Source organism: Watersipora subatra, chromosome 2 (genome assembly GCF_963576615.1).
Source record: "Watersipora subatra chromosome 2, tzWatSuba1.1, whole genome shotgun sequence".
NCBI classification, from domain to species: Eukaryota; Metazoa; Bryozoa; class Gymnolaemata; order Cheilostomatida; family Watersiporidae; genus Watersipora; species Watersipora subatra.
The window spans coordinates 37,616,776-37,844,117 of NC_088709.1; the positions used below are offsets into that span (position 1 = coordinate 37,616,776).

At 37.5% G+C, this 227,342-nt stretch overlaps 2 protein-coding genes, 1 long non-coding RNA gene and 1 pseudogene across 6 annotated transcripts; 2 read left to right on the forward strand and 2 right to left on the reverse strand.

Moving 5' to 3' along the window:
• Window positions 1–2,908: 2,908 nt before the first annotated feature.
• Window positions 2,909–58,895, forward strand: LOC137388685 (aldo-keto reductase family 1 member B1-like). The gene is made up of 10 exons (XM_068075144.1): window positions 2,909–3,114; window positions 9,926–10,093; window positions 19,082–19,198; window positions 27,141–27,218; window positions 31,742–31,858; window positions 32,001–32,107; window positions 32,985–33,066; window positions 34,111–34,194; window positions 35,256–35,341; window positions 58,643–58,895. The coding sequence occupies exons 1-10, from the start codon at window positions 3,052–3,054 to the stop codon at window positions 58,683–58,685; spliced, it is 945 nt and encodes a 314-aa protein (XP_067931245.1). The 5' UTR covers window positions 2,909–3,051; the 3' UTR covers window positions 58,686–58,895.
• LOC137387042 (uncharacterized) lies at window positions 11,074–14,299 on the reverse strand (annotated as a pseudogene).
• An 8,335-nt stretch (window positions 58,896–67,230) lies between the features above and the next one.
• LOC137387358 (uncharacterized) lies at window positions 67,231–72,338 on the forward strand. Its single transcript, XR_010977897.1, has 4 exons — window positions 67,231–69,130; window positions 69,453–69,660; window positions 70,101–70,246; window positions 72,212–72,338. It is a non-coding gene; the product is annotated as an uncharacterized lncRNA (long non-coding RNA).
• A 149-nt stretch (window positions 72,339–72,487) lies between these two features.
• LOC137388862 (kinesin-like protein KIF13A) lies at window positions 72,488–209,435 on the reverse strand. 4 transcript variants are annotated; one of them, XM_068075330.1, is made up of 39 exons: window positions 209,326–209,435; window positions 189,699–189,792; window positions 187,230–187,251; window positions 187,004–187,064; window positions 186,287–186,379; window positions 175,067–175,250; window positions 160,816–160,900; window positions 157,972–158,106; window positions 157,318–157,430; window positions 156,151–156,268; window positions 152,275–152,487; window positions 151,119–151,229; window positions 145,503–145,622; window positions 142,982–143,136; window positions 137,663–137,772; window positions 136,417–136,557; window positions 134,445–134,628; window positions 129,270–129,426; window positions 128,357–128,489; window positions 127,655–127,812; window positions 126,823–126,951; window positions 125,721–125,906; window positions 119,511–119,645; window positions 118,143–118,265; window positions 116,013–116,256; window positions 115,339–115,465; window positions 113,803–114,202; window positions 112,600–112,701; window positions 111,918–112,082; window positions 100,655–100,732; window positions 99,059–99,100; window positions 96,324–96,380; window positions 94,355–94,511; window positions 83,723–83,871; window positions 81,510–82,085; window positions 80,613–80,788; window positions 80,158–80,389; window positions 77,185–77,311; window positions 72,488–73,394 (listed from the first exon to the last, which is right to left on the reverse strand). In XM_068075330.1, the coding sequence occupies exons 1-39, from the start codon at window positions 209,381–209,383 to the stop codon at window positions 73,168–73,170; spliced, it is 5,877 nt and encodes a 1,958-aa protein (XP_067931431.1). In that variant the 5' UTR covers window positions 209,384–209,435; the 3' UTR covers window positions 72,488–73,167. The 4 variants fall into 4 exon arrangements, with proteins under 4 accessions (XP_067931431.1, XP_067931430.1, XP_067931432.1 ...); XM_068075329.1 differs by having other exon boundaries at window positions 129,270–129,432; XM_068075331.1 differs by lacking the exon at window positions 157,972–158,106 and having other exon boundaries at window positions 129,270–129,432.
• Between the last annotated feature and the right edge of the window lie 17,907 nt (window positions 209,436–227,342).

Genomic DNA, 227,342 nt, shown 5'->3' on the forward strand with positions numbered 1-227,342 from the left:
GTGCTGGTGATTTATTGGATGAAAATTGCATCCATCAAGTTGTACAGACTGTAAAGTATCAGTTAGGAGTAGACCAGAGTTCTCACAAGCTCCAGCTTAATCGTAACTGATGGTAATGGCCAAGTTGATATCATGGTAGAAGATTCCAGCACTAGTGATAACTGCCAAAATGATGAAGAGCAGACAACTTTAGATTACTCTTCTAATCAACAAGAGGGTTGCAACCAACCTTCACTAACACTACAGTTGGATATACCTAGCTCTGATGAACTGTGTCAGGCTCAGCTGCTCCCAAGTGACATTGCAACTATCCACAATGCTGTCAAGAGTCAACAATCTCTGGATCCAGCTATAGTCAACCTTGGCGGTACAGAGTTACGAAAGCTTAGCACCATTATCTCTTTAATGCGAATAAGAGAGGATCAAATACTGGTAACTCATATACTTGTTGGAAAAAGATCTCGAGAAGTGATACTTTGTCCTATGAACATGCAGAAGCAGGTTGTGTGGAACATGCATACCATTTCTCATGCCGGGATAATGAGGACCCTCCGGAGACTTAGACTGAGATGGTACTGGCCTGGAATGACTTCTGATGTTCGACGTATAGTGAACACCTGCGAAATATGTCAGCGAGCGAAGTCAGGAGGTTGCATCATTCTTCGAATCATGGACCTATCTAGATTGGCCGTCCATGGCAAAAGGTCCATTTTACTCATTGGCAGGATGCTATTATACCTCTACCTGATGCTACCGCTACTATAATTACTTAGGCTTTAGATAGCTGTGTCTTTTGCTACTTCGGATTACCTGAAGAGCTCCATAGTGACCGAGAAACACAGCGCGAAGGTGACTTTATGACAGAATTTTGCGCCATGGGGAAAATCACTAAAACTAGTACAAATGCCAATCATCCCCAATCTAATGGGGTGGTGGAGCGTAAAGATAGAACTTTGGGCGATTCCCTTTGCTGTCTTTTACTTACTCAGATGGAAGCTCAAGAAAACTGAGACATTATGCTACCGCAGATCATGAGGGCTTTTAGAGCAACCACACATGCAGCTACAGAGAAAACCGTGAACTATTTGATGCTAGGGCGGGAATGTAGGCTACCTGACCAGCTAACGGGTGGCACACATGATGTCGATGAGAATACACGAAGTGAATATGCCTCACATATGCAACATCAGTTAGATACTGCTTACCGGTTGATTCGCACTCGACAAATGCAGCCTCCTAGATTACCTGATCAGGAGGATGCAATCTTCAAAGAAATTGATCTGGTGTTAGTACAAACAAACGGAGACAAAAAGGGATCTACCCAAAACTACTACCGAAGTTTAATGGGCCGTACATTGTGAAGAAGGTCTTGACAACGGCACTTACAAAGTTGCTTGTCAAGGAACTGTCAATGAATGTCGTGTCAAGCTGTTTATGCTGGCATCTGATCCAGTTGAACAACTGAAAAGCCCAAGAACCAGCTTGGATGTTGAGCAGCCAAGGAATGATTCTCTCAGTGATATGGAAGAGCATATCGGGGCAGAATAGGATCCAGCATCAGCAGATGCTGCATTCGACCAGCATTTTGATGATCTCAACATGTCCGAGGAAAAACAAGTTCTGCCTCCTGAACGGTCAAGACGCGCCTTGAGAAAACCTCCTTGGTTAACGGATCATGTGTTATATTGAGCTTCGAAGCCTTAAAAGAAGATATTGGTATGCCCGATGACACCAAGTTTGGATACTTGCTTGGAGAGTCTTGGATGCCTTTATCTACGGCTTCAAGCCTTGTTATAACGTCGACCGCCACTCAAAACATTCAACTCATTCTAACCAGCTGCATTGTAAGGACAACTAAGCATTGTAACCTAAGGTTACAACAGGGTTGTCAACATTTGAGCTGGATCCATAATCCATCTTTTATCGACGCTTGTGAACCAATATTACAATACTGGCAATGCATCTAGGAGTGTAGAATGTGATGGATTTACCAAGCTGAGCTGCTTTAATTACTAAAAGTGTTCAGCCATTCTCAGATTAGCCCTGTAATTTAAAAGCCAGTTTGCGTGGACAGCCCGTAGAGTAACGCTCAGCCCTTGCTATATAAGCAAAGGTGCTCCAGTGTTAAGGGAGAGAACAAAAAGCACAGAACAAGTGATACAGACTACGAACGACAGAACTAAGGACTGAGAATTATGTTTTTAATTTTCATTAAGAACAGTGTGGTAACATTAACCAACCTCTGTGCAGCTTTGTAAATACATATATATCTTAACATTTATACATTTACAAGCGTAACTGTTTGAGTATTTATTATTTGTAACTCATTTCAGCATTACGCTTGATTGTAGCAATGATATACAGCCGCCCATTGATACCATTGATTGTAATGAATTGTATTTAATTGTTCTATCTTTTCATGCTTATAGAGCTTGTGTAAATAAAAAGCCATTATTTACCAGACACTTGCTTGCAACAATTACAGTTGCGCATGAGAGCTATTACTTATTGGGTGTAAGACAACTTACACGCAGAACCCATTTGCAAGTGGTTAGTCAGCGCTGACTTTCACAACCATATGTAGTTTGAAAGTTAGAATGGCAAATGTTGTTTTATGTTAAATACGCACAAATAAATTTTCTGCCCAAAGACTAATTTATTACCTTGGCAACGCCGGTAGTACAACGAGTATACGTATAGAAACAAGAGAGCGACTGTGATTTTTGACTGAGTCAATTGAATTGAGATCTGCGAATTTGATTGAGACTGTGTTTTTATAAAAGCGGGTGCCAATTGGTAATACCGAAGTTACAAATCCAAAAGTCGTTTTGAAGTTGTGTTGTCTTTCGCTCAACATCAGCCGATTTGTATAAAAGGCGGGACATAGAGCGGGTGGAAAATAGAATAGTCTCCATTTTTCGCCATTACCAAAGCTCGATTAACGTTCTTGAACTTCTGCGGTGTCCGTGTGACTGTTCGGATTGAACGTAGTAGGCGAGTACAGTACAAGCTTTTAAAAACGATAAATTGCTATTCTGAGAAACAATCAGTATGGCAACCTTAAAGTTTCACAATGGTTGTGAGATGCCACAGATAGGATTCGGCACATGGCAGGTAAGCACATAAGTTGCAAACGGTATGAATTTTCGAGAACGTACGATCGAGCTTTCCAAAGATGTTTTTTAATGCATCCTGGTAATGAAACGTAGACACGCTTGGAATGTTCGAATGATAAGGCTGGGATAGTGCAATTAACCAAAGGTATAACAAAAATTGTGACATGGCTCCTTATGGCCTGCCGCCTGTCGTAAAATTTATTAAGACTCCGGTATTATCAAAGAGTCGTAAGGAATTTCACGACATAAGGACAACATTTAAAATGGCTTTCTAATACTTTACACTCCAAATAAAGGCATTGATGATAAATTTCTTTTTTATCAGTTTATTTGGTCGGTATCAAATTAGCAGAAAATATTTTATCTTTGAGGCTGTTTCTTACATCGACAACAAAACCTTTTTGTTGTAACAGTAGGCATATAACAAGTACGACAAAACTATTCTGTCACGAATTAGCTGGTAAATATATCAATAGATTGCATTCATGTTTGTCAATGACATAGCAAATAATGATAGCAAAACCTTTTGCATACTTGCGATCACAAGGTTAGGTCTCAGCTGCCATGCTAAATTATTTTAACTAAAGTTTCTAGTTACCAGAATTGGAAGTTTAATTTGTAAAAAGTGTTGTAGAAAAGTAAATCATTGGAAACAAGTATTAAAATCCTCCAAATCTTTAAAGGTTTTTGCAAAATATTTTACATTGCAGCTATTTGGTATCAAAAGGTTCACCATCTCTTATTCTGTTGTGTTATAGGTTCAAAATATATGGAAATGTGATTACAAGCTCTTGAAAGCTCAAAAACAAACAGTTAAAAAACAGCCGTAGGCTGGAATCCCTTAAAATTTCCTCAAAAATAGTAAGGTCTATTGTTTTTTTGACTGAATTTTCTTTCATTTACTTGTCTTTTACGTATTTTTCTTTTAGATATTTAGACTGCGGAACTGGCCATACTAACAGAGTTTGATATTTTTACTTTCTTTACAAATAAAATTGACTGCCTTGTATAAATCTAAGCCCTAGATTTATACAAGGTTATCAATTTTATTTTGGACTTGGTTCTGAGTAGTTTTTAGTAACATTGTGAATCTGCATTTTGATTTAGCTAATGTGAATCTGGTATAAATAGCTATCTTAACACTGAATATTTGCCTGCATATTCTTATCTATGAAGAAAAGAATACATTGTATTCTGAACAATTGGTTAAATATGCTTTGCCCCAGGTCTATTGCTATCCTTAGATTTGCAAAAGTATTATTTTTAAGAGGTTATAATGTCATAGCTAGTTTGTCTCTAACTTGCTTCAGCTAACATGGGCCTGCAAAACATTGCTACCCCATAACAAAGATAATAAATAAGTATTTGCCCATTAAATAAAATAAAAGATAATGCTATGCTCTGTAAAGTCTTGATCAGTATGAGTCTTTAGATTTAAATGCACAATCCTTCATTTTTCAGATGCAACTGGTAAATTCAAAACACATATATTCAAAGGTCTGATCAGTTTTCAGCAAAATGGAAAAAGGAATGCCGGTAATGCTTCGGCTTATTCATAATAACAAGTTAGCTGAAACATAGTTGATACGTGTACATGCGTAGACTAGCGTATCTTCACAGTCATAACACTAGTTCTTTTGATTAGATGTAATAACCATCTTTACGAGACCTGGGATTTTAATTTTTTCTTTGTAGTCTTGCTCTAGACACTAGACTTCTCCCTTGACGCTTGGTTTTCTCTAAGCATGTTCAAAATATAAGCTTATTGGTCAATATTACGCAAAAGGTAAAGCAATCTGCATTGGCTGTTTCCATTGAGTTGCAAAGTTGATTTTTAATGTGCTAGTCATAAATCTTAGGAACATCTATTTTTTTGTTGCCATGAAAATGGTATTTGTAAATGATCACCAAGTATATGTCTTATCTTATTCGAACATAGTAAAGTTCAACCTTTTCGAAAATTAATCAGGATAGTTGCAACAAAGTTGCAGCACCTACATGTATGACTAACAAAGTTGCAGCACCTACATGTATGACTAACAAGTTGCAGCACCTACATGTATGACTAACAAAGTTGCAGCACCTACATGTATGACTAACAAAGTTGCAGCACCTACGTACATGTATGACTGACAAAGCTGCAGCACCTACATGTATGACTAACAAAGTTGTAGCACCTACATGTATGACTAACAAAGTTGCAGCACCTACATGTATGACTAACCAACTAATAATATCTACAAATAATGCATCCTGCAATGAACATTGCTATATCTAACATGTAACATAATATGTTCTATAACTCTTGTGATAGGTTAAACAAGATTTTGGCAACTCTTAACTCATTCCCACCTGACGAATTCCTAGGCGATTAGCCCCAGATACGGCTAATTTTTCAGAAAGTTGCCATAATTCAAATTACTAATACTGAAGACAGACTTGAGATAATTTACTCATTCAAATTTTACAAGAACCAGCCAAGTCTCTTCTTTCAAATTATATCACATTCATATAGACAACTCATATCCCTTTTACGGGCCTCAAAGAAGGTAGTTTCAGGAAATTTCCAATTTTTAAAAAATTGTCATATGCTGAAACAAAGTTAGATTTGCACCATAAAAATTGCAAAATATACAAAGTTTGACTGAAATTACTTATTTATTGCATATAATACAGTTATGAATATTATTTACACATATGCAGTTAGTCATGAACATGAAAGTCACGAAACTCTAACTTCGAACTTTTCCTCACGACTATCATCCTTCAAACAAAAGCATAGCAAATCTGTATGCCAATATAACTCAAATAAAACATCATGAAAATGTTTCAAATAATAAAAATATGTTCAATGACTCTGCTCTTGACTTTTCAGATTTCATAGACAGCTCTAAGAATCAATATGATCTTTTCGAAACTGAAAAATAAAGTTAGTCTCACTACGGCTAGCAGCCTGATAAGTGCATTTTTATTCGAGCATAACGATTCAAATTGGCAAAATTAAAAGTTGATAAAAACTTTAAAACATTAAAAATAATGTTTTAATTTGATTTATGCAGTCTTTCAATGTCTTACCACTTCTGAATCTGCATATTTACTTAAGGAGTTGAAAAAGAATTATCGCGAACGATAAAATTTCAAGTCGGCATGATTTCCGGTTTTGGCAGATATTGAGATGGGTGTACTAATTTGGTTATAACTTTTGCCAGAGACGTCATAGAGGCGTATTTTGAAGTTTTTCTGATTGGCCAGAAATTTTTCTTTCTAACTAATCAAAAATATTCTTTTATGATTTGAAAATAACGATGCAAAGAGTTGGTAAATTTCTGATGTAAGTTAACTCGCGTTAGGTGCCTAGCAACGTTATAAATACGTGAGTTTACTCGCGCCTGGGTGCGAATGAGTTAATAGGTCTAATAAGCTGATCAAGTAAAGTTAAATATCCGTCCAGTATCAAATGCTGACATATCAAGCTCCAATAAAGTAAAGTTAAATATCCGTCCAGTATCAAATGCTGACATATCAAGCTCCAATAAAGTAAAGTTAAATATCCGTCCAGTATCAAATGCTGACATATCAAGCTCCAACAAAGTAAAGTTAAATATCCGTCCAGTATCAAATGCTGACATATCAAACTCCAATAAAGTAAAGTTAAATATCCGTCCAGTATCAGATGCTGACATATCATGCTCCAATAAAGTAAAGTTAAATATTCGTCCAGTATCAAATGTTGACTTATCAAGCTCCAATAAAGTAAAAATTAAATATATGTCCAGTATCAAATGCTGACGTATCAAGCTTCAATACCCTAGGACACTTATGTATTCGCGTCATCTAACTTTCGCATTTTCGCGGTGTCATCCTCTCGCGAAAATTTCATCAGCGAAACTAAACTGTCGTAACAAACGAGCGAAAATGCGAAATTAAATAGCTTTGTTCATTGATATCCACAATAAAATCTTCACATTAGAAATGCAGGCAATTTTCGTCTGTGGTTGGGCTCAATGGGAAATTTCTGGTGAACTCATTATAGCTAATACACAGACAGCAACATGGCAAAGTAAATTAGGATGATATCAGTTTAGTCACCGAATTTGTAACTGATGAGGATGAAAGTCTGGTAGGTGAAGTCATAAAATTGAAGAATAATCATTGTAGTGATGAATTTTATTACCAACCAAAACAAATATCAACCCTCACCAGCTCCAATCACATTATACAGTTTTGGTTGTGAACAGACATTAAAGACGATGCTGCTACCCTAGGACACTTATATTTCGCTAGTATTTAGTTTCGTGAGTAGCATACAGAGTAAAATTTCGCAGGAACTTAATTTCGCAGCTTTGATGAGTGCAAAAATATAGCGATGTGAAAATAAATGCAGTGGAACAAACATTAGATTCCTCAGGTCCAGTTCACTGGTACGAAATATTTTTCAATTTGGGACTACCGTACTGTTTAGACTATAAACCGCACCTCTATATAAGCTACATGTGCTTTATTTTCCAAAAACGATAATAAAACAATACATAAGCCGCACCTTACTATAGGCCGCAGAACTAAGGACTGTGCTTTTTAACGCGGCAGCAACTTTGCCATTTAAAACGGAACAGTGCAGAACGGCACAGTTTCGTATTATCAGACGCTTTTTAACTTAGTGCCTAACGGGACAGTACCATGAGGCATTGTTTCGTATTTTCTTTCACAGCTAGAAGTGCACTAATTGGAGATTTGCGGTGAAAGAAAGCCACAGTGATTAGCTGCACCCTTGTAGGCCTACCTATAAGCCGCATGGCTCAAATCATCAGAAAAAAGTAGCGGCTAATTGTCCGAAAAGTACGGTAGTTTGTATTTGTGAACCGCAGGTAGAAATGTGTAGGCGAGATCAATAATGCAATTTGATCGCTTGCTGCAGTTTGTCTCCTGGACTATCAATGACGTCAAGGTCCCTGCCGCAGTGACTGATGTTGTACCAATATTAGAATCCAAGTATTTATAGCACGCGGTGCCGCGGTGGCCATGGCCCCGGGTTGTTATTGCTTTTGGTTGGTAATAAAATTCATCACCACAATAATTATTATTCAATTTTATGACTTTCCCTACCAGACTGTCATCCTCATCAGTTACAAATTCAATGACTAAACTAATATCATCATCTTCTTCATTTGTCTAGGCTTTTCCAAAAAAAATTTATTATCTTAATTTGTTTTGCCAAGCTGCTCAGTCGGTGTATTAGCTATAATGAGTTTAGCAAAACTTGCCCAATGAGCCAACCACACACGAAAATTGCCTGCATTTCTAATATGACGATTTTATTTTGAATATCAATGAAGAAAGCCATTTATTTTCGCGTTTTCGCTCATTCGTTATGATAGTTTAGTTTCGTTCATGAAATTTTCGCGAGAGGCTGTTGCCGCGAAAACGCGAAAGTTAGATGCCGCGAATACATAAGTGTTCTAGGGTGCTTTAATTATCTGTATAATCACGAAAATCTAAATATTGATTGGCTAAAATTTCATCTACAACTAATTACCTGTTTTATGACTCGGGCGCGGTAGTTAATGAACTCACAAAAAAATGTTTGTTTTTAGATTAAAAATTCTCAAACCAAAGTTTGAAATTGCTTCGTTGTTTTAGGCTGATTTTATAGAGAAATCTTAGGACAACACAGTCAATTTCATAAAACTCTTAAAGACCGTGGGTTATGTGGTCAACGAATAATAAAATCAGGTTACCACGCAATTGCTGAAAAAGTCCAAAAATGCGTTTATGGCAATGGCCCCTAGAAAACGCATAAATGCGTTTATGGCAGCGAAAGGGTTATACAGTTTTGGTTGTGAAATTGGTTGTTACCTATCTATTTTCTTCTTCTTGGGATTCGAGTGTGAAAGTCACAGCAGGAGAGACCTAGACGTCATTGATAGTCTAAGAAACAATGGCAGCAAGTGATCAAATTGAATTATCGATCTCACCCACACATTTCAACCTGCGGTTTACAAATACGAACTAGTCCCAAATTGAATTTTGTTTCTTATTAGCAAACTGGACCTGAGGAATATAATCTGTTTTTTCCACTGCATTTATTTTCACATCACTATATTTTCGCACTCATCAGAGCCACGAAATTAAGTTGCAGCGAAATTTTACTCTGTGCGCTACTCACGAAACTAAATACTAGCGAAATAAGTGTCCTAGAGTAAATAGCTTTTGTCGCGGTTTTTTTTTGAAATTGTAGAAACTACCTTTTTTCCACAGTTGCAGTTAAATGCAAAAATATTGCACTTTTTTATTGCACTCCATAGTCTTAAACCTCGTTCACACTATATCGCCGTAGGTCCGCTTCTTCCTTTCGGCGTTCATCGTTGATTATGTGAACCGTAAACCAATGGCATTGACGAAGCAATGCAGACATGAGGGGAAAGTTTACAGCTGTCAAACCTTCCTGACATTTTGCCGAGCATGGACGACCGCCTTTCAAATGTGAACCATTTTGGCGATGGTAATTCGCGGTCACCGATAGCATGATTGATTTATTTCTGTTTATGGCCATTGCTGCGGAACTAGTATTTGATTTCAGTCATACGAAAACAAAGAGGTTTCTTCGCCAAAATTTGAAAAGAAATATGAGAACACTACGTCACTGATGCAAACACGGATGGGTTTGTGATAGTGTGAACATCGTTATCATCGACGATCACCGAAGTATTGTGGCATCAACACCGAGATACTGTGATATAGTGTGAACCAACTTTAGCCAATGCTTTGAGTGGCTTGCCTAGTGCTAGTTAAGTCTTGTTTGGTATGTTTAGTCTAAACCAGGAGAAGTCGCTACTGCTGTCAAATGTGCTATCGATGCTGGCTACAGACACATTGACTGTGCATACGTCTATGGAAATGAAAAGGAAGTAGGTGAGGCTTTGACTGCCAAGTTTGCTGATGGAACAGTAAAAAGAGAGGACATCTTCATCACGTCTAAGGTTAGCTGGCTGCATGATTGTCACAAAGTAGTGATGCAATGTGACAGGTTCGAGATATCTGGTGTTGTGATTGTATCATGATGTCTGCACAAGGCTAAGAGTTAAGACGTCCGGGTGTAATATTGCGGCTAACTATGTATAAGTTACTAATACACTGTATAAGTACTATATAAGTACTAATATAGTGTCTATATAAAAATATGCAGAAGATTGCTGTGAGAGTATAAAATAATCCTTTATTGCTGACTTGTAGACATGTACGATGTAAACTGAATTGTTATGAACTGCCATGTATTAGCTGCAGTCAGACTATTTATACCTTCTTACAATTATTCTAGAAAATTCCAGAAAATCCATTCAGGAAAAATCTAGTAATAGAACAATATTCTAAATTTATGATCATGACTCATCAAAACTTGTACATCTACATATATAAAGGGCTAATCATAATCCACTGAACTAATACTGTGATTCATCAGTGTATTGTGCAATAGCTATTGTCATACTATTACTTTGTTTACTATACTACATGTATACTATATACAGTACTCAGAATCTGTGACAACTCCCCATTCAAGAGGAAATTTATAGTCAAATTTCCAGCATTAAGATTCTGAGTCTATTCTGCTCATGTAGTCCGCTCCGACGTTGTCTTTTCCTTTGATCGATTCCACTGTCATGCGATAATCCTGTAGATATAGTGCCCATCTCATCACTCTGCTGTTCTCATACTTTGCTCGATTGATGTAGGTTAGTGGTTGGTGACCCTTTTGTAGTATGAACTCCACGCCATAGAGATATGGTAGATATTTCTTTACATCCCATACAATTGCCAGGCACTCTTTCTCTATTGTTGAGTAATTCCTTTCGCGGTCCAGTAGTTTTCTGCTCGCATAGCTGACAGGAAATAGCTTTCTATCATGTTCCTGTAGTAGTACAGCTCCGAGTCCAGTGTCCGACGCGTCAGTCCTTAGGGTGAACTACTTCGTTATGTCTGGTAGTTTCAGAACTGGTTTCTCGGTTATGGTCGCTCTTAGTTTCCGGTATGCCTTCTCTTGCGCATCTGTCCAGATAACTTTATTAGGTTGTCCTTTTTTAGTCAAGTCTGACGGAGGAGTTGCTACCGCCGCGTAATTTGGGACGAACTCTGGGTAGTAGCCAGTCAATCCTAGAAACAACCGTACTTGAGTCTTGGTCCGCGGCCTTGGAGCTTCAGTGATTTTCTCCACATTGTCTTCCATCGGTTTCAGTTCTCCCTGATCGATCTTGTGACCTAGGAACTCTATAGATGTTCCACCGAGGTAGCATTTCGTCTGTTTGGCTTGTGAGCTGTGCCTTGGCCCAACGGGTGAATTGTTCTCTCAGTGTGTCCATGTGATCCTCCCATTTGGCAGTGTGTATGATGATGTCATCGATGTAGTTGTCTACTCCTGGTAAATCCTCTAATAGCTTCTTCATGCTACGTACAAATGTTGCTCCAGAGTTGATCATCCCAAACGGCATCCTGATCAACTCGTATTGCCCATCTGGAGTGACAAATGCAGTCTTCGGTATATCACTCTCCTCTACAGGAATTTGCCAGTAGCCCTTAGTTAGATCTACCTTCGAGAAGTGGTGATCACCGCTGATCTTTTGAAAGAGATCGCTTGCTGTTGTCATTGGCTCTGGATCGAACACTGTTATTTTGTTCAAGTTCCGGTAGTCAGCGCATAGTCGATTGGATCCATCAGGCTTTTTCATGAGTACGACTGGTGATGCATATGGAGAGTTTGATTCTCTGATGATCCCTGTGTTCAGCATATCTTTTATATCTTCTCTAAGTGATTCCTTCACCGCATAAGGTAATGTGTACGGTTTGGATTTGATGGGCTTGTTACTGGTTAGAGTAATCGGATGTTTGATGAGATTGCAGTTTCCCGGTCTGTCTGTGAATATATCTGTGTAGTCCTTGACGATGTCCGTGATCTGCTTTCTCTGCTCCTCAGATATGTTTTCTCCCATCTTCAGATCTTTCACAGTTCCAACTGACTTTCCCGAATACAACTCCACCAGTGTGCCTTCCTCTTCTTCTACTTCTCCGATACCAGCTACCTCAGTTATTTCCTTTTCATTATCTCTCACGTAGTATTTCTTCAGCATGTTAGCGTGATAGGTTCGGCTTTTACATTTGACCTGAACTCGGTATGCGTTTATCCCGACCTACTCCTCTACGTTGTATGGTCCCTGCCAGTGCATTAGTTACTTGTTGTGGTTAGTAGGGAGCAGGATGAGAACATTGTCCCCTTTTTGAAATTCCCTTTTCTTTGCCTTCTTGTCGAAGTAATGCTTGTACCTCTGCTTATTTCCTTCTAGCGCTTTCTGAGCCAACTCCATCGTATCTTCCAGCTTAGCACGCAGATCAAACACGTGTTGGTAGCTACTCTTGGTCTCTCCATTGGCATCATCCTGTGTCTATAGCTGTCGTAGAATATCCATCAGCCCTCGTACTGTCCTTCCGTACAACAGCTCGAATGGTGAGAATCCAGTAGATTTCTGTGGGACCTCTCTGTAGGCAACTAGTGCTGAGTTAATGTATCTGTGCTACTGTCTTGGCTGCTGATGGCATAACTTTTTCAGCATTGACTTCAGTGTGCCATTGAATCGCTCCACCAGTCCATTAGCCATAGCATCATAGGGAGTTGTCGGCATCTGCCTCATGCCGAGCAGTCTGGCAAACACTTCCATGTACTCAGATATGAATTGTGTCCCTTGATCACTGATTACTTCTTCAGGTATTCCAACCCGATTGTAAATGTCGATTAGAACTTCAGCCACTGCTTCTGAGCTTATCTCTTTCAGTGGAACAGCCTCGGGGTATCGAGTAGTGTAGTCCACCAGAGTTAGTATATATCTATGCCCTTTTTCACTCGGAGGGTTAATTGGTCCAATCAAGTCGACAGCGCAGCGCTTGAATGGAGTCTCAATCAGTAGAGTCCGCTGTAGGGAACCTTCTGTACTGAACCTTTCTCTCGGGGTATCGAGTAGCGTAGTCCACCAGAGTTAGTATATATCTATACCCTTTTTCACTCGGAGGGTTAATTGGTCCAATCAAGTCGACAGCGCAGCGCTTGAATGTAGTCTCAATCAGTGGAGTCCGCTGTAGGGAACCTTCTGTACTGAACCTTTCTTTACTGTGCGTTGACAGATGTCGCAGGATCGACAGAATCTCGTAACTTCATCATGTAGACCCGGCCAGAAGAAGTTGGTTAGGATTCGATCAGTAGTTTTACGGATTCCCAGATGTCCACTCAATATAGAATCGTGGGCGTGTCTCATCACAGCGACACATAGAGTTTTCGGTACAACTACTTGTTTTGTCGACTGTCCGCTGTTGTACTCTGGGTGATAATATTCACCATAAAGGATGTCCTTCTTCACCATGAACCTGGTTTGTTGTTTGCCTTTCGTTATTGCTTCTGTAGCGTCATACAGCCTCTTTAAAGAGTCGTCTTCTCTCTGCGACTTGATGAGGTCTTCTCTGTTTACTTCGATGTCTTTATTGCTGACAACTGATAGTGGTTTTTCTCCTTGTTTATTCTTGATAGCTTGTGCGCGTGTAACCACGGAACACTCCTGATCCTGTTCTGGTAGTGGATCACATGGGGATCGAGCGCCTGGAATATTTCCAAGCATTAGATCGTGAATGAGCGTCTCCATAACCGTCGCCGTTACGTCTCCCTGATAGAATGGTGTATCGATGATGATTTTAGCAAATGACAGTTTTCTAGCAGTGTTATCTGCCATTCGTAGATATCTTTCCTCTCCTGTGTACTTTACCAGCGATTTCTTGACCACCACTGTGGTGCATCCAGTATCTCTAGTCATCTCCACTTGCTTACCATTTACATAACCTCCAACCAGGTTTACTCTATTCTCCATTTTAACAACTTTACCTTCACAACATGCTACTTGTACGTGAGGCTTCCCACTTAGCTTAATTTCATCCGTACTCTGTTCTTCTGGATTTGTTTCCCCTTCAGTCACACCCGCCTTGTGCGTAGGTGTCTTGAGTCTCCGACAGTCGGCTGTATTATGGTTATTCATCTTGCAGTGTAAGCAGTACTTCTGAGGCTTCTTATTACACTGTTTGGCAATATGCCCCTTTTCGTTACAACTGTGGCAGGTGATGGTTGTTTCATTTGGAGTTGTCTTCCTTATGAATGACATCTTGCGACCATGAGCTGTCAGGTATCAGTCAGCAGCTTCAGCCAACTCGTCACAGCTGTCAAATTTCATCTCCTTTAGATGTACAGCGAGATCCGTAGGACATGCCGCTATGAACTGTTCTCGCAAGTTGAGTTCTTTTAGGTCTTTGCAGTTCGATAGCTCCACCCACTTGTTAATGTAGGTACTGAGTCGAACTAGAAATTGTTGTGGTGTTTCGTCGTGCTCGGCTTTACTCTCTCTGAATCGCTTTCTGCAGCCTTCCTCCGTGAGATTGTAGCGTTTTAACAGAGCTTCCTTCACCTGATCGTAGTCCTTCCTATTCACTGCCGCCATTCTAGTGTAAGTCTCTGTAGCCTTACCTTTGAGATATTGGCTCAAATGGAACGACCATTCAGCTTTATCCCACCGATAGTTTTCAGCTATCCATTCAAATCGCTGTAGGTAACTATCCATGTCGTCTGTTTTTTCATAAAATACTGGTAGTTTAGGTTTATTACTAACCCACTCCAGTCCTGTACTCTCATTTTTGGAGTCGTCCACTCTAATACTCTCCACTTCCAGTTTTTTCATCTCGAGCTCATGCGCTAACCTCTTTTTTCTATCTCTCTTTGCATCTCTAACTCTCTTGCTTGTTTCTGGCTGTCTATTTCAATTTGCTTCATATGCATTTGGAGTTGTCTGTCCTCAGCTTCGGCTTTTTTTGGCTTCTCGTTCCATCCGTCTCTCCTCGCGTCTCTCCTCGCGTTCAATCTTCGCTGCGAACTTTGGTTCGTTTTCTTCAATGAATTTGGCTAGCTCAGCATCCTTTAATCCAAGCTTCCCGCCCATATCCATTGCCCTCCGCATACTGCTCATACTAGTCTCCGCCATTACTGACTGTCTTGGTACTCTTTATGTCTTGCGTGAGTTAGACTGATATAATCCTGACGAACGGTAGATATTCCCGGAGCAGCCCCCAAGTTTGTCACAAAGTATTGATGCAATGTGACAGGTTCGAGATATCTGGTGTTATGATTGTATCATGATGTCTGCACAAGGCTAAGAGTTAAGACTTCCGGGTGTAATATTGCGGCCAACTATGTATAAGTAATATAGTGTCTATATAATAATATGCAGAAGATTGCTGTGAGAGTATAAAATAATCCTTTATTGCTGACTTGTAGACATGTACGATGTAAACTGAATTGTTATGAAATGCCATGTATTAGCTGCAGTCAGACTATTTATACCTTCTTACAATTATTCTAGAAAATTCCAGAAAATCCATTCTGAAAAAATCTAGTAATAGAACAATATTCTAAATTTATGATCATGACTCATCAAAACTTGTACATCTACATATATAAAGGGCTAATCATAATCCACTGAACTAATACTGTATGATTCATCAGTGTATTGTGCAATAGCTATTGTCATACTATTACTTTGTTTACTATACTACATGTATACTACGTATATACAGTACTCAGAATCTGTGACAATGATCTACAGTCATTCGCAAAAGTTTAAGACCACTTGGTGAATTTAAAAATTTTTCCATGATTGGTTTGTACTAGCTTCTAGCCTCAGTTAATTTCACCAGTTGTTCTTGTAGTTTTTTCAGTGGCTCTTAAGGTCTGTTCATTATTGTCAAGCACAAGAACTGTTGTGGCTCTCAAGGTCTGTTCATTATTGTCAAGCACAAGAACTATTGTTTTGCTTAATTTTTGGATCAGTTTAGTGGCAATATCTTGGCAATGAGATCGCCTAACACAACAAACAACATATCGACTGATAGACAAAAAAAAATGCTTTATTTTAAAATCAACTCAAATTTGACGCAACCACATCTTTAAAGGTTGACTTGCAACAAAATTCACGTTACAGATATTTGGTACCAAAAGATTCACCATGTCTTACTCTGATGTGTTTTTAAGTGCCAAATATGTGGGAATGTGATTACAAGCTCTTAAAAGCTCAAAAACGAAAGCGGTCGTAGATTAGAATCCCTTTATTTCGATGACGTAGTCACGAAATTTGGTCATCGTCTTGTCACGTATGTTCTCACGTGAATTGAAAGGCCAATACAAAGCTCAATATAAAACTTATCGTAGGACTAGTTTATGACAAACACTTTGGGTTTTACCGCAGACCCCGTATCAAATATAGATGTTCGCTACTTTACAGTTTTGTTTCGGTTGGGTCTAATCGTCAAGTCGTTCTCTGATCATGTGACCCAATACTTTGCGCAAATAATTTTTGCAGCAATTTTCGATTATCACAGGTGACCAACAGGCTTGTCATGATTATCAGACAATGATATGTACTCCTTCGAGCTAAGGTTAAAAATTTTAACGATTTTTTACGGTAAGTTATAAGATAACAATGCTAAAAGTGGCAGCATTACAATGACGATAAAACAGACGCATAAGAAAATAGACATAGTTTTATTGAATGCGTGAAGTATATTTGTGAAAATTTTTCGACGAATAAGGTTGCATGAAAGTGTAAACAGAAACCATCTTTCGCAACTACATCACATTTGAGCCGTTTTGGAAAGAGAATCCAAACTACGGCGGTCTCGTGTGGCTGCGATTAACTGTTCATTTTTGAGCTTTTAAGAGCTTGTAATCACCTTTCCACGTATTTTGCACCTACAACACAACAGAGTAAGACATGGTGAATCTTTTCATATCAAATAACGGTAATGTGAATTTTGTTGCAAGTCAACCTTTAAGCAAAGACTTTGGACATAAATCTAGAATCTGTCTTACCCGAGCTATGAAAACTATGAGATTTGCTTACACCCGGAGGTAGCGCCACTGGACCATTCAAAACTGGTCAAAAGTGTTAATCTCCGATGATCCCACCTTGTTGCAGTTTAACTAAGACAAGAGACATGTTTGTAGACCTGTAGGAGCTTGTTTTGGTGACAGGTATACTAAAGTAGTTTCGAGTACCAATTTTATAAAATCTCGAGCATTAATCCACCGCCAGTTTAAAGAATTCCTTGAAGATTTTGAGGCAGAACATGAAAACACCAAACCTTGAGCACTGGTGAAGAAACACCAAGCCCAAATTTCCAATTAGAATAAGGTTTTGTTACAATTTTTCTCATTTGTAATTATAAGATTAATAAACTGTGTTACCATAAATTGCTTTTAATAAATATTTTTAGCTTTTACAGTTTTTGTTAGACAAGTATTAGACAAACGAATAAAGAAATCAGTAGTTTAATATATGTTTATATGCATAGTATATATATGAAATTATAAGTGTATATGTATACATATATTGCAATTCTATAATTAGGACTCCTGGCCCCTGGCCAGTCTTGGAAAACATAATCTGGCCCAAATGTGAACCAAGGTTGTCCATGCACGGTATAAACTATGTATACTCTCTAATCTGTATCATCTCATGAGCAATACAAAAAGTTAGTGTAATCTTACAAAAACCCTAATTTTCTGGAATATCAAGGGTGGTCTTTAACTTTGCGAATGGTTGTAAAGCCTAAATTGAGGCGAACTGATCAGCGGGGGGGGGGGGGGGGTTAAAATACTTATCAAGCATAAGTATTGCTTGATAAGTATTTACTCTGCTTACTTATCAAGCATTTGACCAAGTTAAAATAAATTCTTTCCATAACATTTGTAAGCTTAAATGTCTCTGCATCAATCATTGAATAGGAATTTTCTCTGAAAGATGGTTGTAAATTTGTCTTGCTTTTACCAAGCACTCTTTGGACACTGCTTAGAGTAGAACTCTTTATGAATAGAAACATTTTCATGGTTCCGAGAACATATTAGTACTAGTCTCAGTTATTGCTAGGTAGTTCTATCAGGTGTTTGAACATATTAGTACTAGTCTCAGTTATTGCTAGGTAGTTCTATCAGGCGTTTGAACATATTAGTACTAGTCTCAGTTATTGCTAGGTAGTTCTATCAGGCGTTTGAACATATTAGTACTAGTCTCAGTTATTGCTAGGTAGTTCTATCAGGCGTTTGAACATATTAGTACTAGTCTCAGTTATTGCTAGGTAGTTCTATCAGGCGTTTGAAAAATATTAGTACTAGTCTCAGTTATTGCTAGGTAGTTCTATCAGGCGTTTGAAAAATATTAGTACTAGTCTCAGTTATTGCTAGGTAGTTCTATCAGGTGTTTGAACATATTAGTACTAGTCTCAGTTATTGCTAGGTAGTTCTATCAGGTGTTTGAACATATTAGTACTAGTCTCAGTTATTGCTAGGTAGTTCTATCAGGTGTTTGAACATATTAGTACTAGTCTCAGTTATTGCTAGGTAGTTCTATCAGGTGTTTGAACATATTAGTACTAGTCTCAGTTATTGCTAGGTAGTTCTATCAGGTGTTTGAACATATTAGTACTAGTCTCAGTTATTGCTAGGTAGTTCTATCAGGTGTTTGAAGAAATAAATAGTGGCTTTTACAGATCTATATGAACAAAGTAATATCACACTCTCCTTGTGAATGCAAGAAAACAATCAATCAAAAAAAACAATATGAATCAGCTGGCTTTTTCTTCATCATTAAAATGTTTCTTCCCGTCATGAACCACTTAATATGATCATATATATTATGCATAATTTTTGTTTGGAATGAAGTCTTCAATATACATTTGATTTCATTCGGTTTTCAGTGCTTACAGGAAGAGAATTTGGAATTTTTGCACATACTGTAGTTTACATTGCAGTCTTATGACAGTTTATTGATTTCTGCATAAAATTTTGTTACGAATCATTTGTCGAATATCGTGAATATCATCAATTGTCTACTTTGTTTTAGCTATGGAATACTTATCATCGCAAGGACCTCGTTAGCAAGGCTTTGGCCATATCTCTTGAAAGACTTGGGTTAGAATATCTGGACTTGTACCTAATTCACTGGCCTATGGCTTATAAGGTATATTTTTAAGTGCATGCATAGTAAGCTGAATTCATTTACCATACTTTTCGGACTATTAGCCGCTACTTTTTTTTGACGATTTGAGCCATGTGGCTTATATAAGGGTGCGGCTATTCTGTGGCTTTTCCTTCACCGCTCGGGTGCATTAACCAGAATATCCGGTTAGTGCGCCTCTAGCGGTGAAAGAAAATACGAAACAATGCCTAAGGGTACTGTTCCGTTAGGTAGTAGGTTAAAAAGCGTCGGTTAATACAAAACAGTGCCATTTAGCACTGTTCCGTTTTAAACGGAAAAGTTGCTGCCACGTTAAAAAGCACCGTCCTGAGTTCTGTGGCTTATACAAAGGTGCGGCCTATGTATTGTTTTATTATCATCTTTTGGAAAATAAAGCAGATGCGGCTTATATAGGCTTATATAGGGGTGCGGTTTATAGTCCGAAAAGTACGGTAACTCAAATTTAAAGTTCATGTTACGTAGCGACACAAAAGTATAGCGTACCAAACGTGTTGCCATCAAGTCTCTCACCCCTCCATTAGCCACTACCGGCTATTTGGAAGTTAAAAACTTACTGTACATTACAACTTACTATTACTGTACATGATATTGTCAACACTTTATTGCAGATCATAACCGCTAGATAGATATTTGTTACTTTGCGAGTGGAGGTGGTGAATTATAATAGTTAGAAAATGTTGTTTATGGTAATGTTATATTTTAGTTCTTTTTTCAGATGGTAGGAACGGATTGATTTCTATTTAGTTATTTTATATAGGAAAAATTGATTTAAGAAACAAGTGAACTGACATACAAGCTCTGTCCCGGAATTTATTAAGCTCATGTCTCAATGTATTACTGTATATACTACGGAACTTGCCTCTTTAGTTGGTTATTGCTCGCTATTTTATTGCCAAACCCATGTAACAAAGAGTTGATGCTTTTTTATTAAACCATAACTGTCACAAACAACTTTTATCGTATTTACTGGGTAAATCAGACACGCTGATTCCGATTTTGTACTCAAAATAAAGATTAGTCCACTAACTTTCAGAGTAATGAAGGCTTTCTTACAGCGTTTTAATATCGGTCTCGAAAACAACGCGATCGGCATAACAAGCTCCGCTCATTAATATGTGACGTAACCTAGCTTTTTAGGAACAGAAGTTACGTAGGGATGTTTAGACCGATTTAGAATAATAGAGACGGGTGTTTTAAAATCCATTAATATCTAAATTCAGCCTTAAAAATAATATCAGTCTTTTCTGAAATGTAGATAAGCTATTTAGCATTGCATATTTAAAAAAGCGCGATAACAACGCTAGCTTGTGATAAAACCGCGCTTTTTGAGCTCATTTTTCTCGGCGTTAAGCCCATTTAAACGTCATGTAACAAGCTACGAGCAATTTTAAATAGTTTATATACCTTTCGTAAAAAACTGAAATTATTTTACAGGCTGGATTTTGAAAAATAATGGGTTTTAAGACACCCATCTTTATCATTCTAAATCGGACTAAACATCCCTAACTTCCGTTCCTGAAAAAGCTAGGTTTCGTCACATATTTATGAGCGGAGCTTGTAATGCCGATTGTGTTGTTTTCGAAACGGATATTGAAACGCTTTGAAAAAGCCTAAATGACTTTGAAGGTTAGCGGACTAGTCTTTATTTTGAGTACAAAATCGGAATCAGCGTGTCTGATTTACCTAGTAAATACGATAAAAGTTGTTCGTGACAGTTATGGTTTAAAGGTTTTGTCAATTTTGTGCAAGCCTGATCAGATATCAAATATTTAAATATTACTTTGGGGCTTGCCATCTATCTTTCGAAAAGTGTTGGTATCGATAAAAAAGTCTAGGAAAGTAATCACTTCATCATCCTCATAGGTGCAGACCATTATTAAATTTAAGTGAAAGAAGAGCGGAGGAATAGAAAAAAAACAATATATGTGAGACAACTTTTGTATGTGTTTATGGCGCTCGATGAATCTGCCTCCACAGCAAGAGAGCGCAGCCACTGTGTAATTGCTGTTTCTTTCCTGTGAATTAGCAGTCTTCGCACTGATCAGTGCGCAGTGATGTCCGTGCGGAGACCCAGTTTCCATGATTCAGAGAGCGCAACTCTGAAGTACTACAATTATGATGTTTCTTTAGTTATCTTTAAAACATCACCTCATTGAAGGTCTTGGGGGGAAGTTGGGGGAAACTATTTACCCTACAGGATGAAAATATTCGGTGGTCATAAAAATTCGGGATTTCGCGAACAGTCAGTTCTGCGAATTATTAAATTCCGTGAATAATTATTTCTATTTTTAATCACAAGAGAGAATAACTACTGCATCAAATTGAAAACTAGTCGCTAGGCTAGGTTTTAATATAAATACTAGACGTAGTTGAGTTCCAAAACATTTTTAAAATCATTGCCTGGGCTTTGAGCTAACGCCATTGCCAATGCATCACATTTCTTTACAACATTATTCAAGGTTATCACAAGATTTGCAGAATGGCGTCATCGCAAAAATAGCCACTCGGCAGATGTACTAAACGTAGCCGAGTTCCTAAACTTCTTTAAAATCATCGCCGGGCTTCGAGTTTTATTACCATTGCATCAAACTTCACAAAATTATTCAAGGTTTTTACAAGTTAGTCGGCATGGCTTCATCATCGCAAAAAAGCTCTCCTAGTTTTTTACATTGAAATCAACTCCATCAATCTCTTTTGCTGAAGTTGAGGACGATCATGATCTGGACATTATGGTATGTATTTGATTTGCAGATACGTTTTTCCATAACTAATTGCATTAGTTAATTCTTTTGTTTAAAAACTGATCGCTTTCATCAAATACTTCAGCTATTGTTTTTGTACTTAACACTCGTTAATATTTTTTATTTTTGTGTTTACTGCAGATTGAGAATGAAACAACCTACTCCGATTACAAAAACTAGAGACAAGTAGTAATATTCATCAAGGCAGGAATATTGGCAGAGAAGCAACCAGTCAACCTAGACCCCCTTCATCGACAACAACTCCTTGATATCGCTGCAGCAAACATGATTAAATCATATATTTTATTTCATGTATAGATATATTATAATTTATTACAAACTTGAGTGTACAAATAAAATATTTCAAATACAATTAAAATTTTACAAACGATGAATGAAGTAAATATAAACAGTTTAGTCTATATGTAGGTTGTCTAGCAATAAAATTAAACTAGTGCTCTTGATATGCGAATACTAGCATGTAATGGTGCTCTCTGACTAGTTATTTTGGTAATAGCAGCTCTGTCACTGTCCTGGGTGGATGTTAAAGGCGATTCTCTTGCTACTACATGACTAGTAAGGAAGTTATCATCAGAACTCTCCTCGTGGCTTACTATTGCAACGTTCTTCTGGTTGGCCAAAAGTTTGTGATCGTAAAGGCATTCTTGTTCCTTTTTTAAAACGGATATATTCTCCTCGTTAGCAGCTGTGATCACTTCAGTTTCAAGATATCCCTGAATTATTGGTAATCTTCTAGGAATAACATCCACCACCCTTGCAGTCATTGTACCTCCGGATATGATGAAAAAGCTGTTTACTATACTTATTTCACGGGGTAGATGACTAACCGTTGCGCAGTCTGCGTTTATAAGCTTTACTGCCAATGATTCGTGTAGATTATTGGGATCTTTCTCACACTAAAACGAATAACAAAGCGGTAGGGATGGAAAAAATAAATATTGCGTTTTACTAAAGTAAAATTCAATTATTAATTTAGTAAATGGTTTTAAAAAAACTCATTACTTACCACAAGTTGTTGGCTTATCAAAGGCCTCCAAAGCGATGAATATTCGTGAAAACCTCTGGACGCAGCAAAAATTGTTTACCGTAGCTTAGCATGATCGCCTCGCAGTTGTAAGCTAAATATAAACCTGAACGCGCGGTGTGCGTATGCGTAGGAATAACACTATTACTAGCCGCAATAGAGTTAACTTTTCCTAGAGAGTGGCAGTTTTCAGCCGCGAATAAATTCATCCGCGAATATGCATGAAAAGACAATTTTCGCGAAATGTAACTCTGCAAATAAATTAATCCTGTAGGGTACTCAATTTGGTTTCTTTTTTTCTCATCAAGTTCTTCAAGCGTAGAGCTTCAATAATATATTCGGTTGAGAAGGAAGTGGGCTAATCTATGTGATGTCACAAGTTGTTAATACGGTCTAAGATAATTCTCGTATATAAAATATTACGTTTCATAATGTTAGAGGTAAACTGACAGTAGTTTAAAACTACATCTGTTTATATATAACTTTATACTGTTTATACTGATAAAACTATGACATTTGGTTTTTCAATTATGATTCTGATGTAAGTAGAATAAAAAGCCAGTTTCGAAGACCAAAACTTAAGCACATAACAGTGACTTCAAAATGTTGATAAAACTATTTGAACCAGATAATTTTATCAATATTTTGACCAAATACCAGAAATGGTATTAACATTTCTGGTTAATACCATTTCTGTGTCAAAAATACAATTTCTGTGTCTTTTTGTGTCAAAATTACACAAAAATATCATTAAACTCCCAATCTGTAATGTTACCAGCTGCTGGTAATGCAATAAAAATTGGTGCTGTCAATTAACCTTCAAGTAGCAGAGACAATAAAACTTGTTACATGTTACTTGGTTACTTGTTAACTTGGTCACTTTAAAAATTTATTTTACACTTCTCCAAGTTCTTGTTACATATCTCCATAATGCATTTGTTTTATTGCTATCAGCGCTATCAAATGTGTATTTATTAAAATGTTGTCCTAGTTTTTGTTTCCGGTTTAAAAACAATGATTTATAGCGTATTGTTAGGTAATATCTATTCTGACATCGTAACAGATCTTGGAACCATAACTTTATATTTAGTTAAAGGAGTTTTTGATAATTTCTAAATGCTGCAAAAGCAGCCTACAAGCATATCAATCTTTTGATAAAGTTTCGAATTTGCATGTGAAATTGTTTACCCTAGGACACTTATATTTCCCTAGAATTTAGTTTCGTGAGTAGCATACTGAGTAAAATTTCGCTAAAACTTAATTTCGCGGCTCTGATGAGTGCGAAAATATAGTGATGTGAAAATAAATGCAATGGAACAAGCATAATCATAATTAGATTCCTCAGGTCCGGTTCACTAGTAAGAAAGAAAATTTCAATTTGGGACTAGTTTGTGAACTGCAGGTAAAAATGTGTGGCCGAGATTGATAATGCAATTTGATCGCTTCCTGCCATTTGTTTTTTGGACTATCAATGACCTCTAGGTTCCTGCCGCCGTTACGGATGTGGTACCAATATTAGATGTGGTACCAATACTCTGGCCATGGCTCAGAGTTGTTAATGTTTTTGGTTGGTAATAAAATTCATCACTACAATAATTATTATTCAATTTTATGACTTTCCCTACGAGACTTTCATCCTCATCAGTTACAAATTCAATGACTTAACTAATATCATCATCTTCCTCATTTGTCTTGGCTTTTCCGAAAAAACTTGTTATTTTAATTTGCTTTGCCATGCTGCTCAGTCGGTATATTAGCTATGAGTTTAGCTGAAATTGCCCAATGAGCCCAACCACTCACGAAAATTGTCTGCATTTCTAATATGACGATTTTATTGTGTATATCAAGAATCAATGAACAAAGCTATTTAATTTCGCTCATTCGTTATGATAGTTTAGTTTCGCTTTTGAAATTGTCGCGAGAGGATGACTCCGCGAAAACGCGAGAGTTAGATGACGCTAATACATAAGTGTCCTAGGGTAATGCAGTGTTTACAAACACAATGGTCAATACCAGAACAAGGCTCGCATATTGTCTCTATGACAGTAGTTGGTGCCAAAATTGAATGTATGATCTTTTCTGGCGTACTGAGATTTTCTGTAAAGAATATTAAAATCTATCAATAGTCCAAAATTTTGTAGCAAGGTAAAAAGATTCCGGAATTTTGAATGGCTGGTAAATATGACATAAAACTTGCATTTTTCTTTTTCTAAATGCTGTTGAAATGGTGATTATAGGATTACTAGTTGCTATTAAAAGAGAATTCTCAAGGCTTTGGCGATTTGCATAAGATTATAGTAGTTTTTATCTAATTGTTCTGGTTGTATTTTAGCGTAGGCCTAGAAGTTGTTATGGTAGAAAAAAATAGATAGTGGCAACATTCTAAGCTTAATTTATGGTTGCAGCAGCCATAGAATTAGTCTAATTAGTCTGGAGTTAGTTACTGTACTCAGTGCATAGTTAAGCTTTCGCAGGTAAGCTTTTGTGGCTATTTAATGCTACCAGATGTAAATTAATTCATCAAAAAAATTGTATTTTTCAAACGTAATTATTCATGTTTATTAATCTATTTACATATACCATATTTCTATAGTATAGAATAAGACAGTATGTACAAGTAAAGACATGCAAGTGCCATGTTAGTCTGATTGTTTCACATGTATGCTGATTTTGAAATCATTCTCCCATGCACTGTCCTACACCACCAGCTTTGTATGGCAGTCACCATGATATAAAAAGTCTGTAAAGTTGCTCAAACCATATAAAACAACAACAATTAATGAACAAACTACGGAGAACGTTAGTTCGAATGCTATTATATCAGATGTTACTATTGGAGGAAAATGTAAACAATTAAGGGCGATTGACCAATCGTATTTAGCCTTACAAAAAGACGGCCTTACAAATCACAAGTGTCGCTGTACCCACACAATAATGTCGCTGTACCCACACAATAGTGTCGCTGTACCCACTGTGTATCTCCCTAAATGGTTCAGAGCATTCTTGTGGCGGGAAAAAATAGTTCTCATTGCTGTCTGAGAACCTTTTTCTTTGTACATGGGGTTCTTTAGCTGCGCCAATTTTTATCAACTGCTTCCATTAGATTTTGATTGAATGTGACTTAAAAATTTAGTTTAAGATTAAAAAGTTTACATCGATGGTTTAAACTGGGGTGTTTAAACTGGTTCAATGGTTTAAACTGAGCCCCAAGTATTAAACTCCCAAGTTTTTATGATTTTCACTTTTTCCCAAATTGTATTGGTAATGACCATTCATTTGTTACTCTACTGCAAATATAGGCCTCAATTTAAAGGAGTTAATATTTACTCAATTTAATATCCAGGCTTTGAAGTCTTCTTGTACCGTCCCTTCCCGCTTCCATGAGGAGAATGCTTTGAATTTTTGAGGCCAGACGTGCTTGTTTTCACATTTACAATAAACCTCTTACTCAGCATACTCAGTTTGTGCTAACAAACCTCAAACAAAATCAAAAAAATTAATATTGGGAGATCCATGACATGTTCCTCATTTATTTGGTAACTAGCAACTGGTAACTACATGCATTGCAAGAGGTTTGGATCTCACTACGCCTTGAAAACAGGATCTGTTATGGCAATATATATCATGTGAAGACCCGAAGGAATGGGTTTCTAGTCATCATAGAATTTCACCTCAGGGATAGTTGCTATGATATCATTCTGTATCTGTCTCTTTATTTACCTTTTGTCATTCAATGTTTATGTCTATGTGTAATTTAATAAGCCACATTAACTGGCTTATACATTACATGTGTAAGCCTATTAATGCAGTCTTGTTTCTACCAAAGTGCAATAAACCATAAAAGCCGCATTTAACCAAAAAACCTGGTTTATTCAGTTTTTTTGAAATAAAAACCATGATTGTTTCCAATCCTGACTAGTGCATGCTTCGTTTATTTCTCAGAATTTATTATTAACTTTGTCAAGAATTCATCACGAGAATCAATATCAAAAGTTACCAGCTAACAACAGCTAATTAACAGTTATAACTATCCATGTAATAATTGAGTCGACATTGTCGATAAGCTGATGCACCCCCTTGACACTTTTACCATACCTAATTATTCATATCTTCTACATGTTCTATGAATTCTATTCAGGAGGATGCCGGTGACTTTCCAAAGACCGAGGAAGGAAAATTTATTTTTTCTGATGTGCATTTCATGGATACCTGGAAGGTAAACTTTTTCAAAATGGTTACAAAATATACAATTTTTATTTGATTTTGAAAAATGCGCTTGAAAACTAAAACAACTCACTAATCAATCACATGCGATTTTTCCGCAAATCCTCTGCCTTTGCTTGATACGTACACTGTTAACACTGCTAGATACGTACACTGTTAACACTGCTAGATACGTACACTGTTAACACTGCTAGATACGTACGCTGTTAACACTGCTAGATACGTACGCTGTTAACACTGCTAGATACGTACGCTGTTAACACTGCTAGATACGTACGCTGTTAACACTGCTAGATACGCACGCTGTTAACACTGCTAGATACGTACGCTGTTAACACTGCTAGATACGTACACTGTTAACACTGCTAGATACGTACACTGTTAACACTTTGCTAGATACGTACGCTGTTAACACTTTGCTAGATACGCACGCTGTTCACACTTTGCTAGATACGTACGCTGTTAACACTTTGCTAGATACGTACGCTGTTCACACTTTGCTAGATACGTACGCTGTTAACACTTTGCTAGATACGCACACTGCTAACACTTTAAATCCTGGGCTGAAAATAACCCGGCAATATGTTTTTCCTGATCCTTTACAACTGAATAAACTCGGACTCGTAGTTGCTCTTTGTTTTTACGTACTTCAGAATATTCACAGAATCTTACAAAATTTTATTAGCTTTGTAGGGTATAAGATATATATATATATATATATATACACACTTTGTAGGGTATAAGATATATATATATATGTACACTGCATATATATATATACACTGCATATATATATATACACTGCATATATATATACACTGCATATATATATATATATATATATATATCACTGTATATATATATATATATCACTGTATATATCTTATACCCTACAAAGTACATATATATATATATACATTGTATATATATATATATATATACTTTGTAGGGTGTAAGATATATACAGTGAAACATGGATAACTCGCCCCCGGATATATCGAACACATGGTTAACTCGAATGGATTTGCTTGGTCCGTTCCCACGCCATGATAAATGGCTTTATATAACTCGACCTCGACACCGTTAACTCGAACAGTTTTTTGCCGAATTCACAAACGTGGTTTCCGTTCAATTTATTTCGAAGGAGTTTCCACTCATCGCGGAGCTGAGACTACTCTGCTTTCTTAACGAAAGAGTCTTTTATACGCGTATAGTGTACATATAATTTCCCCCGTACCGTATAATGGAACCGAAAAAGAAATCGTATAAAAATGATTAATAGGGTCGCTAAGACGTTCGCTTAGTTACGGCCAAGCTATAAACGTTAGAAGGTATTAGCGATAAAAATTTAATAAAGATAGACACAGCATGCAAAATACATATTGTAACAGTGATTATACGCGGATACATAAAGATAAAATGTCACAAATAGGCTCGCGGCTTGGCGTCCGCTTCTACAGACATCCTCTTTACGATGGTATCACGCAAGCAAAGAAAAGCGTGCAAACCTTCTGACAAACTTAAAGTACTCGAGGAAATCGAAGCAGGACAAAAGCTATCAGCATTATCAAAAATAGAAAATCTTCTAAAAAGTACAGTGTCAACATGGATTAAACAAAAAGAAAGAATAAGATCGTTATGTGACCAAAATTCATCAAGGCTAAGAGATCGTTCAACGTCGCACAATGATTTGGATGGTGTATTATTGACTTGGTTTAGACAAGTGCGTAGTGAAGGCCTACCTATCGATGGGCCAGTTTTGTTAGAAAAGGCTAACAAGTTTTTAAGGACTATAATAACTGTTTAAAATCTATTTCTACAATAAGTCACACTGTTGATCTTTGTCAAAAAAATACCTTGTCACAGACTACACTCGATAAGTTTTTGAAATGGAACAACTGATCAGATGTAAAGCATGCTTTTTTGCATTGGTCATAAATGTTTACTTATGTCCAGTTTCAAAAATTATCAGAAAGAATAGATATTTTTCTCTTGGGCTGAAATTTAGTTGCAGTTTTAGGTGATATGACTGACAAGACTTTTTAAGATTAAAATTGGCAAAATTGTTCTCGAGTAAAACACTCAGAAAAAAAATGTCTTCTGAGCGTTTTAACCGCAATTAGGTTTTGCCAATTTTAATCTGAAAAAGTTCTGGCAGTCACATCACCTAAAACAACACACAAATCTCAAGTGTATAAAAATATCTATACTTTCTGATAAATACTTCAAAACTCTATATCAGATGCCCCTAACATACAAAAAACAACCTATACTTTAGTTTTATATATACATGTAGTTTGTATATGTATCTACTGATAAATACATTCACTTGTGACTGTGCTCTGATAACTTGAACGCTCTGATAACTGAAACAATTTCGCTCGGTCCCGTGAATTTTGAGTTATCCGTGTTTCACTGTATATATACTTTGTAGGGTATAAGATATATACTTTGTAGGTTGTAAGATATATATATATATATATACTTTGTAGGGTATAAGCTATATATATACTTTGTAGGGTATAAGATATATATATATACTTTGTAGGGTATAAGCTATATATATACTTTGTAGGGTATAAGATATATATATACTTTGTAGGGTATAAGATATATATATATATACTTTGTAGGGTATAAGATATATATATATATATATATACTTTGTAGGGTATAAGATATATATATATTGTAGGGCATAAGATATATATATATATACTTTGTAGGGTATAAGATATATATATATATATACTTTGTAGGGTATAATATATATATACTTTAAGATTTTAGTAAAATTACAAAGTTTTGAGTTGATTAGACTATCAGCTCTTGAAATGTAGCAAAAATATAGAAATACGGTCAAATATGGATAACTCAAACTTCACGGGACTGAGCGAAAGTGTTCCGAGTTATCAGAGCGTTCAAGTTATCAGAGCACTGTCACAAGTCCATGTACTTATTTATTTATTAGTAGATACATGTACATATACAAACTATAATAGAAATCAAAAGCATAAATGGCTTGTTTCACATTAAATGCTTCTAATGTAAAGTTTAAAAATTTTTTATCAAAAAACATAGAGATTTTTCTATCACTTGAGATTGGTTTGTTGTTTGAGGTGATGCTATTGCCAGGACGTTTTTTAGATTAAAATTGGCAAAACTTGATCGTTATTTAAATGCTCAGAAGAAAAGGCATCTTTTTCTTTTGAGTGTTTTAACCATGATCAATTTTGCCGATTTTTTTAAAGTTTATGCGAAGGTTACCTTGCTTTTCCTTGTTTCCGAAGGGCCATCGCTAAGCGGATGTTTGGTAAAAATCAAATTTCACCAAACCTTGAAAAAGTCGTTGACAAAAATATTTTGCCGATGGTGGTAATAACGATGCTAATGAACTGCGAAAAGTTGAGGTTTACTTCTATGGCTTGGAATGAAGTGATTTTCTAAAGCGATAACAACCGTTTCGGTAGCCGTTGGGCAAAAAAACTGTTCGAGTTAACAAAGTTGAGGTCGAGTTATCTAAAGCAATTTATCATTACGTGGGAATGGACCAAAAAACCATTCGTGTTAACCATGTGCTCGAGCTGTCCGAGGGCGAGTTATCCATGTTTGACTGTATATAGAAAAGTGGTTGCCGAAGAAACACTTTTTGCACTTTCGCACTTCCGGTTTATGGGAAATTATGAAACTTTGACTACTTTGACTAAAGTAATTACGCTATCCTATCCACAGGAGTTGTGCTATCCACAGGAGTTGTGCTATCCACAGGAGTTGTGCTATCCTAAGTACTTTCATAGGCGATTGAAAGTTATCAATATGGTCTAAGAACAGAGGGCATGCTGGTGTATACAGGGTTAAGCTGCAGTGTTAGCACTGCTAAGATAGGGAGAGCCAAGTTTAGTTTGGTTGACTGCGTCTTATGATAGCTACACATACATTTGAAAACCCGAAAAAAATTCTATCTGGGGATACTTTATCCAGTTTTATTGATATTATATTAACAACTATTTACCGCTATTTGCTGGTCTAAAAATGCAAGAACAGCAGGTTTTTCAATTAGTTTTTATGTAACTTTAAATAAATTGTTGCATAAACAGCAGTGGAAATGTTTAGCCAGCAGAATTTGGCAACTCTTGTTTTTATTGCTGATCTTTGCATAATTCTATTGTTTTTCAAATCATCAGAAGTTTATTGCTGATCTTAGCATGATTCTATTGTTCTTCAAGTCATCAGAGGTTTATTGCTGATCTTAGCATGATTCTATTGTTCTTCAAATCATCAGAAGTTTATTGCTGATCTTAGCATGATTCTATTGTTCTTCAAGTCATCAGAGGTTTATTGCTGATCTTAGCATGATTCTATTGTTCTTCAAATCATCAGAGGTTTTGTCAGATCAGTTTTCACTATCGCTTCCTTATGTCCCTAACAGTAACGGTTCACTAGCCTATTAACATTATTGTTTAATACGCCTGTTATAAGTTAGCCACTTTTCCAATTTTCTCTCTCTCTCTGCAGGAAATGGAGAACCTGGTAGATGCAGGTAAAATTAAGTCAATTGGCTTGTCAAATTTTAACAGTCTACAAATTCAAGAGGTGATTGATAATGGGAGAATAAAGCCAGCCAATCTACAAGTGGGTGAAACTAGACTTTTACGTTTTTCCAAAACATGTTTATCCATTGTCTTTTGCTTGACAGTCTATAAATAATTGTGGTAAAGCTATACCAACAATCACTTTCGCTAATAATAACATGTCAGTGCGTGACTTGTAACAGATAGAAGTAAATCCTTACCTCAGTCAAGATAAGCTCGTTGCATTCTGTGCTGAAAAAGGGATTGTTGTTACTGGATACTCACCCCTTGGAAGTCCTGCAAGGCCCTGGTTAGTATGTAAGCTTTGCACTTGCAGCCTAAACGATTTTTCCTTCGCTACAATGCGGCCTATCAGCTTCTTTCTGTAGTGCAAGGCAGCTGATAGATAGATAGATGGATAGAGAGATAGATGGATAGAGAGATATAGATATATAGATACATGGATAGAGAGATATAGATACATGGATAGAAATATATATATATATATATATATATATATATATATATATATATATATATATATATATATATATATATATATATATATATATATGGATGGATGGGTGGGTGGATGGATGGATGGATGGATAGATATATACGAACTTTATTATTAGTGGTGAGTGTCGTAATTTAAACAAATTAGAGACAAAAAAACAAAAACTATCAGTTCTTTCCATGAGCATGTGGCAGTAAGTCACATAGGCATGTGGCATCAAGTCACAAGTCAGTATATTCATAGAATAATTTTAGTGAATATTACAGCACATCAGAGGTTATATATCCATGTATATATTACAACTATATTTCGGTATATATATTATATCTATATATTATATTCATGTTAGGTTATATATTATATTCATGTTAGGTTATATATTATATTCATGTTAGGCTATATATTATATTCATATTAGATTATATATTATATTCATATTAGATTATATCTATGTATTATATTCGTAGTTGGTTATATCTATATATTATATTCATATAAGGTTATATCTATATATTATATTCATATAAGGTTATATCTATATATTATATTCATATAAGGTTATATCTATATATTATATTCATATTAGGTTATATCTATATATTATATTCATATTAGGTTATATCTATATATTATATTCATATAAGGTTATATCTATATATTGTTTGTATAGGGCCAAACCAGAGGATCCGACATTGCTAGAAGACCCAAAGGTAGTTGCCATTGCTGAACGGCTGAAGCGCACTCCTGCACAGGTGCGGCTTGAAGTTTCATCAAACCCTTATAGTATAGGTATAGTTCTTTCGGATTGAAATGATTGGGCAATTGATTTGTTGTAAAGGGCTTGAGGTTTGTATTAGTTTGGATGCTGCTGCGTTAGGTTGCATGGAGCCACCATCCACAACACAAGTTTGATTGGCAAAGCGTTTCAATAAATTATATGACTAAAAAATGAAGATATAAGTATGTGGTTTATGCTAGCATCGATGACCAAGCTTTGACTTACGTGTCTTAGACTTACGTGTCTTAGACTTACGTGTCTTAGACTTACGTGTCTTAGACTTACGTGTCTTAGACTTACGTGTCTTAGACTTACGTGTCTTAGACTTACGTGTCTCAGACTTACGTGTCTCAGACTTACGTGTCTTAGACTTGCGTGTCTTAGACTTGCGTGTCTTAGACTTGCGTGTCTTAGACTTACGTGTCTTAGACTTACGTGTAATGGCATCCACATTTGCTAAAAACCTTCACAACTCTTTTATTTTTCCTTCACTGAATACAATTAAAATGGTAATCTAGCGACTTATATATAGCTTTTATGAAATTGATATTGGTATGTCTCAGTACATTGAGGCGCACACTTTTCGCTGATTTCAACACATGTATAATAAAAGCAAGTTTTCAGCCATTTCTAATTGCTCACTGATGCTAACTCGGACCATTGGCATGCATAGCACCATGGCATGGTACTCGTCAGCACTTCTGGCAGCAAAAAGCTAAATATTTGGTTTTCACAGTTGGTCAATGTTTCTCACCAATAAACTTCATAAAGTTTGTGAATTAACACAACTTGAGAACTAACACTTTTATTAGTATTGTCCCAAAATCCCCTGAATCCACCTTGACATTGCACCATCCTGTGGTCATGAGTACATAACCTACTTCTCTTCTGTCCGTTCTTGTTCACTCCTGACAACCTCATCTCTTGGATTCATCTAAATAAATGTCTTTTCTGTCCTTTTTCATCTCTCATTCTGTTTGGTCTTTACTCATATATTTTTATTGCTCGGGTTGTACAGGTCGTACTCAGATGGGCTGTTCAGCGAGGAATCTCAACTATTCCGAAGAGTGTGACTGAGGCTAGGATCAAAGCAAACTTAGAGGTGAGTCTTATCTAGATCCCTCATTTGTCGCTGCCAACGAGGATCATCACTGGCCGTATATATGTATATTCTGACTATTTATATAGTCAGAATATACATATATCTGGTATTATATGTATTATATAATATATATATTATATATATATATTATATATATATATACAGTCAAACATGGATAACTCGAACTTCAAGGGACCGAGCAAAAGTGTTCGAATTATCAAAGCGTTCAAGTTATCAGAGCACTGTCACAAGTCCATATATTTACTTATTTATTAGTAGATACATGTACATATACAAACTATAATATAAATCAAAAGCACAAATGGCTTGTTTCAAATTAAATGCTTCTAATGTAAAGTTTAAAACGTTTTCATGAAAAAGTATAGAGATTTTTCTATCACTTGAGATTGGTTTGTTGTTTGAGGTGATGTTATTGCCAGGACGTTTTTCAGATTGACATTGGCAAAACTTGATCGTTGTTGAAATGCTCAAAAGAAAAGACATTTTTTTCTTTTGGGGTTTTACCCACGATCAATTTTGCCGTTTTTTCTTGAAGTTTATGCAGATTACCTTGCTTTACCTGGGATTCGTTAAGAGCAACACTCCAAGGCAGTTCAATTAGAAGTTTTACAAGGTTCTACGGTACATTCTATATCACTCACGCTTTTTTAATAGATACTTATTGAATGTACACACGTATTCTGTGTTTAGGTCAAACGATGAATAGTTTTTTGTAGCTCAGACAACGTATACGTTTAATTACAAGAATTTTTAAGACGATTTAAACATTCAACATTCCGACGTTGATTCAACACGGAATCAACGTCGGAAAACTATTCATCACGGGCTAGCTGGGTTATATGTATATATATATATATATATATACACCTGCTGTAAAGGTGAGGCTGCTTATATCATATCATATGTTTATATCATATTATATGCTTATATCATATCATATATCATATGTTGAAGAGCTGAAGCTACACTGATCCTATACAATGAGGATCTTTTGTTAACCCTCTCAACTACTTAAGTTGATCATTTCTATTTTTTGTCAGGTGTTTGACTTTAGTCTCTCGGATGATGACATGATTGTCCTTCATTCTTTTGATGACGAGACTCATCGAGTCTGTGCACTTTCTTGGTGAGTTGTCTTTTCTTCCATATTTGTCCTTGGGTGTCTTTGGCATATCTAAATTGCTTTCACAGCTGCAGCAGCTTTGGTTAGGCATAAATGTTAAAGTCTCGCTGCACTTACGTGTAGAACGCTAAGTGTTTCTTGCTGTGTTGCCATAAATATGTGGGAAATAAACACGTCTTGATTATTTGCTTTAACAGTTTGCACTGCTAGTTGTGTGCTTCGTTTTCATATATCTTTAACTAGAGTGTCATATAGCGTGTCTTTTCATATATCTTTAACTAGAGTGTAACTGCGTCTCTTTTTCTCCGAGACAAAAGTGTTCTTAAAACTCAACATTATCTGATATAAATCGGCATGTTTAATGCGAGTAGCAGAGAAGTGTCTCGTGTCTCGCCGGCCAGAGAAGTGAAAATAAACCTTTCTTTACCCAAGTTTAAATATGTCTAAACGGGACACAGTCGATTCGGAAATGGCATTGGAATACATTCACATAGGCCAATTCCTACAAGAAAGTCATGATTTTTTAAACTGACGCGACCGATGCAGTTTGTTTTATGAGTTTGTGTATTCCACATTTCACAATGTAAAAATAATACAACCAATTTTACATGCTCACAGCCAATAGTATTCTTTAAAATATTTCAAGATGCTGCCTTTTAGTTCAACTCATATTAGCCGAGCTCAGTTGAGAGTACTAGATCTTATTAAAAGATACGAAACCGCTGCCGCTGTCGGATGTTCTTCTTTGTATTTATTAACGCAGTATAGCGTTTACTCTAGTTGTAAGGGCGTTTACTCTAGTTGTAATGGCGTTTACTCTAGTTGTAAGGGCGTTTACTCTAGTTGTAAGGGCGTTTACTCTAGTTGTAAGGGCGTTTACTCTAGTTGTAAGGGCGTTTACTCTAGTTGTAAGGGCGTTTACTCTAGTTGTAAGGGCGTTTACTCTAGTTGTAAGGGCGTTTACTCTAGTTGTAAGGGCGTTTACTCCAGTTGTAAGGGCGTTTACTCCAGTTGTAAGGGCGTTTTCTCTATTTGTAAGGGCGTTTACTCTAGTTGTAAGGGCGTTTACTCTAGTTGTAAGGGCGTTTACTCTAGTTGTAAGGGCGTTTACTCTAGTCGTAAGGGCGTTTACTCTAGTCGTAAGGGCGTTTACTCTAGTCGTAAGGGCGTTTACTCTAGTCGTAAGGGCGTTTACTCTAGTCGTAAGGGCGTTTACTCTAGTCGTAAGGGCGTTTACTCTAGTTGTAAGGGCGTTTTCTCTAGTTGTAAGGGCGTTTACTCTAGTTGTAAGGGCGTTTACTCTAGTTGTAAGGGCGTTTACTCTAGTTGTCGATTCACAAGTTTATGTCTACTAAGGTATAACAGTGCAGTAGGAGCAACAGCTCTTTGAAAACTTGGAAATTTCTTAGCCCCTGATGTTTTTGGCCAAATCGAAATTCAATCAGAAAAATTTGAGATTTTTAGGATTTAGACTGACAAAAAATTTGGCTTTCAATCATATCCTACAGTACATAATTTTTTAATGATACATCTGGTAAAAGTAGAGAACAAGATGTTTCCGCTGTGATTTTTTATTTCAATGTGTTTTTTTATATTATAACTTTAGATTAGCCTTTGCTACTTTTATGTTTATGCTATAATCGAAAAATAAAATGTCAAATAATCGTAATAAAAAATAAATAAAAATTTATAAAAAATTAAAATTTATAAAACATATCAATGTGAAATAATCGTGTATCCTATATATTTTATTAAAATAAAACTCGCAGCTTATTTTCACACTTTTATTTATTATTTACGGTATACAGTACATGAAACTCCAAGTGACCAAGGCTGAGGTATGAATTGCTATAGATGCAGCAGTACAGTAGATTTTATGCGATTAGACAGTATATAGACAGTATATAAACAGTAGATAGACAGAATAATAAATCCTTAGGTTGCGTAGAAACGAGAGGTTGACTTGTCTCTTACAATCTATTTAATAAACTGACAGCATGCAAGAAGATAGCAAGCCATGCCATATTAGGAGAATGAGACACTCTAAGCAAAAACAAGAATTGCGTAAGTAGGTCATTTCTGCTAGCTAGCTGACCTTGGGGAATAAGACATAACACAGTATATAGACAGTATATAGACAGTATATAGACAGTATATAGACAGTATATAGACAGTATATAGACAGTATATAGACAGTATATAGGCAGTATATAGACAGTATATGGACAGTATATTGGCAATATATAAACAGTATATAGGCAGTATATAGACAGTATATAGACAATATATAGACAATATATAGACAGTATATAGACAGTATATAGGCAGTATATAGACAGTATGTAGACAGTTTATAGACAGTATATAGACAGTATATAGACAGTTTGAAATAATAAAATGATGCTTCAAAACAGTTGTTTTTCAAACTTGGAACTGGTTGAAATCATTTACATTGATTATAATGGGAAAAACAATTTCAGATTTCGAACGAATCCTTTTTCAAACAGCTTTCTGGAAGGATTATGATCAAAAACTGGTATGACTGTACTAACTAACATCTTTATAGGATTTTAGTTGGCTTACAGTGATGACACTTGACCACACTCAAAAATGCATACCAGGCCTGGATATATTTTCTTATGGCTAATCACTCTGTAGCAAGTTTTTACTGTAGCAAATAACAATATGTCAGAATAGCTGAAGTTGCAATGGGAGCCAGCTTGCTTAGAAAAAATATTTCACTAGAAATTCCATCATCATACAGCCCATGACCAAAGTGATATTGGGAAAAAGAAAGGGTACTGATGGTTGAGAAATTCAATATTGGCAGTCAAATAGGATAACTGCAATGGTAGCTGTAATGTACTGGGTGTGGGTATTATTATATACAACAAATAGCAATAATGAAAGGAAAATATTATATGTTTATATCTCTCCTCCTGCAAAAAGAGAAATGCAATATTGGTTAATATTAGAAGTAAAATGCACTGATATTATTAGAATAACCCATATTATTAATATGGTAATAATAGCAAACCAATGCACAATTTTCTTTACATTTCAAAACGTCATAGCTAACAATATCACGAAGTTGTGATATTTATATAGATTTTAGAAAAGCTGTACTATGTAGTCATTGTTCTGTAGTCATCCAAACTTATAATTAATTATTGTAATAATCTCATAAGAACCGTTAAAAAAATATCATCGTCATTTCCTTTGAGTTAGAATACGAAAGTACTCAAATGTGTCGGCAAATGAAATTGAAAACGAAAAAATTGAAATCGGCAAGAATGAAACGATTTCTGTACTCCTATGTTATTGCCGAAACCTTCGGTAATTCGACAATGCTATAGACTGGTGAAAAGTGCACGGTTTTTTCGTGAAATGCGCAAGACTTTATCGTTCTATTCTCTGTCCCTCGGCGTTTCAACTTCCGGTCTTCGCTTTTATTAAACCAAGCTTTTCAAGCGTTTTGTGACGATTTTTGTCCCAATAAATCTGTCTATTTATGTATAATCCGATCAGATGGGTTAGTTTTAGGAATTTGCAGTAACCTTTCAAAGGCTTGGTAACATATTTAAATAGGTTTATATGCGTTTTGTATCATTATTATACTTAAACGACTTTACTGAAAAATAGTTAAATTTTTTGATAGGATTTCGTTGCAAGGGTTTGGTGACGGCCGTTAACGGATAGTTTTTCGGGAGTTGTATGCACATGTGCATTTATCACAAATCTCCCAATCAATCGCTTCACTCTTGTTTGGTCGTGGGAATATACAGTTTGAAAGTTGGTTGTGTTGAATGTAGAACGGTTTTGACAGCGATATGTAACAGAAATAAATATTAATAAAATAAATATTTAACTATCTCAAACTTATGTTTTACAATAATAAAATAAATATTAATTCAAGCTGTAGACCTAACCTACTGTACGTAATTTAACTAACAACAGCAATAATGAAATATGTTTATTATAGCTCTGAAATGCAATATTACAAGTAAAACATATTGTAGTATACAGTTTGAAAGTTGGTTGTGTTGAATGCAGAACAGTTTTGACAACGATATGTAACAGAAATAAATATTAATAAAATAAATATTTAAATATCTCAAACTTATGTTTTACAATAATAAAATAAATATTAATTCAAGCTGTAGACCTAACCTACTGTACGTAATTTAACTAACAACAATGCCAACAATAAAGAAATATGTTTATTATATCTCTGAAATGCAATATTAAAAGTTAAACGACAAACTGATGTGTAATATACAGTTTGAAAGTTGGTTGTGTTGTGATGAATGTAGAATGGTTTTGACAGCGATATGTAACAGAGAGCAAGCGTTGGCATTTACGCGTCTGGAAGTTTTATGCAAACTGGAGTGAAATAAAGAAATATTCTTGTCATAAAAGGGCGTTGTAGTAACGCCCTATCTTGTAGATAAGATGTAAAGAAATCTGGCTGATGTTCTAGATAATTTGAAAAACCTTCGGTAATTGAACCAAAACGTAGGCTGATAAACTGTGTACCACATTTTCGTACCTGTAAATCGGTCTACGCCTCAAACAGTACACAGTAAACAGTTCTACTATCTGTCGCACGTCTTTATTGGCATTTCGTAGGTCGGTCGAAACTATTAATAAACCAAGCTGTTCAAGCGTTTTGTGCCGATTTGTGGCAAGACTTTATCGTTCTATTCTCTGTCGCTCAGCGTTTCAATTTCCGGTCTTAACTTTTATTAAACGAAGCTTTTCAAGCGTTTTGTGACGATTTTCCTCCTAATAAATCTGTCTACTTATTAGAGCTGCACAATGATCACGTTAATTAAACGATTAACGCTATCAATACAAATACACGATTAACTGAGTTGAGCCAATTAATCTTCAAATAAAATGCACCCGAGGTGATGATCTTGATGTGATTCCTTTGTATTGTTTAATATATTGTAAAGGAATTTGCCGACCTACAATCAGGCACGATCTAGATTGCAATAATATTGCATAAATTGTAAGAGAAGTGAGTGTGGTTTTCCGTTCGTTTTATTCCGAAGTAATTTCCATTAGTTGTGGAGCTGCGACTACTCTGCTCTCTTTGCGAGAGCACTCTCTCTATATACATATATTTTCCCTCGAACTGTCTAATGGAACCAGGTAAGAAACCGTAAAAGAATAAATGATTAATAGACTCGCTAACACGTTGGCTTAATAAAACAGGCACAACATGCAATATATAAAAGTAATTATATGCGAGTATATAAAATGTAAGAAATAAATTCGTGGCCTGGCGTCCGCCACAATATACCATTAACATAGCAGGTTACTACCATTGAATTCACTAACAAATAAATACTATGACAAGCAACACTTTTTTACTAATTAAAGACAACCACAATTATTTTGCATTCAACTATTAAAACATGAAGTGAGTCACTAACATAAAACTTGTTTATACAATACCAAAATCGCGATCGCCGAGTCGATCTAGTCAAAGCAGCATGTTGTTAGTTGTTTGCACATGTTTCTAGGTAATAGCAGCAAAAGTGATTTCAGTATTATTTAATATTTTACAGCCTATTTTTTGTTTATATTTAAAAACTTTTCAAGGTGAATTATACATGTATCTTCATTTTTCAAAAAATCACAATTTTAGCTTTGGAATGATAGTAGTATAAGATTGACACTTTATTGGAACATGAAAGCAGAGAATCGTCTTCCGTAGTAGGTAGCGCATTTTTATATGTGGATGGAAGCATAACAAAAAAGTGGATTGCAATATATGCGAGAAAGAATTTGCCTACCACCACAGCACATCATCATTAAGATATCATTTAACTAATTCTCATCCTACCGCTCAGAAATCATCACCAGCTGTCGCAGACAATAACTACTACTAATGTATGTACGAAGAGGGCATCTCTTCATTCGGATAATGTGAATAGGCTAAATTGTGCTGCCTCAACTCTTGGCTGGCTTAATTATAAACTTTCATAGACTTTCCATATTCATAATAGTTATTAAATTGTAACTTAGGTACATTGTACATAGCATGTAATCCTGTTAACAATAATTGTCCCAAATATAATTAATTTATATATAGCTGTATTATTTGTTTTCGAATAGACAGGTTTTTGCTAGATTAATTCTAAGATTAATCAAAGATTAACTGGTTCAGACCAGTGATGAATCGCGATTAATTTTTATAATCGTTGTGCAGCTCTACTATTTATGTATAATTCGATCAGATGGGTTAGTTTTAGGAATTTGCGGTAACCTTTCAAAGGCTTGGTAACGTATTTAAATAGGTTTATATGCGTTTTGTATCATTATTATACTTAAACGACTTTACTGAAAAATAGTTAAATTTGTTGATAGGATTTCGTTGCAAAGGTTTGGTGACGGCCGTTAACGGATAATTTTTCGGGAGTTGTGTGCACATGTGCATTTATCCTAATTCTCCCAATCAATCGTTTCACTCTTGTTTGGTCGTGGGATAAGCAAAAAAATTAGAACAAGGGCTTAAGAAAAATTGAGTCCTGCGCGATCCACCTTATATTTTCCTTACCTTATGTTATAGGCATGTTATGACCATGTTATAGCCATGTTATAGGCATGTTATGTGGCCATGTTATAGGCATGTTATGGCCATGTTATAGACATGCTATGGCCATATTATAGGCATGTTATGGCCATGTTATAGGTATGTTATAAGCATGGCCACTGTTGTCAGTATTGTAACCATTAGGATGACACACCTGCCATGCATTTCATTGGGCTGTGTATTAACTATTGCCCTGTCAGGTCTGTTTATATTCACGCTATCTCATTACTATAAGTTAAGCTAGTTTAGGACTTTAGGCAATGACCTTTCATCTAGTCAACTAAATCCGCCTTTTATGTTGCTACTACTTGGTTTGTTCCTTGTCACGTAGTAGTGGTAGAAGTACTTGATTTGTGCGTACGCTGTAAAGAAAATCAGTGCTGTCACTGTAATCCAGTGCTTCCTGTCACCAATGTGAGCCAATTTCTTCTCTTGAACTGTTTGCCCTGTTTTGCATTCTCTTGTCAGGATGTTTTCAGCGTCTTAATGAATTCTTTACTTACGATTTAATCTGTTCTTATAAACATGTGCTGGAAAGCTTGACGAAAAATACTGCAAATACTTATAGCATTTAAATAAACGGGTTATAGGATCCTGTAAGCAATGAAATTATACTGCAAATACCTATAGCATTAAAATAAATGGGTTATATGATCCTGTAAGCAATGAAATTATACTGCAAATACTTATAGCATTAAAATAAATGGGTTATATGATCCAGTAAGCAATAAAATTATACTGCAAATACTTATAGCATTAAAATAAATGGGTTATATGATCCAGTAAGCAATAAAATTATACATAAGAAATCAAATTACTCAAGTAATAATCAATAAAAACGGTTTAAATTGTTGCTTGGTTTTGACATTAACGAGTAGCCTTGAGGTGTAGCCTTGAGGTGTAGCCTTGAGGTGTAGCCTTGGCAATTCCTAAGACATGATAGTCTAGGTAGAGGCGCGGAGAGAAATGCGTGAATTAACATGACTAATACAATGTATGTATACATTCACTCCCATTAACATCACTTATATAGTTTTTGTATTGGATATTTTTTACATGTTATAAGATATCTTTTAAATTTTTTTGTAAAATCTTATGACTTGCTTTTTCGCATTCATGTGCGTTTTTTTTGTGTGTGCATCATTATCACATCCTTGCTTATGGCAACTATTAGATAGTTTGGAGATTTTAGTAAGAAATTATTGTAAGATGTTTGCTCACATTTTTCAGCTATTTGTAAAACTTATTTGTAGAAAGGGAAGCATAGATTAGCATGGATTAGCTGTATGAAACGGAGCTGTGGGCATATGCAGCCTAAATGTCTACAATATTTTGAGAAACTTGGCCATTGTATGCAGCAAATAAATTATAGATGTAAACAAAACTTCGTTAAAATTTGACACATGTTGAGGGGATTGTAAGTGAAGACTTGACTGTATGTTAGTATGTATTTGGATCACTCTATCCATAAGACATTATTTGTCGATCAAAGGTCAATGTGTGTAAAAATATAGACTGCCATTGCGCCTGTAAAAGTCGAAATTATATCAAAATGTTTTATGTAGTACAATTTTAAAGATCTTGTTTAAAACCTATCAATTATGGAAGAAAATCGGCCCTGAAAAATCAATTAAAAGAGGTGACGAAAAAATATGACGATTAGGACTATTGTTATTGATTATGTAATACATTGTAGTGACTATATATATATATATATATATGGTGAAATAATAAAAATACATTTTCTACTACAACGATCAAGCAAAAGAAAAAATACAGCATGTATTTACAAAGCAGTTTTACTGGGAGAAACATAGTAGTAAAACTATTTAACATGTTTGAAGTTTTCTATGAAAATATACTGTTCCCGTTTATTTAGACTTGGACAAATCTTAAAAAAGCTATGACACACCAATCTCACATCCTGGCTAACCCGACCATGTGCGACTTTATAAGGTCCTGTTGGAACAAGATGGTGAATAAGTTCATGGGCCACCTTAAACCAGTTCATGTGCCACCTTAAACCAGTTCATGGGATACCTTACCAGTTCATGGGCTACCTTAAACCAGTTCATGGGCTACCTTAAACCAGTTCATGGGCTACCTTAAACCAGTTCATGGGCTACCTTAAACCAGTTCATGGGCTACCTTAAATCATTCATGGGCCACCTTAAACCAGTTCATGGGCTACTTTAAACCAGTTCATGGGCCACCTGAACCAGTTCATGGGCTACCTTGAACCAGTGGAGATTAGCAAACACGAAACAGTTTTTGAACTGTGCTGCCGAACCATCTGAAAACATGCAGACTGAAGTTATGCCTTTATTTTCAGATTTTATTATTGATATCAGCTTATCAATGTACACATAAACTGATAAACAAACAGGTAAACAATGTTGGCTGATTGTGTGCCCAGTGAGCAGCTTGTGTTTCGTCCTGCCGAACTTTTTGGTGGTTTTTACTAAAATCAACTTGCGCAGCTGCTTCATTCGGTCCCAATTTTTTCATCAGTTGTTCATAATATGAGGTTTGCGCATCTTTAATGTAACAGTGAGTCAGAAAAAAACCCATTGTTTCACCAAACAATCGAGGAGCTCATTAATCAAACCTTCACATGTTACCTTTTAAACCTTTTTTCACCTGTTTCCCTCTGAAATCAAATTATTTGCGAGTCCACATTGTCTTTGATAACCAAATAGAAATATTTTACTGACTTACAATCACTACACTGAGTATCAACTTATCAAGCATGTGCATACACATTTTGGTTAGTACGATCACAAACAATGGTATTGACTAACTCACGACCACTAGATGGTAAAGCTACCATTCTTAGCTAGCACAGACACTCACATGAACATATTCTCATGTATTGAATACACACAAATACAGTCAAACATGGATAACTCGTCCACGGATAGCTCGAACACATGGTTAATTCGAACATTTCCTTTGGTCCGTTCCCACGTAATGATAAATTGCTATAGATAACTCGAACTCAACACTGTTAATTCGAACTGTTTTTTTGCCCAACGGCTACCGAAACGGTTGTTATCGCTTTAGAAAATCACTTTATTCAAAGCCATAGAGGTAAACTTCATCTTTTCGTAATTCATAAGCATCGTTATTACCACCATCGGCAAAATATTTTTGTCAACGACTTTTCTAAAAGTTTGGTGAAAATTGATTTATACTGCGATACGATGAATAGCACGGGCTAGCCGGGTCACGCGCGCAAGGATTTCCGCCACGCACATACAAAACAAAAATCGCATGTTGTTTTGTATGTGCGTGGCGAAAATCCTTGAGTGCGTGACCCGGCTAGCCCGTGATGAATAGTTTTCCGACGTTGATTCCGTGTTGAATCAACGTCGGAATGTTGAATGTTTAAAACGTCTTAAAATTGGTGTAATTAAACGTATACGTTGTCTGAGCTACAAAAAACTATTCATCGTTTGACCTAAACACAGAATACGTGTGTACATTCAATAAGTATCTATTAAAAAAGCGTGAGTGATATAGAATGTACCGTAAAACCTCGTAAAACTTCTAATTGAACTGCCTCGGAGTGTTGCTCTTAACGAATCCCAGGTAAAGTAAGGTAATCTTTGCATAAACTTCAAGAAAAAACGGCAAAATTGATCGTGGGTAAAACCCCAAAAGAAAAAAATGTCTTTTCTTTTGAGCATTTCAACAACGATCAAGTTTTGCCAATGTCAATCTGAAAAACGTCCTGGCAATAACATCACCTCAAACAACAAACCAGTCTCAAGTGATAGAAAAATCTCTATACTTTTTCACGAAAACGTTTTAAACTTTACATTAGAAGCATTTAATTTGAAACAAGCCATTTGTGTTTTTGATTTATATTATAGTTTGTATATGTACATGTATCTACTAATAAATAAGTAAATATATGGACTTGTGACAGTGCTCTGATAACTTGAACGCTCTGATAATTCGAACACTTTTGCTCGGTCCCTTGAAGTTCGAGTTATCCATGTTTGACTGTAGTATGAGGTACATCACCTAGAGCAGTGATTTTTAACCACTGTGCCCCGGCACACTAGTGTGCCGTGAGAGATTGCCAGGTGTGCATTGCATTGCATTGCCAGGTGAGAAATTATCCAATGTCACTTTTAAAATTTAAATTTTTATAAAACGTTATTAATCATTTTCTGTAAATATTGTCATTGTCCGGTGTCCTTGATGTAAAAACTGGGAGGGTAATTTACCGTAAAACCTTTATTTGAATGCCATGGCGGTCTATTTTTACCCTTCTTTTATGATGCTGTTTAATGTGAGGTGACGTTCAATAAAAGGGTGACATTCAATTTTTCAACTAGCTGCTCAGGATTTTGTCAAGTTAAACTTCATATAACGAATAATGAACGATAACATAACACCCAACATAAAGTTATAACATAATATCCAACAAAAAGTTATAATATAAGATAATTCAACAAACAACCAATGATAAAATATCAACCAACAAAATTATAAGACAAAAGATATTGTACTAGAAATTCCCCTGTCATACAGCCCATGACCAAAGTGATATTGGAAAAAAGAAAGGGTACTGTTGGTTGAGAAATGCAATATTAGCAGTCCAATGGCACTGCAATGCAATAGAATAACTGCAATGATAGCTGCAAAGGTCCAAACACACTAGGCGATTTTATCGCGAGCGTCCTGAGGAGGGCGGAGATATAGCTGGCGCGTGCATAAACACACTTGAGCGATTCACCTTAAAGGTAGAACTTTACCTGGGATTCGTTAAGGCAACATTTAGAGCGACATCGGGCTGCGTGGCACTAATCGGCGCTAGAATTCACTCAGCGTGCTCATGCAGAGCGATAACGCTAGACTTTCTCTACACAACTTTATCGCTGGCGAGATGCATTTCGATTGGTTAGATTTTACCAGAATGCAATTTTATGGCGGGTAATTATTTCTTATCGATGTTCACCAACGTACAGCAGCAACAATATGCTATTTTGTTACGATTGAAACATCTTCAGAAGGAACGCTAAATTGTCCATATATTTAATAATAGCATAGCACTCCCAGTTCTGTACACAAAAAACAAACAAAAAGTACAAAAAATCTGAGTTGAAAACCAACATTTGGAGTCAATCGTTGTGCAGGTTGACCATCTTGAGAACGGTAAATATTTAAAATAATAAATATAAAAAACCACTTCAAAATAAAATATGTATAAAAATTGTAAAAATATTACAGTTAAAAATACAATCATCATTTTTTTCAATGTCTTCTTGTAGTGTAGGCAGTGTACAATCCATTAAAGTGAGATAGGTTTAATAACAAATGCGGAAGTTGTTTACATTGTCGCCTAGATGGCGCCATATTGACTTGCCTAAATTTATTAATTACTCCGAAGAAACTAATGATACAAAATTTTATTGGCAGTTTGTGAGCTTGCCATTATATCGTTTGCCAGTGAATCGCTCAAGTGTGTTTATGCACACGCCAGCGATATCTCCACCCTCAGGACGCTCGCGATAAAATCACGAGTGGATCGTGTTGGGACCTTAATGTACTAGGTGTTGGTGTTATTACGTACAACAAACAACAATAATGAAAGGAAAAGATTATATGTTTATATCTCTCCCCCTGCAATAGGAGAAATGCAATATTAGAAGTAAAATGCACTGATATTATTAGAATAACCAATATTATTAATATAGTAATACAGTAATAATAGAAAGCCAATGCACAATTTGGTTTACATTTCTAAACGTCATAGCTAACAATATCAAGAAGTTGTGACATTTATAAAGATTTTTAGAAAATATATCCAACAAAACTATTTAGAAAAAATAATAACATTAACAATGTTAACATTAACATTAACTGATGTTGCCCAACATCGATCATTATATACTTCGATCTTGTAAATTCGAATGCTTATTCTTATAATTAAATCTTATAAATTCGAATGCTTATTATTATAATTAAATCTTATCAAATCGAATAATTATTCTAATAATTAAATTTTATAAAATCGAATAATTATTCTTATAATTAAATATTGTATTAATCTCATAAGAATCGTTAGAAAAAGTACTATCGTCATTTCCTTTACTTTCACTGCTTTGGACATCAGTTAGAATACCAAAGTACTCAAAAGTGTCCAAAATGTCAGTTACTTTGAAATCGGCAAAAAAAACAAACGATTATATTTCAGTACTTCTACGTTAATTACAGAAACCTTTGTCAATTTGACAATGCTATAGACCGTGAAATGCGCACGACTTAATGGTTCTATTCTCTGTCACTGGGCGTTTCCCGGTCTTAATTTTGATAAAAATAAGGCTCGGCAAGTTTTAATAACGATTTTAGGCCGAATTAATCTGTCTATTAATGTATAATCTGATCAGATGGGTAAGGTTTAGGAAATTTTTTATAAATAATAAAGACTTGGTAACATATTAACATATTTAAATAGGTTTATATGTGTTTCGTATCGTTATTATACTTAAACGACTCCATTGAGAAATGGTTAAATTTGTTGATGAGATTTCGGTACAAGGGTTTGCGACGGCCGTTTATGAATAATTTTCGTGAGTTGTGTGCACATATGCATTTATCATAAATCTCCCAACCAATCGCTTTGCTCGTATTTGGTCGTAGGAATACAAGATATATAGTACAAATATATAGTATAGTTGTACAATCACTCTAGAATTAGCCTCGAATAGTTAAATGTCATTTTATTAGTAATACTAGCATTAGCCCTCACTTGTTGGAGGCACTCCAGTCCAGTTTTAATCGGCGTCTGCCCTGAAATGGTGGATATTGTTATCCTCAGAGCCGTTTAGAGCGTTGGTCAGTTCATATTCCTTAAAGGTTGACTTACAACAAAATTCACATTACAGTTATTTGGTATCAAAACATTCACCATGTCTTAATCTGCTGTGTTGTAGGTGCAAAATATGTGGAAATGTGATTACAAGCTCTTAAAAGCTCCAAAACGAACAGTTAATCGTCGCCATCGCAAAACCGCCATAGATTGGAATAAATTTATTTCTCTGACATAGTCAAATGATTTGGTTATTGTTTTGTCATGTGACGTTCTCACGTATATTGAAAGGCCAATAAAAGGCTCAATGTAAAACTTATCGTAGCACTAGTTTACGACAAACACTTTTGGTTTCACCGAAGAGCAGGTATCGAATATAGATGCTCGCTACTTAACGGTTTTGTTTTGGCTTGGTCTAATCCTCTAGTCGTAATCTGATCATGTGACCCATACTACCAGCCAAACAGCGCTAATCATTTTTGCAGCATTTTCTGACTATCACGGGTTACCAACAGGTTCGTCATGTTTATCAGAGAATGATATGTACTCTTCGAGCTAAGGTTAAAAAATTGAACAAATTTTCATGGAAAGTTGTAAGATATCAGTGTTGAAAGTGACAGCATTACGATGGTGATGAAACAGACGTAAGAACAATAGGCATGGTTTTATTGAATGCGTGAAGTATATTTGTGAAAATATTTCGATGAATGAGGTTGCATGAAAGTGTAAACAGAAGCCATCTCGTCCAACTACGTCCCATTTGAGCCGTTTTGGAAAGAGATTCTAATCTACGACAGTTTCGTGATGGCGGCCATGAACTGCCGGCCTTGGTTACATCATTGCGCACTTCCAGAATCCAGCCAAGACAACCGGATTTGACAACATTCCATCAAAATTAGTTAATGATGCGGCAGAAGCTATTGCTCCTGTAATAGCTGAGATTTTAATCTCCAGCTTAACAACTTTTCAAGTACCAAGTAAAATGAAAATAGCTAAAGTAAAACTCTTGTTTAAAAAAGGCTGAAATAAAATTTGCTCTTATTACAGACCCATTAGTTTGCTACAAGTGCAAAGATAATTGAAAAAGCTGTAAATAGACAGATTATGGAATACCTTAGGAGTAATTTACTGCTTAAACTATGCGATTGCTGCAATATGGTTTTACGAGAAAGCAGCACTAATCATATTGACTAACGATGTTGTAAAAACCTTAAACGATGGTAAATGTGTTTTGGCTTCTTTCTAGATTTTAGTGAAGCCGTTGACACAATAGATTATAACATATTGTACTCAAAACTTCACAATCTTAATTTTGACATCATCGCAATCAACTGGATCAAAAGCTATCTAACCAAATGTAAACAACACATTGTTGTTGGTAACACTTTATCTTCCATACTAGACTTAACATGTGGTGTACCTTATGGTTCCATCCTTATGGTTCCATCCAACTCTTTTTTACTTTACCATACATAAATGATTTAACACGTCACCAACCTTTCCACACCTTTGCTCTATGCAGATGACAGTAATCTCTTTTTCAAATCCTCTAACATCAACGAGCAGATAGATTGTTTAAATAACAAACTTTTTGCTGTTCAAAACTGGTGCACTTCTAACAAACTCACCCGAAATGTTGATAAGACTAATTTCATGTTACTGAAAAACCCCAAAATAAATTTCATCTAGCTAACACTCGTCTCTTTTTCATTTTCAACAAACCAATTTGTCAGACAGATCACACTAAATTCTTAGGTATTTTTATTGATTCTAATCTCACTTGGAAAAAACACATCAAATATTTACTAAAACAACTGAGATCCTTCAGGCTTACTCTACCACACATCTGAATATTCACCCGCAAACCTCTGCTTTTATTATACAATTCCATGGTTAGTTCTAAACTTTCATATTGCATTGAGGCACGAGCAATGCACCTCCCACCCATCTTACGAATTTAATAACACTTCAAATGCGCATGATAAGGACCATTCACAAAAAACCTGCCTCACCCACACCAAACCTCTTTTCAAATCATCATCCATACTACCTATCAGTTCACCATATTCATATCGCATTATACTTTTAGCCCATCAATAATTTAATTGTAATTACATCCCTCACATAATATATCAAACCCGATTCTCAAATTCCTGTCTAAATCTCCCACAATCTTACTGTGCAATCCATCGCAGGGTGGTTTACCAACAGGCCATTTTTGGAATCAACTCCCTATGACTATTAAAAGCATAGAGAAGGTGGCCAGTTTCAAGAGAAAACTTAAGTCACATCTTTTAACAGGTGAATGAAACCTAATTACCCATAAAAGTTGACGCTGATTACACGACGACAATAAGCCCAATGCCGCGTTGACAACAAGCCCAATGCCGCGACTAGCTATGCTATTGTGTATTATGGGCTTCATCACTCTTCCAGCTTTTTTCTTCTTTTAACTAATTTTGTTGAAAATAAATCACAAAACAAAACAAACTGTTCATTTTTTGAGCTTTTAAGAGCTTGTAATCACATTTCCACATATTTTGCACCTACAACACAGCAGAGTAAGACAAGGCGAATCTGTTGATACTAAATAACTGTAATGTGAATTTTGTTGCAAGTCAACCTTCAAACGAATTGCCGATTAGCATCTTCGGATTCGTGCCTGCTCGACGTGTCTGCCAAAGTTTATACTTTCTCGTAGTGCTCTGAGGACGTTTAACGCACAACTTATGTGGTGGGAGCGTTTTAATGGAATGCCCAGCCCTTGATGTACATGTTGTTGGCTAAATATCCAGGCACCACGATCTAGGCATCTATTCACGTGTTTGACGCATGATCAAGGCATTTAATATTGACCCGCAAACTCAAAGTCCATCGAAATCACGCTGGTGGTTTAGTACCATAATTATGCCTAGTTAAACGTTGACTTGCAACAAAATTCACATTACAGTTATTTGGTATCATAAGATTCACCATGTCTTACTCTGTTGTGTTGTAGGTGTGAAATATATAGGAATGTGATTACAAGCTCTTTAAAGCTAAAAAACGAACATTTAATCGCAGCCACATGAGACCGCCGTAGTTTGGATTCGCTTTCCAAAACGGCTCAAATGGGCTGTAGTTGTTACAGGATGGTTTCTGTTTACACTTTCATGCAACTTCATTCGTCGAAATATTTTCATAAATATACTTCACGCATTCAATAAAACCATGTCTATTGTTCTTGCGCGTCTGTTTTATCGTCATCGTAATGCTGTCACTTTTAGCACTGATATCTTATAACTTACCGTAAAAAATCGTTAAACTTTTTAACCTTAGCTCGAAGGAGTACATATTATTGTCTAATAATTATGGCGAGCCTGTTGGTCACCTGTGATAATCGAAAAGTGCTGCAAAAATTATTTTCGAAGTATTGGGTCACGTGATCAGATTACGACTTGACGATTGAATAATGCCAAAAGAAAACTGTAAAGCAGCGAGCACCTATATTTGATACGGGGTCTTCGGTAAAACCCGAAGTGTTTGTCATAAACTAGTGCTACGATAAGTTTTATATTGAGCTTTTTATTGGCTTTTCAATTCACGTGAGAACATCACGTGACAAGACGATAACCAAACTGTAATGACTACGTCAGATAAATAAACAGATTCCAATCTACGGCGGCTTTTCGTTTTTGAGCTTTTAAGAGCTTGTAATCACATTGCCACGTATTTGGCACCTACAACACATCAGAGTAAGACATGGTGAATCTTTTGATACCAAATAACTGTAATGTGAATTTTGTTGCAAGTCAACCTTTAAGCTACAAAGAAGGGGCCGACTCAATATTATTGAGACATTTACAACGAGGGCATCCTGAGGAACTTAAAAGCGCGTCTAAGAACCTTCAATCCAGCAAATTTATTTTGTTTTTAGTTTCTTTCACTAATACCAGAAGTTTTAGGGAAGTGATGGATTTTTGCTTTCCACTATGCTGGGTTATCTATTTCTATATTTGTAAAGTATTTCTCAACTAATCTCGTGTTGATTATATTAGCAGTTGAAAATAAAATCTGTAGGCCTAATAAAAACACTAGCCAAATCATGCCATTAATCTATCACCTATTGAATAGCATTGATCCACCAATGTCTAGCCGTAAATTGTAGATAGCTGATGGCTCATGATTTGTGTGCAGCATTTCATAGCTTTTATACTTTTAATCTATGGTGGTTATCAGATATTATCACAGAATCGCTTTGGTTTACTGGATTATGTATACAAGAAGGTTTTCAGGTGAAAATAAATGTGATTTTGTCAGCTTCTCCTCATTAGCTCCATTGTTAATAACAGTGCGGTCAAGCATGAGGTACAATACAATGTGCTATTTAAGTCTGACAGGCTTTTTCCCTATTGGCCAATCTAGGTTTATATATCTATGGATGGTGCAATGTCGTGATGAGCAATAGCGTAATTTTATGCGTGCTCAATCGTGAGAGCAAGTAGTTAGCTTTTATTAGTAAGTTTACTAAAATTATCCATTGGCAATGTACCAGGCTAATAGCAAGTGGCAGGCAACTATATAACCGCTCCTTGTTTATAAGCTAATTTTTAATACCTGGGCAACGTTGGGCATCCAGCTAGTATATCGATATTTGTCAAAGTTTGTCATCCTTTGATATGTCCAGCTATAGCTACATTATTAAAATCTTACAATGAAAGATCCGTATCGCAGAAGATTTGATCTTGGACCCTCCCGACCGTCAGTCCAATCCTATTAAAGACGTGATTGCGTCAAATTTTAGTTGATTTTACCAGAAAGTACAGTCAAACTCGGATAACTCGCCTTTGGATAGCCCAAACACATGGTTAACTCGAACGCATTTGTTTGGTCCGTTCCCACGCAATGATAAACTGCTTTAGATAATTTGAACTCAACTTTGTTAACTCGAACAATTTTTTGCCCAACGGCTACCGAGACTGTTGTTATCGCTTTAGAATATCACTTTATTCCAAGCCATAGAGATAAACCTCAACTTTTAGTAGTTTTTAGGCGTCGTTATCACCATTGACAAAATATTTTTGTTAATGACGTTTCTAAAGGTTTGCAAAAAGTCAAATTTTACCAAACATCCGCTTAGGGATGGCCCTCCGGAAGCAAGGAAAAGCGAGGTAACCTTCGGATAAACTTCAAGCAAATTCAGCAAAATTGATCATGGTTAAAATGCTCAAAAGAAAAATATGTCTTTTCTTCTGAGCATTTCAACAGCGATCAAATTTTGCCAATTTTAACCTGAAAACGTCCTGGCAGTCACATCACCTAAAACAACAAAGAAATCTCAAGTGATAGAAAAATCTATACTTTCTGATAAATATTTTTAAAACTTTACATTAGAAACCTTTTAATTTGAAACAAGCCATCTATGCTTTTGATTTATGTATAGTTTGTATATGTACATGTATCTACTAATAAGTACATGGACTTGTGACAGTGCTCTGATAACTTGAACGCTCTGATAACTCGAACACTTTCGCTCGGTCCCGTGAAGTTTGAGTTATTCGAGTTTGTCTGTATCGATTTTTGTCATTCAGTTGACATGTTGTTTGTTTTTTTAGGCGATCTCATTGTCAAGATATTTAAAGATTAAAATTGACAAAACTTGATCACGGTAAAAACACTCAGGAAAAAAAGACGTGCCTAGACTTGCCCAAAATGATGTAACTAGTGATACAACCTATCTCTCGTAGTCACATGCGATAAAAGTCTAGTCCTAACGGCTCTATTGGCGTATATTTTATGTTGTATTTGCTCATGATTGCTAGGATAAATTAAATCTAGCAACAAATACATTATTGTAAATGTCTCAAACGTCTCAAATAAAGGAAATTACAAATTTGTCATAATAGTTTCCTCTAAATGCTTGTCACAAAGTGGTGATGCAATGTGACAGGTTCGAGATATCTGGTGTTGTGATTGTATCCTGATGTCTGCACAAGGCTAAGAGTTAAGACGTCCGGGTGTAATATTGCGGCTAACTATGTATAAGTAATAATATGCAGGAGATTGCTGTGAGAGTATGATATAATCCTTTATTGCTGACTTGTAGCCATGCACGCTGTAAACTGAATTCTTCCTTCTCATGAACTACTGCAGTCAGGCTATTTATACCTCCTTACAATTATTCTAGAAACTTCCAGAAAATCCATTCAGGAAAAATCTAGTAATAGAACAATGCTTCTAAATTTATGATCATGACTCATCAGCGTATTGCGCAATAGCTATTGTCACGCTATTACATTGTTTATGATACTATATACAGCACTCAGAATCTGTGACAATGCTGTGTAAACATTTGAGTAGTGACTACGATTCTGCCGGTCTACGGTAATTAGGTCGTCGAGTTAACTTATTTCATCGCGGCCTTTGTATCAGCTAAGTTCTCAGTTACTACCAGTGTTCAAAAGGGGGGAAGGTACGCAGGGGTACGGCGTACCCCTAAGAAGAATTAGTGGGGGTATTCTCTAGGAGGCGCATCCCCTCATATAAGGTTGCTCATATCTTATTAAATGCAGTAAAATTGGAATGAAGTGAAATATTCACACAACGTTTTTTCCTTTTCTTTCCGAACTTATATTAGCTCGAGTTCATTACACCAAAAACTGCGCATTTTCATGTCGAGAGAATCACGCTACTGATCTTTAATTTATTCAGTCAGCTTTTTGCTATTATAGCGGAGCAACTAAATTGTTTTGTTAAAAACCTGAAAACCGATCGGTTTTCTATCAACCGGCACAATCGACGGGACCCTGTGTCGGCCGCCCTGTGGAATCCTTGAATAGCTTAAGATTAATTATTGCTTGGATTCTTCTCTTGTGTTTTGAATGGTAGTTCTGAATAAATTATACTAGTTTCTTATTATACTAGTTTCTTCGTTTCTTTCAACTCATAATGAAACAGCATGGGCCAATAGATAACTTCTTTAAAGGTGAGTAAGAATTAGTGACTGTCATGAATTTAAAGTCTGTATTTAAACTCCTCATCTGAGAGAGTGCAGCGCCCCTCTCAGACTCACCCTGTGAGCGGTGAGCAGGGCCGTTGGCCCTGGACACTACCCTCCTGGCATGACAGAGAGTACCCCCAAGAATCTCTCCACTTCAGACACTGGTTACTACCCGCACCAGAAACTAGCTACTAAATAAAATAAGCATGCCGCCATCTTTAAAAAGAATATGTTCTATTATTTGGTGAAACCCACTGCATCCCAAAAAGTATTGTCTAGTCAACGTTATCTAGTCATTATTGGTATCAATTTGTAGAAAAAACAAACTGGTCACATTCGATTAGTTAATTCAAGTACAAAACAAATGGTTTTATGACTTCACCAAAATAGTGAATGCAAAACAACGTCAATTTAGTTGAAATCAATTGACCTACCGATTCTGGCACAGGGTTAATAAAGCCATTCGAATGTGCACCTGGTTGGCGGTTTGGGGAGAAACCTGTTTTCACTTAGTAGGGTGAAGCATAGCCTGTCTTGACAAACTGTGGTTTTTGTGGAGTTGTCCCCGTCGAGCGAGCAAACAATGGCTTGTGACAGTACGCACTGTGCCTGATGCATCAGCTGTACTGAAAGGGAGTTATTCTCTTCCGTCTATGCGGCTTGGCTGCGATGATATGTCGATCGCTCCATTGCTAATCATAACGGATTTAGCACAAAAATTTATGTAGAAAAAAATAAGATAACAATGTTTAACCAGATACCAATCTCTGCGGTAAACTTTAGTAGAACTTAAGAACAACAGCAACTAAACATGTCATTATTTGTCCGCTCAGTCAGTTTTATTTCTATTTTTGTATCAGTCAGTTTTATTTGTTCTTGATTTAATTTATAATTAATTTTTTTCTCAAGTTCCATTAAAGTTTACCGCAGAGACTGGACTCTGGTTAAACGTTATCTTATCTTTTCTACATGAATTTTTTGGCTAAATCTGTTATGGTTATCAATGGAGTGACCGACATAACAGCCAAGCCCCATAGACGGAAGAGAACAACTCCCTTACAGTGCAGCTGATGCATCAGGTGCAGTGCGTATTGAGACAAGCTGTTGTTTTGCTCACTCCGCTCGACAGGGCCAACTCCGCAAAAACAACAGTTTGTCAAGAACGGCTAGGAGAAGCATAACATTTTTTGAACTTTATATTTGGTCTGTGTGAATTGAGTCGAGCTATGCAAAAGTACCTGTCAATACAGCTCTGATTACACTTCATAAATCCATCTATTAAACATAATTTCAGCACAGATTGCAACAGGCCAATCATGGCATAATCTTGGCAAATCATGTTTTGCATTATCTTCAACAATATTACTGTATTATATAATTTTTACAAGCCAAAAAATTTCCATCGCAGTATAAAGGTTTTATTAAAAACATCCATCCGAGTCATGGCCACTCACATAGTTTCAGCTTTTATAATAGGACAAATTAATCTACTGCAGCAAACTCAAACAAAATATGGTTTGTGCTGCACACATTAGTGTCTCTCCTCATTTATGGCAGTTTTCAGACTGACATGACTGCTCTGCTAGTGAACCACACAAGTATCCTGTAACAATAAAACAAATGTAATAAATGTCATTTATATATATGTCGTTCTAACGCGTATCTACTGAAAGCTTTCAATTTGGAAGTTAGATATATTGCGAGTGTAATTTTCAAAATGGATAAATGTTTAACAAAAGCATAAGTACGCCAAGCCAAAATTCGAAGCTTTATTTCTGAGAGTTGATGATGAGCATTGATCAATCGATTTTCCTCACCTTCTACAACTGGGAAATGAACGTAAATTCTAATCATAAATCTAATATACTAGCTAAAACTGCCAAAGAAACGTTTAAGCAAATGTTATGGCTAGATGAAACGATAAAAAGTTGTGAAACGATTAAAAAGTTATGAAACGAAGATTCATGATAGCAAAAAGTTATAATTTTACTTATTAGTAAATGTATTCATCAGTACTAAAATTATTACCGTTAGTTTAGAATATATGTATAGGATACTCAAAGTTGAAGATAAATTTACCTCCATTCTCTTATCTTCCTCTGTAGCGCTTTAACCACCTGATGCTCAGAAAACTCGGACTCACCTTCGCAGTAACTTCACAATTCTGTTGTTCGTCAATAAAACGTGTCGATCGAGTAATTCATTAAAGTACCGATGTTAATTAATTTAGTAAATATTGATGTCCATGCGATTTAATAATAGAGTAAAATCCCTAAATTTGACATCAAAGACAACGCGTTTTACGAGTGATAACATTTACTACGACCTATATAAAAAATTTCGTGCTGTTGATTGGCTAATGAAGCGATCTTATATTTATCGCTCGTGGACTCTTTTCAGATGTATCACTCGTTATGTCACGAATGAAGCACCCACTGGAATCTGAACTTTTTAAAAGATGACCTCATTCAAACGCATATATCTCTGGACAGGGTTTTAGTCTACAAAGACAAAAATGACATCAAATTGTAGCTGATGATTTAGCCTTTTATTAGTGTTAATTTCATTAAATCGACCTTTTTGACGCAACCACATTTTTAATAGGTCTATGGTTTATAAGCTGGTTTTTTATACCCGAGCATTACGCGAGTTTTTTAATATTTTCTTGAAATCCTAGGTATGCGATACCTTACACAGGCTTCCACCAATTGTTATTCACATTTATTCCAATGTTGCTAAAAAACCATTCATCTCATTATTATTGGAAATAAACATTGCCATATTATCAAAGACCATCTCCTAATTATAACCCAATTTGATAATATTTCTCTATACTTTGATTGATAATCTATGCTGTTCACGACATTTATGATAATAATGCTGGTTTGTCTGTTGTAGGGTCAGCGATCATCCTCTCTTCCCATTCCGTGCCGAGTTCTGAGTGTCGTCGGCCCACTCCATCCTTGTTCTTGAGGAGAATTTTAAAGCTTTGTAACAATTCTTAGCCATGCTTATCCTGCTGCTTTTTAATCTCTGCTTCCTTTTTCTTCTGCAGTTTCCCTTCACTTGCAGTTTTTTAGTTTTGTGCTAACGCTAACAATTGTTAACAAGTGCTCTATAACCATCACAATACATAATTTGTTAAATTGAAGACACGTTATTGAGGACTGTCTGATCATTTGTTAATCTCAACAGAATTTGGTAATCTTACATTGACTGATAGTTTTCTGTTACAGTAACACCTCACATCTCACACCTAACACCTCATGTCACACCTCACATGTCTGTTACAGTAATACCTCACACCTCATGTCACACCTCACATGTCTGTTACAGTAATACCTCACACCTCATGTCACACCTCACATGTCTGTTACAGTAATACCTCACACCTCATGTCACACCTCACATGTCTGTTACAGTAACACCTGACACCTCATCTCGCACCTCACATGTCTGTTACAGTAACACCTCACACCTCATGCAGCTATTTGAATTGCTGCATGTGTACTTTTGCTACAAGCAATGGAAATCGGGAGTTCAAAAATAATTTGAGCTCAAAAAATTAATCAAACTATAAAAAGAGCTTCAGATTTCAATAGCTTTCCTTCAGTAAACTATCTGAAAGTTTTTGTGGACAGTTTCAATTTCTACCTGTACCTCTCGCATCCATATATATATTTCAGGTGAGAATGTTTTTGTCTAGGTGTAAATAGTTATTTTTGTGAAGCACTTTACTAGTTTGGAAGTGAATCTAAAATGAAATCACCTTTGGCTGGAAACGCTTGTATTTATGTTATTTTCATTGAAAATCAAGCCTTTTGGCTCACAAATGCATCAGTGCCTCTAATATCTACTGTCTCTAATATCTACTGAGTTAGACATACATGTTCGGATGTACCGCTAATGGGTGATTGTGTGTTAACTACATGCATTGCGTTTGCAACGCTCCTTTGTGTACACACATTCGTGTGTTACTACTGCTGATACCTGGTGCTATTGGTTCTTTGAACAAACCATTTCCTTATAAAGCATATGGCACGACATTCTTATGGGTGTATCAAGAATGTCAGGTGTCTTAAACCAATGGATTGTCAGGTGTCTTAAACCAATGGATTGTCAGGTGTCTTGAACCAATGGATTGTCAGGTGTCTTGAACCAATGGATTGTCAGGTGTCTTGAACCAATGGATTGTCAGGTGTCTTGAACCAATGGATTGTCAGGTGTCTTAAACCAATGGATTGTCAGGTGTCTTGAACCAATGGATTGTCAGGTGTCTTGAACCAATGGATTGTCAGGTGTCTTGAACCAATGGATTGTCAGGTGTCTTGAACCAATGGATTGTCAGGTGTCTTGAACCAATGGATTGTCAGGTGTCTTGAACCAATGGATTGTCAGGCTTTACCCGGAGGAGGTTTACTCAGGTGGTTTACCATCGACTACTTCTCTAAAAGTTACCATATGACAATAAGTTGATTATGACTGCCCTATCGATAACGAGTTAGCAAGATTGCCTAAGCTTTTTCTTGTGTTCAAGGCGTGTAGATAATGTTGCAGCATACACTTTTTCTTGTGTTCAAGGCGTGTAGATAATGTTGCAGCATACACTTTTTCTTGTGTTCAAGGCGTGTAGATAATGTTGCAGCATACACTTTTTCTTGTGTTCAAGGCGTGTAGATAATGTTGCAGCATACACTTTTTCTTGTGTTCAAGGCGTGTAGATAATGTTGCAGCATACACTTTTTCTTGTGTTCAAGGCGTGTAGATAATGTTGCAGCATACACTTTTTCTTGTGTTCAAGGCGTGTAGATAATGTTGCAGCATACACTTTTTCTTGTGTTCAAGGCATGTAGATAATGTTGCAGCATACACTTTTTCTTGTGTTCAAGGCATGTAGATAATGTTGCAGCATACACTTTTTCTTGTGTTCGAGGCATGTAGATAATGTTGCAGCATACACTTTTTATATAAAAAACTTAAAACTAACATTAAAGCTAACTATAATTTCCAGAGCAAAATATACAGAATATGTATTTTAAAATAGATTTATAAATGAATTCATTAGAACCATAGGAAAGCAAACACTTCCTATGACATGAAGGGGCTCCTATGACTCGAAGGGGCTCCTATGACTCGAAGGGGCTCCTATCACTCGAAAGGGCTCCTATCACTTGAAGGGGCTCCTATCACTCGAAGAGGCTCTTATCACTCGAAGGGGCTCCTATCACTCGAAGAGGCTCCTATCACTCGAAGGGGCTCCTATCACTCGAAGGGGCTCCTAAGACTCGAAGGGGCTCCTATGACTCGAAGGGGCTCCTATGACTCGAAGGGGCTCCTATGACTCGAAGGGTCTCCTATCACTCGAAGGGGCTCCTATCACTCGAAAGGGCTCCTATCACTCGAAGGGGCTCCTATCACTCGAAGAGGCTCCTATCACTCGAAGGGGCTCCTATCACTCGAAGGGGCTCCTATCACTCGAAGGGGCTCCTATCACTCGAAGGGGCTCCTATCACTCGAAGGGCTCCTATGACTCGAAGGGGCTCCTATGACTCGAAGGAGCTCCTATGACTCGAAGGGGCTCCTACGTGTTGATTCATGTTACAATGACAATAAGTCTTAGGATCTCGGGATATTCAGTTCAAAGTGCCTCCCTTTTGGCCTTTTAAGTATCAATTAGCTAGTAATTAATATTCAAATCGTGTATCACGTTCTATTTGTTGCCCTGAAAAGAAAAAGTTACTAAACTGTATGTTACAGTCCAGTGTCATTAAAACATTCTTTAGATTGACATTACAACTTAAGATACAGTAATGTTGATGGAAGTACATGTTGATGGAAGCTGCTATACAGACACAATTGGGTATTGTTATGACATACATATATGCTGATATACAGTCAGTTAAAACAACAGCTTACCAGAACAAATGTTAAAAAGCTATCTGGTCAAAAATATATAGCTGGGCATTTAAAAATAACACTGCTAATAGAGCAGGGATAGACCTTGTATTACCCTAGGACACTTATATTTCGCTAGTATTTAGTTTCGTGAGTAGCATACAGAGTAAAATTTCGCTGCAACTTAATTTCCCTGCAACTTAATTTCGCAGCTCTGATGAGTGCGAAAATATAGTGATGTGAAAATAAATCCAGTGGAACAAACAATTGATTCCTCAGGTTCGGTTCTCCGGTAAGAAAATTTTTTTCAATTTGGGATTAGTTTGTATTTGTGAACCGCAGGTAGAATTGTGTGGTAGAGATCGATAATGCAATTTGATCGCTTGCTGCCATTTGTTTCTTGGACTACCCTAGGACATTTATGTATTCGCGTCATCTAACTTTCGCATTTTCGCGGTGTCATCCTCTCGCGAAAATTTCATCAGCGAAACTAAACTATCATAACAAACGAGCGAAAGCGCGAAGTTAAATAGCTTTGTTCATTGATATCCACAATAAAATCTTCATATTAGAAATGCAGGCAATTTTCATCTGTGGTTGGGCTCAATGGGAAATTTCTGGTAAACTCATTATAGCTAATACACCAACTGAGCAGCATGGCAAAGCAAATTAAGATGATATCAGTTTTGTCACCGAATTTGTAGCTAATGATGATGAAAGTCTGGTAGGTGAAGTCATAAAATTGAATAATAATTATTGTAGTGATGAATTTTATTACCAACCAAAAACAATATCAACCCTCATCAGGTCCAACCACATTATCTCTTTCACTACCAACCATGTACAAATTCACTATCGGCCTAGTGCCAGCCATTTTACTGAAATTGTCGATACTGCTTCATGATATGTATACAGTATTTTTTCAAGTTCAATCTCTATCTAGAAAAGTTTTGTTACACATTTTATTTTGCCAACATTTTAACCGATATTGTTATGCAAAAATTCAATGTATCTCTACTTGTGCGCGATGATAAAGCTATGTGAAGCTACGATCGATCCGAAGCTAAAACGATTCTCCACAATGTTCCTTACTCTTACAAAACTATTACTTTCACCACTGTCAGAGACAGTGCTGCTACTTTAATTATCTGCATAATCACGAAAATCTAAATCTTAATTGGCTATAATGTCATCAACAACTAATTACCTGTTTTATGACTTGCGGCGGTAGTTAATGAACTCACAAAAATGTTTGTTTTTAGAAATTCTCAAACAAAAGTTTAAAACGGATTCGTTGTTTTAGGCTGATTTTATAGAGAAATCTTCGGACAACACTGTCAATTTCATAAAACTCTTAAAGGCCGTGGGTTATGTGGTCAACGAATAATAAAATCAGGTTACCACGCAATTGCTGAGAAAGTCCAAAAATTTGTTTATGGCAGTGGCCCCTACAAAACGCATAAATGCGTTTATGGCAGCAAAAGGGTTATACAGTTTTGGTTGTGAAGTTGGTTGTTACCTATCTATTTTCTTCTTCTTGGGACTCGAGTGTGAATGTCACGGCGGGAGGGACCTAGACGTCATTGATAGTCCAAGAAACAAATGGCAGCAAGTGATCAATTGAATTATCGATCTCACCCACACATTTCATCTTGCGGTTTACAAATACGAACTAGTCCCAAATTAAATTTTGTTTCTTATTAGCGAACTGGACCTGAGGTATTTAATCTGTTTTTTCCACTGCATTTATTTTCACATCACTATATTTTCGCACTCATCAGAGCCACGAAATTAAGTTGCAGCGAAATTTTACTCTGTGTGCTACTCACGAAACTAAATACTAGCGAAATAAAAGTGTCCTAGGGTATCAATGAACAAAGCTATTTAATTCCGCGTTTTTGCTCGTTCGTTATGATAGTTTAGTTTCGCTCATGAAATTTTCGCGAGAGGATGACTCCGCGAAAACGCAAAAGTTAGATGATGCGAATACCCTAGGACACTTATATTTCGCTAGTATTTAGTTTTGTGAGTAGCATACAGAGTAAAATTTCACTGCAACTTAATTTCGCAACTCTGATGAGTGCGAAAATATAATGATGTGAAAATAAATGCAGTGGAACAAACATAATTATATTCCTCAGGTTCGGTTCGCTGGCAAGAAAATTTTTTCATTTTGTGACTAGTTAGTAATTGTGAACCGCAGGTAAAATTGTATGGCCGAGATCGATAATGCAATGTGGTCGCTCGCTGCCATTTGTTTCTTGGACTACTGTAGAATGCAATTTAATTACGCTGAAAATTTTAACGTTTTTGTTACAATTTAGCTTGTTTTTATATTAACATATTTTAATTTTAACGATCAACGGTGTTGTGTATAGGTACTAATTTTAACAGTTTCCCAAACACTCAACTGCTGCTAATAATTGCTGAACATCTTTATTACAGTAATTACAATTTGTATACAAATACATACATGATACAGCTGCTAGTAATACTACAGATACTAGCAAAGTGCGTAGCAAACTTCTTCTTTTCCTTTTTTATTAGTGTTATTTATCAGAGCTCACTCTTTCTCTCTTGCTTCATCTTCTGAACCATTACAAGTTATTGAAGAGGTGTCAGTGGTAAATCCAAACCTTTTCAGAGCCATGCTGCTTGGGTAGTACTGTGAGTGTCAGTGTGTCTTATTTTCTTTCAAAACGCGATGCTCACTGCATTGATTGATGTCCTCAACAAATGATAACGCTACTAATTCGTGTGCATTGACATCAAATTCCTATCATTATAAATCATTCTTAATGGGAAAATAATCATAATTAATTGCAAAATAATAACGTAATAAATTTTGACAGTCAAACTATTTTGTTGGTTTATATTTTAACGATGCTATAGTGGTAGTTAAATACGTTAAAATAAATTTCGTTCTAAAATTCCATTCTACAACACGCGGTGCTCACTGCATTGATTGATGTCCCCAACAAACGATAACGCTACTAATTCGTGTGGATTGACATCAAATTCCTATCATTATAAATCATTCTTAATGGGAAAATAATCATAATTAATCGCAAAATAATAACGTAATAAATTTTGACAGTCAAACTATTTTGTTTTGGTTTATATTTTAACGATGCTATAGTGGTAGTTAAAAACGTTAAAATAAATGTCGTTATAAAATTTCATTCTACAGTATCAATGAACAAAGCTATTTAATTCCGCGTTTTCGCTCGTTTGTTGTGATAGTTTAGTTTCGCTCATAAAATTTTCGCGAGAGGATGACCCCGCGAAAACGCGAAAGTTAGATGCCACGAATACATAAGTGTCCTAGGGTACATAAGTGTCCTAGGGTAGTATTTGTCTAATTGTGTACACCAATAGGTAAATAGTAACAGATGTAATAGGTAGGGTTATGTAATAGGTAGGGTTATGTAATGGGTAGGGTTATGTAATAGGTAGGGTTATGTAATAGGTAGGGTTATGTAATAGATAGGGTTATGTAATAGGTAGGGTTATGTTAGAGATGAGCTTCTAGCTTGTGATGTGTTTTCTGACTTTGTTACGCGGTTCCCTCTTCTCGAGGGGTTGCCGAGTTCATGTCAGTGATACAGGATTACAAACGGCATTGCTAAAGCCTGGTTCCCATATATGTCGCAAAGCACCGGCGACACACCGCAAGCTATTAGCGCTGAAATGGGAACGTATGCGCCGAGGACCGCCGGTAATTGCCGGCGGCATCGCAATAGTTTAACACTGTTCAAATTTCGCAAACGGCCGCAGGCAAAACAATCCCGAAATGCACTGTACGGGTTAAGGTCACCATTATAGGAACGGCATGGCGAGCGAAAATTTTATTTGATTACGCAATTATGTTTACGATATTATTAACGATGTGGCTTTATGTGAACATATAGCAAGCGTTTTGCTGCGCATGCTACCGCCAGAGTCTTAAGTCTACAGACATTTTCATCCAGGCCTAAGCTATATCTCCTGGCATGCACAACCTGGTAAAAGTATATCTCAAGGCATTGTTAACTAGTTCAGGGGTGAGTTAGCCTGTCTTGACCAACTTGTTTTTACGGAGTTGTCCCCCCCCCCCCGTCGAACGGAGCGAGCAAAACAACAGCTTGTCACAATACGCACTGCGCCTGATGCATTAGCTGCACTGAAAGGGAGTTGTTTTCTTCCGTCTATGCGTCTTGGCTGCGATGTTATATCGGTCACTCCATTGGTAATCGTAACAGATTTAGCCCAAAGATTTATGTAGAAAAAAATAAGATAAACTATATAAACCAGAGACCAGTCTCTGCGGTAAACTTTAGTAGAACATAAACTGATGGTCTGATCGGTAGTACCAAAGAAAAATGAATTTCATTTTGGCATGCATAGCTGTCATCATAAGTTATAGTAATTTATGGTTTTCTGCCAATTATGTGGGCCATCATCCTTTCTTCAAAGACTGATATCTGACAACGCCAAATCTGTAATACATAACACTGATGTCGGTCTGCCAAAAAGATTGGGTTGAATGAATTGCGTTGAGTAGAATTTTGAAACAAAACTATCATCTTGTATTTTTCTAGGCTAAAGAATGCAGACTCCTGCGCAGCAGTGCTATGCAATGCAGGCTTCTGCTAAGCAGCCAGCCTTAGCTGGCTGGCTGGCCTTGGCAGCATATTATAGCAGGCATGATAGCCTTAGCAGCCTATAGCAGGCATGATAGGGCGACTCTGAACGCCACTAACTGGTATTAAGCTAGTTAGTTACCAGTTGGTCGGGTTCATACTAGAGCTTTTCTTTATGGGGTCGGGTTTGCACCAGAGCTTTTCTCTGGTGCAAACCAGAGCACAACTAGCACAAGTGATGCTTTAAAAAGGCATCACTTGTGCTAGTTGTGAAGACCCGCAATGGGCAAGCACCACCCTTGCCCATTGCGGGTCTTCACAACTAGCACAATTAATGCCTTTTTAAAGCTTGGTTCGCATATCGATTGCAAGACTGCGGCGGAATATTGCACAGAAAAACGCTTGCGACGCTAGGCGGCTTATGTTCACATAAAGCTGCATCGCTAATAACGGCATAAAAATGTTGGCTCGCCATGCCGTTTCGATAATGCTGACCTTCACCTGCACAATGCACTTCGGGAAAGCTTTGCCTGCGGCTCTTCGTGAACAGCGCTGAACTCTTGCGTTGGCGCCGGCGCTACCCAGGGCGTAGGTTCCCATTTCACCGCTAATAGCCTGCGGTGCTCTCGCCGATGCTTTGCGATGTATATGGGAACCAGGCTTTAGACGGGTAAGGAGATGCTGTGGCCTAGTTTAGAGTGCCTGGTCTGTAGACAACAGGCTAGTGTGCCTGGTTTGTAGACAACAGGCTGGGGTGCCTGGTCTGTAGACAACAGGCTGGTGCGCCTGGTCTATAGACAACAGGCTGGGTTGCCTGGTTTGTAGACAACAGGCTGGGGTGTCTGGCCTGTAGACAACAGGCTGGGGTGCCTGGTCTGTTGACAACAGGTTGGGGTGCCTGGTCTGTAGACAACAGGCTGGGGTGTCTGGTCTGTAGACAACAGGCTAGGATGCCTGGTTTGTAAACAACAGGCTGGTGTGCCTGGTCTGTAGACAACAGGCTGGTGTGCCTGGTCTGTAGACAACAGACTGGTGTGCTTGGTCTGTAGACAACGGGCTGGGGCGCCTGGTCTGTAGACAACGGGCTGGGGCGCCTGGTCTGTAGACAACGGGCTGGTGTGCCTGGTCTGTAGACAACGGGTTGGTGTGCCTGGTCTGTTGACAACGGGCTGGTGTGTCTGGTCTGTAGACAACAGGCTGGGGTGCCTGGTCTGTTGACAACAGGCTAGGGTGTCTGGTCTGTAGACAACAGGCTGGGGTGCCTGGTCTGTAGACAACAGGCTGGGGTACTTGGTCTGTAGATAACAGGCTGGTGTGCCTGGTCTGTAGACAACGGGCTGGGGTGCCTGGTCTGTAGACAACGGGCTGGTGTCTGGTCTGTAGACAACAGGCTGGGGTGCCTGGTCTGTTGACAACAGGCTGGTGTGTCTGGTCTGTAGACAACAGGCTTGGGTGCCTGGTCTGTTGACAACAGGCTGGGGTGCCGGAATAATACTGATTTGTTTAGCATAACTTCTGCACAGCTCTTAAGAATATGCAAAGTCTAACAAATAGTCCGATTAAATTTGGGTCATTTTAGATGGTTTAGCCAATATAGGAAGCTTGTGTTTCTTCAATATATAACAGCTTTGGTAAGGACCTGACCATCTAGGTAAAAGCTCTGGTATGATCATGACCCACTAGAGAATAGCTCTGGTGCGAACCCGACCCCCTAGAGAAAAGCTCTAGTATGAACCTGCCCAATTAGATAAAAGCTCTAGTATGAACCCGACCAATTAGGTTAGCGCTCTGGTAGGTCACTCTGGAGCAAGAGCGGTAGTAACAGTAATAGTCTAGGCGCAGAGTAACTCAATTGTGACTTGTTATTCCCTTTCTCAACTTATGCATTATGATGCGCTCAAAAGATTCTTCGATATTTATATATTGCCTGTTTGCACGTTGCACTCTGTAATGTCATTTCTTATACAATTTCATGCTTAAATCACATACTCATCAAATGGCGGAGGCGTAATAAATAAGTCAATCACTGTTGCCATTGCGACAAGGAATTTCGCAGACTGATTGGATAATTGGAACAAAACGTCATAACCCGCCAGATTGCTTAGTAATGGCGGCTGAAGTTAGTAGCATGTGCTGCGTGCATGAGCTACTAACTTCAAGTGATTTAGAAGTTCTACCACCTCAACAAATAAAAACAGTAACTGACCGTGTTAACCAATTATAAGGTCAACCATTTAGAAATATTTACAACTATTGCGAAGTAAGCAGAAGTAATTATTTTTTATGATCACATCGAAGACATTCATTCACGATTATAGCCATTAATTCATCGTCATTGAATAGCAAGAACGATGTCCATATTACTATGATGATTCAATCACTATTGACTGACAATTCATTCCAAGCAACTAGCAGATGTCATCACAGACCAGATTCTACAGGTGACAGGGTTAAATATTCCATTGTAACCTAATTCGTTTGAATTTGATGAGCGTGATGATCTATCAATCAAGGCCAAACAACATGATTTGTACTGAAGACCTAACATGAGGAACCGCTCATACTCAACTCAATAAGTTATTAACTTTTCTTTACTGCTTTCTTGTCATATGATCTGCTTACTAGATCCCAGTAGATTATTATATGAATCAGATTGGATGTTATGTTGATATTGACACCAACCATATCTTCCAACTCTGATCCTAGGTTGTGTTCGGGATCGCTAAAACAAGGTTGGCTCTACAACTGAAATGTTTTGTAGAGCGCTCACAGATTTGATGAACACAGGTGATGTGCTTGAAGCACATCAACCTTGTTACATTAAGTTCACCATAGAAGAAACTTATAAAGGGCACATTCTGAACAACAAGTAAGTTTCATGACTTATCATGTGAGATACAGCGTCATAGCTTCCCGACTGCCTGTCCTTACCAACTTTCTCACTGAAAACTATCAAAGTTTGAATACTGAAGTATTGAATAAGATCACACTGGAGTTCATATTGCAGCCGCGTTACCAACTGCTGTTGCATTCTGATGACCTCCCTAATATGCTTTCAAACTACAAGCTGCATTCTTTTTCATGCGTTTGTCAATGGTTTCTTAGCTAAACAGGCTGAAAGAAAACTGGATTTAGTGACTCTGACTAGGGAATTATAGACTCATTCCTAAATTTATGTTTTATTTTCATAGCCAAATACATCCATACCTCTGAGTATTGAGGCCGCAGACTCCTGTCAAGACTCGAGACTATGAGCCTCGTCTTAAATGATCAAAGACAGGCTCTAGTCGTATTAGATACATTGTGTCATATGTGGTGGTGACGCTAAGTCAAAGAGGGTTACTCGGAAGGGAAAATGCATCTATGACAAACTGTGTAAGGCACAGACTATCAATGCTGGTAAGTTTTTTTCTTCATCTGCATCAAATAGTAAACCTTTTGATGCTTTTAGTGCTCAAAAAGCAGTCAAATTTAACAAATTTCTTATCCTCTCCAGACCCTTTTTGCCAGAACATGTGTCAAGAATAGATCATAAGCACACCAATGGCTTCAACCACCATTAAATAATCACAGTTTAGCACAGGTATTTTATAGTGATTTCTCAAAAGACGTTTTCATGTTCTCAGGCACCATATACATTATAGTGTGGAAAGTTCCTAAATGTATATATGAATGTGTTGAAAGGACCAATTTATTATTGGTGTAATTCAGTTGCAGTTTTTGATTTTGTTACAAATCTTAATCCCAAACCCTCAAATACAGTAGAAAGGGGGGACTGAAAAATTATAGATTGGTTATATTTGCTCCAAATTGTAAGACCATATTTGGTGTTATTTTAGACTGTGTTCTGCCGATGCAAGACCTCCTGCGTTGGGAGGTGCTTTTGCCAGAATTAAGGATTACCCTGCACTGACCTCTGTGCCTGCTCTATGGATAGCTGTTCAAACCGGAATGTAGAAGATGATGGTGTCGCAGACACTAAAAGGTTAGTGTGTTTGTCTGGCAGGTTTTACATTATGCATCATAATTATAGTAGTAGAAAATAGCATAGTAAGGAGTTATCCGCTCTTACCAATACCGAGGGATTCCCGGTATCCGGGAAAACCTATCATTTTTGGTGATAGCTAGTTATCCGCAGCTGGTTTGATATAATCGGTATTTATCCGTAAGAGCCTGTCGGTAAATGGTTATCCGGATAGATTTTTGTTTTTGACAGGCTACAGCATTACCAGCGACGTGATGCGCGGGAAAATCTCCCGCGCAATGAGCTGCTTATAAAAGAGCTCATTTGACGTCTCGCGCACAATCACCATGTAACTGAATGAGATTACAATCGTGCGTCAATTGATGTTATGGTTAATTGCAAAAACACCGCTTTGACGAACACGCCAACCAAAAGGAGTCTCTTAGTGCACATGGGCAATCACAACTTTTTTCTCAGACATTCTGAAAACACAACACATGCAAATTATATTACTCTTTCTTCAACGAACATTTCCACTCTTACCTATTATAATAGGTATCTAGTATTATATTACGTCTTACATTGATAATGCCACCAGCCTAGAAAGTTTGAGAGTTCTTCTCCAAAGATGGAAGCATAAAGATACCAATGAGTGAAAACCATATACCAAACTGCAATACCAAGCTTTCTTAGTTGGCAAAGGATACCGAAGATGGTAAATACCGACACCGAAAAAACCGATAATAAAGTGCAAGGATATCCTATCCGGCACTAAATTATATAGTGGCCCAACACTAGTGTGTGTGTGGTGTGACCCATCAGGCAAAATGACATATACAGTCAAACATGAACAACTCGGCCACGGATAGCTCGAACACATGGTTAATTCGAACAGTTTCTTTGGTCTGTTCCCACGTAATGATAAATTGCTATAGATAACTCGAACTCAACACTGTTAATTCGAACTGTTTTTTGCCCAACGACTACCGAAACGGTTGTTATCGCTTTAGAAAATCACTTTATTCAAAGCCATAAAGGTAAACCTCATATTTTCGTAATTCATAAGCGTTGTTATTACCACCATCGGCAAAATAATTTTGTCAACGACTTTTCTAAAGGTTTGGTCAAATTTGATTTATACTGCTATACGATTAATAGCACGGGCTTGCCGGGTCACGCGCGCAAGGATTTTCGCCACGCACATTCAAAAAGCGTGAGTGATATACAATGTACCGTTAAACCTCGTAAAACTTTTAATTGAACTGCCTCGGAGTGTTGCTCTTAACGAATCCCAGGTAAAGTAAGGGATTTTTCTTTGGTAACTTTTTCTTGAAGTTGCATAAACTTCAAGAAAAGTCGGCAAAATTGATCGTGGGTAAAACGCTCAAAAGAAAAAGATGTCTTTTCTTTTGAGCATTTCAACAACGATCAAGTTTTGCCAATGTCAATCTAAAAAAAAACGTCCTGGCAATAACATCACCTCAAACAACAAACCAATCTCAAGTGATAGAAAAATCTCTATACTTTTTGATAAAAACGTTTTAAACTTTACATTAGAAGCATTTAATTTGAAACAAGCCATTTGTGCTTTTGATTTATATTATAGTTTGCATATGTACATGTATCTACTAATAAATAAGTAAATACATGGACTTGTGACAGTGCTCTGATAACTTGAACGCTCTGATAATTCGAACACTTTTGCTCGGTCCCGTGAAGTTCGAGTTATCCATGTTTGACTGTATTTCCTGTATTACTGTATGTTACAATAAAGCTAACCTGAGTGTATCCTTAATGTGCTTAACCAAGCATTGAGAAAGATTCCGCCAATGCCCCAAACACTAGCTTTTTGTGTGTTGTGACACTTGTAGCTAATCACTGTTGTTGATATTTAGAAGGTTTGCTATCCTCAAAACATTAATTGTCAGCAAAATGAAATTGTTATCAGGAAGGATGGTGCTATTATGCATATTTTTGTATTTGCAGATGAAGCTGATTGATGATGAAGCATCAACCGAGTGAAAGTATTTTTCCATTGGAGTTATCTCATCTCTTAAACAACTAATTATTTAATAAAACAAAATCAGATGCTTTAACCAAAGTGTTCTTTTTCTGAACAGTTCTCTCAGCCCTGAATCGGTTTTAGCTCTTTCAACATGCAAGCTCAATAGCAGAAAGTTACCACAGCTCGAAAAAGGTAACACAACTCCGAATAAAGGTTTCTATCAACTGATTGTAGCAAGATTCTAGTAAGATGGTTGGAGTTATATTTAAAGAGTGCACGGATTTATATTGTTAAGTATGTACCAACAATGAGACAATAGAGTTGAATTAAATGACAATTTCATGATTAAGCTACATGTCAAGGTCAAACTTATAAACTTCCACTAGTCACTGTAACCCTTCAAGTCATACAATATGAGCAGTAAAGGACAACTTGAAATGAGTGCATAATTGCAACTTAAGCTGGTTAAAACTGGTTGGAGAAAACAACATGGAGTGTATTAACCTGAAATTATGTCATAATTTAATAACTTCAACATAATGCTTACCCATATATAGGAACATGAAAGAAGCATATGATATGCATAATATATGTCTAAAAATAATTCATCACAATGTAAAGCTGATCTTATAAGGATGACATAATAGTGACAATAGAAAATTTAAAGCCTAACAGAACTTCTCATTGCTTAAATAGAACTAACCAAGTACCAGGTTCGGCGGATGCCAAAAGAAGCAGTACATGAAATACAGACCAGAGGGTGGGGAGAGATACTACAAACCAGTGATCAGTTCCAAAAACGTTTACTGTCTTTCGCGTGTTTGGCTTGTGATCCTAGATTATAAACAAACAGCTGAGTTGTGACCAGACAAGGAACAACATTTGCTTTCCTAATACGTTTGAGCTCTCACGAAGCTTCTGAGCCCAAAATGCCTGACTAGGTCTTCCTAAATTGACTAGACTTCGTAGGCTTCAGATACGAAGGTGTGGAGGTGGCAGTTGGAGCTGTCCGGGAGACGCTTGACGATTTGGGAGTCGCTGACTCTGATGGAGAGATCTTTGGCCGTTTAACATCTTCGATGAGACGGTCGTGCCGCACAAAGACTCCGTGATTGGATTTGCAAGAAAAGTAGGATTTACCTTGCACGGCACCATTGTTTTTACCTACAAATGGATTGGGAAGAAGCAGAACGGATAAATTACGAACATCGAAAAAAGTACAGATGAATGAAAAGATGTTGATGAAGATTTGCATCTTTTCTCAAACCCGTTCCCATGGACAAGTTGATCAGACCTAGCAGCTTGTAAAGGTGGGTTGCAATGATTAGAGCTGTGCTATTTTCAAATTATTGGCTTTAGCCACACCGACATCCCATCTCCACCCTAAAGCTTATGGTTATTAACAATATAGTCCCTTGTAAACTCCTTTTAAACTTTCCCACCCATTGCTAAAACTTGCTAATATAACTATTGCGAGATGCACATACAAAGCTGGGCTAAAATCTAGCAACTCCTGAATTTTTTGCGATGAATAGATGTTTCAAGCATACTAGATAAAATATTTTGTTATCCACATTCAAAGATAGCCCATAATAGTGTTGAAGCGGCATCAAGGCTAGAATGAGGAGTGGAAGACCATACTATCACAGACTATCACAGCCAGTAATGATCTAGTTTAAATCTTACTGAAGAACATCATACCGCTCGCTGTCGCAATCATACAGCGAGCGGTACCAACAGGAGCCAGTTGCATGAGAGCAAACTTGAAGCCTGCATAGCTTGTGATAGCTTGTGACTCTGTCATAGACAGAAAATCACGAGTAAATGATAAGTTAGAAAAAAAATCACTAGTATCACTTATCCCAAAATCCCTTATCACAATTAGTCTAGAATCTCTTTTGTCCACAGGTACCCCAACAATGAGTTTATTATGTTCACAGGTCCCCACCCTGGCAAGGAGTTTTTTCTACAAACCCTCATACAGACAGTAAACACTTAACACCAGCTGTAGTGTAGTAGTACAGGATGACATGTGGTGTTAGAAGGCTGGAGAAATACCAAAGAATGATGCTAAAGAGCACCTTTTCTCATGCAGATAGCCAATGATGATTCTTCCAGAACAATAAGCACTTGCCACTTACAGTAGAACTAATGCCAAAGGGCTGGTTATTAATTGTAGAGATTGTAGAGACGGCTATCTCAACTGGCATTTCTCATATCTAAACCCAAATTCAGACCTGCTGTAATCCAAACAAGAATATTTGGCAGCAGTTCATAAGTCGTAGTAATGGCATTCCTAGCCTTATAACTAGCGCTGTAATGCTATCAAAAGGTGTTGGATTAAATGTTACCATAAGAATACATGACATTCGGTTCACCTTGATTCACAGCCCAGCGTTTTGAGCTTCAGCCGCTTGAATACAGCATTACAACAAATGCATTATATTGCACTACTTAAAAAAATTAATGCAAAAACTGAAATCCATGTAAGAAACTAAAAACCTTGTAAACAACTGAATTCCATGTAAGAAACTAAAAGCCTTGTAAACAACTGAAATCCATGTAAGAAACTAAATGGATAAGACAGCAATCAATGATGTTTGAGCTTGTTTACTGTGTTGTGAAACACTACGTTTGCATGATGCGCAGTACTTCGGAGTTGCACTCTCTCCGAATCATGGAAACGGCGTCTGTGCACTGAAATCAGTGCGAAGCCAGTGCAAATTCGCAGCAAGGAAACATCAATTGCGCAGTGGCTGCGCATAGCTCTCATGCCGTGGAGACGGATTCTTCGAGCGCCATAAACTAGTACTACAGTAATCCTGCTTATCTTGTTTTGCTATTCTTCCGATATTTTTTTACTTAAATTTAATTATGGTCTGTTCCTACGAGGATGATGAAGTTATTACTTTCCTGGACTTTGTTATCGATACCAACACTTTTTGAAAAATAGTTGGCAAGTCCTGAAGTAACATTTAAATATTCTATTACTTAAATAAATATTTATTAAAAATATATTATTTGTAAAAAGTGTGTTAAGATTTGTAAAACATTGTGAATGTGTATTGTAAATAAAAGTATAATGATGACAAAAGCATAAAAAGACCGTTTCTGACGTTCGGTATCCATGATCAATTCCATGTATCCATCCAGCGATCCAGTTTATACAATTTCTCTTCTCTGGCTAATTTGCTGAAAACCACTGCGCAGCATGTAAACGTACAATCCCCTCGACCTCGGAAGGGGTTGCAGCGAAGCGCTGCGCATCATGGAAACATAGTGAATGAAGGTGCAGCCTTGACAATACAAGAGCTGTAGAGGACACAGGTAGAAATGGTGATAAAGATATGGAGCTCGGCGGACTTAAATTAACAAAGGAGTTATCTATATTGTTTTTGGTTTGAGTTTGTTTTTGTATTTTATCTTTACTTATCACATATGACCTCTTCACTTATCACATATGACCTCTTCACTTATCACACATGACCTCTTCACTTATCACACATGACCTCTTCACTTATCACACATGACCTCTTCACTTATCACATATGACCTCTTCACTTATCACATATGACCTCTTCACTTATCACATATGACCTCTTCACTTATCACATATGACCTCTTCACTTATCACATATGACCTCTTTACTTATCACATATGACCTCTTTACTTATCACATATGACCTCTACTTATCACATATGACCTCTTTACTTATCACATATGACCTCTTTACTTATCACATATGACCTCTTCACTTATCACATATGACCTCTTCACTTATCACATATGACCTCTTTACTTATCACATATGACCTCTTCACTTATCACATATGACCTCTTTACTTATCACATATGACCTCTTTACTTATCACATATGACCTCTTCACTTATCACATATGACCTCTTTACTTATCACATATGACCTCTTCACTTATCACATATGACCTCTTTACTTATCACATATGACCTCTTTACTTATCACATATGACCTCTTCACTTATCACATATGACCTCTTCACTTATCACATATGACCTCTTTACTTATCACATATGACCTCTCCTTAACCTATTTAAGGCTTCGTTTGCAGCATCTTCGCTCTCTTATGAACACCACAAATCAATTTCAAAAACTCCCTGTTTTGTAGTTTTGAAATTTGGTTTGTATCACTTGTTCAAGAATATATATTTGTAGCATTTCTTGGATTATTGTTATATAACTTATAAATTTGCAGATTTATAGCATATTATTCGATAGCATCATTGCGATAATTTGACCTTACAATGAATCAATGCTCGTAACTTCTCTTCTATTGAACATAACAAGCTAATTTTGGCTGAAACTGTAGCAAACATATCAATGAGTGCAATGAGCTTTTATGCAACATTGTTAAATATAAAATAGATATAAAATAAAAATCTGCCTTCTAATGTAGAATGAAATGAAAAATTGAAAGCTCCAACAAATTGCGAAGCAGAACATAAGCTACAATATCATCACATGTTAATTGTAAATTTGTAACCAATATATATCAATTGGTAGAGATATTTTTCGGCTTCCCAGTGCATATTTATTAAGAGATCTTTGACAAATTGGAGGTAAGTTAGCAGATCTTTTGCATCAGAAGGGTTAACGACGCTATGCTGGAAAGAGAGGGCAAAATATAGGCGACATTCGCTTCGCCCATAAAATAGCTAAATTTATCTTCCCAACATTCTGATGAGCCATTTGAAAAATACAACGCCAGCCTCTATTTGAAGATATTGTCGCAAGATATTGTAAGTCGCACCTCTATTTGACTGCCACTTTTCGAGGAATGGCTGAAAAATAGAGCGCCATGGCGTTCAATTAGAGGTTTTACGGTATATGAAGCTAAGTCAAGGTTAACTCATATTTTACATAGTATGTTGCAAAACAAGGTTTCAGCTGTACGTTATAGCAAGAGTGAACTAACCTCGAGGTCTGTCCAGCTCGACTCCTATCCAGGTGCCAGTAGCAAAATCTGTCTCACCAACAAACTGGACGTATCCCTTGTCTGGGGCATCACCTTTAGTTGAGAGAACTATGACAGCTACTCCGACCTACCAAGAACAAGCAGAGAATGGTAGCGTATTGACGTTTCTCAAAGGCTTGTGTTTATTGCAACATTCCATTGGTGCAAGCCTTTACTAGACTGCAATATTAAAGATAAACTTTTACAAAATTCTAGTAGACTTCATCAGAAAGTATCGCTATTTTTCTATCATTTGCTAACTTTTTTGTGTTTGAGGTGATCTGACTGCCAGGATGTTAGAAGATTAAAATCTAAAAAGCTTGATGGCGATTAAAACGCTCAGATCCAAATGAAAATGCGATTACGACGCCTATAGTTACACTTTGGCAAGAGACTGACAGAGGAGAGACAGGTAACTCTGCAACTTGATGTAAATGGCCGATATCAATAATGAGAGATAGGCAGCCGTGCAACTAGTCGCTACTAGTAGCAACTAGTCGCTACTAGTAGCTATTAGTCGCTACTAGTCGCTACTAGTAGCAACTAGTCGCAACTAGTAGCTACTAGTCGCAACTAGTCGCTACTAGTAGCTACTAGTAGCGACTAGTTGCGATGAGTAGCGACGAGTAGCGACTAGTTGCGATGAGTAGCGACCAGTAGCGCCATTTTGGCACCTATTGTTCTTCTGAGAGTGTTAACAAATGCATTATAAAACTTAATTTGAAAGCTAAAATCCATGTATACAACTAAAACCCATGTATACTTTTAAAACCGAAGTAAACAACTAAAATCCATGTATACAACTAAAATCCATGTATACAACTAAAATCCATTTAAAAAACTAAAATCCATGTATACATCTAAAACCCATGTATACAACTAAAATCCATGTATACAACTAAAATCCATGTATACTTTTAAAACCCAAGTTAACAACTAAAATCCATGTATACAACAAAAATTCAAGTATAGAACTAAAATTCAAGTATACAACTAAAATCCATGTATACAACTAAAACCCAAGTAAACAACTAAAATCCATGTATACAACAAAAATTCAAGTATACAACTAAAATCCATGTATACAACTAAAACCCAAGAAAACAACTAAAATCCATGTATACAACTAAAATCCATGTATACAACTAAAATCCATGTATACAACTAAAATCCAAGTAAACAACTAAAACCCTAACTCTAAACCCTAAAACCTTAGATTCAAGTTATGTAAGTATTCCGACTCAAGTCATGTAAGTATTCCGACTCAAGTCATGTAAGTATTCCGACTCAAGTCATGTAAGTATTCCGACTCAAGTCATGTAAGTATTCCGACTCAAGTCATGTAAGCAGTTCCGACTCAAGTCATGTAAGCAGTTCCGACTCAAGTCATGTAAGCAGTTCCGACTCAAGTCATGTAAGCAGTTCCGACTCTAGTCATGCAAGTAGTTCCGACTCTAGTCATGCAAGTAGTTCCGACTCTAGTCATGTAAGTAGTTCCGACTCTAGTCATGTAAGTAGTTCCGACTCTAGTCATGTAAGTAGTTCCGACTCTAGTCATGTAAGTAGTTCCGACTCTAGTCATGTAAGTAGTTTCGACTCTAGTCATGTAAGTAGTTTCGACTCTAGTCATGTAAGTAGTTTCGACTCTAGTCATGTAAGTAGTTTCGACTCTAGTCATGTAAGTAGTTTCGACTCTAGTCATGTAAGTAGTTTCGACTCTAGTCATGTAAGTAGTTTCGACTCTAGTCATGTAAGTAGTTCCGACTCTAGTCATGTAAGTAGTTCCGACTCTAGTCATGTAAGTAGTTCCGACTCTAGTCATGAAAGTAGTTCCGACTCTAGTCATGAAAGTAGTTCCGACTCTAGTCATGAAAGTAGTTCCGACTCTAGTCATGTAAGTAGTTCCGACTCTAGTCATGTAAGTAGTTCCGACTCTAGTCATGTAAGTAGTTCCGACTCTAGTCATGTAAGTAGTTCCGACTCTAGTCATGTAAGTAGTTCCGACTCTAGTCATGTAAGTAGTTCCGACTCTAGTCATGTAAGTAGTTCCGACTCTAGTCATGTAAGTAGTTTCGACTCTAGTCATGTAAGTAGTTTCGACTCTAGTCATGTAAGTAGTTTCGACTCTAGTCATGTAAGTAGTTTCGACTCTAGTCATGTAAGTAGTTTCGACTCTAGTCATGTAAGTAGTTCCGACTCTAGCCATGCAAGTAGTTCCGACTCTAGCCATGCAAGTAGTTCCGAATCTAGCCATGCAAGTAGTTCCGAATCTAGCCATGCAAGTAGTTCCGAATCTAGCCATGCAAGTAGTTCCGACTCTAGCCATGCAAGTAGTTCCGACTCTAGCCATGCAAGTAGTTCCGACTCTAGCCATGCAAGTAGTTCCGACTCTAGCCATGCAAGTAGTTCCGACTCTAGCCATGCAAGTAGTTCCGACTCTAGCCATGCAAGTAGTTCCGACTCTAGTCATGCAAGTAGTTCCGACTCTAGTCATGTAAGTAGTTCCGACTCTAGTCATGTAAGTAGTTCCGACTCTAGTCATGAAAGTAGTTCCGACTCTAGTCATGAAAGTAGTTCCGACTCTAGTCATGAAAGTAGTTCCGACTCTAGCCATGCAAGTAGTTCCGACTCTAGCCATGCAAGTAGTTCCGACTCTAGTCATGTAAGTAGTTCCGACTCTAGTCATGCAAGTAGTTCCGACTCTAGTCATGCAAGTAGTTCCGACTCTAGTCATGCAAGTAGTTCCGACTCTAGTCATGCAAGTAGTTCCGACTCTAGTCATGCAAGTAGTTCCTAGTAAATGGTAGCAAACTAGTAATGATCAGATATTGTAAGTCGCAAGTCGACAGACTTCACGGCTATGTGAGCAACAAGCATTCGCTACGATTCTAGAGAATATAGCCTATAGCTCTATGATCAATTTCTGTTGCATACCACAATCCAGGAGGGAAGAGGTGTCTCCACACCAGCCTCTTCCCCATCGCTGTTGCTATCCTCACTGTCATCGACCAGAAGGGGAGCGGGGGCTGTGACTTCTACACCAGAGGCCGACTTTGATAGGTAATGAATTTGTGGGGTTTCTGGAGTTGGCTCATCATCGCTGGAACAGTTTAAAGACTCCATGCTGTCTCCGAGCGCTGCCTCGAGGTCATCCAGTGCATTCATACTAGAATAAGTATGGTATTATACATCATATTGGTACATATTTTTCTTTTGAGCATTTTAATCACGATCAAGTTTTGTCGACTTTAATCTTGAAACATCCTGGCAGTCAAATCACATCAAACACATTCGTAAATGATAAAAAAATACCAATACATTCCGATAAATCTACTAAAGTTTTGTGCAAGTTCATCTTCAAACGGACAATGAAAAAGCATTATAAGTACCTGTAAATATCACTAAGAATGTCTACTCTGGATTTCTTATTACTGTTGACAGCGCGTGGAGTTGCACCCCCCTCTCCGTACGAACCAAAGTCTTCGTCTTCATCATCGTCATAGCTATCACTCTCTCGTTTAGAAGGTTCTCTGGAAGCCTCTAGTGAGTATTCAGCTTGAATACCCTAACGTTTAAAAACGTTATGGACAATAATAGAAGTCGTACAAGCGATAATAGAAGTCATACAAGCGATAATAGAAGTCGTACAAGGGATAATAGAAGTCATACAAGCGATAATAGGACTCATACAAGCGATAATAGAAGTCATACAAGCGATAATAGAAGTCATACAATCGATAATAGAAGTCATACAAGCGATACTAGAAGTCATACAAGCGATACTAGAAGTCAGACAAGTGCATGACTACTGATCACCCACATAGAGAACTACACCAATCATCTCTTCTCTCATTGAAAGCTTGATATCTCTTTCCTGTAATATCTGGAGTAAGAAATACATACCGTACTACTAAAAGTAAATGTAATCAATTGAATTTTTCTGTTACACTCCTCCGTTGCTTATTGTTTGCATTTTAATTTGTTTACATTTAAAACATTTTTATAATCTAAAATATGTTTTTGTATCTGCATAAAAACTTTTCAACTGTGGCATCTGTGGCTCAGCAAGCAATTGCGCTGCTCTATCGTGTCATAGTGCCAAATCAGAGGAGGTATATTTTCCCTTATGAACAAACTACTGTATATTCAAGCTTGAGACAATCACTAGGTATTAATAAAAAATATCCCCAATTTCATCACACATATGGTAGACCCCGCCGTCTACCAAAAGAGCCTATCAGGGCTTCAGCTGTACAAGGAGTGCGAGACATAAAGTTGTGACTCACGGATTTAGGAACAGAGTCAGGGTTAACTTCTTCAACTACCGCTAATTGATTGTCATCCGCGTCACTAAGGTGAAGGCTGTCACTCTCCACACGTTTGGGGCTGTCACTATCCACAGATTTGAGGCTGTCACTTGGGTGAAGGCTGCCACTATCTATAGATTTAGGGTTGTCACTAAGGTGAAGGATGTCACCCTCTATGCGCTCAGAGCTACTGTTGACTGAACCACAATCGCTGTCAACAGTGGCTAGGGATACTGCAGGCATGGTGAGCTCGCAGTTGTCTGTAAAATGCTGACATTCAGTTTCAGTAATAGCAGTGCTGTTTGTCTCCTCTATATGTGTTTTGTCTTCGTCTGATTGGCAGCCTTCCAAATTACTGTCTTCCGTTTGGCTAAAGCTTTTGACCTTGGTTTGGTTAGTTGACCCTTCGTTACTTGGTAGATTAGACTGGAATGCATTGTCGGTCACCAAATTATTGGAGTCAAAGTTTGTTGATTCACTTGTTGCGGGTGTATCAAAGTTGCTCGATATTTTTATTTCTTGTAAATTACTGTTCTTTTCTAGTTGGTAGTTTTCCTACAAAAACATCGGTTAGGCAAATGACAAGCTAAACTAAACACTAATAGTATCAGGTGGCAACAGGTGCAGGTGGTTTACATGTGTGAAACATGTGGGGACACTCATAATAAATACATGGCAAACGTATAGAGGCCATGCCACACGCAAACATGCAGAAATAGTGTAAAACAAATCATGCATCAACCAGTGCCAAATGGCTACAGGTATAATAAGGGCGCATGGTCGTACGGGATGACAAAAGTTGACAAGGCTTGGTGGTTTTGTAAAGATGCAAATGAGTGCCAGAGAGGTGGTTGAACTGATTGAACTTGTAATCTGACGAAAGAAATGAAAGAAATGGAACAGGTTGATGAGCTAAAAAGATAAGTGAAGCTTGTCAAGAGAGAAAATGTGACAAGGGGTAGTTGGCTAAACAGTCCTGGGCAGCATTCAACATGCATTTAGCTGGATAAGTTACAAGCGATTTAATGGAAAATAACCAAAAAACTCAACAACGCACCTTTTCTTATGATGGCAAGATGATGATGAAAAGAAAAAAAAACAAAAGTTAATGGTTAAACAGTTACGACAGGCTAGAGGGCAGTGGAGGTTGACTAGCTGTGATATACCAAGATGAAAGAGACATGAAAGTACTGCATCTAGACATCTATATCAATAGGAAATAACAACTATAGAACTAGGAAATAACAGCTATAGAACTAGGAAATAACAGCTATAGTACTAGGAAATAGCAGCTATAGTACTAGGAAATAACAGCTATAGTACTAGGAAATAACAGCTATAGCAATAGCAGCAATATGTAGATTCATTAGTGTCTAAGGGAGCCCTTTGCATCATTGAATGCTAAAAGAAAACAGTTGCCTGTTCAACCTAATTACGTTCTTACTAGCCATCTGAAACAAGTTTAGAAACATGGGCACAGAAAACCATAAAAAAGAGTTTTACAGAAACCAGGAACCAGTCAGGTTCTACACCGCCTGGTGTTAAACCAGACTCTCGTGTGCTCTCTACACTTCCTGGTGTTAAACCAGACTCTCGTGTGCTCTCTACACTTCCTGGTGTTAAACCAGACCCTCGTGTGCTCTCTACACTTCCTGGTGTTAAACCAGACTCTTGTGTGCTCTCTACACTTCCTGGTGTTAAACCAGACTCTCGTATGCTCTCTACACTTCCTGGTGTTAAACCAGACTCTCGTATGCTTTCTACACTTCCTGGTGTTAAACCAGACTCTCGTGTGCTCTCTACACTTCCTGGTGTTAAACCAGACTCTCGTGTGCTCTCTACACTTCCTGGTGTTAAACCAGACTCTCGTGTGCTCTCTACACTTCCTGGGGTTAAACCAGAGACTCCCGTGTGCTCTCTACACTTCCTCGTGTGCTAATTGAAAGACCATTTGAATCGGTTCCAGCTGCATTGAAGTAATTCAAAATTTCAAACCGGAGTCATCTGACCTCTGACCTCTGACAACTGACCATGGTAATCAGTACTAAAAAGCTCCAAAATGTCTCAAAATATTTTTTTACAAAAAGATGTTTCATGTTTTAGCCAAAACTTTAATGAAACTGTTAGTTTAATGAAGTTATCTATAGTTTTATTAAGATAAAATGATTGTAATATTATTGTTTTTTACTCACCTCATAAGTGCTGCCAGCCTTTCCATCGTGCGCAAGACTCCCTGGCCCCAGTTGCTCAGATCGCCCATTTGGCCTTCTTGCATCAGAGGCAGCTCTCCTCGGAGTGCTGCCGTAGCCCTCGTCCACAGCTGTCCCTCTATTTCCTGAGACTAAAATTAAAGCAATGAACAAACACCAGCTACAGCAGCCAATCCCTGAATGTCTTCATAACCACATTCCTAGCAAATCAATATAGCCAATAATCATAGAGCTACACAAACTGGGAACATTTCCCCTTTATGTATAATGTAAGACAAATTGTTCAACTTCTAAGACTACACCTAAAACACAAATGTATGGTTAGTAGAGAGCCACAAGAAAGCGCTACATAGGTGCATCAATATAAAATGGTTCTAGTTTTGGATGTGGGATGCCAGATGCAGCCAATCACAGTGCAGTACATGGTCAGTGAAATTGAATAGGTTTTTTAAATTGACACGACAGCGATGACATCTACTCATTGTAAACACAAAGTATTTCATTTATTGTGATGAACTCAGTGAAATGCACCACAGTTTACTTCCTTGATGTAAGTGTAAGCTGACAGTTGCAGTGTTGTAGTACTGTAGTGTTGTAGTACTGTAGTGTTGTAGTACTGTAGTGTTGTAGTGTTGTAGTGTTGTAGTGTTGCAGTGTTGTAGCAACGTCAGTCACTAACCTAATTCAAGTTGTTTATGTTCACTGAATACTATCTTAATAACACCAAAAACATTTGCAGCATACCCATGCAACATCTAAATTTAAAATTGTCCCATTGGTAGGTTTGCAAACCATTGACATATAAGCGAGTTTTTACAGCAGCTTAGGCAACACTTCCTATTATAAGCAAATTAGCCAGTAATGGGATATTTGAGCAATTTTGTGTGCATACTTCAGCTATAACTTATATGAATTCTTCTTTTTGAAATGCAAAAACTGACTCAGAAAACTGACTATCGAGAGGCGACAAATATAATTAAAATGAAATCTAGACAAAGTGTAGATAACTACCATGACAATGGACAGTATACCTGTATTATACCATAAGTCCTCATGCTCAAGCCGCACGGCTTGGGCTCAAAAACAGATGACTCACAATAGAAAAAATAATCCTCCGACAAGCCGCATATGCCCACAGACCGCGACTGATGACTGAGGTTTTGTTGTCCTTGACGCCTTCGGGAGCGAGAGTGTTGAGACGGGTTTCGCTATACCCCCGTCCTCTTAAATAAGAAAACAGACTACACCAGTACATGTGAAAAGAATTTTCTTTTACTTCCAAGTTCCAATTAAAATTCCTAAACCCTTGCATCAAGAACTTACTTGCCATGTCTCAGCTAGATTTTTATTGCGCTGTTAAGGGGCTTCACGTTTATGGAAAGATGCCGGTCAAGAATGAATAACCTATGACACAATAAAGATTGCTCATATATATACAGTCAAACATGGATAACTCGCCCTCGGATAGCTCGAACACATGGTTAACTCGAACAGTTTTTTGGTCCGCTCCCACGTAATGATAAATTGCATTGGATAACTCGACCTCAACTCTGTTAACTTGAACAGTTTTTTGCCCAACGGCTACCGAAACGGTTGTTATCGCTTTAGAAAATCACTTTATTCCATGCCATAGAGGTAAACCTCAACTTTTCGTAGTTCATAGGCTTCGTTATTAACATCATCGGCAAAATATTTTGTCCACGACTTTTTTTAAGGTTTGGTGAAATTTGATTTTTTGCCAAACATCCGCTTAGCGATGGCTCTTCGTAAGCAAGGAAAAGCAAGGTAACCTTCGGATAAACTTTAAAAAAAATCGGCAAAATTGATCATGGTTAAAATGCTCAAAAAAAATATATGTCTTTTCTTCTGAGCATTTCAACAGCAAACAGGTTTTGCCGATTTTAATATAAAAAACTTCCCGGCAATAACATCACCTCAAACAACAAACCAATCTCAAGTGATAGAAAAATCTCTATACTTCTTGATAAATATTTTTTAAACTTTACATTAGAAGCATTTAATTTGAAACAAGCCATTTATGCTTTTGATTTATATTATAGTTTATATATTTACATATATCTACTAATTAATAAATACATGGACTTGTGACAGTGCTCTGATAACTTGAACACTCTGATAACTCGAACACTTTCGCTCGGTCCCAAGAAGTTTGAGTTATCCATGTTTGACTGCATATGACTGTGGTAAGTTAAACATGAGCGATAAATTCTTCTTTAGTCTAAAGTATTCCATAAACATGACCTTGAAAATAAACGAGTAAGTCGCCAAAACGCCGTACATAAAAGTGCATCATGACTGCAATTCTATGGTTATAGCCCGGAACTGAGCAGAGACCTCATTTATCGAGAAGCCGCCCTGAGCCCCACGTAAGTTTTAAAAACTTGGCTTTAGCCGCGGCCTATGACCTTAAACCACAGGCCGCGTCTAATGACAAGCCGCACGGCTTCAGCATAAGGACTTACGGTATATATACCAAGAGCTTTAGATCAGTGGCAGGCCACCTGCTTTCCCTCTTCATGGTAACCATTAACAACATATGTCAAGATGAGTTTCAGAAACTGTAGCCTACAACTGCTTGTAAACTTTGACACAAGATGATTGCACGAGTTATTCTGTGAGTGCATTACTCCGGATTGCAAAAAGTTGTCTCTCCTGTATTCTATTATGCAAACACAGTTTGCGTTTTACTACTGAACAATGAACAATTTCTGGAACAACTTTATTATTAATAAAACCCATAGATATAAACCTAAATTGGCTAATAATAGCTATTCCCATTGGTTGTCTTGTCAGACTTAAATAGCATGACGTTACGTCATTGAATTGTACCTCATGCTTGACTGCACTGTTGTTGAAAATGGAGCTAATGAGGAGAAGGTGACAAAATCACTTTTATTTTCACGTAAAAACCTTCTTGGATACATAATCCAGTAAACTAAAGCGATTCTGTGATAATATCTGATAACCACCTTAGATTAAAACTATAAAAGTTATGAAATGTTGCACACAAATCATGAGCCATCAAGGCTTTATTTGCCCCGATCTCCTATCCCCTTTCTCTATTTTCCCCTTCCATCTTCTCCTAAGAAGAAGTGGGAAGGGAGAAGGGGGAAGGAGCAAAGAGGGAAGGAGAAAAGAGAGAAGGGGAAAGGCGAGGGGGGCAAATAGCCCACCCACCCACCTAAAGAGACAGAACCTGGCTAGGTAGGCCTAAATAGACTAATATCATGCTCAACTAAACATGACTAAATATGAGTATGCAAGTTTGTCTTAAGGAAAAAATGAGACAATGATTATTTTACAACTGGCTATGTATTTCAGTCACTAAAGCTGAAGTGTAATGATTGTATCACTAGCATCGTGAGTGTTACCAACTATGATGTCAACCAAGCAACGAATTCCTAATCACAGGTTGACTTGCAACAAAATTCACATTACAGTTATTTGGTATTAAAAGATTCACCATGTCTTACTTTGCTGTGTTGTAAGTGCAAAATATGTGGAAATGTGATTACAAGCTCTTTAAAAGCTCAAAAACAAACAGTTAATCGCAGCCATCATGAAACCGCCGTAGATCGATAAAATAGACGCGTAAGAACAATGGACATGGTTTTATTGAATGCGTGAAGTATATTTGTGAAAATATTTCGACGAATGAGGTTGCGTGAAAGTGTAAACAGAAACCATCTCACACAGCTACGTCACATTTGAGCCGTTTTGGAAAGAGAATCCAAACTACGGCGGTCTCGTGTGGCTGCGAATAACTGTTCGTTTTTGAGCTTTTAAGAGCTTGTAATCACATTTCCACATATTTTGCACCTACAATACAGCAGAGTAACACAAGGTGAATCTTTTCATATCAAATAACTGTAATGTGCATTTTGTTGCAAGTCAACCTATAAGAATCGTGGTGCCTTGACTTTGTCTTCACCTGTGGTGATTGAGGTTTGCAACCATAGTGAGAAAGCGATGAGAGTGTTGCTTAGTAGTGCTGGATTGATGAAAAACATTCCCAGGCTAGCACTAATTGCCACCATGGAGAAGTTGCCGAGGTTCAACATCATGCTATTGTGTAATCATCATGCCAGTAGCCTAGCTCGTGAGATAGCAAAGAGATATATTTCGATTAGAGCACGTTATGAAGCTAAGAAAGCCACTGGTTCTACTTCCCTGATCAGATCAAAACTTCACAGGCTCATCATATTTAGTCATGTTTAGTTCAGCATGATATTAGTCTTATACCTAGCCAGGGTCTGGCTCTTCGGGTGGGTGGGCTATTTTCCCCCTCTCCTTTCCCCCTTCTCTTTTCTCCCTACCCCTTCTCCCTTCCCACTTCTTCTTAGGAGAAGAGGGAAGGGGAAAAGAGAGAAGGGGATAGGAGAGCGTGGCAAATAAAGCCTTGATGGCTCATGATTTGTGTGCAACATTTCATCTTTCATCATTTCATCTTTGCAAATTTAAGTCTGACAGGCTTTTTCCCTAATGGCAAATCTAGGTTTATATATCTATGATAAAACCAGACCATTGGCAATCGTTTATGAACTCACTCGGATGGACGAGAAACTACCATAAAATTGCTGGTTATTGTTACTGGTGACATCAGCATAAAACTTGCACATGAGAATGACATGACAGCATGACACCAGACATACAGGCAGCCCACAGACGCAGAACAGCGCATATGAAATATGCGAATATGACTGCGATCAATCTCTTTTCTCATGACATTCGTTCATCATGCTACTGACTATGTACATATGATTTCTGTTTTGTAATGCATAATGCAACCCAGTTGTCACGAAAAAATGGTGTTTTTTTAAAAGCGGCCCAGATTGGCCTAAGGTGGCGCAAGCGCAACATTAAAAAAACAAGTCAGACCCGAGGTTTGATACATGAATGACCAATTTGACAGCGATAGAATTTCCTTCGTGATCTTGAATATTTGTGACCGGCAAGAGAAGAAATGCTCTCTCATGTTATCTTTACTATAATACGAGGCATGTCTGTCTGTTCGAAGCTACAATTGGATGTTGAAGAAAAAGACTTCATCGCATGAGATTGAAATTCAGACATTCAAATTTACAGCCCAGGCATGCTACTATCGGCGTCATTCACCCACCTTCCGGTATTTTGGAATAATTGTAGGTTATACCCGACGATCTCTCATGGCGTGCCGGACTGCCAGCATACCAGTCATACGTCATGCCTTCGCACAGCCTTCACACAGCAGTAACATAACAGCGGCATAACATTAAACTAACTACACTCTCATGTATTAAAAAATAAAGACTTGACTATATCGAGTTACAATGATTAGTAGAGGTTGTGTCTCCAAGGGGTATTCAGGATCAACTACAGCAGAATCGGCTTTCGACTGCTTGTGAAGTTCCTGAACACTCGCATATTATGTTCAGTACAGAGCTGAATGACAACGGGCAAACTGGGAGGTGAAACTCTGCACAATGATACAACATGGATGTGAGAAGTTAGAGGCTGTAACGGCTTGACTAGAATATGTTAGTGTCCAGGCTACATTTCCATAGAGACCAGACAAATGCAGCTCTCGTTTGCAAAGATTTTCATGGAGTTGTATTATATCAGAGGCTGAATAAAGCATTCAACATTACCTCTACATAATTGGGGAAACAGAACACAACATTTCGTTAATTTCAAACTTACAGAAACCAAGTTTGTTTCTAAAAAAGGTGGCCTTTCACATTCAATTTGTGATAAACACAAGAGATTTTTATATGATTTCAATTGAAAACTAAACTAACTTTTAAATTATGAAAAAATGTATGAAGCGCCCGAATGTGCCTCTGATATACTCGAATACAGCTCAGCAAGTACAGCTCAGCGAGTACAGTGAATGTTGTTAGAAAGTTTGAGGCCTCTACTGGCTAAAGAAAAGAATAAGCCTGGTCAAAATGAAAATGATGCCATAATAAGATGTATCTCAGCACTTTTCGAGATAAACCCGAATATGCCGGAATATTCTGAAATATTCAAACCTGCTCTCAAATCAAAGCATGACTCTGACAGATGCTGAGACTGGACTGTAAAGCAAAGGAAGTACGAATTACGCGAACAAAGTGCAGATGCAAAGATGTACAGTATATAGTACCTGCTCATGACGCGCTAGGGATGCGCCGATGCCTGAAATACCAGCTCTGCAACTAGCATACTCACAGAGCAAGTTGGTCATTTTTCTTAGTAACTTAAGAATTTTCAAGTTTCTTGTTCTTAGTTGACTTACAAAAACCTTGTAAACAAGCGGAGTCAAGTACCTTCAGCCCTTTTTTAACATACTACAACTTTAAAAGATTTTAAATGATGAGGGAACAGATAGAAGGAACATTTACCAATCAATCAACGCAAATGGTTCCCAGATAAATGACCATTACATGTTATAGATGTTATTCCGGCAAGCCAAATTTGGCGTAACCTTTGAGCATGTCTCAACAACTGCAAGTCGCTGCCTCTCTGTTATACTGCCCTCTCGAGTCCACTGCACTGACCAATAATAAAATCCTTTAGACTAAAGCACCTGTTAGAGCTAAGTTCTTAAGAAAAAATTTTCAGGTCAAGTTAAACTAAGATATATTATAGTTATTTATTGTATATTTAATTATAACATCCGCTAGACAGAGTTGCAACTCGAGCAGCATTTATTGTAGGTCATAATTAGGCTCCATGTTAGGATGCAGCAAGGATAAAAGCCTCAAGTCGTCTCAACACACCCTAGCAGTCTATGTGAATTCCAGGGCAAATACAAATTGAAATTATTGTGTAACTTGTACATGTACAACAATTTCAGTTTTTTATTTGTATTTATATTATTATAGAACCACTATTTGAGGTCCACGGTGCTGTATTATTCAATCATCCCCTTATGGTGAGGAGGGTGACTAGCAACTCTGCAGGACTAAAAAGCAAAACCTGACAATGGCCCGAGGATCTCCTTAGTGAGCCAATAGCCAGAGGATCTCCTCAGTGAGCCAATGGCCAGAGGATCTCCTCAGTGAGCCAATGGCCAGAGAATCTCCTCAGTGAGCCAATGGCCAGAGAATCTCCTCAGTGAGCCAATGGCCAGAGGATCTCCTCAGTGAGCCAATGGCCAGCTATCTAATGATGGTGTTGAATAAAAACACCCAACAGAAGGCAATGGCAAACCACTGTTGAAACCAGCCAAGAACAGTCATGGTTGAAGGAAATGGAGAGAGAAAGAGGGAGAGAGGGAGGGAGAGGGGGAGAGAGGGAGGGAGAGAGGGGGGAGAGAGGGGGGAGAGAGGGGGAGAGAGAGGGGGGAGAGAGAGGGGGGAGAGAGAGGGAGAGAAAGAGAGACACCCTTATAGTGGCGTTCTCTTCGGGGTGACGTTCAACTAGAGGCTGGCGCTTTATTTTTCGACTTGCTGGTGAGAATTTTGGAAAGACAAATTTAACCTTTTTTACGGGTGAAGCGATGCTAATGTCGCCTATATGTTGCGCTCTCCTTCAGGCAGATCGCCATTAATGCCATCAGCCTCAGTATTTTCGCTAAATGGTTTTTAACATACGTCAAAATATTAGACTGAGTTAAACAAGGAACTACTTTGAGTAGTAGGTACTAAATGGATAAAGTTATTACTTCTTTCGACAGTTCTTTCAAAGTTTTAAGGAAAAAACTGAAAAGCTTTGGAGTTGGAAAATGGCTGCTATTACATCGCATGGTGTTCCTGAAGACTATACTCATCGTTTGCCGAAACTTTTTAAAGTCATCATATCAGGTCGTAAGCTACATTATGAACGAATCGGAAGATAATGGATCGGATTTAGACCTAAGTGACTTCGAATCAGCGTAAAGTTGTGATGATTGCGCTGATCGATCTTCTCAAGCACACCGTCCCTAAGACCATGGCAGCCACTACAGCAGCAACAAAAGAGTTAATTGTTATTAATGTAACCATGTCATGTTAGTACCCTTTCGTGGACAATTTCTCTACCCATCACTTTCTGTTATGGGTTCGTAAAGACCAAACAAAGAATGTCAAGTGGCAGTCAAATAGCTGGTTTGTGGCGTCCAATTAAAGGGTGGTGTTCAAATAGAGGTTTTACAGCATACATATTTATATTAATATATATAAATGTATATTATATGTATTTGAACCTGTATGTTATTTATTTTATATTATATTCTATATTTTCAGTTTGTTTTGAACACATGTACAAAGTGAAATTAAAGTGTAATTTGTAGATCAACAACAAAGGCAGCCCTTATACACATTGAATGCTGGTGATTAACCCAGCAGCTGATGTAAGAACATCGATGCCAAACCTAGAGTATTTTAGCATCTTATCTGGATCATGCAGCAAAACCAAACAAACAGCAGATTCTAATCAATCAACAATGATTAATTAATCACAGCATATCCATTTAAAGCACTTCTTGTCAATTCTGACTACCTAAAGCAGATCAGGAGAATTTCAATCGCTAGGTGAGGACCCTTCCTCAACAATAAGAGAGCTCCAGACAACAAAGACAGTCCAGGTCAGTTCTAATCAAGAATCTAATCAAACCAACGTTTCAAATGCATTACTCGCAGACAAAATTGTAAATTCAAAGTCAGCACAGCTTGACAATTGAATAACTAGGCTGCCAATAGTTCTTAGCTGATTTAGCCCTCCTATAAACAATATGATTTAAGAAACAATCCTTTTTATACGTAAAAGCTTTTGAAGACTTTGCATTACTGAAGCTGAACACATCTTACTAAAACAAACTTTAATTTTCTATTTAGACGAATATTAAACCATAAGCAAATCATTGCATGGAATCAAATGCCATGCATAGACAACTGTTTTGGTTTACATGGTAGAGAGAGAGAGCTAGATTTAATAACGGACTACTGAGGTGACCAAAGAACTAGCGCAAATGAATGGGAGGTCTTGAGTTACCCTAGGACACTTATATTCCGCTAGTATTTAGTTTCGTGAGTAGCATACAAAGTAAAATTTTGCTGGAGCTTAATTTCGCAGCTCTGATGAGTGCGAAAATATAGTGATGTGAAAATAAATGCAGTGGAACAAACATTAGATTCCTCAAGTCCAGTTCGCTGGTACGAAATATTTTTCAATTTGGGACTACCGTACTGTTTGGACTATAAACCGCACCTCTATATAAGCTACATGTGCTTTATTTTCCAAAAACGATAATAAAACAATGCATAAGCCGCACCTTACTATAGGACGCAGAACTAAGGACTGTGCTTTTTAACGCCATTTAAAACTGAACAGTGCAGAACGGGACAGTTTCGTATTATCAGACGCTTTTTAACTTAGTGCCTAACGGGACAGTACCGTGAGGCATTGTTTCTTATTTTCTTTCACAGCTAAAAGTGCACTAATTGGAGATTCCCGTTAGTGCGCAGAAAGGTGAAAAGAAAAAGCCACAGTGATTAGCCGCACCCTTGTAGGCCTACCTATAAGCCGCATGGCTCAAATCATCAGAAAAAAGTAGCTGCTAATTGTCCGAAAAGTACGGTAGTTTGTATTTGTGAACTGCAGGTAGAAATGTGTAGGCTAGATCAATAATGTAATTTGATCGCTTGCTGCCATTTGTTTCCTAGACTATCAATGACGTCAAAGCCGCAGTGACTGATTGGTACCAATATTAGAATTCAAGTATTTATAGCACACGGTGCCGCAGTGGCCATGGCACCGGGTTGTTATTGCTTCTGGTTGGTAATAAAATTCATCACCACAATAATTATTATTCAATTTTATGACTTTTCCTACCAGACTGTCATCCTCATCAGTTACAAATTCAATGACTAAACTAATATCATCATCTTCTTCATTTGTCTAGGCTTTTCCAAAAAAAATTTATTATCATAATTTGTTTTGCCAAGCTGCTAAGTCGGTGTATTAGCTATAATGAGTTTAGCAAAACTTGCCCAATGAGCCAACCACACACGAAAATTGCCTGCATTTCTAATATGGCGATTTTATTGTGAATATCAATGAAGAAAGCCATTTATTTTCGCGTTTTCGCTCGTTCGTTATGATAGTTTAGTTTCGCTCATGAAATTTTCGCGAGAGGCTGTTGCCGCGAAAACGCGAAAGTTAGATGCCGCGAATACATAAGTGTCCTAGGGTACTCAATACGGGCAAATGAATAGGAGGTCTTGAGTAACTCAATACGGGCAAAACGCCTAGAATAACAAAATTGAGAATGACAAAACTCAGCCAATCGCGAAGTTCCAAATTAGTGCACTGACTTCGAAACGAGGAGCAATCTGACACAGACCAGCAAATCACAAAGCAGAATTTACAGCATTGGAATAAGATGCGACTAAAATTGATGCGTACTACAGCCAATAAGAGTGCTTGGAAGCGGAGCACAGCCAATGAGCGAGCAAGAAGCCATGATGCAGCCAATGAGAAGAGACACCAGCATATTTATCCATTCAGACATACCTCAGCTATGGGCGGACACTTGGCTATCATAACAAATCTGTCATACTATATATCCTTAATATTACATTCGCAGGCAGCAGTAACCATATAAGAGCTGATTTAGTAAACTTTTGCAGCAAAAGAGATATAGCCACTTACGTTCAGAGTGGCTGACAGCGCTATCTGATGCAAACACGCTGTCATCCAGACTAGAGGATGCTTTAGAAGCAGTCGATTGTGCAAGGGGGCTGCTCACACTGGCTGATGTTTTCATGACGTGTCGTGACAAGTCCTGAAAGCTCTCGCTAAGCCTTGCCTATGACAACAATACAAGTTGATGCCAGGCAGTAGATATGACATGACATACTCATCAGTAATTACAGAGAAATGTGCTCCTAGATCTCATCAAGCAACATGTTGAATTTAGAAGAGATGTACTCCTAGATCTCTCTTAGCAACATTTGAAAGCGGCTCTGTCATAGATAACCTCTGCTTGAGGTTATTTGTATACAGAACTTTCTAGCTAGTTAGAGAAATTAATCTTTACACAATTTATTAAATCTATGTTATTGTATATTTACATGACTATCAAAACACCAGAGTGTTAATTCTTGCAACAAACATACAAGTTCAAGATTCTTTTTAAAACAATCGATGTAGGTACTAGTCATAGTACTACTCCACTAACATATGTAGGTGCTAGTCATAGTACTACTCCACTAAGATATGTAGGAACTAGTCATAGTACTACTCCACTAACATATGTAGGTGCTAGTCATAGTACTACTCCACTAAGATATGTAGGAACTAGTCATAGTACTACTCCACTAACATATGTAGGTGCTAGTCATAGTACTACTCCACTAAGATATGTAGAAACTAGTCATAGTACTACTCCACTAACATATGTAGGTGCTAGTCATAGTACTACTCCACTAAGATATGTAGGAACTAGTCATAATACTACTCCACTAACATGTGTAGGTACTAGTCATAGTACTACTCCGCTAATATATGTAGGAACTAGTCATAGTACTACTCCACTAACATATGTAGGTACTAGTCATAGTACTACTCCACCAACATGTGTAGGTGCTAGTCATAGTACAAACCTACTAATCTATATGTAAATGTGTTGTTGTTTTACATAACTGTTTAACAAACTCAGTCATTGCACTGTCTCTCAATAAATGCAATATTATATCACTAGTGAACGCTGTCAAAATAACTCAAAAATCATAAGTTTGGTGATGAGTTGTAAAGCTGTTTTGTTGGAATCAGACTTGTTTAAATATTCCATAACTGACATGACAGTCCTAGCTTGGCTAAAATACATGTATGATAACATAGGCTTATATACAATGCATATGTAGTGCATATGTAGTGCATATGTAGTGCATATGTAGTATTGTGTAGTCAGCATTTCAACTTCCTTTTCATCAACACTTCAATATATCATCATAGAAGGGGCAGGGGAGACAAATCCAAAATTGAACTGGAGCATAAATATAGGATACAAAAATTTCTAATTGTGTAAATCAGTTAAAGGTTATACGCAGCCTTACATAAATGGCATTTTTAGACATGTTAGTAAAAAGGGTTTTTACTAACATACTGGTATACCGGCTATGTTAAGCCTGGTACCCATATACGCCACAAAGCACCGGCAGACAGCACAACAGGTTATTGCGGTGAAATGTGAATTTACACGCCGAGTAGTTGCCGGCGGTCAACGAAACAGTTTAGCGCTGTTCAAATTTCAAAAAGCCACAAGCCAAACCTTCCAGAAATGTATTGTACAGGTGAAAGTCACCATTATTGAAATGGCATGGCGAGCAAATATTTTATGCGATTATGTTTAGTGATGCAGCTGGATTATGTTTAGCGATGGATATGTGAACAGAAGCCGCAGAGCCTAGCGTCGCAAGTGTTTTGCTGCGCAAGTTACCGCCAGGGTCTCGCAATCGATATAGGAAACAGGCTTTAGCAAAAAAGGTTTTTACTAACATAGCCGGTATACCAGAATTCTGTCAAGGAGCTTCTAAAGCCTTAACTGTAACTCATGCCATAACAGCGAATCACAGGCTAAGCTCCTACAAGTAACAATACATAGTACATAGAAACCTACCAGAGGATAGCGCATCTTATCTGTGAATGTCGGAGTAGAGGTACTCGCCTTCATCATCTATAAGACAAGACAGTAACACCGCAGGTTTAGTTACACGCTATTATTACCCACCCTTTCATGTTTATGAAAGGGTGGGTAATAATAGCTGGGAGTGGTGGTGCACTCTTGTAATCCAACTACTTGGAAGCTAGGTTTAGTGGTATATTCTGACTAGATTCAGTTAAGTCATTGGCGCAGCTCACAAACAGTTTGCATTTTTACTCAGATGCTCGGGCTACTAGATTTACCTACCCTAGGACACTTATATTTCGCTAGTATTTAGTTTCGTGAGTAGCTCACATAGTAAAATTTCGAAGCAACTTAATTTCGCAGCTCTGATGAGTGCGAAAATATAGTGATGTGAAAATAAATGCAGTGGAACAAACATAATTATATTCCTCAGGTTCGGTTCACTGATAAAAAACTTTCAATTTGCGACTAGTTTGTAATTGTGAACCGCAGGTAGAATGGTGTGGGCAAGGTCGATAATGCAATTTGATCGCTTGCTGCCATTTGTTTCTTGGACTATCAACAGGCCAGTTTTCACTGGGGCAGCTGGCCGGCTGAGCCGCCCCAACTTTTTGGGAATTTTTTACGGTAAGTACAGTCCAACTCGAAAAACTCGCCCTCAGATAAAATGTAACATTTCATCTCAAGGTCAACTCAAATGGATTTGTTTGGTCAGTTCCAACGCAATGATAAATTCCTTCAAATAACTCGACCTCAACATCCTTTATTCGAAAAGTTATTTGCCCAACGGCCATGGACACGGTTTTTATCGCTGTAGAATGTCACTTCATTCCAAGCCATAGAGACAAACATCAAATTCTAGTAGTTCTTAGGCATCATTATTATCATCATCAGAGGCAAAATATTTTTGTTAACGACTTTTATAAAGGTTTGCAAAAGATTAAGTTTTATCAATCACCCGCTTGGCCGTGTCCCATCGAAAGCGTAAAAAGCCTCCGAATGAACTTGAAATAAAATCCGCAAAATTGATCTTTGTTAAAACGCTCAAAAGGAAAAGATGTTTTTTTCTGAGCGTATTAACTGCGGTCATGTTTTGCCTATTTTAATTTAAAAACGTCTCGTCAGTCACATCACTTAAAACAAAACAAATCTCAAAAAATTACAAGTTATTGAAGAGGTGTCAGTGGTGAATCCAAACCTTTCCAGAGCCATGCTGCTTGTGTGGTACTGCGAGTGTCAGTGCATGTGTCTTATTTTCTTTCAACACACGGTGCTCACTGCATTGATTGATGTCTCCAGCAAACGATAACGCTAACTAATGTATGTGCATTGACATCAAATTCCTATCATTATAAATCATTCCTAATGGGAAAATAATCCTAAATAATTGCAAAATAATAACGTAATAAATTTTGATAGTCAAATTATTTTGTCGGTTTATATTTTAACGATGCTATAGTGGTCGTTAAAAACGTTAAAATAAATGTCGTTATAAAATTCAATTATACAGTATCAATGAACAAAGCTATTTAGTTTCGCTTTTTCACTCGTTTGTTATGATAGTTTAGTTTCGCACATGAAACTTTCGCGAGAGGATGACACCGCGAAAACGCGAAAGTTAGATGCCGCGAATACATAAGTGTCCTAGGGTATTGAAATCATCAATATATCATACTTATTTCTCTTCTAATACTCTCAGGTCAGCGAGTCAAATGCAACGCCCTCTACAAAATAATGTGCTGATTGTTTCAACTATTAAAGCTCAGTCGCGGTTGACCTTTTATTGATGATAGCTGAAAGCTCCTTTGCATTTGATATGTTTATAAAACCTCTCAGACATTTCGATGAAATGCCATTAGGTTCTAGAACCTAGATAGAAACATGTCTTCAGAAGTGAAAGAACAGGAAACCGATGATGAGAAAGATAAAAGTTCAATATCAGAGACATGGCTGATGTGAGAGCCTATCAGAGACATGGCTGATGTGAGAGCCTATCAGAGACATGGATGACGCGAGAGCCTATCAGAGACATGAATGACGTGAGAGCCTATCAGAGACATGAATGACGTGACAGCCTATCAGAGACATGGATGACGTGATAGCCTATCGAGACATGGATGACGTGAGAGCCTGTCAGAGACATGGCTGACGTGAGAGCCTATCAGAGACATGGATGTTGTGAGAGCCTATCAGAGACATGGATGACGTGAGAGCCTATCAGAGACATGGATGACGTGAGAGCCTATCAGAGGCATGAATGACGTGAGAGCCTATCAGAGACAAGAATTATGTGAGCACCTATCAGAGCGATCATTCAAAATATTTTTAAGGTCGTGTTCAATTCTGAGCAAATACAAGCTTATGCAACCAGCAAAGCTTAGAGCCATGTATGGCAATAGAAAGAGAACTGAATCAGTTGAATAAGAATAAAGAACAGACAACTCTCCATCATTCCTACATCATAGAATGCATAGAAGGAAGCAAGCCCAGTGTTGGCTTCTATAAAAGCTTTGCCAGCCCTCGCCTTGAGTTAGACAGCGTGCAGAGAGTTAACTAGTGAGTTACTGGTCTGAGTACTAGCGAATACCGGTAATTAACTAGTGAGTTACTGGTCTGAGTACTAGCGAGTACCGGTAAAATAAGGTGGAGACAGCGGGTGCTATATAAAAGAGTCTACCAGCGGAGCATTAGGAACAGGTAAGAGCAATAGCAGACTGAAAACATACATCGACTCCAGTGCGTAGAGAGCCGTAGACAGCGTCTAGCATCTATTAAAAGCAATAAAATATAAGAGAGATGATTAACAGTCGGAAATGATAAAGACAGCTGTCTAAGGGGGCAGTCAGCTGAAGAGCTGTCAAAAAAAGAAACGCACTAGATTACATAGCAAAATATAAGAATTAATATTGTGTTGCAATGATAAGTAAGGAATAAGGAGTAATAGGAGTACAACAACCGTAATAAGATATTGATTTATTAGGTTAGAACACTTGAGCGATCAGCGTTGAGCGATCAGCGTTGAGCGATCAGCGCTGAGCGATCAGCGTTGAGCGATCAGCGTTGAGCGATCAGCGTTGAGCGATCAGCGTTGAGCGATCAGCGTTGATCGATCAGCGTTGATCGATCAGCGTTGAGCGATCAGCGTTGAGCGATCAGCGTTGAGCGATCAGCGTTGAGCGATCAGCGTTGAGCGATCAGCGTTGAGCGATCAGCGTTGAGCGATCAGCGTTGAGCGATCAGCGTTGAGCGATCAGCGTTGAGCGATCAGCGTTGAGCGATCAGCGTTGAGCGACCAGCGTTGAGCGATCAGCGTTGAGCGATCAGCGTTGAGCGATCAGCGTTGAGCGATCAGCGTTGAGCGATCAGCGTTGAGCGATCAGCGTTGAGCGATCAGCGTTGAGCGATCAGCGTTGAGCGATCAGCGTTGAGCGATCAGCGTTGAGCGATCAGCGTTGAGCGATCAGCGTTGAGCGATCAGCGTTGAGCGATCAGCGTTGAGCGATCAGCGTTGAGCGATCAGCGTTGAGCGATCAGCGTTGAGCGATCAGCGTTGAGCGATCAGCGTTGAGCCATGATGATATTGGGAAAGCAGGTGGCTGATAGACTACATGTACACTCATTTTACTTTTCCTTATGCTCATCAATCAAAATAATAATCAGAATAAGGGTGGATTATATTAGTGAAAATAAACTACAGCAACAACAGCACAACAAGTAAGCTGGGATCAACTGTTTGATTCTGGCAGCAGGTTAAAAGTTAGAGGCAGCTATGACTATACTCGTGGTAGTATCAAACATGCTACTGTATAACCAGCCTATTAAACATGCTACTGTATGACCTATATAACCAGCCCATCAAACACGCTACTGTATAACCAGTATAACCAGCCTATCAAACATGCTACTGTATAACCAGTATAACCAGCTTATCAAACATGCTACTGTATGACCTATATAACCAGCATATCAAACACGCTACCGTATAACCAGTATAACCAGCCTATCAAACATGCTACTGTATAACCAGTATTACCAGCCCATCAAACATGCTACTGTATAACCAGTATTACCAGCCCGTCAAACATGCTACTGTATGACCTATATAACCAGCCCATCAAACATGCTACTGTATGACCTATATAACCAGCCCATCAAACACGCTACTGTATGACCTATATAACCAGCCTATCAAACATGCTACTGTATGACCTATATAACCAGCCTATCAAACATGCTACTGTATGAACTATATTACCAGCCCATCAAACATGCTACTTTATAGCCTATATTATAGTTGGACCTTCAAACTTAGAGATACATACTGCATTTATGTTTGGGGAGCTGAATGTCCTGGTAGGTGACCTGCCAGAGGCTAGCAACGACTCTTTGATAGCGACTTCCTGTAACAGAGTTAACAGCTTTCCTTCATAGATTCACCATACACAACTTCCCCTGTCGAGTTATTTATGTATACTTCAAGTAGCGCTCTGTAAGAGTGTTACGGGCAACAAAGTTCCCAGACAGTTACAAAAATAACTAGAAATTACATTGTGGAGCTACAGACAACTCACTGCCATAAAGTTAATCACTATGTTTCCATGATGCGCAGTGCTTCGGAGTTGCGCTATCTCCGAATCATGGAAACGGCGTCTTCGCACTGAAATCACTGCGCACTGATCAGTGCGAAGCCAGTGCAAATTCGCAGCAAGGAAACAGCGACTGCGCAGTGGCTGCGCATAGCTCTCATGCCGTGGAGACGGATTCTTCGAGGGCCATAAACTAGTACAAAGGTTGTCCTGCTAATCTTGTTTTTTTTACTATTCTTCCGATCTTCTTTTACCTAAATTTAATTATGGTCTGCATTCACGAGGATGATGAGGTGATTACTTTCCTGGACTTTGTTATCGATGCCAACACTTTTCGAAAAATAGGTGGCAAGTCCTAAATTAACGTTTAAATAATATATTACTTAAAAATACTTATTAAAAATATAATACTATGTAAAAAGTGTGTTAAGATTTGTAAAACCTTGTGAATGTGTATTGTAAATAAAAGTATAATGACGACAGAATCATAAAAAGACCGTTTATGACGTTCGGTATCCGTGATCATTTCTATTTCTCCATCAGGCGATTCGATTTATACAATTTCTATTCTCGGGCTAATTTGCGGTATTTGCTGAAAACCACTGCACAGCATGGAAACGTACAATCCCCTCGACTTCGGAGGGGGCTGCTTCGCAGTACTGCGCACCATGGAAACATAGTGAATTAAAGCCAGTGATGGCTGAGTGTCACGCAGTCACTGTGTCACACAACTGAGCAAATCTTCATAAAATCCTTTTAACGTGTGAATAATAGGAAATAATAATTTGCTAAAATAAATAATTTGCTAAAATAATTTGCTGCAATCAACTCATGCAAGAAGTGACAATGAAGAACAGTGGATTGTGGACAGAGTACTACAATATTATCTAATGAGGCATTGATGGTTGGCATATATGGCTTTGCAGGAAGAGCTGCAAAGGCTTTAGTGGTAAGCCCAAATGTTGTCAACCAAACTGTTAGTAACAAGATATATAAGCCTATCATTGCTACTATGCAGCAATAAACTCACATCATAAGGCATATCGTCAAGTGTCTATTTATTACTGCATTAAAACATGAATTTTCCACTTATGATGTAAAATTCCAGCAAATATTAATCTATTAATTGTAATTTTCAACACGAAACATAATATTCAGTATTTCTCGGAGCAGACAGTTTCGTAAAAGAAACTAGAAAAGTGAATGAAAAACCAACAAAAAAGAATGTTTAAAATTGAACTGGTGTAAGTTAGAGAGATGTCCCACAATGCATCTCTCTAACCTCTGAACTGGTGTAAGTTAGAGATGTCCCACAATGCATCTCTCTAACCTCTGAACTGGTGTAAGTTAGAGATGTCCCACAATGCATCTCTCTAACCTCTGAACTGGTGTAAGTTAGAGATGTCCAACAATGCATCTCTCTAACCTCTGAACTGGTGTAAGTTAGAGATGTCCCACAATGCATCTCTCTACTTACGGATAGTCGTGTCTAAACTTCTGTATGTGTGTCGCTAACATAAAACAGCAAGAAATACCTCTTATTTATTACCCATTTATAAATCTACTCTTTTTAAAATGTAATTTAACTCATTATAATTAGTTTTATGTTCATTAGTACACTTGCCAATCCTGTGCACTGTGAGAGATTGTCATGAGTAATCAGTATATGGAGAATTATCCAGTGAATCACTAGGGTAGATGGGTGATGGTAGTGCGCTGGTGTTACAAGCGGGTGCCACGGGTTTGATTCCCGTATAAAGTAATGTATTTTTCTAGAACTTTTCTGTAACTTGATAAAATTTATTATTTGTCGAGGCGGCTTATAAACCGTCATAACTTTTGAACCACACAGTCCATAAAAAATATTTTTATAACAAATTAATCATAAAATTTTACATTAGCTGATGCCATGAAAAATACCGCAAATGCGTTGCAGAATGCAAACGAACACTTTTTCAGCCTTTCTTTTAAAATGGCCTGAGCTGAATGATTTATTGATATCAGTTTACGGCATTATATTACTAATAAAATATGAACAACAAATTTTAGTCGAACTATTGCTCAATAAAAATCAATTTCAATCCCAACGCTCCCAGCGTGGTTACAGACAGACAAATCACTACTCTATGTCGCAATATATTTTAATACTAGTTGAATGCCCAGCGGGCAGCCCAGCGGGTAATAAAGTTTTTGTACAGGATTTATGTTTGTTCAACATATAAAAACAGTTACCATTCTAACTTTCAAAATACATATAGAAAAGCGTTTTGTGCAGTTTAAATAAATTAAGAGAAAAAATAGAACTGTGAAGGTGTTTAAATGGGAAATATTAAATAATTAGCAAGTAATGGCTAAATACTGTTTTGCTACGATTACAATAAAAAATAATTTGGTATACAACTATATGATTTTAATACAATTCAGTGTTGGCATCGTAAAGTGAAAATATCGTATAGAGTGGTGTAGAACCCCATAGTAATTATTTAATGCAAACACCCCCAAGTAAAAACCTTTAAAATTTTATATACTTACTGTGCATATTAAAATATAGCAACAAAACTATATATGTTAACTTTAATAACTAAGTTACCTACAGTAACTTTAGTGTATTTAGTGGTTATGATCTGCAAGAAAATGGAACATTACAATGTACTGCATGCAGTACATACCGTGGCATATACATATTGTCAATACGTCTGTCATGACATATATATGTCATGACAGACGTATAATATATATACATCATGACAGACGTATAACATATATATGTCATGACAGACGTATAATATATATACATCATGACAGACGTATAACATATATATGTCATGATAAACGTATAACATATATATGTCATGACAGATGTATAACATATATATATACGTCATGATAAACGTATAACATATATATGTCATGACAGACGTATAATATATATACATCATGACAGACGTATAACATATATATGTCATGACAGACGTATAACATATATATATATATATATATATACGTCATGATAAACGTATAACATATATACATCATGACAGACGTATAACATAAACATCAAATTTAACTTACACATGAAAACACACACTCAAAGCCAAGTGTTAATATGTATTTTACTGAACTAAACTTCAACTTTGTCATAGGCTTAATTTTTATCTCTATCTGTTTTCTAATTCATTGTTGCTTTAACTAATAATGAATAACGCTCAACTGAGATAGTGAGCACCGTATATCTCTTTTACGCGTTGTGACAGGGATTTTGGCGAGTAGTATATTGCTATTATCATTATTTCGTCGTAATCAGTACACCGACCGCCAGATTTTAATTTCAAGAGAACTTTTTGTCGATATCGTATGGTGGAAAACAAATAAGCCCTAGTGTCAGGGTTGGCATTTTTCCCAGGAAAAACTGTTTTTCCCAGGGCAGTGGGAAAAACTGGTAAAAACTGGGAACAACTGGGAAATATTAAAACGCCAGAATTTTTTATCCAAATATTTTGCTAAACAATGATAAATTTCATAAGAATTGAAAATCAGACAAAAACAATTAGTTGTGTGACTCCATATTTATATCAATCAATAGCAATGGAAATAAAAGTGGGGAAAATTAGAAAAAATCAACCCCCAAGATATGGGCAACGTTAAATAATGATGAGCCTTTTACAGTTTTAGCACTTTTTCCTTAGTGCAGAACAAGTTCCGCAACAGGCTTGGAGTGGAGAAAGCATCCAAACTACTAGCTTGATATCAAAACCTAAAAACAATTTCTTTAGGGTATGTTTCGGCCGAATACGAGGATTAACTTCTCTTAGACAATCAATTCTCAATACTCTAATCCGTTTGTTCAGTTCACGGTCTCCACTTTGTGGCATTATCTTCATGTGTTTTCGTTGTTCAATTATTTTCTAATTGTTGTATTATGCTTACTGTCATGTTTCACACATCAATTTTGCTTTTCATTCAATATTACTATTTAATATATGTAAATAAACGCATATTATCATGTTATCTGGTCTTTTCATTCAATATTTAGTAAATAAACCAATTACAAAGGTTATGCGCTTTCTTAGCCTGTATACTATTAAAGAGCCATAAAGAAGCTCTATGACAGCTAATGGTATAAGTGTATTGTTATTTTTTGCTTAATCATTAGTCAACTTGTCAAAAAAAATGTTTTTTTAGTTTTTCCCGCTTTTTCCTACTTTTGGACAAGAATGAGTTTTTCCTGGTGTAGTAAAAACCGGTGTAAACCGGTTTTTACTTGCGATTGGAGTGTCGTGAGTTCCAATCTTATACGAAAGTGATTTGTCATTGATAAAACTTTATCACTGTAGCTAGACACACGAACGACAGACAGAGATTAATATATATATAGACTACTGAATGCCCAGTGTTGCCCAAGTAATAAAAAATCTTTTCACAGAAAATTTATTTTTGTTTAACATACAACAACAGTTACCATTCTAACTTTCAAACTTCATATGAGAAAAGTATTTTGTGCAGTTGAAAGGAATTAAAAGAAAAAATAAAACAACTGTAAAGGTTTTCAAACTTTTCAAACTGTAACTTTTAAATTTCATATCATGAAAGAAGTGTTTTGTTGAAATAAATTAGGAAAAATAAAATTGTAAATGTGTTTGAATGTAAATCTGAAATATTTACCAAGTAATGGCTAAATAAAATCTGTTTTGCTACGATTACATGAAAATATTATTTTGTATGATTTATTTATGAATCACGATTTTAATTCATTTTTGTGTTGGCATGATAAGGTGAAGATATCATATAGTGGTATAGACACCCATAGTAATTATCTAATGCAAACGCCTGGTAAAAATCATCAAAACTTTATATACGTGCTGCACATATTAACAATTAGTAATAAAACAATATGTTAACCTTCGTAATTATAGTTACCTACGGTAACTTTAGTATATTTAGTGGTTATGATCTGCAATAAAATATAACATTACAATGTACTACGTGCAGTACGTACTGTGGGGAGTTCTTACCTTCGAGACTGACGTCTAAGATGAACATTGAATCTAACTTAAATGAGTTTAGCTTACTAAACACATACTTTAAGGAAGTTTTAGTATGTATTTTACTAAACTTTCAAACTAAAATTTTATCCCTTATCTGTTTTCGAATTCATTTTCAACTAACAACGCTGAAATAGTGAAGAACGTTTATCTCTTTCAGGCGTTGTGGGAAGAATTTCGGTAAATTACATATCAAAATTATTGTTATTTCGTCGTAATCAGTACGCCAACAGCCAAATTTTAATTTCGAAAGAAATTTTTGTTGATATCGTATGACGACAAACAAATTCGCCCTAGTATGGTGAGGACAAAAAAGCATCATGTTTCATAGAGTTAGGGGGACAAATCTTGTAACAGGGGCATTCTATTAATTGTAGGCGCACAGTATTCATTAATAATTTAGTGTGTGCAATCGTGAAAAGGGTATTCAGTACAGGGTGAGAACGAATGAAATAAGAACTTGGTAGCCTGTGGTTAGACGCGCGTGTTTACAAACTTACCCTAGGACACTTATGTATTCGCGGCATCTAACTTTCGCGTTTTCGCGGTGTCATCCTCTCGCGAAAGTTTCATGTGCGAAACTAAACTATCATAACAAACGAGCGACAAAGCGAAACTAAATAGCTTTGTTCATTGATACTGTAGAATGGAATTTTATAACGACATTTATTTTAACGTTTTTAACGACCACTATAGCATCGTTAAAATATAAACCAACAAAATAATTTGACTATCAAAATTTATTACGTTATTATTTTGCAATTAATTATGATTATTTTCCCATTAAGAATGATTTATAATGATAGGAATTTGATGTCAATGCACACGAATTAGTAGATTATCGTTTGCTGGAGACATCAATCAATGCAGTGAGCACCGTGTGTTGAAAGAAAATAAGACACATGCACTGACACTCGCAGTACTACACAAGCAGCATGGCTCTGGAAAGGTTTGGATTCACCACTGACACCTCTTCAATAACTTGTAAGTTTTTGAGATTTGTTTTGTTTTAAGTGATGTGACTGACGAGACGTTTTTAAATTAAAATAGGCAAAACATGACCGCAGTTAAAACGCTCAGAAAAAGACATCCTTTTCTTTTGAGCGTTTTAACAAAGATCAATTTTGCGGATTTTATTTTAAGTTCATTCGGAGGCTTTTACGTTTTCGATGGGACATGGCCAAGCGGGTGTTTGATAAAACTTAATCTTCTGCAAACTTTTATAAAAGTCATTAACAAAAATATTTTGCCTCTGATGATGATAATAATGATGCCTAAGAACTACTAGAAGTTGAGGTTTGTCTCTATGACTTGGAATGAAGTGATATTCCACAGCGATAAAAACCGCGTCCATGGCCGTTGGGCAAATAACTTTTCGAATAAATGATGTTGAGGTCGAGTTATCTGAAGGAATTTATCATTGCGTTGGAATTGACCAAACAAATCCGTTTGAGTTGACCTTGTGTTTGAGATAAAATGTTACATTTTATCCGAGGGCGAGTTATCCGAGTTGGACTGCACTTACTGTAAAAAATTCCCAAAAAGTTAGGGCGGCTCAGCCGGCCAGCTAGCTGCCCCAGTGAAAACGGGCCTGTTGATAGTCCAAGAAACAAATGGCAGCAAGCGATCAAATTGCATTATCGACCTTGCCAACACCATTCTACCTGCGGTTCACAATTACAACCTAGTCGCAATTTTTTTTATCGGTGAACTGAACCTGAGGAATCTAATTATGTTTGTTCCACTGCATTTATTTTCACACCACTATATTTTCGCACTCATTAGAGCTGCGAAATTAAGTTGCTCCAAAATTTTAGTCTGCGAGCTACTCACGAAACTAAATACTAGCGAAATATAAGTGTCCTAGGGTATCATAAGGGTATTCAGTAAAAGGGGAGAACGAATGAAATAAGAACTTGGTAGCCTGTGGTTAGACGCGTGTGTTTACAAACTTATCATAAGGGTATTCAGTACAAGGTGAGAACGAATGAAATAAGAACTTGGTAGCCTGTGGTTAGACGCGCGTGTTTACAAACTTATCATAAGGGTATTCAGTACAAGGTGAGAACGAATGAAATAAGAACTTGGTAGCCTGTGGTTAGACGCGCGTGTTTACAAACTTATCATAAGGGTATTCAGTACAAGGTGAGAACGAATGAAATAAGAACTTGGTAGCCTGTGGTTAGACGCGCGTGTTTACAAACTTATCATAAGGGTATTCAGCACAAGGTGAGAACGAATGAAATAAGACCTTGGTAGCCTGTGGTTAGACGCGCGTGTTTACAAACTTATCATAAGGGTATTCAGTACAAGGTGAGAACGAATGAAATAAGAACTTGGTAGCCTATGGTTAGACGCGCGTGTTTACAAACTTATCATAAGGGTATTCAGTAAAAGGTGAGAACGAATGAAATAAGAACTTGGTAGCCTGTGGTTAGACGCGCGTGTTTACAAACTTATCATAAGGGTATTCAGCACAAGGTGAGAACGAATGAAATAAGAACTTGGTAGCCTATGGTTAGACGCGCGTGTTTACAAACTTATCATAAGGGTATTCAGTACACGGTGAGAACGAATGAAATAAGAACTTGGTAGCCTGTGGTTAGACGCGGGTGTTTACAAACTTGCAGTTGCAATCTTCTTGGGTTTTAAACCAATACGAAGCAGATCTGCCATTCCTAGATTTTAATAGCTATAGCTGGACAGACAGGGAATGACAGTGCCCAGTTATAGTGATAAAGTTTAAGGATTAAAAAATTCGCTTTGCACTGAATTTGAACTCAGAACCATCAGTTCTACAGACAAGCATTTATCCAATCCTTCGTTTTTCGTGACGCCATTTTATCGTATTACGCCATCTTCGAAGAAAGCATTTACCATTGAAAACACGAAGCATCTGCAATTAATTTTCGCGAACGACGCTGTTGTTCGCAATTTTGTATAGCAACGCTGAACACCTTTTCCAGAGAATCCCAATATAATATATACTAGAATATATAATAATATCAAAATAATACTAAAAATACTATTCAATAACGTAAAATGAACAAGAATGACAATCGTTTGTCTACAAATATGGTTGCGTTTCCGCAAACGAGCGCATGTGCAGACGAATTGATGACGTCAAAAAAATGAAGGATATACTATTCTGTCCCGGTGGCTATACTATGGAATTAATTGTGCATATACATGTACTTATTACACCTGCCAACCTTTCATGGCTTCACGCTAAACACATACCAGAACAAAAAGTGGTATCCATACATGAACGGAAATGCTTAAACTCACATGGCCAACAAGACGATTGCAATCAGTATAGTGCCGTGGTAGGCACTGCAGCCGATATAGTATGAATTACACAGGAACAACCACAATACACAGGAATAACCACAATACACAGAAATAAACACAGTAAACAGAAATGAACAAACACCTTCATTTAAAAGTTAGAATGGTAAATGTTGTATATGTTGATTAAAAGTAAATTTTCTGTGTAAAAACATCTTTTATTACCTGAGCAACGCAGGGCATTCACCTAGTTATGGTACAGATTTGGCGCTAAGCTCTTGTTTTATTGCCATGTACAATTACCTGCAGTATTTTATTGCAATGTACAATTACTTGCAGTATTTTGTTTTATTGCCATGAACAATTACCTGCAGTATTTTGTTTTATTGCTATGTACAATTACCTGCAGTATTTTGTTGTATTGCCATGTACAATTACCTGCAGTATTTTGTTTTATTGCCATGTACAATTACCTGCAGTATTTTTTTTATTGCCATGTGCAATTATTACCTGCAGTATTTTGTTTCATTGCTATGTGCAATTACTTGCAGTATTTTTTATCACACTATTTAGTGAGGAGTTACCATCACTTTTGGGCTGTGAAGAGAGTCTACCAATTACAGTGTACATCCCAAGGGTTGGCATTTTTCTCGGGAAAAACTGGTAAAAACCGGGAAAAACTGGTAAAAACCGGCAACTGGGAAATATTTTCTCTAAAAAATTTTATCCAACTATTTTGTTAAACAATGAAATTTAATAAAAATTGAAAATTGGACTAAACAATTAGTTGTGTGACTCCATATTTATATCAATCAATAGCAATGGAAATAAAATAGTGTTAAAAAGTGGGAAAAATTAGAAAAAATCAACACCCAAGATACGGGCCAACGTTAAATAAGCCTTTTACAGCTCCAATAATAGAACTGTTTTGACGTGTATTGTTTAGCACTTTTTCCTTGGTACAGACCAAGCTGGGCAACAGGCTTGGAGTGGAGAAAGCGTCCAAGCTGGTAGCTTGCTACCAAAACCTAAAAACAATTTCTTTAGGATATGATTCGGCCGAATACGAGGATTAACTTTTCTTAGACAATCAATTCTCAATACTCTGATCCGTTTGTTCAGTTCACCGGTCTCCACTCTGTGGCATTATCTTCATGTGTTTTCGTTTTTAAATTATTTTCTAATTGTTGTATTATGCTTACTGTCATGTTTCACACATATCAATTTTGCTTTTCATTCAATATTAATATTTAATATATGTAAATAAACGCATATTATCATGTTATCTGGTCTTTTCATTCAATATTTAGTAAATAAACCAATTATAAAGGTTATGCGCTTTCTTAGCCTGTATACTATTAAAGAGCCATAAAGAAGCTCTATGACAGCTAATGGTATAAGTGTATTGTTATTTTTTGCTTAAGCATTAGTCAACTTGTCAAAAAAGAGGTTTTTTTAGTTTTTCCCGCTTTTTCCTACTTTTGGACAAAAATGAGTTTTTCCCGGGGCGGTAAAAACCGGTGTATAAACCGGCGGTAATAACTGCCATGGGAAATACTATGCCAACCCTGGACTACATCCACTGTAATTGGTAGACCCACTTCACTGGTACACAGCATCTGCATACCTACTCAAACATATGACTGTTGAACTACGTAAAGCAGATTTCAGAAGTAATAAACATTCTGTATATAAACTTGACTAAGATTTTAATAGCAGTTAGAGCTTTGCCTAAACATACAACTCTACATCTATATATATACATGTATATCTTTTATCTATGCATATAGTTCTCAAAGTTTATGTGTGTCTGTGTATGTCCAGCTATAGCTATTAAAATCTTGAATCAAATAAAAGCTCGCTGCTTGCTGTATTTGATTACAACCGCAATCCCGGTGATTATAACCGCAATCTTCCAAAACACACGCTTAACCACTTCCAACCGTGTTTATACCGTACTCATATAGTGCACAAGTGCACGCCATTATATGCAGGAATTGTTTACAATTTTTTCTACATATTTAGGATTTTTATTTTGTTTTCTCAGTTTGTATTAATTGTATCATTGCCGAATCATCTTTTATTGTAATCGTACAAAAACCGACTTAGTTCAGCTATTATATATATTACTTGCTAATTATTTCACATTTTCATTTAAGCACTTTTATAGTTTTATTTTTTTTTAAAGCAATATGACCTGCACAAAATATTTTCCTCATGATATGAAGTTTGAAAGTTACAATTGTTTAAAAAAGTTTGAAAACCTTTACAGTTGTTTTATCATTTTTTCCTAATTTTATTAAACTGCACAAAACACTTTTTTAATGATATGAAGTTTGAAAGTTAGAACGGCAACTATCGTTACATGTTAAATGAAAATAAGTTTTCCGTTCAAAGATTTTTATTACTCGCGCATTATTCTAGTGCTAAAATAATAATATGTACAACTTACCAAAAGATAAGATTCTTCGGACGTTGAATCCCTCTATTCCAGTGACACTAGGCTTTTAACACCGTTACAATGGTATTTGTTTATCATCTTTTTAAAACGCATGCTAAGCTAATCAAGCTATGGGATATGTAAAAAGCACATGCTTAGACCTGTCTAAAGTAAGACTATCTACCTTTAAGCCTATAATTGAGCTCACTTTTCAAAAGCTATAAACTACCTGTCCAAGCCTGTCTAAAGTTATGATGCTCTCAACTGCAGCGACACTTTTGATGTATTTGTCAATGTAAGATTCTCCATCGACGTCTTCACAGCTGCCTTGAGTCTCAAAACCTGAGGCAGCAAGCTTCGCCATGGTTTCCCTGTCTTCCAACTCTTCTGAAGCCTACCGGATACACAAACCTGAATACATCACAATAGCCTAGAATCATAACATATACCTCTTCTGAGGCCTACAGGATACACAAGCCTGAATACATATACTACAGCATGAAGGTCAGAGACTTTCCCCTTATCTCAAGTCCAGATATCCACCATGACAAACTGTCTAGTAAAATATATGCATGTATGTGATATATATAAAATAGAATCACAGAAACTTTTGTAAACAAGTAACCCAATCTTTAGATACAAAAACAAACCAACGCATACATATAGCATAATCTAAACTTCACCTGCTTTTTATCACTTTTAGATAGGGAATAAAATGCAAACTTGATACTTAGTAGATCTTACATTTGCCTTCCCATACATTGGAGAAAATGCACAATTCTTTGAATGAACATTTCATAATACAAGCTGCTCTTCGAGGAATGAAATGATTTGGAAGGAAAGGGAAAGAATCCCTCAAGCTAAAGTTGGACAATGGTTGGAGCGGAGAAACACCTTCTACACGAGCTAACCTTTGGAATGTTAGATACAATGTCATAGAGAATAGAGCTCGTAGAAAGAGTGTCCTGTACATGGAGTAATCTTCCTACAGCATTCTGTGTAGCACCCATCGTCTGTAAATATTACCATCATAAGTCATGCATGAGCCTCTTTCAATACATGCGGTCTATGTATGTCTCCGTGATGTCAATGGATATCTCCGTGATGTCTATGTATGTCTCTGTGATGTCTATGTATGTCTCCGTGATGTCTATGTATGTCTCCGTGATGTCTATGTATGTCTCTGTGATGTTTATGCACGCCTCTGTGATGTCTATGTATGCTTATGTGATGTCTATGTATGTCTTTGTGATGTCTATGGATGTCTCTGTGATGTCTATGCATGTCTCTGTGATGTCTATGTGATGTTTATGTAATGTCTATGTATGTCTCTGTGATATCTATCTGATGTTTATGCAATGTCTATGTGATGTTATGTAATGTGTATGTGATGTTTATGTAATGTCTATGTGATGTTTATGTGATGTCTATGTATGTCTCTGTGATGTCTATGGATGTCTCTGTGATGTCTATGTATGTTTATGTGATGTCTATGTATGTTTATGTGATGTCTATGTATGTTTATGTGATGTCTATGCATGTCTCTGTGATGAATAATTGGACTAATCTAAAGACAACAGAGATTGCCTTTTAACTTAGCTCTGAATTTACCTACAAATTAGAAACAGTTATTAACAGTTCATATTAACCTTAAGGACTATAGGAAAGGTATTTAACAGTTCATATTAACCATAAATACTATAGGAAAGGTATTTAACAGTTCATATTAACCTCAAGGACTATAGGAAAAGTATTTAACAGTTTGTATTTAACATTTTTGTATTTAACAGAGGTATTTTATCACTTTCTTTGATGTATTAGAGTTGCTCATGATGCGTCTTTTAGGAGTCAGACTGTCCTGACTCCTTAAAGACGCATCATGCAACTTTGTACCTGTTATCTTGCAACAACAACAACCACTTTTAATATGGCAAGTTTTTATATATGGCAAGTTCTTATATATGGGATGTTCTTATATATGGGATGTTCTTATATATGGGAATTATTTTCCTTGAACCGACAAAAGTTTCAACTCAAAGTTTAAATATAATAAAAACTGGGCAGAATCAGATTGGTAGTTACAAATAAACAAAACACATATACTATCTACTCACATTGGCAGTCTTGGTGATTTTCTTGCGAAGTTTCATGCTCAGACTATGATGTTTGTAAATATTCACGCAGATCCGTTTCCTGAGTGTAATCTCAAGAGGGGCGGGGTGAGAGAGGGTAACCGAAGCCTTGACTATCATATATATCCGCTCATTGGCTGGAGTGAGCTTATTCAGGTGCACCGAGTCGTGTAAACTCGAATCCCATGATGTCAGAATTGAGGTCACATTATTGTCTGCAGCGACTATTGGCAAATGCACAAATGTAGTTTTCATTTCTTTGTCCAAAAAAGCCAACTCGGCAATAGGCACATCATCACCCGCGTGCCTCGGAGTCATGTCCTCGATATTGAGGTCGAGGTAGATCACAGGCGTATGATGCTCCATGCCGAACATGGGCTCTCTATAATAGGTGGAAATGTAATCGAGTCATAAGAGAACATAGTATAAGAATGAGTAGTTACAGAAGAAAGGAGAAGAGTAGCAATACAGTGCAATCTGTTCCAGGGTTGGCTTCGTATGGCGAAAAAATTGCACGAAGGGGTATAGAACCGTAGTAATTATATAATGCAAACATCCATTGGTAAAAATCACCAAAATTTTGTATAAGTGCTGTACATATTAAAAATTAGTAACAAAATAGTACGTTAACCTTAGTGACCAAAGTTACCTACAGTAACTTTAGTATATTTAGTTTATTTATTGGTTATGATCTGCATTAAAATGTAACGTTGCAATGCGCTGTGCAGTACGTACCCTAGGGAGTTTTGACCTTCAAGACAGATGTATGTATAACATAAACTTTGAAATCACTTCAAATAAGTTTGGCTCACTAAACAAACACACACTTGAAGCCAAGTTTTGATATGCATTTCTAAATATTTTAATTCTATTTTAATTTCAACTTTTTATCACTAAAATTTTAGCTCCTATCAATTTCTGGCTTCATTTTCATTCTAACTTTTAGTCGACCTAGTTAAAACCTTTATCAACCTAATTTGCCAAGAAAGCGAGGGAAATGAGAATGTTGTTCTTGAGAACGTTGTTTAATATGTTGAAAGTTAAGAAGTTGTCTGACCACTGACCTTCTGTTTGAAGGGATCGCAACTCCAACTTTGCTACTGGTTTTAAATGGAAAATATCACCATTTTACATGCGGGAAATGCTAAACTGAGAGAAGTCAGCCATCGTGTCTTTTTCTGGCATTGTGAAAATGTCTTTGGTAAACAGCATTTCGACGTCTTCGTTATTTCAACATACGTAATAGTAATAGGCCCACCGACTGCCAAATTTAAACTCGAGCGAGAATTTTGTCGAATTTGTATGGTGAAAGAACATCATGTTTACCTTTGTAGGTTGAAACAATTGTATAACAGAGTAATCCTGTCCTGAGGGTGCACTATATATGATATACAGTAGTCCGACTGGCAGCAAGCTCCGCGTAGTCTCGGTAACACAATAGTCCGACTGGCAGCAAGCTCCGCGTTGTCTCGGTTACGAAAATGTATATAGACAACGAATGAGCACAAACTGACTCACCCTGTAGCTGGTGCTCCAGGGACACCACTGCCAGGTTGGGGAAGCATGACATTGTTCCTCTCCTCTGCAAGTCTGAGCCATTGGGACATTAAATTCTTTTCTCTTTCCGCATCTGATTCAGTCTTGTCTATAGATGAGAAAGCAGTCTCCAGAAACCAATGACTTCAAGATGAGATTCACGAGTTAGGAATTGACTTTGTGAAAACGAGAAAACCATTGGTAATCATGGTAATAGACGCAATAGTGGAGCAAGTTGTTGAGATAGCAATGACATATTTGCATAAGGAAAAACCTACATGTATGTTTTGCAACATAAACTTATTTATCTGCTCAAATGCAACACCTGCATGGCAAAGCAATTACACAATCAAGCGCCTGCTCAAATGCAACACCTGCATGACAAAGCAATTACACAATCAAACATACAATTTGTGTCCCTTGCAGCCAAGTCCAAGGGTACCAGGCATGAAGGGTACCACCAGACGTGAAGGGTACCACCAGACATGAAATGTATCAGACATGAAGGGTATCAGACATGATGGGTACCAGGCATGAAGGGTATCAGACATGAAGGGTATCAGACATGAAGGGTATCAGACATGAAGGGTATCAGACATGAAGGGTACCAGGTAACAAAAAACGAGACTAAACTCTTCTTGCCAGCAGTTGAGTACCTTTTTTGGCAGCGAGAAGTTGCATCTTGTCATCTAGGTATTGTTTCCTCTTTTCTAATGCTTCATTCCACCTGCTCCTGAGTAAGGACAGCCCATCTTCTTGATAGCTGTCTAAACCTTTGTGGGAAGGGGAGCGGATGCATATACCTCCTATTGAGACCGCGGTGATAGAGTCTACAGTTAGCGGTAAAGAGCCGGTGGTTGGGAGGGGTCGAACTTTAACCAAGATACGTCTTGAGTAACCCTGTCAATAAGGAAAGGTGAATAGGAGAGGTCAATGAACACTAGTTTTGGATAGGCAGTGAATAGGAGAGGTCAATGAAACACCAGTTTTGGATAGGCGGTGAATAGGAGAGGTCAAAGAACACTAGTTTTGGATAAGCGGTGAATAAGAGAGGTCAAAGAACACTAGTTTTGGATAGGCGGTGAATAGGAGAGGTCAAACAACACTAGTTTTGGATAGGCGGTAAATAGGAGAGGTCAAAGAGCACTATTTTTGGATAGGCGGTGAATAGGAGAGGTCAAAGAACACTAGTTTTGGATAGGCGGTGAATAGGAGAGGCTAAAGAACACTAGTTTTGAATAGGCGGTGAATAGGAGAGGTCAAAGAACACTAGTTTTGGATAGGCGGTGAATAGGAGAGGCCAAAGAACACTAGTTTTGGATAGGCGGTGAATAGAAGAGGTCAAAGAATACTAGTTTTGGATAGGCGGTGAATAGGAGAGGTCAAAGAACATTAGTTTTGGATAGGCGGTGAATAGAAGAGGCTAAAGAGCACTAGTTTTGGATAGGCGGTGAATAGGAGAGGTCAAAGAACACTAGTTTTTGATAGGCGGTGAATAGGAGAGGTCAAAGAACACTAGTTTTGGATAGGCGGTGAATAAGAGAGGTCAAAGAACACTAGTTTTGGATAGGCGGTGAATAGGAGAGGTCAAAGAACACTAGTTTTGGATAGGCGGTGAATAGGAGAGGTCAAACAACACTAGTTTTGGATAGGCGGTGAATAGGAGAGGTCAAAGAACACTAGTTTTGAATAGGCGGTGAATAGGAGAGGTCAAAGAGCACTAGTTTTGAATAGGCGGTGAATAAGAGAGATCAAAGAACACTAGTTTTGGATAGGCGGTGAATAGGAGAGGTCAAAGAGCACTAGTTTTGAATAGGTGGTGAATAGGAGAGGTCAAAGAACACTAGTTTTGGATAGGCGGTGAATAGAAGAGGTCAAAGAACACTAGTTTTGGATAGGCAGTGAATAGGAGAGGTCAAACAACACTAGTTTTGGATAGGCGGTGAATAGGAGAGGTCAAAGAACACTAGTTTTGGATAGGCGGTGAATAGAAGAGGTCAAAGAACACTAGTTTTGGATAGGCAGTGAATAGGAGAGGTCAAAGAACACTACTGTTGGATAAGCGGTGAATAGAAGAGGTCAAAGCACACTAGTTTTGAATAGGCGGTGAATAGGAGAAGTCAAAGAACACTATTTTTGAAAAAGCGGTGAATAGGAGAGGTCAAAGAGCACTAGTTTTGAATAGGTGGTGAATAGGAGAGGTCAAAGAACACTAGTTTTGGATAGGCGGTGAATAGGAGAGGTCAAACAACACTAGTTTTGGATAGGCGGTGAATAGGAGAGGTCAAAGAACACTAGTTTTGGATAGGTGGTGAATAGGAGAGGTCAAAGAACACTAGTTTTGGATAGGCGGTGAATAGGAGAGGTCAAAGAGCACTAGTTTTGAATAGGCGGTGAATAAGAGAGGTCAAAGAACACTAGTTTTGGATAGGTGGTGAATAGGAGAGGTCAAAGAACACTAGTTTTGGATAGACGGTGAATAGAAGAGGTCAAAGAACACTAGTTTTGGATAGGCGGTGAATAGGAGAAGTCAAAGAACACTAGTTTTGGATAGGCGGTGAATAGGAGAGGCCAAACAAGCGTGAATTGGCTTTGACGCTGTCAAAAAGCACCTATCAAACGAGTATAAATCTGTGCTAAATTTTAGGCTGCATTTTAGTAAAAAATGCAGCCTAAAATTTAGCACAGATTATACTAATAACTATAAACTATACTAACACTATAAAATCTAGATCTAGAGCAGACAACTAAAATGGCATGAAAATAAGCTGAACCGACGGAACAACCTGTCGAAGCTGGAAGACTCCTCCGCAGTAGACATCGGGTTTCACTTGTAATTCTACGGGCTCGTACATGCCATGCTCATTGAGCTCCTGAATTTCAACTGACATCTCCAATTTTCTTGTAACCTTCAATGTAAACACTCAGTACGAGTTTCTCAAGCTCATATAACAAAGGGTGCTTATGGTTGACTGTAGGATAACCCATCAAGGTAGAACCTATTTCAACATGAAACTTACAGTCGTACTAATGTACTACTGACGTACTAACAACAGTCATACTTCAACATATGAGAAATTTGAAAAACAAAGAAGAATCAGAGCGAATTTTTGTCTTAAGATATGAGCATACGAGACGGTTCTCGATGCAGTTGTTAGGTGGCTGAGTATGAGAGGCCCCTCACAAGAACAGCGTTGCCCGGTTTTTCTCATCGGATCCGTTTGAAACATTTAAAAAGGTCGAATAAATGTGTAGGTGAAAGCAACGCAAAAGCCAAACAGCAATATAATAAAAAATTAAAATGAAGACTAAGCTTATCATGCAAACAACGTTAAACATAACTCTAAACATAACTCTAAACATAACTCTAAACATAACGTTAAACATAACGTTAAACATAACATAAATGAATTTAGCTTAGTAAGCACATATTTCAAAATAAGTTTCAATCTTACACTAAACTTGATTCCAATTTTGTGTAAGATTAAAACTTATTTTTAAGTGTGTGCTTACCAAGCGAAAATTGTTTAAATTAAAGTTATGTTATGTAACCACCACAACAGTTTAGCGTAACGAACATGTTGCCATCAAGTCTCTCTCACACCCCCCTTAGCCACTACTACCTTCTGTGTCAAAGAAAAATCTGAATATCAAAGAAGTACTGAATTCCATACAGTACTGTACAAAATGATGTTACATTTTATTACATATGATACATATTTGTTACTTAGTGAGCGTAGGTGGTGAAATAAACAAAAAAACGTTTTTCCATCGTAATATTCTGTTTTTAGGTGCGTTTTCGAAGAGTGTGAACGGGTTGATTTTTATTTAATTATTTTATATAGAAAAATTGATTTAAAATATGAGAAAACCGACATACGAGCTCAGTCCCGGAACACATCGAGCTCGTGTGTTGAGCTGACAGGTATGACTAAACTGTATGGCTGTTCAGGTATGATTGTACTTCATCACTGTTCAGGTATGACTGTACTGTATGACTATTCGGGTATGACTATACTGTATGACTGTTCAGGTATGACTATACTATATGATTGTTCAGGTATGACTATACTGTATGACTGTTCAGGTGTGACTATACTGTTTGGCTGTTCAAGTATGGCTTTTGACCAGTGATCTCCAGAGATTCTATTCACCTCGCTCCATCTATCAGCTAAAGATCGTCCAACTACTGCCTCTCCTTCTTCACTCGAATGGCCATAGACTTCTATACTCAATGCACCATCATAGACATGCTCAATGAACTCCTCTGTCACCCGAACGGTAAACTCCTGCAGGTTCAAAAGTGACAGACACATTCATAAGTGCATTAAAAAATTGTTGAACAATTGTTGATCACAGCCATTCCAACACCACCAACACCCAGATCAGCACCCAACCATTCTGTCATTATAAGTCCTAATACTTTCTATACGACCTGATTAAAGACACATTAACTCGGTTAAGACAATCGTCTGCCATTTGCTACCCAACTGAATCCTCGTGAATAAATTGGATGGCAGTTAAGAGGAACTCGCGAGGAGCGGCAACTCAGAAGCCTTCCAACTCGGAAGGCTTTTGTGCTGGAAGGCTTCTGAGTTGCCGCTCCTCACGAGTTCCTTCCAACTCAGAAGCCTTTCTCGCAATGTTTGCTAGTAGAATTAGAACAGTGTCATAAAGACCTGAGATACCTGCCTAGTTTACTACGCTGATTATGTTGTAACAATCGCGTGTATCCCAGACTCGATAATATCGATCTTGCTAAAAATATGCTAACTATAACGGTGAAAATCAGAGACTACTTCTGAAATCTACTAACCAGAGTTAAGCCTTTTCGCAATGCCCACTAAAAAAGGTACGATGGATTTGCTAGTAGCTCTAATTATTACTATGTTTCCACAATGCAAAGGTATGATGGTAGCTAGCAGCTCTAATTATTACTATGTTTCCACAATGCAAAGGTATGATATGATGGTAGCTAGTAGCTCTAATTATTACTATGTCTCCACAAAGCAAAGGTATGATGGATTTGCTAGTAGATGATGGTAGCTCTAATTATTACTATGTTTTCACAATGCAAAGGTATGATGGTAGCTAGTAGCTCTAATTATTACTATGTTTCCACATGCCCATGTCACAATCCGCAGTTAATTTGGAAGTTTGCAAGTTTGCGTCATTCGCAAGACGGAAACGGCAAAAACTCGCAAGTCAAACAATTTTTGTTAATCAAAGATTTCTCTCACCTGTTTCATTCCTGTGACATACAAATGATGCGCAAAACAATGTTGCGTAAGTTATTCCATTTTAAACATCTTCTACACGTCAGCCGTTCCTATTTCGAGAGTGTGCTGCTAGGTGAGACAGGAGTGTGCCGCTATGACCCCTGGATTAAACTCCTCAACTTTTTAATCAAAGTGACCGTGTTAATCCGTGACACGCTAATGACCACTGAAACACTTATTGCATGCTAACTTCATGCGCGTATAATTCAAAGTTCGCATCCATCTGCGCAATGGCAACAGAGTGCTGTGAGACTTTGCATGGTATCAAGTCTTACAGGTGTCAACCACTAGCTATACAGTTGAGTGCTGCATAAACACTGTTCAAATTAGAGAATGCATCTATATATATATTTCTCAAAATTTGTGTGTCGTTGTGTACGCCCAGCTATAGCTATTAAAATCTTGGAGTTTAAATTTCACATTGTGACAGAACTGAACTCTCGGATATTTCAACCGCAAGATTTCAACCCGCCCGTTATACCGCTGAGCTACACAACGTGTATTGATCAAAGCTCTATCATTTATGGTATACGGTATGCACACGCCAAGTGACGTATTATTTGAAACTCTATGAATTCTATTAATTCCATGAAACACGATGCGTTTTTGTGTTTTCTTGAACTTCTATTTTCGGTTTTTCGTAAGGTTAAATTGCTATATCAGCGGCCAACGCCAATTCCCTTCACGTGTACTATTGTACTATCTCCATAGGAAAAGCCTCGCCATTCTCTCACGGTTCGGTCAGACAAAGACAGTATGAGATTTCATTTTTACATTTGTACCGGTATCGAGAAGTACCAGTATCATCGTATTCAAAGTTTTGATGAATGGCATCTGGTGGAACAGTAACCTCTTCTTTATATACACACACTTCTATGCAAGAATTATTATTATTAATTCAACATATTGTAAAGGTTTTGTGCGGCCTTCACTTTTCCTCCACTAGTACAAGACCGGTGCATGAGTTTATACATATATTTCTGCTTAGTTCATAGGTTGTACAAGAATGATCAAGTAACAGGCAATGAACAGGTCCAGAACAGATCTGCCCTTCTATACAAATGTTTGAGCTTATATCGCTACGAAGCTTCGCCTCCATTCTACTTGGCTGGACCCGGCATGGCTCGGTCTTGACTCGGCACGGCTTGGCTAAACGTAAAGGAAAGCCATCCACTACAGACTCCCCTCCATTGGCGACTAAGGTCTCCAATTTATGTCCTGAGGGAGCACCAGTTGGGTCAGGGCCTCATGCTGGTGGAGGCACTCCACCTTCTTCAGCAGTAGCTGGTGCTCCCGGCCCTCCAAGTGTCCTTGCCGTAAGACTGTCTGCATTGTCTCGGCAGCCCTCGTCCACCCTGGGCGTCTTGTGCCAACAACCGGGCTCGGTTGCGCTGCATCTGCAGGAGGGTCTGGCTAGCTGGAGTCCGTCGCACTACCTCGGCCAGCGTGCGTGACCCGGTGGGATCTAAGGCCGTCCGGCTCCTCCTGGTCGAGGCCGGGTGGACCCGGGCTAGGGGCACAGCTGTGTCCTGGCCTGCTAGACTCATCTTCGCGGGCTACGGCGCCTCCTTCCTCTAGTAGTGGGAGTGCAGGCAGCCATCGTCAGAGATCCCCCACATGTTCTCCAGGCAGAACTGCTCCCAGGAGTGCTGGTCAACCAGATACACCACCGGCTCCACTCCTCCCTGCTGGTGAGTAGCGTGGTGTAATAGCATTTGATCTCTCGACACGTGCTGCCAGTCACAGGGACACACAAATACGGCATAATGTTGTAGGACATGAAAGTGGACCCGCTGGGTGCTGTTTGTAAACTGGCAGATCGAGCAGCTCCCGTCCTTCACCTGTTCCTCCGCTCGTGAGACAGACCGGGAAGACAGGTATTTGATAGTCCTCACTATCGTCTTCTTCCGCGGCCTGGTTTCCTCTGGCTCCGGCTCTCTCACAGGCGTGCTTTCTCTAACGGTAACAGCCGGCGGAGAAGAAGGCAACTCCGGTGAGGCTGACTCATTTCCCCTTAGTGCGCACAGCAGCCACCCAGCACTCCTCTTCCACCTCGACCATCATCCTCCTCGACCTGCGGGGTCTCCATTCCCGTGTAAGTGCCGATAGTGGCTCTGGACCAGAAAGTCAATGGCCACTCCGTAGCATTCATGCAGCGGGTGATGACCTGTCCATTGGGTCCCAGCTGATTCAGGCTACTTGCTACCGATGGTCCGTCGGGAAATCCTTCGATCAGTACCATGGGGCAGTAATTTCGCGTGGTGATGTGACAGTGTATTGCCATCTCTGTCCAGGCAGGAACCACTACCACCCTTATCACCTGTACCTTGCTCAATAGCAGCCGCCCATGTTGATCCGTGCAGACTAGCTGTCTGCCCTCTAGTCGGACCACCGGTTGCTCAAATTCGAGAGAGCTTTGATGGGCCATTAAGAATGGCATTCCGAGTATGGCATCCTCGCTCATATGGCTAACCACTTCCTCTGTCTTTATATCCCTCAGTCGGATGGTCAAACGGATTATCCCATTGAAGGGGAGCCGTGTTCCGTCAGCCAATAGTCCGTGGCTGTCACTCTCGTCGAGTTGGTCCTGTTGTTCATGGCAATCGGTCAAAGACCTGCTTATTGATCAGGTTTGTGGCGCAACCTGTGTCTAAAAGAAACTGGATGGGCCGCCCTTCCACCCTTCCTGAGAAGAAATAGCTGGTGGAGTGAGGCCGGCTGAGGGCTTGCGCCCTAGTGGAGTCTTCCAAGACATTTTCCGGGAGGCCTGGGAGCCTTCTTTTCAGCAGTGGGGTGGGGGTCGGTCTCTCGGGCCGTCCCACGTCCAGGGTTGACCCGCGGCTCCTGTGATTGCCATCCCCAAAGCGGCGAAGGGGTCGGCCCTGCCACCTTTAAGGCAGGCTTCCGACCATCCGGTCCAGTGGGGTGGTTTTCACTGTTTGGGGTGGAGGGGATTTGGGGGTCACCCTCCTTCGTTTCGGGCTATGTCTCTGCCGTTCGCACAGAGGGGCATAGGCGGCATCCGGGACAGTGGGAATGTCGACTAGCCTCACTCAAAGACTGCTAATAGTTTCGTGTCTCCACAGGTCTTCCCTGTGCACAAATTTTCCTCAGCCTCCTTGATGGTTGAGACCAACCATTGGCTATCACTGAATCCCGTGTAGTCTTATTGTGTTTCTGGAGTGGTGTGGCCTTGGCACAGCCAGTAGCCGGAGCTACTGCTGTGGCCATTCTTCGTTTCCCGAAGCCGGTTTGGTGTAACGAGGGCGATTCTTTTATACGTGCCCGGTTGCCTACATCCCCAGCAAAGGGTAGCTGGCTGGCTCCTCCTTTCTATTGGAGTGCGAACCTGCTCCCGGAGCCGTTCCACCTTGTCCGTGAGAGATTGGACCAGCCAGGCTAGTCGTCCTATAACATCGGTTTTGGCCGAAATCACCCAGTCGGAAGCTCTTCCCTCCAGTGTTCATACCGAAGATCCAGTGGATTTACGCTCGCCTCCTTAAATTTTGAGGTAGTCGTTCCCGGCCCGTACAGCATCACCCAGCGTGGACGTATGTACGGCCAACAGATGTCGCTGCAGGGCAGGGTCCCTTAGTGAGCTGCAGAAGGTCTCCATAGCCATACTATTTCGGTGTTGATTCGGCAGGTCCCTGTACACAATGCGTACCGACCTCTCAACCTCCATAGCATGCTTCTGAAGTGTCGTCCCTTCCTCTCGCCTAAGGGCGTTGAGCTGGCTTAGCGCCTGCCTGGCGATTAGCCCGAATCTTGCCCGGAGGGCATTGAAAATGACTTCCTGGTTCTCGGCCCCTCCGCAGTCTTCGTCCTGTTCGCCCAGTGCTTCCCGGAGGTGCAATAGGGTTGCTCCTTCTGTCCACTGGTTGACGTCGGCTACCTCCGTAAAGCGGTCAATGAAGTACTCCACATCTCCCTTTCCAGTGTACTGGGGAGTCCTAAAATGTGGTGCCAGTTCCTGAGCCCTTGGCATCAGTAGTACTCGTTCTAGTGCCTCGATTAGTTGGTCGGGTCCCGGATCAGCACTTCTTGCTCTCCTATTGGCCATGTCTGACTTTCAGTAGGTTTCTGCTCTTTTCCCAGAGCAGTGCCTCTACTGTGTCTGTGGCCGTCGGTTCCTTTCCGGGTTTCTTCCTGTAGAAAGTTCTTCCAGTAGGAGCTCACTACCTCCTCAGGCAAGTCCTGTCGGAGCCTTTAGTAGGTTTCTGCTCCTGGAGCAGTACATCTACTGGGTCCGATACTGCAGGATTTCCACAGCTTTCTCTGGGTTTCTTCCCGTTGTCAGGAAGTTCTTCCAGTAGGAGCAGTGTCGCCGTTTTTCAGGCAGCCCAGTTCATTCAGAGTTTGGTAATCCTCCCAGTGTCCAGTGATCCTCATGCGAGTCCTGTGGTAGAGTTCTTGGGATCGTCAGCGATCCCACTGCTGCCACCTATGCAAAGGTTTTGTGCGACCTTCACTTTCCTTCCACTAGTACAAGACTCGGTGCATGAGTTTAGACATATATTTCTGCTTAGTTCATAGTTCACATTGACAGTGGTTTGTATTTGTCTCTTAATTTATTTCAACTACACAAATCACTTTTCTCATGAGTAGTTTGAAAATTACAATGGCAAATGTTGTTATAATATGTTGTTGTTATATGTTAAAGACAAATCAATTTTCTGTCCATACACTTTTTAATTACCCAGGCAACGCCGGGTAGCACAGCTAGTCATGTTTATATAAGCCTTTATGTTTTGCCGGTTCATGTCTAGGACACTATTTGACTCTACAATCACGCATCTAGGACACCAATTGACTCTACAATCACGTATCTAGGACACTATGTGACTCTACAATCACGTATCTAGGACACTATGTGACTCTACAATCACCTATCTTGGACACTATGTTACTCTACAATCACCTATCTTGGACACTATGTGACTCTACAATCACCTATCTTGGACACTATGTGACTCTACAATCACATATCTAAGACATTATGTGACTCTACAATCACATATCTAGGACAATATGTGACTCTACGATCACATGGCAAGACCAAGCGCAAATGAATGAAAGCAATACCTTTTCATGTTCAAACTTATAACTAGCAGTCCTTTCGCTGTCATGGCCTTGACCTTCCATATCAAGGCTGCTCTCATCCACCTTGGGTGCCACTACTACCAGCTCAGTCTCCCCCCAAAATGTGTACTGGCAGAAAACAAAACGAGAGAGGGAGGGGGGCAAGCCCTTGGCATCTCGTATAGATACCTGAACAGACAAGAAAAGCGTGACAGTGTCTTGATTTGATGAGAGTGTGATGATTTCAATTGGCACATATGTATTTGTACGATATTGCTTGAAAATCACAGAAAGACTTGGTTATGATATCTTTTTATTGGATCAGACAATGGAATTGCAATGAGGCAGTGAAGAGCTCTATTAGGAACGAGTAGATTGCTATAAGGAAAGTATATGCAGACACACTGCACACAAAACTAAGTATTAATTACTCAAGTTGAACGAGTTTTTGCAGGCTTATATTTAATATTTTTATGCACTATTCTACATTTCGGATGGATGGCTGCAATAACTGGTAGCCTTCAATAGCCCGGAAGGGAGGGGGAGAAATATTTTACTCAATCACTAGAAAACGGTGCGAGCTACGGTGTAATCACAGCAATATTACGCTATTAACTGGAGACAGTCCTATCAGCAATTATGTAGTATAGTCAATACTTTAACAAAAGTGGTCAACATACATAGATGTAGACAGAATCAAACAAACTAATTGTTTGACCAACAAATGCAAACACAGTATTTCTAGCGACTATCTTAATGTGGAAATAGTTATATTACATGTACAATAATACACGGCATAGCAAGTTTCAGGCAAACAGTGGTGTAAAATCCAAGGCTAAAAGCTATTATATTACCAGGGTCATAGGATAAAGTCAAATCACCACAGACCCTGCTACTCAGATTAGCTATGCTCCCAACTGGCTCAGTTGGCGGAATAAGCAACTAGCCCCCTCAGCTAATTATGATCCATGATGAGGTTTTATGTGAAGGAACCTCAACAACGATAAAACTCATCTTTAAACGACTCCATGAATGTTCCTACCAGTACTTATAGCCCTCTAACATCCTATCGAGTACCAATAGCTAATAATTTCAGAAAGGCTACCTTGAGTGTTATCTCCCTTATAGAAGAAGACTCTTCTTCATCAGACCCGCTACTTGTGACATCATCAGGATAGGCTTCATTCATGGAACCTTCTAGCTTTTTAAGTTCTATGTGTAAGCGGCCGGCTACCTACAAAGCGATATACAATCACATGAAGTAGGGTGACTTACATTACTGCTGGGCAACAAAGGCCAGCACTTTTCATTAGATGAAATGTGTATTTGCTTACTGAACTACATGAAACAGTAAGAATATCAAAATTATAAAGGACATTTATAAAACTCTGATCTTGTAATCAGGAAATCCTCACACTTAACAACAAATATAAGCAACTAGCCCCCTCAGCTATTTATGAACCATGATGAGGTTTCATGAGGGAAAAGTTCCACATTTTATAAAGTACTTCAACTGCTACACCCCTCGCTACACCACTTGCTAACCCCTCGCTACACCACTTGCTAACCCCTCGCTACACCACTAGCTACACCACTCGCTACACCACTAGCTGCACCACTCGCTACACCACTTGCTAACCCCTCGCTTACACCACTAGCTACACCACTAGCTACACCACCTCAAACCTCACCAGGGGTAATGATTGCCAATGATGTGAGGATACAACTCTGATAAGTGATAAGCAGATCAAATGCGGATGACAATTTGGGTCAATAATTAAGTCAGAAATACAATTTTTGGTGATTTAATTTATTGAGGAATCTTGCTAAACCAAGTGCTGCACGAAAGTGGTGGATAAATATTTGTTATAAACAAAATATACACAATGACCTCTTCGTGTTGGTTAATGATTATAATATATGAATTATACACTAACCTCTCCTTGTTGGTTAATAATTGCCACATAAGAGTCCAATTTAAGGTCATCATAAAACAGTGCATCTAGGAAAACATTCGCTACACCAATAAGGTCGTGACTTTCGGCAGTAACTAGAAAAGGGTTTTCCGATTGGTCAGATATTGCGGCCAAAGGTCCTGCAAAACCAACAAGTCCATAAGAAATTGCTAAAGCAAACGGAGAGCATCGCTGGACAGCTAGAAACTAAATCTAGAAACTAACCCTGAATATCGGAATAAGAAGCTTTGAATACATTATATAGAACTCGGATGTAGCGTGTCAAAAGACACACATGTCGGAGTTACCGCTGTATCTAACCATCTGGCCATGTTGAATTATAAAGGTAATAATATTGTTTGAGCTTCTATTTGGTGAAAACCTCGGAGACATAGCACTCTTGATTCGTGTTGAATGATAGGTTTTTAAGTGAACTAAAAAGGAAGAAAGCCTCAAGGCCAATGTAATAAAAGGCATGCTAGGAAGACCATTCTCGTGACGAAAACTGTCAGTTCTCTGGGCAGCTACACAAAATATGACTGACGCAATTTCAGAAAAATAGAACTACAATATCTAAAGAACAAAATTTTATACTCCATCTCAGAGAAAACAAACTCGGCCCTATCCATGACAATCACATACACGAATCGAAGAGGACAACCATTACCACAAATAAAGAAATACCTTTCCGCTTGTGCTCCTGATACATTTCACGCATAGATACAAGACGAGATTCGAACTCCTCCCTACTAAACACCTGGGTTTTGTGCTCGCTGTTGCAAGCGAGAATTGCGGGCTCACTCATCAGCGCCCCTCTCTACAATCCATGGTCCCTCATTGAAATTGTTTCTTATTAACTAACAAGCAATGACTAAGCAGCAATAGGCAGCAATAGCAATACTAGCTCATCATATTACTCACAACAATTAATCAAAACTATAAAATATCTCAGAAGAAACAATTATTATTGTTTACGCTGTTACCATTATTGTCACGGTAGAAAACATGAGATATAATGATACAATATATTTTAAGCTTATCATTGCTGCTGCAACACGTCTGCTGGTCTCAAGTTCAAACTTTAGTCAGGTTGGCTTTACAAAAAGCTTGCAGTAATATTTACATCCGATTCCAGGGCAGCAACCAAAGGATTCCCTGACATCTCCCACAGACTACATGGTGGTAACCAACAGATTCCATGCCGGTAAGCAACATATACCGCAGCAGCAACTCACATATTCCACAGCACAACCAATAGATACCATGGCAGCACCCAAGATATAACACGAAAGCACCCAACATATTTCACAGCAGCGACTTACACATTCCATGGCAGCGCTCATTCTACATATATTTTTGGTGGCCACTGCATACGAACTAATGAAACTGGCAAGCTAGCGAGTCTGATCAAGTAGATTGCCCCACTTACAGCCACTCGATCTGAGGTTTACCCATAACTGAGGTTCATTAGAGAGCGCAGAAAAGAATCACTACAGACATGAACGTCGAGACCATCATGAGACATCATGAGACATCATGAGACTTGCAAATACTAGTGTGTTGGTAAATGAGGAGTATGAAACTAGTGTGTGAATACCCTTCTGTTGGGACTGAGGTTTGATGCAGGAATCTGCAGAGTTACGCTGTACACCGTGTCAGTAGAGAGTTCCACAGCAAGGTCACTCGCTTCTCTCGCATACATGCTCACTTTGGCCAAGTCCTCTTTCAGCTTTGTAAAAACTGGCTTGAACTTGCTGTTCCTGGTTCAAAATAAATGCCACCATAAGTTCCTACCTGTCTTGTCCAGACTTTCAGGTTGCTCTTAGATATGGACTCAAAGCGATTACATAAAGGTTGACTTGCAACAAAATTCACATTACAGTTATTTGATATCGAAAGATTCACCATGTCTTACTCTGTTGTGTTGTAGGTGCACAATATGTGGGAATGTGATTACAAGCTCTTAAAAGCTAAAAAACGAACAGTTAATCGCAGCCACACGAGACCGCCGTAGTTTGGATTCGCTTTCCAAAACGGCTCAAATGGGACGTAGTTGTTACAGGATGGTTTCTGCTGACACTTTCATGCAACCTCATTCGTCAAAATATTTTCATAAATATACTTCACGCATTCAATAAAACCATGTCTATTGTTCTTAGGCGTCTGTTTTATCATCATTGTAATGCTGTCACTTTTAGCACTGGTATATTATAACTTACCGTAAAAAATTGTTAAACCTTTTAACCTTAGCTCAAAGGAGTACATATCATTGTCTGATAATCATGACGAGCCTGTTGGTTACTTGTGATAATCTAAAAGTGCTGCAGAAATTATTTGCGAAGTATTGGGTCACATGATCAGATTACGACTTGCCGATTAGACCAGGCTGAAACAAAACTGTAAAGTAGCGAGCATCTATATTTGATACGGGGTCTTCGGTAAAACCCGAAGTGTTTGTCATAAACTAGTGCTACGATAAGTTTATATTGAGCTTTTTATTGGCCTTTCAATTCACGTGAGAACATCACGTGACAAGACAATAATCAAACTGTCATGGCTATGTCAGAGAAATAAACGGATTCCAATCTACGACCGCTTTTCTTTTTTGAGCTTTTAAGAGCTTGTAATCACGTTTCCACAAATTTGGCAGCTACAACACAACAGAGTAAGACATGGTGAATCTTTTGATACCAAATAATTGTAATGTGAATTTTGTTGCAAGTCAACCTTTAAAGACAAGCAGGATGTGACGGCATGATGGATGCGCTTCATACTCACAGATGCAGTCAAACCTTCACTTGCAATTACCTCTCCTACTTGACTTATGATTTCCTTTCCATGCAATTACCTCTCCTACTTGACTTATGATTTCCTTTCCATGCAATCACCTCTTCTATTTGACTTATGATTTCCTTTCCATGCAAAATTTTTGACAAATGACGAGAAATTGGAGGAGAAATGGTCTCCACACTATGAGTAAACTGGCAATATCTGATATCCAAAGTTTCTCGAAACACAACAGTCTTGAGAATCAACATATATCTTTGCCGTTCCTTTCAAATAGTTTTGACTCTTCCACTAATATTAAACAGTGTTCTATGCTCTTCCACTGACAGTGTTCTATGCTCTTCCACTAATGTTAAACAGTGCTCTATGCTCTTCCACTAATATTAAACAGTGCTCTATGCTCTTCCACTAATGTTAAACAGTGCTCTATGCTCTTCCACTAATGTTAAACAGTGCTCTATGCTCTTCCACTAATGTTAAACAGTGCTCTATGCTCTTCCACTATTGTTAAACAGTGCTCTATGCTCTTCCACTAATGTTAAACATTGCTCTATGCTCTTCCACTAATGTTAAACAGTGCTCAATGCTCTTCCACTAATGTTAAACAGTGCTTCATATACTCCTTTTCATTTTTAAAATCTTTCAAATTACAGATTCCAAGATGACTACAAGTGGTAGAAGCTGTGAACAAACGATGAACCCTTCATTTTTATACACAGTAGACGCTACTATAACATAAACCTTCATTTACATAAATTCCACTTCATGCAAAGAATTTATGTAAAGTTTTCGCATCGTATTATGTAAAAAACTCCGTATAATGTAAAGCATCAAATACTGGAGCGAGTTATCAAATTCGACATGAATAGCAATTTCTTGTCGCACTTAGGAGAGAAATTAATCTTTTATCCTAACATATAACTGTATAACTATATATAACTGCATCAACTCGTGTTCAATTTGATTTCAGACTATTCATAATATTAATACTTACATGTATATAATTTAAAGCTGTGAAGAACAGTAAGAATTCTCCCACTCTCGCAAATATATAAGCATTGTAAGTGTGTAAGCATTGTAAGTGTGTAAGCATTGTAAGTGTGTAAGTATTGTAAGTGTGTAAGCATTGTAAGTGTGTAAGCATTGTAAGTGTGTAAGCATTGTAAGTGTGTAAGCATTGTAAGTGTGTAAGTATTGTAAGTGTGTAAGCATTGTAAGTGTGTAAGTATTGTAAGTGTGTAAGTAATCACATCAAAGTCTTAACCTTTTTTGTAACTGTTTCCAGCAAAACCAAAAACCGGCTATAATAGCATGCAAATAGTAATAGAAAATGACAAAAAAACTAGTAAGCAATATCAACTAGCAAAGACAGCTAACTAGCAAGCGCAGCTAACTAGCAAACGCAACTAACTAGATAACGCAACTAACTAGATAACGCAACTAACTAGATAACGCAACTAACTAGATAACGCAACTAACTAGATAACGCAGTTAACTAGCAAACACAGTTAACTAGCAAACACAGTTAACTAGCAAACACAGCTAACTAGCAAACACAGCTAACTAGCAATCTCGGCTAACTAGCAAACTCGGCTAACTAGCAAACACAGCTAGCTAGCAAACTCGGCTAACTAGCAAACTCGGCTAAATAGCAAAACACAGCTAACTAGCAAACGCAGCTAACTAGAAAACACAGCTAACTAGCAAAACACAGCTAACTAGCAAACTCGGCTAACTAGCAAACTCGGCTAAATAGCAAAACACAGCTAACTAGCAAACGCAGCTAACTAGCAAACACAGCTAACTAGAAAACACAGCTAACTAGCAAACACAGCTAACTAGTGCACTAAATATTTAAAACTAGCAAAACTAATATTATTGTTTGCTTGTTAGTGTTGTTTGTAACAAGCAAACAACACTAACAAGCAATCATCACCATCTGAGAAACAGCCAGTAACTGACAAACAATTGCATCTAGCAAATGGTAGTAAGTAGCAAGTGGTACTATGTAGCAAATGACATGAGCTAGCACACAGCACAAACTAGTATTGCCGACTCAGCGCTGCGACATAACAAATAACAATTCTGACCTGCTGAAAGTGCTGGTACATAAAAAAGGACGAGGTTATAGAGTCTGATTTAGATTCTGATTTCTGTCATGCCAGTTCACAAGATTATCTGAAGAACATGTGTGATTACTACTCAAAATCTACCCAACCAAATTATACAAACATACAGTTTTTGGCTAAAACCAAAGATGAGAGTAATTTATATTACTGTGAATTGCAACTTAATATATTTTTAACAAACTTAAAGGTTGACTTGCAACAAAACTCACATTACAGTTAATTGGTATGGCTGATCACCAATCACCTACTCTGCTGTGTTGTAGGTGCCAAATATGTGGAAATGTGATTACAAGCTCTAAAAGCTTGAAAACGAACAGTTAATCGCAGCCATCACAAAACCGCCGTAGATAGGAATCAGTTTATTTCTCTGACGTTGTCATTACAGTTTGGTTATTGTCTTGTCGCGTGATGTTTTCGCGTAAATTGAAAGACCAATAAAAGGCTCAATATAAAACAACTCGTAGCACTAGTTTATGACAAACACTTCGGGTTTTACCATAGACCCCGTATCGAATATAGATGCTCGCTACTTTACAGTTTTGTTTCGGTGTAATCTGATCTTGCGACCCATACTTCAAGAATAATTTCTGCAGCATATTTCGATTATCACAGGTGACCAACAGGCTCGTCATGTTTATCAGACAATGATATGTACTCCTCCAAGCTAAGGTTAACAAATTAAACAAATTTTCACAGCAGGTTATAAGATATCACTGCTCAAAGTGACAGCATTACAATGACGATAAAACAGACGTGTAAGAACAATAGACATGGTTTTATTGAATGTGTGAAGGATATTTGCGAAAATATTTCGACGAATGAGGTTGCGTGAAAGTATAAACAGAAGCCGTCTTGTACAACTACGTCCCATTTGAGCCGTTTTGGAAAGAAATTCTAATCTACGGCGGTCTCGTGATGGGGGCGATTAACTGTTCGTTTTTGAGCTTCTAAGAGCTTGTAATCACATTTCCACATATTTTGCACCTACAACACAACAGAGTAAGACATAGCGAATCTTTTGATACCAATTAACTGTAATGTCAATTTTGTTGCAAGACAACCTTTAACCGCTCTCGATAAATAGCTAAATATTACATGAAAATCGCATCTGTACAAACATATTTAGTCATCTGGATTTGATGAGTGATAAGAATAGCTGGAGTAGTTATGCATCCTACTAATCTATAGCCATACATGCATCCTACTAATCTATAGCCATGCATGCATCCTACTAATCTATAGCCATACATGCATCCTACTAATCTATAGCCATGCATGCATCCTACTAATCTATAGCCATGCATGCATCCTACTAATCTATAGCCATACATGCATCCTACTAATCTATAGCCATACATGCATCCTACTAATCTATAGCCATACATGCATCCTACTAATCTATAGCCATGCATGCATCCTACTAGTCTATAGCCATGCATGCATCCTACTAATCTATAGCCATGCATGCATCCTACTAATCTATAGCCATGCATGCATCCTACTAATCTATAGCCATACATGCATCCTACTAATCTATAGCCATGCATGCATCCTACTAATCTAGAGCCAAACATGCATCCTACTAGTCTATAGCCATGCATGCATCCTACTAATCTATAGCCATGCATGCATCCTACTAATCTATAGCCATGCATGCATCCTACTAATCTATAGCCATGCATGCATCCTACTAATCTATAGTTGCAGGTTCGAGACGCACTTCAGGAATGTGAAAGACCAGATATCAACGATGGCAAGGTATGCGACGACACTGTCACCCTCTCATGTCTGAACACTCACATAACAAATGCAATATGATAATTGGTGCCCCAGAACAGCGCTACAGGTACGCATACCTCTCATGGGCCATTTGCTGTATGCGCCTTTGGAGTCTGTCGTTGACATTGCTGGTGGAGGGAGAACAGGCAAGATAGTGATTCCATGGTACAGGAGACGAGCCTGTAGAGCTGCCACTGAGCAGCTGAGAACGTAGCATAGTCATCTGCTGCTCGTACATCTGCTTCTGAGCTTCTAAGGCAGCTGAGCATAAGAAACATTGACATGGATGAGTCAATTTTAATATGAGTGGCAACGTGAAGCAAAAATCATCGGATAACTAAGCTAATGTGTGATATTTATTGACAGTAAAGGAGGTGGAGGTGAGGCTATGCTACATATTGTTACTAAAGTCCATATATTGACAGTAAAGGAGGTGGAGGTGAGGTTATGGTATATATTGTGACTAAAGTCTATATATTGACTGTAAAGGAGGTGGAGGTGAGGCTATGGTACATATTGTTACTAAAGTCTATATATTGACTGTAAAGGAGGTGGAGGTGAGGCTATGCTACATATTGTGACTAAAGTCTATATATTGACTGTAAAGGAGGTGGAGGTGAGGCTATGGTACATATTGTGACTAAAGTCTATATATTGACAGTAAAGGAGGTGGAGGTGAGGTTATGGTATATATTGTTACTAAAGTCTATATATTGACTGTAAAGGAGGTGGAGGTGAGGCTATGGTACATATTGTTACTAAAGTCTATATCTCATTACATCAAGTCAAAGGTATATGTATATGCATATAGATGTATATGCATATAGATGTATATGTACATGCATATAGATGTATATGTATATACATATAGATGTATATGGCGAATATCTTCTCCATATACATCTACCTTTCATTTCATATCCGCGTCACTTATTTTGTCTAACACTTCAAACCTATTATCCAAATAATCTTGTTTTACTCTGAGGAGCCGCCTACCCTTTAATGTAAAGGCTATGCTTTCTAGATGGCAATAGAGGAGAGTATGAGTGGTTTCGCTGAGAGCTGGGCCAATTCCATGTCTATTAAATACTGCCATATTCTTATAGATCTACATGTATAGCTGGGCCAATTCCATGTCTATTAAATACTGCCATAGTCTTATAGATCTACATGTACAGCTGGGCCAATTCCATATCTATTAAATACTGCCATAATCTTATAGATCTACATGTAAAGCTGGGCCAATTCCATGTCTATTAAATACTGCCATAGTCTTATAGATCTACATGTATAGCTAGGCCAATTCCATATCTATTAAATACTGCCATAGTCTTATAGATCTACATGTATAGCTAGGCCAATTCCATATCTATTAAATATTGCCATAGACTTATGGATCTACATGTATAGCTAGGCCAATTCCATATCTATTAAATACTGCCATAGTCTTATAGATCTACATGTATAGCTGGGCCAATTCCAAATCTATTAAATACTGCCATAGACTTATGGATCTACATGTATAGCTAGGCCAATTCCATGTCTATTAAATACTGCCATAGACTTATAGATCTACATGTATAGCTGGGCCAATTCCATATCTATTAAATACTGCCATAGACTTATAGATCTACATGTATGTAGCAAAGGTTTGTTGCCAAACACAATGATCTTACACGATGAACACAGCGCTTATATTTGCAGTCATCTCTGACGCAGACATTTGTTGGGGCGCGGTGCTGATGTTGGAATCAAAGATCCAAACCATGCTTACATCCACAATAGTGCAAGTTAATGACTAGAAGGCTAGCCAACCAAACGGCAGAAAAATGAAATCTTAACATTTCACTATACAATTACGACACTGTCAGCTACAGCAAGGGTCTGAAATACATTTTCATGTAAGTTTTGGCTGACGAGTAGATAGGTCAGGCAGAGAGGAAATAGGAACTAAAGGATTAATTGGCTCATGTAGCTAATTAATAGTTTGACACGGCTTTCTATCTGAAGTCTCAATAGCTCTTAGCTAAAGGTCAAAGTCAATCTCACCCTGCTTGTCATCTTCGTACTGTCTCTCAATAGCTTCAATGCTTTCTTGTATCGGGTCGTGAGCCTGCTGCATGATCTCCTGCTGGGCAAAATCATAGTCTACATGGAGGTCCTCTGCTAGCTCATTTGATGCGGTCATCACTGAAAAACATAGAAAAATGAAAGCATGAGAAAACTAACACAAACCATACTTCAGGTTTGAATAGACAGACTTTCACACTTTTAGTTACTTTTCAATTTTCTATATGTAATCCTCTGGGGTGCAGGCGAATAAATACCAATTCTTGACAGACGATCACGATAAGAGATCAGTGAGCCCTATGCATATCGATAAACTTGGGAGTTATCGCCTGCATGCCACTTTTAATTATACACAGTTGACACAGGAATTACTATATCAATAACAAGACCTGCAGATGAATGTAATAAAAATCAGACCTACCTAACTTAGTTACGACTTACCATTATATACCCTTATCAGACCTACCTAACTTAGTTACGACTTACCATTATATACCCTTATCAGACCTACCTAACTTAGTTACGACTTACCATTATGTACCCTTATCAGACCTACCTAACTTAGTTACGACTTAACATTATGTACCCTTATCAGACCTACCTAACTTAATTATGACTTACCATGATGTACCCCAATCAGACCTACCTAACTTAGTTATGATTTACCATTATGTACCCTTATCAGACCTACCTAACTTAATTATGACTTACCATTATGTACCCTTATCAGACCTACCTAGTTATGACTTACCATTATGTACCCTTATCAGACCTACCTTAGTTATGACTTACCATTATGCACCCCAATCAGACCTACCTAACTTTGTTATGACTTACCATTATGTACCCTTATCAGACCTACCTAACATAGTTATGACTTACCATTATGTACCCTTATCAGACCTACCTAACTTAATTATGACTTACCTTTAAAGGCAGATAAGAGATATGTAAGCAAAAGAGTTTGAAGGAGTGACTTGTACTACGGCAATCGAATGTCTCTTATCGTCAAAAGAACAATAAAACGTTTATCTTGCCAGAGTTTACTACATCCTAAGAAGAATCGTATTAAAAGCACCGATAAATACATAGTTATCTAACTTGAGAACCGGTAATACTATTCAGCCTTTTCTCTTCAAGACAGACTGCGGCAAACCCTTAGAAGAAAATACAAAGAAACTGGTAAACTGTAGCCAGAGTTTGGGTGCCTCTGCGCAAAACTCACAGTCTCGCCGAGGAATGTTTAGCCTAAAGAAGTGGTTGTTGCCCCAAAGTATCCTATCTCCATGTCTGCTCTTGCTCCTTTCCTTGATCAAGGAGCCGTTGATGCACGTCCTGCAGAGGGGAGGGTAGATAAATAAGAGAAGAGAATGTGTCAGTCACTCTGACTATGCCAGAACTGTGTAACCTAACTCTTATAACAATAAACACTGGGAGGAGTTTAGCCAAAACTGTCTGTCATTTGCTAAACCGAGCGCCCTTGTCTGCAATTAGCTGGACTTGTGCGACAGCCAGCGACAGCCAATGCAGTCATCCATACCTAATAAATGCCAATCGGTAGACAGTAAAACGGCATGCTTGATGAACATGGTTGGCTTCAAGGACGATCGTAATCATTTTACCAGTGTGTTATGCTCGATGATCTAGAAAAAATTCTAAAATCGCAAACAAGTTAATAGATTCTAACTCAACATCGCTTTGTTACAAACAATAAATTATGCTTTTAAAAGTGTGACATAATCAAATTATAAACTAGACGGTGCAATTAATTGTTTCATTTTGATTTGCCTCCCATGACCTGCTCTTGATGTGATGTTATGTTCCTATACTATCACCTATTCTGACTTGCTGCTCTCTATTGAGTTCTTTTCATACTTAAAACATTTAAAAATATTTTAACATTTAACAGATCAGCGTAGACAGCGATTCAAATCCTTTTGTAAGTGAGGTCTTTCACATTGACATACGGTACAATGTATAATTGGTAAAATACTTATAAAGCAATAGACTCGACATTAGAAAACATGAATGGAAAACCTGCAATGCTATAACATTGAATGCCACACACTGTTCTGATAACCCAGTTAATGCTGGCTAGCACAACACTGTTCAGTAACTTCAATATATTTTTAAGTATTCTCTCGTTTGCATATCCGTGACATTATACAACAGTAAACTGTCAGGGTATATTGCTGGCTAGTCATGTGCAAAAGCTTATACCATAAGTTGCATTTTACACATTTTACTAACTTGAAAAAATTGTTTAAAAGAATAGCAGCGATGAGAGTTGGAGGGGGTTCAACGTTCAAAAAGTTGAAGTCCGCAGAAATGCTTAGCGCTCTAACAAGAGATTGAGATGGTTGTAAAAATGGATTCAGTAAATATGTATAAATATGGACTCATTCTTATGAGTTGAAGTAAAAATGTCAAATGGTCGCTGCGTGATTCATCGTAATAGTTTGAAATAAAGATACTTGGTGGTTGTCAAGTGACTCATGTGTTTTTTGCAGTTGAGTTTCACGGCTACTTGATCCCTACTCAAACCCAACTTGATCAAGGGTAACAAGCAATAGTTTATGATCAGACCAAAGAGCTTGGTAAGGAAATGAGCTGAAACTACACCTCTACTCAGGCTTACACCTTTCCCATGGTATAGAAATTACTCTAGTCTGACAACGAAACTAGCTATGGCCAAACTTTAGCTGGTTTTACGTTTTAGTAACTTTGTAGGTGTGGATGCTTCCGGGCTAAGTTATAATAGTTACAAGCAAAACCCATTTATTAGCTGCAGAATGCAACAGGTAGGATGTTACCGATGCTGCAGTATGCAACATGTAGGATGTTACCGATGCTGCAGTATGCAACACATAGGATGTTACCGATGCTGCAGTATGCAACGCATAGGATGTTACCGATGCTGCAGTATGCAACACATAGGATGTTACCGATGCTGCAGTATGCAACGCATAGGATGTTACCGATGCTGCAATATGCAACGCATAGGATGTTACCGATGCTGCAATATGCAACACATAGGACGTTAATGATGCTGCAATATGCAACACATAGGATGTTACCAATGCTGCAATATGCAACACATAGGATGTTACCAATGCTGCAACATGCAACACATAGGATGTTACTGATGCTGCAATATGCAACATGTAGGATGTTACTGATGCTGCAACATGCATCACATAGGATGTTACCGATGCTGCAGTATGCAACACATAGGATGTTACTGATGCTGCAACATGCAACACATAGGATGTTACCGATGCTGCAATATGCAACACATAGGATGTTACCGATGCTGCAATATGCAACATGTAGGATGTTACCGATGCTGCAATATGCAACACATAGGGTGTTACCGATGCTGCAATATGCAACACATGGGATGTTACCGATGCTGCAACATGCAACACATAGGATGTTACCGATGCTGCAGTATGCAACATGTAGGATGTTACCGATGCTGCAATATGCAACACATAGGATGTTACCGATGCTGCAATATGCAACATGTAGGATGTTACCGATGCTGCAATATGCAACACATAGGGTGTTAACGATGCTGCAATATGCAACACATAGGATGTTACCGATGCTGCAATATGCAACACATAGGATGTTACCGATGCTGCAGTATGCAACACATAGGATGTTACCGATGCCGCAACACGCAGCACATAGGATGTTACCAATGCTGCAGTATGCAACACATAGGATTTTACCGATGCTGCAATATGCAACACATAGGATGTTACCGATGCTGCAGTATGCAACACATAGGATGTTACTGATGCTGCAACATGCAACACATAGGATGTTACCAATGCTGCAGTATGCAACACATAGGATGTTACCGATGCTGCAGTATGCAACACATAGGATGTTAATGATGCTGCAATATGCAACACATAGGATGTTACCGATGCTGCAATATGCAACATGTAGGATGTTACCGATGCTGCAATATGCAACACATAGGATGTTACCGAGGCCGCAATATGCAACATGTAGGATGTTACCGATGCTGCAATAAGCAACACATAGGATGTTACCGATGCTGCAGTATGCAATGCATAGGATGTTACCGATGCTGCAACATGCAACACATAGGATGTTACCAATGCTGCAGTATGCAACACATAGGATGTTACTGATGCTGCAACATGCAACACATAGGATGTTACCGATGCTGCAGTATGCAACACATAGGATGTTAATGATGCTGCAATATGCAACACATAGGATGTTACCGATGCTGCAATAAGCAACACATAGGATGTTACCGATGCTGCAGTATGCAATGCATAGGATGTTACCGATGCTGCAACATGCAACACATAGGATGTTACCAATGCTGCAGTATGCAACACATAGGATGTTACTGATGCTGCAACATGCAACACATAGGATGTTACCGATGCTGCAATATGCAACACATAGGATGTTAATGATGCTGCAATATGCAACACATAGGATGTTACCGATGCTGCAATATGCAACATGTAGGATGTTACCGATGCTGCAATATGCAACACATAGGATGTTAATGATGCTGCAATATGCAACACATAGGATGTTACCGATGCTGCAATATGCAACACATAGGATGTTACCGATGCTGCAATATGCAACATGTAGGATGTTACCGATGCTGCAATATGCAACACAGGATGTTACCGAGGCCGCAATATGCAACATGTAGGATGTTACCGATGCTGCAATAAGCAACACATAGGATGTTACCGATGCTGCAATATGCAACACATAGGATGTTACCGATGCTGCAACATGCAACACATAGGATGTTACCGATGCTGCAGTATGCAACACATAGGATGTTACCGATGCTGCAATATGCAACACATAGGATGTTACTGATGCTGCAACATGCAACACATAGGATGTTACCAATGCTGCAATATGCAACATGTAGGATGTTACCGATGCTGCAATATGCAACACATAGGGTGTTACCGATGCTGCAATATGCAACACATGGGATGTTACCGATGCTGCAACATGCAACACATAGGATGTTACCGATGCTGCAGTATGCAACATGTAGGATGTTACCGATGCTGCAATATGCAACACATAGGATGTTACCGATGCTGCAATATGCAACATGTAGGATGTTACCGATGCTGCAATATGCAACACATAGGGTGTTACCGATGCTGCAATATGCAACACATAGGATGTTACCGATGCTGCAACATGCAACACATAGGATGTTACCGATGCTGCAATATGCAACATGTAGGATGTTACCGATGCTGCAATATGCAACACATAGGATGTTACTGATGCTGCAATATGCAACACATAGGATGTTACCGATGCTGCAGTATGCAACACATAGGATGTTACCGATGCTGCAACATGCAACACATAGGATGTTACCGATGCTGCAGTATGCAACACATAGGATGTTACCGATGCTGCAATATGCAACACATAGGATGTTACTGATGCTGCAACATGCAACACATAGGATGTTACCAATGCTGCAATATGCAACATGTAGGATGTTACCGATGCTGCAATATGCAACACATAGGGTGTTACCGATGCTGCAATATGCAACACATGGGATGTTACCGATGCTGCAACATGCAACACATAGGATGTTACCGATGCTGCAGTATGCAACATGTAGGATGTTACCGATGCTGCAATATGCAACACATAGGATGTTACCGATGCTGCAATATGCAACATGTAGGATGTTACCGATGCTGCAATATGCAACACATAGGGTGTTACCGATGCTGCAATATGCAACACATAGGATGTTACCGATGCTGCAACATGCAACACATAGGATGTTACCGATGCTGCAGTATGCAACATGTATGATGTTACCGATGCTGCAACATGCAACACATAGGATGTTACTGATGCTGCAATATGCAACACATAGGATGTTACCGATGCTGCAGTATGCAACACATAGGATGTTACCGATGCTGCAATATGCAACACATAGGATGTTACCGATGCTGCAATATGCAACACATAGGATGTTACCGATGCTGCAGTATGCAACATGTAAGATGTTACCGATGCCGCAACACGCAGCACATAGGAGGTTACTGATGTTGCAACATGCAACACATAGGATGTTACCAATGCTGCAATATGCAACACATAGGATGTTACCGATGCTGCAATATGCAACATGTAGGATGTTACCGATGCTGCAATATGCAACACATAGGGTGTTACCGATGCTGCAGTATGCAACGCATAGGATGTTACCGATGCTGCAGTATGCAACACATAGGATGTTACCGATGCTGCAGTATACAACACATAGGATGTTACCGATGCTGCAGTATGCAACACATAGGATGTTACCGATGCCGCAACATGCAACACATACGATGTTACCGATGCTGCAGTATGCAACACGTAGGATGTTACCGATTATTTCTATACCTAAACTGAAATCGCTGCAGCTTTTATGACGGAAAGCGAATATTCTATTGAAATGATGAGAGGTAAGGCAGTGACGAAGAGCCCTTACCTGGCGCCTGATACAGGGTCAATGTAGACCTCTTTGTCATTCTGTACATTGATAGTGCAGTGCTGGGGCAGTATCCCTAGACCACTTAATTGAATATCAGGTAGAGTCATTTCATCTCCACTGCCAACTATTGTCACCTCTTTTAAATAGTATACCTACAACACTCGACTCATTTACAATATAATCACAATGAAAGACTGCGGCAGACATGACCTTGATGGAATACCGGCTAAAGGTATTATATAGATCTTTAAAGAAATGATGATACTAAAAGTTTAGTAACTTTCTACAGAAATAACTTGGTCATGCTTGGATTAGGTCAAAATCAATTATAGATTTGCCTCCTTTATTCGGCCCTTTGTACAACAGGTTGTTGACATGCTGAGTCTGCTTGTCTATCTATATATCTAGTATCTATCTATCTATCTAGTATATATCTATCTAGTGCCTATCTATCTATATATACACACTGTCAACATATCGCTACAATATTTTGCTTTTTGTAGGACTACAAATTTTGAAAGAGTGATACTACAATCATCACAGGAGAAACAAATGGCCTTGACAATGATTTAGCTTTATTCAAAAAGATAACTTAAAATTTCTGCTGTGAGTTTTTGCACTACGATTCTATCTATAAATTTATTGGTTAGCTGCTCTCAAACATATGACAATTATTTGTATGTCATCTAAACACTGGTTGAGACGGTAGTTGTTTTTTGTGCCGAAGATGTAAGTACGTTTTAGTCGGTTATAAAAAGATTTTATGTTTAACAAGACCTGAAACTTAGTGATTCTATAAAATTGAAACACTTGAATATCACAACCATATATAACTCAGAGCTAGATCAAACAACTCATAACACTTGAATGCTACAACCATACATATTTCAAAGATAGAGCAGATAACTCATAACACTTGAATATCACAACCATAGATACCGTAAAACCTCTAATTGAATGCCACCTCTATTTGAACGCCACCTTCATTTGAATGCCACCTCTATTTGAACGCCACCTCCATTTGACCGCCACTTAGACTATCTTTGATCTTTATCAATCCATAATAGCAAGTAGACAGTAGAAAAGTGTCCACAAAATCACATTAATAATGAATCGTTTGCATTAATAACAATCAATTCTCTCGTCGTCCAACTTCAAAAACTTTCGCTTTTTTTCGTTAAAACTTTAAAAGCAACACCATAGAAATAATCAATAACTGTCTTAGGCTAATAATAGTTCTTTGTTTAACGCGGTATTGATACTTCGAAGTACACGTAATGCCTATAACAAATGGTTTGCAAGTTTTGAACCAAAGGTTACGTTTAGCGTGCAAAACTTTTACGCGTTTTATTTGTGCTAAATGCATCGTGTAAAAGTTTTGCTCTGCCAAAAACTTGTTTGAACACTAATATCGACTAGTTCAGCAGTGCAGAAAAGAGTTGAGGTCAGCTGACACTGTGGAAGGTATTGGATAAATTGAAGACGTTCGTTCCATCAAAAGCAACAATCAGAATGCAGCTATCCTAGCAAATGATGCAAATATTTTTGTTTCAAACATGTTAAGTTTTGTTTCTGCCTGTAATATTAGTATGGTTTTTTTTATGTCACTTGTTCATGAATATAAATTTGTAGCATTTGATTGAATATCATTATACAACTTATAAATTTGCAGATTTATATCATATCACTTGATGACATCATTCCGGTAATCTGATCTTACAATGGATCGCCGCTCATAACTCCTCTTCTATTGCACATCAAAAGCTAGTTCTGGCTATTAACTGTAGCAAACATATTAATGAGTGCAATGAGTTTTTATGCAACATTGTTAAATATAGATACAAAATAAAAATATGGCTTCAAATGTAGAATGAAATCAAAATTGAAAGCTCTAACAAATTGCAAAAAAGAACACAGGCTATAATATTATCGCTAGTCAATTTCAAGTAATAGCTATCAACTGGTAGAGATATTTCTCAGTTTCTCGATGAACATTCATTAAGGGATCTTTGACAAGTTCGAGGTAAGTTAGCAGATTTATTGCATTCAAAGTATTTAATATTGGTCCACCGGAAAGAGGACAAAATATAGGCGACGTTTGCTTCAACCGAAAAAGGGCTAAATTTATTTTCCCAAAACTCTGACGAGCCATTTAAAAAATACACCGCCAGCCTCTATTTGAACGCCGTCTCCCATTGACCGCCACTACAAAAGAAGGGTTGAAAAATAGAGTGCCATGACATTTAATTAGAGGTTTTACGGTAACTCAAAACTAGAGCAGACAACTTATAACACTTGAATATCACAACACCACTAGACCTATCAATTTTACTAGCAATCATTCAAACTTATCTAGTTTAATCTAGTTATTTATTTAAATCTTCATCCTAAGTAGTTCACTGGGTAACTAAACATCGCATGTTTCGGTTCATGCATGGTGCAAATGTTAAGCAGGCTACGACTGCATGAAATTACACAGGGGTTGTCATCTCATCAGAGGTTGTATTCTCAGACATACCAGGAGCTCATTTAGACTAGGATCTGCATTTAGATTGACTAGATAGCACTTTTCGCTATCCACTTTGATACCCGATGTTTCAACAGAGACTCCCATGCTTTCTAAAGCTTGGTGTCGCTCCTGTAACAGAAACAGGATACCAAGAGACAATAGTATGGGTGATAGCATATAGCATGACATAGGCCTAATATCAAGGTGAACATACATGTATGGTGACATATAGCATGACATGACATCAATATGTATATATGGTGGCATTTATCACGATATGATACCAAGGTGTGCAAAAGGCAAGGTTGGAAAAAACCGCGGTTTTTATGAAAATACCGAAAAAACCAGGATTTTTTTGTTTAAACCGGTTTTTATGGTTTAAACCGGTTTTTATGGTTTAAACCGGTTTTTATGGTTTAAACCGGTTTTCATGGTTTTTGTATAATTTTACCAAGGTTTTTGCAATTTTAAGTCTAATTAACATCACTTACTATAGCTGCACGATTGAATATTGAACATACACATGTGGAATCATATGTTAAAGATGGTACTGTGGGAGCTGTCATGGGAAAAAATAGAGAAAACATATGGAAATTTCAGAATGAGTCTTAAATCAAACATGATCGATGAAATACAGAGCAGAAATCTTATCACATAAAGTGAATATTTTATATACAGCTCTATGTATAAGCAGGAACTTTAATCCAAGTGATTAGTCATGTGGTAGTGTAGAGCAGAGCATAATGCAGATGCATTGCTAGTGTTTGGAGCAGTGGCAGATGACTCAACTTCTATCACCTGAATATTAACATCACTGTCTAAATTGGTGTTTTCAGCTTGATGTTTTGCTACGTGAGCTTTAAACCTATCTGCGTGACCTCGCGTTACGACAGCACACCTATTACATTTTGCCTTAAAACCTTTGCCTTTTGCAGTTCAAGTGAAAAACTGCCAAATGGGATCCTGTTTGCGTGGCAAGTTGGAAATTCGAGGCACAACTTTAACTTTTCAAAACACAAAAAACTTGATAAAGTGAATTCTAACAATCCAACTACTTTGGCTTGTGCCCAATAAATGAAATATTAGTTTGAAAACTTAAACCTTTTGCCCAAAAAGATTTTATTGTTTTAATTTCTAATTGTAAGTAATCCTTTCTCACTGGCCAGACTTGAGAAAGTATTCATTCATTATTAGAGACGATGATTGGATTAGTATATTTCACATGGTTTTTATATTTCATCCGTAAAGAGATCATCATATCACTTGATAAAACCAATTGAAAATGAAATTCACTAATTCAGTGTTGTGCTAGGATTTCATGTAGTTTCAACTTGAGCTCTGCCATCAATTTACTACTGTGTCCTAAATGAACTTCCACAACTGATAATTACATACATGTATAATTGCAATTCTACTGCACATGAACCACTAGAAGCTTAAAATATTATGTTTTCACATAAAATAATGAAAAACCGGTTTTTTCGGGCTGGTTTAGACCGGGTTCCAACCGAGCCAACCCTGGCATAAGGTAGCGTGCAGCCATATACAACATAACAGTTTATATCTGATTGCATATAGCAAATCACTAACATTTAATCCAGATATCACTCAGGTAGAAGTAGGACTCCTATAGAGCTGCCCAATATACCTGTTACGATACACGCTAAAGTCTGCATTATACACATTTAGACAGATTGACTTTCATATGTTACTCATCCACCTGCAACTGGTGCAAGACTTTCACGTGTTACTCATCTACTTGCAACTGGTGCAAGGCTGTCATATGTTACTCATCTACTTGCAACTGGTGCAAGGCTGTCATATGTTACTCATCTACCTGCAACTGATGCAAGACATTCACATGTTACTCATCTACTTGCAACTGGTGCAAGACTTTCACATGTTACTCATCTACTTGCAACTGATGCAAGACTTTCATATGTTACTCATCTACTTGCGACTGATGCAAGACTGTCATATGCTGCTCATCTACCTGCAACTGGTGCAAGACTTTCATATGTTACTCATCTACCTGCAACTGGTGCAAGACTTTCATATGTTACTCATCTACCTGCAACTGGTGCAAGACTTTCATATGTTACTCATCTACCTGCAACTGGTGCAAGACTTTCATATGTTACTCATCTACTTGCAACTGGTGCAAGACTTTCATATGCTACTCATCTACCTGCAACTGGTGCAAGACTTTCATATGTTACTCATCTACCTGCAACTGATGCAAGACTTTAACATGTTACTCATCTACCTGCAACTGGTGCAAGACTTTCATATGTTACTCATCTACTTGCAACTGGTGCAAGACTTTCATATGTTACTCATCTACCTGCAACTGGTGCAAGACTTTCACATGTTACTCATCTACCTGCAACTGGTGCAAGACTGTCATATGTTACTCATCTACTCGCAACTGGTGCAAGGCTGTCATATGTTACTCATCTACTTGCAACTGGTGCAAGACTTTCATATGTTACTCATCTACTTGCAACTGGTGCAAGACTTTCATATGTTACTCATCTACCTGCAACTGGTGCAAGACTTTCACATGTTACTTATCTACCTGCAACTGGTGCAAGACTTTCATATGCTACTCATCTACTTGCAACTGATGCAAGACTTTAACATGTTACTCATCTACCTGCAACTGGTGCAAGACTTTCATATGTTACTCATCTACTTGCAACTGGTGCAAGGCTGTCATATGTTACTCATCTACTTGCAACTGGTGCAAGACTTTCACATGTTACTCATCTACCTGCAACTGGTGCAAGACTTTCATATGTTACTCATCTACTTGCAACTGGTGCAAGACTTTCACATGTTACTCATCTACCTGCAACTGGTGCAAGACTGTCATATGTTACTCATCTACCTGCAACTGGTGCAAGACTTTCACATGCTGCTCATCTACCTGCAACTGGTGCAAGACTTTCATATGTTACTCATCTACCTGCAACTGATGCAAGACTTTCACATGCTGCTCATCTACCTGCAACTGGTGCAAGACTTTCACATGTTACTCATCTACCTGCAACTGGTGCAAGACATTCACATGTTACTCATTTACCTGCAACTGATGCAAGACTTTCACATGCTGCTCATCTACCTGCAACTGGTGCAAGACTTTCATATGTTACTCATCTACCTGCAACTGGTGCAAGACTTTCATATGTTACTCATCTACCTGCAACTGGTGCAAGACTTTCACATGTTACTCATCTACCTGCAACTGGTGCAAGACTTTCATATGTTACTCATCTACCTGCAACTGGTGCAAGACTTTCACATGTTACTCATCTACCTGCAACTGGTGCAAGACTGTCATATGTTACTCATCTACTTGCAACTGGTGCAAGGCTGTCATATGTTACTCACCTACTTGCAACTGGTGCAAGACTTTCATATGTTACTCATCTACTTGCAACTGGTGCAAGACTTTCATATGTTACTCATCTACCTGCAACTGGTGCAAGACTTTCACATGTTACTCATCTACCTGCAACTGGTGCAAGACTGTCATATGTTACTCATCTACTTGCAACTGGTGCAAGGCTGTCATATGTTACTCATCTACCTGCAACTGGTGCAAGACTTTCATATGCTACTCATCTACTTGCAACTGGTGCAAGACTTTCATATGTTACTCATCTACCTGCAACTGGTGCAAGACTTTCACATGTTACTCATCTACTTGCAACTGGTGCAAGACTTTCACATGCTGCTCATCTACCTGCAACTGGTGCAAGACTTTCACATGTTACTCATCTACCTGCAACTGGTGCAAGACTTTCATATGTTACTCATTTACCTGCAACTGATGCAAGACTTTAACATGTTACTCATTTACCTGCAACTGGTGCAAGACTTTCATATGCTACTCATCTACTTGCAACTGGTGCAAGACTTTCACATGCTGCTCATCTACCTGCAACTGGTGCAAGACTTTCATATGTTACTCATCTACCTGCAACTGGTGCAAGACTTTCATATGTTACTCATCTACTTGCAACTGGTGCAAGACTTTCATATGCTACTCATCTACCTGCAACTGGTGCAAGACTTTCATATGTTACTCATCTACCTGCAACTGATGCAAGACTTTCACATGCTGCTCATCTACCTGCAACTGGTGCAAGACTTTCATATGTTACTCATCTACCTGCAACTGATGCAAGACTTTCATATGTTACTCATCTACTTGCAACTGGTGCAAGACTTTCATATGTTACTCATCTACCTGCAACTGATGCAAGACTTTCACATGCTGCTCATCTACCTGCAACTGGTGCAAGACTTTCATATGTTACTCATCTACCTGCAACTGGTGCAAGACTTTCATATGTTACTCATCTACCTGCAACTGATGCAAGACTTTCACATGCTGCTCATCTACCTGCAACTGGTGCAAGACTTTCACATGTTACTCATCTACCTGCAACTGGTGCAAGACTTTCATATGCTACTCATCTACTTGCAACTGGTGCAAGACTTTCACATGTTACTCATCTACCTGCAACTGGTGCAAGACTGTCATATGTTACTCATCTACCTGCAACTGGTGCAAGACTTTCACATGCTGCTCATCTACCTGCAACTGGTGCAAGACTTTCATATGTTACTCATCTACCTGCAACTGATGCAAGACTTTCACATGCTGCTCATCTACCTGCAACTGGTGCAAGACTTTCACATGTTACTTATCTACCTGCAACTGGTGCAAGACTTTCATATGCTACTCATCTACTTGCAACTGGTGCAAGACTTTCATATGTTACTCATCTACCTGCAACTGGTGCAAGACTGTCATATGTTACTCATCTACCTGCAACTGGTGCAAGACTTTCACATGCTGCTCATCTACCTGCAACTGGTGCAAGGCTGTCATATGTTACTCATCTACCTGCAACTGATGCAAGACTTTCATATGCTACTCATCTACCTGCAACTGGTGCAAGACTTTCATATGTTACTCATCTACCTGCAACTGGTGCAAGACTTTCATATGTTACTCATCTACTTGCAACTGGTGCAAGACTTTCATATGTTACTCATCTACCTGCAACTGATGCAAGACTTTCACATGTTACTCATCTACCTGCAACTGGTGCAAGACTTTCATATGTTACTCATCTACCTGCAACTGGTGCAAGACTTTCATATGCTACTCATCTACCTGCAACTGGTGCAAGACTTTCATATGTTACTCATCTACTTGCAACTGGTGCAAGACTTTCATATGCTACTCATCTACTTGCAACTGGTGCAAGACTTTCATATGTTACTCATCTACCTGCAACTGATGCAAGACTTTCATATGTTACTCATCTACCTGCAACTGGTGCAAGACTTTCACATGCTGCTCATCTACCTGCAACTGGTGCAAGACTTTCACATGTTACTCATCTACCTGCAACTGGTGCAAGACTTTCATATGTTACTCATCTACCTGCAACTGGTGCAAGACTTTCATATGTTACTCATCTATTTGCAACTGGTGCAAGACTTTCAAAGCTGATATTCAAGATCAGAATAAATCAAAGATCTTGCAAGCGTATTTCAAGAACACATCCCATAGCCATTGATCCAAGAGTTAGATTCAAATACTACCTTGTGGATTCGTTCTGTTTTTTCAAGCTTCTCTTCCCATGTTTTACTCAACTCTTCAATCAACTTCTCAGACTCCTGTAGTTTCTCTTGCAAGTCAGGTGCTTTCATGCTCTGTCGTAGAATAACACAGACTGTAACATGGCACTATATGTTACAGCTATACGTGCAATTAATTCTATGGTTTCTACATGTAGATCTTTGGTATAGCTCGAGCATAGCTGTTTCACAGTAAACAACTCTGTGATTGTGGCACTAGTCAAAGGATGTATATAGAGCGGTGTACAAAATTATGGTAACAATATGACAGATGTTAAGTTTCATTTAAGGTTGTTGTGCTGACAATCACCAGAACTAAACAACTCTATAAGTATATCATTTGTATCCAGAATTTGTGAGCAGCGCAAATATGCAATTGCAACTATATATTTAAACTCTATTGTTTTTATTCAACAAAAACCTGACACATGTCTCGTGTTGCAAACAAACTTTGAAATGGTTTGAGCCCAAATTTATAGTCAACTTTTAGCTTTGAGATATTTCTGCAATGTTGTTAACTTAAACAGATGCTTTGTCTGTTTGTCCTGCATCCTCTGTAGCGCAACTAGAGTTTTCCAACATGAGCAATAATTGACAAACTTGTTCTGAGTTTTGGGATTGGAGCTCTGTTTAAGTTGGAACCATTTGTAGGCAAATAACTAAAGATCGCCATTCAATTAGATGAAAAGAGTAGACTCTAGGCTTGTAAGTCTATGTAAGTCTATGTAAGTCTATGTAAGTCTATGTAAGTCTATGTAAGTCTATGTACTTAGAGCTAAGCTGAGATATGAATATGAGCCAAGAAGATCAATTAATCAACAGCAGATATCGGGTTGCGATAATTTTGCACACCACTAAAGTAAGTCTAAGAACCTTCGCACTCTATGTGTGTATATCTAAACACGTCTGCAACTTTACGATAGTGAATAGTTACCCAGAATACATTAGCATGTGTGAAGTATGCCTTATTCTGTGCGTGGAACTAGTATTTTGTCATGCCATACATGAACAATACCCATTTAAATGTGTGAATCTCTATAGAAAACATACATTGTTCTCAAGGAAAATCATCGGGGTGTACTTATCCCGATATAGGTGCCAGTAAGGAAGCGTCACATACCTCGGCAGCGACTAGTTGAAGTTTCAGCGTCTCTACTTCACTTCTCAACTCCCTGATAATCTTAGCATTCGGGTCTTCATTCACAACAGCTCTATTCACTATTCTTTTGGCGCTGTCAGCGTACCTGAGGGTTGAAAGTGTCTCCTCATAATTGTCAGCAGCTGGAGAGACTGTTGCTATCATGACTGTCTTGCTGTTGCCTCCCAGATTGTCCTAAGTCACACAAACACAACTCCATAACCCTCGTACACTGGCTCTAAGACTGCCGATCAAAGGAACAAGGCAACAAACCATCAGCTGTATTAGCAAGGTGCAGACACCCTACCCTTACAGATACTGTACACTTACAGATACCGTACACTTACAGATACTGTATACTTACAAATACTGTATACTTACAGATACTGTACACTTACAGATATTGCACACTTACAGATGCTACACAGTGCAAACAGATACAGTTCGCCTACAAATACTGTATTCCTTTAGATACCATAGGCCTAAAAACACTGCAAATTTCCAAATCTAAGGGCTTTTTACAAGAAAATTTTTTTTCTGGGAATATGATGTAAATAAAAGGTTACATTTAACATGTAGTGAAACTAATATAATATGAGAATTCATTAAAGATGTGATTGCATAAAAAAAATCAATCAAATGAAAATAAGACCAATAAAAGGCTAAAACATCAGCTACAATTTGATGTCATTTTTGTCTTTGTAGACTAACCCTGTCCAGAGATATATGCGTTTGAATGAGGCCATCTTTTAAAAAGCTCAGATTCCAGCGGGTGCTTCTTTCGCCAAGTAACGAGTGATACGTGTGAAAAGAATTAACGAGCGATAAATATAAGCAGTGTCTGAAGTGGAGAGAGATTCTTGGGGGTGCCAGGAGGGCACCCCCAAGATGCCAGGAGGGGAGTGATGCCAGGAGGGTAGGGTCCAGGGCCAACGGCCCTGCTCGCCGCTCACAGGGTGAGTCTGAAAAGGGCGCTGCACCCTCTCAGTAGAGGGGGGTCCGGGGGGTACTTGCCCGGAAATTTTTTTAGCATGAATGCCCCTAAATTATGCTGTTTTCCATAACTTAAAACCCTGTGTTGTGTTCAGTAAGAAATTAAAAGTGGGCTTAGCTGCACAACCTGTGTGCTCTATGACTATGGAGACTCCAGGTTGTGATGTGAGTGAGTCAAAAAACCCTATGGACAGTCCACATAGACCCCAGACACAAGACAGTCCTATCTCCAAGCCACCATGAATATTATTATATGATAAGCTCAGTCACTCACTATTTTTTAAAATACAGATTCTAAATTCATGACAGTCACTAATTCTTATTCACCTTTAAAGGAGCTATCTATTGGCCCATGCTGTTTCATTATGAATTGAAAAAAACTAGTATAATAAGCAAGAATTTATTCAAAATTACCATCCAAAACACAAGAGAAGAATTTAAGCAATGATTAATCTTAAGCTATTCGAGAGTTCCGCAGGGCGGTCGACACAGGGTCCCGTCGATTGTGTCGGTTGACAGAAAACTGATCGGTTCTCAGGTTTTTAACAAAACAATCTAGTTGGTCCGCTATAATAAGCAAAAAATTGACTGAAGAAATTAAAGATTAGTAGAGTGATTCTTTCGTTCCAAAACCGCGAACTGTTTTCGGTGTAATGAACTCGAGCTAATATAAGTTCGGAAAGAAAAGGAAAAAACGTTGTGTGAATATTTCACTTCATTCCGGTGTTACCGCATTTAATAAGATATGAGCAACTTTATAGGAGGGGGTACGCGTCTTAGGGATTACCCCCCCCCCTAATTCTTCTTAGGGGTACGCCGTACCCCTGTGCACCCCCCCCCCCATTTCGAACACTGAATATAAGATCTCTTTTTTTTAGCCAATCATCAGCTCGAAATTTTTATATAGGTCATAATGAATGTTATCGCTCGTAAAACGAGTTGTCTGTGAACGCGAAGACTCTCATCGCTAGGGATTTTACTCAATTATTAGATCACGCATCAACATTTGAATTTACTGATTTAATTGACATCATTAATTTACTGAATTACTGCATCGACACATTTTATTGATGAACAACAGAATTGTAACGATGCTGCTAGTTCCAGCAAAGGTGAGTCAGAGTTTTCCGAGTATCATGTGGTTAAAGAGTGAGGCAGACAGTTTATGGTTAGAGCTGACAGGAGTCAGCAGCGGTATGCTGCAGAGGATAACTCCATTTTTCTATTTAACTTTGAGTCTCCTATATATATATACCGTTGTGTTTACATTCAGATTGTATTTCTCTGTTTGAGACTATAATGTATCTTCCTGTGCATGCGTGCGTGATATGGATGCACAGTGAGTTCTTGTTACAAAATAAACGATGTTGATTGTTAAATTAACGGCTTCTTAATTAATCTATAGCATCTAGCAATATAGTGGCTTAGATTGATGAACAAGTGTTAAATATAAAATAAAATTGTTGAAGATAAACAAAACATGATTTGCTGAACATATTGAATACATAACAGCCTCATTGCCACCTGTGCTGAAATATTGTCTGATAGATGGATTTACGAAGTGTAATCAGAGCTGTATTGACAGGTACTTTTGCATAGCTGGACTTAATTCCAACGGACCGAATAATGAGCTCAAAAGTGAAAACAGGTGAGTCTAGGTGCAAGCATGGCTGTATTAACCTTGTTCCAGAACCAGGCGGGTTAATTGATTTCAAAAAAATTGATGTTGTTTGGCATTCACTATTTCGGTCAACTCATAAAATCATTAGCTTTGTACTTGAAGTAACTAATCAAATGTGACCAGTAAACTTTTTACAAACTGATACTAATAATGATAATGTTGACTATACATGACTTTTTTAGTTTTAGGGATGCAATTGGTTTCGTCATATATTCAAACTTATTCTTTTCAAAGACGCGACTTGCTTATTTTATTTAGTAAATAGTCTCTGGTGTGGGTAGCCACTGAGAACTTCGCTAAAACAAAGGCCGCAATGAAATAAGTTAATTCGACGACCTAATTACCGTAGAATGTCAGAATCGTAGTCGGTACTCAAATGCTTACACAGCATTTAGTAAAAAATAAACGAATTGTTAATTTCCCTTCTTTGAGGCGTTTGAGACATTTATAATAATGTATCTGTAACTAGATTTAAAATTTTATCCTCGCAATCATGAGCAAATACAAAATAAAATATATGCCAATAGAGTCGCGTAGGACTAGGCTTTTATCGCAATAGTCGATGTGAATACAAGAGATAGAGACAGACTGTTTCACTATATACGTAAATCATTTGGAGCAAGTCTGGGCCTATCTTTTGTGTATGCGTTTTACCGCGATAAAATTATGTAGATTTTATTGTTTAAACATCATGAAAATAAGATGGCCTAAAACAACATACCAACTAAAATGTAATGGAAAAAAATCAATACGTTGTTACAATCAACTAAAATTTGACGCAATCACATCATTAAAGGTTTACTTGCAACAAAATTCACATTACAGTTATTTGGTATCAAAAGGTTCACCATGTCTTACTCTGCTGTGTTGTAGGTGCAAAATATGTGTAAATGTGATTACCAGCTCTTAAAAACTCAAAAACGAACAGTTAATCACATTTCACATAATCACAAATCACAATCATATTTACACATATTTTGCACTTACAACACAGCAGAGTAAGTCGACAAGGTGAAACTTTTGATCCCAAATAACTGCAATGTGAATTTTGTTGCGAGTAAACCTTTAGGAGATCATTGTTACAGTATGTCTACCTTGAACAGCCAGTAATTAAGAGATCATTGTTACGGTATGTCTACCTTGAGTAGCCAGTAATTAAGAGATCATTGTTAAGCTATGTCTACCTTGAGCAGCCAGGTCAGCACCGAGTCTCTGTATGGCACAAAGTTGGACTTCTTAGTTTTACTCGAACTGGATGACTCAGCGAGAGCCTTGATGACAAGACCGAGGGTGGTGAGAGACCTAGAGAATGAGAGACAATGTATAGCGAGTCACTAACAGCTAGAGCCTTGATGACAAGACCGAGGGTGGTGAGAGACCTAGAGAATGAGAGACAATGTATAGCGAGTCAGTAACAGCTAGAGCCTTGATGACAAGACCGAGGGTGGTGAGAGACCTAGAGAATGAGAGACAATGTATAGCGAGTCACTAACAGCTAGAGCAATACTACGCAAGCACACGTGCAAACCATGTGTGGTTCAAGTATGACTATGGAAAGCTAGTCTTTGCCAATTCCCTAGGTATGTGCAGTTATATATCCAGTTTCATGTGCAGTTTTATGTACAGTTATATGTGCAGTTATATGTACAGTTATATGAACAGTTATATGTGCAGTTATATTTACAGTTATATGTACAGTTATATGTACAGTTATATGTACAGTTGTATGTACAGTTATATGTACAGTTATATGTGCAGTTATATGTGCAGTTATATATCCAGTTATATATCCAGTTATATATCCAGTTATATAAGCAGTTATATATGCAGTTATATGTGCAGTTATATATGCAATTGTATGTACAGTTATATATCCAGTTATATGTGCAGTTATATATCCAGTCATATATCCAGTTATATATCCAGTTATATATCCAGTAGTATATCCAGTAGTATATCCAGTAGTATATCCAGTAGTATATCCAGTTGTATATCCAGTTGTATATCCAGTTGTATATCCAGTTATATATCCAGTTATATGTGCAGTTATATGTGCAGTTATATGTGCAGTTATATGTGCAGTTATATGTGCAGTTATATGTGCAGCTATATGTGCAGTTATTTGTGCAGTTATATGTACAGTTATATGTACAGTTATATGTACAGTTATATGTACAGTTATATGTGCAGTTATATATCCAGTTATATATCCAGTTATATGCGCTGTTTAAGTATAGATACAAAATATGAATATACAATATATGAATGTTTGGATCGCATTCCCTAGTCACTGATATACATAGCTGTAGGTGAATCAATGACAAACAGCTTTAACCTCTCTTGCAACCCACTTGTTAATATTACTGCCTTCCTTTAGCCTCTCTCCGATGGCTCCTGTTTTAGTGACTCTCTCTGATCCAGCTAAATCAACCAGACTCATCTTTGACACTCTCTCACCGGAAACCTACCCGCAAGACAAGCACGTGCAGTTAGATAGCTGTTAATTGAGATGACCATAGGAGCAACAGTCACGCCACAGGTTTAAATCTCAATACAAAGTATGATACAGTGATGATATATCTGAATATGATGATATATCTGGATATGATGATATATCTGGATATGATGACATATCTGGATATGATGGTATATCTGGGTATGATGACATATTTGAATATGATGATATATCTGGGTATGATGACATATCTGGATATGATGATATATCTGGGTATAATGATATATCTGGGTATAATGATATATCTTGGTATAATGATATATCTGGGTATAATGATATATCTGGGTATGATGATATACCTGGATATGATGATATATCTGGATATGATGATATATCTGGGGATGATGATATATCTGGATATGATGATATATCGGGGTATGATGATATTATATATGGGTATGACTCAACTCATAGCTTCCCATTGGTCACATAATATCGCTGTGTAACAATTTCCATTAGTCCTGCTGTACAATGTCAGTGAATCACTCACCCCGCTGGCCTTGTCATGTAGTGTTTGTGTAAGTTTAATGGTGAAGACAGCGTGAGATCTGCTACTTTCACTGTTCATGTTGGTGGCAGCAACAGTCCTCGACTTGTTTCCTTCAACCATGAGATTCTCTATATCCTGTATCGCAAACAGAAATAATTAAAACGCCAACCAGCATATCATGTATTTGGATGTTAAGTTGGACATTGTTTGTAAAGAAAATCATCCTGTAACTTGATAATGCAAATATACCACAGTTGAACATGTCAAATAAACCACAGTTGAAAATATCAAATATACCACAGTTGAACATATCAAATATACCACAGTTGAACATATCAAATATACCACAGTTGAACATATCAAATATACCACAGTTGAACATATCAAATATACCACAGTTGAACATATCAAATATACCACAGTTGAACATATCAAATATACCACAGTTGAAAATATCAAATATACCACAGTTGAAAATATCAAATATACCACAGTTGAACATATCAAATATACCACAGTTGAACATGTCAAATAAACCACAGTTGAACATATCAAATATACCACAGTTGAAAATATCAAATATACCACAGTTGAACATATCAAATATACCACAGTTGAACATATCAAATATACCACAGTTGAACATATCAAATATACCACAGTTGAACATATCAAATATACCACAGTTGAACATATCAAATATACCACAGTTGAACATATCAAATATACCACAGTTGAACATATCAAATATACCACAGTTGAACATATCAAATATACCACAGTTGAACATGTCAAATAAACCACAGTTGAAAATATCAAATATACCACAGTTGAAAATATCAAATATACCACAGTTGAACATATCAAATATAACACAGTTGAACATATCAAATATACCACAGTTGAACATATCAAATATACCAGTTGAAAATATCAAATATACCACAGTTGAACATATCAAATATACCAGTTGAAAATATCAAATATACCACAGTTGAAAATATCAAATATACCACAGTTGAAAATATCAAATATACCACAGTTGAACATATCAAATATAACACAGTTGAACATATCAAATATACCACAGTTGAACATATCAAATATACCAGTTGAAAATATCAAATATACCACAGTTGAACATATCAAATATACCACAGTTGAACATATCAAATATACCACAGTTGAACATATCAAATATAACACAGTTGAACATATCAAATATACCACAGTTGAACATATCAAATATACCAGTTGAAAATATCAAATATACCACAGTTGAACATATCAAATATACCACAGTTGAAAATATCAAATATAACACAGTTGAACATATCAAATATACCACAGTTGAAAATATCAAATATACCACAGTTGAACATATCAAATATACCACAGTTGAACATATCAAATATACCACAGTTGAACATATCAAATATACCACAGTTGAACATATCAAATATACCACAGTTGAAAATATCAAATATACCACAGTTGAACATATCAAATATACCACAGTTGAACATATCAAATATACCACAGTTGAAAATATCAAATATACCACAGTTGAACATATCAAATATACCACAGTTGAACATATCAAATATACCACAGTTGAACATATCAAATATACCACAGTTGAACATATCAAATATACCACAGTTGAAAATATCAAATATACCACAGTTGAACATATCAAATATACCACAGTTGAAAATATCAAATATACCACAGTTGAAAATATCAAATATACCACAGTTGAACATATCAAATATACCACAGTTGAACATATCAAATATACCACAGTTGAACATATCAAATATACCACAGTTGAAAATATCAAATATACCACAGTTGAACATATCAAATATACCAGTTGAAAATATCAAATATACCACAGTTGAACATATCAAATATACCACAGTTGAACATATCAAATATACCACAGTTGAACATATCAAATATACCACAGTTGAACATATCAAATATACCACAGTTGAACATATCAAATATACCACAGTTGAAAATATCAAATATACCACAGTTGAACATATCAAATATACCACAGTTGAACATATCAAATATACCACAGTTGAACATATCAAATATACCACAGTTGAACATATCAAATATACCACAGTTGAACATATCAAATATACCACAGTTGAACATATCAAATATACCACAGTTGAACATATCAAATATACCACAGTTGAACATATCAAATATACCACAGTTGAACATATCAAATATACCACAGTTGAACATATCAAATATACCACAGTTGAACATATCAAATATACCACAGTTGAACATATCAAATATACCACAGTTGAACATATCAAATATACCACAGTTGAAAATATCAAATATACCACAGTTGAACATATCAAATATACCAGTTGAAAATATCAAATATACCACAGTTGAACATATCAAATATACCACAGTTGAACATATCAAATATACCACAGTTGAAAATATCAAATATACCACAGTTGAACATATCAAATATACCACAGTTGAACATATCAAATATACCACAGTTGAACATATCAAATATACCAGTTGAAAATATCAAATATACCACAGTTGAACATATCAAATATACCACAGTTGAACATATCAAATATACCACAGTTGAACATGTCAAATAAACCACAGTTGAAAATATCAAATATACCACAGTTGAAAATATCAAATATACCACAGTTGAACATATCAAATATAACACAGTTGAACATATCAAATATACCACAGTTGAACATATCAAATCAACTGCCTTAAGCATTAAGTAACCAAACTGGGAACACAATTCCATTTAAACATTTAATAGCAACTTACCGCATATGAGTTAACAGCTAGGAGTGAGAGGCCATCAACATACGGTCCTAGTATTTTGTGCTCTCTCACCTTTAGATTGCCTTTGCTACATAAAACGTGAATAGGTCATGTAGGTCAAATGTGATGTGAACAAATTATAATAAAAGTCAAAATAGCACACATCGTGTAAAATGTATATTTTTACACACAGGCAGCAGTAATGATAGATAAAAAGTTGAGATTGATTGACAATGCCATTGAATTATTTACATTGTCCCCTTCTTGTGTATATATGTATACATATAAACATATATACCATAAAACATCTGTTTAAACACCACGGCACTGTATTTTTCAACCATTCCCCTATAATGGCGCTTTTTTGGAGGGAACGTTCAAAGAGTGGTGCTATATTTTTTGACTAAATTGTCAGAATTTTGGGAGGATAAAATTACCCTTTAATAGGCGAAGCATTGCTAATGTTGCCAATATTTTGCACTTTGTTTTGGAAGGAGCAACATTAATGCCGTCGGCCTCAGCATTTTTCCCAAATGGTTTTTAACATACGTCAAAATATCAAACCGAGTTAAACAAGGAACTGCTTTGAGTAAAACATATTAAACAAATACAGGTATTACTTATTTCAAGGGTGTTTTTTCGGGAAAAAACTGAAACGCTTTAAATTTAGAAAACAGACTTTGATATGGCGTAACAATGGCTGCTACTACGTAGTGTGGTGTTCCTGAAGAGTATTCTCATGATTCGTCGAAACTTTCTTTTAAAACATTCTGAAGTCTTCATATCAGGTTGTAAGCCACATTATGGACGAATCTGAACACAATGTATTGGATTTAGACCTCAGTAAATTAGAATCAGGGTGTAGTTTTGATGATTGCAATGATCAATCCTCCTCAGGTAAACTGTCACTAAAACCATGGCAATCACTACAGCAACAACGAAAGAATTAATTGTTGTTGATTTACGGAGTTATTGTTAGCACTATTCTGTAGACACTTTTCTACTGATCACTTTCTATTATGGGTTCGTAAAACCAAAGAATGTCAAAGTGGAAGTCAAATAGAGGTGGCGTTCAATTAAAGGGTGGCACAATATTTTTCAACCTTCTCATGTAGTGAAGTTCTATTAGAGGTGGTGTTCAAATAGAGGTTTTATATATGTATACATATTTAAATACTAGCTGTGCTACCCGGCGTTGCCCGGGTAATAAAAAAGGTCTTTGGACAGAAAATTGATTAGTATTCAAAATAGAACATTTGCCATTATAACTTTCAAACTACGTATTATGAGATAAGTGTTTTGTGTAATTGAAATAAATTAAGAGAGAAAATAAAAACAACTGTAAAGGTTGTCAAACTTTGTCAAACTGTAACTTTCAAACTGCATATCATGAGGAAAATGTTTCGTGTCAAATAATTTAAAAATAAATAAAACAATTATAAAGAAGTTTAGGTGTAAATGTGAAATAATTAGCAAGTAATAGCTAAATTAAGTAATAACTAAATTAAGTAATAGTTAAATTAAGTAATGGCTAAATTAAGTAATAGTTAAATTAAGTAATGGCTAAATTAAGTAATGGCTAAACTAAGTAATAGCTAAATTAAGTAATGGCTAAACTAAGTAATAGCTAAATTAAGTAATAGCTAAATTAAGTAATAGCTAAATTAAGTAATGGCTAAACTAAGTAATAGCTAAATTAAGTAATGGCTAAATTAAGTAATAGCTAAACTAAGTAATAGCTAAACTAAGTAATGGCTAAATTAAGTAATAGCTAAATTAAGTAATAGCTAAATTAATAAGTTAATTACTATTATTAGTTATTACTAAATAATAAATTAATTAGTAATAGCTAAACTAAGTCGGTTTTGCTACGATTACAATAAAAGACTATTTGGTAATGATATAATTAATACGAACTGAGAAAACAAAATAAATATCCTGAATATGTAGAATTAATAATAACAATTCTTGCATAGAAGTGTGTGTGTGTATAAATAAGGTTACTGTTCCACCATAAGCTATCCATCAAAGCTTTGAATACAACCATACAGAGACGATGTAATTATCAGCGTGAGAAGAGTTGGTTGGCCTTGACCCCAGATATAGTTATTGAAGTTTACGAAAATAATAATTCAACAGGGGCATCGTAACGCATAGGCACATCACTAAAATAATGGGGCAAGCGCATGGGGTATACGGTATATGAAAACATCTTTTATCAATATGCTGTTCTAGCTCAGTAGTAGAGCGCCCAGCTAAGAAACTTGTCAATGCATTTGTTGTGAGTTCAAATCCTTCAGGTTGCGTAATTTTAATATTAGGAAATAAGTAGCTATAGCTGGAGGAAAGCAGATACTTCGAATATATAGATAGTATATATAATTATATATATAGTATATACACAGCTAGTATAATTATATATGTATATACTACCTGTACCACCCGGCGTTGTCCGAGTATTAAAAATTGCCTTATAAACAATGAGAGTTGCCCGCCACTTCCTATTAGCCTGGCAGATTGCCAATGGAAAATTTTAATACGCTAACTAATGACAATAACTTCTGCAATCACCATGTGTGGTATGCAAAGTCGTTGGGTATGTGCTCCCATAGAGTGACTCATATCGGAAAGCTATCAACTCATTTTCTGTGGCCTATTGGGTAGGGCGTAGGACTGGCCAATGGTCGGAGCTGATATCAAATCTTCTTCGGTACGAATTCTTTATTCCAAAATTTTATTAGCTATAGCCGGAATGCATACATATGGACATACTTTGAGAAATATAGATAAAAGATAAGCATACCTGCATATGTATTCTGTAAAACCTCTAATTAAAGACCACGGCACTGTATTTTTCAACCTCTTCTCTATGGTGGTGGTCAATTGGAGGCGGCGTTAAAATAGAAGCTGGCGGTCTATTTTTCAACTAGCTCGGCAGAATTTTTGGAAGATAAATTTAGCGCTATTACGGGCGAAGCAAATGCCGCCTGTATTTTGCTCTCTTTTTTCAGTGGACTTTTTTTTATTAAACCTTTTGGATGCATTAAATCTGCTAACTTACCTCTTACTTGTCAAAGATCTTCTAATAAATATGCATCAAGAAACCGGGAGATATCTCTACCAGTTAATATCTATTGCTTGCAATTGACCTGCGATAATAGTATAGCCTGTGTCCTCCTTTGCAATTTGTTGGCATTTTCAATTTTTATTTCATTCTGAATTTGAAGACATATTTTTATTTTATATCTACATTTAACATTGTTGAATAAAAGCTCTTACACTCACTGATATGTTTGCTACAGTTTGCAGCAAAACTAGCTTTTTATGTGCAATGGAAGTAGAGTTATGAGCATCGATCCGTTGTAAGCCACGTTAAGATAGCCGCAAGGATGCCATTGAATAACATGCTATAAATCTGCATATTTATAAGTCTGCACAATAATAATCTATCAAGTGATACAAATATATATTCATGAGCAAGTGACATAAACGAACCATACTTGTATTACATGCAGGAACAAAAATTAACCTTTTTGAAACAAAAATATTTGCATCATTTGCTCGGATATCTGCGTTTGGATAGTTGCTTTCGATGGAACGAACATCTTCTAGTTCAGGGGTGGGAAACTGGGGGCCCCAGGGCCACCTGTGGTCCTTTGCCCATTTTTCAATGGCCCTTTTAAAGCTTAAAGGTTGACTTGCAACAAAATTCACATTATAGTTATTTGATATGAAAAGATTGACCATGTCTCACTCTGTTGTGTTGTAGGTGCAAAATATGTAGAAAGGTGATTACAAGCTCTTAAAAGCTCAAAAACGAACAGAAAATCGCAGCCACACGAGACCGCTGTAGAATGGATTCCCTTTCCAAAACGGCTCAAATGTGACGTAGCTGTGAAAGATGGTTTCTGTTTACACTTTCATGCAACCTTATTCGTCGAAATATTTTCACAAATGTACTTCACGCATTCAATAAAACTATGTCTATTGTTCTTACGCGTCTGTTTTACCGTCATTTTAATGCTGTCACTTTTAGCAGTGATAACTTATAACTTACCGTAAAAATTCGTTTAATTTTTTAGCCTTAACTTGAAGGAGTACATATCATTGTCTGATAATCATGACGAGCCTGTTGGTCATTTGTGATAATCGAAAAGTGCTGCAGAAATTATTTGCGAAGTATTAGGTCACATGATTAGATTACGACTTGCCGATTAGACCAAACCGAAACAAAACTGTAAAGTAGCGAGCATCTATAATTGATACGGGGTCTTCGGTAAAACCCGAAGTGTTTGTCATAAACTAGTGCTACGATAAGTTTTATATTGAGCTTTTTATTGGCCTTTCAATTCATGCGAGAACATCACGTGACAAGACGATAACCAAATTTCATGACTACGTCATCGAAATAAAGAGATTCCAATCTACGGCGGCTTTTCGTTTTTGAGCTTTTAAGCGCTTGTAATCACATTTCCACATATTTGGCACCTACAACACAACAGAGTAAGACATGGTGAATCTTTTGATACCAAATAACTGTAATGTGAATTTTATTGCAAGTCAACCTTAAAGACAAGTAAAAAAATTATATGCATTCTGATTAGCACAGCATAGACATAGGTTTGGTGAAAAATCACTTTATTGTAATAAAATTTAATATGTGTACAAACATGACAATTCGCAAATGTAGTAGCACCAATATAGACATGGATGATTAACTATTTTCCTTCTCTCCAAATGCAGAAATTTTCTATCGGAAATTTGAAATTCCTTATATGAGTTACTGCGCTATCAATCATACATTTGTTCTGGGGATTTCCCTAAATGGCCTAGAAATTTCTCCACATTATACACTGCCTAGCTTTCATTTTTGGAATATAACCAGAGACATTTGACAACATGGCTTTGACATCAGTGGACAGGAAAAACAGATCATTCAATACAGATTGGACTGAGAAGTTCTTCTTCCATGAAGTAGCGAATAAACCAGTGTGCCTAACCTGTTCTAAAGCAATATCTATAAACAAGCAATCAAACCTCGCCAGACATTACAATACAAACCACTCAGACTATGATGGAAGATATCCAACTAGAATTGTCAGAAAAAAGGAGCATCTACAGGAGTTGTTACAGCAAGTGCTACAGGTCAGATGAATATGATGAAATCTGTAACTTCTATTCAGAAAAGATGCACTGCTGCTAGTTACCAAGTAGCTCATATTCTTAGTAAAGCCATGGCTTCGTGTAGTGAAAGCGAGACCATCAAAGAATGTATGCTGAACACTGTTAAAACACTATTTCCTGACAAAAAAGATATCCATGAGACTATACAAGGAGTGCAGCTCTCACGCAAAAGTACCACCAACCGAATTGAAACTATTGCAGAGCACCTAACAGAGAAAGTCGTGAATGACTTGAAAGAATTTACTGCTTTTTCCATAGCTTTGAATGAAAGTACGGATATTAATGATGTTGCAAAGCTTTGTATATATTTGTTCGATACTTTGCCAACAATGCGTTCCAAGAACAATTTTTGTCCCTGATTCCACTAACCAATCGTACCACAGGTGAAGATATTTACAAAGCTTTCAAGACAATCGTGGATACTCATAATATACCTCTGGATAAAATAATAGGAGTAGCAACTGATGGCGCGCCTGCGATAGCGGGAGACAATCAGGTTTTGTAAAACATCTCATGGATGTTACTCCTACTGTAGTTCCATTCCACAGCATAATTCACAAGACTATGTTGTGCTCTAAGTTAATGCTGACTACAAGAACCTTATGCTGAATATCATGGAAATGATAAATTATCTTAAAAACAAGTCAGCGTTGCGCCATCAACAGCTGAGAGCCTTCTTGCAAAACCTGAGGCAGAATATGATGAGCTTCTTACTCACAATAATGTCTGGTAAGTTAGACGCAAGCATATAAATTGAATGTAAGTCATGTGCATCTTGTTACAAAGCTTGACAGCACATGAAACTGAATTTCTTACGTTGTTCTTATGTTATTTGGTGAAACAATCACTTATATTATATCTATATCAGTTTCAATTTCTACTAATGATTTAAATTTGCCAACTTGCAGGTGGCTGAGCAGAGGCAAAGCTGTGAGTCGAGTGTGGATGCTCAGAAATGAGGTGGACAGCTTCCTTAGTGAGATTGATACAGAAGAAGCTAACACATTCTTGGAACTTCTGCGATCTGAACAGAAGATGGTAGACATGGCGTTTCTAGTTTAATTTTTCAGCTACCTGAATGATCTGAATGTCAAGCTGCAAGGTGATGGAAAAGATGTCATTCATCTTTGGCAAACGATATCTGCTTACCAAAGTAAGTTTGAAGTATTCCATAATGATATTGTTAATGATTTGGATTATTTTCCAACGCTAAAAGGCTTTATGCACACATTGGAAGATCCTGACATTGTCGATATTGTCAAACCACAAACGTTCATAGCTTATGTTATCGATGAAATGAATCGTCGTTTCAAAGCTTTCAACGATTTGAATTTCCTGATCGATTTATTTGCATGCCCCGATGATAAGAAAAACCACAAATGAAAACGGCAATTGCATGCATTCATGGTGGAGGTTAGCCTGTCTTGACAAACTGTCATTTTTTGCGGAGTTGTCCCCCGTCGAGCGGGCGAGCAACAACAGCTTGTCACAAGACGTACTGCACCTGATGCATCAGCTGCACAGAAATGGGGTTGTTCTCTTCTGTCTATGCGGCTTGGCTGCGATGTTGTCGGTCGCTCCATTGGTAATCATAATGGATTTCGCACAAAAATTTATGTAAAAATAAGATAGAAAAAAGATAAGATAGAAAAAATAAGATACCCGTAAGAACGTTTAACTGCAGTAAACTTTAGTAGAATTTGAGAACTTAAGCAACAACAGCGACTAAACATGTCGTTATTTGTGCGTTCAGTCAGTTTTATTTCTATTTTTGTATCAGTCAAGTTTTATTTGTTCTTATTGATTTTATTTTTAATTTATTTTATTCTCAAGTTCCACTAAAGTTTATTATAGAGACTGGTCTTTGGTTAAACGTTGTATTCTTATTTTTTTCTACATAAGTTTATGCGTGAAATTCGTTATGATTACCAATGGAGCGACCGACATAACATCGCAGCCAAGCCGCGTAGACGGAAGAGAACAACTCCTTATAAGTGCAGCTGATGCATCAGGTGCAGTACGTCTTGTGACAAGCTGTTGCTCGCCCGCTCAACGGAGGACAACTTCGCAAAAACAACAGTTTGTCAAGACAGGCTAGGTGGAGGTTAGTCCAGCATAGATGGAACTGGAGCTATGTGAATTTTTGTCGGACAACTGTATTCGAGAGCAAAACAGAACCCAAGCACCATCGCTCTTCTGAACACAGCTCATCGTCTATGAGAAGTTTCCTCTGCTGTCAAAAGTTGCCATAAAACTGCTTAGTTTATTTGGAAGCACATTCTTGTGTGAATGTCTGTTCAGTAAACTGGTGTTCATAAAAAATAAGTACAGAAGTGCTCGGACTGACCAGCATAGGCTACTAAGCAGCTTATAACTGTAGCGGTAAGCAAGATAGAGGTGGATTATATGGAGCTAGTAAACAGCCTCAATTATCCCACTGATCTGAAATACTGATGACTGATGACGCAACTACCTACTACGTCACTACGTCACTACGACAACGCAGCAACTTCTCATGAGCAGTGATATGTGTACAATTGAAATGTGTGTTCAATGTACAATAAAAAAAATATAATGTTATATGAATCACAAATTAACCTTGTTGTGCTTATTGCCCTACTAATGTTATATACATGTATAGCTATATAGTGATATGGTTTGACAGTTTCCAAAGGGTTTGATCATATGGGCCTTTGTTTTGGCTGACTTCTGAATTCGGCCCTCATGCAAAAGAAGTTGCCCACCCCTGTTCTAGTTGCACAATGCTTTCTACAATGTTTTCTGGCGTCAACTCTTTTTCTGCACTGCTGAACTAGTTGATATTAGCATCCAAACAATTTTTTGGCAAAGCAAAACTTTCAAGCGCTGCATTTAGCCCCAACGCAACGTGTAAAACGTAACCTTTGGTCTAAAACTTGCAAACCGGTTTTTATATGCATGTCCTTCGAATTATTAGGACCGTGTTAACCAAGGAACTATTAGTAGAGCAGGAGGGCATCAAAAAGCTGTCAAAAAAGTGATTTATTCCTTTTGGAGGTGGGCTATGTGATAAGAGTGGCATCTAGATCAGAATTTTGAGCTGATTTCAAATATCTGGTTTCTACACCTCTTAAATTGTTCATTTTTGAGCAATTTAATTAATATATTATTTTAATTAAATAAATGCCTGTAATGTTTCATGGGCTTCTACCAACATTTTAATAATGAAAATGGCATATAAATACTAAATAATTAGCAATAATCTAAGTTGGAATCAATTCTGATAATATCAAAATATTTATTCTTCAAATATTATAATATTAGAACTGTATTATATAATATTATGTATTCCCAGTTTGGGTGATATTGTGACAGCTTTACAGTTTGTCCTTGGTATTCCGCAACTCATATATCATTACAGATCTGCAAAACAAAATGAAAAGTATTTTTACAGACTCAGACCATGTATATATAACTATTTAGTATACATATATTCATCATTAATGCTTATTATGTTGAACCGTGTACTTTATTATGCAAGTGAAATCGCAATTAGTCAGTTTTTTATACGATGTGACACATATGTATTCTAATCATAAATGAAGTGCACCTTCGGTTACAATACCACTCAAATAATAACCTTCTAATTCACAGTCACCTGGGTCTTCTGCATTTCTACTTTCATCTCCATCCTCTTTATTTTTATTGCTACAGCAGCTGCTTCTGCACATGTCCGTACCCTTGAGATCTGTATTGTTGCACTGACAGCGACGAGACTGGCACCCAGTTTTGCATTGACAAAACATGTCCACGAGCACATCAGGAGGTGCTGGTTGTTGTGTTATCCATCTAGCTTTAAGTTCTGCATCTTCCATAAACCATCCATATTGCTGGGGGGATGGGGCATTGATGATGATTTGCTTGGCTCTTCTCCATATCGCGGCCTGATAGGCAGCCTTAGATATATGGAGATTTAATTAACTTATCTAGTGTGAGTGGTAGGTTTGGTTGTGATGTGAGAGACGGTGAGCAGAAGATCTTATACCTTGCTTCATTGATGGAATTTGTCTCTTCACCATATAATCTGCATATGAATGTCTCAATAGAGTATCTTATTGCACCATCAATTTAAAAATCTGCTCCCAAAGATTTTAGTGTGTTACAGAATTCAAGATTGTTCTTTAGCAGCTTGAAGAAAGTTATCTTCCCGTTGGAATAAAATGCGCTTACACTGTCGCATCCACTTAGAGCATGGAGCCCGAGCAGTGATTTGCATCGTTCGGGTGTGAGGACAGTAGACAGACAGCCTGTTTAGATATCTCAACTGCTTCTTACCACAGCAGTAAATGAGATTTTGTGATGGCAGCTCATCCACTAGAGATAGACAGCTTAGGAAAACATCTGTGTCCTTGCACTTGACTAGAACTTTTGAGCTGGGTTTGTCTTCCATTATCTTTGCGATAAGTGATAACACATCTGCCTCCTCCTGGTCTGGTGTCATACTATCTATTTGGCTTACAGCGATTGATCCATCAAGGTCATAGCTGATCATGTGGCATTCTTGAGAAAAAGCTTTTACAAGATCTAGTTTCTACTTCACAGTTGAATTCCTCCATGTATCCTTAAAAATTTCACTAGGGCAGTCTTGTTTGAGCCATCTGCTAAAAATTTAGACCTTTATGGCACTGATTAGTTCCGACTAAACACAGCAACCTTCTGCCTTCCTTTCACACTTCTACGACTTCTCTCACCTCCTTTAATGCTGATATCAGGGTATGTGTCACAAACAAAATCCACACGACACGTGTGATATATGTTTGCAATACTAACTATTCGTTGCAAAAGCTGACTTGCAACCATGCCAAAAGTTGGAGGAGCTTTCAGGGTCTGAATTTCAGCTCTAGCATCAACGACAACAGCGTCAAAGACTGGTAGCTGATCCTGGTTAGCATAGATCGATGGTTGATCATCAACATTTTCCTCAACAGCAGCCATCAGAGCCGACTTGGCAGTCTTCAATATAGAGGCATCAGAGTTAGCCCGGGACCAGCTGATGTTGCCAAGAGAGAATGATAACACTTTTCTCAAATCCAAGTTACGCTGTTGGCTGATCACTAAAAAATTCTCAAACAGTCTGTGCGAACACTCTAGGACTTTTTCTTTTGATTTTTTCTTAGCTGATTGTAATGTGGGGAAGGTTTTGAGCTTGTTTGACTTGATAGGTGCATTGCAATCAATCTCTTGGCTGCTTAACCTCTTCTGGACAAATTCTGAAAGCTGTTTCTCTCCTATCACATTTGCCATTTCAAGATCCTGCTTCACTCCAATGGAGGCTTTTACACCACTGGTAATATGTACTAGCTTGGTGGTTTGAAACGCAAACAGGTTTATTCTTCCTGTTATGAGTCTTTCATGACTTCCCTCATTTCCTCATCAGCCCTCCAAGCTTTTTCACGCATCTCATAACTTGCGGCATCCGAATCACCAGGCACTAGCATCTTCTTCATGTCTGTATGTACAGCTGTTCGTTCTGGGTAAGATAGAGTCCCGCATTGAGAGGCCGATGATTCCTGGTAAACCCTATGATTCCACCGTGAGACTTTGAGTCTTTTTTAACTGTTTGCTCAAAAGATTGATCACAAGCGATAGAGCTGAATGGACAGTCATGTCGTGATTGATAAGTAAAATGCTCCTTCTTCATAAGAGCCTCATACACCTTGCTACGCTATAATTTCAGATTACTCATCTCTGCATAATACAGCATGCCATATCTAGCGTAGATTGTGTGGTCATATGCAAAAAAACCAAGGAAGGATCATACATGTAATTTATCTATAAATTTATGCCCAAATGGCTATAACATGTCATGTAAACTGCAGAGAGTTAGTTTTGCTGCTCACAAAATGTGCGGACAAAAATGAAAATGTTTTCTTTTTTTCCCCCCAAAGTACCATCATCTTGGAGTAATCATCATGAATTTGTAAAGTTATAAATATCTAATCTCACCTCTTCTGCTGTATCACATTCGTTCTGTCTCTTCTCATGTCTTTTTATCAGCTCTTTTCATAACAAGTTTGTTACAATACTTTTTATAACAGGCCTACTGACAACAAGTCTGAACTCTCATCGAAGTTCTCAATGCTTAGCACTTTTTGAGCAGTTTCACATTGAATGCTCTCTTCTAATATCAACCATCTGTTTGAATACTGTATGGCTGTCTCATATTGAAGTTTAGTCACTCTGACTAAGGTTTCATTCACTGACTAATCAAGACAGTGAAACAAGCGGTCTTGCTGCATCCTTGGCATGGGTTAAGAAATGCTGAGAATTGACTCACTTAATCTCAAATAAAAGCATTTATTAATTTTTGAGATTATAAAATAGTTTTCTTTGTTTGATATGTAAGGTTTTCCAACCAAACTTGGAGTTGCCCCCTCCTATTTCGAAAGTGCTCCTAGCTCAGAAATGTGCAAACACATAGATGTAGAAACATAATTGAATTCAGCATAAATTTCTGACTATAAAACATCTTAGTTTGAGTAGCCCACCCTCCGAAGGAAAAGGCTGAAAGATAAGTTTATGTTCCTGCTCTCCTATATTAGCCTGAGACAGTTATTATTTCTACAGCGTTCTTTTGAAAGTTCATCAACCATCGTAAATTTAAGCCGTTTTATATATATATATGTAAGCTACTACGAAGTAGAAAGACTGCGTTAAACAGAGAACTACTACTAGCCCGAAACCAATATTGAGTATTGCTATGGTGCTGCTTTCAAAGTTTTGATGAAAAAACCGAAAAGCTTTGGAACTGGACAACGAGAGAATTCATTGTTATTGATATGACCGATTCATTATTAATACAATTTTGTGGATAATTTTCTACTGATCAGTTGATATTATGGGCTCATAAAGATCAAATAATGTCAAAGTGGCGGTCAAATGGAAGTGGCGTTTAATTGGAGAGTGGCGGTATATTTTTCAACCCTCTCAGAGTGGCAGTCAATTAAAGGTGGCGTTCAAATATAGGTGGCATTCAATTAGAGGTTTTACAGTATATATTATGTGAATGCCCGGTGTTGCATGGGTAATAAAAATCTTTGCAAAAAAAACTTATTTTTATTTAACATATAACGATAGTTACCATTCTAGCTTTCAAACTTGATATCATGAAAAAAGGGTTTCGTGCAGCTCAAATAAATTAAGATAAAAACAAACAATAAGTACATAAAAGTGTGCGTATAAAAATGTTTACTGCTGAAAGTTTTGATGGAGGATATTGGTAAGTCTCGATACTGGTGTAAATGTAAAAATGAGATATCGGACTGTCTGTCTGATACTTTGTCTGAGTAAACGGAGAGAGAATGTAGAAGCAATTCCTTCTCCAGGTAATACATGTCTATGTGCAAAGTATTCATGTAGCTTTTACAAATATAGCGAGACTGGAAATAGGAATGTAACAACAAAAATTACAATTTAAAACAATACAGAATGGTAAAAAAAACAGCTTAAAAAAATGCAAAAAGTAATATTAATTAATAGTACAAAGTGCACATTTAGTGTGTGTGTGTGTATGTGTGCGTGCGCGTAATCGTAAAAAGGATAAAAATTGCGCTCTCGAGTTACGGTGTCTCTGTTATACGATTTTTTTGTCTTACGAACTAAGATGTTTTTATCCGTTATGGTTTTGTCCTCACCCTCCGAATCCTATTTCGCCATACGAGTTCAACAAGAATTTTGCTCAATATTCAAATTTGACAATCGGTGTGCTTATTACGTAGAAATAACAAAGATGCTGATATGCTGCTCGCCAAAAACCTTCTCACACCTGAAAGAGATACAATGACCGATCTCTCTCAGCGGTTATGATCCGCAATAAAATGTAACATTACAATGTACTACATGCAGTACGCACCGTAAGAAGTACGCACCGTAAGAAGTACGCACCGTAAGAAGTACGCACCGTAAAAAGTACGCACCGTAAGAAGTACGCACCGTAAGAAGTTCTTACCTTCGAGACAGACGTACAACATAAACATTGAATTTAACTTATATGAATTTAGCTTATAACACATACATTGACTTCAAGCTAAGTTTCAGTATGTTATTTTTTCTAAACTAAACTTCAACTTTGTCATTTGTGGAAAACATTGTACAATATGACTATTGCTTACCACAATAAAGATTGCTCATATATATCGGCTAAAATATATATCGCCTATCTGTTTTTGGTTTTTTTCCTGAAATAGAGAGCGAAAATCATATCTGTTGAAGGCGGTGTGAGAGGGATTATGGGATTATAGTGTATCGGCATTTTCGTTATTTCCACGTAATCAGCACACCAACTGCCAAATTTTTAATTCGTAATCATAACTGCATAATTTAATTTTAAAAAGTTGAAACAGTTTTGTACTCCTATGACGAGGATGAAGAGCATCGTGTTTCACTTCACGAGGCAATAAAAACTATATAACAGCGTCATAGCAACCCGAGAGTGCAGTATTTAATAAAAAAGTGCACATTTGGCGTGTGCAATCGTTAAAAGTATATAGAGTATATGGTAAGAGCAATGGATATGATGAGACTTAGCCTTTCAGTTATGCACACTTGTTTGTATACTTGCTACTTGAATGTCGCGGGTTCAAATCGGCTACTTCGGTGAATTTTTGTTGCAAAAACTTTATCGCTATAACTGGACAGACGAACAGCAGAAAAACTTTTCGGTTAATTATATAGATACAGCAGGAATGTATGACTTATGAAACATATGACTTCCATGGCAGGAAGTCAACTCTGATTGGCAATAGGAGTTATCTCCCTTGCTGGCTCTGAGCTGCACTGATGAAGCTTCAAAAGCCGAAACAGTACTGTATGTAGCATGATTGTATATGTATATATTACAAAGAGCACTTAGTTGTTGTTAATCCCAACAGATCTGTTTCAAGCAGATATAGGTCAGCTCACATAAGGTGATAACTTCAGAACGCACTCTGAAATTATCAGCTTAAAACAGAGTGCACTCTGAAGTTATCACCTTAAAAAGAGTGCACTCTGAAGTTATCACCTTAAAACAGGTAAAAAAACCTTTATTCACCTCGCTGGGTCGAGCAGATCATGCACCTTCTCATTATAGATCTCCATGTATGAAACTTCAACAGCGTAACTCTGTTCGCCATTACTGCCGTCAGCAGTGATTTTCCCAAAGAGTGCATCACACAGTTGAGGTATTATGCCTTTCTGATCAGCCGTTCCCATCATTGTATAGGATTTACCCGACCCTGAATAATAAATAAACTAGCTGTACTACCCGGTGTTGCCCGGATAATAAAAAGTCTGCACAGAAAATTGATTTGTATTTAACATATAACAACATTTGCCATTCTTTCAAACTTTCAAACTACATATCATGAGATAGGTGTTCTGTGCAATTAAAATACATTAAAAGAGAAAACAAAAACTAAATGTTTTCAAGCTATGTCAAATAACTTTCAAACTTCATATGAGGAAAATGTTTCGTACAGGTCAAAAAAATGAAAAAAATAAAACGACTATAAAAGGGTTTAATTGTAAATGCGAAATAATTAGCAAGTAATAGCTAAATTATGTCTATTTTGCTATGATCACAATAAGAGATGATCGGTAATGATACAATTAATACAAACTGAGAAAACAAAATAAAAATCGTTAATATGTTGAAATAATAATAACAATTCTTGCATAGAAGAGTGTTTTTAAAAAAGTTACTGTTCCAGAAGCTATCCATCAAAACTCTGAATACGACGATACTGGTACCTCTCGATAATGGTACAAATGTAAAAATGAGATAATGGACTGTCTTTGTCGGACTGAACGGTGCGAGAATGTAGAGGCCATTCCTACTCGGGATAGCACAATTGTACGCGTGAAAAGTGTTGACCTTCATGGCGATTTAGCAGATGAACCTTACGAAAAGCCGAAAATATAAGTTCACGAAAACGCAAAAAGCATGGTGTTTCATAGTTGATAGAATTTACTCGCCAAATTTTAATTTCGAGAGAATCTATTGTTGATATCATTTTGTTGAAAACAAATTAGCCCTAATATGGGAGGACGGAAAAGCATCGCTTTTCATAGAGCTAACAGAGTTCATAGAGTTTAAATTAGTACGTCACTTTTGTGTGAAAACGAAAAAGGATGGATGTATACTTTTGTAGTAAGAATGCATTTGTAAGAGCTTCCTTAGTCTCGTGGTTAAAGCGCTTGATTATCAACCTGCGTTCGCAATCTTCGTGAGTTGAAGTCCAGCAAGATGTGGAAATATAATTCCAAAATTTTATGAGCTACTAGCTGCATTACCCGTGTTCAGGAACAGATTTACGTAAAACAATAGTTTTATTGAGAGTTGTCTTTCATACTGTAAAACACTCCAAATATGCAATCTACTGAAATTTTTGTGCTGGTCAGACTGCATACACATATGCAGTCGTACATGGCAATAATGTTGGAGAGAACAATGGAAATATGCAATGTGTTTTACAGCTAGTCTACAATGCATCAGTCTCGAACCACTCAAATTAGAGTTGTACTAATTTTGTACATAGAACTGATAATAAAATTGACATTACTAGGCAAACTGAAGTTTTTCAAACTGACAGTATTGAAGTTTTACATATTTTAAGAAATTCTAGAAAATGTTTTGCTATTGCACTGCTAAGCTATCGCCAGCATCTATTGAATTGAGACTTCTACATGCTTAAAACACTAATCATCTAATCATGACTCACCAGTTCTTCATCTATAGCCTGTGTTTTGACATGGTATATACAAACTGTGCAGCAGTAATGTGGTTGTGTTGATAAAACTTATTATCAATAAAATCTACTATATAAACTACATATATGGCCTCTCGCCTTTTAAACGAAAGGCATTACATCTGGAGCATTTTTGGACATTCGTCCCATAGAAAAATTCGGCCCTATACTGTGTTGCAGGACTGTAGCAGGCGTAGCTGTGTTTGCTCTGCCGTTTTTGCTCATTTAGCTGTTGCTTTGCAAATTCGGTCTCTTTCACTACGGGAATCAACCTGTTCTTGTGTTTGAGCAGTAGGATTTTTGGGAGGCATTGTACTGCTTGAAGCGTTTCTAAAAGTGAATGAGATGGTGTGCTTTTTTGTAATATATGCTGCTCGCTTTCTTCTCACCGTGGCCAATCGCAATGCTCGGAGTGCAAGTTCTGTAGTAGCTGTAGTTCTGTAGAACTCATAGCTGAAAAAAAGTAAATGTAAGTCAGCTGCGGAAGGAAATGAACATAAAATGAAATTACTATCACGAACAGTTGCAAATTTAACGTTTTTAAGTAGTGGAGGTGTGGCAACTCATAGAAAATAGAACATTGAGCAAGAAATACTAACCTTTTCGATGTAGAAATTTAGTAGGTAAAACGCAGTAGCAGTACTCATGCAAGCTCTGTAGTAGCTGTAGTTCTGTAGTACTCGTAGCTGGAAAAAAATAAAAGTAACTCAGCTGCGAAAGGAAATGAACATGTTTACTATCACAAACAGTGGCAAATCCAACGTTTTCAACCCTTTCACTGAAGTAGACCCATTTATGCGTTTGCTATGGTCGACCGCCGTAGACACATTTTTGCGACTCTCCCAGCAATTGCTAGTAACTGAATTTTATTATTCGTTGATAACATAACCAACAATCTTTAAGACTTTTATGGTAGTGACAATGTTGTTCAAAGATAACCAATGTATAAAATTAGCCTAAAATTTAATTTTAAATCTTTGTTTGAGAATTTTAACTTGAAAACAAACATTTTTTGTGTAAGTTTTAAAAACGCCACTGAGTTAGAAAACAATTACTTATGTTGATGACATTATAGCCGATTCAGATTTAGATTTTTGTGATTACACAGATAATTAAGATAGCAATAGCAGCACTGACTCTGATGGTGGTGACAGTAGCCTATTGGTTTTGTAAAAATGAAGAACACTGTAGAGGATCGTGTTAGCTTCGCAACCCCACATCGCTTCTGTATGTGAGGCTATGCACAGAGTATAGATACAATGAATTTTTTGCATAGCACTGTTTGTTAACGTGTTGGCAAAATCTACAATATAACCAACACAAACGTTTTAGATAGTTTCAAATTGAAAAAATATCATGACGCAATATCGGCAAAATGGTTGGCAGTAGGCCGATAGCTAAATTTGTAGATGGACGGAAGTGAAAGGGTTATGTAGTGGAGGTGTGGCAATTCATAGATAATACAACATTGAATAAGAAGTACTAACCTTTTCAAGGTAGAAATTCAGTAGGTGAGAACAGCGTTTTTTCCAGTGGCCCCAAGAAACAAACGTTCACAAGACCTTCATGAAGGTACACGTTGGCAGTAAATATTAATTGCATGTAAATTACTACTCATTAATTTATTTAATGAGTAGTACATTTTTATAGCTGTATAGGCACCTTTGTGTAGGCCGCAGAACTCAGGACGGGTCTTTTTAACACAGCAGCAACTTCGCTGTTTAAAATGAAGCAGTGCCGTTGGGCACTGTAAAGAGGCGCTAAGCGGATATTTCGGTCAATGCGCCCTAGTGGTGAAAGAAAAACCACAGAATCGCCGCACTTTTATATAAGCCGCTTGGCTCAAATCATCAGAATAAGGTAGCGGCTGATAGTCCGAAAGTACTTCACAGGTATTTATGAAAGGTATTTACTACTCATATTAATTCAGGTGGCATCGTACGACCGAATAGAAAAAGAAAGACCATTCTAATTTATTTACTGTTACTACTCATATTTATGGCGCCTTACATATTAATGCAGTTGTTCGCTTCGTACGACTGAAATTCGTGCGACGAAAAAAAGAAAGACCGCTCTATAAGGCGGACACACACATACACAGACAACGATTGCCGTTTATATAGTAGATAGCTGGACATACCGAAAACAGAAAACAGGTGACAAACTTTGAGAAATATATATATATAGAAGTGTATAATGCTCTATATATATAGAATACACATATCTTATATATCTATATCTATATGAAATATACATATAGATATGTAAGTATATAGCTTGATGAGCAGTTATAATTCTACAATTAAAACCTCTGCGAATATGTGCAACTCTTTGAGCGTTAATGGCTCTATTGTATTATAAACCTTTTGTGTCTATATATCCTTGAGAATATATCTCTATGAATGTAGAAAACTCTATGAATGTAGAAAACTCTATGAATGTAGAAAACTCTATGAATGTAGAAAACTCTATGAATGTAGAAAACTCTATGAATGTAGAAAACTCTATGAATGTAGAACACTCTATGAATGTAGAACACTCTATGAATGTAGAAAACTCTATGAATGTAGAAAACTCTATGAATGTAGAAAACTATGAATATGTAGAAAACTATGAATGTAGAAAACTCTATGAATGTAGAAAACTCTATGAATGTAGAAAACTCTATGAATGTAGAAAACTCTATGAATGTAAAAAACTCTATGAATGTAAAAAACTCTATGAATGTAGAAAACTCTATGAATGTAGAAAACTCTATGAATGTAGAAAACTCTATGAATGTAGAAAACTCTATGAATGTAGAAAACTATGAATGTAGAAAACTATGAATGTAGAAAACTATGAATGTAGAAAACTCTATGAATGTAGAAAACTCTATGAATGTAGAAAACTCTATGAATGTACACAACTCTATGAATGTACAAAACTCTATGAATGTACAAAACTCTATGAATGTACAAAACTCTATGAATGTACAAAACTCTATGAATGTACAAAACTCTATGAATGTACATAAAATCAAAGTTCTTGCTGAACCCATTTATTTTGCCAACTCCCTGCACAATCAAACTTTATTAGAGTCTAAGTGCATGCATAGCTTCAATTGTACATACAATGACGGGCCAACATAGTACACAACGTAAGGTGTTTAATTTCCGAAGCATAGGAGCACGTGATTGCGGTACCCAATGATGCGAGGTACACAATGATTATGGTACCTGATTGTACACAATGATTGTGGTACCCGATGGTACACCATGATTGTGGTACCCGATGGTACACCATGATTGTGGTACCCGATGGTACACCATGATTGTAGCACATGGTGGTAAACAATGATTGTAGTACACGATGGTTCACAATGATTGCAGTACACAATGGTTCACAATGACTGTAGTACACGATGGTTCACAATGATTGTAGTACACGATGGTTCACAATGATTATGGTACATGATGGATGGTACATAATAACTGAGTTAATGTTTGTTGACAGTGGTTAAACACATCCATGGTGATGCATCAGCAGAGACCATGGCCTGAGATCTTTATAAATAGTTTAACGTTTTTTTCCATAAGCAACATGTTACGGCGTTATGCGAATGATAATAATATTTATTTGAACTCATTCAAAGTTTGTCGATAGAGTAATTACTCTGTCGATCAAATTTGGCATACAAAAGAAAACTCCAAGTTTAGGGACACGCAGAGCACTAAATAAATGCATATCCAGTGAAGGTCATAAATATTTTTGCGATATTTTGTCGGCATACCCTCTAGCAGCTGAATAGATAAGTGAGTGCGTGACATTGTCTCAAAAAAGGCCGTGACTTGAGATCTATATAACGTAAAACCTCTAATTGAACGCCGCCTTTATTTGAATGCCGCCTTTATTTGAATGCCGCCTTTATTTGAATGCCACCTTTATTTGAACGCCACCTTTATTTGAACGCCACCTTTATTTGAACGCCACCTTTATTTGAACGCCACCTTTATTTGAACGCCACCTTCATTTGAACGCCACCTTCATTTGAACGCCACCTTCATTTGAACGCCACCTTCATTTGAACGCCACCTTCATTTGAACGACACCTTCATTTGAACGCCACCTCTATTTGAACACCACTATGGAAAAAGGTTTGAAAAATACAAGCCACCTATTAATTGAATGCCACCCATCAATTGAACGCCACTTCCATTTGACCGCCACTATTTGACATTCTTGATCTGTACAAACTTATAATAGCAAGTGATCAGTAGAAAAGTGCCCACAAAACTGTACTAATCATGACTCGATTACATCAATAACAAATAATTCGTTAATTGTTTTTGTTCGTATCGAAGGTCATTTTCTATCTCCAGATCTTTAGTTTTTCATTAAAACTTGGATTGCAACACCATAGGAATTATTAGTAACTGTATTAAGCTAATAGTAGTTCTTTTTTATCGCAGTCTTGATAGTTTAATATATGTGAAAAAAGTTTTGCGTATTTATGAAGGAATCTGTGCTAATACATATTTGAGGCTTAAATAATGAGGCTATTTCGATTACACACAGCTTCACTTTCATTCGCGTGAGAAGTGTATACAAGTATTCTCAAGTGCAGCGCATAAGAGTTTTGCTCTGCTAAAAATTGTTTGGACGCTAATATCGATTAGCTCAGCAGTCAGCTGTGCAGAAGAAGAGTTGAGGTCAAAAGACACTGTGGAAGGTATTGCACAGCCAGAAGAATATGGGATGGTTCCAAACAAAAATGACAATCAGAATGCAACTGAGCAAACGATGCTAATATTTTTGTTTTAAAAATAATTTTTGGTTTTGAAACGTTAGTTTTGGTTTCTGAATGCATTATAAATATGGTTTGTTTACGCCACTTGTTCTTGAATATATATTTATAGCATTTGATATATTGTTATAAATATTATTATTTCACTCATAAACTTACAGATTTATAGCGTATTATTTAATAGCATCAATGCGGTAATATAAACTCGGCTTACAATAGATCGACGCTCATAACTCTGCTTCTATTGCACATGAAAAGCTAGTTTTGGCTGCAAACTGTAGCAAACATAGCCTACTAATGAGTGCAATGAGCTTTATGCAACATTAAATATATTAAAATATAAATATTAAATATAATTATAAAATCAAAAATACCTTCAAGTTTAGAATGAAATAACAAACCTGAAAGCTCCAACAAAATGCAACGCAGGCTGTGAGATCACATCTGCTAATTGCAAGCAATAAATATCAACTGTTAGACAGTTAGAGAGATGTATCAGCTTCCCCATCCATATTTATTAACAGTTATACGACAAGCTGGAGGTAAGTTAGCAAATTTATTCCACCCAAAGGCTGGATGTTGCTCCGCCCAAAAGAAGGTGCAAAGTAGCCTATAGGCAACATTCGCTTGATTTATCTCCCCTAAAATCTGACAAGCTATATGAAAAATACAACGCCAGCCTCTATTTGAACGCCACCTTCATTTAACGACCAATATGAGGGAAGAGTTGAAAAATAAGAGCGCCATGGCATTCCATTAGAAGTTTTATGCTTTTTATATTTTACTGTTGTAGGTTATGATAAGGGAAGATTTGCACGAGCACGCTAGGTGTGTTAAAATGTTTTATTGCTCATCAAATGTGTAATTACTCTGTCACACTACTCTGTCACACTACTCTGTCACACTACTCTGCCACACTACTCTGCCACACTACTCTGTCACTTTACTCTGTCACTTTACTCTGCCACGCTACTCTGCCACGCTACTCTGCCACGCTACTCTGCCACGCTACTCTGCCACGCTACTCTGCCACGCTACTCTGCCACGCTACTCTGCCACGCTACTCTGCCACGCTACTCTGCCACGCTACTCTGCCACGCTACTCTGCCACGCTACTCTGCCACGCTACTCTGCCACGCTACTCTGCCACGCTACTCTGCCACGCTACTCTGCCACGCTACTCTGCCACGCTACTCTGCCACGCTACTCTGCCACGCTACTCTGCCACGCTACTCTGCCACGCTACTCTGCCACGCTACTCTGCCACGCTACTCTGCCACGCTACTCTGCCACGCTACTCTGCCACGCTACTCTGCCACGCTACTCTGCCACGCTACTCTGCCACGCTACTCTGCCACGCTACTCTGCCACGCTACTCTGCCACGCTACTCTGCCACGCTACTCTGCCACGCTACTCTGCCACGCTACTCTGCCACGCTACTCTGCCACGCTACTCTGCCACGCTACTCTGCCACGCTACTCTGCCACGCTACTCTGCCACGCTACTCTGCCACGCTACTCTGCCACGCTACTCTGCCACGCTACTCTGCCACGCTACTCTGCCACGCTACTCTGCCACGCTACTCTGCCACGCTACTCTGCCACGCTACTCTGCCACGCTACTCTGCCACGCTACTCTGCCACGCTACTCTGCCACGCTACTCTGCCACGCTACTCTGCCACGCTACTCTGCCACGCTACTCTGCCACGCTACTCTGCCACGCTACTCTGCCACGCTACTCTGCCACGCTACTCTGCCACGCTACTCTGCCACGCTACTCTGCCACGCTACTCTGTCACGCTACTCTGTCACGCTACTCTGTCACGCTACTCTGTCACGCTACTCTGTCACGCTACTCTGTCACGCTACTCTGCCACGCTACTCTGCCACGCTACTCTGCCACGCTACTCTGCCACGCTACTCTGCCACGCTACTCTGCCACGCTACTCTGCCACGCTACTCTGCCACGCTACTCTGCCACGCTACTCTGCCACGCTACTCTGCCACGCTACTCTGCCACGCTACTCTGCCACGCTACTCTGCCACGCTACTCTGCCACGCTACTCTGCCACGCTACTCTGCCACGCTACTCTGCCACGCTACTCTGTCATACCACTCTGTCATACCACTCTGTCATACCACTCTGTCATACCACTCTGTCATACCACTCTGTCATACCACTCTGTCATACCACTCTGTCATACCACTCTGCCATATCACTCTGCCATATCACTCTGCCATATCACTCTGCCATATCACTCTGCCATATCACTCTGCCATATCACTCTGCCATATCACTCTGCCATATCACTCTGCCATATCACTCTGCCATATCACTCTGCCATATCACTCTGCCATATCACTCTGCCATATCACTCTGCCATATCACTCTGCCATATCACTCTGCCATATCACTCTGCCATATCACTCTGCCATATCACTCTGCCATATCACTCTGCCATATCACTCTGCCATATCACTCTGCCATATCACTCTGCCATATCACTCTGCCATATCACTCTGCCATATCACTCTGCCATATCACTCTGTCATATCACTCTGCCATATCACTCTGCCATATCACTCTGTCATATCACTCTGTCATATCACTCTGTCATATCACTCTGTCATATCACTCTGTCATATCACTCTGTCATATCACTCTGTCATATCACTCTGTCATATCACTCTGTCATATCACTCTGTCATATCACTCTGTCATATCACTCTGTCATATCACTCTGTCATATCACTCTGTCATATCACTCTGTCATATCACTCTGTCATATCACTCTGCCATATCACTCTGCCAATCACTCTGCATATCACTCTGCATATCACTCTGCATATCACTCTGTCATATCACTCTGCATATCACTCTGCCATATCACTCTGCATATCACTCTGCATATCACTCTGCATATCACTCTGCATATCACTCTGCATATCACTCTGCATATCACTCTGCATATCACTCTGCATATCACTCTGCATATCACTCTGCATATCACTCTGCATATCACTCTGCATATCACTCTGCATATCACTCTGCATATCACTCTGCATATCACTCTGCATATCACTCTGCATATCACTCTGCATATCACTCTGCATATCACTCTGCATATCACTCTGCATATCACTCTGCATATCACTCTGCATATCACTCTGCATATCACTCTGCATATCACTCTGCATATCACTCTGCATATCACTCTGCATATCACTCTGCATATCACTCTGCATATCACTCTGCATATCACCTCTGCATATCACTCTGCATATCACTCTGCATATCACTCTGCATATCACTCTGCATATCACTCTGCATATCACTCTGCATATCACTCTGCATATCACTCTGCATATCACTCTTGCATATCACTCTTGCATATCACTCTTGCATACCACTCTTGCATATCACTCTTGCATATCACTCTTGCATATCACTCTTGCATATCACTCTTGCATATCACTCTTGCATATCACTCTTGCATATCACTCTTGCATATTACTCTTGCATATTACTCTTGCATATTACTCTTGCATATTACTCTTGCATATTACTCTTGCATATTACTCTTGCATATTACTCTTGCATATTACTCTTGCATATTACTCTTGCATATTACTCTTGCATATTACTCTTGCATATTACTCTTGCATATTACTCTTGCATATTACTCTTGCATATTACTCTTGCATATTACTCTTGCATATTACTCTTGCATATTACTCTTGCATATTACTCTTGCATATTACTCTTGCATATTACTCTTGCATATTACTCTTGCATATTACTCTTGCATATTACTCTTGCATATTACTCTTGCATATTACTCTTGCATATTACTCTTGCATATTACTCTTGCATATTACTCTATCATATTACTCTATCATATTACTCTATCATATTACTCTATCATATTACTCTATCATATTACTCTATCATATTACTCTATCATATTACTCTATCATATTACTCTATCATATTACTCTATCATATTACTCTGCATATTACTCTGTATATTACTCTGCATATTACTCTGTATATTACTCTGCATATTACTCTGTATATTACTCTGCATATTACTCTGCATATTACTCTGCATATTACTCTGTCATATTACTCTGCATATTACTCTGTCATATTACTCTGCATATTACTCTGTCATATTACTCTGCATATTACTCTGTCATATTACTCTGTCATATTACTCTGTCATATTACTCTGCATATTACTGAAAGTGCCATGTAGAAGTTTAGAGATAAGCATAGTAATAAACAAATGTCTATCGCATAGACTGCTAGATCGCATAGACTGCTAGATGACAGACATGTTTTTGATATTTTGTTATGCATACTCCTCTATGGTACCCCTCTATTTTGTTATGCATACTCCTCTATGGTACCCCTCTATGGTACCCCTCTAATCTGGTACCCCTCTATGGTACCCGGTACCCCTCTATGGTACCCCTCTATTTTGTTATGCATACTCCTCTATGGTACCCCTCTAATCTGACGGCATCCTAAATTCATCCAAATCTTTTGGAGACAGTAATACTATTGCGCAGTACAGATTGCATCCGCCATAGATTCGATATTGAGTGAACAACCAAATTATGCCTAAAATAGCTTTTTAACAGGAAATATTTCTTCACACGTGATGAGTTTACCAGAACAACACTGTTCTCGGCAACCATCCCCTTCTCCAAATGCAGGAAAGGATAGCTCACCTGTCTGTCCATAGGCAAAAATGCATGCATTATATCCAGAGAAAGCATTCTGCAATAATGCTCGTCCCACTTCATGGAACACCTTATCCTGACCTGCAAGAGAAAGAGCTGATAATCATTATAGACGAACATGCAAAAATTTTGAGTCCTAGTTATGCCTCTCAAGTGTTTTTCTTTTATACATATCAAAGAAACTCGTACTTAGGGATCCTAAGAGATATAAAACTATAGAGGGTTGATAGAGCCATAACTATAACTACAGAGGGTTGATATAACTATAACTACAGAGGGTTGATATAACTATAAATATAGAGGGTTGATAGAGCCATAACTATAACTATGGAGGGTTGATAGAGCCATAACTATAACTATAGAGGGTTGACAGAGCCATAACTATAACTATAGAGGGTTGACAGAGCCATAACTATAACTATAGAGGGTTGATAGAGCCATAACTATAACTATAGAGGGTTGATAGAGCCATAACTATAAATATAGAGGGTTGATAGAGCCATAACTATAACTATAGAGGGTTGATACAGCCATAACTATAGCTATAGAGGGTTGATAGAGCCATAACTATAACTATAGAGGGTTGATATAACTATAACTATAGAGGGTTGATAGAGCCATAACTATAGAGGGTTGATAGAGCCATAACTATAACTATTGAGGGTTGATGGAATGATAAGGCTACAAGCGATAAATATAACTCACCATCAAACTTGGCGGTGTTAGACTCCTCCATTGACCAGAAACAATTGTCAAATGCAAATACCTACAAAAAGTGTAGAGCAATGTGCCAAGTACTATCACAATGCTCCTCAGAAAGAGGGCATAACTCCGAGTGTACATTGATGCAAATGCAACATTCCTGGATGAGTAAATGATAGAATGATGGTCTTGAAATCTTAATACCAATAATACAAATGTCATATCTTACCTTGGGCTGGTGTTTCACGTGGCTACAATAAAGTAAAGACATAAAAATGTAGATAAAACATCAGAACAGATTTAGCATGTGACGGGAAAATTTCATGTAAAAAAGCTCAGAGGACCATAGATTAGCCCATGAAGATGGCAGCATTCCAACCAAAACCTTTGTACACCGGATTTTCTACCAAAAAGATTGATTGCCAGGTGATCTATTAGCAGACTGCTAGCAGCATAGCAATAGCAGCTGCTATAGCAGACCGCTAACAGCTTTGCACTGCTACAGCAGACCGCTAGTAGCATTGCACTGCTATAGCAGACCGCTAGCAGCATTGCACTGCAATAGCAGACTGCTAGCAGCATTGCACTGCAATAGCAGACTGCTAGCAGCATTGCACTGCTATAGCAGACCACTAGCAGCATTGCACTGCTATAGCAGACCACTAGCAGCATTGCACCGCTATAGCAGACCGCTAGCAGCATTGCACTGCAATAGCAGACCGCTAGCAGCATTGCACTGCAATAGCAGACCGCTAGCAGCATTGCACTGCTATAGCAGGCCGCTAACAGCTTTGCACTGCTAATTATTTTCTCTAGGTCTAATACATGAGAGAAAGTAATGATACCAAAAAGTGTCTATTTCCTTGTGAAGTCGTCATATGCATACAACCTTAATGATAAATGTAGGTTTCGCTTAGGGCATCTGGATAAGCTAAGTCGATCGTAGCTTATAACAGAAGCACCTGGCACTTGCACTCTTTGTCCGTGCTAACAAAGTAATTTTTCTACACGCTATGCTCATGTGATGTTTCTACCCTCTATACCCAAGCGATATTTCTACCTGATATACCCAAGTGATATTTCTACCTGATATACCCAAGTGATATTTCTACCTGATATACCCAAGTGATATTTCTACTTGCTATACCCAAGTGATATTTATACCTGCTACACCCAAGTAATATTTCTACCTGCTATACCCAAGTAATATTTCTATCTGCTATACCCAAGTGACATTTCTAACTGCTATACACAAATGATATAAACAAATTCACAACAGATGCAAGCAGGGCTGTATCCTCCTATACTGCAGCTACTGCCATGGCAGTACCATTTTTTGAGGCTCAAAATCTCGGAATTCACGTCATGTTTGCTTGATTTCAACACTTTGGCTGGGGAAATGACCAGAATGTTGTTTATCGGTTCCGTGGGGAAACGGCACTTATGACGCTTTCGGTAGACGTTTATAAAGCTGCCGTCTCATAACGTTAAACAAAGGATATGAATGCTAGTAAGTTTTAAATATTATCAACAAAATATTAGTCGATAAATTAGATTATGAAACGATTATCCGAATGGCGTTGCTTCATTCTAAAGAAATCGCGCCTCCTTGGAAAAGAATAAAAGCTGGAAATACCAGTCAACATCGGCTCGACTTTTAAAACGGTAAAATACAATATTATTTGATCCTCCGATCGTAAGTGATTTTGGTGTGATTAGAATAACAATAATTCAAATGATAGAAAAGATGCAAACTTTTTAGACTTTTATTATACATGGAATATACAGAGAAAAACAATCGTTATGGTAGCTCGCGCGGCAACATTATAGCGTCGGACTATACCGAAAGGAATGCTTCTAAGCATTTCATACATAGACAATTGTACATGGTTGTATTTTTTGTAGTAGTAGATATGTAAATGAAAGCTTATGTACAAAAGATTTTGTTCATAGAAATAAAATTAAGTTGGAGCTATGCATGTAACATGGATAGCTCAAACTTAAATCTACTACTACTTGCTCAGTATTATAGACTATAGTATAAGTGCATTATTTTTAACATGGTGCTCTATTAATTTTACTTTTTAACTCTACAATATTATTTAATTGAATTATTTCATAGGAGACTACTCCTCTCCTACACCATTCAGCATTGTATCCGGTGATAATTCTACCTTATGCTAGCTGTGGCCAACCCCTTTAGCAGTTCTCATTCATATTATATTTTTAATAAGCGTTGTTAAAGACAATCTCAATAAACAGTTTTATATTTAGAAAACTGGATTATAATGTCAAACTTGCTGTTACAACATGTGCCCCATCAGGAGCCAAGTGTGCTAGATTTGCATCATTTTGACTAATTATACTAAAAAATTTTCAGCACTTCTCTTGGACTCTTCCTGCAGTATCATTTTCAAACAGGTGGATACTGCCCTGGATGCAGGTTGTAAATACACTTCGGAGCCAACCAATCGTAAAAATAGATAAACTGATTACAGACAGTCAAACAAAATCAAGACTGTACTGCTATTTGCTGTCAAAAAGCTTTCACCTCCTATTCATATTCATGTGTCGAGATGCAAAAGATAACTCTTCAAGTTTTGCCATCACCTAAGACAAAGCTATAAATATTAGAAGTCTGCCATATATCTACTATATCTATACTGCTAGATGGTGAAATGATGCAACCACAACCCACCTTCCCCGACTATTTATTCCAGAGGTGTCAGGGTGAGAGAGTATGGTTTGATTCTTTTCCATGTCCACCACACATCTCGTGCCCAAATCGACCTCTGAAATCATCAGACAGCACAAACAATAGAGTACGTATTAGAGCATACATCATCAATGGTGGATACCATGTGTCGTAAATGAGCGATAATGATGATACCAGCACCTTAAAGGTTGACTTGCAACAAAATTCACATTACAGTTATTTGATATGAAAAGATTCACCATGTCTTACTCTGTTGTCGCAGGTGCAAAATATGTGGAAAGGTGATTACAAGCTCTTAAAAGCTCTAAAACGAACAGAAAATCGCAGCCACACGAGACCACCGTAGAATGGATTCTCTTTCCAAAACGGCTCAAATGTGACGTAGTTGTGGTAGGTGGTTTCTGTTTCCACTTTCATGCAACCTTATTCGTCGAAATATTTTCACAAATATACTTCACACATTCAATAAAACCATGTCTATTGTTCTTACACGTCTGTTTTATCGTCATTGTAATGCTGTCACTTTTAGCACTGATATCTTATAACTTACTGTGGAAAATCATTTAATTTTTTAACCTTACCTCGAAGGAGTACATATCATTATCTGATAATCATGACGAGCCTGTTGGTCATTTGTGATGATCAAAAAGTGCTGCAGAAATTATTTGCGAAGTATTAGGTCACATGATTAGATTACGACTAGCCAATTAGACCAAACCGAAACAAAACTGTAAAGTAGCGAGCATCTATATTTGATACGAGGTCTTCAGTAAACCCCGAAGTGATCGTCATAAACTAGTGCTACGATAAGTTTTATATTGAGCTTTATATTGGCTTTTCAATTCATGTGAGAACATCACGTGACAAGACAATAACCAAATTTCATGACTACGTCATCGAAATGAAGAGATTCCAATTGACGGCAGCTTTTCGTTTTTTAGCTTTTAAGAGCTTTTAATCACATTTCCACATATTTGGCACCTTTAACACAACAGAGTAAGACATGGTGAATCTTTTGATACCAAATAACTGTAATGTGAATTTTATTGCAAGTCAACCTTTAAGTAAACTAGAAACTGGTGGGTACTATGAAAGTAATCTAGAAACTGGTGGGTACTATGAATGTTTTCATAAAATTTAGCTTAACTGATGACCTCCAAAACTATTTTTATATGAACCTGAACTAGATTATATCTACAAGAATATGTTATGAATAGAACATGTGTATTCTTAGAAATTAAACTATTTAGAAGCCCACAACACGCTAAAATACCCATAAAGCAAATTGTCTTAAAACTAGATGTGAGATTGTTTGATAGACTGATAACAAAAGTCTGATGTACCTAGTATCAGACCTTACCTGTATGATTGTCATATATTGCAATGAATACCTCAGAATATGTCTGAAAATAATTTTTACAATAGTAACGCTTGGGACATTAAACAAAGTTTAGTGAGCAGGACAGGAAATGGTTTGGCGTGATGAAATGCTGGCAAGATAGAGCAACTAAATAGACGAAAAGATCAAGTTTGGTTTTTATATTTAATATTAACAACAGGGACAGACAAGAGTCGAGTCGGTAAGCTATAGCAGGATGAAAGGAGCCATAAATCAGTAAGAACAGCCAAGAACACCAATCATAAAATATTCCGTGGTTGCCTTATCCGTTATGGTTTAAGCCAATTGACTTTCTCGATAAATGCTTCTGATTAGTGGCCTGATTAGTGGCTGTTCTTATGCCTTATTACTAGGAGAATACTCTGTTAGGTCTTCTGAGTATTAAAGAGGACTGCATATATGATAGATAGATAAATTAAGAACACAAAGTTATCAGTTGTGGTCAAATAGCGCAGTGCAAACACCTAAACTTAATGATGTTATAGTCTGTAAAGATATACTGCCCTAGAACCAGCGATACTCGATATATTACAAGGAAAGATTTTGACTTCTTTAATTCTTGTAAAAAAGCTCAGATGCTTGAGTGCGCTTTACTTCAAACTTGGAGTATGACAGGTGAAAGGAGTGTTTGTATCCTATGGTTAGCGCTTCAAGAGATAACAGCTAGGTAACAAGAGAATAGGGAAACTAGACTGGCTAAAGTGCTAGATCACACTGTCTTAGGTCCGCGCTGAATATTAGCTTTTGCTATCGCGCACATGGCCTCATCACCTTCTCTGGGTGCTCATTGTCTAGTTTTCATTTATTTGGTATATATTCACATATTATTGATGAAATAAAGCAAACAAACAAACATGATTACAAGGTTTGATCAATCAAATATACATGAGCATTGCTATATAACTGGAGTGTATGTATCCTGATATAAACTCGTTCACAGAAAACAAACCGAATATTTTGCAACTGAAAAAAATGTTTCACTTTGTAAGCTTCTCTAAAGCTAACAGATGTGATCACAATCAAATAAGTTGTACTAGCGGCCTACTTGAACTACCTACTAGTCTATCTATACGCACTTGTGTACCTAAGCTAATGTTCTGTGTGGGCTGCAGACGTATAAGAGTGAATAAGTAGTCAATCAAGCAAAGCTATAGCTATTCCCAATTGGATCGAGTGATTCATTTTAATGTTCTTAACTAGTTAAGTACGTTCATGTATCTATCATACCAGCTTGAGAAGAAATGGCAGCACATCTGCTCACTTTTAGGTTGTATGTGATTCTTACAATTACTTCCAACACTTTCTTACCGCACTAAATAGCTACACTCAACAGTTGTTGTGAAAAATTGATCATTACATCAAAGTTTGGCTAAAGGTAAATGTGCAATTGGTTACGCAGGAGCGTTTCTCATGGTTTTATTGCTAGTAGCAATGGATTGTGGGATGGTATTGTAAGAGGAATGACCCCCCCATACAGGAATGACCCCCCCATACAGGAATGACCACCCCATACAGGAATGACCACCCCATACAGGAATGACCCCCCCATACAGGAATGACCCCCCCATACAGGAATGACCCCCCCAGCCATTTACAGTGGTGTATTCTGAAGAAGAAGCAATTCAATTCTTCTACACCGCTTTCTATTCTAGTATAGTGGCTGATTCATTTGTATCTTTACGTTTATTCTTACAGGTGGCATTAAAACAGAAAATAGTCAGACAGCAATTAACATTGCTGGATCAAACGGTTTAAGTTCATGTGATTAGCTATGGTTTCCTGTTTAGTCACAATTTCGAGAGAAATTAGGTTCAAAGTGACAGTACGCTTGTTTTTTCATTTACTTTATCTTGCAATAAAAAACTAGGAGACTTTGACAGAAACTTTCAAGCAGACTAGAAGGGTAAAGGATTAGCATTTTACTGTGCTATTCAAATGTAGGGCGCATTTAATTTAAAATGTATAACCAACCTGTTTAGCCTTGAATATGATTCATGTAGAGAAATATATAGAAAATTAGCATAAAATTATTTATAGCCACATCCGCTACTACATATAAAGTTACCGAAGTATATTCCATTGAATAGCTATTCTAATTAAACAACTATAATATAGTTTAATATTAGGAATATATATACTAGATATACATACCTAGGATATACCTAGGATATACCCAGGATATACCCAGGATATACCTAGGATATACCTAGGATATACCTAGGATATACCTAGGATATACCTAGGATATACCTAGGATATACCTAGGATATACCTAGGTAAACTAGATCCTAATTATACTTCATTAGTCGCTTTAAGCAGTAGCTTCGAATAGGAACTACAAAATTTGACAAGAAAATATGTCAGTTTTTATTTGAAAGTTTGAATGAGTGTATATTTATTTCTTCATCACATGAATTTCCGCAATCACACCATTAAAGATGTGATTGCGTCAAAAAATTTCGATCAAATGAAATTAAGAACAATAAAAGGTTAAAACATCAGCTACAATTTGATGTAATTTTTGTCTTTATAGACTAACCCTGTCCAGAGACTAACCCTGTCCAGAGACTAACCCTGTCTAGAGACTAACCCTGTCCAGAGATATATGCATTTAAATGGGATCATCTTTTGAATTGCTCAGACTCGAGCGGGCACTTTATTCATGACGTGTGAAAAGAGTCTTGGACTCTTTTCACACGTATCACTATAAGCAATAAATATAAGATCTCTTCATTAGCCAATCATCAGCACGAAACTTGTACATAGGTCATATTAAATATTATCCGTAAAACGTTGTATGTGATCTCGAGTTAGGGATTTTACTCAACTACTAGATCGCCATCAACATCAGCATTCACTGAATTACTGTAATTGATATCATTAATTTACTGAATTACTAGATCGACACATTTTATTGACAAACAACAAAACTGTAACAATGCTTCCAGTTCCCGAGAAGGTGACTCCGAGTTTTCTGAACATCAGGTAATTAAAGTTCAGAGCAGCTTATGATCAGAGTTATGCTGCAGAGGAAGATAGAAGAGTGGAGGTAAATTTATCTTTAAAGGATGACTTGTAATAAAATTCACATAACAGTTATTTGGTATCAAAGATTCACCATGTTTTACTCTGCTGTGTTGAAGATGCAAAATATGTGGAAATGTTATTATAAGCTCTTAAAAGCTCAAAAACGAACAGTTAATTGCCGCCATCACGAAAATGCCGTAGATTAGAATCTCTTTCCAAAACGGCTGAAATGGGACGTACTTGAACAAGATGGCTTCTGTTTACACTTTCATGCAACCTCAATCGTCAAAACATTTTCACAAATATACTTCACACATTCAATAAAACCATGTCTATTGTTCTTACGCGTCCATTTCATCACCATTGTAATGCTGTCAATTTGAGCACTAATATCTCAAAACCTACCATGAAAATTTGTTTAATTTTTTAACCTTATCATCCTCTGATAAACATGACCAGCCTGTTGGTATCCTGTGATAGTCGAAAAATGTTGCAGAAATTATTCGTGCTGTTTGGCAGGAAGCATGGGTCACATGATCAGATTACAACTAGACGATTAGACAGAGCCAAAATAAAACTGTAAAGTAGCGTGCATCTATATTTGATATGGGCTCTTCAGTAGAACTCGGAAGTGTTTGTCATAAACTAGTACTACGAGAAGTTGAATATTGAGCCTTTTATTGGCCTTTCCATTCACATGAGAACATCACGTGACAAAACAATAACCAAATGGATTGATTACGTCAGAGAAATAAGCTGATTCTGATCTACAGCGGTTTTGTGATGGCGGCGATTAACTGTTCATTTTTGAGTTTTGATAGCTTGTAATCACATTTCCACATATTTTGCACCTACTACACAGCAGAGTAAGACATGGTGAATCGTTTGATACCAAATAACTGTAATGTGAATTTTGTTGCAAGTAAACCTTTAACTTTTAGTTTCCTATATATATATACATATATATATATATATATATATATATATAATGTACACTGTTGTGTTTACATACAGATTATATTCCTTGTTTGAGACTATAATGTAACTTCCTGTACACACGCGCGTGATGCCGATGCGCAGTGAGTTTTTGCTACAAAACAAACGATCTTGATTGTCAAATTGACAGCTTCCAAATTAATCTATAGCATTTAGCAATATAGTGGCCTAGATTGATGAACAAGTGTTAAATATGGTAAAAGTAATAATGTTAGTACTCATGAATACTTTTACTAATTAAACAAATATAACTTTTTGCTATCACCAATCATCGTCTCATAATTGTTTTATCGTTTTACCTAGCTATAATATTTGCTTCAAATTGTCTTTGGCAGTTTTAGCTAGTAAATTAGATTTATGTTAAAATTTATGTTCACTTCTCATTTGTATAAAGTAAGGAAGATCGATTGATCAATGCTCATCTTCAACACCCAGAGACAAAGCTTCGAATTGTTGGCTTGACGTACTTATGCTCTTTTTATTAAACATTTATTCATTTTGAAAATTATACTCGTAATCTATCTAACTTCCAAATTGAAAGCTTTCAGTAGATACGCAGTAGAACGACATATCTATGAATGGCATATATTTATGACATTTCTTTTATTGATTACAGGATGTCTATGTGACGGCGCCGGCGGAACAGTTGCCTCAGTCTGGAAACTGCAATAAATACGAAAGAGAAACACGAATGTGTGCAGCACAAACCGTGATATGTTTTGTTTGAGTTTGCCGCAGTAGATTACTTTGTCCTATTATATGAGCTGAAATTATATGAGTGGCATGGATGTTTTTAATAAAAACTTTTTGCTCAGATGAAAGTTTTTTGGCTTGTAAAATTTATATAATAAAATAATAATGTTGAAGATAGTGCAAAACATTATTTGCAGAACATATTGAATACATCATAGCCCTGTTGCCACCTGTGCTGAAATCCTATCTGATAGATGGATTTATGAAGTGTAATCAGAGCTGTATTGGTAGGTACTTTTGCATAGCTCGACTCAATTCCAACAGACCAAACATTAAAAGCTCCAAAATTTTTTTGCTCCACACTACTAAATGAAAACAGGTGTCCACAAGCCAACCAGGTGCAAGAATGGCTTTATTAGCTCTTTGCCAGAATCAGTGAGTTATTTGCTTTCAAAGAAATTGAGGTTGTTTGGCGTTAACTGTTTCGGTCAACTCATAAAGCCATTTTTTAGTACTTGAACCAACTAATCAAATGTGACCAGTAAACTTACTACAAATTGATACTAATAATGACTAGATAGCGTTGACTATACATGACTTCTTTAGGGATGCAGTTGGTTTCGCCATATATTCGAACATATTCTTTTCAAAGATGCAGCTTGATTAGTTATCTAGTAACTAGTTTCAGGTGTGAGTAGCAACTGAGAACTTAACTGATACAAAGGCCGTGATGAAATAAGTTAGTTCGCCGACCTAATTACCGTAGACCGGCAGAATTGTAGTCACTACTCATATGTTCACACAGCATTTAGAGGAAACTAATATGACAAACTTTTAATTTCCCTTAGTTGAGGCTTTTGTGACATTTACAACAATGTATTTGTTGCTACATTTAAAATTTTATCCTCGCATTCATGAGCAAATACAAAATGAAATAAGTCCTACGCGGCCAATAAGGCCGCGTAGGACTAGACTTGTTGCGATAGCCGATGTGAATACGAGAGATAGGACCGATTGTTTTACTATATAATGTACATCATTTTGGGCAAGTCTGGGCACATTTTGTTTCTGAGCGTTTTTACCGCGATCAATTTTTGTCGATTTCAATCTTCAAATAGCTTGACAATGAGATCGCCTAAAACAACAAACAACATATCAACTAATAGACAAAAAATCAATACTTTCTGTTAAAGCCAACAAAAAATTGACGCAATCTATCTTTAAGCTGTCCAAGTGAGTTTTAGAGTGATTTCATAAAAATTGTTCATTTTTGAATAAACGACTATCATAAAATGTTGCATATATGAACAAAGAAACAGTTTAATACTATGTAAATATAAAGTAGAAACTAGAGGCATATCCCCTAAGGATATACTAGCTAGAACCCATTAAATTCTATTTTAATGTTAATGTATATTTCTCATACTCTCTTGTCTTTAGCAATAAGGTTTTGCATCTTCTAGTTTTTTAGCACATGCACTCAAGTGGAATATTGATCTGATTAGCTTACGATGAAGAACTCATTCAACTAAACAGCCAGGTACAAGTGTTCAAGCCAAGGGTAATTACTAGCTATTCAATGAGGCAACTCATCTGCCGCGGCTAGCTAGCCCTATATAAATAAAATGAACACTAATCGACTGCAGTAGTGTTCACTAGTAACACTGCAGTGGTGAAGTAACAGTCAATATTTCTTCATTTGGCGAAATGAAACGCATGTCTAAACCCAAGAGTTAATCCTGCTCAGTTTGGTCAACGGTATTGTGTATAGTGAAAGATTACTATCACTGCTTATTAGATAGTATCCATCTGTGAATTATTTACAACTTATTACAATATTATTACAACTTTGCACTTTGTCTCAGCTAAAAATCTTGCTTATTTGAAGGGCAAGTTAGGAAAGGATTAGCTGAATTAGCAAAGGATTAGCTGTCTATCTCTGAACATCAAAGGCAACCAAAAATCTTGTTGGTGGAGATATAACCTAACAATAAAATAAACAATAAAGCAGCAACACCGAATCAAAAATTGAAAAATTAAGCTTTAAAATCTTTTAGATTTAGTTTTTAGCTTTTAATATTTGGAAGATATATCAGATGAGTTGCAAAGTTTTGACCTCGATAGGAATTGGTAATGCATTTTAACTTGGACTAAACAACAATCAACTCCACTCTCCCTGAACATGGATATAGAACAAACTTAACTTCATTTTACCATCCACCGATTTAGAAGAGTTAAAATAACTTTTAATAGTAAAATGGCAATTACATTTAAATCCATGTAAAAGTTCTTGCTAAAATGCCTGTGACGGTATTTACTTATGTGAACCTCTACTTACGAAAGTAATTCGTTCCGCAAGTTGTGTACGTAAAAAAGCTACGTTTTGTATTGTTTTCTTGGCTTAGTTTTGCTCAGAATAATCATTCCAAGAGAGTAAGTAGAAAGATTGATTTACATCAGCATCTACTGAAAAACTGCATCATCATACAAAAAACTTTAATTGCTAGAAAGTAATGTTGCCCTCTCTATATAAAACGATAGTTATCTCTATATAATATATAGAGAGGAGTGCGAGAGGGTCAGCAAACGGTTGACAGCTGAGAAAAAGCGTAATGTACAAAAAATGAACACTCCCAGTAAAAGTGACGTTTCTTTCCATTAGGCTTTTTTATTTTTTAGTTCTCTTTTGCTTTTCAAACGAATGAAACAAACGGATCAAAATACTCAAAATATGAAAAGCCTTTCGTTTCTAGAAAAATAATTTACAAATCGGAGCACTATTTCAATAGGAAAACATTTTGTAACTTGAAAATTTCATGTGCAGAGTCTTTCGTAGAGGTTCTATCACATATTGTATTATTCCTTATAAGCACTAACCGCTTAACTTAATCGGTACGGTGAGAGTATTTTTAATACCTCAACATGACAGCTGAATAAATAATTTTACAACAGTTCAATGTAATAACCGTAAAAACCAATTTCTTTGCTGATCAGAAAAAAGCATAGTATGAACAATTTTAACAGTTTGATGGATTGTTTGAGAACAAATGCTAGTTTATAGTTTAGAAATGAAGAAAATATTAGTTCACAGTTTCTATTTGAATATGTAAGACAAAGAGGTGCTACTAAACATTCTTCCATACCTTTTATCGGTTGCAGGTGTTCAAAGTTCACACTACTATATACAATTTACGTACTTATATGCTAGGCAATCAAGAAATGCTGAACAAGCAACAGTTGCCAAAACATGGATTGCAATAGAAAACTGTTACCAATGTACTTCTCTTCTATAATGATTATCCGTTAAAACTTCCAGTCGGAGGCTTAGCTATATTATAGAGAGCTCTATACTTTTTCTGGGCAATGCTTCCTTACATACAACTCTTTCTACAAACTAATGAACTGTTACATTGCTCCATGTAACCTCACAAGAGATGACCTGCTGTCTCAGTGTTAGTTTCCATTAAATAATAAAGATCAATAGATGCTTCTGTATGGTTTGTACATTTCTGGTGGCAGGCAGCATGTCCAATGACCAAAGAAGTATCAATAAAAGGATATGGAACAACTTGAACAAGCTGCCTAACTACTGACGTTCCAAACTAATGATTTATGTGTACATCTACACAGGCATGATGCATATGGTTCAGTAGCTTGCCTAAGCATCTAATATGATAAGCATTTTATGCAAAATTTGCAGTCTTCAGCTCTGTGGATTTGCTAACAGCAGGGTATTCAAATGAGCTGATTTGAATATATTTAATAATTTTAGGAATATTTCGTTTTACTGTACTCAAGTTAGTTATCTTAGCAGGTTTTGGAGGTGTGCTATAATATCAAAGCTTCCCGTTCGAAGCTTCCCGTTCGAAGCTTCCCGTTCGAAGCTTCCCGTTCGAAGCTTCCCGTTCGAAGCTTCCCGTTCGAAGCTTCCCCATCAAACCTTCCCCATCAAACCTTCCCCATCAAACCTTCCCCATCAAACCTTCCCCATCAAACCTTCCCCATCAAACCTTCCCCATCAAACCTTCCCCATCAAACCTTCCCCATCAAACCTTCCCCATCAAACCTTCCCCATCAAACCTTCCCTATCAAACCTTCCCTATCAAACCTTCCCTATCAAACCTTCCCTATCAAACCTTCCCTATCATCCTTCTAAAGGGTTTGTAAATAAATCAAGCAAAGAACAGATTTTGTGTAGAAGGATCCTCTGAGCCTTTGTATAGCGTTACTTTAATATAATGGAACACTATAGGACACTCTATACCCTGATATAATGGAACACTGTAGGACACTCTATACTCGGATATAAAGGAACACTAAAGGACACTCTATACTCGGATATAATGGAACACTGTAGGACACTATACTCGGATATAATGGAACACTATAGGACACTTTATACTCGGATATAATGGAACACTATAGGACACTCTATACCCTGATATAACAGAACACTATAGGACACTCTATACCCTGATATAACGGAACACTATAGGACACTCTATACCCTGATATAATGGAACACTATAGGACACTCTATACCCTGATATAATGGAACACTGTAGGAGACTCTATACTCGGATATAATGGAACACTATAAGACACTATACTCGGATATAATGGAACACTGTAGGACACTCTATACTCTGATATAATGGAACACTGTAGGAAACTCTATACTCGGATATAATGGAACACTATAGGACACTCTATACTCGGATATAATGGAACACTATAGGAAACTCTATACTCTGATATAATGGAACACTGTAGGACACTCTATACTCGGATATAATGGAACACTATAAGAAACTCTATACTCTGATATAATGGAACACTATAGGAAACTCTATACTCTGATATAATGGAACACTGTAGGACACTATTTGACAAGTAGAATTAACAGCTTGAACATGAATCTACACCAATTCTTTGTTGATCTCATCAGAAAGTGTCAGTATTGTTCTCTCATTTGCTATTGTTTTTATGTTTAGGGGATCTGACCGCCAGGATGTTTGAAGATTAAAAAACGGAGAAACTTGATAGCAGTTAAAACGCTCAGATTCAAGTGAAAGTGCGACTATGATGTCTATAGTTGGAACTCGGCTAAGAGACCAACAGAATGACCTTGTTTTCGGGAACACAATAGCCAATATTAATAACGAGACAGACAGGCAGCTACAAAATTAGTGACATCATTTTGACAAGTATTTTTTTGATGAGCGTTTAACCCCAATGAAGTTTTGTCGACTTTAATACTAAAATATTGGGGCGGTCAAACACCTCAATCAAAAACAATCGTAAACGATAGAAAAATACTCATACTTTCAGCTAAAATCTGCAAAAATTTAGTGTGAGTTCATCTTTAAACCATAACTGTCACGTACAACTTTAAACTATAACTGTCACGTACAAGTTTAAACCATAACTGTCACGTACAACTTCTACTATCATATTTCCTAGCTAAATCAGACAGGCGGATTTCGATTTTGTACTCAAAATAAAGATTGATTCAATAGGATTTTAAAATAATTAAGGTTTATTCAGTGTTTTAATATCGGTCTCAAAAACAAAACAATCGGCCCAACAAGCTCCGCCCATAAATGTGTCGTAGCCTACCTTTTTAGGAATGGAAGTTAGGGATGTTTAGTCCGATTTAGAATAATAGAGATGGGTGTTTTAAAACCCATTATTATCTTAGTTCAGCCTGTAAAATAATTTCAGTCTTTTATGAAAGTTGATAAGCCATTTAAAATTGCTCATAGCTTGTTACAGGATATTTGATAAGCTGAATGCCAATAACAATGAGCTCAAAAAAAGCGCGACTTTATCAAAAGCTAGCGTTGTTATCGAGCTTTTTTGACCCCTTTTTTAAATATGCAATGTTAAATAGTTCATCTATTTTTCAGAAAATTCTGAGATTATTTTGAAGACTAAAAATTTAGATAACAATGGGTTTTAAGACTGCTATCATTCTAAATCGGACTAAACATCCCGAACATCCCTAAACAAACGAACATCCGTTCCTAAAAAGCTAGTGTACGTCACATATTTATGGGCGGAGCTTGTTGTGACGATTGTGTTGTTTTCGAGACAGATATTGAAACGCTTTAAAAAAGCCTTCATGACTTTGAAAGTTAGTTGACTAATTTTTATTTTGAGTACAAAATCGGAATCCGCGTGTCTGATTTACCTAGAAAATACAATAAAAGTTGTACATGGCAGTTATGGTTTAAAAGAGAAAAGTAAGGAACTAAGGTGAGCGTTAAGTGAACAAGCCAGCAGATGTCAGTGTTCACTTTTGTTCCTCAAGGTGCCAGGCAAACATAATTAAAAGCTTCAAAATAGCATGCATGAAGCTAAACAGGTGGTAGGCCTGCAAACTAGCAAATAATAAGCTATCACTGACAACTATCTAAACAAGGATGCAGAAACAACTGAGCCTGTTTTATACCGAGGCATGGCGTAACCCTTCATCAGCATTAACAACTTCCCACACAAACCACCAGAGCCAGGAAGCAATTATATACCTATTAGACAGTCACAAACCATCCGAGATAAGAGGCAAAGTTGTGTCATCATGAGTCGTTATTGTGAGTGTTATTATGAGTCTCAGTCTCTTGGAAAGGCTCCAGCTTGTCAAACATCTAATGAGCTGTAGGATGCATCATTTTTAGCTAAGAAATTCATGTTGATTTTTTAATAAATTCTGTCAATTTAGTTGAATTTGACAAATTCAATCAGTTTACAACATGATTCTTAAAGGTTGACTTGCAATAAAATTCACATTACAGTTATTTGGTATCAAAAGATTCACCATGTCTTACTCTGTTGTGTTGTAGGTGCCAAATATGAGGGAATGTGATTAAAAGCTCTTAAAAGCTCAAAAACGAAAAGCCGCTGTAGATTGGAATCTCTTTATTTTGATGACGTAGTCATGAAATTTGGTTATTGTCTTGTCACGTGATGTTCTCACATGAATTGAAAGGCCAATAAAAAGCTCAATATATAAAACCTATCGTAGCACTAGTTTATGACAAGCACTTCGGGTTTTACCGAAGACCCCGTATCATATATAGATGCTCGCTACTTTGCAGTTTTGTTTCGGTTTGGTCTAATCGGCAAGTCGTAATCTGATCATGTGACCCAATACTTCGCAAATAATTTCTGCATCACTTTTCGATTATCACAAATGACCAACAGGCTCGCCATGATTATTAGACAATGATATGTACTCCTTCAAGTTAAGGCTAAAAAATTAAACGAATTTTTATGGTAAGTTATAGGATATCACTGCTAAAAGTGACAGCATTACGATGATGATAAAACAGACGCGAAAGAACAATAGACATGGTTTTATTGAATGCGTGAAGTATATTTGTGAAAATATTTCGACGAATAAGGTTGCATGAAAGTGTAAACAGAAACCATCTACCACAAATACGTCACATTTGAGCCGTTTTGGAAAAAGAATTCAAACTACGGCGGTCTCGTGTGGCTGCGATTAACTGTTCGTTTTTGAGCTTTTAAGAGCTTGTAATCACCTTTCCACATATTTGCACCTACAACACAACAGAGTAAGACATGGTGAATCTTTTCATACCAAATAACTGTAATGTGAATTTTGTTGCAAGTCAACTTTTAAGCGTGTTTGATGAAAATTGCTTAGAAAGATTTGAATGTGAAAGAACTTTCATGAATCTACTAGTTGAATGTCCGGCGTTGCACGGGTCTTAAAATCAGCTTATAAACAGTGACAGGTAGTGTAGTTGCCTGTTGCTTGCCATTAGCCTGGCACATTGCCAATTGCCAATTTGAGTAAGCTGGTAATGTATAGCTAAAGTTACTAATAAGAGCCATGAGAGCAAGCATAAAATGACATTGGTATGCTATTTTCACCCACGTTGCGTTGCGCCATATTTTGCCCAATGAATCCATCAATCTTGAGTAGCTTAATTGGTAAGATATTTGCCTGACAAACGGGAGGTTCTAATATCAAACCCAGCATGAAATAGATATGGATATTCATCACTAAATTTTAATAGCTATAGCTATAACAGCTATATAGCTATAACAGCTATATAGCTATAGCTGAACAAACCGACACACAAACACAGAGATTTATACATATAGATTTGCGAGAATGACACGCAATATTTTAAAAGTCTCCGTTTATCAATGTAGTAGTGTTTACATTTGAAAAATAGAATTTTGTCTATATCCGTTTCAATGTGATTAGTAGAAATCAGGCAATATCAACAGCAGTTATATGCTCAGCTGCTGTCTGATTCAAACCAGTAGCATTTATCAACAATACAGATGGTTTGTTTATGAAACCTCTATTCAATTATCCTATTATGTTTGACAGATTCGAAAAGCAAAGCCAGCTGTTGAACTTCTATCCATTTACGAGAAACACAACATGCTTGGGAATATTAATTTTAGTGCTTGTCTTGTGGCAACTCGATAACAAACTAGTACTCTATACTACCATAGCTATTAGTACTGCACTTCTATGCCTGTCCCCATTATAACAAAAAATCAAAAACATTTTGATACCAATTACTACCTCACTGATTTAGTGTTATACATGTATATCTTTCCCTTTACACAGTTTAATACAATGCCTTCGTCTTGCTGCCATATGTGTTGCTTATATGTGTTGCAGTGATTATATTTCAATGATATATTGTAGCTTTTTTGAGCTGTAGAAAAATTGAGTAAATTATAGTGTATTCCCATGGAAATATTTGCTCCACCATATGACTGTTTAAACAAACAAAAAGGAGCTCGAAATCAATCAATTTGATATGTAGTGGCTTGACTACTGCAAATAGTTTGATTTGATACTGCGATCCTCACGAACAACCATGGAATAGGTAATTTAAGGCTCAGCATCGTAATTGGGAGATAATCTAGTAAGTTTTTGTGATCTTTATGATTACACACAGCCTCACTTTATTATCTCAGACCATACATTGTATACATATTTAAGAAGCAAGTTTTGTAGAAACTGCCACCAAAAGTATTCCCACAAAGATTTATAATTGTTTTATTGGACACCCATTTAATCCTATTGTGTGATTGACAACAAGTGCTGTCCAGCTAAAGACTAAGACACTACTAATACTGCAAAGACTAATACTGCAAAGGCCAACTATTTACTTTCATATACATAGTTAAACGTACATATGTTCAAAAACCATGTTAAATTGCGTCAATTTTGTCAATGAAAAACCTCTAATTGATCGCCACCTCTATTTGAACGCCACCGCCAATTAACCGCCACCCTGAGAGAAGGGTTGAAAAATAGACCGCCACTCTCCAATTGAACGCCACTTCCATTTAATCGCCACTGACATAACTTGATTTTCTTGAGCCCATAATACCAACTGACCAGTAGAAAAGTGTCCACAAAATCGTATTGTTATTGATATAAATGATTCAGTATTAATTAATTCTCTTGTTATCCAGTTCCAAAGCTTTTCATTTTTCTCATTGAAACTTTGAAAGCAACACCATTGCAATAATCAATAACGGTCTCAGGCTAGTAGTAGTTCTCTGTTTAATGCTTTCTTTCTACTTCGAAGTAGCCTACATACATATAAAAAACAGCTTAAAGTTACGATGGTAGATGAACTTTTAAAGCAACGCCATTGAAATAACTACTAACTGTTTCAGGTTAATAGTAGTTTCTTGTTTAACGTGGTCCTAATACTTCAAAGGACTTGCATATAAAAACCGGTTGGCAAGTTTTGGATCAAAGGTTACATTTACCAAGCATACTTATATTGTGCTAAATACAGCGGGTAAAAGTTGTGGTTTGTCAAAAATTCTTTGGACGCTAATATCATTTAGTTTAGCAGTGCAGAAGAAGAGTTGAGACCGATGATGTTGTGGAAGGTATTGTACAACTAGAACATGTTCGTTCCCTCGAAAACAATAATTAGATGGCAGCTATCTGAGCAAACGATGGAAATATTTTTGTTTTAAAAACGATAATTTTTGTTTCTGCATGTAGTATAAGTATGGTTCAATTATGTCACTTGTTCATGAATACATATTTGTATCATTTGATAGACTATTATTATGCAGACTTATAAGTAGACTTATAAATATGCAGATTTATAGCATGTCATTTAATAGCATCCTTGCGGCTATCTTAACTCGTCTTACAATGGATCGATGCTCATGAATGCACTTCTATTGCATATAAAAAGCTAGTTTTGGCTGTAAACTGTAGCAAACATATCAGTGAGCCCAATGAGCCTTTATTCAACAATGTTAAACATGGATATAAAATAAAAATATGTCTTTGAATTTAAAATGAAATAAAAATTGAAAATGCCAACAAATTGCAAAAAAGGACAGGCTATAATATCGTCGCAAATCAATTGCAAGCAAAATATATCAACTGGTAGAGATATTTTTCGGTTTCTCGATGCTAATTTATTAAGAAAATTTTGACAAGATAGAGGTAAGTTAGCAAATTTATTGCATCCAAGAGGTTTTCCACCAAAAAAAGAGAGCAAAATAGGCCCTATAGGCGACATTTGTTTCGCCCCTATTAGGGCTAAACTTATCATCCAAAAATTCTGACGAGCCATTTGATAAATAGACCGCCAGCCTCTATTTGAACGCCACTTTCAATTGACCGCCATTATATATATTGAAAAATAGAGCGCCCTGGCATTCAATTCGAGTTTTTACGGTATACTTAGTTTCTATTGGAGTTTCTGTCATAATGTGCATATATACCGCAACGTTACAGCAAAACAGGTCTAAAAGGGTGAATATCAGCTGATTCTTAATAATATTCATGTGTAGAACATCCTTAGCTTTCCATTGATGTACACATTGTCATGATACATCTAATAAACACTTAACCAACTATGATTTAATAAGAAATAGTGTGTTTAGTTTAAGTCTCATAATCACAATCATCCCTGTATATGTATGTATGTAAATATCCAGAGAGACATGTCTAGACAATCTAGCAAACACCAGGTGATTGGAGATACTTCGAGTGGCACTTAGTCATGGAAAAGGTGTCTGGACTACATGATTTCTGATCCATGCAAAATACTGCATGGACGTGCTGATGAACAAGTATAACATTTCTTGACTGTATTTCCTATTACTGTCAACAATATGAACTTTGACACAATTCACGACAAGGCTGACAGGTGATTTCTATTAATATGCAACTTCGAAGACAAGTTATAGCATGTTATCATGTAGACTGGCTTCCTCCGTGGTGTTTTTATACAAAGCACGACCTAGCCTTGTGCTTCAAAATATGGTTTCCTAATGCAGATATCATAGCTACTAGTACTGTCTACTACTGTAGATATCAGAGCTACTAGTACTGTCTATTACTGTAGATATCAGAGCTACTAGTACTGTCTATTACTGTAGATATCAGAGCTACTAGTACTGTCTATTACTGGAGTTATTCTAGCTACTAGTACGGTGTAACGTCTAATTCCAAACACCTTAATGTACCAATTTCAACACGATGACATAAAATTCAAGGAAATGTTTGCCTCTACACTGAAAGTAATTTACTTCCTGTGTAGAGTCAAACACGTTTGGATAGTTTGAAAATTCTCCAAACATGGATCATTTTTAAATAAATATCTTTGTTAAAGGTTGACTTGCAACAAAATTCACATTACAGTTATTTGGTATCAAAAGATTCACCATGTCTTACTCTGTTGTGTTGTAGGTGCCAAATATGTGGAAATGTGATTACAAGCTCTTAAAAGCTCAAAAACGAAAAGCCGCCCTAGATTGGAATCTCTTTATTTGACGTATTCATTACAGTTTGGTTATCGTCTTGTCACGTGATGTCCTCACGTGAATTGAAAGGCCAATACAAAGCTCAATATAAAACTTATTGTAGCACTAGTTTATGACAAACACTTCGGGTTTTACCGAAGACCCGTATCAAATATAGATGCTCGCTACTTTGCAGTTTTGTTTCGGCCTGATCTAATCGGCAAGTCGTAATCTGATCGTGTGACCCAATACTTCGCAAATAATTTTTGCAGCACTTTTCGATTATCACAGGTAACCAACAGGCTCGTCATGATTATAAGACAATGATATGTGCTCATTCGAGCTAAGGTTGAAAAGTTTACCGATTTTTTACGGTAAGTTAAAAGATATCAGTGCTAAAAGTGACAGCATTACAATGACGATAAAACAGATGCGTAAGAACAATAGATATGGTTTTATTGCATGCGTGAAGTATATTTGTGAAAATATTTTGACGAATGAGATTGCATGAAAGTGTAAACCGAAACCATCCTGTAACTAGTACGCCCCATTTGAGCCGTTTTGGAAATAGAATCCAAACTACAGCGGTCTCGTGTGGCTGCGATTAACCGTTCGTTTTTTAGCTTTTAAGAGCTTGTAATCACATTCCCGCATATTTTGCACCTACAACACAACAGAGTAAGACATTGTGAATCTTTTCATATCAAATAACTGTAATGTGAATTTTGTTGCAAGTCAACCTTTAACAAAGAATTTAGGAGTCAACCATAATGTAAAGTTGATATTAGTTGATTGCCAGGTAACCATTGGTAAATGATATTGCCTACATTTACATAGTTCAGTTTAACATTGAAGCAATGTTTAAAACATTTTTCGAGTTGCTTGTAGATAATAATTGATGGTTCTTGATGATTGTCAGAAGGCAACAATTAATTACTGCTATTATACCTTGCACAAATTGTTACTTAAGCTCTAAGAGATTCCATGATAATCATAACTACACAAAAAACTTTAATATGGTAATATGGGTTGAGTATTCTTTACTACATGTACAAAAAATTCATAGCATGAAAAAAACCCTGCTGTTAGTAAGCATCAAACCCAATAGGATTTTAGGGCGACTATGAAGATCATGCTCATTGTTGCACATAGTTCAATAAATGTTTCGTAATAAAAAAACACCATGTCAATACATTAATAGCTTATTACAGACTAGATGAGCTGATTACGTCAAGGTTTTCCATTATACGTAATTATTTTACAAATTTATTTTTCATGACATATCCGATTAAGGTTTTGGCCACAGTCACCAATATCTTGTCGCTTTCACACATTACATAGTCATAAAAATTATTTGTCAAGATGAACCAGATGTTCATGAACGAAGGAGTATGGAGACAATGAGGTTTTAAACTAGTACGAATTATTCAAAGTTTTTAAATGGATCTTTTAAAAAGAACTTTCTGGTGCGATTATATTCGTACGTTACATCACGTATCAGTATACGGACCAATGTACTGACATAATTACAACTATTAGCAAAAAACTTTATAGAAAGTTTAATAGTAGCTACAGTTCATTCACAGATATTACATTCTAAAACTTTATACAAAGTCTAATAGTAGCTACAGTTCAAACACATGTATTACATTCTGATGTCTTAAGCTAGAAGCAGCAATTCAATTGTCTCGAACTAGTTGTATGATAAATTACCTCTTTTGTTCATGGGCCTTAGACGGACAGCCACCTGCACTTTGCTAAGTTCGTCCATTTTGAAATCAAATGTAATAAAATTAGGTTAACATCTTAAGAATCGATTGAGTGAGCGGAAAGCACCCACGCTCATTGCGGCTACTATACCAACTCGCCGAAATATTGTGTTACAAGCCGGCCGCTATCATGACGTAGCAGCTCAGCCTGCAACTATCTTGCGTAGCATGTACTATCTGTATTATCTGTGATTATGACTGAATGTTGAGTTGAACGATACAGCCCCCAGGGTTGATTCTCTGAAAGAAACACCCATCTGGCTAGGCCCAGACTTGGATATTGTACCCCCTATCACCTGGTAGGTCAATTTGAAATACACTCCCTAAACACTGGGAGTTCCCTAGGGCGCGCCCAGGTTCCACGCCCCGTTAATCATCTAATATGATTCAGAAGCTATAAAAATAATTTTCATTATGCCTATAGTATATGTATCCCCTATGTATCTAGAGAAACATCTAATCAGGCCAATCAATGAAAGAAATTGTTCAGCAAAACTTAGTAAATTTTATTTGGGCCCCTTGATGTAGCAAATTCACTGACAGTGCCCCATGGTCTGAAAAACTCCCCTAAAACGTGATTTTAGGCAGGGCCTAATGGGCGTTTTGGGGGAGTATCAACACTGGGATACAGCCCCGATACAGGCTTTTGAATTTGGCACAAAACATTCTTATCACAAATCAAAGCACAGAAGCTGTTTAATTTTTTTTAGTTGCGGAGTCAGTGATAGATTATAAAAGTCCCCTTTCTTGCGTTTGCTTTGACTGGCATTTGCTGAGTGTTGTAACTAAATTGCAGTACGTCCTAACAAAGGGTTAAACATCAAAAAAAACTGAACAGGTGCTAAGATACAATAATGTTGTTGCTAAGAACTAAATTTCATTACTTCATTGAAATCTCATATCCATTTTACAAACATATATGAAGCTTTCCTTTGCCATTCTGCTACTAGGCTTTATTAAGCATTCATATATAGGTACTTGCTTTACCAATTGCCATAAGTAGAGAATAAGGAGGCTGTTTATTACCTAAAGTTGGTAAATATTTTCCTAAAATATGCTCAGATGATTTTTAAGGTTGGCGAGCTTTGGGGAAAAACAGGAGTTGTTCTCTCATTGTGAGAGTTCAACGTTTCGTTTTTGCCTGTCCATCTTACTGATCTTAGCCTTTAATCTCTTGTTGCTGTTGTTGTTGTTGCTGTTGTTGTTGTTGTTGTTGTTGTTGTTGTTGTTGTTGTTGTTGTTGTTGTTGTTGTTGTTGTTGTTCAATACTTTGTTTGCAGCAGCAGAAGTCTTAGTAAAAATTCTTAGTGTTAGATTTTTTCCTACAAAATATTTTTTCTCTGCTGCCCTTAGATCGACAGGTTAGATTAATTTAATGAATTAAAATGAACAGTTGCGTTAATTGTGGATGTGTTGATTTAATATATAATTCAGAACATTTGCTTGTGAGTATCATGCCCACTACCGGAAAAAGCCTCGCCTGAAAGTTGGTCTGTTTTAATGGAATTTTGAAACGAAATAATAATCAACTGATATATAAACAAGTTTTCTTTTCTAATGAAAACTGAAAACTTCCAACAGCTTTGATATGAGTTCAATTATCATCAAAGAAACTTCCATACAGCGTTGTGAACATATTTGTTGTCTACAGCACAAACAAACTCCTATAAATTTTATAACATGGTTTTAAGTTTTCAAGTTGTCAATGATCGAACCCATGTCTTATTAAATCACTGTGACTTACTGTCAGGGTTTGAAACGATAGTTGACCAATAAATCAAAAGAAATAATAAATTGTGGGATCACGGAACACCACAACTGCTACAAAACATTGCAGCAAGCACTGCGATACATCAACAAGCAAATATGAAAATCTAGGGCAGTTGCTATGCTGCTGGATATATCACGCATGATAGTTGTCCAACCATCACAGCTGATGCAATGTAAATATATGGGACATCAGTTGGATTGGGAGTTGTCTGACCCTTATAATGAAAAACTTGAATGAAAAACAGCATAAAATTGTTACTAAATCATGATTATTATTGATCAACACTACTTAATATGAAAGAGACTAACTGGCTACAACAATTACTAATGGATATTCACTGAGGCAAACAACTCTACAGATTGTCAGACACAAGCGGAGGTATATCACCAATATTACCGGAACCAGCCAGATTTACGACTTGTTGGAGCAAAGTAGCAGTCAGCATGCACCAGATCAGCAACTAGTCATCAGCGAGACAATTATCTCCAACACTTTATTTAGTATGTTTAGATATAGCTTATAACATCATTTTAGTCTAGACAATGTTGTATTGTATAGTAGTAGAAAAATAGTATAATTATTCATGAACTCAGATATTGTATTTCATATGACAAAGTTGACGAAATGGCTGTGAAAAGAATGGTATAAAATAATAATTTTTTTTGCTTCATATAAATTAGCTAGCTAGTAGCGTCTTAGGATGAAGATTACTGCAAAGTTAATTTAACAATGCTACTACTATTACATTGTAGTAGCATTGTTAGTTTTTGAGTTATGGCCAGTGTAGTTTTTGAGTTATGGCCAGTGTAGTTATTGAGTTATGGCCAGTTTGTACAATTTGTTACCGAACTTAAAATATTTTTCGCTTGTCGTCATGGGATTCCAAGATCAGTGAGGAATGTTAGCTCACCGCAGAGAATTTGAAATAGATATTACGTAAAGAATGATGCAAAAACCGCAAAGTAAAACACAACAAACGACATTTGACAATTACTCAAGGACAAGTATAAAAGAGGGGCAAAATCAACGATAAAGCAAGGAAGAACTGGCAGCGAGCCAGACAGCAAGAAACTGGCAGCGAGCTAGACAGCGAGACTAGCACAAAGGGGAGGCGCAGAGAAAGAGGAGCCAAAACTGGAGAAGACTAACAGAAGCCCAAGATAGCCAAAGAGCCGGCAGCAAACAGTTTGCCGAGGATCGACTCATCTAGCAGGAAATACGCAGCAAGCACTATTCACCCAAAGAGATGGCAAGCCAGAAAGCCATAAATCTCTGAAAGTTGAGAGTTTATTTAGCCCCCCCCCCCCCCCCGCTAACAGAAAGAGCTACCACTGCACACCTAATAGATACATACTCATTGAACCTAGTAAGCTCATAACAAATAGGGCTAAGTATACAATCATATTGTCATTTTTGTATGAGCTAGTGAATCTTGACAGAATAATTGTTAGTTTGACTTTTTAAAGAAAATAGAGTTCACAGACACTTGGAAACAAACCACTGGCGTGTTATTGTCCATTATAAAATAATTACCTGTAGACAGTAGTAGACCTCACAATCCTAACACTACTTGTTGTGAGCATTGATACTTGGGCTCTTTATTGGCAACAGCTCGATAATGTCAAAACAATTTCAAGGAAATTATAGTAGTGCTCATTTCCATTGATTAATTTGTTGGCTGAATTTTGCTTTATGGCAAATGTCTGATTTTTGTGGAGCAGAAGTGCCACTTTGTCTGCGGTCAAAGTTTGTTTTGAGAGAAGTTGAACTCAAAGTCCAGAGGCTAATCATTACAGATAAAACCATAGAACCATTGTAGTATTTCACTCAAAGGAAACACACCAAAAACAATAGATTATTATTATATATATAAACATTATCATTATTATTACAAAAATTAAACAGTCAAATACATTATTATTTAAATATTAAATAATTATTATAACAAAACCAATACCATTTCTCCTTTGACATTACTAACAGACACTGCCAGAAGTAAGTTGGCTGTGTAACTATATATACAAATCATTTTACAAGAAACTTTTGTTGCTTTTGCATATTGTGATAGACCTGGACTCGAATGCTTTACATCTGTTCTGAGGAAGATACTTGCATTCGAATGCTTTACATCTGTTCAGAAGAAGAGACTTGGACTCGAATGCTCTACGTCTGTTCAGAGGAAGAGACTTGGACTCGAGTGCTTTACGTCTGTTCAGAGGAAGAAACTTGGACTCGAATGCTTTACGTCTTTTCAGAGAAAGAGACTTGGATTCGAATGCTTTACGTCTGCTCAGAGGAAGAGACTTGGATTCGAGTGCTTTACGTCTGTTCAGAGGAAGAAACTTGGACTCGAATGCTTTACGTCTTTTCAGAGAAAGAGACTTGGATTCGAATGCTTTACGTCTGCTCAGAGGAAGAGACTAGGACTCGAATGCTTTAACGTCTGTTCAGTAGAAGAGACTTGGACTCGAATGCTTTACGTCTTTTCAGAGGAAGAGACTTGGACTCGGATGCTTTACGTCTGTTCAGAGGAAGAGACTTGGACTCGAATGCTTTATGTCTGTTCAGAGGAAGAGACTAGGACTCGAATGCTTTAACGTCTGTTCAGTAGAAGAAACTTAGACTCGAATGCTTTACGTCTGTTCAGAGGAAGAGACTTGGACTCGAGTGCTTTATGTCTGTTCAGAGGAAGAGACTAGAACTCGAATGCTTTACGTCTGTTCAGAGGAAGAGACTTGGACTCGAGTGCTTTACGTCTGTTCAGAGGAAGAAACTTGGACTCGAATGCTTTACGTCTTTTCAGAGAAAGAGACTTGAATTCGAATGCTTTACGTCTGCTCAGAGGAAGAGACTAGGACTCGAATGCTTTAACGTCTGTTCAGTAGAAGAGACTTGGACTCGAATGCTTTACGTCTTTTCAGAGGAAGAGACTTGGACTCGGATGCTTTACGTCTGTTCAGAGGAAGAGACTTGGACTCGAATGCTTTATGTCTGTTCAGAGGAAGAGACTAGGACTCGAATGCTTTAACGTCTGTTCAGTAGAAGAAACTTAGACTCGAATGCTTTACGCCTGTTCAGAGGAAGAAACTTGGACTCGAATGCTTTACGTCTGTTCAGAGGAAGAGACTTGGACTCGAATGCTTTACGTCTGTTCAGTGGAAGAAACTAGGACTCGAATGCTTTACGTCTGTTCAGAGGAAGAGACTTGGACTCGAGTGCTTTACATCTGTTCAGTAGAAGATACTAGGACTCGAATGCTTTATGTCTGTTCAGAGGAAAAGACTTGGACTCGAATGCTTTACGTCTGTTCAGAGGAAGAGACTAGGACTCGAATGCTTTACGTCTGTTCAGAGGAAGAGACTTGGACTCGAATGCTTTACGTCTGTTCAGAGGAAGAGACTTGGATTCGAATGCTTTACGTCTGTTCAGAGAGAGAGACTAGGACTCGAATGCTTTAACGTCTGTTTAGTAGAAGAGACTTGGACTCGAATGCTTTACGTCTTTTCAGAGGAAGAGACTTGGACTCGAATGCTTTACGTCTGTTCAGAGGAAGAGACTTGGACTCGAATGCTTTATGTCTGTTCAGAGGAAGAGACTAGGACTCGAATGCTTTAACGTCTGTTCAGAGGAAGAAACTTGGACTCGAATGCTTTACGTCTGTTCAGAGGAAGAGACTTGGACTCGAATGCTTTACGTCTGTTCAGTGGAAGAAACTAGGACTCGAATGCTTTACGTCTGTTCAGAGGAAGAGACTTGGACTCGAGTGCTTTACATCTGTTCAGTAGAAGATACTAGGACTCGAATGCTTTATGTCTGTTCAGAGGAAAAGACTTGGACTCGAATGCTTTACGTCTGTTCAGAGGAAGAGACTAGGACTCGAATGCTTTACGTCTGTTCAGAGGAAGAGACTTGGACTCGAATGCTTTACGTCTGTTCAGAGGAAGAGACTTGGATTCGAATGCTTTACGTCTGTTCAGAGGGAGAGACTAGGACTCGAATGCTTTAACGTCTGTTTAGTAGAAGAGACTTGGACTCGAATGCTTTACGTCTTTTCAGAGGAAGAGACTTGGACTCGAATGCTTTACGTCTGTTCAGAGGAAGAGACTTGGACTCGAATGCTTTATGTCTGTTCAGAGGAAGAGACTAGGACTCGAATGCTTTAACGTCTGTTCAGAGGAAGAAACTTGGACTCGAATGCTTTACGTCTGTTCAGAGGAAAAGACTTGGACTCGAGTGCTTTACATCTGTTCAGTAGAAGATACTAGGACTCGAATGCTTTACGTCTGTTCAGAGGAAGAGACTTGGACTCAAATGCTTTACGTCTGTTCAGAGGAAGAGACTAGGACTCGAATGCTTTACGTCTGTTCAGAGGAAGAAACTTGGACTCGAATGCTTTACGTCTTTTCAGAGGAAGAGACTTGGATTCAAATGCTTTACGTCTGTTCAGAGGAAGAGACTAGGACTCGAATGCTTTAACGTCTGTTCAGTAGAAGAGACTTGGACTCAAATGCTTTACGTCTGTTCAGAGGAAGAGACTTGGACTCGAATGCTTTACGTTTGTTCAGAGGAAGAGACTAGGACTCGAATGCTTTACATCTGTTCAGAGGAAGAGACCTGGACTCGAATGCTTTACGTCTGTTCAGAGGAAGAAACTTGGACTCGAATGCTTTACGTCTGTTCAGAGGAAGAAACTTGGACTCGAATGCTTTACGTCTGTTCAGAGGAAGAGACTTGGACTCGAATGCTTTACGTCTGTTAAGAGGAAGAGACTTGGACTCGAATGCTTTAACGTCTGTTCAGAGGAAGAGACTTGGACTCGAATGCTTTACGTCTGTTCAGAGGAAGAGACTTGGACTCGAATGCTTTATGTCTGTTCAGAGGAAGAGACTAGGACTCGAATGCTTTAACGTCTGTTCAGAGGAAGAAACTTGGACTCGAATGCTTTACGTCTGTTCAGAGGAAAAGACTTGGACTCGAGTGCTTTACATCTGTTCAGTAGAAGATACTAGGACTCGAATGCTTTACGTCTGTTCAGAGGAAGAGACTTGGACTCAAATGCTTTACGTCTGTTCAGAGGAAGAGACTAGGACTCGAATGCTTTACGTCTGTTCAGAGGAAGAAACTTGGACTCGAATGCTTTACGTCTTTTCAGAGGAAGAGACTTGGATTCAAATGCTTTACGTCTGTTCAGAGGAAGAGACTAGGACTCGAATGCTTTAACGTCTGTTCAGTAGAAGAGACTTGGACTCGAATGCTTTACGTCTGTTCAGAGGAAGAGACTTGGACTCGAATGCTTTACGTCTGTTCAGAGGAAGAGACTTGGACTCGAATGCTTTATGTCTGTTCAGAGGAAGAGACTAGGACTCGAATGCTTTAACGTCTGTTCAGAGGAAGAAACTTGGACTCGAATGCTTTACGTCTGTTCAGAGGAAAAGACTTGGACTCGAGTGCTTTACATCTGTTCAGTAGAAGAGACTTGGACTCAAATGCTTTACGTCTGTTCAGAGGAAGAGACTTGGACTCGAATGCTTTACGTTTGTTCAGAGGAAGAGACTAGGACTCGAATGCTTTACATCTGTTCAGTAGAAGATACTAGGACTCGAATGCTTTACGTCTGTTCAGAGGAAGAGACTTGGACTCAAATGCTTTACGTCTGTTCAGAGGAAGAGACTAGGACTCGAATGCTTTACGTCTGTTCAGAGGAAGAAACTTGGACTCGAATGCTTTACGTCTTTTCAGAGGAAGAGACTTGGATTCAAATGCTTTACGTCTGTTCAGAGGAAGAGACTAGGACTCGAATGCTTTAACGTCTGTTCAGTAGAAGAGACTTGGACTCAAATGCTTTACGTCTGTTCAGAGGAAGAGACTTGGACTCGAATGCTTTACGTTTGTTCAGAGGAAGAGACTAGGACTCGAATGCTTTACATCTGTTCAGAGGAAGAGACCTGGACTCGAATGCTTTACGTCTGTTCAGAGGAAGAAACTTGGACTCGAATGCTTTACGTCTGTTCAGAGGAAGAAACTTGGACTCGAATGCTTTACGTCTGTTCAGAGGAAGAGACTTGGACTCGAATGCTTTACGTCTGTTAAGAGGAAGAGACCTGGACTCGAATGCTTTACGTCTGTTCAGAGGAAGAAACTTGGACTCGAATGCTTTACGTCTGTTCAGAGGAAGAGACTTGGACTCGAATGCTTTACGTCTGTTCAGAGGAAGAGACTTGGACTCGAATGCTTTACGTCTGTTCAGGGGAAGAGACTTGGATTCGAATGCTTTACGTCTGTTCAGAGGAAGAGACTTGGACTCGAATGCTTTAACGTCTGTTCAGTGGAAGAGATGCTCATCTATTAGTAGCTTTAGTAACACAATTCTATGGTTTTTAACTACAAACAGAAAAAATTAAAATTTGCTCATATTATACGTATATGATTAAGCAGTTTGTTTAAATGTGCTTCTCTTTTGAATGAGCTTCTATTTTACTTTGAGTGTTTATGACACTGATGTTCAAGTTTGAGAGCAATAGTCAAGGACTTTGCTACGTTATTGACATATGTCAATAACGTAGCAATTATTAGGCCTAGAGATTTGTTGACATATGTCAATTAATCTCTTAAAAGTGTTCTTTAAAGTAGATTTAACCAATCCCACACCAAATAATTTGATAGCTAGAATCATATGTTCCTGATAGTCAATTTGTTTTGAAACTTACTTTAACCTCAAACGATAGCCAAAAAATTAGTGCAACTGTCAAACAAATTTCGTGTTGTTTCAAATTTTTTTACAAAGAACATCGATATGTCAGTTATTATCATTGGTGACAGCTAAAGCCTTTTTTTGGCTTATAGCTCGAGCTAACAGAAAGCAAATGCTGGAAGAGATGTATTATTTTATTACTGTGCTCTCTGGTAGTAAGGGAGCAGTATCGCTGGTATCTCAGAGTCTGATAAGTCAGTCTGTAGTATAAGAGCAGCAGTGCTGGCAGCTCAGAGTCTGGTAAGTCAGTCTGTAGTATGAGAGCAGCAGTGCTGGTATCTCAGAGTCTGATAAGTCAGTCTGTAATATGAGAGCAGTAGTGCTGGTATCTCAGAGTCTGATAAGTCAGTCTGTAGTATAAGAGCAGCAGTGCTGGTATCTCAGAGTCTGATAAGTCAGTCTGTAGTATAAGAGCAGCAGTGCTGGTATCTCAGAGTCTGATAAGTCAGTCTGTAGTATAAGAGCTGCAGTGCTGGTATCTCAGAGTCTGGTAAGTCAGTCTGTAATATGAGAGCAGCAGTGCTGGTATCTCAGAGTCTGGTAAGTCAGTCTGCAGTATAAGAGCTGCAGTGGTGGTATCTCAGCGTCTGATAAGTCAGTCTGTAGTATAAGAGCAGCAGTGCTGGTAGCTCAGAGTCTGGTAAGTCAGTCTGTAATATGAGAGCAGCAGTGTTGGTATCTCAGCGTCTGATAAGTCAGTCTGTAGTATGGGAGCAGCAGTGCTGGTATCTCAGAGTCTGATAAGTCAGTCTGTAGTATGAGAGCAGCAGTGCTGGTATCTCAGAGTCTGATAAGTCATTCTGTAGTATGAGAGCAGCAGTGCTGGTATCTCAGAGTCTGATAAGTCAGTCTGTAGTATAAGAGCAGCAGTGCTGGTAGCTCAGAGTCTGGTAAGTCAGTCTGTAATATGAGAGCAGCAGTGCTGGTATCTCAGAGTCTGATAAGTCAGTCTGTAGTATAAGAGCAGCAGTGCTGGTATTTCAGAGTCTGATAAGTCAATCTGTAGTATAAGAGCAGCAGTGCTGGTATCTCAGAGTCTGATAAGTCAGTCTGTAGTATAAGAGCAGCAGCGCTGGTAGCTCAGAGTCTGGTAAGTCATTCTGTAGTATAAGATCAGCAGTGCTGGTAGCTCAGAGTCTGGTAAGTCATTCTGTAGTATAAGATCAGCAGTGCTGGTAGCTCAGAGTCTGGTAAGTCAGTCTGTAATATGAGAGCAGCAGTGCTGGTATCTCAGAGTCTGATAAGTCAGTCTGTAGTATGAGAGCAGCAGTGCTGGTATCTCAGAGTCTGGTAAGTCAGTCTGCAGTATAAGAGCTGCAGTGGTGGTATCTCAGCGTCTGATAAGTCAGTTTGTAGTATAAGAGCAGCAGTGCTGGTATCTCAGCGTCTGGTAAGTCAGTCTGTAGTATAAGAGCAGCAGTGCTGGTAGCTCAGAGTCTGATAAGTCAGTCTGTAGTATAAGAGCAGCAGTGCTGGTAGCTCAGAGTCTGATAAGTCAGTCTGTAGTATGAGAGCAGCAGTGCTGGTATCTCAGAGTCTGATAAGTCAGTCTGTAGTATAAGAGCTGCAGTGCTGGTATCTCAGAGTCTGATAAGTCAGTCTGTAGTATAAGAGCAGCAGTGCTGGTATCTCAGAGTCTGGTAAGTCAGTCTGTAGTATAAGAGCTGCAGTGCTGGTATCTCAGAGTCTGATAAGTCAGTCTGTAGTATAAGAGCAGCAGTGCTGGTATCTCAGAGTCTGATAAGTCAGTCTGTAGTATAAGAGCTGCAGTGCTGGTATCTCAGTCTGGTAAGTCAGTCTGTAGTATGAGAGCAGCAGTGCTGGTATCTCAGAGTCTGATAAGTCAGTCTGTAGTATAAGAGCAGCAGTGCTGGTATCTCAGAGCTAGCCATCAACCTATTTCACCTTCTTGAGAAGTTCAAAGTCATTTAGCTTATGGCTCAAAGTTGTCCTGAATTTAAAACCAAAATAAAAAACCTTTGTGTTCCGTAAATACCTGTATATTATATTGCTATCAACAGACCATATTTGACTGATTCCTGACAAGTGTTACCCTCTAGCAAAGTATCTGTCTGCCTGTTTTAGATTTTAGTCATTGCGCCTCTGAAAGTTGGCCAAATTAATACTGCTGACAGCTTTTCATTTATTTTTGTAATCAAAAATAATTTCGATACCTTTAAAAGCTTTTTACAAGATTCCACGTCTCAATGTACGTACTTGGCTCGCTGTTATTGGCCACTTAGTTGTTATTTAACAGTTTTGCGTTTGAGCGCCAAGAACACTGTCAAATATTACAGCTTCTATATTTTTCCATTTTGTACAACCCATACATATTATGATGGAAGATGAGCCGTGAGTAAAGCTACTATGACCAAGACGGCCCATCTGTAATGAGAAAGTTACAAGTTTAAAACTTTTAAAAGGTTAATAGCAGTAATATGTTGCATAGTCACCAAAGTGAAAGCTAACCAGGTAAATTATTCAATACGTTGCATAGTCACCAAAGTGAAAGCTAACCAGGTAAGTTATTCAATACGTTGCATAGTCACCAAAGTGAAAGCTAACCTGGTAAGTTATTCAATACGTTGCATAGTCACCAAAGTGAAAGTTAACCAGGTAAGTTATTCAATATGTTGCATAGTCACCAAAGTGAAAGCTAACCAGGTAAGTTATTCAATACGTTGCATAGTCACCAAAGTGAAAGCTAACCAGGTAAGCTATTCAATATGTTGCATAGTCACCAAAGTGAAAGCTAACTCGGAATCAATTTAATGTATCGTCAAACAAACTGCAAAATAAAGTAAACAAATACAGCTCCAGATTTTTCCTTGTTGAAATTTGAAAAAATTCTCATATCATCATATATATAGATAGCATAAGTACCAGCATCTCTTATCATCATATATATTGATAGCATAAGTACCAGCATCTCATATAATCATATATATTGATAGCATAAGTACCAGCATCTCGTATCATCATATATATTGATAGTATAAGTACCAGCATCTCTTATCATCATATATATTGGTAGCATAAGTACCAGCATCTCATATCATCATATATATGGATAGCATAAGTACCAGCATCTCATATCATCATATATATTGATAGCATAAGTACCAGCATCTCATATCATCATATATATTGATAGCATAAGTACCAGCATCTCATATCATCATATATATTGATAGCATAAGTACCAGCATCTCATATCATCATATATATTGATAGCATAAGTGCCAGCATCTCATATCATCATATATATGGATAGCATAAGTACCAGCATCTCATATCATCATATATATTGATAGCATAAGTACCAGCATCTCATATCATCATATATATGGATAGCATAAGTACCAGCATCTCATATCATCCTATATATTGATAGCATAAGTACCAGCATCTCATATCATCATATATATGGATAGCATAAGTACCAGCATCTCATATCATCCTATATATTGATAGCATAAGTACCAGCATCTCATATCATCATATATATGGATAGCATAAGTACCAGCATCTCATATCATCATATATATTGATAGCATAAGTACCAGCATCTCATATCATCATATATATTGATAGCATAAGTACCAGCATCTCATATCATCATATATATGGATAGCATAAGTACCAGCATCTCATATCATCATATATATTGATAGCATAAGTACCAGCATCTCTTATCATCATATATATTGATAGCATAAGTGCCAGCATCTCATATCATCATATATATGGATAGCATAAGTACCAGCATCTCAAAGCATCGCCATTAAACCCGATTTTGCTCAAATGGCTTTTTCCGCACCTTGAAATGCGGAAACTATCCAATCATTTGATGTCAGCTTATTACCACATCCAACTGAATAGCTTGTCAAACCTGATGATTTGCATATTTTAAATTAATCAACTTTAATGAAACTGAGAATCTGAAGCGATGATTTGGTGCATCAATGGAGAAGCAGCTTTTTTAGAATAACTTTTGCTCTACATGGCTTCATTTAAAACTATTTTTGTTGCTTTTTCAATAGACCATTTTCTAGAGTTTAGCATAGTGATTATAGCTTCTTTTTAAAGTGACACTCGCCAAGCCTAAAGGCATTAAACGTTTTTCGAGTCCCTCATTATATTTTCTCGAGTATATATTGGAGCGCAGTGTCGAAGAACCCAAAAATGCGTTATGAATGATATTCAAGTTAAATACAGAGTAGTATGTAATAATCCTCAATGAAAAAGTAGGGAAGAGTATAGTTCCTATTGGAAAAAGTTCGTTTCCTACTAAAACGGCTCGTTAGTTGATTCGCTGCTTCCTCCAGTTGCTATAGATACCTGTAAACGCTATCGCCGCAAAAAGCAAGCTGAATTGAAATTCACTGTTACTAATATTTCCTTATTGTGCTAACTACTTGTTGTTTGTATTTATAACGGACACTATTCTTGTTGCGACAGCTTTTAATGTTAGAAAAATGTTTTTAAAAATTAAACAGTAGGAGGTGTAAAACAATACAAAGTATGTAATAGCTATTCACAGTTTTGTTTCAACACACAAAAGCAACGTTTTGTAACCATTTTTGTAACCCTACAATTTTTTCTTTCCACAAAAAGACTATGTGATACTCGATAATAGCAGTACGCGTGCAACAAAACAGACTATGTGACACATGCTCACTGTATGCATACAACGCAAAGTAGGTGATACTTGTAACAATTGACAGTAGATCTACAACACAGAGTTTGTGATACTTTGTGTTGTGCATGCATACCTATTGTGAACAGGTATGTCATCACCATTTACATTAGACATAAAACACAATAAATACTTATTATCAGTGGGTATATAAGACAGAGTATATGTAACCTGTTTCAACAAGAAGAGTGACATAAGAGTATAGATTAGAGATCACGATGAGAAATCTGACAAATGAAATGAAAACATTTACTTCAAGCATCTGTCCTTGTCAATACAAGGAATTACAGAATCATCAGTTAATTTGTTAGTGAAAAGGTGATGATATCTGCGGCCTCGAGAGTTATACATCTCTGGTGGTACCACTTCTCGCAAGTACTTCACTGAACCATAGATATGCCATTCTATGATAGTCATTCTCAAGCTGATGCTTGTATGGTCAGTGACACGCAGTAAACCTACAATATACCAGGCATAAAAATGTGAGCCACACCAAATAATCTCTCCATCCCGGTGTTTTCAAATATATGTCATTGTGAGACATACGACATGCCCACAATGGAAACGAACTGAGCAAAGGCAAACATGTTAACAGAAATCTAGCCTCTTACATTAAAGAAGTATTAAGGAGAAATCTTATATATACGCATTACTCAACATACAATATACCGGTACATGAGCGGATGATGGTATATACTATATACGCATTACTCAACATACAATATACCGGTACATGAGCGGATGATGGTATATACTATATACGCATTACTCAACATACAATATACCGGTACATGAGCGGATGATGGTATATACTATATACGCATTACTCAACATACAATATACCGGTACATGAGCGGATGATGGTATATACTATATACGCATTACTCAACATACAATATACCGGTACATGAGCGGATGATGGTATATACTATATACGCATTACTCAACATACAATATACCGGTACATGAGCGGATGATGGTATATACTATATACGCATTACTCAACATACAATATACCGGTACATGAGCGGATGATGGTATATACTATATACGCATTACTCAACATACAATATACCGGTACATGAGCGGATGATGGTATATACTATATACGCATTACTCAACATACAATATACCGGTACATGAGCGGATGATGGTATATACTATATACGCATTACTCAACATACAATATACCGGTACATGAGCGGATGATGGTATATACTATATACGCATTACTCAACATACAATATACCGGTACATGAGCGGATGATGGTATATACTATATACGCATTACTCAACATACAATATGCTGGTACATGAGCGGATGATGGTATATACTATATACGCATTACTCAACATACAATGTATCGGTACATGAGCGGATGATGGTATATACTATATACGCATTACTCAACATACAATATACTGGTACATGAGCGGATGATGGTATATACTATATACGCATTATTCAGCATACAATGTACCGGTACATGAGCGGATGATGGTATATACTATATACGCATTATTCAGCATACAATGTACCGGTACATGAGCAGATGATGGTATATACTATATACGCATTACTCAACATACAATATACCGGTACATGAGCAGATGATGGTATATACTATATACGCATTACTCAACATACAATATACCGGTACATGAGCAGATATTCACGGCGTTACACAATAGTTTCTTACCTCTCTTTCAACCTTGTATTTCATTGTTTCACATTCATATCTCTTCGATGCTTGCATCGGTATGTCTTGATGCCTATCACAGTTGTTGCCATTCCTTCCACAAACCTTTTTCCTGTTTTTTTAATCTTTTTTATTCAAAGTAAGTCATGTTATTGAAGTTTTGATGCAGGTAAGCAGATAATAATACAACTCAGAGTGAGCATAACAAGTTCCAGTACGTAAAAACAAAACTCATGCATTTATTGTTCAAGAACCTCAGTCATAATTGCTTTCGATTATACTCCTATATGCGATTACTCCTTTGCTCTGGAAGAAACAAAGATTGTACTGACTAATACAACAGTTTCTTCAGTCACCAAAATCCAGAGATGTACTAAATGATTTTTCTGACCTGACAGGCAGAAACTTCATTGTGAGTTCATTTTCATGTCTGTTAACCGTTGCTTTCACATCATCGAAAAATGATACTCCAATCCAAAATCCAATGTCAAGATCCTAAAGTTAATATTCATCAGTTTACACAAACCAACTCTCAATATTCTACTAGACGCAACAACATATGGCGTATTATAAATACTAACACTCTGCAAAATGTATTTTTAATCGAAGTATTAAAGTTTTACAACTAATTTAATTTTTTCCCATTATTTTCCTAGAAGTGAACTATTTTATCTACACAAGCTAATCATGCCACCAGAGATACCCTACAGAAATAGACAAACTGCTAGTATCTACCACACTATTCGCTCACCATCCCTTCTTATTGCTTTCTTCTTTGCCTGACAGACTCTCTCCATCATCATTTATTATGAAAATGTTGAAAGAATATACCAGGTGGCAGATTCCTATTGCATAGTTTCTAGACGGGTCACTTAAGTTCACTACTCAGGGGGTACTCTGAGGGTACTCTGGCAAATATCTTATATTTTCTGACAAACAGAGAGCCGTAGAGGTCAGGTATAATGGCAGGCGGACAGCCCTATGTTCCGCAGGCCATATGCTCTGCAAGGCCCTATGTTCCGCAAATCGCTACGGCTCAATCAGTAAATTTATTCCTGTCTAGACGTTGCGGACGTAATAGTGGCTGATGATTCGCTAATGCACATTAGCTCTGATGATGTTTCTCATGCAAGGATATAATAAACACGTTTATCTAGGAATATGTGTAAGTTGTCCACAATAATTATAATATTATAATTATAAAGAAACTGAGAAGCCTACTTTTCTGATTATTTGATTTAATCGATATAGTCAAAAAACCTATATTATTTGCTGATTATTAAGGAAATCATCAAAGCATATCGTCCTCACTAAACAATAACAACAATTAAATCATGAAGGCCTATGTTCCTCCCTTGATATTGCGCTGTATGCTCACAAGTGCTTATGGTCATCAGATAATATTTTGCGATGCTCTCAGTAAGGTGTATGTTTCTCACTCAATAATATCACTAATATAATCATAAGGACCTATATTTCTCACTGGACATTGTACAACAGTCTTGCTTGGACCCTAATTCCTCACTCGATATTGTACAATATACTCGCTTTGGCCTATGTTCCTCACTTAGTATTGCACAATATACTCAAAGGGCCTATGTTCCTCACTTGATATTGTACAATATACTCAGAGGGCCTATGTTCCTCACTCGGTATTGCACAATATACTCAAAGGGACTATGTTCCTCAGTCGGTATTGCACAATATACTCAAAGGGACTATGTTCCTCACTTGATATTGTACAATATACTCAAAGGGACTATGTTCCTCACTCGGTATTGCACAATATACTCAAAGGGACTATGTTCCTCACTCGATATTGTACAATATACTCAGAGGGCCTATGTTCCTCACTCGGTATTGCACAATATACTCAAAGGGACTATGTTCCTCAGTCGGTATTGCACAATATACTCAAAGGGCCTATGTTCCTCACTCGATAATGCACAATATACTCAAAGGGCCTAAGTTCCTCACTTCATATTGCGCAATATACTTGCGTGGGCCTATGTTCCTCACTCAATAGGTATCTCAAAAGATCAGCAACAGAACCAAGTACCTTCAAATGCGGATAACTCGCCCACGGATAGCTTAAACACATTGTTAACTCAAGCGGATTTGCTCGCTCCGTTCCCACGCAATGATAAATTGCTTTAGATAACTCGAACTTAGCATCATTAAGTCGAACAGTTTTTTGCCCAACGGTTACCAAGACGGTTATTATCATTTTATTCCAAGCCATAGAGATAAACATCAACTTTTAGTATTTCTTGACGTCATTATTATCTCCATCGGCAAAATATTTTTGTTAACAGCTTTTCTAAAAGTTTGCAATAGGTAAAATTTTAACAAACATCCTCTTTGTTGTAGCCCATCGAAAGCAAGGGAAAGTGTGGAAACCTTGGAATAAACCTATCTTGGTTTAAATGCTCAGAAGAAAAAGTTATCTTTTTTTCTGAGCGTTTTAACCGCGATCAAGTTTTGTCAATTTTAATCTGAAAACTTCCTGACAGTTACAACTCATAAAACAGCAAACAAATTTCCAGTGATAGAACGATATTTATACTTGGTGATAAAAATTTTTAAAACTTCACATGACAGGCCTTTTAACTTGCAACAAGCAATCTATGCTTTTAATATCTATAATTTGTATATGTACATGTATCTACTGATAAATACATGCACTTGTGATAGTGCTCTGATAACTTGAAAGCTCTGATAATTCGAACACTTTCCCTCAGTCCCGTGAAGTTTGAGTTATCCATGTTTGACTATACTTATATTCGGCAGCTAAAGGATGACGTTGTCTAGTAATTTACTAAGTGGAAACTAATAAAAAAACATCCTCATGTAATATTAGTGCCATAAGATTCAACAAGTGTTTGTGCAAAAAATTGTATATCTACTACTTCTACTCTATATCTTCTACTCTATATATTCTACTCTATATCTTCTACTCTATATCTTCTACTCTATATCTTCTACTCTATATCTTCTACTCTATATCTTCTACTCTATATCTTCTACTCTATATCTTCTA

What these genes read in the sequence shown, in the direction of transcription:
- LOC137388862 (XM_068075329.1), bottom strand. Translation starts at nt 209,383, where the DNA reads ATGGACGAACTTAGCAAAGTGCAGGTGGCTGTCCGTCTAAGGCCCATG. An exon ending in AAACATTCCTCGGCGAGACT is followed by an intron (nt 136,558 to 137,662) that starts GTGAGTTTTGCG and finishes TATGTTTTTCAG; the next exon opens with TGATGACCGCATCAAATGAG. An exon ending in ACCTCAGTCCCAACAGAAGG is followed by an intron (nt 128,490 to 129,269) that starts GTATTCACACAC and finishes CATGGATTGTAG; the next exon opens with AGAGGGGCGCTGATGAGTGA.
- LOC137388685 (XM_068075144.1), top strand. Translation starts at nt 3,052, where the DNA reads ATGGCAACCTTAAAGTTTCACAATGGTTGTGAGATGCCACAGATAGGA. An exon ending in ACATCTTCATCACGTCTAAG is followed by an intron (nt 10,094 to 19,081) that starts GTTAGCTGGCTG and finishes ACTTTGTTTTAG; the next exon opens with CTATGGAATACTTATCATCG. An exon ending in ACTGGCCTATGGCTTATAAG is followed by an intron (nt 19,199 to 27,140) that starts GTATATTTTTAA and finishes AATTCTATTCAG; the next exon opens with GAGGATGCCGGTGACTTTCC.